The sequence below is a fragment of the Amblyomma maculatum genome, chromosome 1 (assembly GCF_055883805.1).
Source record: "Amblyomma maculatum isolate TAMU_Amacu chromosome 1, ASM5588380v1, whole genome shotgun sequence".
Classification (NCBI taxonomy): domain Eukaryota; kingdom Metazoa; phylum Arthropoda; class Arachnida; order Ixodida; family Ixodidae; genus Amblyomma; species Amblyomma maculatum.
Window position 1 is genome coordinate 92,833,040 of NC_139344.1, and position 288,358 is coordinate 93,121,397.

At 46.0% G+C, this 288,358-nt stretch overlaps 3 protein-coding genes across 4 annotated transcripts in view; all 3 read left to right on the forward strand.

The window, feature by feature from the left end:
- The window catches only part of LOC146203179 (solute carrier family 23 member 1-like), a 117,304-nt gene extending 98,075 nt beyond the window's left edge, over positions 1 to 19,229 (forward strand). For both annotated transcript variants that reach the window (XM_084588548.1, XM_084588547.1), the window contains exons 9-13: positions 9,058 to 9,199; positions 9,573 to 9,826; positions 10,228 to 10,501; positions 13,608 to 13,703; positions 17,837 to 19,229. In XM_084588548.1, coding sequence (XP_084444674.1) covers positions 9,058 to 9,199; positions 9,573 to 9,826; positions 10,228 to 10,501; positions 13,608 to 13,703; positions 17,837 to 18,090 — 1,020 coding nt within the window. In that variant the 3' untranslated portion in view covers positions 18,091 to 19,229. The remainder of the gene's footprint in view (positions 1 to 9,057; positions 9,200 to 9,572; positions 9,827 to 10,227; positions 10,502 to 13,607; positions 13,704 to 17,836) is intronic.
- A 32,839-nt stretch (positions 19,230 to 52,068) lies between these two features.
- On the forward strand, positions 52,069 to 157,300 carry LOC146203181 (uncharacterized protein CG3556). The gene is made up of 8 exons (XM_084602848.1): positions 52,069 to 52,180; positions 100,359 to 100,617; positions 104,422 to 104,666; positions 105,198 to 105,367; positions 114,794 to 115,010; positions 148,361 to 148,508; positions 150,095 to 150,234; positions 157,199 to 157,300. The coding sequence occupies exons 1-8, from the start codon at positions 52,069 to 52,071 to the stop codon at positions 157,264 to 157,266; spliced, it is 1,359 nt and encodes a 452-aa protein (XP_084458974.1). The 3' UTR covers positions 157,267 to 157,300.
- A 57,788-nt stretch (positions 157,301 to 215,088) lies between these two features.
- On the forward strand, positions 215,089 to 245,288 carry LOC146203182 (uncharacterized). Its single transcript, XM_084585381.1, has 3 exons — positions 215,089 to 215,286; positions 217,503 to 217,705; positions 245,006 to 245,288. The coding sequence occupies exons 1-3, from the start codon at positions 215,110 to 215,112 to the stop codon at positions 245,286 to 245,288; spliced, it is 663 nt and encodes a 220-aa protein (XP_084441507.1). The 5' UTR covers positions 215,089 to 215,109.
- Positions 245,289 to 288,358: the final 43,070 nt, after the last annotated feature.

Genomic DNA, 288,358 nt, shown 5'->3' on the forward strand with positions numbered 1-288,358 from the left:
GTGTGTGTGTGTGTGTGTGTGTGTGTGTGTGTGTGTGTGTGTGTGTGTGTGTGTGTGTGTGTGTGTGTGTGTGTGTGTGTGTGTGTGTGTGTGTGTGTGTGTGTGTGTGTGTGTGTGTGTGTGTGTGTGTGTGTGTGTGTGTGTGTGTGTGTGTGTGTGTGTGTGTGTGTGTGTGTGTGTGTGTGTGTGTGTGTGTGTGTGTGTGTGTGTGTGTGTGTGTGTGTGTGTGTGTGTGTGTGTGTGTGTGTGTGTGTGTGTGTTAGTAAAAATAAAGAGAGAGAGCGAAAACTTAAGTGGGTGCTGAATGTGAAGTTAGGGCAGCCCCGAATGTCTAAAAGCCAGGTTTTGGGTTCGCTTGACTGTTGGTCTTTACGTACTCTCGTACACGCCCGGCAGAAAGTCTCTCTATTTAGGGACATTGGCTATAGTTTAAGATTCGCAGAGTATTCCGGAATGGCTTCTGTGTTAACGTTATAGACATCGGAGTAGAGAAGGGGGAGAAAGGTTTATGCGGACATCTACAAGGTCACTCAGTTCTCTCCTCCACGCTCCGAATTGACAGCCGGTCTCAATCTCCCCAATCTCCAAGCACCGACTTCAATAGCAACTCCTTTCTCGCGAGTTATCCTCTGAAGACGCAATCGATGGCTCTTCTTGCGAGCGAGGGCCCCGTCCTTCTCTTTGTGCTGCACTCTTCATTAGTATGCATGGAGAGTTTCCTATCTTTCTGCGGCACGTGCGCCGATTGCCTTCCATGCGGTCAGCAGAGCTAAGGTGCCTCAACCATAACAACGCTGTTCGATAGATTGCCTGCTTTCAGCGCTCTTCGATCCTCGTTGATGGATACCGTCTGGTGTTCGCTATCATTTCTTTTCTCTTGTTTACTAGACGGTTACGAAGCAGAATAAATGTTCGAACTCCCGTTCTCCGAAGCATCATGATGCTGGCGAGCTGCTGGCACATGTACGCTAAGAACGTTTATGCTCGAGCTGCGCCATTTAACATCTCTTACAGAGAAAATGCAAACACGGCTGAATTCATTGTGTTTACAGACTCGGTCTATAAAACAGGAATTTTGTATTAAACACATAAAAAGAAGAGAACCTAAGAAAGGTATGAAGTTAGGAAGGAGCAAGAAAAAAATGAGGGAAGGAGAGAAGGAAGAAAGAGGGTGAGGAGGGAACAAGGAAAGAAAATGAGGGAAAGAAGGAAAGAAAGAAAAAGGAAGGAAGGAAGGAAGGAAGGAAGGAAGGAAGGAAGGAAGGAAGGAAGGAAGGAAGGAAGGAAGGAAGGAAGGAAGGAAGGAAGGAAGGAAGGAAGGAAGGAAGGAAGGAAGGAAGGAAGGAAGGAAGGAAGGAAGGAAGGAAGGAAGGAAGGAAGGAAGGAAGGAAGGAAGGAAGGAAGGAAGGAAGGAAGGAAGGAAGGAAGGAAGGAAGGAAGGAAGGAAGGAAGGAAGGAAGGAAGGAAGGAGAGCAAAAAAACCGGCGAGGGGAATAGATGACAGAAGAGATGATGAACCGTCAAAGATTCATCATATTGTTACGGGGATGCACTTAATGTAACAGCACTGCGATGGGCTGAACTCGGCGCTGAGACTTCAGTAGCCGTGCAGTGTCCACTCTGCGAGCGTCGTCCTCTTTCTCAACGCTTTGTGTCGTCCTCTTCGTCAGTGAGCACATCACTTTGGTACCGCGTTTCCAGGTAACACTACCCCCCTCGGCAAAAGGCAACGTCCCGGTGCGTATTAGGCGTGCGATGTGGAGGGGGAGTAATATGGCTTTAGGCGGGCGACATGTACGATTTCGGAAGTGAGCACATCACTTTGGTACCGCGTTTCCAGGTAACAATATTATTCCACGTTTCTATATCTTCAGTCGCTTCAGGTAAACTTCACCAGCTTAGACAAAAAATGCGATTGTTGCTAATTTGGGAGTGGCCACATCAAGAATGCGGCAGCTTCGAAATTCCAGTCAATGCCCCTTCATGGAGAGATTTTATCTTTGCGTGTGAGAAAGAACTAATCCCTTCTCAGTGTTTCCTTTGTGATAGGAAGACTAGTACTGCTTCTCTGGGGCGCTTATTGTCGTCAACGAAAAAGCATTGTCCTCTAACTTTTAATGCTCTCTCTTCGCGTCATTGGCACTGCTTTTCTAACAATCACACTTTCTCTCTTTTTTCTGTGCTCCTCTCTTTGTCAGTCTTTTTTTTTTTTCTCACCCTTTTCTTGCTAAAAACAAACAAGGACACGCAGTATTACCATCAACATCATGCTACCAATGGCATCCAATAGGAAGTTAAACAAAGAGACAAAAAACAATTCTCTGAAAGCCCATAAAAAGAACGCGGGAGAGATATTCTCGAGACGTGGAAACTATAAAAGAGAGGGAGAGAAAACGTAAGCGTGTCCATACACGCAAACGTTTGTTTCGGCATTGCATGGGAAGTTGGGAAAGCTGGCTTTGGCATTTCAAAGAAAGTTATAAAGCTTGATTTATACCGAGAGTGATGGGAGGAAGCCACGTATAGTAAAGAGAGCGGGGGCTGTTGTTTGTGCAGCCGATATTAAAAATCAGCACGCCCAACCGTGGCCGCCGTATCCCACGTTCGAGAGCTCTGCTTTGTTCCTTTTTCTTTTTCGTGTTTGAAGCGGAGCGCTGTTTTCGGTTAATACCCCCCCCCCCCCCCCCCCCCCCCCCAAGTTGCCGCGGCACAATTTCCGCGCGTGTGGCTCGCGCACGAAAATAACAGCAAAAAGCCTTTCACTCCGCAGAAAATATTTTCACCAAAAGCGCTGCACCGATCGCCTTTTATTTCCCTGTGCTTCAGAGGTAACGTGAGCAGCACTTTTCACTTGCGAAACCTTTTTTCGCTCCACAGTAGGGCGTAGCGGAGTAGTGGCCTTACATAGGTATCGGGAGTTGAGGGAAGCTCTTGTCTCTCAGTTTTGCGTTCTGTTCTGATTTTCGTCTTTCAAATCCGCCTTCTTTGTTCGTATTCTTGCTCCTTCACATCCTTGTGACACTTCAGCAAGGCGAGCGGCGCGCCGCAATTGATCAAGAGGCCCATGTGTGTTGGAAACGTGGTAGAGGAGATCCTTTTATAAGCCGCACCGTGTTGCTCGTGCAATAGCGTCACTCACTTGAAGTCGACCAGAAAAGATGAATAATGAGCGAAATGTAGAGCCTCCTTAAAGCACGCACGTCATTCTGGTTGTTCTTGACGTTGTTGTGTGAAAATGGTATCAAAGGTACGAAAACTTGCGAATAGCGGTCGACAGCTACCCAGCTACAGCTGCCCAAAAAAAAAGATCAACCCCGGGCGAGATAATATTAAGATTTGTTTCGATGTCTATTTCAATAAAAATCTTTTTTTCCTTTAGTCAGTAGCTCAAGCGACACAACGACCTTGTTATTATCGAGAATTGCGAGTCAGAGCAGTGGACTATAAGACAGGAATTAAGTCAATATATAATAAGGGTCTGCTTGTGTTCTGTAAGTCTGCCATGTAAGTGATCATCTCGTTCGTGAGCGCCAGTGAAGGAGCGCCAACTTAACCTTGCACAAAGCCTGTTGCTAAAATGCGCCAATAGCACTGTCTTACTTTTTTGTCCACGCGTCTTGGTAGTGGTGACATGAAGACCACATTTTCATACAAAACAGGTGCCTGAGAGTAGCTCTAGCACCATTTTTTGAGAAGACCTCGTTTCCTACTAAAGGTCTGAGATAAAGTAGATCCTAGCAACAGCACACTTTTTAATCAGGACGCTTTTTTTATAATAATAAATACCTAAACTTGCGGAAAATAGTTATGAAACAATACGGCAAATGACAACGATATTGAACGTATTCTTACTAGCATTTTATTTAAGCAACGATGAGATCTGACCTGAGACTCTGAGCGGAAATGGGATGGTATGCTGACCAGAACACAGACAAAGCTGATCCAAAGCTCAAAAATGTCAAATCTAAGCCATGGGAGCTCAATAGCGCACAGAAACAATCAAAACTGCATTACTTCTGTAATAATAATAAAAAATAACTGGCGCATATTCGTCGCCTTAAACTGTGAATCTTCGCGAAGGCACAGCGAACGTTCTCTTTGGAGGATTAGGGCCCTTGAAGGCCTTTCCCTACGCGTTAGCGAGGTTGTGTTGCTTATTACCAATTAAAGCCCTATTGAGTTTACCAGAACCTATCCCTCATGTCATATCGATATTATATGGCACCTTTCCAGAAACCATTGTATCTGATGCGCACTTTCTACACCAGGTGCTCGCATCAAGTGTACAGTACGCGTGATAGCATCGACGTTCACAGCGCGCTTTCCGCGTCGGGGGATAACAAAGCACTAGGCCGCAGGCAATTCGAAAACACCGTTAATTTGAAAACACACTTCAATCGATGCAAACTGTAGCTATTTTACAATTACATTCTAATAATTTGCAAAAGAGTCGTCCAACAATGTGCAAGGTTGCCCCCACTAGCGCCACTCGCTGAGGACGATTGCTGAGCAAGGTTTGCTAAATCCGCCTTTTTTTTTCTTTGTAAATTCTGTTGCATTTGCAGTATTTCACTGTGACCCGCAGTGAGATCTTCCTCGCGATTTAAGCTCCGTTTGCTTCCATTCAGATCATTTGAAAACCCATGCTTCGTACGTGCTAAAGCCAAAAGAGAAACCTTTGTTAGACAGTTCACTGTCCATGAAAGTTTAACAGCTCTAGCCTTTTCTCACCCACTATCCCTTTAACCGGGACTTTCGGACTTGTGTCTCTAACAAAATCCTGAGATGTGGTAGCGCTAGGCCCGATGTCCTTGTTACAGGATGTAATCACTGGAATGGTTTAAGCCCACATCCTTGCTAGCCTCATTGCAGGCCTCACCGAGCGAAAATCCTTGTTTTGTTGGGGTTGCTGTGGCAGTTGCTGCCGATGTCGGCAAACGCCAGTACCCATAAATGGGGTGTCCGCGTATGGCCTCACTGGCGAACCTCTATGGGGCGCCAGGTCTTCCCTCTCTTTGCACCAAAATTACGACACAAGCGTTCTTTGTGCAGCGTTCAGGAGTGGCGTCGCACCATTTCGCTTCCCGCTAGCATCCATCTGCTAGTCAAAGTGGAGTCTAGTTTGGGATAGGGATTCGAACCGACGACTTATGTACCTCTAACTGTATGCCTTAACTCAGCATACTACGTCACCTAGCGCAACTGGCGCCGTCAGAGGAGGAGAAGGAGGAGGAGAGGGGAGGAAGCAGAAAAAAGACAGACGGCATCACGCTACTGGTCACGTGATAGCGCACGCCACAGATGGAGGCGTGGGGAGCGGCCTTCGCGGCAGCGCATCGCGCGTGTGGAGCTTTCGTTTCAAGCATATAGGCGATCCCAAGTGTCGATACTAACTTAAAGACATTCGTACAATTAGTACGATAACGTTTACGGAAGACGAAATAAGACAGAGCCCTATCGCCGATGCCGGTTTTCCTGTAAACCTATGCGACATGGCAAGGATCATTACAATTTAGTGCGGTTATGTGAAAATCGTTCTTGTTGCGGCACTTGTCCTACACAGATAAATGCGTTCCTCTGCAAGCAGTTGATTGCCAGTAGCTTTACCCGGTTGTTTATCCCACGCACTGTTTCTTTTTTTTTCTTTAATCTTCAATGTAAGTTTATAAACGGTACTAAAATTTCATGTTTTTTCGGGCCTGCACATGAATAGGTCATGGTTATTAACATGAACGTGTGTTTGTGAAACTGCGATCAGTTTTACAAAACTGTATATAAGCATTGCGCATCAATTTTAGTTTCGAGGCACCGCTTGAATATTGTAGGATATTGCTATTTAAATAATATGTAAATGTGGATTGCAATGGTCTAATCTTCAGATGCACAGCAGTGCCATTCTGTGAAAAGTTTCTCATTCGCTCGCACCGAGTAGTTATGACTGCATTAGAAAATCAATGGTGAACATTTCTAACTATGCAAAAGCATTAATAGCCAAACATATGAGCCTGACGGGGGTATAGCTGCGTTTATATTGATAGTATAGCTTAACCCGACAAATCAGAAAAAAAGTCGGTAGTAAACAGCTCCCCACTGAAAACCGCGCTTGTCCAGATTTCCCTGCTGTTACGACCACAATACAAAGGCGGCCATTTTGCCTGATCGGAGAGTGACAGTGAAGAACCATTTGCTCGCATTTCAGATATGCGTGTCTGATGCAGAACTGTGAGGTTAGTCCCAGTGATTAGTTTGCTGTAAAAACTCTTTCTGAATTTGTATTTTTTTTAGCACGATCTCACGTCACATTACACTACTACAAGGAGTCACAGTATGCTTGAATAAATGGCCTAGAAAACGGGCCCAAAAAAATGCCAGTTGAGGGAAACCGTTGTAAAAGTCAGTGGTCAAAAAAGTGAACATTTAGTTCAGGTGCTTTTTGTGCATAGCAAAAAAAAACTTCCCGAAAATTACGTTTTTACTGAAAGAAAAGGACGACTCTAAACGCAGTAGCTAATGTCATACCGAGAGATCAGTTTCCCTTAATAATAGCTGACGAGTGGTGCCCAATGGGAAGGGGAAGCAGGTTGAAACACATGCAAAATAACTTTTTTTATTGTTATTTCAATGCTTGATTTTTGTTGCAAGAATGCAGTCAGAAGATGCGCATATATGTTGCACTTGTAGTGTCTATATAAATTCTAAAATACAAATTCTAATATTTCGCGCCATGTTCTGAGCGTCATACCATTCTTATTGTGTTCGGCAAGTCCACTGGATAATTTTAATATATTTAACTATGATTATGTATTATTAGAGACCCAATCATCCCCGCAGAAGGCCATACAGTTGTTTACTCTTGAAAATCGTGGCCGTTGAAATAGGAGTTCAAATACATTAGAAGCTCTAAATTTAAATTCATGATTGGTGAATAAAAACAACCAGCCAAAGCGTTCCTCTCGAACCTGCGGAGAGTCCGATAGAACAAGGTCATTTCATGAAAAAATTCGCGCAGAACAGGCTCAACGAAAGAAACACACAAACCAATGCAAACTTTAAACTGTGCCGAAGCAAAGTGGAATCAATCTGAGGAGCTAAACATAAGCAGACGCAGAGTTAGCGACAAAACCGCACTTGTAAACGTTGCAGGGTTGACGTCCGTATCAGCGTCATCAGACACCATAGATCAACATAAAACCTGAAGCGTGAAATACAGGCGAGAACCGAACAATCAAGCTTACCAGCAAAAATTAATGGCAGTTATCTAGCGCTAAAAAAAATTAGCTTCCCTCTTATGAAAGGCAACTAATGCTTTATTCACACACGCGCTCGGACCAGTTGTCCTAATCATGTGAGCTTCCACAATTTTCCGGACAAGCCTGTCAGAAAGGCGCCCAAACTACCATAGAGAAAAGCCAGATGGCACTGTTGTTTCTTAGGCTTGTTATGTTTGTATATACTCCAATGTAAAGACAAGTTTGAGCCACCGTAGAAGTTCAGGGATGTAGCGTACTCTCTTTCCCTGACAGTCTGACAGCGCACTGTCTGGTCTACATAAACAGTGTCACAGCTGAGTCTCTCATGCCACATCCAAAGCACAAGAAAAAAAAAATTAATTTCGTGTTTGATATTACAAACGTCTTGCCGCCAGCCGGTCAGAGCGAGACACAAGCGAGACAGCATCAAGTGGGCTGGAAAAACAACTCCTAACTTATTAGCCACCCTTCTGACAATAAGTGATAGTTTATGCACATACAGAAGCACTTCGAAAGGTTTTTCTCTCTTTCCTGCGGCAGACATAGTCATCAACCTGCCTCTGAAGTTTCGGGTATTCTAAAGTGCCCTCCACAAAGCAACATACTGAGCAGGGAAAGACAGCCTGTTATGAGCGTTCCATCTGGGGACCAATTGTGGCGTTAAACTGTGCGGGCGAGATTTCGAAAGTTCTGACTTCATACGTGATGACGCATGCAGCGCCACGTTTTTCAAGCTTTGAATGAACAGCGCAGTAAAGTAACAGAGGTTTATTCGATCGTGGCGCATTAGATCTGCATAAGTGATTGTCACTAGCAAAGAACAATCTATTTTCTAAAACCTGCAAACAGTAGCCTTGGGGAAGTTGGAGAAAAGTTGGTTGGTTGGTTTGTGGGCTTTAACGTCCCAAAGCGACTCAGGCTATGAGAGACGCCGTAGTGGAGGACTCCGGAAATTTCGACCACCTGGGGTTCTTTAACGTGCACTGACATCGCACAGCACACGGGCGCCTTGCTTTTCGCCTCCATCGAAAAGCGGCCGCCGAGGCCGGGAGAAAAGTAATTCAGTGCTTTGGAGCTAGCACAATCCTCCCCAAGACTGAATCTGCAATAATAGAAGCACCCTCTTTCAAATCTACTTGCAAACTAGTTTGAAAATTTTCAGCATACCTAAAATACTAACAATATTGCAGTTTTCAGTTCTCGTTGTAAATTAGCTAAAAAACGCTTCTCACTGCACAGGCGCAACACATGATCCAATACATATACTGCGTTTTTGTACATGAAACCTATTCTCAAAGCTGCCAATCACCGAATTCAAACACCGGCCAATAATAAAAAAACGTCCATTTGAAGCATCGCATGCTGTTTGAAAGTCTACCACGCCTGCCTGCTCAATGCACACACGAACGCCCAATAAAAGTTCGTCGGACAAAGCCAAGTACGTTAACTCTAAGATCGAGTCTTTACGGTTCGTCGGGTACTGGATTCCGTTTTCTTTCGGGTCAGTTGTGAATTTAAGATGGTCACTATGTTTCTTCCTTTTATCCCGTCTTTTTATCCAGTTCTCTTGAAATGACTGTACAACAAATCGTGCAGCGTGTGCCTTACAATATCACGTGGGTTTAGCTGGTTGGCTTATGTGATCACCGAAACAAAGCGCAAGAAATATTTCGGGATGTAGTCTGCAGAAGCACTAACGCACCATAATTTCTTCCAGTGTACGCCGGCGGTCTAGCGGGTAAATATTCGCACTTGTGCGCAATCACCTCCCAACAAAATTTGTTAAAGGAGCTTTTTTTTTTTTCAGATTCTCCTCGCAATCCTCATCTCTTGGGGTGCGTGCTTCCTGATGACTAACACGGAGTACCTGGCCCCCGGTGACCCAGCTAGAACTGACATCAGAGCCAGTATAATCGATAAGAGCCCCTGGATACGAGTACCTTATCCAGGTGCGTATGGCTGCGTCTCCATACTCCACAAGTCAGCGTCAAAGCACAGTAGGTATAAAGGCGGGATGCCCGCAGGACTAGGCGGCCGCGATAGCTTATCGCTTACTGATACTGGCTCTACTTGCAATAACTGAACGTAAAAATGATTTGTCGTAGCCACACGTCATGGTATGCCTGCCAAGAGCTCTTCAGCTAAAAAAAAAAAAAAACTGCCAGATGTCTGTATGCTGAATTCACTGCAGTGCGAGAGAAAAATAAATACTAAGGTTCACTGGTGAAACCAATAACGAAGTAGCGATGTTTAACTACAGGAAAAAAACTTTACAAGCTGCCACAGTAAACTTTAGGCTCGGTCTTGCTGCCACCTTCACAGGGCAGTTTGGGATGCCGCATGTGTCGATCGGGGTGGTGCTGGGCATGCTGTCAGCCATCCTGTCGTCGGTGGTGGAGTCTGTGGGCGACTACTACGCCTGCGCGCGGCTCTCCCAAGTTCCCACTCCTCCCACACATGCCATCAACCGGGGCATCTGGATGGAGGGGCTCGGTTGCGTCTTGGCGGGCATGTGGGGCGGTGGCTGTGGCCTCACCTCGTACTCCACCAACATCAGCATCATAGCCGTCACCAAAGTACGTATTCGGCTTCTCTGTAGCTTCAGGCCATCCTCCGTCAGACTGGTTGTTCGCTGACAGAGGGATTTATTTTCGACCGCCAACTCCGACCTGCAGTATCCGGAGCGTTGCCAAAAATTCGCCTGGCTTTTTAGGAAGTTTCTTGTGGCGGCAAAATTAGTCTGTTCCACGAGAGGTGCCAGAAGATTCACAACATGCTTCTATTATTTTCGTCGTGTTCCTTTAAACTTCGCGGCTTGTCTGCATTTTTTAACTTTTAACTTGTACACTCTAAGGCGAAGAAGACCCAGCCATTCGTCGGTCTTATGTTCATTTTGGGAGTGTGACACGATCAAGTGAAAAGCTGGGACATAAAACAGCTCCCTTTAGGTGTTTTTTTTTTGTTTTTGCTTTTTTAGGTGGCTTGCCGTTCTGTAGTGCAGTGGGCGGCCGTCTTCATGATCGGTTTCGGCGTGGTGGGCAAAGTCGGCGCTCTTTTTGCCACGATACCGGACCCGATCATCGGTGGTGTGTTCTGCATCATGTTCGCCATGATCGCCGCCGTGGGCCTGTCTAGCGCGCAGTGCGTCGACCTAAATTCCTCCAGGAACCTCTTCGTGCTGGGAACTTCGCTATTCTTCGGCCTCATGGTGTCGCACTGGACGAGCAGCCATCCGGACGCAATAAAGACAGGTGCCGTCATTTAATACTCTGCCGTCGGCAAGTTGGAGCGTTGTTGAATGTACTTATTGGCACCAAAGAACACGACATAAAAAGGAGAAACGAGGGCTTCGCACGACCAGTACAGTGCGCAACTTACAGCTTGTTTATTCTTCGGAAACCATCCAGCTTACACGAGAGCCGTTGCTACTGCGCGTCGCACACGCGCACACTTGGTATGCGCTTTTCGCCTGCCTCCTGTTTGCCTAGCTTTCCTTTTTTTTTTTGCGAAATTGGGACGGTTCTCATATGCACAAATTTGACTACTCTCGGAAGAATAAACTAGTCTGAAGTTTCTTGCAGAGCGGTCCTATGTTCTTTATCCTTTGACTTTGTATTTTTCTCAAATAAAATGGATATCGTAGGGGCCGCTCCCTGCCTGTGCCCTTAGTCGAGCATGAAGGTGATAATTTTTTGGTCTCTTAATGTGTCTGAAAAGTATGACAATTGTTTTTTGTATTGCTGCCACCAGTAAACTTTTTATCGTCGCTTTCCGCAGTAGGAGTTGATTAAAATCATCCTGAGTGTTTTTCTGCAAGGTAATTTTTCCGGTAATTTTATTTTCTGAACGATGAAAGCGTTGGCTGGATGAGTTAGTACGTCAAGCTCCTGATGCGGGGTTCTGAGTTTAATTATGCGCTTCTTTCCTCGTAATATTTTAAGCGTTTTTTCACCAATAGTCGATAGAGTGGTACATGATACATAGTGGTGACAGAGAGATTTACCATAGCGGTGAAGTACTTACATGGACGCATGCTGGTTTACTGACGCCCCTTACGCACACCCCGTGTCAACACACCTTGCTCCACTCCTGCCACTGCGCATGGTGCGTTCAGTAAACCAGCATGCATCTACGCTATAGTACGTCTACACCACGCTAAATATCTCTGCTATCATATTTAACTAGCGCGTACACACAATAAAAATTTCTTCTGGTAGTAATATGATTGTTCGTGGTGTGCAGGAATCGAAGAAAATATCAAGGCAGTCCTGCATAGTAACTGCAGGCAGCAGAAACACTTTTAACAAGCAGCAAGGAGTAATACCTACAAACGTGCATAATTCTTGTTGTTGTAATATACCGAATTTTGCATGCTGACAAAAATAAAGGGAGTTCAACCGGCCTAGACAGTAAGCATCGTGTAGGCCGAAATGAGCACGCTTCCCAGAATCTCTGGTACTGCGATGCAGTCGCCGATTTTTCAAGAGCTGTCTGTACAACCTTGGGCATCCCCCCCCCCCCCCCCTTTCTTGATTGGCTATCTGTGCGTCCCGGATTCCCGGATTAATGACAGCATGTGCTTCACGAGCATACACTAACAACATAAGAGCAGCTCTGCGTTTGTGCCGTTTTCTCTTTTCGCCATTGCTCTCGCACGATCGCATATTACCGAAGCTTCCTAATTATTCGCTATACGCCGTTATTTGTTGGATTTTGTGCAAGAACACTTATCCTTCGTTGCGCATTTTAACATTTCGATTTTTCGGATAATTATACGTATGCACGGCTTTCCTCCTAAAGACTGAGGGTAAACTGATATAAGTTATGCCTTTCCTCCCCTATTCCGCACTTATTACTTTGGCTTCAAAGAACGTCATGTGCAACATCGAGTGTATCAAATGCCTTTTTACCACACGCACGTGGGGCATCGCTGGTATATAAATGCTGCTCTTGGCTAGAATCTAAATGTTGGCAGTTTAGGGTTAGTCCAACGTGCCTTTCAAATTCGTCTTCGTGTTTTCACGCTGCATCTAAAGCATCACTGTGCTTATTTCTCCTTCGGGAAAAAAAAAAGAAAGAAAATATTAAGTTGCATGTTCAAGCTGTTAAAGAAGAAAATTGAAGGGGAAATGAGGAGCTCGTTGGGATATAATTAAATATAGATGAGGGTGGCGCTGGTGAACCCTGTCAGGTTTCTGCTGCAGTCAACATAAATTCCCAAGAAAGCGGAAGGTTGGATAGCCGTCGTTGTAGCTCAGTTGGGAGAGCACTGGACTTGGTATTCGGAGGTCGTGGGGTCTACTCCCGCCATCGGCGTGTTGTTCTTCCTTTCGCTTTACATATATTATTCTTTCTCCTTAAAAATTATCACAGGAATAATTCTTGTCAATATCAACTACAAAACGTAAAAAAGATTATCCCCTACGTATATCTTGAACTATGCCCTGCATTTGTGGGGGAAAGACATAAGCTGCATTGTGCGCTGGACAGCTTCGATCCTTGCCCTTTAACGGTGGATGAGGCCCTTGGTCCGTGGCCACAGCAGTCGACCACCTTTAAGGCATACAGGGCACTGTTTCTAACCACCACCGGCTTGTGTGACAAACTCTGACTGTGCTCCAGGTCCCCCTTTCTCTACCTCTCTTTAATCCCCTGATCCGTTTTCCCCAGTGTTGGGTAGCAAACCAGAGGCCTTTTTTGGTTAACATCCCCGCCTTCCATCCTCATCCCTATATATATATCTATCTATCTATCCTAGACTGTTAGCTTCTTTCAATGTTCGAGGTGAGTGTCTCAAAACGCGGCTCCAAAACAAAATGCCTGTTTTCGCTGTTTCCACAAACCTTAACCTGTTTGATGTACCGACAAATACGGGGCAATGTTTTTTAGACTGCAGGAATTAAATTTCTTTAAAAACTTTGACTTATATGACTCCCAGATTGCGCTATATCTCATGGAAACTCATCGCGACCACCTTCATTTTCGAATCATTTTCTTCGCTGGACTGCCTGACCCGTGGGAACACGCATGTTGGGCCGCAATAAATTGGTCATTAGAGCGAAAATGGTGTTTAGTCGGGTAATGCTTCTTCTGAACGATTTCAGAGGCGACCATGACTTACGAATTGACAAGTTTTTTTTTGCTGAAGTGTGGTCTGTCCTAGCCTGTCTTTTAAATCTACCAACTATGCCGAACTCGCTCCATCTCTCAGTTCATCCTCTTGGGAGCACCATATTCTAGTATGCTATAACATTCTAGAATAGCATACCCGATCACTATAGTGATCGCGTCGCATTTCAGATACCCCTGCTTTGTCAGTTTTATTTTTGAATTTACGTAAATTCTCTCCCTTTTCAGGTTACGACGTGTTAGATCAGACAATTGTCATTCTGCTGAGTACAAGCATGTTTGTTGGCGGCTTCCTAGGCATATTCCTCGACAATACAATACCAGGTAAGCACTCAGGCTATGTATACCAGTCACTGTCATATACTCTGTTATATGTGGGACTAAGCTGATGTTAATAGTTAATAATATCGTTTACAAAGCATTTCCCTTTCTCCTGAAAATTAGATTGATTTAGACCTAAAAAAAAAAAGTAAGTTACATGTGGGTTTACTTATCTCCAGCATCAAATCGAGCTTGTCTTTGGCACCGAGATCACTGGCGTCTGCCCACTCTCCATCCCCGACCCTCTTCCCTTTTACTGCAACATGACGCCTAAGACACACTGTAAATCTATCCTGTCATACTTTCATTGCGTGGGCGGCTCCGCATGTCATGTTCCCATACTGGCCTTTCGTATTCTATTTTGACCAAAATCGCAAGCCTGTTCTAAACTGCCACTTTTGCGTTCTTTCAGGTCTGCACTAGTTTTATTCGCAATTTTGACGTATCAGTGAGTTATTAAACGTATTAACTTACGTGTACATTGTGTCATTCCGAAGAATACCAATTTCTCGTAAAACACAAACCACGAAGTTTCAAATTTATTTTAAACATTCGCGCAAAGTTGGACACCTATTTTGTCTATCGAGCCACCTGCTTTTGAAACCGCCCTGGCAGCCCACGCTCGACCCTGGTGTAGGGCGGCGAATCGTTAATGGCGCACGAACGATTTTGCTCGAAAACATGTCGAAACTGATTACAATATTTTTGTCGCTGCTTTCGGTTAAGCCGTAATGCAATCTGAACCCCACCTCCTATCCCGGTAAATCTTCTTGGGTTCCTAGCGCTGACGAATCAATTCGGTGCACACATGAAAACCCGGAAGGTTTTCCTTTCATACAATCGAAACAAAGACCACCCCGGGGAAAATAGCTTTTCTTCCGGGCCGTACAGCAGCAACAGCAAAGCTGCAATCTACCGTGGTACGCTGCCGTACAAACCCACACGCATGTCATTTGCATGTCTTCATCTTACGCCAGAATCCCGGGCAGGGCTGAACGTGCACTGAGCCGCTTCGTTTCGAAACTGTTTCGATGGAATGGTGTAATGAACTCGCGCATGGCCGAAGCCGTGGATGCATCTGGTGCTTCAAAATGAATGAATGGGCCTTAGACAAAGGCTATCTTTCTACGCCATTTATTATGATTTATTTTAAATTTTATAATTAAAACCACGCCCGTCGTTCTTAGCTCTTAAGTAAACTAATCGATTCAATTATTCCCACACTTAATAAATGCTTCAAACGTTAACTCTGGAGTCAAGACCATAATTCATGTATTGAATTAGGGGCCTCTAGTTGCAGCAAACATAGCAGCAGTTTGACGCCTTGCTCATGGTAAAAACACAAAATGCAAAATGCATTTTAAACAAATGAGAGCCGAAGATTTTTGAAGCCTAGGCATGCAAGCCTAATTACGGTAGTGTCTGCGTGGATAATAAATCACGTAAAATTATTGCAAGCAGCAACAGCACAGAAATACCCGTCAGACTATTTACAAAGCTTATCTCGAGCGTTCTCTTTGTGATAGTGTAAGGAGGACTCATCGTTTTGGAAAGGCTGAATTCCTGCTCCCTGTCTGAGGTGACTTTCTCACATTGCTCTTGGGAGGAAGTGATACATGACAATAAATGCCAGTCTGTGAGGTGTACGTGCGCAAAGTGGGAATACATACTTACACTCTCAACGCCACAAAAGAAACATGTGCATACCTGTGTGTGTTAACACATATGCATGATCTACGCGCATGACGCTTGTGCACGGGTGTATTGCGATTTTTTTTTTGTGCCTCGTGATAGACGTAGGCAATTTGGTGCATGCGTGGACATCTCTCATCTATAGAACTCGTTATATATGGCAATCCTCTAGTGTAAACCGCGATAGCGTAACTCATAAGTTCTTTGCTTATTGACAACTAATAAGTGATTCGCCTCATAAGGATCCGATATGAGAAAAAGTTTGGTGCACAACAAAATTCTCTAGAGAGGGGAGGTAGTATTCGCAGGGCTCTCACCACCTCGAGGTCTCATATGAAGCGCGCGTATACTAACGTCCTTCAGGGACGCTGGGGCCTGATCATAAGGAAATGCAGAGCAAATATTTTCTACCCTTCCCGTATGTACATAGAAAGTCTTCACTGGGCTTTTTATTGCCCCCTTGCATAACGCAGCCGTATGTACCAGGCCCAGGATTCTGGGACAAAATTTTATTTGGGGCAGCTGTGAAATATTATGGAATATTTTAAGCACATGTTGATGGGAATAATCTATACTTCCGATACGCGGCAAACATTTTGAAGTTTTTCCTGCGCTCGTGCAGCGAGTAGCTAAATATGACAAAAAATTAAAGGACTCCATTTTTGAAAATAATTGCAAAGGAACTGTGCAATATCGTTAAATACTTTTATGAATACCAACACAGCAAATAATTCAAACTGCCACACAAAACCAATGCGGTGAGTTGTTTGTTTTTATTATTAGTAATAAGGGACACAAAAGCCTACCGAGAGAAAATTTGAGTATATGTTGATTGTTATCGCGCTGTTGAAGGATATGTAAAAAATAATATCCTTACAAGGCTATTTTCCAGGGAATGAGCATCTTTGGGTATGTAGGGGTGAGCTGTTCACCATAGAAGTTGTCCTAACCAATATTACGACTAGCTATTCGTTACGTGCTGTGTAAAGCTGACCAGCTTTTCCTGTGGTATTTTGTTGGTTTAAGAGAGCGGCAATGCTTTAAGTTAAAAAAGTGGAATACCTGATCTTGCTTAAAATATATATTTTGCTTTCTCTTAGGCTAATGCAAGTATCACACTGATGAGGGACCTATATATCTGATGCCCACACTCTCCCTCGATATACGGTATTTCCCAACACACACACACACACACACACACACACACACACACACACACACACACACACACACACACACACACACACACACACACACACACACACACACACACACACACACACACACACACACACACACACACACACACACACACACACACACACACACACACACACACACACACACACACACACACACACACACACACACACACACACGCACGCACACACACGCACACACACACACACACACACACACACACACACACACACACACACACACACACACACACACACTCACGCATACTCACACACAAACGCTACATTTTTCAAAGCAGTGAAAACATGCGATGTCTTTATGCACTGATACTAAAAAAAAAACGCCGCAACTTATTTGTTAAACATGTCAGTACTGAGCTCCGGTTTGCTGAATTTCTTTTTGCAGCTACCGTTTAATACCCGTATGACTCATCGTGTTTTTATGACGTTTTGAGGCGAGACAGCTATGCCAGAAATATCTCCAAGCATAAACTTCTTTGCGTAGACAAGCTGGTTCTACTATTTCCGAAAGGTGCCCATAGATGCTCCTCCAAGAGCTATACTCGCAACTAGCCGTCAGCAATCATACGCCAGCTCACAGCTTCATCATTCTCAAACGACTATGATTATGTCAGCTAATAATCCTATGACTATTTGCAGCAGTTTATTCAGTACTGTCAGAAATCACGCTTGGTTTTTGGCGTTAATATATCGGACCGGCATTCAATCAACAAAACTTAACTGAGACGTCTTAGATCGCTCTGTCAGCATCTCGTTAGACTGATGTTACGTAACTATTTAGAAATATGATACCATCCGGTTGTATTTGTTCCTCAGTGTAGCACTGAGGCATGGCATTTTCTTTTTCTGCATATGTTTTGTGCATTTTAGACCCATTGTCACAGCACTCTATGTAAAATTAGATGATCTATACACTCAACAATATTAAGGAACTGCCAACTGTACACAGTGCAGATTGTAGACAATGATACCTTACCGCTACCTAAACCCTAAAGAAACCCCCCCCTCCCCCCACACACACACTTCATTTACTGTTTCAGGAACTTTAGTGCAAATTCTTCGCAGTGGATCGAGGACTAGGGCCAGAAAAATCCGACTAAAAAAACCACCTTATTCCTAGGCTTCTGTTACCATGTTTGCTGTAAGCTGGTCCCCCGCCCCCTCCCTCCCTTTCCTTATATAAAGCGTATGTGCAAACGATGGCGACCTGCGGTGCACGTGCAGGTACGCCCGAGGAGCGTGGCCTGGGCTCCGGTGGCCACCACGGCGGGCCCGGTGGTTCTGGCAGCGGCGAGGACGGGGAATATACCAAAGACTGCTACGACTTGCCTTTCCTTAGGGCGCGTCTGGCGAACGCGGCCTTCTCTTACCTACCCATCAGCCCGACCTACAGCAACGCCGCGTTGCTGCAGAGGATCACGCCCAAGTTTGTGCGCTCCCTGTCGCGGAGATCCAATAAGGGGGCCAGCGAGGCCTGATGCGCCCGCTCGCGCAACAAACACCGCTGCTGCCCTCTCCTCCCTCCGGCTGCCTCGTTACGCTCTTGAGCCCGAGCGCGCACCTGGCCTCCACCGCAATCGCCGTCACTGGCACCTATTGCCGCGCATGCTTCCCCAAATATATGCTCTCGCGGCGCGAGATTCCGTCCACGGTCCTATACGCTTACCCTACCAAGCGAGAGGTGACGAGGACTGGAAAGACATGTTTATGAGGGTGGCTCCGTTATCAAAGGAACAAGTCCAGAAAGTGTCACTTATATGCATAAATTTTATTGTAGCGTCTTCCTGAAGCTGCTCTTGCAGCTGTAGCAGCCCTTTGTGGAGGAGCGGCTAGCTGTATTTAGGCGAAGATGAAAAGAAATAATCCAGTGTACACCCGTTTGCTATTTGGGAACTAAGCGTGGAGAACTCGGGAAACCTCATCTCCACAAACAGAATAATGCACGTGGGAACAAATGAGAACTCTAAAAAATAAAAACGGACACTGCCTGCTGGCGAACATGCCGATACTGTGGAGCCCTCACAAGCTTTCTCGACCAGCCACGCGATCATAATTTTAAATTCCTCATGGCGCTGCCTTTTCCACGCCTGCCCTTGAACAGTACCTGCTGCGACATTACTGAGGATTAGTTGACAAGGTTTTTCTTACTGAGCCGACAATACCCTCCTTTGTCATCCTCGTTCATTTCCTTTCTAAACTGCTTTTTTTTTTTTGTTTTGTGGAAATCAAGCCTTAGTGACTTTTCCGACCTTTATGCCTTGAATGTTTCACTGAAGTCACTCTCTCTAGCAGGCTCATTTATCCTTCTTCTGCTGGCAAGAATATTTCTTTTTTTTCTTATTCCACTCACCAGTTTGACGTATATTTAGGATCTGCGCTACTTTATTTTCCAATGCATTTCACACCACGGCTCTCTCAATTCGAGGTTCACATTTGTAACACTTTTTTGTCATTTCACTTTTCGTGCTTTTAGCGTGCTGTTCCTAGTGCTGAACGTAGTAAATTCGTAAACGTCACCTGTAGACGTGCTCGGATTTGTTCATGTGAAGTCAATGTTCCTTCCTTTTTTTTTTTTCGTCGCTGTAAAACCAATAACCGAAGTTTTTTCATTTTTTTTTCTCTCTATCTCTCTGTCTGTGCCTTGTTTTTCTCTTTGGACTCTGACTTTCAGAGTCCGCCATACGTCGAAATTCTATAGTTGATACTATTTGGGTTGAGTGAGCCTATTACAATCAAATCAATGATTGCAGTGCCAAATTCTGAAACTAAGTTGGTACCTGTCATTCCTTTTCGTTCAGTATGTCTAGGACGAAATAAAGACAAGAGAGAGTATATATATATATATATATATATATATATATATATATATATATATATATATATATATATATATATATATATATATATATATGTATATATATATATATATGAAGGAAAGAAGCCAGCAGTCGGCGAGGCCAAGGAAAGCGTTGGGGATGGCACTTTTATGTCTTTCTTTTTTTAATGTTTACTTGGATAAGCACAGAAATTAGTAATGTAATCTGTTTAGGGGAAAGATAATTAGACACAAGGTAGAGCACCGGACGCGTTATTCGGAGGTCGTGGGTTCGGATCCCACCATCGGCACGTTGTTTTTTCTTCTACTTTGTGTCTAATTATCTTTCCCCTAAACAGATTACGTTACTAATTTCTGTGCTTATCCAAGTAAACATTAAAAAAAAAGACATAAAAGTGCCATCCCCAACGCTTTCCTTGGCCTCGCCGACTGCTGGCTTCTTTCCTTCATGTATTATAACGAGCACCCTCATTTCCCCTTGATTGATATATATATATATATATATATATATATATATATATATATATATATATATATATATATATATATATATATATATATTTGCATATGTGAAACCATTTATCAAATTGCCTATTCAACTGTTGTCCCAAGGTCACAAGGTAAGCGGAGAAAAATTGTTCAAAAATGGCCTACTGATAAGTGGAATCTTATTCAGAATGCTGATGTTATCCTGAACTGAAGAGGAATCTTATGTCATAAGGTTTAAACGTCGATGCACCCAAAAAACTATTTCGCGAAAAAAATAATCGTTATAGATTCTACACTCCTTTTTTCCAAATGCTGTACTTTGTGTAATCCCATTAGCAGGCAACCCCCCCCCCCCCCCCCCCTCTTCGCCACCTGAAATTCATAACACGTGGTGTGGGATATGTTTCGGAGACCAAAAAAAAAAAAAGAATTAACAGAAGTTAGAATATTTCTTCCAACCAAAATTGTACCTGTTCCAGATATAATTTTTACAAACTTTTGGATTGCGTTTTATGAGCTCGGTCAATTTTGCACATATTATTATTTATTGGCGAATTCTTAGCTAAGCTTGTGTATATTGAATCCAAAGGGTGCGAACTCACTTCTGAGCGCTTGCGAAAAAAAGAATACTTATCCTTGATAATCTGGATCCTTTTTCTTCATCACGACCCTCCTTTAACCACAGGGTCGTGAAAATTCGGAAGAATGTGTTAACAAAACCGTTTCTTTCTCTCTTCTCTCTCGCCGTTTTCCTTTATTTTTGCAGTTGCGCAATTCGAGAAGGTATCTTCGCAAATTACGCGGCCTGCGGTTTACTTTTTCTAGGAGTGTTCAGTGACTCGAGAGCTTTGACACAATCAATACGAGGGATGCCATGACTCGGGGATGGGCGATGACTCCAGGTATTAGTGTATGTGAATGCTGACTTAATACCCGACAATTGTGTAAGGATAACAAACTCAGATCACAAAATACTTATTTGCCTTTTATAACTACAAGTTCAGGTACTCTATACTGACCATTTCATAGTAACATTTAGTAGCTCAGTAGGTGAGTTTAACGTCATCATTGTGTTTTGATGGTAGTTTTCTTCCCTGCATTTTTATTTTCTGTTCAAATAACGTTGGCTTTGGATGAGTCAAAATGGCTGTGACTCAGTGTATATAGATACGAATTTCAAGACTTGTACGTGTAAAGTGGCTGGGCGAGGGCAAAGAAGTTGAAGGTGTCATGAAACAGTACAGAGTGTAGTTGAGTCTAACTGGAGTAGCAATTGGAACCTATGTAATCTACGAAATTGTGCTGCATATTAAACAGGAACGTGTGACATTGTACACCTGAGCTTAGACAGATTTCCGCTATTTTCGTTTATCGAACGTATTGCCTGGTCGAGTGTTTTAGTGAATAATAAAAAACCAAGCTTGAAGCTTGTTTGAGCACTGTGAAATGTACAACTCAAAAATAAACCTTCAAAAAACGCTGTGTAACTATTATTCTCAGTCGCAAAACGCTTGACTCGGCATCTGACAGCTCCTTGTGTCAGATGCATTGCTGGGGAGCCGTCTGCATAGCTATCAGTAGTGTTCTCCTGGACTGGCGCCAAAATTTCAATAGACAACGTCTTCGGCTCTTGGGAGTCCCACATCATCGCAGCAGGACATCGAACGCAACTACTTGCACTCAAAATCGATTAGGCAATGGGTGATGCATGGTGTTTTGACACCTCTGACGAAAACAACGAACATGAGCAGGGGCACAATGTTTTGACGCAGCTCAGAATAGGCGCAGCGTCGAAATTCCATCAACTAAGCCCCTGGGCCTGGCTTCCGCTGTAGCGAACGCCAGCCGTTCAGCGTATGGAGGTGTCCTTTCACATGCACATCCAAACTCGTTACGAAGATCAAGCAAGCAAGTAGCGTAGATCGATAACTGTAGACATTATTCTGCCGTAACAAGGGCGCGTGGCGACAGCATCAACGGTGAGGCACTGAACTACGCCCGCAACGCCGGAAAGGCTCATGCCTCCACTCCGGTATGCCGGAGTTAACTCATATTTCTCAGATCTAACGTACAGTTAACTGCTCAGAACCTTCTTCCCTTTGATTATGCAGTGCATGGGGCAACCTAAAGCTGCTGTACGTGATCGCTGAATATTGGTATGCTCAGCCTTGGTATTGAAGATACCAAGGATTATTTGAAACACGTGACAGTTTCATTACAAAGGTGCACTAAGAGCAAAAGTTATCATTTTCACTTAACTATTCTCAGTACTAAACGCTGCTAGTCGTCGCCACATAATGGTCCTGCTCACCAAAAGCGCGACAACTGTTTTAAATGCTACAGTTGCGTCCAATCTAGGTAAACCTTGCTTTGAATTGCACTTTCACCTGCAAGCATATCCTGGTTAAAAACTAAAAGAGGTCAACGCTGCTCAACCGAATATTGAGCGAAAGCAAGAGCTGCGGGTGACCGAGCATTCTTCTTCTTCTTCCTCAGCCCACACATAAAGCCCCGCTTTAACCAAGCCGTATGAATGTGCCTTAGTGGCCTAGAGGGGTAACGAAATGCCAAGGTCCTGGCAGGCTGATTCTAACATAAGCGTCCCATGTGAAACGAGAGACCTAAGTTGGCAGCTCCTGCCAGCCCACATATGTAGCTCCTCTTTAACCAAGCCGTATGAACGTGCCTTATTGGGCTCTAGGAGTAACGTTAATTCCAGGGTCCTGGCAGGCTGATTCTGACGTAACCGTCCCATGTGAAACGAGAGACCCAAGTTGGCAGCTCCTGCAAGCTTGGGGTCGTCTACGGGGGTCATCTAAAGGTCAAAGGTCAATGGTGGTCCCCGCCATTCCACGCTGAAGGCTCAAACTGCTAGAAGTATTGCTTTCGCAATAAAAAATTTCGCCCCGCCTTGCATCACGCAGGAAAAGAGTCTGTGTCGTAAACCTGTCTGTGTCGTATATTGACCTCGTTTTGGACAAGCGCTATGATAGGCACTCGCTACGCTTGTAATGAGTTAGCACTGACTTAGTACATAAGAGGATTGTCAAGGAAAGGAAAGGAACTCGCGCTTGCCAAAGTTAGCAATGAAGTGCTAACCATGCCCCTTGATAAAGTTTAATTGCGAAGATCTGGCCTCAAAACAAAGAAAATAACCTCATTAAGGCGCACAAATGGCACTGGCATACGAAAAGCGGTTAGGTTTTTCTTTTTAATTCATTAATAGCATTCGTTAGGTGACGAGTACAATTTACAAACGGTTGTTTGTGTGTTCTTACAGGTTCGTACTTCAAAAACTCTGAGATAGATCTGCGCAGCCAGTCGAGGTGGGTAACCCGGCAAGGAGGTCTTCACGTACCTCATGGGGTATAAAGATTTCAGAATTACTAAAATAAAGTAACTATTTAACAAATATGGCAACGCAATATTCTGGGCGTCACAATATTACGAAATTGCAGGCTGTAAACATCAAAGGGGAGCCCAGTTTTGAAATTTTCTTAGTCGGCAAGGGAGTTCCAAGTAGTGAAATCGAGGACTGTGTATTTCAGCAGTCGTTAAAGGGCATTCCCTGCCGTGCTTATTTTAAAATAGCATCACTGCGCGTGCCATCGTCGCCAAAATCCCCTTACGTTATCCCACAACATTAATTATACACACGGCGCTGTATTTATGCATGACAAAAGTGAGCAATCCCATTTCGCAAAGGTACAATGCTGCAAAGTCAACTCAACAAGCTTTCAAATGTGCATGCTGGACGTACGAAGTGCCGAGTCATATTATCGATTAAGAAATTTAAGAACAGGGCTCACTTTTACCGCTGACTGCCTTCAATTTCAATAAGATTTCCCCGTACGTCCAGTCTAAAGGTGGTGATGGGTTGAGCTCAAAAAATTATTTCCCTGCTCTATAAACTGTCTAATGTGAGTGCTGTCCGCCTTTCTGTACAACCACCTGCGCAAACCGCAAACCGAGTCTCTCAGTTTTTAAACTGCGGATATGTAGACTTCAGAAATTAATTACGCAATGCAATTCAGCCTAATGACGTGGTTTCATGGCGAAAGCATTGACTATTTTTAAGCCACCGCTATCCACCAGAATCCACCCTAATCTACCTCAATACATTTTAGTTTAACGTAGTCCGCTCTTAATCCACCTGAAGCCGCACTGAATCCATCAAACTCAACTGCAATCCATCTTAATGCACTTTAACGCGCCCTACTGCAACTCAACCTATCTAATCCACCCGTTTTAATCCACCACAGTCCACCCATGAACAAGCGCAGGCCACTTCAATTCACCATGATACACCCTCAATTTACTTTAATGCAACTTTATTCCCTGAAATCTAAAAAAAAAAATGCGCCCTCAATAGAATATGATCCATCCTTAATCCAACGTACCCTTCCACGGTGCCTCAATGAATTAGGCCACTTGACCTCTGAACCCAAGGACGCTTTCCGATTGATGCGCAAATCAAGACGCCCAAGGATTTCGCGATGTCAGTGCACGTTGAAAACCCCAGGTGGTCGAAACTTCCAGAGTCCTCGAATACGGCGATGTTAATGCAGCATACGTCATGTTAAGGCTGTAATGTAGGTTTCATTCTCAGAGCCAATATATACCAGGAACCTTTCGGCTTTGGTGAGTAAGAGGGTTTCAGAAAACGTACCGCTGCCAGTACGTTTTCTGAAACCATCCCATCCCGTAAACCGATGCGTTGCGCACGCCTGTAATTACATGTGTTTTCATAGTCGACACGGGGAGCGTTTAAAGTAGCAAGAAATGATTAGTTGTGGTTTAACTCTGATTAACCCTGGTTAAATTGCAATAGCAATGGTGGAAGCTTCTTTGCCTGCTACATTATTCCCCCATCATGCCCTATCAGTGTAAGGTGCCACATTACTGGCGACACTTAAGCTCATCCTTTAAGAGTATGACGTGAGAGCGTAAGCTACCAACCCACATGTAAATGAGAAGGGTTCAATGCTGCTCAATCGAATGTGGAGCGAAAGCATAAGCTGCCGGTGACCAAACGTTGTTGCTGTTGTTCTTCTTCCTCTTCTTCGCGGCTATTCAAGGTGAAACGTGGCCCGGGACGACGCGACTGCCCGAAACCTGGCGCAGTATTGAATAAAACGTATTTTTCCGATATCTGTCCGAAGCCGCCTGCGCGCTCATTTTCCGTGAACCTGAAGTGCGAAGGTAGAAACGCGAAGGTAGAAGGCAATGAGCATGTTACTCTGAATTAAGCAGTCGTGTGTCGCTCGCGTGACCTCAAACGTGGCCTCTCTCCGCGGTTGGGAAGGGGCGGTTGAGGTGGCACTTGAACGTATCTCTTTAAAAAATGAGGTTCAGCGTGTTATATCCTTGTAAATTATCTTGACTGGTCGTCCCCGCCCCATGCCCTAATTTTCTTAAATCCGTTTATGTGTCACTGAGTACAAGTTTCGCAAATAAAGATCCTGTAGCTGCGTTGCGAAGGAAGGCAGGATGCAGCCTAAAAAGTGACGAGCTATCCCAGTGTCAAGATTGCATAACGAGAAAAGCTCTCGAGCACTCGATCTCACCCATATCTGCAGCTGTTTCTATACATTTGACACCCTTCATGGCTAACTTAATATCGGGACTCGTTTTTTTTTTCTTTTTGTCTAACTACGAAAGCCTTCCCTTTTGGCCCATATAAAGGGAACTAACAGAGGCAGACAAGAATAAAAGCATCGACGATTTTTTTTTTCTTGGCTGTCGATCAATGTTATGCAGTAATGTAATCATATAATCGCTCTGAAAGTTGAAGAAATACTAATTGCCTCCTGTGGGGTTGCCGGAGGCGATGTTTCGTGATCGTAGATTCCAATCCCATTGGTGGCCATAGGTAGTATTTTTTATACTCTAATCAGTTATCCCCATGATTAAAATATTATATTAAATTGATACAGTAAAGAAAAATTACTAATTGCTTTCTTTAGTATTCCTGGCTGCTGGATCCCATTGTATGTGTCTCACAACGAGCCCCTGTATCTCATATAATGTATCTCTTACATTTTTTGACTCCCTATTCGTCCTGTATTAGTATGGCATACTAGCGCATCTTCAACACAATGACAAAATGAGGCATGGTAGTCTAGCGTTTTAGCTCATACAGTGCCGACCTTCCTGCTACCCTTCAGTGCCAAGAGTAGAAAGAAGTAGTCTCAGAAGCAAAGCATCTGAGAAGACAACGAAAGGTAGAGTGTTTCAGGGTCACCTCAAAGCCTTGTACGTCTCGGCCCATGTGCGCGATGACAGAGCTGCTGAACTGTGGGAAGACTAACTCAACTAACTCAACTAACTCAACTTCTGTGTTGCGGGAATTGTAGGTAATAATGTTTTGAACCTACTTATCGTCTTTGGCATGCCCCACTCAACAAGTTGGCCTTAATCTCCTGCATCCTTTCCTCCGCGGATTTTGTACCGATCGCAATGCTTAGCTTATTTGGCACGATTAAGCCACGTAAGATGATGTCCTATAATTTTTATGCATTTTCCAAAGGTCAAGCTCCACATAATCAGACAACGAAGGCACTGAAGAGAGTCTGGGTAAGTTGTTCCTTAACCACTTCAAAGAAAAACTGAGTGAAATTGTTGAGGTTTAACTAATTTGAACCAAGATATAGGGAGCGAAATGCTCAGCTGGATGATCGCGGACGTGGTTTGACGAGGCTTCCGAAGCGTTGACGCACTCGGTTCGGCGCGCGCCTCATCCAAGCGAAACTGGAGGAGAAACCGCCTGAAAAGTTAATGTTATCATATCTTCTCCTAGTGAAAGGTATTACAGCAACGGAGCCAATCAACGCGAAGCGAACCGTTTGCTGTGCCATATCTTAGTCCCATATATTACAAGCCGGGCCAGCGAGCTCAGCTGCGACCCTCCGTCGCTAGTTCGTCAGATGTGCCAGAAGTGAGAGCCGCTTGCTCCACGCGCCACGCCCCTGGTCCAGGTTCATTATCATCATCATCAGCCTGACTATACCGATTGCAGACAAAGACCTCTCCCACATTTCTCCAATTAACCCGGTTCTGTGCTAGCTGCATCCACTTGACCCCTGCGAACTTAACCTCATCCACCCACCTAATTTTCTGCCGCCCCCTGCTACGCTTTCCTTCCCTTCGAATCCAGTTTGTAAGCCTAAGCGACCCTCGGTTATCCTCTCTTCGCACTACATGTTCTGCCCATGACTATTTCTTATCTTGATTTCCACTAGAATGTCAAGGTTACTCACAGATAAACTGAGAATTAAATTCCCTCAGATCGAATGTTGCTACAGAATAAGCAAAAAGAGCAATGGTCGAGTTCGTCCGGTTGTCTTGAAACTCCTTGATTTTCGCGATAAAATCAATGTTATAAACAATGTCTCGAAACTAAAAGAGTCTGAAGTTTATATCACAGAGGACGTTTCACCTAGAGTGCGCTCTGTTTGACAAAAACTGTGGTACGATACGGCTACCTTTCGCAGTTACGGTTCCCCTGTATGGCTGCATTTTGGCCATTTGTTTATTGATAACTTTTCGTACGACTGGGATCATGCTTCCAATTCCCTGGGTGTGCCCTTTTGTACTCCAGATAACGCTTCTGTAAAATGTGCTTCCATCATCTTCGCCTTAAGAAGTCCTCTCCGCCAACCAGCCCTTCTAAATGTCTCCCTCGTGATTCGGCGAAATATCTGACGTTCTTGAATAGTAATGCGCGAATCGTTGTCAATACATTTGCGAGTTTATTATCGCTTATTTTTGTCTATTCATCTCATGCTCTTTGCGTCACCAAAACTTGGCTGCATAATGGCATACACAACAATGAATTCATTCCTCCTAGTTATATCGAATTTCGGGCAGATACGCAAACAAGCATAGAAGTGGGTGTTGCTTGCCTTATCCGATTTGATCTTAAAGTTAGTCTTTTGCCTAGTCCTCCGGATACGGAATCCGTTTGGTGAAGAATCATATTTCCCAAATGTTTCATCGTTATTTGTGCCTTGTATCGCCCACCAGCTTCTCCTATCGACAATTTGCCTAATCTGCATCAATTCATGTTTGAAAAAAGCTACGACGTCTCTAGCCTCGTGTGCATGGTTGATTTTAATGCGCCTGGTATTAACTATAGTCATCGCTAAGTGTTTCTCCAAAGGACATTTCTATTTTCAATAGGTATTAACATTTCTGCAGTCTTCGGTCTTTCACAAATTGTGGACGATGCAACTCGAAATGACGCATTGCTTCCCATCTCGTAGCGAAAGGCCAAAGATGTGAAATGATATAAGGTATCTCGGATCATAAAGCAGTCATAGTTTCGATCACTTGCCCTATCCATAAGCCGCAATAAGCTTTCATATCCTTTTCAGATTTCAATAGTGCCGACGATGCTTCTATAACTGACTGTCTTTCAGTTGGTTTGGTGAATTTTCAGAGCTTATTAGAACAAGTGACCTAATTACTTTAGTTTCTTTCTTTGAGAACACTGTTCAAACCTGCATTAATCTTTTTGTCCCTGTTAAAACGAAAAAGGAAAACTTAGACATTCGCTGGATGAACCAGGATATTTTGCATCTGTCACGCCAGGTAAACAGGTTAAGAATCGAGATCAAGAGTTAATCCTGAAATCATTGCCCGTCCTAACAAAGCGAAAGGAAAGGTCCGTGCTTTGACTATTACTGATAAAGATTTTTATTTCCGTGTTCAAATCCAAAAGTTACTGATCAGTATTTCTCAAACATTTTGAACCACAATCCTTCCAAAGGATACTCCAACGAATTTATTTATTGTTAACAACTAACAAATTCAGGATCCCAAGTGCATCTCAGATGTTTTTAGTTCTTTTTATTTCAGTCTGTTTTTCAGCGTGATAATTTAGTCATTCCATCATTCTTCAGGTGGTGTGACAGCTGGCAGATGAACATTAATATCCGAAAAACTGTCATCGTGTTTTTTGGTAATAGTTCCTCCTCATCGCTTTTCGACTTCTCGTTTCATAATACGCCTCTTCAAAGGGTGTCCGAGTTTAAATACCTAGGAATGATTTTTACCTCCAATTTTTCATGGTCCAGACATATTGATTTCATGATAGAAAAACAGCGCAAAAGACGTGCACGGAGGAGAAGAACGGACGGACAGAAGAACGGTCACTATACCAACTCGCCCAGATGTCTCTTCTTTTACAGTATATTGATTTCATTTGTAATAGAGCCCTAAACAAATTAGGATATCTCAGACGAACATTAACCCAGGCTACAAACTAAACCAGGTTACTAATGTATAAATCCTTAATCCGTCCTATCCTTTACTATGGTTGCTTTGTGTGGAATCCTTACAAGCTAACATACATTAAGAAACTTGAGCCTATCCAAAGGAAATCAGTTAGCTTCATATGTAATAAATTTCGCCTTGATTTTTAACCCTCTTCTGCGCTCTAATTATTACAATTAACTTTTCTCGCCACCCGCCAGAAACTGGAATCGTTAAAAGTTTTGCACTGTGTTGTTCATTCGCACTACCGACTATCAAGCGACAGGTACATGACAAGTGCCATGTTATCGTAAACAAGAAGTTACCATAATCTTAATTTCTCACCTTACTTTGCAAGCATTAATGCGTTTAAATACAATTTCTTTCCGCGTACCATCGAACTTAGGAATACATTGTCCGGTCCAGTGCGTTCCTTCCCAATTGATCGATTTATGCATGCCATAACTAATTCATAATCTCATTATTTACTGTTTCCGAGCCCCTAACTAGTTTGTTCTTTTTTGTTTTCTATGTTTTCAACTTTGGTGTTTACATTTTTGCTGCTATGCTTTTATATTGTACCCACGTTGTTGTTTTTTAAGTCCACTCCTGCGATAGCCCCTGTAGGGGCTGCAGTATGTGCGTATAAATAAATAATGAATAATGTCAAACGCTTTGCAAACTTTACCTCGGCAGACATGGAATAGTAGAGCTTTTGCCCTAAATATATCCCCGTGGTTCATCGCAAAGAATTCTTTGTTAATGAGACGTGAAAGCACCACAGGTACACATCACCTGAACAGAGAGCTCGACTGGGATAGAAGTATTGGGTCAGCCGTTGTTCGCCACTGCATGCAACCAGCCTTCCACGACTCAGCTCGGCAAACTCCGGCTAATCATCATCATCATCATCAGCCTGACTATACCCACTGCAGGGCTAAGGCCTCTCCCATATTCCTCCACTTAACCTGGTTCCGTGCAAGCTGCATTCACTTCACCCCTGCGAACTTCGTAACGTCATCCGCCCACCTAACTTTCTGCCGCCCCCTGCTACGCTTTCCTTCCCTTGGAATCCAGTTTGTTACCCTAAGCGACCATCGGTTATCCTCTCTTCGCACTACATGTCTTGCCCATGCCCATTTCTTCTTCTTAATTTCCACTAGAATGTCGGTAACTGGAGTTATTTCTCTGACCCACTCTGCACGCTTCCTATCTCTTAATGTTACCCCTACCATTTTTCGTTAATCGGCTAATCGCGACATTGAACTGGCACGAATCCGTCGCTCTAAATCGACGGCTTCCAGTAGGCCTTTATGTGCGAAGATAAAGTGGCCTACCTGTGAGAGGCCGGAAATAGTCAACGTTCGGCCAAGAGGAATGTGAGCTTCAGTGCCCACGTAGCATCCATGGACCTCCGTATTGCCACTCTCAAGCACCAGCAGCACTAGGCGGCTGGTGCCGTTCTTGCCGTGACCCAGCAGGGCCGCAAGCCTGTGGATTCAGGTGATGAAGAGGGCTTCACTCAAAAGGTCTTCAAAAAAGGAAATGCGGTCGCCGAAGGCGCTCTTCCTGGTAAAGGACTTCACCGTCAACCTGCAGCGCTGGTTATGGACCGACAGCGTGTCGACATCCCAGTGCGCTACCAACACCAAGCGCCGGAGTGAGCGCATGCCCTCCCCATTGAGCGGCACAGACATGGAGCACGCTACCCTCCCGTACTGTTCCACTTGCGGAGTGATTCTCAAGTCCTCTACGACGGCCGGGATTTCATTTCTTCTACCGAGGATGGGGCAGGCGCCCCGCGACTGTTTTTACGGCGTGTCGCGGCTATTGTTCGGGTAGGACCTTCGCCTCGAAAAAAGAAAGCTACCCTCTCACCCCCTAGAGGAAGAGGGCCTTTCTGGGGGCGTCGGATGGATGATGGTAGGCTCACGGATTATATGTGACCTTGAGAAGCGGCGCTTTCAGGTCCGAAGTCTCCCTTCTTTCTGACAACGTCTAGGTTCCAGTATCTGTATTTTATAATTAGGCATATAAAATATTTAAAGTTCAAAAAACATGAATTAAACATCTAGAGATACATTAAACGATGCATTTCTTTAAATGATTTGTGTTATTAAACAAAGTTTTGTGAACTATCCGGCCCCTGAAAATTTTGCCGACAATTATGTTACTTCTGGATGCGAAATTTGAGCGCAGCTCATTCGTTGTTTCAGCTTTTCGATTGGTTGAGGCAACGCATTTGAGCAAGACATGTATGTACCATTACAGACTTTTCAATTTTCACATATTTTTTCTCGAAGAAATATTGCACTAAAAGTTCTTGATTGTCATGAAGGAAGCTTTGTGATCGGAGAAATAGATGGACATATGCTCTACTGGCTGCACCAATGCTTGGTTCTCAAATACGAGGTGTACGCAAGCAGAGAATAAACTATTTATATAAGCAGGCGCTTCGCAGTGGCGAACGACGGCGGTTAGGCATTTCAGCCCGGCGGTGCCCATATCGAGATCCTCTGCCACTGATCCGACGCTTTGATTGCCGCCGCACAGGCGTGGCATTGGAGGAGGACCGAGGAGAGCAATTAGGTTATCAGGAGGACGCGGGAGGCAGCGCGTGGGTCCATAAGAACGTCGCGAGGCGAAGCGATAGCAGCGACTGACTGATGCCGCTAACACTGCTAGCGAGTGAAGTGAACGTGGCTCTGCGCTTCCTCTTGAGACGCACGTACTGTGATCCACTGATGCCGAGCCGGCGCTTCGTCAACCGGAGAACACCGCGCGCTAAAGATGTTTGAAGGTCATCGGAAGCACACAGTGATCTTTTATTTATTTCTCTTAGTGAAGCTAACGCTTCAAAATTGTGGGGGTTTAAGTACTGCTTGAACGTAGTGATTATAGCCAAAGCTGCGACTGTTGCAGCGATAGCCTCTATAACACCGCCTTTTCAATCCGCGGTATTTTTAGTTTTTCTTGAAATTGGTCCCCAGGAAAGGCATCTGTCACGCTTCTTCTGTGGACACCTGAACCGGCAGGAGCTGATGACAAGGGACAATGGCGACACCAACGACGCGAAATGCAGGAACGGGCGCCAAAAAGCTGCGTTATAAAATTCCGAGAGCACTGTGGAATCTGCATTGCAGAAATGTGAAAGCCTAAGCATTGCTGGTGCACACTGTGCATCATGTTTGCTCTAAGTATCATTACCAATTAAATTCACCGTCATTATCATTGCTAATGTCATCATTGTCATTATCACTGATATCACCAATATCATCAGCTGACTGTAGACAAGAAGAATTATGATTTCTGTTTCACGATCAGCTGGTTACAATGGACAACGATTGAGCTGGTCACAAGGGACAACGCCGACGGCGACGCCGCTAAAAACAGGAACGGGCGCCAAAGACCTGCGCTCTAAAGCAGAGTGTATGGCCGTTGTGGCTTAATCATAAATACCCTGGCAAACATCGCATTAGATGCCGTACCATTTTAATACTGCTTGACACACTGTGCACTCGTGGCACTGCTTCCAGCCGCAGCGTAAACCGGCAAATTGTGCTGGCGGTACGCCTCAGTAACCGATGCCACGCACTCAAGAGAACGACGCTATTTTTGTCAAGCACGTTTCTGGCGTGCTGGAAAGCATGAAAAGTTGCAACAACATCATGACATTAAACTTGCAAGTGAGAGAACAGCTCCAAGCTCAGCCGAAGTAGTGACATCATAGGCAATTAGATTAGGGGCGCATCAATGCACACTGCTCTAGTACGTAATTGGCATCCGTCGCGAAATACCAGAACTAAAATTGCAGCACACGCAGAACACTACCTGTAAACCTTTCAGTCTACCTTTCCTTCCACATTTATTGAAACATAAAAACGTCCATCAAGCAATATCAGCACGGCAATATAAGAGACTAATTACTCATTATCATCCCCCGACCGCACCCATACGGTTACAAAGGAAACCTACCTTCTGACCTGATATCGTACTGGTTAGCTCTGCTGGAAGAGCGACGGCCCTGGAAAGGTGGTGATACCGGGTTCGAATCCCGGACTAGGAGCAATTTTTCTTGAACTACGAAGATTCTAAGGACGCTGTATAGCTTCCCTTTGGGGCAGTCACATGCGATTGGGGTGGATTTCAATGAGTAATTACTACCTTATTACAAGTCTACTCCATTTTAGGGGATTCCCATAAACATTTGGCCATCAAAACCAGCATAATTGGAGAACTGCTAACGAAGCGAAGCTTTAAAACCCAAAGGTTATCAGAATTTCATTCGAAGTAAAAGAACTTCATATATATATATATATATATATATATATATATATATATATATATATATATATATATATATATATATATATATATAATATGTATATATATATATATATATATAATATGTATCTATATATATACAGGGTGTCCCAGCTAACTTGAACCAAGGGTTACAAAATAATATATTTGAGGTAGGTCAGTGAAACCAATTGCATACAACTGCCAGCCTGTTTGCGCACTACAGGCAATTTTTGTTTTGCATTTACTGAATTAGCTAATTATGTTAATTTCTCTAATTTATTAAATATCGACTTTAGACCAAAAATGTGAATTGGAAAGTTGTAGAGCACCTTCAGAAACCCCCCTTCCGTTAATTGCAATAAAGAAACTCTCACGTGTATCTTTTTTTCCAGGCTCAGAAGAAAGCCCGCGAAATACAAATAATACCACGTGACTAGCGCATTTGTGCGCCGCGATTGTGGTGCTCTCAGTCGTAGTTTGAGCGAACGACATAAGCTGCGGCCGTGACCCGATGGTCCCGTTGCAGCGGCAGGCAGAAATGTTGGGGATGGTTCGAGCGAGCTCCAGCTCGCCCGTCGCCACCGCGAGTTTGGCCAGGCCTGCGCAGCGCAGCAGCCTACATCACGACAGGCGGATGGCGATAAAGAACCAGCAAATGAAGGTGCAGCGCTAATTTTAGTCGAGTCACATGATGTCATCTCGCACCTTTACCCAAGCCTGTATGCGCAGATTCAGTGGCTGATACCTTATCGCTCATTCGTTTATCGTGACGTTCGCTGATGGGAGAGAAAGAGGCCTTGTTAGAATGTCGGTGGTGTCGGCTCGCCGCTCTCGCTGCTACTGCACTGTCACGTGGGCCGGCTGTCTGACGCGCGCGAAGAAGCCATCGCAGGCATATCGGCCTGCCGCTTTAACGGGGCCAAGAAGACACGGCCGCAGCTGATTTCGTTCGCTCAAACCACGACTGAGAGCACCACAATCGCGGCGCACAAATGCACTAGTCACGTGGTATTATTTGTATTTCGCGGGCTTTCTTCTGAGCCCGGAAAAAAAGATACACGTGAGAATTTCTTTATCGCAATTAATGAAATGGGGGTTTCGAAGGTGCTCTACAACTTTCCAATTTACATGTTTGGTCTAAAGTCGATATTTAATAAATTAGATAAATTAACATAATTAGCTAATTAAGTAATTGCAAAACAAAAAATTGGCTGTAGTGCGCAAGGAGGCTGGCAGTTGAATGCAATTGGTTTCAGTGACCTATCTCAAATATATTATTTTGTACCCCTTGGTTCAAGTTAGCTGGGACACCCGGTATATACATATATATATATATAGTGAGCTCAGATTATTACAGCCTCTAGAATGGCACTTTATTTCATGAATTCAAGCTTGTAGCACACGTAAGTACAAGAGATTGTTCCGACTGAAGCGAAACTTCCTCTTCACCAGGGCAATGTTTTGCCAGCTGCGTATTTAACAGCCTTAACAGCTCTCGAAAGCTACTAAGCAGTACGAAGGGTCCACCTATATACAAACGTAAAACTTGTTAATGCAAGTACTAACCGCGACTAAATTATACTGGACTAGAATATACTCTTCGAGTTCCCTAGTAACTAAACCATCGGTCGTGTATCGTGACGTGAACTCTGCGATGCTGTTGAAAAGCCTTCTCTCCTTACATGGTAAGCTCCTCATGCTAAGCTCCTGCTCTAACGTCAGCAGGATATTTCGGCTTTTCAGGGGAGGCGTTCAAACAACTCTAGAAGAAAATCAAAGGGAAAAACCAAAATATGGCCGATGCGAGCCCAGTACCAAGAAGTAGTGTTTCGTTTACATCAAAGCCGTACTGAAAAACAGAAACCACATTACAAGCCAAACATCCATTATACCAAAAAGGAAGGAGCGGTTAGCTGCGTCTGGTGTTTCCAAAATAAATTGTACTAAACAAAGAAATGAGGAAAATAGTTTGATGGAAAGACATAACTTCGCCCTTTTATATAATAACTTGGGGCCGGCGAGTTTCACGGATAATGCGGGGCCCGAGCATGAGCCAAAAAGGGGAACACGCCAAACAGCGCGCGGCTGCAGGAAAGCTGCTCCAGGCCCAGAGCCTGGCCCAGAACACCACGCGCACCGTGGCTGCGTAATATGCATTGAAAGGTCACAAGAAGCTTCACAGCGCGGCAGCGAGGAACGGTCGCCCTTAAAAGCATCGTAACGCTTTTCCTGGTTCTCGCCGCCTCCACCTGCGCAAGAGAGGTAAAACGCTTCCGTCTGTGCTACCGTGCTAGGATTTCGACAAAAGGTGTTCCAACGGCAAACACACCAGGCGACGCGGAGGCGCGGCCGCCTGGGAAGCCTAAGAACCTCATCTTTTCATGCGACTTAGTGGGTTTAATTCCACCCATTTAGCGCGTAGTCAAACATCCCCCGCAGCCTGCTCAAATTTTTCGGCCCGCAGTCACATGGAAGGGCTTGTTAATCTCGAGTTGTTGTTGTAGACAGCTGCTGCTGCTTGCTGCTTGATAATGCCGCTGCTTGCTGCACCTGCTGATTGCTGCTGCTTGCTGCTGCTTTGCTGCTTGCTGCCGCTTGCTGCTGCTGCTTCTGCTTGCAGCAGCTGCTGCTGCTGCTTGCGGCTTGCTGCTTCTGCATTCTGCTGCTGCATACTGCTAGTCTGCTGCTTGCTGCTGCCGCTACCGCCGCCGCTGCTGCTGCTGCTGTTGTATGCTGCTGCTTGCTGCTTGCTGCTGCTTGCTGCTGCTGCTTTATGCTGCTTGCTGCTGCATGCTGCTTGTTGCATGTTGCTTCTGCTGCCGCCGCCGCCGCTGCTGCAGCTGTTTGCTGCTGCTGCTTGCTGCTGGGCTTGCTGCTGGCTGCTGCTGCCGTCGCTGCTGTTGCATGCTGCATGCTGCTGCTGCGTGCTGCTTGCTGCTGCTTGTTTCTGCATGCTGCTGCTGCTGCTTGCTGCTGCTGGCTGCCGCTGCCGTCCCTGCCGCCGATGCTGCTGCTGCTTGCTGCCGCTTGCTGGTACTGCTCTCTGCTGCTGCTGCTCCTGTTTGCTGCTGCTGCTGCTTGCTGCTGGGCTTGTTGCTGGCTGCTGCTACTGCCGTCGCTCCTGCTCCATGCTGCTGCTGCGTGCTGTTAGCTGCTTGCTGCTGCTGCTGCGGCATGCTGCTTGCTGCGTGCTTCTGCGGCATGCTGCATGCTGCTGCTGCTGCTGCTTGCTGCTGGGCTTGTTGCATGCTGCTTGCTGCTGCTGCTGCTGCCTGCTGCTGCTGCTTGACGCTGCTTGTTTGATAACTGCCAACAGAGAATGGGGACTCTGTAGACACATGACACATTTTGTCACCGCAGAACAAAGGCCGGCTACCGGGTAGCTCGTAATAGAAGAGGAAATAAATCTCACTCACCCGGGTCTCCAATGGTGATGTAGCCAGCCTGCTTTCAGCTTCCAGTGGCCACGAAGCGCTGACGTCTCATCCTCCGTATGTGTGGTTTTAAAAACTGCGGCGAAGCTTTGAAGGGGAAATTCAAAGAAGGCTACTTTGTAAAAGGCACCGTTAAAACTGAGTGCTTGAAAGGGAATTACAACATTTCAGTTTAAATCTAGTATATGGCTCCACTCTCGTCCTGATTGTAAAATGTAATATTTGTCTCGTTTTGAACACACTATGCGCTAACCAAGTGTAAAGAATGTGCTGCTGCTGCTGCTGCTGCTGCTGCTGCTGCTGCTGCTGCTGCTGCTGCTGCTGCTGCTGCTGCTGCTGCTGCTGCTGCTGCTGCTGCTGCTGCTGCTGCTGCTGCTGCTGCTGCTGCTGCTGCTGCTGCTGCTGCTGCTGCTGCTGCTGCTGCTGCTGCTGCTGCTGCTGCTGCTGCTGCTGCTGCTGCTGCTGCTGCTGCTGCTGCTGCTGCTGCTGCTGCTGCTGCTGCTGCTGCTGCTGCTGCTGCTGCTGCTGCTGCTGCTGCTGCTGCTGCTGCTGCTGCTGCTGCTGCTGCTGCTGCTGCTGCTGCTGCTGCTGCTGCTGCTGCTGCTGCTGCTGCTGCTGCTGCTGCTGCTGCTGCTGCTGCTGCTGCTGCTGCTGCTGCTGCTGCTGCTGCTGCTGCTGCTGCTGCTGCTGCTGCTGCTGCTGCTGCTGCTGCTGCTGCTGCTGCTGCTGCTGCTGCTGCTGCTGCTGCTGCTGCTGCTGCTGCTGCTGCTGCTGCTGCTGCTGCTGCTGCTGCTGCTGCTGCTGCTGCTGCTGCTGCTGCTGCTGCTGCTGCTGCTGCTGCTGCTGCTGCTGCTGCTGCTGCTGCTGCTGCTGCTGCTGCTGCTGCTGCTGCTGCTGCTGCTGCTGCTGCTGCTGCTGCTGCTGCTGCTGCTGCTGCTGCTGCTGCTGCTGCTGCTGCTGCTGCTGCTGCTGCTGCTGCTGCTGCTGCTGCTGCTGCTGCTGCTGCTGCTGCTGCTGCTGCTGCTGCTGCTGCTGCTGCTGCTGCTGCTGCTGCTGCTGCTGCTGCTGCTGCTGCTGCTGCTGCTGCTGCTGCTGCTGCTGCTGCTGCTGCTGCTGCTGCTGCTGCTGCTGCTGCTGCTGCTGCTGCTGCTGCTGCTGCTGCTGCTGCTGCTGCTGCTGCTGCTGCTGCTGCTGCTTGCAAGTGCTTGCTGCTTGCTCCTGCTGCTGCTTGCTAGTGCTTGCTGCTTGCTCCTGCTGTGGAAGTGAAAGAAAGTGGTACCATGTTGAAGGGCTACGGAATACTCGCCACCACCTATAGTGGCTTTTGCGTACACTGAAAATGCTGTGCCAATCTCTAAATGTTAAACCGCCAATCAAACCCATGCCAAACTGTGTTTTCGCCTGTCTTAATTGGTTCTAGCGGAATTAAACTACAGCTAATTTTTTTATTATGCTTCGCGCCGGCTGAGCTTGAGCGCACGCCAGGAGTAAGCTTCCTTTGTGTAATCTGATGTGTCCATACCAGTTTCTAGGACGGATGATACCTAGAAGTATATTAGAATAGCAGATCAGTTAAAAATAGTATTCAATTCAATTTTCAAACATGATAAAGAGTGCAAACCAGGTGCTGCTGCCAATTTACAGCAGGTGACTGAATAATGGGCACAAACGCACTGAACACTACATTGCAAGCCAGGAGAACAGTGCCTTTAAGTAGTGTATATTTCGCTATAATTATTGCTTCTGTTGTTCATGTACACGTATACGTATATATGTCCGTGAACATGGGAAATTTCAGAAGCTCGGCATTTTATTTAGTGAGAAATCTGCACCAGCTTGGTACTTGAAGTCTCGCAGTGAGGAAGCTCGGTAATGATGGGTTTTACAGCCTGGTTTGATATCGAACTCCTCCAAGCTTTTCTTTTTTCCTGCGCCTCGCCGTGGTGGCGCAGTAGTTAGGGTGCTCGACTGCTGTGCCCAAAGATACGGAATTGAATCTCGGCCGCGGCGGCCGCTTTTTGATGGAGACGAAAAGCAAGACGCCCATGTGCTGTACGATGTCGGTGCATATTAAAGAACACCTAGGTGTTCGCATTTTCTTGAGCCTTTAATTACAGCTTCTCTCATATCCTGAGTAGAATTTCGACATTAAACACAATAAACTAATCAATTGTATATATTTTTAAAACATACCTTTCATAAAGGAGTTGTCAAAAAGCGTCAACATAACGCTATATGCGCTGAACTGCTCGCACTGTATCTCGTCGACCGTTATCGTGGTTAGTTTCTCCTCGATCTAGTTTCAGGGACCAACTCTGTGAAAGTATCAGCGCGATATTGCTCTGCTCTACCTTCTCGTATACAAACCTCGCATAAAAAAGGCAGCGCCAATACGGTGCGAGTACATTCGATCTTTATATTCAGTCATTTATTTCGACAATTTCCACTTTTCTTCAATAAACTGCTCTGATCCTGAATTAATGCTTACCAAATGTACACCAGCATTTGAAGTTTATATACATGCTTTACCCTCAGATTAACGCAGCTAATTACCGCTCCCATACAGCTCACAGACCCCTCCACCAACATTCCAAGCCTTGTATAAACTCTCCATCATGAAAACCTTTTTTCAATACCTTTTATGCATGGCCTAAGCAATCACGTGGCAGTTCAGACTATACCCTAATGCTTAAAGTTCAAGAAGAAATAAAAAATTACCCCAGACGATAAACACAATTTGTCAGGTATATATCACCGGCCAAGAACCATTCTTGGCAACTTCATGCGCAGTCTCTCGCTCCGCTTCAACGAATCAAAGTGGATCCATTTCAAAACAAAATTTTAGTTTTCATGAAGCTCCAACTATAACAACGAACTATAACCGAGCATGCCGGGTCATCGGGATTCAACGTATCGTCAAACGACTCAATAAAAAACAGAAGCGCCTGTTTAGGAGCAATCCTTCAGTACAAAGCACCACAGCCTCATAAAACAACAAAATTCAGACGTCGCAATCGAAGCGTAATTTCTTCTGTACAACCTTACCATCAATGCTGCAAAATGACCCGAAACGTGTTTCGAAAAGCATTTAGCCCATAATCTAATCACAGTTTTCTCTGTGATGATTCGGAAATATCTGTCGGCCAGTCAACCGGACAGTATACTATCGTGACGCTGGGACTAAGTCGACCCGGCCTTCACTTGGTAGCGTGCAGAGACTCCGGGTTGATGAAGGATTGAATCTTCGAAGTTGGTAAAATATATACAAGCAGGTTTATTGGCACTTTGAGAAAACTTATTTATATGAAAAAAAGGGTATATCAGCAAAATGGCAAGCGTTAAGAGTTCATAGCGAAAAGCGTCTGGATGAGCCGTATACCCAGGGCTCAGAGCCTCATTTCGTGCTCTGCAACGTCCTTAAATCCCCTATCTCCAGCCCCTCTCAGAAGATTCTGACCAATCAGTTCCAGGGCACCGGCAACCAATCGAACACACCACTGCACTGATGGTCTAATGCACTGACTGGTCCAATATTGTTTCGTCGGGAGTGGTCACTTGTTGTCGGGTAGAGCTTGGGAACGGCGAGGAGGTAAATTTCTATTCTTCTGCAAAGATCCGCTATGTTGGTTCCGGCAAGTGGATTTCCCTCTCAGAAACCCAAGTGCACGTGCGCACCACGAATACTGCTCCCAGCATTTTCCCTTTCCGGCAATTGCAACTCTTTCCTGCATTCACGGGAAATCCTCTAATGGGTGTAATCCTCACGCTCCTTTCTTCTCCTGTACGTCAGCGGACGTGTCACTCTGACCGTCTCCTTTGGACAATAGGCATTCCTCACTTGAAAATAGCGCCTCTCGACGGGAAGGGTGAACAGTTGAACAAAACCACTTCCTGCTATTTCTCACAGGGCGACATTTCTTTGTATTTTACTTGACGTTCCCATGACAGGGCCAACTTGGAAGTTGTAGGGTCACGACAAAGCAAAGCATGCTCAAACAAAAAGATTCATGTGAACACACTCACTTAGAGCCCTTGCACAAACAGCACATATCAATACCATGCCCACAGGCGCACAATAGTGCGCGCAAGCGCGGACCATGCACAGTCACAACAGCCTCCTCCCCCGCCGGAAGAGTCACGGAGGGCAGCAGTCGCAGCTGCTGCATGAAGAGACGACTTAATGGCCTGCACATGAACGCTTGGAGCTCGCTGTCGCTTGTCGCATTGTCTTGATTGTAGTAGGCCAAATTGCTTGAGCTGTCTCTGAAACTCAACCACATGTCTAAGCAAGCACTCGGCTCCCGCCTGAAGAGACCAGGTCAAAAGAAAACTGTCATCATTGTCCGAGAAAAGCCCACACTCAAGTCGCTCAGGACCCACGTATGCCTAGAAAACCAAACATGCTGCTTTACATAGTCACATATATACAAGCGCACAAAAAAAGGAACCTGAGTATCAATTGTGATGCATGGTGAGGAGCACCTCGGACCGCTTAGAAACAGCGGCTAAGCGCGTCCGCGTTCCCATTTAACTTCCACTTTTTGTATCTTATTTCAAAATTGTACTGCTGTAAAATCAAGCTCCACCTCAGAAGGCGACTGTTCTTCCATGTCGCAGTTTGCAGCCAAGCCAGGGGACAATGGTCCTTCTCTACGGTGAATTTGGCCCCTCCAAGATAACACTGCAATTTTTGAGTGGCCCATACAATGCAAGCGCACTCTTTCTCTGACGCGCAATAAGCCCTCTCTCTAGAGCTGTTTTCTGCTCAGGTAGAGCACGGGGTGCTCATTACCGTCGTCATCCCTCTGTCAGAGAGCAGCACCTAGCCCTCGATCACTTGCATCACACTGGACCGTGCATGCTCGGTCGTAGTCTGGAGCTCGCAATACCGGATGTCTAATCAGTACAGCCTTCAGGTTTAAGAAGGAGGCTTCCTTGTGTTCGTCCCATACTACATTTGTCGGTTCTGTCCTGCGGAGAGCGTCGGTCAGGGGACTAGCCAATGCTGAATAGTTAGGGATGTAGTGATTGTAGTATCCCGTCAGCGCCGAGAATACCCGAATTTCCGTCTTCGTGCTCGGCCGCGGGTAGTCTGCTACCGCAGAAATCTTAATCTCGCTGGGTTTCCTGAAACCTTGACCTACATTGTGACCCAAATAGTCCACGGTCGCCCTAGCCAGGCAACATTTCTCGGCCTTTACGGTTAGCCCAGCTTGACGCAAAAGGCTCGGTACTGCTCTTAGATGTACCATATGGTCCGCCAATGAGTCGGAAAAAACCGCAATTTCATCTAAATAGGGCACCGCGAATGTTTCACACCCCTTTAAAACCCTATCCATGAGTCGGGAAAAACAAAATGGAGCATTTTTGAGCCCGAAACTTATCATTGTTGGCTGGTAACTGCCCGTCGGAGTGACGAAAGCCGCGTATCTGCTGGCGCGTTCAGTGAGCGGTACTTGCCAGTATCCTCGAGTAAGGTCCAGCGTAGTCACATAGGCCGCTCGACTGACCTGTTCTACTCTCTCCTCGATATTCGGAATAGGATACACTTGATCCCTGGTGAGAGAATTTAGCTTTCGGTAATCTACCACAGGCCTAGGGTCTTTACCTGGAGCTTCTACCAAGATCATAGGCGAAGCTTAATCGCTTTCCGAGGGTTTTATTACTCCCAATTCCAGCATGCGATTTACTTCCCTATCCAGAATTTCTCTTTGTCTTGGATAAAATCGGTAGCACCTTGATCGTACTGGCACGTCTGAAGTCAGCTCAATATCGTGCTCAGTCAAATCAGTCCTACCTGGCCTGTCCACGAAGCAGGTCTCAAACTCTGTTATTACATATCGGACAGCTGAGATTTGTTTAGTTCTCCTCTCTGCTCCGTCTTTTTGAGTAGCTCCTGAGCGTTGCTTTCTTCTCCGCTGAGGCAAATCAAGTTGTCACCCATCTCCTCGGGAAGGTTTAACGTTACATTTACCACGGCTTCCCTCTGCACATAAGGCTTCATAAGATTGCAATGATAAATGCGCACTTCTTTACGCCTACCGGGGATTTTCACTGCGTAGTTAGTGTTAGAAAGCTTTGCAACGACTTCAGCAGGTCCTTCCCACTGTACATCGAGCTTATTCTGCCTTGAACATCTCACCAACATCACCTGGTCCCCGATACGAAACGCCCTTTGACGGGCTGACTTACCATAGTACACTTTGAAACGAGCCTGGGCTGACTTCATGCTGGCCTCAACGAGTTCCTTAGTGTTATGTAAGCGATTCAGGAGGTTCAGAATGAAGTCTACTACTGTTGGGTCTTCTCCGCGCCCTTCCCAGGCTTCGCGCACCATTCGCAAAGGTGAGCGCAGTGACTTTCCGTACACCAACTCGGCTGGGCTAAATCCAGTGGATTCGTGCGGCACTAACCGCAAAGCGAAAAGTGCTGCAGGAAGGCAGGTATCCCATTCGCGATTGTTTTCATAGCACAGTCCCACCAGGACGCGTTTGAGAACAGAATGCCATCTTTCTACGCTGTTGCTCTACGGATAGTGGATCGAGCTGTGCACTACCTTAATGCCGCATCGCTCGAGAAATGAGGTGGTGTGGACACTTAGAAAACGCTACCCTGATCTCTTTGGACCTCGGAAGGGAATCCAACTCATGCAAACACTGACAGCAGCGAATCCACTACACTCTCGGATGTCACCTCGCGCAGCGGAACAGCTTCTGGAAACTTTGTGGCTGGGCATAGCATAGTGAGGATATAACGGTACCCTGACTCTGTCACAGGAAGTGGCCCAACTACATCTATTACTAACCGCCCTTAGAAAAATTGATATTGAATTTCTGTTACCCACGTAATGTGTTTTTGATGAGTCATCAACCACTCAAAGGAGATTCAAGATTAGATGTGTTTTAACATCATATCCGCAGCAGACTTTCCTTTGAGATCACACATGAAGTTTTGTGCTTGGAAAACACAACAGTAATTTTGGGTAGGATCTAATGTGGAAATCCATTGACTTTCTCAAATGAGGAAATGTATACATCACTAAGTGAATATATATTATTTCCTTGTTAACTGCACACTTTCAGAGCCCTATGTTTTCATTTCTGATTAGCATATGTAGGGTGTTGCGTAAGAAACAATTTTTATGTGTTTTAACATGAGATCCGCAACAGACTTTCATTTGAGATTACGCAAGAAGTTTTGTACTTGGAAAACACAACAGTATTTTTGTATAGGAGCTAGTGTGGAAATACATTGACTTTCTCAAATGAGGGAAATTATACATCACTAAGCGAATGTATATTCTTTACTATGTTTTCATTTCTGTTTAGCATGCACTGTAAAAACGAAAACAACTTTTTGGACATTTGTTTCATTCAAAACACGCTTACACCCTGCGTCTTGGGTGTTTGTGCCATTGTAAATCACTTCTTGCCAAGCGAATGGGTGCTGTGGTTGGACAATATGCTTGAGGGTTTTACGGGCAAGGATTTTGTTGTGTACGCGAACCGACGCACTGCCACACCGCCTCCAAGCAAACGGACGCAAGGCCGCTCCATTTCCAATGCCTCCTTGCACCTGCGAGCAGGCCGTTTCGGAGAGGTCGACCAGCAGGGGTACCCCGGCCTGCGCCGACGACGACGCGCGGACGTAACCCGAGCCGTGCTTTGACTCGGAACTGGACCGTCCTGGGAGCATGTGCGCGACCAGGGCACGAGAAGCAATGCCTTCTTTATAATGCATGATATTTTGCGTGTTTCTTAAGCTTTCGAGCTCCTTCTTGCTCTGCGTATAGATTAGCCGAGCCCTCAGTCATCGCATCGCTTCCCGAAATGTTTAGATACAAATAAGATTTAGTTACCAGTAAAATAGTGTTGGCGCTGCTGCGCTTGCCGGTATTGAAGCTTGGTCGCACTTTTTTTCCTTAAAGGTTCGTGCTACAGCTCCGTGTTCAGCGAAAATTACGCCCAAGGTAGCAACCACCGAAGAGCCAGCGCTGATAAATTTGCCAGCGATGCCAAACTCGACATGTTAAAATGAGTGCAGCGGACAAAATAGTGCGCATAGGTATGTAGAACATTAGAGGCAAGTTCTAATGGTCAAGAAGTTGTAATTGTTAGAGCAGCCGCAATGGCCTGTACACTTCGAAACATGCTTCGAAACATTAAGTCCCACCCCGCCGGGGTGGCGCAGTGGTTACGGCGCTCGACTACTGTTCCCAAGGACGCGGGATCGAATCCCGGCCTCGGCGGCAACTTTTCGATGGAGGCGAAAAGCAAGGCGTCCGTGTGCTGTGCGATGTCAGTGCACGTTAAAGAACCCCAGGTGGTCGAAATTTCCAGAGTCCCCCACTACGGCGTCTCTCATAGCCTGAGTTGCTTTGGGACGTTAAACCCCACAAACCAACCAACCAAACATTAAGTCCCAATCTTATGAATGCAGTCCAGACATAAGAAGTAAATACGCTACCAATGTTACCAGTTCCCCGAGTGGCCGAGTGGTTAGCGTAGAAAGCTGCGGAGTAAGAGGTACCGAGTTCGAATCGCGCCAGTGGTGCAGTTTTTTTTTCGCTTAGTTTTAATTTTTTTTTTATTTTTTAGCTTTTTTAATGTAGTTGAGGTGCTTCGCTACGTTTTAGCTTTTACTTTTTATCCAAAAGTGAAAGCCATCAGGTGCTCATTGGTCAACACTCACGAACAACACACAAGAAATGCACACATTAGGTACCAACCAGAAACACGGCGGCCAACTTTCATGTGAAACTCAACAAAAATGCATCAAGAAAATGCATAGAAATGTTAATGTGCATGATGAGGAATGTAATTAACATTTAATCAGAAACTAATTAAGCTTTTTTGTAAGGGCGGTGAAACGGCTCGGTAATGTTTGGTACTAACACCATCGGAGCTTTCCACTTATCTTGCGCCTTTCCAACCCGCTGGCACGTATCGCATGACCGTACAAAATTTTCCGTGTCCTTAAAACATCCAGGCCAATAGTATTCTTGCAACAGCCTCTGCTTTGTTTTCCTTATTCCAAGGTGACATGACCACGAGCTGCCATGGGAAAGTCGCAGTAAGTCTTAGCGGTACCTTTGGGGAACGATTAATTGGTCCCACTCTACTCCGCGCTTATCCTTGAATAAGCGATACAGCACTCCCTTTCTCATCTCGAAAGAAATATTCTTTGCTGTATTAGTGGCGCGGTGGCGCTCCCTTATCTCCTGCATCTTGGGATCATTGGCTTGCTCCATAGCTAAGTCCTCTCGGGTTGCACTTAGAAGTCTCGTGAGATTACTAGACACTGGCGGCAAGAAGTTACCCCCAAGAACGTCCTGATTCCGCGTCTCATCAAGCTCACTTTCAAGTTGACTTATCTGAGATGCCTCGCTCTCAAAGTTTTCTGACCCGCTATCTTCCGCATCGACCACTGTTTCAACTGCCGTTTCCTCCGCTTTGGAATTTTCTGGAATGAGCAGTGTAGCTAGTTCTCGCGCCTTTGAACGTGTTAAGGCTTGCACAACTCTGTCTCCGAAAAGGATGCCCCTCTTTCGCAGCAGCATGTCCGATTTGCTGGAAAACAAATACGGATAGCACTTAGGAAGCTTTCCTGAAACGGCAGCCTCGGTTGTTAACTCGCCGAAAGGGCCCTCGATGACCATGTTCACGATTGGCAAGCACACACTCTGTTCCTCCACTACCTGGCGGATCCATGCACACTGTCCTGTATAGTCGAAAGGCGACACATACGCCGGATGGACAACATTCATCGTTGCGGCCGGGTCGCGCAGTACCTTGCAAGGCTTCCCGTTGACTACTAGGGCATGCATGTAGGGTTCCAAAAGCTTCATGTTTTCATCGCAGTCACTGACATATGAGAAAGTAATCTTTTCTTTCCGACAGTTGACGGCAATGTGACCCTGCTCATTACACCTAAATCTTGTGAGCGGCTTCCTAGCCTCGAGCTTGTTCTTTGTGTTCTGCGCGTTGGTCACTTTCCCACTTTTCTCACTGCCGTCCTTTCTAGGGAGTTTGCCTGAAGAAGCCTTCCTTTCTTCGTTTGCAACTCTAGCAAAGTGCCTCTCCTGACGGTTATTCACACTCAACTTGAGATTGCGGGGCCTATCCACTGTTGGGTTGCTGAATTGTCGGCGTGAAGCGTACTCCTCAATGAGTTCGGCAGCTTCAGTTGCCGACTGAATTACGCCTCGGTCCTGTAACCAATTTCTTTCTTTTTCTGGGAGGCAGTTATAAAACTGCTCCAAAAGAATTCGCTAGCCTACAGCGTCCCTATCACTGTAGGACTCAGTACTCTTTAGCCACTCGCCCAAATTGACTCTTAAATTCTACAGGAATTCAGGGTAACTCTCATCCCTGGACTTTGCAGCGTTCCGAAAACGTCGTCTGAACGCTATGGCGCTAAGCGTATGCTTTCTCAGAAGGCAAGCCTTGACCTTCTCGTAGTTGTCCTCGTCCTCCTTGCTTAGCCGCGCGACAACCTCCGCTGCCTCGCAGGGCAAAACTGTCAATAATCTCTGAGACCAAGTGTCTCACTGGAAGGACAGTTTTTCGCAGGTTCGCTCAAAGTTAGCCAGATACAGACCTATATCCCCTGATATCACATATGGCTGCATGTACTTTGACATCTTGAAATCTGCCTCCTTGTTGAGACGAGGTACCGCTAGCTGGGGACAATTGCCCGACCTCTTGCTCAACTCTACTTCTAATTTCCGGAGCTCAATTTCTTGCTCCAGCCTTTTTGCTTCTCTCTCAATTTCACGCTCACGCCTGTTTTCCTCTTTTTCCCGCTCATTCTACTGTCTGAGCTGCTCCTCCTTTTTTTGTCCGATGAGGTTCCATGCTTCACTGAGCTCCTCATCATCGGTTTCCAAACCAGTGATTGCCTTTAAAATCAAGGGTTTTCGTGCCAAACCACCTGTATCAATTCCCAATTCCTCACAAAATAGCAACAGTTCCGGTTTCTGCAGCTTTTGTAGGTCCATGATCGCTCCGAGTGTCGGCTACTTCCAAAACAACTGTGCAAACTACCAAACCTAAAGGCGTTTCAACACTCTTTACCAGTTCTAAAATCTAACCCTGTTCTAGAACCTGGTCCACATCAGGAGAAAAGCCAAGCACTCACCCACACATGCGATCGATGTTCCGAACTGCTGTCTTGTTGGCCAATTTTGCTCCTGCTTGTTGCTTGAGATGCCACCTCCGATCACCAGATGTTGTGGCTTGTAGCTTCAGATGCCTCCTCCGGTCACCAGATGTTGTGGCTTGTAGATTCTGATCCACCTCCAATCACCAGATGTTGTGGCTTGTAGATTCAGATCCCAACGCTGGTCACCAGTTGTCGTGACACTGGGACTAAGTCGACCCGGCCTTCACTTGGTAGCGTGCAGAGACTCCGGGTTGATGAAGGATCGAATCTTCGCAGTTGGTAAAATATATACAAGCAGGTTTAATGGCACTTTGCGAAAACTTATTTACATGAAGAAAAGGGTATATCAGCAAAATGGCAAGCGTTAAGAGTTCATAGCGAGAAGCGTCTGGATGAGCCGTTTACCCTGGGCTCAGAGCCTCATTTCGTGCTCTACAACGTCTTTAAATCCTCTATGTGCAGCCCATCTCTGAAGATGCTGACCAATCAGTTCCAGGGCACACCCCTCAGATATCGGCAACCAATCGAACACAACACTGCACTGATGGTCTGATGCACTGACTGGTCCAGTATTATTTGGTCGGGAGTGGTCACTTGTTGTCGGGTAGAGCTTGGGAACGGCGAGGAGGTAAATTTCGATTCTTCTGCAAAGATCAGCTATGTTGGTTCCGGCAAGTGGATTTCCTTCTCAGAAACCCAAGTGCACGCGCGCACCACGAATACTGCTCCCAGCATTGTCCCTTTCCGCAATTGCAACTCTTTCCTGCATTCACGGGAAATCCTCTAATGGGTGTAATCCTCATGCTCCTTTCTTCTCCTGTACGTCAACGGACGTGTCACTCCGATCGTCTCATTTGGACAATAGGCATTCCTCACTTGACAATAGCGCCTCTCGACTGGAAGTGTGAACAGTTGTGGGCGATTTCTCTGCCCGAGGAATGCGCACGACAAATACACATCGGGCCGTGTAACAAACATCTTTAATCTCACAGGGATCGTCGAAGGCGGTGCTAGGTCGTCGTCCGGGGGGCTGCAGCCTGCGGGTCGTCTTCCGTGCAGAAACGCCAGGCGCGAAGCAGGAACGAAGAGCAGGAGCGAAGAGAGAACGAGACGGCGGCGCGTGCCTTCTTTTATAGCCCCCTCGCGCGGGACCGGTTATCCCCGAACGAGCGGGGAGAGGGAAAGAGGCAGCGCGCAGGGAGCATTGGGAAGTGGCGCGGCCTTCGAATGCGCGGCGCGCCACGGGCCCTACACAGTTGAACAAAAGCACTTCCTGCTATTTCTCACAGGGCGACATTTCTTTGTATTTTTCTTGACGTTCCCATGACAGGGCCAACTTGGAAGTTGTAGGGTCACCACAAAGCAAAGCATGCTCACACAAAAAGATTCATGTGAACACGCTCACTTAGAGCCCTTGCACAAACAGCACATATCAATACCATGCCCACAGACGCATAATAGTGCGCGCAAGCGCGGACCATGCACAGTCACAACAATACCACCCAACCACCTTGTTTTCCGACCAGCAGTCATAGAAAACTTACTGACTGTACAAAAAATACTTTATATTCTGTTGTCTGTGGCACTTATACAAGAATGCTAAATATACTAAAGGTATCTCAAGCGCATTTTGCAACTGATTTCTCAGCAACTTTTTATCTGGATCCCTACTACGTTTTTGACGGCAAAGCAAAGAACAACGAGACAAGAAAGGCAAGCGCTGGCTCACAGCTCAGTTTATTTGGAAGAAACCCTGCTTCTTATAACATCTGCGCCATAATCGTAACAGATACGTTACAACCATATTGTTGAAGCAATCTAAAAGGACAACAGAAGATTTGCAATCATGGAGGTGGATCAAATTTTGAACATATCCGATTTCGTCTTTATAATTGCAACATACATCGTGCTCATACCATGGTCGCGTAGTCTCGCTATCAATGCTGCCTCGATAATTTCGCGGTCATCTGCTCTTTGGGCTTAATCACTACTCTGGATGCGCGTGTTTTTTGAAGGACAGCCTCTGCAATGAGCGTCTCAGAAATGAATAACCAACATGCTCAAGCTCCTTTTCTCACTACTACCGGACTGCAGGACCAGTAAGATCACTCGAATTTTTGGGAAAGGTACCTTCTCATTTACATCGTCCTATTATCTTAAATAGTCAGAATGATGGGGTATATTTTATACTGCTTCCTCTCTAACATCTGTAAAATTCTTCCACCCTAAATCAGCACGGCTTGTGCAAAGGAACTGATGTGAAACTCAGTTTGCCATTTTTGCACGATATGCAAATAAAATGGAATATTCCATGCTACTTTCTGTTCCTCGGTTTTGAAAATGGATTCGTTCAAGTTCCTCGTGGCCGCCTTATGTAAAAGACCCTTCGTAAACCTTCACCTAGCAATTTTTTATTTGCTTCCTACCTTTTTACCGACCGCTCGTAGTTTCTCTAAGCTGTCACACACTATCTCTGCACTGGCACAGTATACGTTATATCTATGTAAGGTACTGTGCCAAGTCTTTTTTTTTCCTAAGAGGGTGTAATGACTTTCCGCAAAATATTTATGCTAATGTTAAATTCCCTGCTGATTACTGTGTCATATAGTGTCCCATGAAACATCTATTATATGTTACCGCCTTTTAAAAGCAATTTCACGGGTGCAACAATGGTGCAACACGTGACTTATGTCTCTTCATATTTCGAATGCCTCATTGATTTCCTTTCACCATCGGCCGAATTTCATCGTTCCTAGAGTATACACTATTAATAGTCCTGAAGATTTCTTCGTCTACTCGTGAACGTACCTAGGCGATCAATATCCAGGATATAACTCGGACTAATTCTATTATCTACATAATTCCTAAAAAAAGTGTCCTTGGATGTTGGCGGCGTAACCTAGGTTTAGCTCCCTATACATATATACACAAACTTCGTCCGACCTAGACTGGAATATGCTAGTGCTCTATGGGATCCCCAGCAGTCAGAGCTGATTAATGTGATTCAGCCAGTTAAGAATTATGACTGCAGGCTCATCCCATCTGTCTATTTCAACATACCAGTATTCAAGGAGTGAAATTTCGATTAGGTTTATTCCCTCTGGTATAACAGGTATTTATTTAATCCTCAACTTTTTTTCACAATATTTCTGCAGTGAAATAAATACATGGACGCGTGTATCGCATTTGCCTCCATAGCCAACCGAATGCTGCTTACTTTGAACGTGCCCACGCCACTAGATTCCAGAAACCATTTTACTCGAGGCAGCCTGAGACTGGTGCAAGAGCCTTCTGTGAGAATAGCGACAACCGCCACTCCTCAGCTCCTCAAATCAGTCATCGAAGAAGCACATTCGTGAGTTTAAACCATTGTCCGTCGCCGTATTACGAATTTTCATGACCGTTTTTATCCCCACACCTCAAGCCGAGTCCCTGAGGAACAATAAATAAGAATATAGATAGATTAGTGTCCGCAAGCAGCACGATCCCTTACCCACCGTGTATCAGTTCATTCTCTGACTCTCGCTCCGTTCCCGTGGAGGCCCGACCTTGTTCCGCAATCGAAGAACGCAATCCACTCGCGATAGGCGTTTCGATTCGGTTCATGATGCGATGAGGACGGATTTCCGCTTTGGGCCATCTTTCTGTCCTGGAAGCCCGCTACGGGCGAACGACGCTTGGCGTCTGAACGGAGGCAACGTATGCGGACTTCCTGGCGCGAGACGCGCGCATGGGAACGGCATCGTAGAGTGGCATTTTCAAAAGAGAACATCAGAAACAAACAAATAAAAAAAAAAAAAACGCGCGACCCGCGGAGGGTGGAAGCCTAGACAGCGAGAGCCGCTCCTATCGCTCGCGACGGGTTCCGCTTCTCAGTTGGCAGCGATCTGATAAGAAGACGGCTGCCTGCACTCGAAGCCAGCTGAGTTTACTTGACAGAGCTCAATCCTGGCTCCGCACGCGGAGAAGCCATCATGAAAAGGAGCCGCGACGATCGCGCAGCTCGGCGCTGGGCGCGATCTCTGGCTGCCGCCGCCGTGGCCCTCCTCGGCATTGTTCCCCTGGTCGTGAATGGCTTTCAGCTCGGTGAGTGGCGTCGTGACATTCGCACTTTCTCCTCTCGGGCGACTTTCCGGGCCCAATTTCCGACCGGCGCTCTCTTCACGTTGCCCGTGGCTCAGCCGGGATTAGGTTTTGGCTCGGTGGGACCCTTTTTCGGTCTTCTTTCCGCCGCGAACGCACCACGGCGCCTCGCGACCTGACGCGCCGCCACTCGAGCGCCAATTACAGCCGGGCGGCGACAGCGCTCGGGGCGCCGTTGCCTTCTCGCCGCCGCCACCACCAAATGCACTGGACGCCAGAAAGCGTTCGTCGCATTACGCGCCCAATGGACTGAATTGGTCGGGGGAGCACGTCAAGTTCGTTCGTCACTCGGACGCCGGCCGACCGCATTTAGTTTTCAAATCCACAGGCACTTACTTCCCCACAATCACTCAGAGGACCCAACTGCCGCCAACTCCGGACTGTCCTGACACTGGGGAACTAAAAACAAAAACGTTGAAAGCAGTTGCATAAACTCCGCCATTCTGCGGAATTTCGGGAAATCAATGGCTAACTCTTGTGACGTTTCCGACCGCTGAAAACCTAACACGGCGGCCCATTTTGTCGGCAAGAAATGAAATTCTTCTCAACCAATCAAATCGCTTCATTCAGAAACGTTCTTGTGCTTCGTATCCTTCCTTCCACTATTCTATTATTTTGTCCACGCCGTTGCGCAGGTGATGAACGCGACTGGCCCTGAGGACTGGTTTGCAGCAGGGCAAGAAGAAAATTTCGCACTGACTTTGGTCTCATTTCGCAGTTCCACTCAAGAAATTTCCCCCTTTTGAGGTTAGACAGGAAATTGTGTGGCACCAGCGCACGGGATCATAATCAGAATCCTGGAACAGTGTTAGGTAAAAACTAGCGGGACACGGCGCCAGGGCCGGCAAGAAATCGACACTTCCTCACTGGCCTCAACTGCAGAGCTTGGCTAATGGCTCCTGTAGCAACGCAGTTATAAGTCAAAGAAAAAAGCCCTAGTTTTGTTAAATGATTTATCAAGCACAGAACTTTTCATTTCATATTCTTAATCCCTTTCACAACTCTCTGGTCTAGCATGCGACGCCTCGTAATTGGATTAGTTTGACTAGCAAATTTAATTAGCCTCATGTGAATCGGTCTTCGTTTTCCTTAAAGTTTCGAACAGATCTGTGCGGTGAAAGTATGATGGACATATTTTATTTTTACCGACTTGAAGTTCTTGGAAATTTGTCGACATACACAGCTATCTGCAAATCGACAATTGGCCCTTTATTTCAAAGTGGTTAAATTCAAGCCTAGTAAAGTGCGAGATTCTCCCTGGCATCTCTGATCATTGAACAATGTCGTTAACACACTGGTATTTCATTAGTAAGCGCTCCAAGAAAATTTTCTGCACCAAAATATTCGTCAGCCAATTATGTGCCCGTATTTCATATGTTTGCTATCTAGTTTTATTTTGTTCGTTGCGCTGAAGACTCATGTGCTCTCTGAAAACGGTTTAAGTTCAGAGCTCTTTACTGTTCGTTAAAGAGAAGAAAAAGGCAGGTAAAAATCTCTTGTTTCTCAAGGGTCTTTGCGATTTCGAAGATCACTCAAAACGGCAAAAATCGAAGATATTCAACGAAAATTTCTCGAGTTAGGGGAAAAACACATCATAGGCTTAAGCAGCGAGACTCTGGCGATGAACTGTGCATATAATTACTCCAGTATGCTTAATGACGTGTTGAAAATTAAAAGGGTTGAAACCTCAAAGGATTACAATTTTATTGAAATTAATGTCAAACAAATATTCTATTTAGCTTGCATTCATAACATTCTTCAATACAGGGTGTTGTCAGGGAGCAGGATGTAATAATCGGCTTCTCAAACTTTACATTAAACATTCCTTAGGAATGAATTTTTAAAATGTACCCTTTGTTGGTTTCATGACATTCACATGTTTTATTAGCTAGCTACGTTACAATAACTTTCGGGTCACAGGAGCCATCTGACTAACGCCTCTTCAGAGAAGTGTTAATAGCGCATGGTAAACTCTCGCCCAACTTCATCAATATCATCATCTAGCAAGCTTCCGGAGAACATGGTGCATAAGCATATCTCTGAATTCCTTATCACGTTTAATATTTAGCTTCTAGGTCTGAAACGTTATTTCCATATCAACTTAGTCACAACTGTGCATTATTTCACAACCTCATTCAGTTTTATGTAAAAAGTTCCATTAACTTCTTACATGGAGTTTGCAAAAGCCTCCGTCAAAGTCTCGTAATAAAAGTTGTTGTTCTGTTGAAATATGGCGCTAAAAAATGCACAAGCAGCCAATCTAACTTTAGCCTATCTTTCTAATAGGCATGAGTTGGTTTCATTAAGTGATCCCTTGCTCCGTTCCTGTTTAACGTCTCAAAGCCTAAGCCGATTTAGGACGTTAAACTCCACTAACCAAACCGTAATCTTCCAACATATTCTAGCATTCCCGGGAGCTCTGTCTTCAGGAGTTTCTTTTCGTTGCATACTATGATGCTTAATTGAAGCAATACTGACGGAAAAATTAGGTTGTTTGTCTACAACTGCATCACTTACTCTGAAGTTTAACAATATTAGCAATCAATGAAACTCTTCTGATGCATCCAGAAAGTTTGCTTTGTATATAAATTTGCAAACGGCAGAATCTTTTTGGAAAAGTGTATACATAAAAATAGCTCGCAGTAAGTATCCTCTTCATTCTAGGTACTCGGCTTCTAAGTTATCACGCTGTGCTGACGGAAGTCGAGCACTAAAGGTATCTCGGTCTATTGATTTTAAGTAATCCAAGAGCGATCAAACATTTCAAGTTTGCAACATCCTCAAATTCGTATTGAAATTTCGCTTCTCTTATGCGAGCGTTACAACTGTCCCCGCCTGCTTTCTGGCCAACTGCTGACAAATCTAGTGCCCTTTTCGCATTACGATACGTGGATAATATGTGGTACATTCATAGAGAGAAACATATTGACTAGGCTAAATGCAAAAAAAAAGGAAAAGGTCTTCTCCAAATGGCTCACCGACAACGATAACAGCAGGAGCCTTCTCCGGTTCCTTACGGAAAATAATTTACATGGGTTTTTATAATATGCCTTATGGCAAGCTTACGTAACAAAAAGAAAAATGCAAGAAAGGGACTTCATTTCATTTACAACACCTTTGGGCACCTTCGCGATGTCCTAATAACACCTTCATGACAGCGTACAACAAATCCAGAATAAATGTTTACCACTCCCCCCTCTCTTTTAACAAAGGCTGAACGCCAATCTTAACTTTTTATTTCAAGTTTTTGTCTCGGGTAATCAACAGATATTACAAAGTCGACATTTCACGAGCCATAGCTTTTTCTACATGTTACGCTTCACGTCAAACTGACCACCAACAACTCCTTGGAATTTTCGATGAACAAAATAAACCAGACAACGATATACGTTATCGCATTATCTGGGTATTTCCTCATCCCTTGATATATGATCTTCATTTAGTGTGTCCTCCCTGTGTTTTATTCACATTTATATATCGGTTTATTTATCTAATGTATAACCCTTCAGCTCTCAAAGGTATTGCAGCACGGAGGAAATAACAGAATTTGTGTGCACTTGATGCAAGAAAATACCAGGACAGAAAAATTAAAACCGACCAACCTCATATATTATTGCATGTGTGTGTTTATACCTCACATCAGAGCTGAAGGTGTGCAATCTACCACGTAAAGTTTTCCAGTCACTGATCGTCAGTGTTTAAAAAGAATAGCTTTTGAATTCATCCGTCCGATGCTTAATTTCAGGACTGTTTTTTTGATGATAATGTCAACTGTATCAATGAGGTTGGATCAATTATCGCTCGCTGCTAATGTTGAGCATTTGAAATAAAGTTCTCGACGTAATTTTAAACCCGAAGTGTCTTCTCTTTAGTATTCCCAAGCGACACGGGGCTTATGTAACGTTTCTTTCTTCTTTTTTCGCGTGTATGTGGCACCTGGGGCATTATGCTGAAATTTGTTTTCTTTCTGCAACTGGTGGGCTTTGTTTTGCTGCCTATGAAATATATGTATCCTCGTGTTCTACCATGCTAAAATTCCATATGAGATAGCAGTATTTGTAAATTCACAAACAATACTAACAAATACTACTGATCGCAGCAGCAGACCAGAAGCAGCAGACGGAAAGGAAGCATTGACAAAAACAAATTTCGAAAAAAAAAACATCTGCCGAAAACCAACGTGTTGTATCTTTGAGGTTGTGACAAAGTGCAGCACTCAAAGCAGTCGTTTCGAAAGGAAAGGAATTAGCGACAAAGTTTTGTGGATAAGTGAAAGTGGAAGCGAAAAGTAAGTAAATAATAACCTTTCCTGGACTGAAATCGGCCCCCGAGCTTTCCGGTAATGCCCACAAAGGTGACAGCACAAAAAAGGTTTTCCAAGGCTTTGAGTTTGGCCCTGACACTTGCCATTTCCGGTTGCCAAAACCTGTTTTGCCTGCCTTGCTGCCATAACAGGAATAGGTGCCCACCCGACACATAGGATTTTGCAATTTTCAGTCACGAACCTGAACAAACAGCTGGGCCTTTCTTTCACTTTTATTTTCGTTTCATTCTGTCTTCGCAATACCAGCAAAACTTGGAAACGTTCACGGTCAATTCTAATGATACAAGCGCCTCCCCGAAATGTTTCGCGCGAGAAATGAAATTAAACTCATTCATTTGTTTTTTCTAAACTTCCGCTTCTTCAGGGCGCTTCTTCAGTAGGTGGTATGGGAGGACATGTGTTACAATGCTGTTTGTTTCAGCCCAAGCGTCAGTCTGAGTTCGTTCGTACTATGCGCAGACATATTGTCGCACTTGAGGTATTCTCCACTAGCAACCAAATTTGTAAGAAAGCGCAAATCCTAGGAAAAAAACGACGAGCTTACTAATAGCTCAAATGTAACAATTTCTGACGTTAGAAATGCGAAATTTGCTTTGCTCTCAATGTCATCTACGATGTTTGAGCATGAATGTACGTGTCATGAACATCTTGAGTATCTGCGCGGACCAAAGCCTGTTTCTTCTTTTTCTAACTTTCTATTTTTAAATCTGATTTCTTGAATGAAGAACAGGACCAAGTTTCGGATATTTCTTTTTTTCAAACAAGGGGCTATTCCCTTGACTGGTCTGAGATCAAGCTATGAACAGAACGATAAGCAATTCGCTAAATCCGGCTATTATCAGTGGCCTACTCAAACCAGAACCCAATACTCGGTTCGAAACCTTTATGCGCTATCTCAGTTTTCACTCGTAAGCTAAAGCAAGAAAGCTGAATTCAGATCCCCTTGAGCTTTCTCCCACTCAATTTGCATTCGAGAGAGAAATACAGAACAAATCAGCCATTTCATTCTGCGTTGTGATCGATTTGTTCGGATGTAACTGCTGCCATATTTAAATGTGATAACATTAGGCTTTCCGTTTTACGCGAAAGCAGCCGGTGCCACGCTAAATAAAGACTGGCTGAGCGAGTCTACGAAACCACGAACCTCACAGCGGATCAGAATATTTCTTGATATCAAAAGGTTACGTATCCAGGTAGAACGATAGGAAGATTGTGCACGGTATAAAGAGCACTGAGCAAGGGTAGATGGGGGTACACCTCAGTTCGCAGGTCGAGCCAACGTTTCGACAAGTGGACTTGTCTTCGGTTACATAGTAGTTTATGGGGTCTAACTTCACACAAAGGTTCATGCGACATGCGGATGCTTAAAGGAAATAACAGCGCAACTAAGACAGCCGATTTACTCGGACAAAGTGGGAATCGGACTTCGTTGCCCCGTGTCGCAAAACGAGCGCACTACCTCTACACAGTAAAGGCACGTGTATTCAATGGCAGTAAAGAGAGGCAACGAGGTTTATAATTCACCGGACGTTAGGAAAGTGATGGATGTGTAGAAGATTTTTTGTTTTGTTTTGTTTTTTGAAGTCTAGCGCCGCGCCAGCAGCACGACTGTGAAAGGAGCGTCTGAGCAATGTGGAAAGGATAAGAACGCGCGCCGGAAGGGGTTGCATGCAAGCATTTCACACAGAGATCCCCGCACGCTATAGCGTTCACAACTTATTAGAGTTTACCCATGCGTCTTCAAAGTTTTTTGTTTTTGTTTTTTTATGGAACATATTGCTTTTGTATCAGTAACAAATTCTGGACAAATGCTGATATTGGCTGATTGCCGGATGTTGGAATGTTTCTCCAGCGGAAATCGCAGCTTTATTTCGCATGCATTTCTCAAGTTCTTACCTAAGCGTGTTAATCGGGGGAAATGTACTCGCGAAAGCGATCTAGAGTTCTATGCTCCTAGCGAGCTGTGAGCACTTAGTGCATGTCGAAAAATAGAATTCCTTTTGAATAAATTTATCTTTCCGAACAGTACATCCATTTAGTTTCATTTCCATGCTTTGCACCGTTTTAATTTGGATAATATGCCTTTCTCAACATTGCCTACAAGAGCCTTAATTAAGGGTCAATTTTTATTTAATGCTTTATTGATATTTTAGCTTTATTTTTATTCATATATTACGTTTTTGCTTTCACTCGAATGTCTCTTACAACCGTCGAATTTTATATATTTAGAGCCAGCTACAATGAAGCTCGATTTTTCCTCTCCGCTTCCGCTATATGTAAACGATTTCATTAAAAAAGTTCCACAACTTTAGCGCGTGCTTCTCATTTTAAGAATCAGCAAATGGTTGGTAGGCAGCATTTGTATGTGCTCCTCGTAGCATTCCTTGTGCAACGGAAAAAGGCGATCATACGTATGAGCAAATCAAACAATCTGCGTTTTTTTCCCCGAAAACAGTATAAAGCCAACTTTTTTACGAATGCATTTACCCTTTGCATTCTTTTGATTTTCAATCTTATGAACAGATATGAGTGTAATCTTTGTTGTGTGTGTGTGTGTGTGTGTGTGTGTGTGTGTGTGTGTGTGTGTGTGTGTGTGTGTGTGTGTGTGTGTGTGTGTGTGTGTGTGTGTGTGTGTGTGTGTGTGTGTGTGTGTGTGTGTGTGTGTGTGTGTGTGTGTGTGTGTGTGTGTGTGTGTGTGTGTGTGTGTGTGTGTGTGTGTGTGTGTGTGTGTGTGTGTGTGTGTGTGTGTGTGTGTGTGTGTGTGTGTGTGTGTGTGTGTGTGTGTGTGTGTGTGTGTGTGTGTGTGTGTGTGTGTGTGTGTGTGTGTGTGTGTGTGTGTGTGTGTGTGTGTGTGTGTGTGTGTGTGTGTGTGTGTGTGTGTGTGTGTGTGTGTGTGTGTGTGTGTGTGTGTGTGTGTGTGTGTGTGTGTGTGTGTGTGTGTGTGTGTGTGTGTGTGTGTGTGTGTGTGTGTGTGTGTGTGTGTGTGTGTGTGTGTGTGTGTGTGTGTGTGTGTGTGTGTGTGTGTGTGTGTGTGTGTGTGTGTGTGTGTGTGTGTGTGTGTGTGTGTGTGTGTGTGTGTGTGTGTGTGTGTGTGTGTGTGTGTGTGTGTGTGTGTGTGTGTGTGTGTGTGTCAGAGAGAGGACAGGGGCGTTAATTCTTCCTGCGTTTTTGAGGGAAGCAGAATACGTAAATCCGAAATGGACATTGATATCCGTTTACTCCATATGCCACATATCCCTTCTTTGCAAGAAGTAAAAAGCTCTTTTGACATGGGTTAGTCTTCTTGTCCGCCTGGTTCAGCGAAGGACGCATCGCACTGTCTTATCAGCTGCACGGCGTGTTAGGCTGTTGCAATACCAGCGAACGGAAAGCCTCTCGACACCACGGAGCGTTCATTATCAGCTGTGTGCTTTTTCGAAAGGTGTCAAGCATTAAATTTATGATGCACCAGAAGTAGTGTGGAAGTATATGCAATGGGTAGTCCTCCTGTTTGTAATATATGACGCTGAGTTTTTGCTGTTACGGTGAACCGCTTACGCGATGGCGTATTGAACTCGCTGTGTCGGTAAGCCGTCGCCGTAACCTTACATCGCTCCAACAGCCATCAGACGTGTCGGAAAAATTCCAGATTGGCCTCCACGGTCAAGGCGTCACACAAACTTGACCTAGCGCGGAAATTTCAAACATTCCACATTTAAAGAACGCTAACAAATTTGGGGAGAGCTTAATTGAAGCCAAAGCTACAGGTTCCGCTAATGCGGGCATTTCGGAAAATAGAAGTAACTAAATAAAATAAATTCGTCGCCATTGGGTCTGTACAAGGTGCCCCTATAGACCGCCTAGGCACCATAGAATGAAGACGAATACGAAGAAAAAAAAAGAGAAAATTAAAACCAACAAAAAGTTAAAAAGAAGATAAGCAGAGGAGGCCTTCGTTATCGCGGCAATTTTTTGTACGGAGCGCAAACACCTCTCACGATATTTATTATATCATGGCATAAACAAGAATTTTCTACGACGCTCCATCAGTCGTCGATCTTCCTGCACGCCACTGCTCGCGACAAAGCTTCGCTTTACTGGTGGTCTCAAGATAAGCGTCAAAAGCTTCTTGTTGCCATGAGACTTATTTCCGGGTCAGCGCCAACGCAAATATTTCTTGAGGGCACCGCACAGTGCACTAATGTGGCAGCTCTTTACTCAGTTGCGGATGAGAGCGCCGCAATCATGGCGCATTTTGGTGCAGGGGTCGAGCTGTCAAGTGGTTTACTTTATTTAATTCCTGGGGATTTCATTCTTCTCTGATAAAAGGGGCTACGCTAAGGCTACCTCGTAGGGAGCACTTTGGCCGGACCGTTTCGTGGCGCTCAGAAATCTTCCTATTCACACCTAAGCGTCTAGATCACGCGATGTTTAAAAATTTAATTAGTGAATCGCGAGTAATTGTTCAAGTGGGCGGAACGAAAAATAAACACCAGTGAGTGCTTTGCATGACTCCTAGCAACATTCGCTTGATTTCAGTTAGGAAGAACGCTTAGTCTTTGTCTTCTTTAAATCTTGCATGGCTCATTTAAGTTGATTCACGATGTATATATCGCCAGAATTTTACGTGGAGTACTGCGTAAAGGTGCTTCAACATTTCATATCACGTGACCTATAAAATAATTGCGAAAAGCTTCGTGGCGACAATATTATCAATATTATTGTGGCTGTCATCAAAGCGGAAATCCCTAGAGCAGAGCAGCGAACAGTCAGTTTGCGTATACCTTCCGTTATTTTCTACTAAATTTGAGAATGGCTTTAGAAGCTCACACGCCACGACGAAAACTAGGTACTAGGTAATGCGAAATTAACAGTTGTGCCCAAATTTTCAATAATTGTTTTAAAGTTTCGCCTGCTGGGACCGTGTGGCCGGCCTGAAGCTGTGGTTTTAGTATAGGACGCGATGGCGTGAAGGAGTGCCCCGGGATCCCAACGCTTTCTTTCACCAGACTGACTGTCTCGGAGATCTGTGCTCTGAATCGCCATGGCAGGTTGCGGGAGGCCGAACAGATTATTGCGCATTAGGTTAGCCAGTTCCAGCGTGTGACGGAGTCTGGTGGTGTAACCACCTACTGCTAACCACCACATGCCTACTCGTTACATCAACGCTGACGCGAACAGCGATGCAGCTCAAGTCAGGAATGGGCGCCCAAGCACTGCGCTCTAAAAACTTGAGAAATGTGCTGTCACCGCGTAATTATAGAGCAGCCGATAATTTATTTGTCAAATTTTGTTTTTTTCATGATGGAGAGACCTGCGCAAAAACAGATGGTCGACCTGTCAACGTCTGAGGTCAACTGTGTAAGGAGGCCTAGCCGTTAACCATATCAAAGTCCACTTCAGATAGCTGCAACAGGAAGGGAACCGAGCATTTATTCGAAGCAGAAATTCACAGAAAGATTTTCGTGCACGCAGAATTACTTAATGACACCATCGGTGTAGTATGAACATAAAACCAAGTAGGATTAAGCGAATTTTGATTTTGCACGATTTTCTTTTTACAGTTCCCGTAACAAGGATATTTTGTCTGCCAGACGATGGTAAATGGCCGGAAAAAAAAAAGGTTCGGCGAGCTTGATTGAGTAACTCGGGACCGCGAACAAATTTGCGACAGGAGAGTAGTACGTGAGAGCCAGCAAATGCCATACAAAAAGCATTTCAAAATGGTCAGGCACCGTATGATGTGCGTTGTCCCTGGCGCAGTCAATGGCTCCTTAAAAATCTTCGTAAAGTGCGCTTCCCTCCCTACAGTGAACGTCTATCCTATAAAAGCTGTCTGATGTTGAACTTATAGTCGCTCGCCACCTCTCCGACCACTACAAATGACATCAGGAAGAAGCGGTAATGGCGTCATAATCCTCAATTTATTTTGGCCGCAATCACCTTGTTTCGGCACCCTGCTGTCCACAAAGCAGCAATGTCGGTTTCTCTGGCTGCGTGCAATTATGCACTCGCTGTCGCGTGCCATGTACTGTTAAGCAGCGTCCCTGCACTGGGGCCATGCGGAAGGAAAGGAAGACAAATGAAACCGGCGAGACAGCAAAAGAGACCGCCTGTTGAAAGTGTCGACCGAATAAACTGGTCGTGATCCAATCCTGACGTTTCTGGGCCTTTCGTGCTCGGGTATCAGAAAGAGCGAGATCATCAGCGGTAGGGCGGTCACAGGCACGTGCCGAATCGGGCGCCTCTGTGAACACTTCCGGTGGAGGTCGAAAACATTCCAATACATTCCAATGCAATTTCAATAGAAGGAATTATAAATTACTTATTATTTAAAAATGTGGACGTTTGGCAGTTCCGACAGAGATGGCAAGTGTGTTGACAAATTCCATGGCGAACTTAATCTGTGGGGTCTCCTAGTCGCCGTGGCTATCCGGCACGCTGCTACCGGATTTCGCTACCAGTTGACCCGGCTTCACTACTGGCACTGCGAATGAAGCTTGGGTAAAGTTCACTACGTACAAAAATATAGAAATTTACTGAAATTAACTTCCTTCCACTTCTTTAGCACATATTAAAGACAAAAATCTCTTAATGTTACCCCTACCATTTTTCGTTCCATAGCCCTCTGGGTTGTCCTCAACTTAAGTAGAACTCTCTTGGTTAGCCTCCACGTTTCAGCCCCATAGGTGAGTACAGGCAAGATGCAACTGTTGTATACTTTCCTCTTGAGCGATACCGGTAAGCTGCTAGTCATAATCTGCGAGTGCTTGCCAAATGCGCTCCATCCCAATCGTATTCTTCTTGTTATTTCCTTTTTGTGGTCCGGGTCTGCGGTTACTACCTGTCCTAAGTAGACATATTCGCCTACTACTTCCAGTATTTCGCTACCTAATGTAAACTGCTGTTCCTTCCCGAGGCTGTTGAACATTACCTTAGTCTTCTGCATATTGATTTTCAAGCCTACCTTTCTACTTTTCCTGTCTAGGTCATCAATCATTATTTGCAGTTCATCCCCCGAGTTGCTTAGCAAGGCAATGTCATCAGCAAATCGCAGATTACTAAGGTATTCTCCATCTACCCTTATCGCTAACTGCTCCCATTCCAAGTCTCTGAATACTTCCTCTAAACAAGCTGTGAATAGTACTGGGGAGATTGTGTCTCCTTGCCTAACACCTCTCTTTATGGGAATTTTGTTACTTTCTTTATGCAGAACTATGGTTGCTGTGCAGCCGCTATATATATCTTCCAGCACTTTCACGTATGGCTCGTCTACCCCCTGATTTCGCAATGCCTGCATCACCGCCGAGGTTTCAACTGAGTCAAATGCTTTTTCGTAATCAATGAATGCTATGTATAAGGGCTGGTTATATTCCGAGCATTTTTCTATCACCTGATTGATGGTATAGATATGATCGATAGTAGAGTACCGTTTCCGAAACCCTGCTTGATCCTTTGCTTGATTGAAGTCCAAGGTTGACCTGATTCTATTAGCGATTACCTTAGTAAATATCTTATACATAACAGACAGTAAGCTGATTGGTCTGTAATTTTTAAGGTCCTTAGAGTCCCCTTTCTTGTGAATGAGGATAATGTTTACATTCTTCCATGGTTCCGGTACCGTCGATGACACCAGGCACTGCGTATACAGGGTGGCCAGGTTTTCTAGCACGATATCCCCCCCGTCCTTCAGCAAATCTGTAGTTATCTGATCCTCTCCAGCCGATTTCCCCCTTTTCATAGTTTCTAGTGCTTTCTTGACGTCGTCCTTCGTCACTGGTGGAACGTCTGACTGTTTTTCCCTACCGCCAATCTCATTACGGTCCTGACTACTTTGGTTACTGTAGAGATCTGTATAGAACTCCTCGGCTACTTTGACTATCTTTTCCATATTAGTGATGACGTTGCCCGCCTTGTCCCTTATCGCATACATCTGGTTTTTGCCTATGCCCAATTTCTTCTTTACCGCTTTAAGGCTTCCCCCGTTCTTTACAGCATGCTCAATTTTCTCCATGTTATACTTCCTAATATCGGCCACCTTGCGCTTATTGATTAGCTTTGATATCTCGGCCAATTCGATCTGGTCTGTTGGATTGGAAGCTTTCATACTCTGGCGTTTCTTAATCAAATCTTTCGTCTCCTTAGACAGCTTACCGGTATCCTCTCTAACTATCCTACCGCCTACTTCTACCGCGCACTCAGTAATGATATCTCTGGAATTATTGTTCCTTGCCTCTAGGGTAATGTCGCCATCCTCAGTTAGAGCTGAAAACCTATTCTGTAGTGAGATCCTGAACTCTTCTGCCCTCCCCCTCACCGCTAATTTGTTGATGGGTTTCTTTCTTACTAATCTGTTGCGTTCCTTCTTCAGATTTAGGCTAATTCGGGACCTCACCATCCTGTGGTCACTGCATCGCACTCTCCCGATTACCTCTACATCTTGCATAATGGCGGGGGTTGAACACATTATGAAGTCGATTTCATTTTTAGTCTCTCCGTTAGGACTTTTCCATGTCCATTTCCGGTTCTTCCGTTTGCTGAAGAAGGTATTCATGATTCGTAAGTTATTGCGCTCTGCAAACTCAACTAGTAACTCCCCCCTGCTATTCCTAGAACCAATGCCATAGTCACCTACTACCTTGTCTCCTGCCTGTTTTTTCCCTACCTTGGCATTGAAATCGCCCATTAGTACAGTATACTGCGTCTTTACTTTTCGCATTGCCGATTCTACATCTTCGTAGAAGCTTTCAACTGCCTGGTCATCATAACTACATGTAGGTGCATAGGCCTGTACAACATTCAGTTTATACCGCTTATTAAGCCGAATTACGATGCCTGTAACCCTCTCATTAATACTATAGAATTCATCTATATTACCCGCTATATACTTATTGACAAGGAAACCTACTCCTAGTTGTCGCCTCTCTGGTAAGCCTCGATAACACAGTACATGCCCATCTTTCAGTACAGTATATGCCTCATTCGGCCTCCTAACCTCACTAAGCCCTATGACATCCCATTTCATGCCCTCTAGTTCCTCTAACAGCACTGATAAGCTAGCTTCACTAGCTAGGGTTCTAGCATTAAACGTTGCCAGGGTCAGTTTCCAATGGCGGCCTGTCCAGCGGAGCCAGACTTTCTTAGCACCCCCTGCTGCGTCACAGGTCTGACCGCCGCCGTGGTCAGTTGTTCCGCAGCTGCTGGTGACTGAGGGCCGGGGTTTTATGGAGCTTAGATAGAAAGCGTGCAGAGTGGGTCAGAGAAATAACTCAAGTTACCGACATTCTAGTAGAAATTAAGAAGAAGAAATGGACATGGGCAGGACATGTAGTGCGAAGAGAGGATAACCGATGGTCGCTGAGGGTAACAAACTGGATTCCAAGGGAAGGAAAGCGTAGCAGGGGGCGGCAGAAAGTTAGGTGGGCGGATGAGATTAAGAAGTTCGCAGGGGTCAAGTGGATGCAGCTAGCACAGAACCGGGTTAAGTGGAGAAATATGGGAGAGGCCTTCGCCCTGCAGTGGGTATAATCAGGCTGATGATGATGATGATGATGATGAAAGACAAAAAAAATCAACGAAACATTCACCTGTATTAAAGAGTATAAGAGCACTTGTTAAAATGTTTAACTGAGAGCAATGCTGTACATAAGACGTACCATGAACAGCATCAAGGAGGACAATTTTCTCTAAAGTAGTTAGGTTTATATGTTCAAATATTGTACGCTTATTGCTTACTCTTTTTGACATCGTAGAAAGTTATCTAGTTGTTTTTATCGTTTTAGGTACTTACCATTTGCAAACTCACCGCAGGAAGAAGAAGTGACTTCAGACCAAAACACAAAGGCTGAACAGGAGCCAGTTATTCGAAACAACAACTTTGGCTGCGGTGTCAGAGATTCTTGAGAAGGAGCTAACCTTTATAATGTTTTCCAGCAGCCTAGGGGAGTCTGATCGCACGAACGTGTGCACGCTACAGTCAGTAATATATTAGTACTATCTTTTTTATTCAAGGTTGCGATAACCTCCCTGAAGCTATGTCTGATGAAACTCCTGGATGATTTGTCTCGGTGCTAATAAATTCATTAGGAATGGAAATATTGTTAAAGCTCGTAAGGCGTAAGGCTTATTGTTATCACTTTGTTGATTTCGTGCTCTAGCAGCAGCTTCATACTCGTGTTCAGAAATATAGATGAACGATATGTAAAGAAGTTCCAATTAAGCAGACAGATCACCGAGAAAGAGGAAGTGCTTTTGCGGACTAGCTATCCACGAGCTGAGCCACCACCGCTCCGGTCTTGCTCACTACCAGTGCCCACAATCAGTGCATAGATCCCCGCTTAACACTTGGTGGAGGTCGCGGGATTTCTCTTCTATTTCCTCGAACTGGAGCTCCGCAGCCGCTGAATTCCGACCTCAATGACTGAATCCAGCCCCAACACCACCGGCCCCGCTCTCTCAACCTCTTCTATTCCATGCTCCGGGATGCTTCGACAGCGGGACTCGCCGGTCTTCAGCTGTACCGACGGTCAGGACGTGGAAGACTGGCTTTCGTCGCATAAGCGTGTATGCACCCACAATAAGTGAGATGACGTCTTGAAACTTAAAAACGTTATTTTCTACCTTACACAAGTAGCAAATTTGTGGTTCGCCAATCACGAGGAGGAGGAGGAGGAAAAACATTTATTATATAAACCTTTTCTTCCTGAGTGGGTCTCGTTCAAATCTCGCTTTGTGGATGTCTTCGGTCGCCCTGCGGTCCGCAAGCTTCACCCCGAACGCCGTTTGCGCGAGCGGGTGCAGCAGACATAAGGTAAGATGGAGTCCAAAGTCAGACTCCGCCCGCACCACTAATGTATCGCGGGGAGAGAAAGTTCCGCAATTCAAAAAATAAATGAATAGGTCAATGAGACAAAAGTTTTTGATTTGAAGTTATTAAATAAAAGGGGGATGTGCTACTAAAGCGACCCACAGCCGAGGAAGCGGGTCCGGGGAGACCCCACGTATCTCCCCTGGGAAGTAGCGGAAGGGATGGGTTGTAGGGTACGGGAAATAGGAATTAGGATAGGGTTATGGGAAGTTGGAGGGGAATGTGGGCAGCGTAGGATTTGACTGTCAGACAATTCGAGTCGAGCTCCCATATGGGCCTCCGTAGAGGGCGAGCACTCGCTCTTAGCCGAATATGCGGCCCTCGGCCCTTGGATCATTCCTCCACCGCAATGCGTTTGCCGGGTCTCCGACTTCTGAGACAGGTTCCCTACTTGAAGCCGCTTTTGAGGTTCCCCGTCCCACCAGCTCAGTTCCCCTACCCAGACTCTAGTCGAAGTGCTGAGAGACAGATTTTGCAACGTTCATGCCTACTTCAAGGTACTTCGCAAGTGGCCAGACTTTAATCTGGCGCACACTGATGGATACTCTTTCACGGTTTGGAGAAACCTTCACTAGCTACATCGAAGACGGTTTAGATTTGTGCCATCGTGTAAACGCATCGATGACTGAAGCCGAAAAGATTCGCCACATCATGATGGGCATCCACGAAGGCATATTCAACATCCTCATGGCAAAAGAGCACCGTACTGTAAGTGATGTTGTCACGATGTGTCAAAGCTACGACGACTTTTGTCGGCAACGCATCGTCCCTCGACAACCTGAAGCTACGATCGCGGCTGTCTGACATCCCTGTCAGCTCCACACTAATTCAAGAAATCAAAGACTTCGTACGGGAAGAAGTTGCACGGCAATTATTGCTAATTCCAAACGTTCCGCATTCCAGCTCATACCTGGATCCGACCATACGCCAGGTAATTCAGGAACAAGTTGCCGACGCACTTCCACCCCCTCTAAAACCAAGTCTTCATGCCGCTCCACTGACAGCTCCGCTCATTCATGTCTGCTGTCCCGACGCCCGGACACACTCCACTGTCTTATGCTGAGGTTGCCGCAAGACCACCACGTCCTACGCCTTTTCCATCGTATGGTTTGCCTCAGCGGGCATTTTTCACTCAGCGCCGTGCGCCACCTATTCTACGCCCTTGGCGCACATCTGACAACCAGCCCATTTGCTTTGCATGGGGTCTCCCTGGCCATGTTGCACGCCTGTGCCGCCGTCACCCGGCCCCGTACGCTTTCGATCAGAGCCCGGTCACCTACGCGCAGCCGCCGCCCCCACCCCGTGCGCCACCTGAATCCTCGTCCCACTTTGACCACTTATCGCACGACCACCGCTCAACCTCTCCGCGTCGTCACTCGCTGTCACCGATGTGTCTTCGCTGTACTTCGCCAATGCCGGAAAACCACTAGACGCAGTTCCGCAGACAAGAACTGCGCTTTCGTCGACCAGTAAAAGTCCTGCTTCGCCACCGAACAATTTAATCGAACTTACCATTGAGAATGTTTCTACTCTTGCGCTTGTAGATACTGGTGCTGCTGTGTTGGTTATTGAAGTTAGACTGCCGCTTGTTACGAAAAGTTGTTCTGCCATATTCTGGGGTTTCTTTGCGCACCTCCACTGCTCAGCACATCGAACCGCTCGGTACCTGCACGGCTCGAGTCACTATTAAGGACGTTCTCTACGCCATAAGTTTTATCGTTCTCCGGGACTGCTCTCATGACAATATTTTAGGATGGGACTTCTTGTGTCGCAATCGCGCCATAATTCATTGCGCTCGTGCCGAAGTAGAGCTTTATCCGCTGTGCACCGCACCGACCGCCGCTAACGTTCTTGGGGAAGCCAAATGCCACGTTGCGGATGCTACTCATATCCCGCCTTCATCTGCTGCGATTGTGACTATAAACTGTGCCTCTCTTCAAGACTGTACAGTGCTCTTCACCCCATTTTCCGTTTTCGTCTCTCGACGCTGTCTTCCCCTGCCCTGCGCCGTCCTTAGTGAACGAAGCGGCCGCACCGAACTAGCTATTAGTAACGATTCGTTCTACCCACTCACGTTTCAACGTCCCAACGGTTCTCTCCACCTGTGCCGGCACAATCTCCGACAGCGTCAATGCCCTTAGCCCACCTCGTTCCTCGTCTCCTTCATCGACTCTGACTGCCTTCGACAAAGCCATCGACAGTGCTCTCGCTTCAGATTAACGCGCCAAACTCCTCGACTTGCCGAACCGATTCCGAGCTTCCTTTGACATGCAGCAGCCATCCTTGGGTCGTACATCAACTGTTCCCCAACATATCTATACTGGTACGCACGCCCCATTACGCCAACGTCCTTATCGTGTATCAGCCTCAGAGCGCCGCAATATTGATGAGCAAGTAGACGAGAGGCTCAGTAGAGGTGTCATTCTGCCTTCCAGTAGCCCTTGGACGTCTCAGTAGGGGTGTCATTCAGCCTTCCAGTAGCCCTTGGGCGTCTCCGGTCGTTTTAGTCAAGAAGAAAGACGGGTATTTTCTATTCTATGTGGACTACCGCCGCCTTAATGCGATCACACGAAAGGACGTCTATCCGCTACCACGCATAGACGACGCGCTGGACACTTTGCTTGCAGCTGAATTTTCCTCTTCAATCGATTTACGTTCTGGCTACTGGCAAGTTTCAATGGCTGAGGACGACAACCCCAAGACAGCTTTTGTCACTCCCGACGGGCTCTACGAGTTCAACGTCATGCCGTTTGGCCTGTGTAACGCGCCCGCCCCCTTTGAACGCATGATGGACAATATTCTCCGCGGTTTGAAGTGGCGAATATGTCTCTGCTACATGGATGATATCGTTGTATTTTCATCCGACTTCGCGAATCGCCTAACTTGCCTTGAAACTGTCTTGCAATGTCTTAGCGACGCCGGTCTGCGGCTTAATCTGAAAAAGTGCCATTTCGCTGCTCGCCATCTCACTATTTTAGGGCATTCAGTGTCCAAGGATGGCATCCTTCCTGATCAATCTAAACTTCGCGCTGTCGCTGAGTTCCCGAAGACAACATCTATCAAGCTTTATAGGCTTATGCTCCTATATTTTGAGGCGTTTCGTTCGGAACTTTGCGACCATCATTGCCCCACTGACGCGCCTTCTCAGCGCTCACAAAGATCTTTCAGCCTGATCGCCAGCTTGCGATACTGCTTTTACGAAATTGCGCACGATACTTACCTCACCCCCCCGTTTTGCGCCATTTTGACCCGGCTGCTCCTACCGTAGTGCACACCGATGCCAGCGACGCCGGCCTCGGCGCTGTTCTTGCACTACGAAAACCCGGTGTTGATGAATACGTTGTGGCGTACGCAAGTCGAACTTTGACCAAGGCCGAGTCCAACTACTCGGTGACAGAAAAGGAATGCCTGGCCATTGTTTGGGCGCTTCAGAAATTTCAGCAATACTTGTATGGGCGCCCATTTGATGTTGTTACAGGCCACCACACTTTGTGTTGGTTGTTTTCACTAAAAGACCCCACCGGCCGTCTCGCCCGCTGGTCGCTTAGACTGCAAGAGTATGATATCCGAGTTATCCATCGTACAGGGCGCATGCACTCCGACGCAGGCGGTTTATCTCGCTCGCCGGTGCCGCCTGTCGCTCCGTTGCCCCCTGCCTCCAGCATCGCCTTGTCTTCCCTGTCCATCGACGACATGCAATCATAACAGCCCAATGATCCGTGGCAAACATCACTAATCGATCTTTTTACGAACTCGTCACTTTCACCAGCTCCTCGCGCCCTTCGTCGTCAAGCGCAGCATTTCGCCCTTCGTGACCGTCTCCTTTATCGACACAGTTATATGCCAGATGGCCGTAAGTGGCTGCTCATCGTACCTCGCGACCTCCGTAGTGGTATATGCGCATTTTACCATAACGATCTGCAGTGTGGCCATTTGGGTGTATTTAAGGCTTATGAACGGTTGCGACAGCGATTTTACTAGCGCGGTATGTACACATTCGTCAGTTAAGTATGTGCGTTCATGCATCGATTGCCAGCGTCGCAAGCCTTCTCCTCTCTATCAGCCGGCTCCACTACAGCATCTTCCGTGCCCATACCGACCATTCGATCGTGTTGGCATCGATTTGTATGGACCTCTGTCATATACACCTGCAGGGAATCATTGGATCATCGTGGCTATCGATCACCTTACTCGCTATGCGGAGACAGCAGCACTTCAGGATGCCACCGGACCTAACATCGCGTCCTTTATTCATCATTTCATTCTGCGGCACGGGGCCCCTCGTGAACTCCCTCGTGAACTTTTAAATGATTGAGGCAACTCTTTCCTATCCCAGGTTGTCGAAGCGCTCCTACGCGAATTTCAGACCATCCACCGGACAGCCAGCGCGTACCACCCTCAAACCAATGGCCTCACAGAGCGCTTCAACCGCACACTGGGTGACATGATGTCCAAGCACATCGCCTCAGACCACTCCAATTGGGACAAGATTCTCCCATTTATAACGTATGCCTACAACACCGCCGTTCAAGCAACTATCAACTATCGGATTCTCGCCATTTATCTTCTGCTGTACGGGCATGAACCTTCGTCTCCACTCGACACCATCCTCCCCTACCGTCCTGATATCTCAGAGTATACATCCCTTTCAGCAGCTGCTAGGCACGCTGAAGAATGTCGCAAGCTGGCTCACTCGCTTACTTCGGACGAGCAAGCCCAGAAGAAAGCGCGCAGCGAAAGCAGCCACTCTGTGCACCAATTCTCTCCCGGTGCTCACGCATGGCTCTGGGTCCCAGCGACACCACCAGGTCTGACCAGCAAGTTTACTGCCAAGGACCACGGACCCTACCTAGTGTTCCAACAGACTTCTCTCGTTAATTACCTAGTTGTACCGCTAGCCGCTTCCACCAACCTTCGCCGCCGTGGGCGTGATATTGTTCACGTCGACCGTTTCAAGCCTTGTTACGATCCCGCTATCCTTTAGTCTCCTTGAGTCGCCAGGATGGCTCCTGCTTTCTGCGGGGGCCAGATTATACAGAACTTCCAATTAAGCAGACAGATCGCCGAGAAAGAGGAAATGCTTTTGCGGAATAGCTATCTACGACCTGTGCCACCACCGCTCCGGTCTTGCTCGCGACCAGTGCCCACTGTCAGTGCCTGGGTTCCCGTTTAAAAGATATTTGCTGGGAAGTGGTCAGCACCTTAGTCGGTGCAGACTTGTAGCGCATGTGTCATTTGTTCCAACTTCTTTCCTTCAGCTGCAGCCACGATTAGACGAACTTCACGCCTTTCTAGCATATTCTGTAGCAGTAAAATGAGCCATCCATGGCATTACGTGAAATTATTCATCTAAATCTCCAGTTGAAACAATTAATTACATCCAATCGAGACTCGAATTGCTAATTTTTCATTGATCACCCTATTGCGTAGTGTTTCGTTCTGTCTAATAACTGCTTGTGTTAAATTCCACTAACAGCCAATGAATGGAACCACCTCTCTGTAGGATAGGGCCGAAAAGAGGACGAATGGTAACGCGAACGCATTCACGAGAGAAACGGACACTGGAAAAAATTTACTAGATCTATTTAAATTTTGAGTTATGTGAGAAATAAATTTCCCAGTTTATAAAATTCCAGAGGATACCGGTAAGCTGTCTAAGGAGACAAAATATTTTATTAAGAAACGCCAGAGTATGAAAGCTTCCAATCCAACAGACCAGATTGAATTGGCTGAGATATCAAAGCTAATCAATAAGCGCAAGGTGGCCGATAAAAGGAAGTATAACATGGAGAACATTGAGCATGCTGTAAAGAACGGGGGAAACCTTAAAGCGGTAAAGAAGAAATTGGGCATAGGCAAAAACCAGATGTATGCGATAAGGGACAAGGAGGGCAAGGTCATCAAGAATATGGACAAGATAGTCAAAGTAGCCGAGGAGTTCTATACAGATCTCTACAGTAGCCAAAGTAGTCAGGACCGTAAGGAAATTGACAGTAGGCAAAAACAGTCAGACGTTCCACCAGTTACGAAGGACGAGGTCAAGAAAGCATTAGAAACTATGAAAAGGGGGAAATCAGCTGGAGAGGATCAGATAACTACAGATTTGCTGAAGGACCGAGGGGATATCGTGTTAGAAAAGCTGGCCAACCTGTGTACGCAATGCCTGGTGTCATCGACGGTACCGGAACCATTGAAGAATGCAAACATTATCCTCATTCATAAGAAAGGGGACTCTAAGTACCTTGAAAATTACAGACCAATCAGCTTACTGTCTGTTACGTACAAGGTATTTACTAAGGTAATCGCTAATAGAATCAGAACAACCTTAGACTACAATCAAGCAAAGGATCAAGCAGGTTTTCGGAAACGGTACTCTACTATCGATCATATCCATACTATCAATCAGGTGATAGAAAAATGCTCGGAATATAACCAGCCCTTATACATAGCATTCATTTATTACGAAAAAGCATTTGACTCAGTTGAAACCTCGGTGGTGATGCAGGCATTGCGAAATCAGGGGGTAGGCGAGCCGTACGTGAAAGTGGTGGAAGGTATATATAGTGGCTGCACAGCAACCATAGTTCTGCATAAAGAAAGTAACAAAATTCCCATAAAGAAAGGTGTTAGGCAAGAAGACACGATCTCCCCAGTACTATTCACAGCTTGCTTAGAGGAAGTACTCAGAGACTTGTAATGGGAGCAGTGATGAGGGTAGACGGAGAATACCTCAGTAATCTGCGATTTGCTGATGACATTGCCTTGCTAAGCAACTCGGGGGATGAACTGTAAATAATGATTGATGACCTAGACAGGAAAAGTAGAAAGGTAGGCTTGAAAATCAATATGCAGAAGACAGGTAGTGTTCAACAGCCTAGGGAAGGAACAGCAGTTTACATTAGGTAGCGAAGTACTGGAAGTAGTAGGCGAATATGTCTACTTAGGACAGGTAGTAACCGCAGATCCGGACCATGAAAAGGAAATAACAAGAAGAATACGATTGGGATGGAGCGCATTTGGCAAGCACTCGCAAATTATGACTAGCAGCTTACCGGTATCGCTGAAGAGGAAAGTATACAACAGTTGCATCTTACCTGTACTCACCTATGGCGCTGAAGCGTGGAGGCTAACCAAGAGAGTTCTACTTAAGTGAAGGACAACGCATAGGACTATGGAACGAAAAATAGCAGGGGTAACATTAAGAGATCGGAAGCGTGTAGAGTGGGTCAGAGAAATAACTCCAGTTACTGACATTCTAGTGAAAATAAAGAAGAAGAAATGGGCATGGACAGGACATGTAGTGCGAAGAGAGGATAACCGATGGTCGCATAAGGTAACAAACTGGATTCCAAGGGAAGGAAAGCGTAGCAGGGGGCGGCAGAAAGTTAGGTGGGCGGATGAGGTTAAGAAGTTCGCAGGAGTCAAGTGGATGCAGCTAGCACAGAACTGGGTTAAGTGGGGAAAAATATGGGAGAGGTCTTCGCCCTGCAGTGGGTATAGTCAGGCTGATGATGATGATGAGTTGGGTTCAGCTCTACTTCTTGATTGTAATATAATATAATATAATAAAATGTAATGTAATATGATATAATATAATATAATATATTTACACTCTGGCAGACCGATGACAGGCTGCAAAACTAAAACAAATTGTCTGTACGAAATGCATCACCTGTAGCCGCAAGAACTATTCATTATCAAAAAAAAAAAAAGAATACGAATCGTGTGTTTTAAATGACAGACGTACGGAGACCAGGTTGACGTGACGTAAAGCCAAAGATCTCCAAAAACTGCTAGAGTTTAGCATACGATACGAATTTATAATTCCGCTATCAAATCCCACAAAAACTTTAACTATCAACGTTAACTTTCCACTATCAACTAACGCATTAACTATCATAGCACACGATAAGTTAGCTATTGATTTAGTTATTTAGAGGTTTGGTTGGTTTATACTCTTCGGCTACAGGCCCATTCGGTCTGGAAATGAGGACGTTACCTTTCATCGAACCGCCAGTGTGTACGACTAGGCGGCGCTTTGAAGAGAGATGTTTGCCCATGCGAAGGACCACTTCAGGTTCCTATGTGTCTTGCTTACTTTTTTTTCAGTAGGCAGTTTTATATGAGTGTCGGAGCGGGCCAGGGGGCGCTAACCGTACCTAGTCACAACACCCTGTCATCGCAACACCGTGTCATCGTAACAAGAACAAAAATGTCGTCAAATAGTATAGTCTATTCATTGAAAGCAGAACAAAAGAGCAGATAAGAAACCTCAGTTTAAAGAATAAAATATCAGTAAAACAAGTAAAAGATTTCGGAGAACGTAGACAACGTCAATCAGAGTGATTGCACAATTGAAATAAATATAAAATGCTTCAATGAAAAAGTAGTATGTGATATTAGGACTGTTCAGAATAGGACGCCACGAACTTCGAAATTCGAACTACGAGCGTAGAGAGCGAGTTTGCCGAGAACACTGCAGAATGTTCACTGGATAAATTCGAAAGGTTGAGCGTTTCTGCTACACACGGTATATCGCGCGCCCCTTGTAGAACTTCTGCTAGGAAGACTGGGGCTTGTGCATACGGCGTCGCTCCTATCGCGCGGCGTTCCCATAGCCACGTAAGGTTGCGACACAAGTCGGAAGCGCCGGAAGCGGAGGCAACGCACACGATCTTTCTAGGTTTTTGTTTCATCGCGCCATCGCTCTCTCCCCAAGATGTCTTAGCGCCGCCGCCCTCTCCCATGACGTAAAGCTGTTGGCATTATGCGCAGTGACGTCAGCGGCGGCGGTCATCATGGCAACCACGTTGGCGAGACGTCACCACGGGTGCAGCCTTTTGTTACATCTGTTTGGAGAAATTTTGTCTTATTTATGGCTTATTGATTACTATAATGTTAATTATACATTTTTTAATCTATTCCAACCCCTTATTCGTCTTGTTTGCGTTGTTTTGCCACAATTTCGACGACTTGCGCGCAATTCCAATAATACTTCCGGTTTGTACGTCCATACACTGTGCACACGTACAAGGCTATTTCGACGTCTAGTTGACTTGTTTGCCTCTAACTAATTAACTAATTATTTCACATCCACTAAACTTGGCGCGCATCGACATTTTGAATTTCTCACTTGATACAATCATTCTTTTCAATCAATGATTCTTACTGAACGACACAATGTCTGCGGACGTGTTTTGCGTCTATTTCTATGCGACGTCAAATCCCGAACATGCATAGTCAAGTAAGATTTTCGCCCTAATAATAATGCCTCTTTTAATCCAAGAGCTGCACGTGGTTACGACAGGTCAGCCCAAGCCATAAAGGCTTGTCGGACTGTACCCAGCAGTCGAGAGGGTGAGAGTGGCTACATGTAGCTACAGAGCTTGACATGGGCACAAATCGGCGTGAAAGCGCAAACGCAACATAAAAAGTGCATTCAAGCATGAGAAATATAATTTTAGCTTAGTTTCAAACATATGGCATGCTAGTTCTCAAATAGCTCTTTAGAGGGGACATTGACGAAATGGAAAATATAGTATCAGGCAGTGAGTTTAAAATTTAGGGTACATAGCGATTTCTAACAAAGCGGAAATAATGAGTGTAGCAGTGAAGGACATATATCGAGGCTAATAGCGAAAGGAACGTACTTAGTCAATACGCCAAAAACAAGTGTGCACAATACTAGGAAGAAACAGAGCATTAAAGAAGAAGAGTTTCTAAAGAGAAAACGAATTACTATCCAGAAGAATGCTTAAATTGAAAGCTATACGGTGGACAATGGGAGCGCGGGTGTTGTCACAGTTCCCTGCGTAGTGAAAAGGAGGACGTGCTTTGGAAAATGCTCTACATAATTGAGAAGTACAATATTCATGCGCAATCACCTCTCACTTGATTCATCAAACAGAAAATCTTCCCAGTGAAAGCCATATTGTGCATTCAGGCCGAAACGCAAGGACGGATTATCACACCTTTCACGCGAGCGCTTGTTCCCCACAGCGAAGGCGTAACACAAAGATACATCACGCTGCTTTTGTGCCAGCCCCATTGTGCAATGAATTGAAATCAGCGGTACGCAGCTAAACTGTTATAACGGTACAGATTCTTCCACAATATAAACATTCAACTAGCTGATACATGCATTACGGCGAGCGACATATACTACACTTGGGCACCGGCTGAACCTCACAGGATCCCGTTTTTCCGGACACGGCGTTGCCCCGTGCGGAAAAACGTGGACGCTCGGGATTCGTGGTGCCACACAGTACATCAAATATCTGCTATAACAGATAACCCCCACAAGAGGTCACATATCGGAGTCAGAGTTCTGTGATCGTACGTCGCGTTGTATACAGACGCGATAATCCGAGAGCACAGGATATTGTTTAATGAACATTGCGAGCGAAATTCCTCAGATGCGGTGCCAAATGAAGCACTTTAAAGCACGAATACTCTTCACAATCCACCGAGGTCCATAAGCTTGCGTCATCCCGAAGCGAGAGCAGCTATTTGTTCTGCCGTCTTCGGCCGCCCATGATAAATTCGTGTCGTGTGTTTTGCATCTAAGGAGCCTGTAAACGCTGTCCGCGCGCATTGCGCGACACGCTTCTCCACACAATGCATCGGTGAACAATGCAACAACGCAGCCTACATTGCCGGAGAGCAGTTCGGGGCCGGCTCCCTGAATTGCACCTTGCTGCGGCGGTCATATCGCCGTCCATCGCGAACGTAGTCTCGCCCGGCTGGCGGGCTTCGGTGACCATGGAGCCACTTTCCAGTCAGAAATGAACTTTCTGGCAGCCAACACGCTGTCCGAGGTTGAATAACAACAATGGGCGCGTAGCGGCGGTGCTAGCGCGTAGCAATTCAGCCCTATACTGTTGTTGTTGCAACTGTAGGAAGAAGCAGAATAAATTGCAAGGGCCTGCTACTGGCTCTGTAGCTGAGCCACCTCCGCTGCCTCATGCGAACATTGAAGGAAATAGAGAATAAAGCAAGGAAAAGAAGGAGAGAGCAAGACGCGTGTCACAACAGCCGTCGTCCGCCACTAAAGCGGTGGCGGGTGCAAGGGCGGCCTACAGCAGATGCAGCCACCGGTGGCAGGCTGGCCTCCGCCGCAAATGGCGGGTGCCTGCAATTGCCAGACCCGTATGGCTAGGAGTAGCCAAATGGCACCCTGTTTTGCAATAACCTTATTCTGGAAAGCCACAGAATATTTCGATTGCTCTTTTTGACCTGTATCACCTTTTATGGCGATATGTTCATAGAAACAAGAACTTGCATAAGTCCATGATAGGTATTATGTGGAATATTTTTGTTCAAGAAATGATCCCCAGTTAAAGTCATTACAAGGTTATTAAATCTCCCTAAGTTGGAGAACCGCAAAGTAATGATCTGATAGCTTGTTTCAGATTATCGAAGAGTGAACGTGTGCAAATGTAAATTTACATTGACGTCATTGTATCTTACTACACTCATAACTATTGTATCTTGCTGCATTCATAACTTCGTCCCACGCAAAAAGAAAGCCATTAGAAAACGCAACCCTTGGATTACATGGGATGTAATTCATGCAAAGCGCAAAGTTAATCGTCTTAAAAAATTGTTGAAGATAAAATCTTTCTCAGGAACAAAAAATAAACTATTGCGAGCAGTACCAAACATAAAGGTACAAATAAAGACAGCCAAATTACACTACTTTTCCTACACCCTATCCAACTTTCTAAGAACTGCTCCAATAAAATTTTGGTGTTACCTTAACCCCAAGATTACCAATTATAATCCAGTCGGAGAAGTAGATAACAATAAAAAAGCGAATACAATGAATGATTATTTTGCTTCGGTATTCACCAAGGATAATGGTATAGTTCCTCCTCTGAGTAAACAGACACCAAAAGGTATTAAACCTCTAAATATAACTGAGGGTTAGGTACTGAACCTGCTACTAAATCCGGACACTAAGAAGAGGCCAGGGCCAGATAAATTCCCAAATTCCTTTTTGCATAGGTATGCCGCGTGGGTATCGACATACTTACATATAACACTTATTAAATCCATCTTAACTAGTGCTCTGCCAAATGAATGGAAAATAGCTAAAATAATACCGGTACACAAATCAGGAAACAGGTCAGATGTTACTACTTATAGGCCCATCTCCATCACCTGCACCGCGTCTAAAATCATCGAGCATTTATTCCTTAAGCACATAAATCTATTTCTCCAAACTAACAACATATTGTCTTTATTCCAGCATGGCTTCCGTCAGGGGTTTTCAACCGTAACTCAGTTATTAGAATTAGTGCACAACTTATCTCAAACCATAGACAACCAGAAACAGACCTAATACTATCATACTTTTCAAAAGCGTTTGATCGGGTGTCGCACACTAAGCTTGTTAACAAATTACAATCGACGCTGGGGCAAGGCGCTATAGTTAACTAAATTAGTAACTACTTATCCGACAGGACAGTTTGTACAAATCAACGATCAAGCGTCTAATATATAGTTCTCGTTGCATCAGACGTACCCCAAGGCTGCGTCTTGGCACCTGTATTATTCTTAATCTTCATAAATGATATAGTGACTAATCTTAATGTTAACATACGGCCTTTCGCTGATGAGTGCATTATATATCGAAAAATCAACTCAGTCGATGACCACACAGTTCTGAATAGTACACTAGGAAATATAAGCAACTGGTGCACTGACTCGTATATGACGCTTAATGCAACGAAATCTGCTATCACGTCAATAACTAGAAAGAAGCATACATCAAGATTTCAGTACACTATAAATGACACCGCTATCGCTGTCGTTAATTAACATAAATACTTAGGCCTATTAATAAGCTGTGACCTCAGATGGAACACCCACATCAATTATGTAACCTCAACTGCACTAAAACGACTATTTTTTATCAGGCGGCGCCTCAAAATAGCTCCGTACAAAACTAAATTAGCTTACAATGCACTGATTTGCTCTGTCCCCGAATATGCTAATGTCGTCTGGTTTCCTTTTACCAATGAAGACATAAATAAAATGAAGCAGTACAATGGAAGGCAGTTAGGTTCACATTCAATAAATACAAAACAACCGACTCGCCAACTGAAATAATGAAAAGACAGGGAATAAAAACACTTCGAACCCTAGCTAAAATCGCACGCCTCAAACTCCTGTGCCAACTACTTTATCGACACTAAAAGGTTGATTCTGTTAAATACATCTTTTTCTCTGCAACTAAACCGACACGTAATAAGCATTCAAATGCGCTAACTGAATATCACTTCCACACTGACTGCTTCAAATACTCATTCTTCCCTTTAGCCACAAGAGAATGGAACACCCTGAGTTAATCTGTTACTAATCTATCTTCGTTTACTAAGTTTACAATCGCAGTGAAAAGATATTTAACTTATTAGCAAAAAGTTCTTTTATGCTCATATTCTCTATAATCCGCACGTTCGATTCTGTTCTTGTTCTGTTCCTTGTGACTTACGCGTATACATATGAAAACAGTACGTTTATGTTTTTTTTCTTCTCTTAGTGTAGTGTCGTCATACATGTATAATCCTCGTTCAAATTTGCTTCATATTGGTTTTTGTTTGTATAATATTTTTCACCATTTTTGTACCCTATGCATTTTACATTCTTGATCTGCTTTGTACATATGATCATGTCATTGAGTCCTTATATGCTCTATATACACTTCTCTTATACTAACATATGCCCGCTTGCAACTATCCCGAATGGGATTAGCAGTATCTATAAATAAATAAAATAAATTAATGCAAGTTGTCACGAAATGTTTCCCAAGATGCTCCTCTTTTGTATAATCTGTAATTGGTGCTTTCATGGTGTATCATGTTTCAATAGAATGTTCAGATAATCGCATGCGACTACACGTGAGGGTAAAAGAGTGTCGATATTAAGATCGCGAAGTAAACAAATATGTGGATTCGTCAATTGTTCGCCTAAAAGGTGCCAAGGTCAAAAACAAAACGTTTAACGTTTTGTGAAATGGACCTATATATTGCCAGAAGAGTGACATCACTATTAGGAAAACCTATTTGCAGCGCTATGCACTCGGCTGGGCAACATTTTACGTTTAAATAATGAGCATTAAATTTTCTATGCACAATTATAAGTATTCCATCGCATATTCCAGTCGCTCGTGTGAGAGGAAATTTAAAATAATTGGGGAGTGAAAAATCAAATTAAGTGAAGCACTGATGCTTATTCAATTGAGTGCAAACACATCAATGCTGTCTTTAGTGTTGTTAGCTGCTGCAGAAATTTGTTCCAATGCTTACGTATGCTACGTATGCTTACATCGAGGGTGCTGAAGGCTTCGTTATTAAAGAGGACTGGGCACTATAATTTATCAATTTCGGTTGCATCGTGGCACATTCAGTGTTCGTAATTAATCGCGTTTATCCCCATCGTCAAAGTCGTTGATTCGAACACTGGAGGAGCCTTCTTTTCTCCTAGCAAATATCCTTCCATGCGTCGCCCAAACAAATTTTAATTTATTTTCTTCAGCCTTCTGACGAGCTTGCCAAAACCAATTTCTCTTAGAAGCAGTGAGGTTTTCATTGAAGACTTTTGGCAATTGCTCACTATTCAACTATCCCCAAGTCGCCATATCTCGCAACGGCGACTCATTCTTATTTCCTTCGCAGTAACAGGAACGAACCTCCCTAACAAAATTGGTTTGCTGCATTTTTCCCAAGAGACGGTGAACTACTTAAATGCCCGACTCCTGAAATTCTATTTTCAGTTTTTCTGCAATATTTTTAGGGTCTCAGGTACATTGTCATCTTTAACGAAAATCCTTTGTATTTCGAAATTGGTTCACCTGCTGTATTGTTCCATACATTTCATCTATGCACGTTTTCCTTTGGCTGCACTGCCACCGTAGTGTAATGGTAGGAGCTTCATTTTCAAGCTGTTGAATTTCAGTTTGTTGCTCAGTAAAGGTTTTCAGCAGGTTTATAGCAAATCATCTCTCTTTTCAGAGCAGAACATGGTGAAGTGTAGACACTTTGCACATACTCTTGTAGAGACTCGATGGTAGTTTTTAGGAGCAACAGTTGGTAAACTCAGCGAGAAAGAAAACTGAGAACATCCTTACGTGGCATTAACTCTCAAGTTTGCAAACAGACCACTTGATGTTTTAGGACAACCCCAATTATCAGAGGCTGTCTCCCATTTGAATTCACACTCGTGAAAACGCCAGTAGGAGCACGCATCAGTCCCCTTTACGGGAGCCGAGTCTGCAGTGACAACACAGCTTTTTTTTTTTTTTCGGAGTGAAAGTCACTATCAGAAATAGGAAAGGTGAAATGTTTTGCATCAGAGGGCAATACATTTCAAAATTTGCAACAGTGTTGAGTGGTAGACATCTATACACAGTACTCAACATGCAGTGAATGGCGATCGAGAGGGGAACGTTAGAGTGCAATGAAATGCAACTCTTACCTGCAGAAAAGCGACGATCATTTCTCGTCCAAAGCCGGACACCGACTGCCACGACACGAGGCTTGGAACAGGGTCACTCTATTCTTAATCTGCGGTCGTCCCGGAGGCAACAGCGCTTGAAGAGAGCGGCCACTTCATAGCGTGTTCACATTAAGTGTGGAATAAGCTGCCTGTAGTTCGAAAACGTATTTCAGCAGTAAGCCTAACAACTACACTGTTCTCTTCCGTTGTTAACGAGCAATGGTGAAAAGATATCTAATGCTCTTTTTTTTTTCATGTTTTTTGGCCAAAGCCGCCGGCATGCGCCCCCGTCATTATATATCACGCTGCAGGCGGCCAGATGTCTCTGAAACGTGGCGCTCGACACTGTTTCTACAATATTCGACACTGTGTAAGGTGTTACAGGTGCCCTATCTAGGAGGCTTGTCATAAAGTTTACCTCCTGGGAGGCCGAGAACCACGGCGAGTTTGACCTTCGACGCCATCGAGGGGAACTAATATTTAGTTGTTTTCTGGCAAATCTAATCGTTATAGCTCTTCGCTGGCAATATTTCATGTCATCTGCCGCTGTGCCTCTCGTCACAGCCACGGGATAATAAAAAACACAGCACTATCGACAGGCTGTAGATATGTGTATAGTTAGTGGGTGGTTAGAGAGCATAGAGTGAGGTCGTAATAGCAGTTTTCTCCCGCACCACTGGTGTTTCGCGAGACTAAGGATACAATTAGAATTAGAAACTAAAGAATGGCAGAATATAAAACTAAATTCGAAGTTATAAACTGTGGGGGTTCTCACGGGGCTCCGGCTCCGCTCTGAGAACCGAAGCAACACCGCTAGCTCTAACCACACCCGTGGCCGTGAAGAACGTCACACTGAAGCAAACATAGCCAGCGGGCCAAGTTATTTATTGGGAACGCCCAATGTCCTTCCTCGGTATCATAGCAGCATCCGTGCGCTACGGCGTCGCAGCGTCGTCTCCCTGGGTGAAGCTGCTGTCCACCGAGATGAGAGGGGAGGAGGAAGGAGGGGCCGTTCTCTCACCCCCGCCCTCTCCGCCACAGCGCCAGGGGAAGGAGGCCAAGAGGGGAAAGATGAGGGCTCCCCGAGAGAGTCTGGTGAAGAAAAGAGTCTGGTGAAGAAAATAATGAGCATCTATTCACACCCGAAACAATTCAAGCTTTTTTTTTTGCTTTAGAAAAGACTCGTATCAAAGTTTTTTATTAATCCTTTCAAAATAGTGTTCCGTAAAGAGCTATGGTTTCCAAACAATAAGATGCAGTTCTTGGGGAGCTTTCCGCGTGTCATAAAAAGCGGGGCCGCTGCATTTTGATCCCTTGGAGACGTGCTCGCAGGAGCTCGTATGCTGAAACGCCGGCGAAGCGGCAGATCGCAGACGGCATGCGTACAGCGGAGGCGGAACCAAGGACGCAAACGCGACGCGGTAGCCCGTCCGAAATGCCGTCGTGCCCAGCCAGGCGACAATGCAAAAGGAAGTAGAGCATAAATGCGAATTTTGCTGTTTCTGGGAGCATCCGAAGACAGAGACGTATACTGTTCTTGCGCTCTGTGTTACCATCGCCATAAAATTTTCTCACAGTATTGTTCCAAGAGGTATCGCGGCAGTTTTCGTTCAGTAAATTGGAGCCTTTGTTAAAAACTCCGGCCGCGATAATGAAGAAAACAAAGTAGTGACACGAAAACAAGGAGCTCTGAAACAGTTTCGAGGGATTGGAGTGGCACTGCAGGAAACTAACGCACGCTAAAAATACGCCGCAAAGCGCTTATAATAGTAAGAGAGGCTTGAAATCGGAGAGTTATCCGGAGGAGGAGGGAGAGGAAGCAGAAGGAGAAGGAAAGATGGTGAGGTTAACTAGGACTAGCTTAACTAGGACTAGAAACCGGTTTGCTACCATGCGCTGCAGGAAAAAAGTAAAAAGATGTGAAAGCAAATAACAAAAACGGCTAGAGGAAACTGAAGACAGCAAGAAAATGCGCGCGGGCAAATTATACCCTTCCGTCTTGGTCTGACGCTGAGAAGAAACCGAGTACTACTGGAAATACCATCATTGCCGATGATGGCTTCGATCATGGTTCGAAAATCTTCTTTTCCATCAACGGATATGGATGTGTGTCATGTGTGTTATGGTCACATTGCACCTGCTGCTAGCACACATAGAAGGTTACCAGTCATACAGATGACTAATAAATCGTGGTTTCGGAATACTATATCAGCCATCGATGCATAGAGGAATTGTTTCACATAGGCCGTGCACTACTCCGAGCTACGGGTCAGGAGTCTTGAATTATAGACATGGGTTTGAAAACAAGCCGAGATCTAAGGAGACAAGCGTTATCTTTCGCGAGAGTGTTAGAAACTTAGCTCTGCGAGCAGTCTGCACTGACACACAGTCTTCTTCGTAGTGGAAATTCGTGCGGCCCTATCCGAGCCGTGATTGCCTGTGATGTCTGTGATGCCGCTGTATCCTGACGACCATTGGTAGATATATCGTGTCCTTACGACAAAGTGATTAGCTCTAGGACTTTAGTGACCATAAGTATCTATGGAGGGGAACCGGTTGTAAGCCTTGGAGTGCAAGAGAAATAGACCGCGCACTAATGTAAGATTTCTGATGGATGTAAACAATAGCCCACAAGGAGCAGTAAATTCCACACCTTATCTGTGAAGTCTAGTGAGACGTCATCAGTAATAACTGTAGTCTTATTCACTATAACTGTGAAAACGTTCGCGGTTCCTCCGCCTGCGTCATAAAAGCTCAAAGCTTTAAGGAAAAGCAAAAGAAAACCACTTATTCCCCAGTTTCGAGCCTTCGGCATTTATGCACATATGAAGCTGATCATTCAAACAAACTTCATCATTTAGCCGGATTTTAGAAATAATATTTAAGGATATATAAGATGTTAAAATCGCGCTTACGTTTCACAAGTACGGTAATGCAGAAAGCAGTAAATACTCCAAACCTCCATTCACAAGCAAGTGTGAATTCGGAATACTATGGATGACCACATGAAGCGCCTGATTTCATTTTTTGCGAAAAGACTCTTTTTTTTTTTCGAAGCTGCAGGGAAACTATTGGTGCTCGTTTGCCAAGAAGACAACCGATGACTGTTGGCGTTGAAGGGAACAATCAGGACACAGCTGTGGTAGGGATATGAAAGGTTTTAGGACACAATGTCACATGTATGCTTTGGGGCACGCCGCATGGAAGCGCCGCGGGTTAATTTAGACCACCCAAGATTCTCTAATGTGCATTATATTTCCCCAGCAAGCGGGTGAGTTCGCATTCCTTGTCAAGCGAAGGCGACCACCGCAGCCGGACATCGATCCCGCGCCCTTCTACTCAGAAGCTAAACGCCAGCTTACTCGCTCAAAGGGAAGGATATATGGAAAATAAAATAAAAACAAAAAGTCTGCTGAACAACGTGCACTGGAATAGATGGCGCATGCTGGGACAAATTCTCACATAAACAATAGTTACCCAGGACGACTAGGTATTTCTAACGCGAATGATTCAGTATTAGCTGCCTTGTGGTAGCAAATGTATGGATGTGTATTAGGGTTGATGTTGTCCCCCTTACGGTAGCAGTAACAGCGTTGGGAGTACAGTAAAATCTCGTTACAAGAGACATGGTTGCGAGAAATACTCGGTTATAAGAGACATTCGAAAATAGTTCGATTGATTTTCCTAGTTTGCATCTTAACAGCATTGCATACAAGAGACACTGCTACAAAGGGCAATTTTTGAAGGCCCCCAAAAGTAACTTCTTCGCTATTTGGAAGAGGCACAATTAGCCGAGGTACGCTCATGTACCGCAGATTACTCACGCCAACTCTTACGTGCTTCCCTTCGGATTCCTCCAGCGAAATTTTGTTCCATATCGTTTTTTTTTGTTTTTTTTTTTTGCAATATGTCAGGAACCGAGACGGATTTCCTCCTCTTGACTGGGAAGTCAAAATGTCCCTGTTGTTTCAATCACAGAGGAATACGATGACAGTGGCTCAAACAACGGGGGCATTTTGACTTTCCAGTCGAGAGGAGGCAATCCTTCTCGATTCCTGACATATTGCAACAAAACAGGACACTGATATGGAACAGAATTTTGCTAAGGGAATATAAACTGCCACACATACGAGTTGGTAACAGTTTTTGGTGACAAGGGACCTTGGTTACAAGAGACATCTTTTCAGGTCTCCTGAGTGTCTCTTCTAACGAGGTTTTAATGTAGTAAAATACGTTGTTGTGTGCCGCAAATATTAAATTAAATCTGACATTTTAAAGACGAGGTAGATGCTCGTTTCCTGGATTTGGTGACGACTACGTTCTTGTCCGTGGCAAGTTGTAATATTGGTTAGCGTTGAATGTGCTTGATGAATTTATTTTCTTCTGACTCACTCCATCAACTACTGCAACAACTGACCTCCTATCAATTCAGTCTATTAGTCTTTGTGACAGCTGTTGCAGCAAGTAATATGCGCTGCGGGCACCACCGCCGCCGGTACGATGGTATGTGTACAACCTCCGAAACTGTGGCATGAAGTAGGCAGAGGCGTCACATAACTGTCCATCTCATCGGTTGCCCCGATCTGTCCTGTACAAGTCACCATCATCAGCCTGACTGTACCCACTGCAGGGCGAAGGCCTCTCCCATATTTCTCCACTTAACCCGGTTCTGTGCTAGCTTCATCCACTTGACCCCCGCGAACTTCTTAACCTCATCCGCCCACCTAACCTTCTGCCGCCCCCTGCTACGAGTAAGCTGAGGGAAATGCTTGCTGGGTGGTGCATTTTTATTCCTAGTTTTCCAGATAGTGGGCTGGTGAACATCGACACTCACGGCTCAAAAATGAGAAAAGAAACTAAGAACGGCCGACCATGCATAACATTCATCTCTTGCTCACCGTGGATTATTGATAACAAATCAAGCGCGGAGCTCTCGGGCTTGATAAATGGTTTTTAGAAAGCAGCCTATAGCAGCAGAGGTATCTAAGGCTCCCGCCAAGCAAGCATCTGAACATTTTGTGCGATTTCATAATAAAGTGCCACGTTAGAAGAATCAGAGGGAAAGAGCGACAGGAACCCGTGACAAAATCTAAAGTAAATACACTGTTTGGCAAAAGTCAAGTTTCGCATCGCTGCTATGCAGAACCGCTAAATGACTTGGGGTGGGCTAAGGAAACTTGCTGTGTCGTTGTGATCACCTACCTAAATATTAAATCATTTATGCGCTATCGTAATGTAGCACACACTGTACGGTGCTCTCCCTCGTATTTCACCGCGGCTATAGAGAACTCACAGCACCAGCTGTTAAGCCTTGTTATGCAGAAATCATGTCGATAGCATGAAAAGACGTCAACTATAGACGTCACACACGGATCACATGACTTTTCGCACCCCAGCACTTGGTGTCATATTATCCCTGGCGAGGTACAGGCGTCCAGAAAGAATGGGTCTCCCGAGTTGGTGCGTTCGGCCAACAAAAAAACATTGGGGGGTTTACGCGCGGCTCGAATCTACAAGTAGGGATACGAGAGAAAGCTCTGAGTGTTGCAGTGATACAGCCCCTGGGACACTGCCTTTTCAAACCGCGGTTATTTTTTCATATTTTTTCTTTAGTTAGGTTTTGGGGAAATGAAGACGCACTATACCTTTAGGTCGACACCACAGAATGAGGGACATCTGCACCTAATCAGGTCAAGGTCAAGTTTTCATATTTTTTTCTGGTAAATTGTAAATTGGTTTTTAGGATATGAAAAGCGCGATATCTGTCAGAATTCTCGCGGACATATGAACCGCGCCCTGGGGAAGGCGAGGAAGGTGGGATTGAAAGCGGAAAGAGCGAAATAGGTCTCATAGTGGATGACCACAGAGTAATTCGACCACCTGGGGACCTTTAACGGGCGCTGACATTGCACAACAAAAACTACCTCTCCGTTTAAGCTAGATTTTGGGGAATGGAATGCGCAGTATACTTTTGGGTGGCCACCGCGGAATCATGGACACCTAGACTTAAGAATGTCGAAGTCCCACCACATTTTGAAGGTCAAGCGGGCAGGATGTTTGACGAAGCTTTAATAAACATAATAATGGTAATACAGGAAAACCGCCCGGTCCGAAGTAGTGAATGGGTGCCGATACAGCGCCCAAAGACCTCGCGGTGCGTGCTAGCGAAGCCGAGGCCGCGGGAAGATGCTACCCAAGTGTTTCAGCGGCAGTTCAAAGACAATCCACTTGGTTCTTCGTGCTCTTTATGCATTGCATGAGGTTACTCATCGACCTCAACTTGCTCTCGATGCATCACCGCTTGCTTCTGGCAAAGGCCTTCTGGCAGTGGGGAGCGGCTCCATAACGACCTGCACAGGGCCAATGTTGCCGAGACTACATAAACTAAACACGACAAATTTATACTTAATTAATATATCGTGAAGATAATTGATTAGAAAGCGGAAGCAATAACAGACACCTGCCGCTGGTAGTATTGCAGCTCATGGCCTGTTGTTTCTCCTCATGTCTAATCAATTACCTCAGCTATTAAGTTATTTCAAACTCATCAACAAAAAAACAACCCATATGCTTTCCTTTTTCACAATAGTTGTTGACTCCCTTCTTATGTACGCCATGACAAAGCCCCTCATTTCCTTGAATTTATTTGCTGATTAGCTAAACGAGGGCTTCGAATCTGATGACCATAATGTCATATTTCGCTAAACAGGGTTATCACCCAGGTTCCAGCCTTCCTTGTTAGATCACGTTCTTCGTGTCGTTCGCGGAATCGCAAGTCTTTCCACGTTCGCCACTATGGAGGAAGGTGATGATGGCGAACACTGTAAAGGGTAAGTTACAAGCAACAGAAACGCCCAAGAAAGAGGAATATTAAACTGCCGTCGTCGTAGCTCAGTATTAGAGCACCGGACGCAATATTTAGTGGTCGTGGGTTCGGATCCCACCGGTGGAACGTGGTTGTTGTTTTTTCTAATGTTTAGGGAAATAAATCCACTTTTCAATAATGCTTCATGGTGATAAAGAAATGAACCTCCCCCATGCTTTCCTTTGTTTCACTGGCTGTTGGCTCCTTCTTATCTATGTCACTGCACAATAATGTATGCTGCAACAGCTGCCTCTGCCTTTGAGGAAACGTCGTGTAATTTCTGTTATGAAGCAGAACACTTGAAGCAAAAATTAATGCTTCAAAATAAATATATCTGACCAAGAATAACATAAAAAATTTCCAAATTCGGAGCCATCTGAAGCACCGGCTCGCACAAGCCAGAGAAATCAGTCCGCAGAGTTACGACATCCGCGTAAACCAAGCGGGAACGCCGTCAGCTGCTCGAACGTTAGTGGCAGCTCGTGATGATAAGGGTATGTAAACAGGTTCTCCGATGGCTGTCGCAACGACGTGACGTGCGCCGCCAAAGCGCTGCTGCAGCGCTAGAGCCACCTTCGCTGGGTCTGCAGGGCGCCCGGCTTTTGCGAGACAGACAGGCCTGACAAACGACTCCTGATTTAGGCAGCCCAGTGGGCGAAGAGCTGCATTATGCGCCACACTTTCTTGACCTTCTTCACGTTCGAACGGAGGTTCTTTATGACGGAATGGCCAGACGCATCAACGCAGAACTTTTCATCAGTTGTTATCTTTATCGTTGAATGGAAACGCGCTCCCGCGCAGATATACACGCCCGCGCCCACGCGCACACTCGCACACGCTCGCACACAAAAACAACAGAAGACTTTGCAGCTGTGTACCAGAACGTTTCTCTAAATCTTTGTAAGCCAAACAGATTTGCGCTAATGTTCCTCTTCCTTTTTATCACACAAGATCTCTCAATCTGGTTTGTTTGCTTTCTCGTATCCGATTCCCTGAATATGTTTTATTCTGAAAAATAAGTCAAAGCGCCTTTACTCCAGAGGTATTACTCGCCGCAACTTTTACGTGAGCACATGTAGGCAAGGTCTCAGCACTTGAGATAATACAGTGCCAAGAAAATTGGTCTATAAATTCTGTGAGCAAGGACTGCGGGATTAAAACGGAGAAAGGATAGAAAAGGAGAAGGTTAAGAGCTATTAACTTGGCAATGGACTCTGCAGCGCACTGCAAGAACGCACAGCTAATAACGACCATTCGCGTTTCATAGTTGACCTACATTAGACTATCCCCCGTAATTAACAAAATCGCCACGCGCTCGCGAAAGTCTGCCATTCGGCCTTTCTATATAACTAATCAAGGCAACACATCGGCAAAAATTGTCCACGCTGCAAAATGTATATATTCAATGGCGAGGTTAGTCGTGCTCGGCTTAGCTATATGCATAATGCATATAGCTAATGAAGGTTTATTGCAATATTTAGTTTTTCTAGCGAAGAATCCTCGCTGCGGGCTCCAAACATCAATCGTATTTTTTTTCCTTCTAAATGCAGCCAGTCGTTCTGTTGGTGAGGCTGCATTACAGTACGAGCTTCTGTTCACACTAAAATGTGCATCAATGTCGCCGCTATCAGCGTTCACCTCCATGCTAAGAGAGAGTTCGCCTACCTGCGACTTCTGTTTCCAAGCGTAATTATATTCTTAAGATTCGCTAACAAACTCACTCACTCACTCAGTCACTCACCTACTCACTTACTCACTCACTCCCTCACTCACTCACTCACTCACTCACTCACTCACTCACTCACTCAGCATAAGGAAATGCAGTACACTCGCACAAATGTTAATCATTATAGAGAAAGCCGATTCTGTGTGAGGAACAACCGTTATGGCATCCGACCTATTGGAGGTACTCGAAGCTGTTCATCTATCTTTTCACCAAATCAGTATCCCAAACGAAAGTCCAACGCACTGTCTTTGTGTTCTTTTTTTTTTTTTTTTTTTTTGCACAAAGTCAGAGCTCTTAATACATACAGTGCAAGTACCCACAAACGAACTTAAGTGCACTTTCTTCTGTTTATGCTCCGCGTCTTTCAACACTTCACATCACTGAAATAAAAGCACTGAATGTGGCATGTCACTGCAAAAAGGAGAAAAAAATGCATCACATTATCCTTCCCACTGTAACATTCGGCAAGCCGCGATACCGTACGTTCAGCCCTGATCATCCGTTTCCCGCTGGTACGTCGCCCGTCATGGCAAACTAGCGCATGTTGAATTATTGAGGAAGGCGTATTTGCTGTTCTTCGAGCACCGAACCTCAACTCTTTGACCTCTGAGGAGCACCCCATATCCGTCATCGATAGGATGCTACTTCAGTGATAGGAATCGTAGCACTGAAAGGTAACGGGTATCACCTGAGACTGTTTCGAGTCGAGCTAGATAGGATCGATAACTATCGCCAAATCTCGCTTATAAGGAGGGTCCGCTCTTCAAAGTAACAGCGGCAAGTGCACTCAGTTGTGCCTGACTGTCGCCACATATGCTTACTTACCTCTTGAATCTTGTTTCGTACATGGTGCTGAGTAGAAGTAAAGAGAGCTTCAGTAAAAACAATGAGCATCGAATAAAATATCTCCTCTAATTAGGACACGACGTGATTAGCTCGTTATGAGTTTCAGATACCCTCACGTGATAAAAAAAAATTCCAGTACCTCCGCCGCAAGTGCAGTCAATCTGGTTTCACCTGCGAATTCACTTAGTACATGGATATATGTGTGTAACTGTGGTTCACATACTCTTAAATATATGAAATGGTATTTTCTAATGGAAAGATGTCGAAAATAGTACTATTTGAAATTACCTTTCAGATATATTTTTTTTTTAATTACGGAAAGGCACTACTAACATTTTCAGGTGGAACGCCGTTTCTGCCAGATTTTGCTGGCCTGCAATGACTTCTAGGCACAGTTTTTCTTGTACTCCCTGAAATATTGTTCAAAGCTTCTCGTGATACCTCGACACCAGAACACTAGTATGCATAAGATATCATTTTGCAACGTGAGTGAGCAAAGAACATTGTATGCGTAAGAAATAAGCAGAAACAAGGCTATAAGTACAACGTAACATCTGCAGTTCTGTCACACTCAGACTCTATCACACTTTGCGAGGCCCTATCGATGAGTCGATGATGCATGGACAGAGCGAAATGGTAATCCTTTACATCAATATGAGAAGTATAAGTTAATACTTGCCTGTACTGTGCTGTGTCAACAATGAACTCCACGAAATAAATAACTGCACCTCACCGGAAACGACTGAAACAATCGCCTTGAAAATAACACACAAATTGCTTCAAATGCAATTACAATGCAGCTATGCAGCTCTCGTCTCTTATCGCGATTTCAGAAGGAGCAAGTACCAGACAGTCATGCACGATCTATGCATATAACCAGCAGGCAACACGTAAGCTTGTTGCAGAACCCAACCCTCCAGAAATCACAAGCACCTTCGAAAACGAGCACTGAAAGAGGTTCTACAACGTCGTTAAATACTCCCCCAGTGCACGGTAGTAAACTGGTTTCCTTTACCGGTGAACCTCCCTGCCTTTCTTCCTCCTCATATTCTTCCTCCTGCTTCTTCCTAGAGTAACCTTTAAAAAGGCATAAAGACATAGAGAAAATTGAGCGTTCGCTACGAGATACAGAGATACATTTAACGAGAGTCAAAAGCCACTGACACCAGTATAATCACAGAGAGTGTTTTTTTTTTTTGTTTTTTTAGTGTGGAATAATACTTCAGTCATAAAGTTAAACAATAAAAAAAGAAAATTTCTCACTAACTGCTGACACTGCATAAAACGCGGGAATACTCTGAGTAAAAAAGGGTAACAAATTGTTCCTCGTGTTTATCTGCAGCGTAGCTAGAACCCTACTAAGAGTGCATCTTCTCTGGTAATGAAGACATTATTAAGAATCTCTCATTTTTCTATTGTTAGAAAAACCTCAAAAGTTAAAAATAATTTTCTTCCCTGAGCTACAGGAGATGGATAAAGGGCACGTGTAGGGAGCAGCAAGATGGTCAGACGGAGAGCTAATCAACTTTACTTACAGGTTAGAAAACGCTAGGTTAGATTTTGCTCTTTAATTTTTATTATCAAGAGATTTAACTAAACAATTGCCATAAAAATGTTTTTAAGTAATCCGAAGCAACAGACCTTAAATATGCACCAATCTAAGACGCAAAGTCTGCAAAAACCGCATTTTACATTGTTCGGTGCCTTTCTCAGCTTTCGCAACACATTTATCCTGCCAGGCATTATTTTTTCATGAGATCAAAATGCGTGAGGCATACAGTGTACTGTTATTAACCGGTACGTTGATGTCAGCTACTGTTCTTACCAAGTAGCGGCTATGCTTACACAAGCGCAAATAATTATGGCGTCCTTAAATGTTTCTATAACTTTTGAATTCCAACTGGTATGGTTACGTTTCTCAAGAATGAAACATCTGTATCCCTATAAACGGTCACGCACTATCTCCTAGCGGCGCAATTTTTTTTTTTTTCACAAAAACCTCATATGCTTGGAAGTGCTCTCACACGTGCGCGTATGGGTGAATAAAATATTCGTAACACTTATTGCAAGACGGACACAATAAGCCACTAAGTAAGCCAGTGATGTCGGCTCGCCTCTGGAACACATCAATAGTCATCTGCCTGCAGGTCCCAAGTGCTGAACAAACCCAATTTTTGCGCATTACATTGACAGCATTCGGGATACGCGTCCAAAAGTTTTCGCTACGTCGACTCCAATCAGAAAACTTGTGGCTTTGCCGCTTGAAAAACACATATATTTATTTGTAACACACGCTTTGTCACAATCATCGCGAATAAATTCAATGCGCAGTGACAAAATTGCGACACTTTAGACACTTCATTGCTGGAGAGGAAGGTCGTTAATGTGAGCCTCTGAAACATAACTCTAGCAGTGCCTTCAGGCAGACATGACATTTTCTGCGGCATTATTAACTTATGTACTTATAAGCTGTAAGCATCTGTGCTTCAAGAAATAATTTTGAGAGAAACGTGGCTGCTACTAAGCACCGCAACTAATCCCCTTAGAGGAAACCCGGAAGAAAGCTTGTCACAGGAAAGATGCGCTCTTGAGTGAATGCTACACTGCAAGGCAAGAACTCATTTTCTAATGTAAAGACTATCCCCAGACCGCTAGTGCAAAAAAAGCTGAAAAAAGCGGGCCCTCCTAAACGATACATATGCATATATATGTATGTATATATGTCTTCGCGTATGAAAATTTCCCGCCATCCCTTACAGGAAGAAGCTGCGATGCTTAGTTTATGCTTTGTGTGTCCGTATTTTAGGTCATTAAAGTTGAGTGCCTGGATGAATTTCCACTTCCTTTTAAAAATATTTTTGTTTTCAATATGTTTAGTTATTAAAGAAGGAAAACCACTTAGAATGTGGCTCATATTGCTTTTTCGGTGGTATGTATTTTGACTACTAGGTAAACGCTTTCACAGGGATCTATGACATAAAAATGGATTAAATTTGTAACTGGCTTTAATGAGATCGCTGCCATTTTCTGGCTTCAAGACACGTCAATGCTGGATGGGCAAATAGCTATTTAACTCTTCACAGCGCGTAAAGGAGGCATCTAGGAGTCCAGACATTCATGCCAAACACGTAGATTGGTCGCATACTTCGTGCACAAGTGTTGAGATTCTCGGCAAAATATCAAATACGATCACGACTCCATTTAAATAAGAAAAGAAAAGAAAAACATATCGCCACTGTTACGCACAACTCCTCCAACTTATGCATTACTTGTCGGAAATCGCTCTCGTTTTCTTTATAGACTACTATTGGGTAATGAGTAAATAAATACATTGACGGCTGGTAAAAAACTTTTGCCATATCGGGCTTCCTGAAAAAAGACAAGCTTCACGAAGGATAAAGACCAACTTCTCTGTTTCCTAATCTGCCCACAAAAATACTATTCTTTAAATTAAAAACAATAAAATTTAACTAGCCGAGAAAGAAGGTGTTTAAGTTAGTTCATTTTCTTCACTCTCACTGCAGCCACCCCCTCTATTTCGTATATTATCCCACAGACATACGACCTTACGCAGGGCCTATCCCCTTACAGTAATGGATACCCTAAGGGAAGCTGCTTATTCTGGACTCATTTCAAGGATACAGATACAAGAGCGTTCACCCTCTATTCCTGTCAAGAAAGGGATTCTTCTAGTAAAACTGTGCCTTTGACTTTTCGCAGGAAGGGAGCGCGCTGAGAGATAAATACCCAGTACCCCCCCCCCCCCCTTCATATTACGAAAACAAAGCACTTCGGGCCTACAAACTATAGCAATCATTAAAGCGACGAAAGTGACCCCATATGCAGGATGAGGCCGTACACATAAAGAAAATTTATCAGAAAGGCGCACATAATTCTACACGCCATTCTGACGTTCGCTTCAGTTCCTTACTTTTTTGGGCACTTAAATATTAGTTACCTTGCATGCGCAAAAATCTACCTCTTTTCTCAATGCTCTTGCATTGATTGTACTGCGTGTCGTTGAAGAGATATTTGGCGCTGATTACTTTTTATGTTCTACAAAGCGATACACCAAGCGCCTATGAAGAGTGGAAACGGTTGTTAAAATAGTTACGAACGCCGTACTTGCCGCGCTACATTATCAGTGATTTTACGCTTGGGTCGTCTATATGGAAAAGATGAAGTTCAGACTTTTGGGACAACCTTATAGAGCTACGAGCAAGCCTTGTCGAGGACCTCAGGAGCCGCTAGCCGCCGAATTTCAAAAGACGGAAGCGTTAACAGAGAGTTTATGGTATTTTATTCTAGAAATAGCGCTCAGCAGTGTTTTAAGTAAGCGCCCAGAAATGGTGCAAAAGCAAAATTATTACGCAAGTTTAGTCCCAGGTGGACGAGAATGTCATCTTTATTAGCGTTTTGGGGACATGGCATCTCTGCGAAGAAAACTGGTCATATTTCTTGTTGTTTTTTCTGCGGCAGAAGTTGACCTTACATTTGTGGAAATGACTCTAATATTTATTTGAACAGAAAAAGAATATGAAATGCGCATAGTTTATGCATGTTCTGGATGCACTACGCCATGCGTTCTTATGCAGAACAGCGTCTTAGTTAGGAGTATAAAGCCCGGATTAGCAAAAAAAAAAAAAAAATGAAAGAAAAAGAAAACTTCGATGCCGTCCTCAGATCAGGGTTGTGTACGTACTACAAAACTGCTCATATTCGTGATGCTTGAACTTCAAAGATTTGCAGAATAGTGCAGGTGATTGCGTGTGGAAGTTAATATTTCTTAAATCTGATTAATGGCACCTTCACGTAGCCTATCGCCCTGCCGCAAATGTTTTTAACAGTGCTAGAGACGGCAAGCACATACAAGTACTTTGGCATGTACGTACACTTACACCTTATCATGAAAATTCTACACTGAATAACGATATAAAGAGATAATCACCGGATTCGTCATCTAATAAGAAGCTTTTTTCTTTTTCCTTGTTCCAGAATCACTCAAAAGCCCAGATATATGTTCACACTTTCAGCCTAATATGAATACCTGTTATTTACTATACGGTGCCTAGGTAATATTACACTAGTAAACAACATCGAAACTGTCTAATGTTTGCTATAATCGAGTTTCTAGCGTAGCTGTTATTAAGCCTGTTCTTAAAACTCCTCTACTCTCGACACTCAGAGAACTATCGCAACTCATACTCTTTCAGAAACTTTAGAATCGCAATTACGTGCCCTGCCCGATTTGCATATCCGAGTCTTCGTCTCGCGCAAGAAGTCAAATTGAAACACAATGACGATCCGGTCAGTTCGTACATTCAAAATCAAACTATACCAAACAGTGGATCGGGAGTTCTCCTCTTGGGAAGCTCATAGTTTCTCGCTATTAACATTTTTACGGTGTAAAGAACGTTCTCCACTGATTTTCTGTTGCAGCAATAACTACTCGGTGCGTGCGAATGACAATCTTTAAAGAAATATTTTGCTGTGCCTTCCAAGCTTGGACCATTATATTAAATATCTACACAACAGTGTCTTACAATATCGCACCTTTACCTCACAATTAAAGTTAGTCCCCAAGAAACCTAGCCTTTAATGGTTGTTTCGCGATGTTCGATTGACATGGTTATCAGGGCTAGCCAAGGGACGTTGATGCAGTGTTTACCACAGTCAAGTGACATCGCACGATGTTTCCCGCATGAGGACACTGAAAAGGAAAATAGATCCGAAAGAAAACGGGAGCTGAAAGCAAATACACTATTTTGAGGGATGTCACAGACAAAGCAGGGCCTTTTTAGGCACCAACGTCGCAATACGCTTTTAAAGAAACTTTAAAAGCAATAAGAAACGTATTGTAAACGTGTTGTAAACGTCTAATTTAAGCTCATGTAATAATGGTGGGGCTACGGAAAATACAAAAAGAAAGGCATTTGCTTAAAATAGGGCGTCCACGCATGAAGCCTAAACTTTGGATTCATTCACATGAAATATTCATATACAAGGTAAGATAACTCATAGCTGTCCATCCGGATGGAAGAATTGCAATAAAGGTCATAAGCAAGTCAGGCCTTTCCGCGCATTCAGGTAATAAGCTAATGGACAAGCACAAGGCCAGGAGCCCCTTGTTTGGTGACATAAGAAATCATTGAAAGGTGCCTTTCAATCCCTCTTTCCGATGTTTAGATTAAAACCATTGTATCTTTAGACTTAATAAAAATGGAAGTTACAAGCGTAAACATGCCACCCCGGATTCAGAGCAAGTTTATTTATTCTGTAATCTGGGTTCTCATTTATCTGTGGGAATCAATGGGTGGCTGAATGGAGTTCAGACAGAGGAAGCGGACGCTCCCAGACGTATGCTATGGGGGTAAACGTCCGCTGCAGGCGGTAGACAATTGAAGGAATATAAAAATTCCGAGAACAATATGGAATCTGCGCTGAAGAAATGCGAAAGCATAAGCGTTGCTGGTGCACACGGTGCATCACGTTTTTTCTCATTATCATTATCAATTAAAAGCACAGTCATTATCATTGCTAATGTTAGCATTGTCATTATCACTAATTGCAACGTCATTAGCATCGCTACTATCATCCTCACGTTAGACAAGGAGAATTATGATGTTTCACGATCCCGGGCAATGCGCGGTTCGTTAACATGCTCGGTTGGATATCCAAGGGATGGAGGTTCGATTCCCGGTGGAGGCAGGGTTTATTTATTTATCTTTAACTATCTTCCTCGCGGTAGACTGGCCGATGACGTTACCAGGTGATGTCGTCACAATCTTGCGGTATCCCGCGGAATTTCGCGAAGAGGTGTGGCATTTCTCCTGGCCGGACGGAAAAGGTTATGGCGGCGAGTATGAACCATTAAAGGTTTCCGCCTTAAAGAAAGAAGGGAAGTGCTGCTATCCTTCGTCTTCACACTTAGAGCTTCTTGGAAGACACTCCCTTTTTAATACGCGCCGCAGTGCTTTACAGAACAGGTGATCACAGGTGGCTGATTCCACGAGATATCAAACTGCCCAATTATTTCGTATTTTTGTTTTCCTTGATTTTTATGCATGCTATGCGCGTGGTATTGAATATATTAGTTGTGAAATTAGTTTGTCCTAACAGTAATACCTCCGGAGAAAAAAAAATATGACCGATGTCACGGCGCAGGCTGCATATTCGGGCATAATATTTTGGAATTTTGTTTTCCTCCTGACATTAATTCGCAGCGCCTTTAAATCTACATAGTCATTAGCTACTTCTAAAATTAACAATCGTACTGATTTTTATTGCTAGCGAGCGAAGGCAATCACAACAAATGCAGTGACAAACATTGCATTTTAGCTATAGGACTTTTTTTCAAAAATAAAGTATAAAAAAAAATATCGCCGATTTTTCTCAACTTCTTATAGGAAGTGCTCAGAAGATATGCCGGCAAGAATCTAGAAAAACGTGTTGCATTATATTGTTTTCAATCAACTTATGTTAGCTCAAACTTATTGCTTTCAACATCTCAACATCATCTTTATTTGTCACGTTGTTTCTCTAGGATTATTGTCTTATAGAAGTGGCGGCGAGAAATGATTCATTTATGTAAACATCGCTGCCTCATATAAAGAGGCCGTTCTACTTTACGTGAGCAGAGTGCGAAAAACAGGTTGTTTTCTTCCCCATTGTAGCTTCGTCTCTTTGAACAAAGGGGGGAAACTTACGGAGACGGACAACGTTACCTCCTGTACAGTTGCCGGGGAAGGTGTACAAGGGAGATTCCGATGGGACCAACAACGATGCCATTTGCCCTGCGCGTGAATCTAGTAGTTATCAAAGTTCTTGCTGCTGCATTAGTTAGCTTCAGGCCGGTTTTCTGGTGTGGTTTCAGAGGAAATAATTTCGCCAGACTTGAGTGTTGAACTCCTTATTAGGATCCCGTGGATCCTTCTTGCTTCCGGTGTACGGAATACGCGTCTGCGCTCTTGCAGCTTGAGCCTCGTTGTAGACCGATGGCTGCGTTCTCCGGGTGAGTGACCGAGCGCGGCTCTTCAGACGGGCCGCCGGACCCGCAGGGTACCCTGGTCACGGAAGAAGAGGCCCTGGGCCGTGCGCGCTCCTGGCTCAAGGCGCACCCGTGCCACCGGTACAAGGACACGACTGCTCCGGACGAAGCGCACCAGAGGACGCTGGCGCTGGCGCTTCTCGATCCCGCCTTCTTCGACCGCTGCTCTGCCGAAGCCCTGCTGCATGTGCGAGAGCTGCAGCATCAGCTACTCGTCCAACTCCCAACGTACGCAGGCTGCGTTACTGGTTTGCCGACGCGCAATCTGATATAGTTCATTAGGGAATGATTTCATAAGTGCCACATGCTACCGACGACACCTTGTCAACCGAGACTAGCTTTCCAGCGCTCTTCGGTAATTGGTAATGGTTTGGAAAGCGCTTTCCTCATTCATCTAGGTTGGGCGTAGTTGTCCCTTGTCTGAGTTTGCACAGTAATAACTCTCGTCGTGCTATCCAGGAAACGGGTTATCAGTGTGCTACACGCTCGAGAAAAGACTATACAGGCCGTAAGTTCAAATTCAGTCCTATAAGTGGGGTACTTAGCTCATGCAAACAGTATGTCTTCGGCAATGGGATGCGAGTGTCCTCGGCTGCTTACCCGTCTGCGGTGGACGTGCGATGTGAAGCAGTTTGATATGCAAGACTTTTTAAGCTTCATCGAACGAAAAGCGGGCTGTCTGCAGTAGAAATCAGTGGAAACAAGAAATTGATGACTTTGGCATGTTTCAAAAAAGGGTAACATTATGCCGTTTTTAACTTTGCGCATGACTCAGTTACAGTGAGAATCCCTTCGTGTGTTATGGTAATGGAAGAAAAAAAAGGAGTAACATCTTTTTCTACTTTGAACAGTACAGTCGACACAGATGAATGAAAGTTTTCGAAGTTGTCGTCGTGTATCTTTTACTTTTTTTTTTTTATGAACAGCGAAGTATCAGAGCTACATGGCCTTCTAAAGTTCAAAGTTTTGTTGTGCTCTCTCAGCTTCATTCAGCCGGTAAATCAAACTTTAGTCTCCGTTTTCCACCAAAATGTTACTGCCCTTTTAATTGATAAATAGAGAAGCAGGGGTTGTACCTTTCGCATACGCGTTCATTAGCACATTACATGGGGTAAGTTTTAGCACACCGCTCAGAAGGTTGTTGAGAGTAGAACTCAAAGCCCTATCCCACCGAACAGGCACCCGTGTTGACAGCAGAAGTCGCGCCCCAGTGCGATTTGAAAATAATAAGACTTGTAGGCCGTGACGACCAAACTACGCAATGCAAGGCGAATTACTGTATTGAAGCTATAAACTAATTGCAAAAAGCTTAAAACACACGCCGCTGAGGTTGTAATGTGAAGGATTCCGTGTTAACAGCCCATAAGATATCGCCTGAACTTTCAAGTAAAATTATCTGAGGAATGTGTTAGTAAATTGTGACAGCGAAGTATGCCGCTTAGTTGCACAAGGGGAACGTTGATTCTTGATCTAGCCATGCTTAAACCAACAGCAATTATACGGCGAAAACAACGTCTGCTATATTTTGTAATCCTCAAATTTCCGTTTCGTCTTATTATTTTCAGAGTGACTTCTTGTTGTATTGATAGTGTAGAAAGTCTTGAGGGAAGCAAGGCATGCAGTTTTACTCAGCCTAATGCCAGTATATGAAAACCGAGACGGCCTACCCATGCTGTTACGAAGCATCAGTTTCGTTGCATCAGGAAGGTTTTTGCGTCTTCGAAAGCCAAGACACTCAAGCCTTTCTAGGCGAGTCGTTTATTATTGTTTGTTTGTTTTTAGCTTTTATGGCTCCAGTTTGTTTTAATCATTAACCTCCGGTTTCGGCGACCTTGAGGTGACGTTGGGCCAACACCAAAAACGAACGTCCGGGCACTGATTCTCTTTTATCCGGGTACCGAGTTTTCTTCGTCCAGGCAATGAAAGATGTGCATCCAGGCACAGAACGATAGTGAGTAAGACGAGCTCTCCACTCTTTAAGGCTTCTGCTTCCTCTCCTAGGATAGCGCCACGGTGCCACACACTCACGCGTACTACATACACCGCCCGGCGTCAACAGTTCAGGCTGCAGCCGTTCGAAACGCGTTCGGGCATTTGGAACCAATTCAGTCACCGCGTGGCGGCGCTAGCTAATGACGTTTCCCTCTTTAGCAAATTATTGTATACACGCTCGGAGAGCACTCGAACGCAGTTTTTCTCCTACGTTCTTGTCAGGCCTGCGTCGCTTCGTGCCTATGTCCTCCTCTGTATCGTTCTGCATTTCAATGCCGTCACCGTTACAGCTAGCTACATGAGCCGGGCAATGGAGCATGACAAAAGGACAGGTAGGAAGCGACTTGAGGAAAGCGATTACTTTGCGAATTATATGCCACAGCAGAAGAATGCTTGCAGCTGCCGACAATGTGCTGTGCCCGTAACAGTTTCGGGCTTGCATCTAACCTCGATTACGGGAGAAGCAATAATTTTTTAACCCCCTATTCACGGTAGCATGAAGTGCACCACGAATTCAACATCTTAGATAACTGTAGAACCGAAAGTTGGCCGATTAGTTTGCACTAACGAAGAAAAAATTACCCTTCATAACGGCACACACACAAAAAAGCTCAGCGCTCGACCAGATCTGATTTGTTTTCCCTGGCCCACCGCCCTACGCTCTGTTTTTACTCCAAAGCATTAAAGGTCCGTGTCACATAAAAATTCGGCATCGTTGTCAGCCCCGGCGGCATTGGACGTAAACGAAAATTTCTTCTTAGTAGATAGAGTCATGACGTCATAGCCACATGACTTCTCGTGTGAATTCAAATACCGCGCAACACTCACGTTAAACGTGACGCTACGTGTGGAATGAGAGCAATTAGAAACAGTATGTAACACGAATTAAAGGTGACCGCATGTTTCAAATGATTTAATTTTATCGAGAAAATTATATCCCTCAAAGGCAATTTTCAATAAATTTAGATTTCTTGCAACATCCAACATCCCAGCGAACCCACGGCCGTTGGGTTGAGAGCCAGAGAGGCTATCGGCTAGTCAACACAAGACACGCTTTCACGGAAGGAGAAACAAGCAGGGTTGACGTGCATGTTGTGTGGTCTTCCTCTTAAAGTGTTAGTTGTCAAAGTTTAGGTGCATTCTTTTATGCTTCCCTGTCTATCTTGGGGCCTTTCGCCGATCATGAACCTCCGATATTGGCTCTGAGTGACAAGTAGCCATGTATACTCTGATGCTGGTAAAAAAATAACACGAAGTTCAAGGTTTGCCATTACGAAGTTATAAAAATGGCATGACTGTTGTAACTACCAGCTACAAACCAAGTTTCATCTAGAGGCATACACGTAACAGATAGCAAGTCTTTCCTATTATACCGTAGTCGTCGCCACTGGCACTACTGTGGCACAAAAGCCGTCACTGCACCTTAAACGAACACTGAGGCCAATCTCATCCATGTTTCATCCCCCAGTAAAACGTGATTCCCCGGATTTTTGTTTGTTTTTTTTTTTTTGCTCTGTTCATGTTTGGCTCCTAGGGGAAAAAACGCGTTTATTGTCGAGAAAATTATTTTTAAATACTTCCTCGTCTTTCATTCAAACCCGTGACGCCCACACCGATAACGCGACTGCGTGATCACCGTTAAGAATTGAAGGCTGATAATGTCCAGCCGCTCGAATCTTCTGACACGCCTGTGCCAAAAATGTCGGGTTGACACAAGGAACTTGCTCCCTAAAGCCACCTGTGGTAGTGATCCTTGCGTTTCGATTCCTTTCTAGCTTGAAAAGCTCTGTTTCCACACATTTTTATAACGCGTTAATACATCGGCGTTCGTTTTAAACATCTTTTAAGATGTTTGCGGGCTCTACTGAAACACCCTGGCTAACTAAGAAGCGCGATTTTAAGCCGTTCCATCGTTCTACGATAATCCGAGAGTGGAACTTCCTTATTCCGAGAGTGGAACCTCATTCATCGCGAGCAAGTACCATGAGAACACATAAAACAGGCTGCAACTCCTATCGTATTTTTCTCTTTGATGACAAGGACTGCAGAGAAAGGCCAGCTGGCGCTGCACGTGCTCGCGCTGTCGGCATCCTGCCAGCCCGTCCGAGACCCCCGGGGCCGCAATCTGGCCGCGCTCCTGAGGAAAAAGTCGAGCGACCCCGTGCCACGCAACCGGTTCTCAGAGGCTCTGCAGCTGCTGGCCCTCTGCTCGGTCGGTGACCGCGGCCGTAAGCTCATGGACGAAGCCATGGCCAACATCCAAGAGCTGGCCACTCACACCCCAGGTGCGACGTCCTTTCGCCCGTTCTTTTCACATCAAGCCGTGTAGGCCGAAATGTTGGGACCTGACACGCCCTCACGCTAAGGTACAGCGGCTCCCTGATGCTCGAGAGGGGCGACACTGGTGGCCAACAGCGGAGCGGATAAGAGTGGTGCCCTGACGATGCATCTGGGTGCACGGGCTGGTACACAAACTATTAAAATTTAGCTAAGAAAATTCACGTTCTGCAGGCTGAAAGCAAACAAAAAAACATTCATTCTGATCGCAAACTATCCGATGACTACCGTCCAGAGTTCCCGCCTTTTCCAGAGTAAAATTCATAACCTCCCGTAGTACGTATGTATTATTTCGAGCAATAGAAACAGAACCCTTCCGCCCCAGCCCACTTTAAATTTTATAGCGTTCCGAACTGAGGGGCGGGGGCTCATGATGATGCCCTCCTGGTGTCAAGAACACGACATTATAAGAATTTGAAAGCTATGTGTAGTAGCGGGCTTTGGGATGGAAGTGCATATCTGCGTGGTCATTATTCTAGCTGCCGTCATGGACTCCCTTGCCATCAACGTTCTTGCGATGGCCTGCTTGAGCGATAACGAACTCGGGGAACGGACGACGACCGTCTACGATGCGCTCCGGCCAGTGGCTAGGTTGCAGCAACCAGACGGAAGCTTCGGCAACGTTCACACGACGGGACTTGTGGCGCAGGTAAGCGCAATGAAGCCTTTCTTTAAACAGATATGTGCATCACGGCTATAACACGGAGGCGACATCACCCACTACTCAAATTAGCTTTTCTTTTTTTTATTTGCATATGACGTCACTGAACACTTGATTGAGCGTTGAAGCTCGAATCTAGCTTCTCTGCGTTTTCATTTTGTGAAGGCGCATTCTACAATCACTCTCAACTTCACTACTATAATTTTTTTTTTCGTGACTTTAAAGGAAGAAGTGTAAGAACAAAGACAATGCTTTGTTCCTCGACCAGCATAACTTGATATAGAACTTCTCTTCTTCCTCAATCACTTTCTCAGGGACGTTTGCGCGAAGAAAAAAAGGGAATGCTCCTGGTGTCCTTCAGAAATATGGGCTTTGGAGAAAACGTTTCGCTCGATAGGAGAAATTCATCGTGTCCGGTGGCTGAGAGGGGCACTGATTGAGCGCGACGACGCTTTATACCGGCGCCATCTCTCAAGCGCTCAGGTTGCTCAATTTTCGCGAAAGCGCTCCCAGAAATTTTGCGCGGGATTTATGTTACACGGCATCGGACTAACAGAGAGTTGCTAAGAATATTTGGGTCTAGTTCTTCGGAAACGTGGTACGTGTATGACGTGGGTATCATATGAGTGGGGCCACTGGAATTCCCTGGCTACGGTGTTCTACTACTTCAAGCACCGTGTCCCAGACAAAGCTTAGTGGGTGTTCGGCTCCAAAACCAAGACCGTCCCGAGGTTTTCAAACGAAATGTCTGGGACTTAGTGCATTAGAAATTTCAGCAACTATATTCCACGCGGCGACTTCGTGGAAAACATGCACAGGCTGGCTACAAATATTTTTTAAACACCGTATTCAACGCATCTATTCAGCGACTACTAACAGACATTAAACACACATGATTTCAATTTATGTGCCGCTATCCCACGTAATGACGCGCTGTCAAACTCAATTATTAGATGGGATCCGCCAAAAGCAAAGCCTCTAGCAACCGACTTACTCTGTCTTCTTTTTCCTGTGTGATGTTGTCAGCCTGGTTCACACTATTTTGTATTTGGTTATCGTTCAATGGCTTCAGGTAGTAGCAGCCGCATTGAGTTTTACCTTGTAACGCCCAGACATCGAAAACATCAGATAAAAGTTACACACTTCACCACTGTTGCTGCTTTCATTGCAGAAATGTAGAAATCTGGGATCTTTAATAAGAGAAAGGCAGCGCAAGAAAATTTTGCTCGAGCTAATTTCTTTTGAGTGCATTAGGATAATAAAACTGCGCACAAATATGCCGGCACATACAGTAAATCAAGGGAAACATTCGAAACTCTGTATCGCCTGTCACTTCATCGTTCGTTACGACCGCAAATATGGCACGAAATTATCTCTCGGTAAGCCTCTTGCATCTATAGTTCTATAGCAACAGACGTGTTTTCTTTTATTTGATAAACGTAAAGAAAAAGTTCATTTCTTGAAAGCATGTATAAATTCATGTGGTGTTGCGGACAGAAATAAAAATTAGTCGCATTTTTATGTTCTCCATCACGGGAAGCACGTGCGGCGTTGCTAGGTTAAGAAACGCCTGGCTGTTTATTTTTATGCGTATTTTTCAGAACCCTGTGAAGAAAGTGCTTTCAGAAGAATAAAAAAAAAAAAACTTTTTTTTCCTCGCATAATGTTTCTTGAAGCCTCGAGGCTTACATACAAGCAAGAATTAATTTCACAGCTGAAAGACGGAGGGAGCGGAAGTTAAAAACGACCACACGTGTAGAAACAGCAACTCTCTTGCCGGTAACGACATATTCGGCATTCACACTCATATGTCATAATAATGCACTTGCGCTGATCATAGGAATATATATGCCTGCTATCACAGCGCCCTGCGCCACCGTGATGTAACGTTTCAGCGTTCATTACATAAATAGGCAGCCCACGTTGGGGAAAATACATAGCCTCATTTCCGAGACATTGTTCTTTTCCTATAATTCCAATTCATGGGACAGTCTCTCTGAGGCTAGGCCGCATTTCATATTGTTTATAAAAAAGATTCACCGTGCAAAGAAACACCATCAGTCATGCAACTCTGAGGAAAACACAAGCACTACAATCCTATGGCATACCGCTTCAACCACCCGAGAGCCGGTAGCACTCGCAAGTACGCCGAGTCAAGATCTTGGCGAGTTTACAATAGGGGCAATTAACTAGGAACTGAATAAATATTATCTGGCTCAACAATGTTTGACTTATTTTAGAAACTATGCGAAGTAATTGCAATAAACTTCTAACAGCCTAGAAGCGTTTTCGATCCGATCTTAAATAAACCAAAAACCAGAATTTTAGGGCCAGCATAGAAAATCGACCTCACCTGGACGAACGCATTAATGGCGTGCCAGCATCCGCTCTTCGAGTCATCCGCAAAAACGATGTGTCCTCCCGCCCATTTCACCTAGTTCGGAATCAGTTGTCTTCACCGTAGGAAACTTTTGTTGAAAAAAGAAAAAAAAAGGAAAGAAATTTTGTGGTAGCAGTCCTGCCAGAAAATTTTGGTTGTGCGGTGTTTTGTGTTTCTAATTCTGTCTTTTCCCCTGTCCTTTCTGTTTACGGCCAACAGAAAACTGTGAGATAGACAGTAATTATCTGTTATGCAATGTTTCTCTCTTAGGCTCTTCTGTAATTCGAAATGTTTTTCTTCTTTACAAACAGAAAAAATATATAAGGCTTCATTTTTTGTTCACACATTTTCAGTCAGTTATGAGTATTCTTAATGCGAAAGTCTTACCGGCCCCTTGCGCGAAATTTTCCCACAACCATCCTTCAGGCAGCGCTTTGTAGCTGTCTTACGTCTCTGCTTCCTATTTTGCATGCATCTGCGATTCAAGTAAGACGCAGTTTTTCTAATGGGAATTGGAACCGGTGACCTGTATACATCCAAGTGTATGCGTTTAAGTCAAAGTTTCGGTACATGCACGTGACCAATATTTGGCTGGTTTGTGAGGAAGCGGCTGTAAAAAATTGAGAATTACTGTTAATTCTTCGTGAAGCTGATTGTGTTAATGGTGATCATGGGAATAGTATTTCTTTTTAAAAATGCCTGTAATTTTGTACAAAATTCTTACTGAGCTCCCAGTATGTTTGACGGCACCCTACCCACGAAGGTGCAAATTTTCCTCATTTCGAGAACTTTCCGACTTTGGCGACCTTTATGTAGCTACTAACAAGCAACGCCTGCATCCAACCTCTTTACAAATCAACCGTAAAACAATGTTAGGCATGGGCAATTTTGCGTTTCTGACCCATGCATCCTTCATCATTTTCTATTTCCCTCCCTGCAGTGCTTTGTGACTGTGTTCATTTCATCCTCTTATGGATGGATTTGAATTTCACAGTGTTTACGTGGAACCTTTCAGCGCTAGCACGTCCATGATAGAATGGAAAACAGTACGAAGACGTACAAAGGAGCCAGAAAATATGTGCAATGTGCAGCTGCTTTCTAGAGAGGTGTCGAACAGACTGTGCGACTTCATAGGAATAATTGAGATTTTGGCATTCATTAGAAGAGAATGTGTTTTCTGGTGACAATGGGTGACAAAAGGGACTCCATTCAGGTTTGTAGAATTTATCAGGCTAAGCAGTGTAATATGTGAAGCTGTTAGGCTCACAGTAAGGCACAACATGCGTATTCATAGATAGATGTACCTTGAAAATTCGTTTACTATGCTACAATTCACATCGTCGATGCACAAGAACCCATAATTCATTCTTTTATATAGGGAGGCCTCTTCAGCGGGGTTGCTGAAGAAAATGTGCAGAACCGGGATTTTGCCTCGTCTGTTTCTTTTCATTGATTGATCGTTACCTTTTTTGGCTTTGTTTATAGTGTCTTTGAGTTCCCACCAAACTTGTCCAACCTTCATTCTGTCAGATCTACATTTTCTGCGTGTGCCTCTACTTTACTCCTCCTGTTCAATTATCGCATAAGAAGCAATCTCATTGATATTTTATATCAGAGTTAACCCACAGCAACTATAAAAAGGCATCATTTTCTCAGAGAAGGTAAGAAGGCAGCGCCCCAGCATAAACACGAGAGGAAGGCACAAGACACAGTGTTGCCCTTCCTCTCTCGTGTTTGTGCTGGACACATACGTTTTACTAGAATGTCGTACCAACTCGCCTATCAAGCTGCGCTATTATACATCATATGTAAGCGTGCACTGAAGAAAAGATATATATATATATATATATATATATATATATATATATATATATATATATATATATATATATATATATATATATATATATATATATATATATATATATATATATATATATATATATATAAACTTTTACGAAGCGAATAGAAGAATTCTCAGGAGCTGGGTAGTCGGTGTCCTATTCGACGGCTGCACTGGCGGTAACTGACTCAGGGACTAGCTGAGATGGCTGGCCCAGATTTTCCCTGCTGAAGGCCGCCGCCCACTGCTCGCGTGTCGGGTGTAGCGCTATTAACGGTTGGTCTGATTTGTCCTGGCATTTCCAAGTGAATAAACCATGAGGCTTGCTCCCGACCACGGAAAGTAACATATGTAATTTGTGGAACTGCTCTTGCTTTAAATATGAATATTAGGAAATTGTCCAAGGAAGATAGCTGTTTGTGCCGTGGAGGAATGTCTGCTCTCTAACCTAAGATGCTCTAGCCTGTCACCGCCCGGTCCTAAGAGGGGAGTGGTGGGACCCGCCCAGTTTGTAAGAGCTTGTGCTAGATCGTTTGCAAACACGTTTTTTGCAAGGGTCTTCGTGCCCAGGTGTCCATATCAATCTGTGTGAATGTGAGAGTCTACCTAACAGCATGCTCACCCTTCCTACAGGTTTCGCAGCTACGTATATTGCTAGAGGCTTGTTGAACGTCCTTCGCTACGCGCTATCAGCTCCTCCGCAGGTGTTAAGCCTTTATGGTGACGGCTATGGCCAGTGATAGCGCTTCTGCCGGATCTTTGACTAAGTTTGAAGCCCGGATAATTTACCTCTTGTTATTGTTGGTAGCAACTATCGTGAGCTTGCATGGATGCTTATATAGATACCAATGTCCACGTAGACCACTTCCGGATTTTTTGATAGTTGTTTCGCAATGCCTGGACCCTCGCTTTATTTCTGCCTCTCTACCGCTCGTGGTGCACGTGTGGTCCCGGGATACATGGATCTTCTGCTGGAGTAGGGATTTGGGACTTGCTTTCGGTATAGTCCTTAATACGTGCCCTAGTCCCAGCCTCGTCAGGATTTGCATATCCACCAGCGTTTTTGTTGTGCTCTGTGCTTTGACCTTCCAAAACCGCCTCCCTGGGATTCTTCGAAGGTATGGTACTCCTTGAATGCCCAAAAACCTTCCTTTAATATACCTGGCGGGACGTTTAGGGCAATTTTATAGGTTCTCTTTATTATGGAGTCCATGGCTGTTTATCAACAATGGTTTTAACTTTTAATCTCTTCACGGACAGCCCGTAGATTAACTTGCTTTCTGCTGGAGCCTGGACTAAGCGGAAATGTCTTCCTTCCTCGTTCATGTCTTCCTTTCTCAGAAATGTCTTCCTTCCTCAGGTCCGACTGCTAATCATTCTTGAAATTTTGTTCACAGTGACCTTGCGAGTTTTGACCTCCAAATTGTTTATTGTGTCCTTCTCCTGAACTATTTGTCTCCTAGATAGAGTTCAATTCTCCCGAGACTTGTAATCTTTTCGGTGTTGCCTGCTAAGTTCGAATTTCTTGGGGGATCATTGGAATTCTCCCCCTCCGGCAAATTACTCGATGAAATCTACAGCTACTCCTTCTGCGCTAACGATCACTGTGTAGCCCCTATTCGCCACGAGATTGACCTAGAGGTGGCGCCACCGTCGCTCCGATAGTGGGGATCGGCAGCCGGCGGCGCTCGCAGAAACGCACGCGGCTTATGTCTGCTTCCGAGTTTACGGCGGGTTTGTTGGCGATGAAAGTGTGCTATATGTAATGGATTTCCAATTATCTGTTTAGTGTGTTCCAATATTGCAGAAAAAAATCCGTGGATTTCGCAAATGCAGCAAAAAAATAAAAAGAAAAGCGCGGATTTTAGAAAAACAAGGCACGCAACCACCCGTCTTTTAGATTTACTGGCATCGCTTTGCATGCTTTTTGCTTTGTACGGCGCTCACAGGCCTGATACTTTAGTCTGAACATGATACATCTTATCGCTTTTTCAACTGCGTGCGCGTGTCTTAAACGAGTGAGACAGGCAAATTTAGTGTCTGCTGTACTTTAGAATGAATCAAGGCAGCCTGGTTCATTATATTGTGCCTGACTCGAGGATTAAATGTAGGTTAAAGGTAGCACTGACATCGTAATGCCCGGCGGGTTCCCGTAAACTGAGTGGGTATCAACTCTGGCTAGACAACCAGGCACAAGTATTCCCCAAAAATGAGATTACTCCGACGCTATACAGGAAACCTCGTTGCACAGGAAAGCTGACTGCTCACGTGTAGAGCGGTGAGTGGATTGAGTTTGCCAAGTTCACAACAAAGCGGATCTTGCGACAGATAATCTGGTGTTGCACTGTGAAATGACTCTAAATGATTTCCTGAGATCGTTTCTGATGTGTGTGATGTTTATAAATTGTAGATTAGTAGTGTATTTTTTTTTTTTTCAATGGGATTGATTTTCACCACGTGACAGAGTTTTTACACACTTGACAAAATTTTGCTCTTTCAGCGATTAATTTTCAGGAACGTTGAAGTGCAAGCTACGAATCAGTAGCTGCGAAGACATCGTAAAAACTATGCTTGGTCGCTGTCATGTTCTAGCAATGAATTTTGAAGGCTGAATATTTCTTTATCTATGTAACTATTGTTACGTCTACTTAAAAAAAAAAAGTGCCGGATATAAAACTCTAGAAAGAAATAGAGTTCATCTTTTCAAGTGACTATAAATATGTATTTATTCCCAAACTAAACACCGATGATTAAGCCCGTTTGAAGCTATTTTACTCTTCTTGTCAGAAACAATTAACCATGCATTTGCTCGAAAGACAGCACAGATGAAAAAGAGTTTTAATGGTTCTAATGGGATACCAGTGTACGTTGATCTATGTTTATTATGTAATATTTAGTGTAACAGGCACTGCGAAGATTTGTTTCTCAAACATTCTAGCATTTCTCTAAAGCGAAATGTGCTCATTACCATTGTTACGGATGCGCAGAATCCTTGAACACACACAAAAAAAAAGAAAAAATGAAATGTAGGGGCGGGCCTCGGTGTCGTTGACCACGTGGGATTATTTAACGTGAAGTCAAATCCCAGAGCCGAGGAGGGCCTTTCGAAACGGCAGGGATCGAACTCACCGTTCTCGAAATCAGCAGTTGAGCGCCCTACGACTGAGACATTGCGACAGAGCTTTAACAGCAAAAACAAAAAGCAAAAAATAAATGGATAAATACAAAACGTACTTAGACAACTCTACGGGGATACAGAAGGCACAGAGTGGCTTGTTCAAACTGGATTTTGCTATTCAGCAGTCTGCGGTCGCATGTTTCACTAGTTGCAGTATTCCAAACAGACACGGGAATATACGATTTTTGAGCGTTTGCATTAAGTTGCATTGACGGCAGCAACCTGTTTTGCTTTGACATGGCGCCTAACGACAGCAGCGCTTCGTTTGACACACCGCTTGTCAAAGAATCTCAAGCGTCGAAGACCGCGACTGGTGATGTACTTTCCAGCGCAACATGCTCGATATGGACAAGTATTTTTTTTTTAATGGATATTTCTTTTGCAAGAGGCAGATAGGTAAGCAAAAGCGCACAGTAACCGCAAAACTAACAAAAAGCATTCTTGTACACGCCTCACGCGCGCACGTAAATCACAGCGGGCTGGCACGCGACGCGAAAACGCATCCACACTGGACAGGTTTCGCCGCTACGCCGCTAGGTGGCGATTCTGCTCGATCTCGAGGCCAATGGTGATGTCGTACACGTTAGAGGTGAAGCCGATATCTTCCTAGAGTAAGAGCTTTGCGGCTGTTTGACATTGTTATGTTGATTAGCATATGAGAGACTTTGCATCCCTGCGGCGTGCCGTTGTTCGACATTGTACCGTTGGTTACTATATTTCTCAGATTCCTGTTGCGGCTGGGTGATCCGGAAGGAAGACTTTCTCAGCGCAGTGGAGATTGTTTGTAATACGGTTTGGTGGGCGACAGTGTTTGATGCTGCTTTCAGGTCTAGGGCCAGGACTGAGCTTTATTAGCTTTAGGGGCTGATGAATATGAATTCTTCCCTGATTCGAAGAGGTATATTTTGAGTGCTCAGTGCCTTACGGCAGCGTAACATGCAGGAAGGAAATAGAATGTTTTCATCTGCTTAAGTTCAGAACCTGAAGTGAAGTACTCTTTCGTAAACCTTTCCTAGGGAAGCAGTTAAGCAGATGGTGTGGAGACTGTGTATAGACTGGTTATCGTTATAGTGGCGATGTCCGTATGTTTCCAATGTAACAAAACCTGGCCCTTCTCTCCCAATTCTTCATTATGTACTTGGTTTGTTCCTGCATGCGGTCATATAGTCGGTGGTTAAGTACCTGATCATGGCACTGCTAGTGATGTCTCCACCCAGGGTGGAATTTATTGTAGACATACGGGCTGCAGTATGGACCTTTAAGAGCGTCCCAGGGGAATAAATAGAAAAGTTTGATTGGCCCTAATACCAAGTTTAATAAACCTGAGCGGGGTGCGGGGCCTATGTATTTCTCGTACTCGGCAGTCATTAAGTCCGCTTCCCTGCTCGGGTGTTCTGGGATGTGGAGTGTCCACTGAAGTTTACAGGAAGCTGTTTAGAAGGGGAATTGCGTGGCGCAGTTGGTAAAGCGCTCTGCTGGGGATCCAAGGAATGGAGGTTCGATTCCCGGCGGAGACAAGGTTTGTTTATTTATGTTTTAACTATCTCCCTCGAAAGCGTGACACCCTCTGCTGACAGCCTCAGCCGACTACTTTGGCTGAGAACGATGAGGTATTAAAGGCTTTCGCCTTAACATTCAGCACAATAAGGAGCATAGAAATGTTTGTAGTACCTGAAGCGACATAAAAGATATAATTTTAGATTTTGCTCAGCTGAGCTTAAGTGTCTTCCGCCAGAGCCTTATTTGCGAGGATGTGGCCAATGCTTAGGTCCCTCTAGATTTCGACCATAACTTGGTCGAAAAAATGAAATGCTCTTTTACTGCAGAAATTCTCTTCTGCTGATACGGAGCTGATCATTAAAGCGCGTATTGTTTTAATTCCTCCAGTAGCGTAGAATGAGTAAGTTGCAAAACGAGCTTTGTATTCAGCACTGAACTTTCAGATTGTGGCCGGAGACTCGCGCCTCAGCAAAAGAGGCGGAAGCGATTTCGGGCTCTGATGGTCACTCGCAGGCCCTGGCAGCCGTAGACCCGGAAGGCCAACATCTGGGCTGGCGCCGGCAGGACGCGCTGACGAATCTGCGGCGCGCTCAACACAGCGAGGGCCACTTCGGAGGCCTGCTCGCCACCGTACAGGTGGCACCACTCCTGGTGGGCCGAACGCTGGCAGACCTTGCTTCACACGTCAGGATATTCTGCTCCTCCAAGAAAAACGTCTCGGCGATGACACGTGAGATCTCGTCCTTTCTCTATCGGCTGTGTGCTAAGTCAAATGCTGAAACGTTTACAGTGATGAGCAAAAGAGCCATTTCACTTATATTTTCGTAGAGCGAGCAAAAAGTGCGGCCTTCTAGGGCGCTGTCAATTTTCCCCGTTTTTACAGATTCTGCGTAGGATACGTAGGTGGACGTTCAATATACAGGCGAGGTAGCCATGAGGTGGTCGAGCAGTATTCTAGCGAAATATTCAGGAAGCAGGGAGCTTCACTTATGAAACTTCTATTATAGGTTTTATGATAATGCAAAAGGGGTGTATAAAAAGGAATTCATCTCATTCGGCCCAGTGTTACAGCAACGATCTCAAATCTATGTCGAGAAGCTTTTCACATTCCTGAGCCCATATCGCCAGACCGAAACAAGCATAAAACGTTTCTCTCATTAAAAGTCAGCCGGAAGGCGCCATTCAGGGCTTTCATAATTACGGTAATCATGGTGTCACTGGTGGCGACGGTAGCACTGGAATTTCAGGCCTATTTAGCGCACTGTCCTCGTGAGAAATTTATCTTTTACTGGCAGGTTCGGTCCCCATTTCTTCGTCGAGAAAGCAGACTCTTCTTTTTCACTGTTCTCAGAATCTGGGCTTCGTTCGCAGAACGAAATTGCTGGCTTTTAGCGCCGCCTTCGGCTTGCCTCGAAAAAGCTTGAAACGTCACTCGCCATCCACCCCCATTGAAAATGTCTGCCAAAAACCTACTCAGCATATGCTTCACAAATGCACCTGCACAAAAAACAGGTGCCACGCGTCCCGAGTCTTCTAAGTCCTCCGCTCATTGACGCACCCTCCCTTACCGTTCTTTCACAGCAAATGGAGGTCAACATTCGTGTCTATGAAGGACATCCAGTCTGACGCAATAAGCGCTGGCTCGGGACTTCATTGTCATGGCCAACGTGAATCGACAACGCCGGCAATGGCAGCGCGCACTTGTCGGAGCCACTCTCAAGCATGGCACTGAGAAGAGCTATATTTTAAAGCGGCTGTGGAGAAAAAAAAAAAAAAACGCATGTCTCGTCCGGATTCCCTGTCAATATGCAAATAGTCTCCAACCCAGCGCTTCTACTTTCGGAGTCGAAGCACTTAGATACGGATGGCCGTTGACCATTAACTTAGTTCTTCTGCCGCGATGCCGGAAGCTCCAACACAGAGCGCTCGGAAATGTCGGAAGCTTTCATTTAAGACATCGCGTCTTGTCACGCCAGCATCACCTCAGAGTGACATGGAGGCTCGTTTTCGCCTGAAGAGGCAGTAAGGAGTTTCGGCCCTTATACCTTAACTTGTGTGTAATGCTTAGAGACAGAAGCTATGAGGGCTCAAAGAATGCAGCCGCTGCTTTCAACCTACCTACCAAGCGTGAAAGGCACCTTAGTTCGCAGGAGCTGAGCACGCTTACGCGCCGGGACAGAACGTCTTCGCGCCCGGCGTTTCTCGACACGCGTTGCCCGACTTTGGACAAAGTGATCCCTACGAGCGAAGGATGTGAAGACAGAGACCTAGATCTCTGTTTTCATGGCGGAGGAAGGCAGCTCAAGAAGAGAGAACGAACAAGAAAAAGCTGACGGAAGCGGCTCTGAAAGTAGAAAAAAAAAATGGTTGCAATTGAAGAACAGCGAAGTCAAATTGTTGGAGTTATAAAAAACCAAATGTCTTGTCCATCAGCGAAGTAGAAGGAGTGCACAAATTGGTATCGAGCTTTGGCAATCTGCAATGACTCTGATTACCCTTCTGGTTTGTAGTACGGGCACGTGTTTTCCCTTTTGCATGTCTTACAGAGCTCTTGATTACCACACGGCAAGCAGCTCAATATTTCAGTGGCACTTCACTTGTAGTTCGAATCAGTGCTCAAACGAAGCACCCCGTTAAAGAGGCTTCATCTAAGGCGATGAACGAATCAAATTCGCTGATCTCTTCAGCGGTAAATAAGCCCGGGCTGGTTGCCCTCAAAACGCTTCGTATTGCTTCGAGCTGCTTGAGGCATGTTATAAGGCTGAGGATCCTCAATTAGAGTGGAAACGGTGGGTAATGTGACCCGCTTCACGTGGCTAATCGATGAGTTTGAAACACATTAGGACAAGCAGCGTTGAACGTTGTTGTGACTGCACTGCAATCATTTTTCTCGAAATCAGTTCAAGCGAATCCAAAACACGACTCTGCAGCTCACGTTTACAATGTGACTAGTAACGCCGTTCATGTTCTTCATACAGGATAACCGCGCTAGTTACCACCAAATACGGCAACACTCAAAATGAACGCCATGCAATTTTGTGGATGGTTGCCTAATAGTGAATCTTCTGGGTGAGCCGCTCACCCCATGAATCTTCTCTTGATTGATCTTGAACAGCTTAAAAAATTCATAGAAGATTTGCAAGATATTCATACAGTAACCATCCAGCATCTGAAGCACACCCACGTTGCTGCTGCTATATTCTCGAATTTATAAGCATGGGAATTGGGCAACGATCGACACTCAGCTTGTATAGCAAGAAATGATTTGGCCGCGTAGTGCTTCCTTTGCACAGCGTGATGAAGAAAAAAGAAGTACTTCGAGAGTCTGTAATCCAGAGAGGTCTTAAAAAGAAGAGACACCGCATAAAACCATCTGTAGATGAAAATCGTTCCTGAAAAGGTCGCACAGCTTCCTGGAAATTGTGACAATATTTTTGGGGCAATCAAAGCTGCTGAGTCTGAGATAGTTTTTTCCTCAGACGTGTCTGCCTTCTTCATTCTACCAAGGCTGACGTTAACCTGACATCAATGACCGTAACCGTGACAGTGATAAGCAGGCGTGACGAGTTCTCCGGGCGAAGTAAGCACGTCACTACTAAACCAGCCATGCTCACGGTAGTGGGGAAAGGATTTATGCAAAGCGAACGTTGCCGTCACATTCAACTACGTTCCTCAGGAAGCAGAACCCGCTTTCTTGGACGTTGGGCGTCTGTTTTGCAATGTCTAAAGGTACTGAGCTTTAGTCTCGAGTCTACAAACTGATGTCACTCACATTCCGATCACCCCGAATTCTCTTACTGCCCGTCTTGTGAACCAATTGTTCCCCCAAGTTTCAAAATTTGCATACAAAATGCTTAGCCGGCTTGCTGAAGAGAGCGAGGAGACATTCGCGCACTTGCACTCGAACTTCCACTTGGGAAAAGTTTCACGAGATAAACTGGATTCATGTGGTTGTGAGAAGCGGTTTACTGACTGCAGGACGCGCGACTGCAGCCAGCTGTGTCCGTTTCCGAGTCCCAGCATTAGCCGCCTGTAAGCCATTCTGCTCGTCTTTCCTTTAATAGACATCGCCTCTTTGTGGGTGCCACACTTGCCCCTGCACAACCGAAGAACGCAGGGTGAGTTGAAAAGAATCGGGTGGATGGGAAAGCTTCAAACGAGAAACAGGAGTGTAACTTCTTCGGCTACGCGCTCGCTAAGAAGTGAGCTGAATAGGCGTTTGAAGAAGTGAGCTGAATAGGCGTTTGAAGGGTTAAGCTTTCAGATGAAACCTTTGCTAAGCTTTTTAGGAATATGGGGGGTGCCAACGGCTACTGTCATCCTGGCGAGAACAACGTCGCCACATAGGTGACAACTTGTTTAGCGAAAGACGTGCAATAGTGATAGTGCGTTTTATATTTCTAAAGACACCGATATGCACCCTGCTTCGTCTCTATGCATACTAGTTTCCTACTCTAACAGCCCCCTTGACATTTGATGCAGCTCGTGGAACCAACACATCTAACAGGCAGAAAGAACAAAAAGTGGGGAACACTTAAACTCCCTTTTTAAGGGTACCACGCGGCAACGCTAATGACTCCGGTCAGCGGCTCCTTTGCGAATGCTCATTCGCTTACATACAAGAACTGATACTCGCTTCATCATTAGTCCTTCTATTATATAAGGTGCAGTAATTAGCACACAGTCGTAAACTGTCCAGTCGGAAAAAACTACAGCAAATTTTCTGATGTTACGACAGAATTTCTGTGCGGTTTCTGACTGGAAACCTGTTGTGACAACGAAACATTCTGTAGTAACATCAGAAATTTCTGTAGTTACAACAAAAAAGTGCTACAGAACTACAGGCAACAGAAATATACTACAGAAAAACTACAGAACTACAGAAAAGTATTACAGAACTACAGAAAAATCTGATGGTTACGACAGAACTACAGAATTTTTTGTCGTATTTTTGACACAGTTCTGTAGTTTTTTCGACTGGGTGCTGCATTATATGTATTCAAGTAAACCGAACATAGTTAAAAAGCCCCGCTTTGAACACGCCATACGTAAGTACCTGCATGACGCAGGAGTAGCGTGTATGAAATTAGATATGAGGGCCTTGAAGGACTCGATTCCTATCTCAAAGATGGTACTTGAGTTGGCAACTCCAGCCAACTCGTTCATGTGATATGTCCTAATGACGTCACACAACTACCCGGACAACGAGGGGCGTGTAACCTGCCTATATACTACCACCTGGCAGAGGCATGCTCGTGATTTTTCTCCCACAACGGTGACAACGCCAACTCCGGATTTTCTGGAGAACAGGCCTTTAATGCTATAGCGTGTTAACTTAGTTGATCATGCCATGTTTTCTGTCGCCGAAGGTCGCACTCAAATGTGGACATCGGACTGCTGAACCGAATTGGGAATTCTGCTTCACGGTTTTATACTTGCGTCGCGTAGCGCCGACCCACCGACGTCTTTTTTCTAGGTTACCTTAGACGAAACAGCGAATGACTCCCCGGGTGAATAGCGATCGCACTGCATGATCGACAAATCGCCCTGGACGCACGAGCCCCATCTTCTATTCTCTTCGTCTTTTCCTTGGTAGATGTAGCCTGTTTGAGCGACAGCCCAGCAACGCCACCAAGATGTTAGGAGCAGGGGCTTTCTTCCATTACAGCTGCTTTCCCAGTCCGAGCACAAGCCTCCTCTACGTCATTCCCTTCGTTTCCCTCTTGTAGACGTAGCCTATCCGTAGGGGTTGCAGCATTGATGCAGTGCTGCACGTCTGCGTAAGCACGCGAAACATGCCACACTTTGAGTCTCGAAGGGCTTCCTAGGATTCCATTGTGTGGCAATAGTAACATCGCTGATAATCCTGTGTGTCGAAAAGTAAACACCGTGCGCTCTGGTTCTTTTCTTACACTTTATAATTTTTCCGAAGAGAAACATCTCAGAAAAAAGATTTCCCGCTCCTGCCATTCATTTTTTTTTTTTACAATTTTTCATTTTAGGAAAGTGTTTGCACGTGTCAGCGCACAATGTTAGCCTAGGACATCAGGCAGGCGACCGCGCCTCACTAGCTTCTACCGACCTCGCCTTGAGTTCGGGCGAATGAAAGCGTCACCACCCGCCGCCCATTGTAAAGTGGCGAGCCGTCCAAACACCAGCTTTCTGCATATAAACAGCCCTCGTCGTTGTAGCTAACTGCAAAGGGGTGCTTCGGCCGCATCGCAACTTGACGTGAGAAGCTCAGCAGCTTACATGTTCCGGCATACTATATCGGGTGTTCCCTTCAGAATTTTAAGACAAAGGTAACTGGCTTTAAATTTGTTAGCCCTGGGGCTATATTGGGGACTACTCCGGACACCAGGCAAGGTGCAGGCTGCTTCTTCGTTCGCTAATTAAATAAATACACTAATTAACTTTATAAATTTTCATCTTAGGGGCATGTTGTATTTGCATAATTGCACCTCGTCTTCTAAACATATAACCGCGAAAAACATTTGTTAAGAATTCTAGCGCACGTTACAAATGCCTCCCTGATAGGCGCCTTCACACAGTAACATAACTTCTCTGACGTAGGTCGCTCTCCCCAGAGATTCTGTGACTGGGCTGGCATCACCCGAGGGCCAAGCGGGCGCGCGGCGGTTCGTTGTCAGTTTCACTTGGACCGGGGCCTCGCTGATAGCAGCCACGTCGGTACATAAATGCGCGCAGTCATTGCGCTTGCACACCGGCCTCAAAGCGCGCGATGACCGAGCGAACTACGCCAGACGTGCCTGCTAGCTCTGTTACTGTGTGAAGCCGCACATCAGGCTGGTATTTGTGGGCTTTGTAAAGCACGCTGCGATGTCTTAGAGCGCAGCGTTTTCGCGCCCGTTCCTAGGTTTCGAGTCGTCGTCAGCGTCGGCCTCGTAACCAGCTTCGCTCCCTTTCATCCCCCCAGTTTAAGCCGGCGCATCGGCAACCGGAGCCTCGCCGGAAGAAAGGGGGGGGGGGGGGAGCCCATAGGAACGTTGCGTGACGAACAGATAGCAGCGACTGACTGATGGCGCTGCCGTCGCTAGCTAGTCAAGACAACGTGACTGCGTAGAACAGCGTCACCGCCATGTAGAAAGAGGAGGAAGGGGTCCCCCTCTTCCTGCGCGGCGGCGAGGGTGTTGTCCGGTTGCCGAAACGCCGGCTCGCTACGGATCACGGTGCGTGCATCCCGTTCTCACTCGCTTCCCTCGCTAGCGGCGTCAGCGGCATCAATCAGTCGCTGCTATCTGTTCGTCACGCAACGTTCCTATGGGCTCAAGCGCTGCTTCCCGCAGCCTCCCGATAACTCAATTGCTCTCTTCATTTCTCCAACCAGAAAGCCTCTTTCATAACAGCCAATAACTGCTACTGGAGTGTTTCTTGAAGGAATACGTGTGAAAAATAAAAAAATTGTATGTAACTGTAGATACGTGTATTGCTCGAAATCATTGCCTCAATCTATCCAAAAGGTGAAACAGCTGATGAGCTGCGCTCAAATTTCGCATTAGGAATTAGCGTAATCGTGGGCAATTTTTTAAGAAAATCTTTTTTGGCAACTGCTATACTATTTGGTAGCCGAGCTATAATACTGCAAATACAACATGCTGCCTAAAATTAAAAACTAATAAAGTTAATTGGCGTATTTAGTTAATTAGCGACGTAATTGAAGCCTTATACCACTTTCCTTTAAAAAGTCAACCGGTATAAGTTACCTTCGCATCGAACGAAGACAGCTACATTCGCCAGTAGAGCAAGCTGATAATGAAGCGGAATGGCTAAGTGCTTTTGACTGTTTCCGCCCTCCATATCGCTAGTTTGCACTACCAATAGCGAGCATAGAGCCAATTACGACTGGTTTTAGCCGCGAGTGTCTGATTGATTTCCCGGATGGGTAGTTTTGAGCACGATAAACCTTTCTTCGAGTGCTGGTGACCCTATTTTAGTGTTTTTCGCATAAACGTCAAAATTTCGCGTGCTGAGTAAAGAGCAACGCTAAAGAGTCTTATTTCTGGACCGAAAGTATTGAACCATTTGCTCATTGAACGACATTATTCGGTTGAGAATACAAGTTGCTTACAAATGCCAATTTTGCTAATCTGTAGATTCCGTTTTATGAATGATGCATAAGTGCCAGGGCGCACGCCACCCACCTCTTCTTCGACCCGGTCATTACGCGAAAGCGTGTGCGAAGGATATGAACAGGATGTAGATATTATTGAAACAATTCCATATTCTAAGAACATCCGGAGCCGCGGGCTAAAACGGCTTAAGGCGGCTTAATGCTTGAACGCTTTGCTACCTTTCTGCAGTTTTTGCACGCGGTATATGCAGTAAATCCCGTTCTGTGGTCTATTTTCAGGCAAACCAGTCTTTTTCTCTCTCTCTCTCTCTATCTCTATCTCTCTCTCTCTTTTACTTGGAAACGGCCGTACTAGGGCAGTTAACGTAAAAATGGTGCATATATTATTATTATACATTTTAAGGATGTCAACAATAATCGAGACTATGACAACAACAGGGGATTTGTTTATTTTTCTGATTTTAATCAGCAGGTATTCAGTAATTTATTCATTTGACTAATTGTTGCTAATTTCTATGGCTTCGATGATTGTTGGCTGCTTTCCTATTATTGTCAAAATGAGGCCCCCTCATTTCCCCAGCTCTGTTTGCTCTGCGAGAGGGGTTGCGTGCGTTGCCTATAACTCCCAGGCACCAAAATAAAACTTAGGTACGTGTTTAGTATCGTCGTGCCGAAATGTCACTCACAGTAATGCCCAGAGGTAACGCCGTGGCCGTTAAATTCTTTTTTTTTTCTTTATCGTTGACCTATTCATCACACTAATACTATAGCTCAATTCCCCTGAAGAGTGTACTGCATATTTATATTCTCTTCATTCACAAAATCTGCACTGTAGCATGTCTCAGGAATATCTCGGCCTCAGCGCAATGAAGACTTCCCTATCACTTCAAGAACGCGAGCACGGGTGCATTGCAGTGGCTCTGGATACATCGAGAGTTAGCGATATCATTCTATTTTAAAACTCCGCACAGGCTTCGATGCGTTAGTTTTCTTTTGACGTTATATGCATTTAAAATGTCAGCTCTACGCGTTCGCTAAATTTTTAGGGCGTACAGTTAGTCCTTATGTTTCTAACAACGCGGAGTGGATCAGACAATAGCAATAGCAAAATACAAGCTACCACTCTATAGGATGGAGATTAAGCAGCATTAGGAACCGCGCAGGAGTTCTCAGGCTCAGAGTATGACCTTTCCATGGGTGCGTCAACACGACCGTGTCGCTTACAAGCCTAACCAAATCAACTAATGAAAACAAAAATATGCATTGATTCCCTGGTACGCGGGCAGTGAGCATCATCGATTGAAAGCAAACACTGCGATGGTGGCTGAGTCCGATTGCTACCTTTTCATCGGTCGGCGAGTGCGACCACGTCGGATACACAATCGCGCTTCGCCTTTGTGACCAGATTTAGTTAAACTTCCTCGCATCTGTTTGAAGTACTGCAACACACGTCTGTACTAGTCGCCTGATCCTGCTAGCTGACGCTCAAGGACGTGAGGCGAACGAGTCCATGTGAAACAGTGGTACGCATGCGCGCGCAAGACCAGAAGACGGCGGCCCAAAGGCGGCGACCCAAGCCACAAGGAGAAGAAAAAGCGGAAGCAAGCGCAAACACTGGCGCACTAAGAGCTTGCGAGTTGCGCCAGCTTTCAGATCCATGGACTCGTCTTCACATGGGAAAGGTCACACCGCAATTTAACTGGAAAACTGCAGCGTCGGCGACAGTCAGTCGGGCCACTTAAAATTCGTCTCGAACAATTCATTCGTGGTTGCCCTCAGCGTGAAAAAGAATTTGGAACTAAAGGCCAAGCACCCTCCGACTGTCATTTTCGTTTTGTGAAAGAAACAGTTCCTTGATGCGCCTAATGCGGCCTTTGTTTTGTCAGGTAAACGTGTTTCTTCGGGCAAACAGAATAAAAGAAATACAGTTCAGCTTTTCTTGTAGAGTAACCAAAGTAACGCGGTTGGTACCCGGCGTATCGTGAACCGAACCACATATGGGCTTCCACTGCACGAGGCGGTCTTATGGCTGTCTGATGGCGGAACGAATCACTGACCCATCGGCGCGTCTGTTTGGTCCACGACCCCTATCCCGAGCTTTTCACCCCAGAAGGGTCCACCATCAGGCCTGGGGAAGTATTGTACCCATTGAAAAACCGGTGGTTACCTGGCAGCACCAGGAATCGAACCTGGTGCCTCTCGATTGCGAGGCGGATGCTCTACCACAAGAACACCGCTTCGCTCTGTTGGCTTGGAATACAATTCCACAGCCGAAACATCAATAACTTGTTTCACACTTTGGTCTTCGTTTTCACTAAAATTGACCGTGCCCCAGATTTCCTTCTGACTGTATTATATATATGCTCGGGAAAGAAGCCAACAGTCGGCGAGGCGCAGGAAAGCTTAGCGGTATTTTTTGCTATTGACCTCAATTGCCACTGCATTCATTTTAGGGAGAAAGATAGTTAAATGCAAAGTAGACGAAAACGCAATGCGCAGACTGTGGGAATCGAACCGACAACGTCCAAATATCCCGTCCGGTGCTCTTACTCTTACCGACTGAGCTACATCGACGACTCTCCAACCAACCACTTGCTTGGGTATCAGTGTTGCCTGCAGCCGAACTTTGAGAGTGTTCGCCAGCACCACACTATATATATATATATATATATATATATATATATATATATATATATATATATATATATATATATACATGATGTCACATGATGTCATCTCGCCCCTTTACCCAAGCCTGCATGAGCGATTCAGTTGCTGATACCTTATCGCTCATCCGTTTGTCATGACGTTCGCTGATGGGAGAGAAGGAGGCCTTGTTAGAGTCTCGGTGGTGTCGGCTCGCCGTTCTCGCTGCTACTGCACCGTCACGTGGGCCAGCTCTCTGACGCGGGCGAAGAAGCCATCGCAGGCATACCGGCCTGCCACTTTAACGGGGCCAAGAAGACACGGCCGCAGCTAATTTCGTTCGCTCAAACCACGACTGAGAGCACCACGATCGCGGCGCACAAATGCACTAGTCACGTGGTATTATTTGTATTTCGCGGGCTTTCTTCTGAGCCCGGAAAAAAAGTTACACGTGAGACTTTCTTTATCGCAATCAATGAAATGGGGGTTTCTGAAGGTGCTCTACAACTTTCCAATTCACATTTTTGGTCTAAAGTCGATATTTAATAAATTAGAGAAACTAACATAATTAGCTAATTAAGTAATTGCGAAACAAAAAATTGCCTGTAGTGCGCAAACAGGCTGGCAGTTGTATGCAATTGGTTTCACTGACCTACCTCAAACATATTATTTTCTACCCCTTGGTTCATGTTAGCTGGGACACCCGGTATATATATATATATATATATATATATATATATATATATATATATATATATATATATATATATATATATATATATATATATATATATATATATACCAAAAATGTGAATTGGAAAGTTGTAGAGCACCTTCAGAAACCCCCATTTCATTGATTGCGATTAAGAAAGTCTCACGTGTATCTTTTTTTCCGGGCTCAAAAGAAAGCCCGCGAAATACAAATAATACCACGTGACTAGCGCATTTGAGCGCCGCGATTGTGGTGCTCTCAGTCGTGGTTTGAGCGAACGAAATCAGCTGCGGCCGCGACCCGATTGTCCCGTTGCAGCGGCAGGCAGAAGTGTTGGCGATGGTTGGAGCGAGCTCGTGCTCGCCCGTCGCCACCGCGATCTTGGCCAGGCCTACGCACCGCAGCAGCCTACTGCGGATGCAGCGACAGGCGGATGACGATAAAGAACCGGCAAATTTTGGCGCAGCGCTAATTTTAGTTGAGTCACATGATGTCATCTCGCCCCTTTACCCAAGTCTGTATGCTCAGATTCAGTGGCTGATACCTTACCGCTCATCAGTTTGTCGTGACGTTCGCTGATGGGAGAGAAGCGGGCCTTGTTAGAATCTCCGTGGTGTCGGCTCGCCGCTTTTGCGGCTACTTGCACCGTCACGTGGGCCGGCTGTCTGACGTGGCGAAGAAACCATTGCAGACATATCGGCCTGCCGCTTTAACGGGGCCGAGACAAACCATGGCCGAGACACGGCCGCCGCTAATTTCGTTCGCTCAAACCACGACTGAGAGCACCACAATCGCGGCGCACAAATGCACTAGTCACGTGGTATTATTTGTATTTCGCGGGCTTTCTTTAGAGCCCAGAAAAAAAAGATACATGTGAGACTTTCTTTATCGTAATTAATGGAATGGGTGTTTCTGAAGGTGGCCTACAAGTTTCCAATTCACATGTTTGGTCTAAAGTCGATATTTAATAAATTAGAAAAATTTACATAATTAGCTAATTAAGTAATTGCAAAACAAAAAATTGCCTGCAGTGCGCAAGGAGGCTGGCAGTTGAATGCAATTGGTTTCACTGACCTACCTCAAATGTATTATTTTGTATCCCTTGGTTCAAGTTAGCTGGGACACCCGGTATATATATATATATATATATATATATATATATATATATATATATATATATATATATATATATATATATATATATATATATATATATATTTTTTTTCTAATAAGAAAACTTTATATTCCTGTGACTGCCTCCTCCTAAATACGGGCTTGGAGGACTAAGCATTTTAGAAATTTAGGTCCGCATTGCAGGACATGAACGTTTTATGCTTTAAGCGATATTTCTTGATAATGCATGTGCCTGCGATGCTTGTTTAAGTCACCTCCCTCGAAGCATATATTTCAACGGTACAACACCCTACGTAGCCTTCTACTGAGTGTTTGTTCAACTGTTGACAGATAGTTAATTTGAACCCTCCGAAATATATGTCGGTGCGATTTGTGGGGGTGGATCGTACAGTAAGGCAGACTTAATGATAAAGCTCAGTGAAGAAACGATTACTTAACTAAAATTAACTAGTCAATTTTCTTACTTTTGATTTCAAGGGCCAACTTTGTGTTGAAAAATAAAGGCTGTCAACTAACAAGCTGAATTTAATTTTTATATAATGTATTTTTAAATATTTAACGTCAGAAATACACATTTGTTTAGCTTGTAAAGTTGGCTTTAGGTAATGCACTTGGGAAAAATTGGCATCGCTGGACACACTACTGTCGCACGGCTTCTACAGTATAAATTCCAAACTCACTGTATTAGAAATACGCGCGGTGCCATCTTAAAAACGTTCATCACGGTAAGCCTCTATTAGGAGATGAAAAGTGCTTATATTTGACTTTACACATTTCGAACTGCATTGCCAAGAAACAAAAAATTCAAAACTGGACTCAGACTCCATGTTGGCGGTCTTCAATTAGGATATTCATCATCATCATCATCACCGTCAGCCTGACTATGCCCAATGCAGGGCGAACGTTTCACCCATATTTCTCCACTTAACCCGGTTCTGTGCTAGCTGCATCCACTTGACCCCTGCGAACCTCAACCTCATCCGCCCACCTAAATTTCTGCAGCCCCCTGCTACGTTTTCTTTCCCTTGGAATCCAGTTTGTTACCCTAAGCGACCATCGGTTATCCTCTCTTCGCACTACATGTCCTGCCCATGCCCATTTCTTCTTCTTAATTTCCACTAGAATGTCGGTAATTTGGGTTATATCTCTGACTCACTCTGCACGCTTCCTATCTCTTAAAGTTACCCCTACCATTTTTCGTTCCATAGCCCTCTGGGTTGTCCTCAACTTAAGTAGAACTCTCTTGGTTAGCCTCCACGTTCCAGCCCCACCGGTGAGTACAGGTAAGATGCAACTGTTATATACTTTCCTCATGAGCGATACCGGCAACCTGCTAGTCATAATCTGCAAGTGCTTACCAAATGCGCTCCATCCCAATCTTATTCTTCTTGTGACTTCTTTTTCACGGTCTGGATCTGCGGTTACTACCTGTCCTAAGTAGACATATTCGCCTACTACTTCCAGTACTTCGCTACCTAATATAAACTGCTGTTCCTTCCCTAGGCTGTTAACCATTACCTTAGTCTTCTGCATATTGATTTTTAAGCCTACCGTTCTACTTTTCCTGTCTAGGTCATCAATAATTATTTGCAGTTCATCCCCCGAGTTGCTTAGAAAGGCAATGTCATCAGCAAATCGCAGATTACTGAGGTATTCTCCATCTACCCTTATCCCTAACTGCTCTCATTCCAAGTCTCTGAATACTTCCTCTAAGCAAGCTGTGAATAGTACTGGGGAGATTGGGTCTCCTTGCCTAACATCTTTCTTTATGGGAATTTTGTTACTTTCTTTATGCAGAACTATGGTTGCTGTGCAGCCACTATATACCGACAGTTCCAGCTAACTTGAACCAAGCGTTACAAAATCATATATATTACGTATGTCAGTGAAACCAGTTGCATACAACTGCCAACCTGCTTACGTACTACAGGAAATTTCTTGTTTTCTACTTACTTAATTGGCTAATTATGTTAATTTTTCTAATTTATTTAATATTCATCTTAAACCAAAAATGTGAATCAGAAAGTTGTAGAACTCCTTCAGAAACCCCCATTCCATTAATTGCGATAAAGAAAGTCTCACGTGTATCTTTTTTTCCGGGCTCAAAAGAAAGCCCGCGAAATACAAATAATACCACGTGACTAGCGTATTTGAGCGCCGCGATTGTGGTGTTCTCTGTCGAGGTTTGAGCGAACGAAATCAGCTGCGGCCGTGGCCCGATGGCCCCGTTGCAGCGGCAGACTGAAATGTTGGCGATGGTTGGAGCGAGCTCGCCCGTCGCCACCGAGATCTTGGCAATTGGCCTGCGCACCACAGCAGCCTACGCCACGACAGGCGGATGGTGATAAAGTACCAGCAAATGAAGGTGCAACCGCGAATCTGAGTCGAGTCACATTATGTCATCTCGCCCCTTTACCCAAGCCTGTATACGCTCAGAATCAGTGGCTGATACCTTATCGCTCATCCGCCTGTCCTGACGTTCGCTTATGGGAGAGAAGGTGATACAAATGCCTTGTTAGAATCTCGGTGGTGTCGGCGCTGGCCGCGCTCGCTGACTTGCACCGTCACATGAGCCGGTAGTCTGACGCTGGTGAAGAAACCATCGCAGACATATCGGCCTGCCACTTTAACGGGGCCGAGGAGACACGGCCGCAGCTGATTTTGTTCACTCAAACCACGACTGAGAGCGCCACAGTCGTGGCGCGCGAATGGGTTAGTCACGTGGTTTTATTTGTATTTCGTGGGGTTTCTTCTGAGTCCGGAAAAAAAGATATGCGTGATGTTTTCGTTATCGTAATTACTGGAATGGGGGTTTCTGAAGGCGCCCTCCAACTTTCTCATTCGCATTTTTGGTCTAAAGTCGTTATTTAATAAATTAGAAAAATTAACATAATTAGCCAATTCAGTAATTGCAAAACAAAAAAATGCCTGTAGTGCGCAAGGTGGCTGGCAGTTGTAGGCAGCTGGTTTCACTGACTTACCTCAAATATATTATTTGTAACCCTTGGTTCAAGTTAGCTGGGACACCCGGAATATCTTCCAGCACTTTCACGTACGGCTCGTCCACCCCCTAATTTCGCAATGCCTGCATCACCGCCGAGGTTTCAACTGAGTCAAATGCTTTTTCGTAATCAATGAATGCTATGTATAAGGGCTGGTTATATTCCGAGCATTTTTCTATCACATGATTGATGGTATGGATATGATCGATAGTAGAGTACCATTTCCGAGAACCTGCTTGATCCTTTGCTTGATTGCAATCTAAGGTTGTCCTGATTTTATTAGCAATTACCTTAGTAAATACCTTATACGTAACAGACAATAAGCTGATTGATCTGTAATTTTTAAGGTCCTTAGAGTCCCCTTTCTTGTGAATGAGGATAATGTTTGCATTCTTCCATGGTTCCGGTACCCTCGATGACACCAGGCACTGCGTATAAAGGGTGGCCAGTTTTTCTAGCACGACCCCCCCCCCCCCCCCCCTTCGTTCTTCAGCAAATCTGTAGTTATCCTCTTCAGCTGATTTCCCCCTTTTCATAGTTTCTAATGCTTTCTTGACCTCGTCCTTCGTCACTGGTGGAACATCTGACTGTTTTTCTCTGCCGCCAATCTCGTTACGGTTCTGACTACTTTGGCTACTGTAGAGATCTGTATAGAACTCCTCGGCTACTTTCACTATCTTGTCCATATTCGTGATGACGTTGCCCGCCTTGTCCCTTATCGCATACATCTGGTTTTTACCTATGCCCAATTTCTTCTTCACCGCCTTAAGGCTTCCCCCGTTCTTTACAGCATGCTCAATTTTCTCAATGTTATTCTTCCTTATATCGGCCACCTTGCGCTTATTGATTAGCTTTGATATCTCGGCCAATTTGACCTGGTCTGTTGGATTGAACGCTTTCATACTCTGGCGTTTCTTAATCAAATCTTTCGTCTCCTTAGACAGCTTACCGGTATCCTCTCTAATTATCCTACCGCCTACTTCTACGGCACACTCAGTAATGATATCTCTGAAATTATTGTTCATTGCTTCTAGGGTAATGTCGCCATCCTCGGTTAGAGCTGAATATCCATTCTGTAGCGAGATCCTGAGCTCTTCTGCCCTCCCCCTCACCGCTAATTCATTGATGGGTTTCTTTCTTACTAATATGTTGCGTTCCTTCTTCAGATTTAGGCTAATTCGAGACCTCACCATCCTGTGGTCACTGCATCGCACTTTCTCGATTATCTCTACCTCTTGCATAATGGCGGGGGTTGAACACATTATGAAATCAATTTCATTTTTAGTCTCCCTGTTACGACTTTTCCATGTCCATTTCCGGTTCTTCCGTTTGCTGAAGAAGGTATTCATGATTCTTAAGTTATTGCGCTCTGCAAACTCAACTAGTAACTCCCCCCTGCTATTCCTAGAACTAATGCCATAGTCACCTACTGCCTGGTCTCCTGCCTGCTTTTTCCCTACCTTGTCATTGAAGTCGCCCCTTAGTACAGTATACTGCGTCTTTACTTTTCGCATTGCCGATTCTACATCTTCGTAGAAGTTTTCAACTGCCTGGTCATCATAACTGCAGGTAGGTGCATAGACCTGTATAACCTTCAGTTTATACCGCTTATTATGCCTAATTATGTTGCCTGCCACCCTCTCATTAATACTATAGAATTCATTTATACTACCCCCTATATACTTATTGACAGGAAACCTACTCCTAGCTCTCGCCTCTCCAGGTAAACCTCGATAACACATTCTCATTCTTTAGTACAATATATGCCTCATTCGGCCTTCTAACCTCACTAAGCCCTATGACATCCCATTTCTTGCCCTCGAGTTCCTCTAACAGCACTGATAAACTAGCTTCACTAGCTAGGGTTCTAGCGTTAAACGTGGCCAGGGTCAGTTTCCAATGGCGGCCTGTCCAGCGGAGCCAGAAGTTCTTAGCACCCCCTGCTGCGTCACAGGTCTGACCGCCGCCGTGGTCAGTTCTTCCGCAGCCGCTGGTGACTGAGGGCCGGGGTTTTATAAGGCTAATCATCATTACTGCACCAGGGTGGCCAACTCCTGTTCTGGTGAGGGGTGCGTTGCCGGAGGTGTTCGCCGGCATCAGGTCGCACCCCAAGCCTGTTTATGCAATTCGATCGACACGCGAATTTTTTTCTTTTTTTTTTTTTAAATCCGGTGTAGAATTGCGCGGCACCGGGATTTGAGCCCCGATCCTCTTGCATGCGAGGCGGATGTTCTACCGATACGCCACCGCTGCACTCAATTACGTTATTATTATACCATACTATAATATACTATTATGGTATAGTAGTAATATATAGTACATAGTGTATATGCAGTATACATATATAATATACATAGTATATTGTACTAATATAATATATACTATACTATAGATGCTATAATCAACTAATCAACTTGTGTTACTTTTGATTTTAGGGGCCAATAAAGATATTATTGGCCCTTAAAATCAAAAGGAACACAAGTTGATTAGTTGATTATAGTTAATTATTGGAATATTTACTTAGCTTGATCAAGTGCATAACAATCTCCCTACACAGATCGCACCGACGTATGTCTGACAGTGATCGAAATAACGATGTGTAAACAGCTGAAAAAATACCCGGTATAATCACAGGAACTTGTATTAACAAGGCTCACTGATAATAACGTTTTATGCCGGCAAAAAAAAAAAAAAAAGAACAAATGGAAATTGTTGCATAACTCTGATATGGCACGTCGTAAAAAAAAAAAGGGGGGGGGGTAAAACCATTGTTCTTTGTTTTGTTTTTTTCTGGTTTTCTCGCAACCCTGCATGTAATTGTCGTGCAGAACACATCGCTGGCCGCTCTAAATAGTCGGGCCGTGTTAGGAGGAAAAGAACCCTCTTGAGAGATTACTCGAACGCAACGTCAGGCCGCTGGGTACCCCCCTTACCGAACCAGCAGCTTTTGCTGGTGCGCTGCGCGTGAAGAACATCAGCACTCCGTGGGCCCTTGTAATAAGAAGTCCACTCAAATCGGGTAAAATTACTTTTTCTCCCTTTATTTTTTTTTTTTTTTTTTTTTTTCATTTTCGTGAAATTCCGCCTTGCTTTTTCTGGTAAGCTGGTCTGGCAAACAAGACGCTGAAAAAGAAAATACTTTTGGGAAAGCTGTAAGACCCATTTCCCAGCAATTAATTGCTCTAATGCGAAGAAACTAGTTTGAAAAACTAGACGTGTTCCTCGAATCCTAAGTTCTGTATCTGCTGAAATAGGGAGCAAATCATGAAGAGGAGCAGAAAATAAACACGTCCGCTAATCAGCTTTCAGAAAGGTTATTATCATTCTCAAACTAAATTGCGCTTCTAACCTAAACAGACTTGGCGTTAAAATTATAAATCACTTTGAATGGCGATGTCAGAAAGGTAATCTTTATAACGTTTGCAGGCTATTTGTGTCCTTAGATGAACATGCTTAAATGTGTTTTGTTTTTCGAACGCGAAGCACTCTCTTGCTAACCTGCACAGATTACGAGATTAATTCATTTCCCCTGGTAACTTCTCTAGCTCATCGAGCGGGCGGGCAGTCGGTGCGCCGCTGCCCTGCCGATTCTGACGCAAGCGTCCTGTCAGCCAAGATGGGCCTCGTAAGCAGCCTCCTACCCCAGAAGAGGAGCTCCTTGAAAGAAAACTTCGCCGTGTAGTCGTAAAAATCCGCCGATACGCATCGAATGCTGAGAAGCATGGCATCTCTGCAACAGATGCGGGAAGCCTCCGAACGCGGAGCGTCGATGAAGCAGCCAAGTGCCCCGCTGTAGTAGTGCAGTGGTTAGTAGTGGTTAGGACGCTCAACGCTGTGCCTGAGAACGCGGGATTGAATCCCAGCTGCAGCAGCCGCATTTCGATTGAGACTAAAAGCAAGTCGCCGTGTGCTGTGCCACGTCAGTGCACCTTAAAGAACCCAAGGTGGCCGAAATTACCGGAACCCTCCACTACGGCGTCTCTCATAACCTGAGTCGCTTTGAGACGTTAAACCCCTCAAACCAAACCAAACCGTTGCAGTCAAGTAACAGGAGGCGAACCTGAGGAAGATATGTAAAGCCAGGTATCGCCGTTAGCCATGTGCCTACTTTACGAAGCACCTCATGTGAAACTAGCGCGAAACTCTACGTGTGCGATAGACTGGTGTAGTTCGGACCTCGCGCATGTACGTGATTCACACCAAAAGTTGCTCTGGTTACGTCTTTATATTCACAGTGAGTTGCGTCGTATCTGGACGAGAGATCTCGTAATTCAACGACAAGGAGCGTAGGGGTTCCTGGAACATTTTTTGCTTTTGTCTATTTCATCAGATATTCCTGTTTTAAGCATTAAAATTTATGCCAGATTTCTCGCACTTAGGCTCCCATAAATTCCGTCCGTGGACCATTCAGGGTCACTTAGGCGAATCTCCCTCACCTACTTTCATTACCATTTATGTAATGTTTCTGTATCAACAAAATGATAGTTCTTGTGGTCAAGTACTTTCCGTATATTTTTCTAGTTTCTTAATTAGTTTAGCTTAAGCTATGGTCCGTGACAGTCGCCTGAATTTGAAATTCTCACCACCTGGAGGAACATACAGGTTAGAGCCTTCCCAAACCTAGCAAAATACCAAGAAATCGGTCCCGAAAATTTTAAAAACAAAACATGCACCGCATGCGGAGAAGTCTGACATCATTCGCATGCTATGGAATTGCAAACAACGATTACAGAAGTGTAAAAATTCAGAGAGCACCGTGGGATCTACACTAAAGAAATGCGAAAGCCTAAGCGTTGCTGGTGCACACGGTGCATCACGTTTGCTCTCATTATCAACTAAATGCACCGTCATCGTCATCACTACGGTCGTCGTCACGGTAAACAAAGAGAATTGTGGCGTGCGTTTCACTACCCCGGTCGTGGCGCAGTTGGCTGGGATCGGCTGGGATCGCAGGGATGGAGGTTCGATTCGCGGTGTAGACAGGATTTTTATTTTTCTTATGACACTATTTAATTGACAGCTATAGTGTTACTGAATGAACGCCGAGACTATGAGCCATTAAAGGATTTCGCCTTAAAACTCGAGCACTCAGCCAGACGGAGTGGGAAGCGGAGCTAGCCCGCACAGGTCTCTCTGAGCACTGCAAGCCACTGCAGTCCTGGACTAAGGTTACCACTCGCGAAATTTCTTCAACCAATTAAAGTTTATTCTCTCTCTCTCTCTCTGTGTACCAAATTTTATGTGCCTCTTAACATGTTTCCAATATAGTTTTATCTTTCTCTCTCTTCTTTCTCTCATCGTTAGGAAAAGTTGCGATTCCGTGAAAACAGTGCCTCAACATAAATCCAGTGCATTACAAACCTGTGTTCATGTAATAATCGTTCCAAGGTAAGAACGAAGCTATCAATCATTTTACAAATTGCGTGTTAAAAAAAAAAAAACATCACCTTCAAGTATCCGCTTCTAGAAATGACCTTCTTAAGCTTTGCCCTCTTTCCTGGAATAATACGCCCACAATCACTGAACACTATAGTTGTTAGTACTTGCTTTTATAAACAGCAGCCAAAGCACGTGAACCGCAATAACGTGAATACACTGACCCAAAGAGGCAAAATAATGGATGTTTCCATTGTCTCGAATAACAGCAGCTAGAAGCTTCAACGATGTTCGTTGCCTTTACTGTACCTAGTGACAGTAGCCATTCTGAGAACTAAACATAGCTGCCATTCACACAATCGTCGCCATGAATTAAACGATGACACTTATTCATTATTAATATCTTCTAGCGAAATTCAGTGAAATCCTAATAGGGGCAAAATCCCCGTTCACAAGCAAACATCGAAAACAGTCTTAGCGTGCCTACAACTAGGAGCAAGGGGAAGGTTCGAAACTCGCTAAATGAGAATCAAAGGCCCAACTTATTTTATATTCGGAGATAGAAATTCAGGTAGCTAAGCACGTATTTCATACGTTGGCCGCTTAACGGTCCGAGCTTTAGTAACAGCTCTCAGACAAAAATTCCAATAACGGCCTCGTCCTTCTTTTCTTATGTCTGTTTCTGCGAATATTGGCGTGGAATTTGTTCGGCTGATGGTGCGAGTTAATTTGAACAAGAAATGTACAGCAAGCGAAGAAAGCACACGTTCTTCAATCCACGGTGCTATAGGTTTCAGCACCGGCCAAATCACACTTTCTAGTCTAGACATTTTTTTCTTAATCAGCACCCATCACTGCCACATGCTTCGCCGGTATGGTGGTTTTGCAAGATCGACTGCCTCTCTGGGAAGATGGACTGCCAACAAAAGGGGAATAACGCTGTCGAGTAGGGTGCTCACTGTTGCGGGACCAAAAAGAGGAGCTTACAAAATCACTGAACGTTGGTGTTCTTCGAAAGATTTTAGAGAGAAAAGCTTCAATGAACGGTTTGCATATATTACGACAGCGTGCCTACAGTCCGGCCTAAATCGAACGGTCAACAGTAATCTCGAAGCTGCGTTTCTTCTTTTTTCTTTGCTGAAACGAAAGAATATATAGTGTGACCAAACAAGGCTGTAAAAGACCTCTGAGTGACCCTGTGCTTCATATCACGATTTAACCAAGGCAGAGAATATGGAAGTTTGATGAAAATTTATATTTATGCCAGTTTGAGCAAGCATCGTAACAACTGGTGGCTCCTGATTGGTGATTGTTGCAGTTCGGCGATTGTTCCAGGAGTCGCGACAGGAGCGCTGTTAATGCAATCGTCCCGCAAAAAAAAAAAAAAAAAAAAAAAAAAAAGAAGAAGATAAAAATAGACGTTACATTGTAAAGCAGTTCTGTTACCAGCAGATATTTTCCTCATTCTCTTCTTTCTTACAATCATATCTTATTTGCTTCCGTTCAAGATAACAGCAATGTTAACGGGCCGCTACTACTACTTGGTTCCTGCTAGCTAGCACGGCTTTCGAATGGAACACAGCACTAGCGCCGAACAGGCACTCGAGCTATCATCGAGGTCCGTAATATTATTTTAGAGGGCTCGGGACCATTTCTCAGCCGCTGAAGTTTTCCGTTAACGTAGATCAAATCTTGGTGCAAGGGAGGGGGGTGGAGGGGTGACATTTTTTTTATTTACACCTCACGCATAGTAAAGCATCGGACGCAGCCAGTAATCTAACTCACGAACTGGTGCTCGGTAAGAAAATTCTACAGTCGCTGGGCCGTCACAAAGGGTAACAGCAAGTTTTCACCAAAGTACGCGGACCGCCGTTTCCAGTTCCGCGTGTTGTAAGCCGATTAGGGGCCTTTGTCTTTCAAGCCGCTTGGGAGTTGCTTAATTCCCTCACTGTGTTCCTTCGCTTCAAATTTGCATTTTGTCTCTGTCCTTGAAAAACATGTGCGCTTTTCAAGCCGCATTGTGTAGGTAGAATCTTCTTCCGGAATCATGGTCTTGTATATCGGTTATAATATATAAAATAATTCATCGTCGGCATAATTCTACAGGCAAAAATGATTTTTCATACAGAGTTGGAACTCTAAACTGTTTACTTCTCAGCAGCCAGCGGATGTTAGCAGCGCCATCCTCCTTGGCGCACGCTGCGGACCTGTAGCGAACGCACCTCGCGTTCCTATACGGCTATACCACATGGACGTATGCCTTCTTCCGCGCAAAAGACCATGTTCTGAAAGGCCTAAAGCGTTGTGTATAAAATACCCTGCTGAGTGCCCGGAGTCGTAACAGAGCAGAAATGAAGGGTCCTATGGAATAGATGGAGCAGCCCAAAGCTGACTTGAGACGAATAAACATCAAGTGAAGCGAGCTGGCTGAGCTCTGCGATGACACGCTGTCGGAAGTATTGCAAACGCGGGGAGAGCTCTCCTTTTTCCATATTCTCGGCACGAAGTCAGTGATCCGATGGTCGATATGCGTTTAAAAGCCAAGCTGCAAATTCCCCGCATTCACAACTTGATGGAGAAATCAGGTAAGTTTCGAAACATCGTGTCTTCTTAAAAGAACTTTTCCGGCATTCATTTCTCACTTAATTTGCATCCCCAAAAAGACAGAACTAAGTGAAATGTTTTCGTGTAAAATCGTGTTGCTATTATTCCTAACGAGGCAACAGCAACGGATGCAAAATCACAATAGAACAGCTTCGATGGGGGGTGTTTGCTTGCTTCGACGCGTCGAACCAAATCTCGTTCAGTGCATTCCGCGAGACTCGGCCGCGCCTGTGATGATGCGTGCGATACACGCCTGAGCCTGTAATGGAGCTTCCGCAGGGGTATTGCGAGAATGTCAGGCTCGTGCCCGGAGGGAATGACAGGATATCTCGCAAAGCCAGCACAACCTGCAATGCAACAGTGCTCCTCTCAATCACCCGTCCGCTTACGAAGAATCAACAGTGCGTGCGACTGATCATTTGCGCGGTGTTTAGCAAACAAGCCGGTAGCATATACCGTTGCGAGATAAAAGCAGACACGCAAGTACAACAATGCGCCGAAGCTATTTGTCCGTCCCGTCAATCTGTGAACTAATCGAGGACAATTCACGCAAATACACACACAAATGAGGACTTAACTGTCGTAAAGTATCAGACTGTTGAAGCCGTTACACAACTTTTCCTCCTTTTAGTACACGCGGTGTTTGGGCAATGGTGGACGACGTGCTTCTGACGTCATAGAAAATAGAAGGAGCTGCGTCGGGGATTCAGCCGTGCCTTTTTCGCAACGCCCTACAAACCGTATTACGGACAAGCTCTGCACTTAGGCGCGATCACGAAAATGCTTCGAGCAGAATATGCTGGCGTTGGTGGGCTTCAACTTCTCTCTTTTCAGTAGCGACCCATTGGCGGAAGGCGACATCGTCGCTGCCGTAGATGCTCGTGCGGCGCCACACCGAACAGTAGCTCACGTAGAACGGGTACCCAAAACTCCGTTGATATGCTTTGTACGCCTACAATGCACGCAAGACGATGAGCAATTCACGCTGAAAGCGCTGTCCAGTCGCTCGGAATGTCTTCGGCTCCTTGGAGTGGCGTCACATCGGCCAGCACGGACGAGGTTTTCTTCTTCACTGATCTTCTCTCGAGCACTCGCAAGGAACGCGGAAGATTTGAATAATGCGCTTTGAATCGCTGATTGCACCTATGTTTTGCCCATGATTGAGAAAATAGTTCCACAGACATGACCATCATGAGTGTTTCAGAACTCTAGAAGGCTGCTGTAGATTTGAAAGTCTCCGCAGTATCCCTTCAAGGTGTATTTCGTGAGATTAGGGTGGGCTAAGTTGGATTGCGGCGGATGAGAGTTAATTACGTTTTATTAGGTTAAGTTATGATGGAATATAGTGTACTTTATAATATTATTGCTCAGTAGAGTGGATTACAATGTAATAACGTGGACTGTATGGTAGATCGTTGTCGTTAAAGATGCATTATAGAGCGTTCTGATATAAATAGCTATAGTCGCAAGACAAAGCACTCGTAAATTACGCCTATGGCAATGAAAATACGCCCGTACTCTTTGCTTTCGCGAGACAACCTCATGACTCTGCGGTGGCCAACAAAATTCTCTAATCTGTGAATTCGTCCCAAATAATCTTTATTCGTGCCCTTTGGATACAATGCAAATAATACATTTTCATAGAATCGCTGCATATTTGTGGTTTAGCGAGCATGTCACCAAAACAACAAGAGCGATGCAAGCAGACTACGTTCGCACAATCACTTCGCGTATTACTCCGCCGACGGAAGAGCCTCAAGCCATCACGCAATTGCCTAAAACGAACTCCGCGCGTTGGGTAACTTTCCCTACTCGCTACGCTGACTTAAAAAAAAAAAAAGAAAAAAAAACAGAGCCGGAAGCTTTTTTTATTTCAAGAGCGATTTCCGCCGCAAAAAAGAATAATTCTGATTTTATAATAAAGCTTGTAGCGTATAGATCGAGTTGTCAGAATTAAAAAAAAAAACCCACAAAATTTTCTTTAGTGCATATTAAAAGGTTGATACAGATAAGGGTAATGAGACGAATTAAGAGGGAATTATGTTCAAGCTAGTTTGATTTTGTTTTTTTGCGACAGATTATGGTAGATCACGGGTGGAGTTTGGTGAATTAGTTGTAATAAAAGTGCACTCCATTGGATTAAGTTGAATTAGGCTGAAATAAGGTTTGTTAATTTAGATCATGGTTAGTAGGGGCTAATTGTGGTGGAATGAATGTGCTTAAGGTGGTTTAGTCGGTAGGTTAAAAAGTACCGAATGCTTTCGTCTAAAGAGCATGCAAGTAGTCTTAAGTGCCCTTCATAAGTTTCTTGACAGAGTCGTCGAAAAGGCTACAGTGGTCTTTATTCGCACCTGAGCCAATTATTTCAAAAATTTAAAAAAACTTAGAACTGAACCCATTCTTTTCAAGCTATTTTAATATGCGCAACTTGATCAGTCTGCGAATCCAGCAGAAGGGTATACAATTCGTTATTCGAAAATTTCTAAACAATTTCGCACTCTGCCAAAATGTGAATGCACGGGTTTCTAAAAGAAGGCAAGTCACTTTCGGGTACATGTTTTTAGTGGTCGCCACGCCTTTGTCCCCGCGCACCTGGTTTATATACTGCCATGTCACTTCTATGGTATTTACATATGCAAGAAAGAGGTATTCTCCAAGCACCTACTTTCTACAGAAAGTCTGTTTGACTCAGACTTCTGAACAAGAGAACCTCGCACATTTACGAACGCAGCCCACAACTTACACTATAAAAATTAGCGAATTTCCGTCCCTTTACTATCTTATTTAGCCCTCTAAAAGAAATTCAGAAAAACGTTTTCCATAAAGTCAAATTTAGGTTAAGAAAATGCACAAAAAGTCCACAACAAGCGAATCTCACCAGAGAAAGCCGAGTCACCGCTTGCAGCCTATAGGAGCGCTGCTGGGTGAGCACTTAGTTTTATGTAACGATACAAATTACGGCGCGCTATTGGCGCTTAGTGGAACACGAATAGTTTGTGAGAGCCAATATGAACGCTTGTCTTTGTATCAGCATCCACCCGCGCAAAAACTAGCGGGTACGGTCCATCTTATAAGGCACCGGCATGTCACCGGTTACCTATCGCCGTAAAATCGCAGATTTCTTCACTTCGAGTTCTACATTACAGTCTAGCTTACGTAAAGGTAACCTAGTGAGCCGATGTGTCAGTGAGAGAGTATTGGAGCACAGGAGGAATGTAGGAAACTACAGGGATGGTAATCTTTGTGTGCATTGTCATGACTGTGCTGAAAAGAATAAAAAAGAGTGCAAACCGTTTTTTAACGTGTGCAAGATATTAGCCCAGCATGTGTGTAAAGATGTCAGGGAAGTAATCGAGGCTAATCTGATTAAAAAAACGGGGGCATCCTGTGTCAGCACACCATCTGTTTCGTTGACGGCCAAAGAGCTAATTTTTTTTGTGTGTGTGTGCGGGGCCACGTGATGTCGGCGTTTATGCCGGGTGACGTCATGATGCTGGTTGTATTTATTGTGCATTTGTGTCAATAAAGTACCAGTTGAAAGTTAGCGCTCGTGTTGTCTACATCTCTCTCGTCCTTGTTCATATGCGCTAGAACGTGTCTGTCTAACTAGGAGAATAGGATTGGTATGGAACGCATTTGTAAGGTACTCGCACATTATGACCGGCAGCTTACCGGTATCACTCAAGAGGAAAGTGTATAACAGCTGAATCCCATAGGTACTCACCTATGGAGCTAAAACGCGGAGGCTGGAGAAAAGGGTTCCACTTAAGTTGAGAAGAACGCAGAGGGCTATGGAACTGAAAATGGTAGATGTAACGTTAAGAGATAGGATGATCGCAGAGTGGGTCAGAGAAATGACTCGAATTACTGATATTCTAGTTGAAATCAAGGAGAAGAAATGGGCATGTGCAGGACATCTATAGGATAACCGATAGTCTCTAAAAGTAACCAATTGGATTCCAAGGGAAGGAAAGCGTTGCAGGGGGCGGCAGAAAATTAGGTGGGTGGGGAAGATTAAGAAGTTCGCAAGGATCAAGTGGATGCCGCTAGCACAAGACCGGGTTATTTGGAGGAAAATGAGAGAGGCCTTCGCCCTGCAGTAGGCATAGTCCGGCTGGTTATGATGATGGATGTTGATTGTTGTTGTTGTTGATGATGATGATGACGCAGCGCTATGTCGCCTGAGACAAGGAACGCTTGAGCAGATTAAGCAGTCGGCGCGAGTTTTTTGATACGGGACTAGATACGATGTTTCTGCCCGGCGTGCAGGATTTCACGGGCCTCCATACTAGTAGGACACCGAGGTTCAACTTGTTCGGCACCATATAAGGACTATATTTACCGATATTTTCCTAGTCAAATGCTGTACTGCGAAGTTTTGAGAGTATATTGTTTAAAGTTCCGAAGTCAGGATCGCAGAGCACACGGGCATTTTTGTACCTCGCTTTCCGTGAAATCCGGCTGGAAATCGATACTGCGAATGAGCGGTTTTGTTGCTCGCCTGGACGTTCTGTGCTTTGAAATGATGAACAATGCCTCTTGTGCACAGCACATATACCAGTAAACTTCAATCGTTTACAGAGCAGAGCGCGTGCTGCAGCGAGTGCTTCACCCAGTTTGTGGCGGTTCAAAACAAGCTTATACCAATTCTCCGTTCTACTAGGAATCGTTTTATTTCCTACTTGGCGACGATACGCATCGACCGTATAAGCCAATAAATTTGACTTATGTCACTAGACGCAGAGCCGCTATTTACTTCTCTCACAATTTTCCCCCCAGGGTGTCCCCGGTAAGGGGTACAACATGACGTTTGGGTCCCCTTCGCGACTGTGACCATGGCCTCCGAGATCACTCTCGCGCGCGTGTTTCTCCCCGGCCGTTCCAATCAGCGCGCGCCCCAGCCAAACGTTGTTTGTCAGTTCCTCCAGGCGCCACCAGGCGGCAGTGCGCGCCTATGCGTCGTAGAGTCACTGGAAAAATTTCCAGTGACTCTAATGCGTCGATGCATCGTCCAGCCCGCTCGCGGCGTATCTCCGCTGGCGGTTCTCTCGTTTTTTTTGCACGTGTACATTGACGAAAAATTTGTTACGAGTGTGTCACGTAGCTTTTCATTTTTAGCTGGTTTTCCAGCAAAGACTGACCCCAAGGTGTGTCCGAAATGTTTCACAATTTGAGTGTTGTGTTTACTACCGAAGCCGAGTGTTGATATGTTCTTGCTGCGTTCACATAATGCGTTCCGTTCTACTTAGAATTTAGGCATTGTGCTCGTTTAGATAGTTATCTTTGCTTATGAAACAGTTATTCGTCAAGACTACGTCGTGTAGGCAGTTTTTGAGTGCCTAACAGTTACTCGTGAAGCCGGCGGTCAATCAGAGTCACGAGTGTATGCTCGAGTGGTCAAATGCATGCATATTTCTTAGCTACGAGGTCTTGTTGCAGTTTGGTGAACTGTGACATTCGTTTTTCACCCCATTTTTAATCTTAAGGCTTCTGCGCTTCCTTGAAGATATAACAAATTCCAGTGAAGCGTACATCGCCACATTCCATGTGTAGCGTACATGTCGCTAGCTTAATTATGTTGCTTACTTCGAGAGGTGCCCTCTTCTAGCTTTGTGCCGCAAGAAAGGACCACGCCACTGAAATAACGAAGATAATCATAGAAAAGTTGCTTAGGCCACAGCTTATCAACGCAGGAAAGATAGTAATTGATCAAGGAGCTTACCGAAAAAAAAAAAATACTGCTGAGCAAGATAGGAGCTGCGTGTTTAGTCTGGCGAGTTTTATCTTTGCGAATAAAAAACTACGAAAATAGTCATCATGTGGGGATGTTTGTGTGCACTTCTTGATTGTGCTTGCCCATATTGTTTTTCTCTTTGTCCACCTCATGAGTTTTGTAAATGAAGAAACATGTCTTTTTTAAATTGCTCACAGTGTTTTCCTCGTAATTTTGTTCAGAAAGTGGCTAGTATCATTACAACCGGCGGATGTTTAGTGCCAAAAATATTCTGATAAGCTTCGCATATCGTTGAAAGTTAATGAAAAATTGCTAACTAGTGTGGCAGGCATGTATCATAGTGCCATTGTATAGTCTAACTATAATTCGTTTGAATTAACCCATTTGCTCGGCTTGGCCCTCTGCGTGTATAGGTATAGGAGTAAAAATTAAAAATAAAAGCACTGCACCCAGTTTGTAGCATATGCAAACAAGTGAAAACAAGAAATAAGCTGAAACTCGCGTGATAATATCGCACATTTATGCTATGGCGGGCCGCGTTGTTTACAAACGAGGTAATAGCTTCTTCTCACTTTCGATCGTATAAGCTGATCCGTTTTTAACGGGATCACTTCCGAAAACCTCGCATATACTCATATGACGGCAAAGGTGCCAGAATGTGCCCCGATTACCCTTCACCTTCATCGAACTTTTTTTGTTATTACGCAAGCTTGCCATAAGGCATATTATAAAAACCCATGTAAATTGTTTTCCGTAAAGACTCTATTGAACTTGCGTGCTTACGATCTCCCAAGGCTGCTTTAAAACCGTGCGAGAAAAAAAATAGCTATCGTGACATGCATTTAAGTAAGCAATAATCATGCGGCTGTGGCGGAACCATTTAGAGAATTGCATTCATGCGATGGATGTTTATGTAAGTCGCCGCACTCGTAAATACCATATTTAGCGAGTTCATGAACTCGCAAATGTACGGCGTGTATATACACACTGACAAAAAAAAAAAAAAAAGACGCGGAACCGCAGCAGAGAGTGCCAGAGCACGCATGCATGCTTCGGGAAGGCATGCAGCTTCGGATAGTCGCTGCCTAACTTTGCGCATGTGGGCCTTATATTATTAGTACTTTAACGATAGCGAAATTGTTGGCTGTCGTCTTGCCCGTGGCATTTTAAAGCTGGCAGCTCGACTGTGATACTAGCGCAAGCTGAGAAAACTCGTGTTTTATAGTATGCGCCAAGCTGCGGTGGAACACTTGACGCATAGGTGGCGAGCGCCGCGGTGCGGCGACAGACGCTGCCACGCCCCTTTTCCAACTTACGCTCTGTCCGGCCAAAGAAACGTGCGCGCGGAGGTGATCTCGCAGGCCATGGTGTGGCAATCTTTCACGCTGCAGTACCTGCACTTTTTTTTTTTTTGTTCACATCCGTGGCTGTGGAAGCTTCGCACGACTTCAGTGAAGCCCATAATATTGAGTTAATCAGGCTCAACTGTATAAAATTTCACACGCAAAATACACGCCTGCTGCGCCGGCTGCTCGTGGGCCGCCTCATTGCGAACTTTCATCGGCTGCTAGGTGGCGACACATCACCAAATTCATTGCGGGGTCCTATAACGACCATAGTTATAATTAACGGTTGCTTATTATGAACGAGGGTGGAACGACTGCATATTATTTAATATTTTTTTTTGTAGCCTCACCACAATATATGTTAAAATATGTAATAAGGATACGGCACTACGTCTCAGAAAAAAACAATCACTGACTGCTACACCACTCAGTTATAACGAACTGGGAGACCCGCAGGCTCACTGCCGTAGTCGAAAAACGCGCGCTTCACCATATCCACTTTCGTCTGCAGCACTATCTGTCATACGCACCAGAAACACCATAAATTCTAGCAATGTAAGCTTCAATCTCGCTATTAGTGGTGATATTTACGGCTAGCACCTCATAGGATGAGTTGGTGCAAAAATATAGAATATTGTTCTACTTGAAATTAAAATGGCGATTAACTTCCTATTTTATATTAAAAATTCTACTTCAAAATATTGGCCCATTGCCTAAAACATGGCAATTGGTACACATGGTGCTTTCGAACATGCGTGTTTTTATTTGTTGTTGTTGCTTGATCACCAGCGAAAACACTTATACGTTCATTGCCGCCGATAAAAAAATGTTTTTTTTTATCTTATTTATGCCGTCGCTCTGATTGGCGAAGATATTTAGTGAGGTCACACCTACACGACCTCGCGCAGGTAATTCAAACTAAGTCCTGTATGGCGGCTACAACGCGCGAGTCTCTCCTGTCAGTTTTCCAAGTTCTTCATCCAACAGAAAAAGTGATGGACCACATGACTGAACAATGACGGACCATGACCTCTTGCAGTACTTCCACACTTAAAAAAAAAAAAAAAAACAATCGGAGCAGATTCGTACCGGTCTAGTTCGAACCCTTGTACTCGGGTTCCGTAGCCGACCGTCTTAAACACTCAGCCTCCGCGGCGAGTGCTTGCGCCATGTTGAAGTACGGTCAAAAACGCGCTATTTTACGTGGCAGCTCCCAGATGGCGCCACCAAATCGTGGCCTCCGCGATCAAGCGGGTCGTTGTACTGAAGCATGATCTCGGAGGCCAAGGTTAAACCTCCGCCGTTTGACGCCGCGGCTCACAAATGGCGCCACATGCACTGCTGAAACTGCAGCTTCCCGTGCTGATTGGGTTAACAGAGATAACACCTGCTAATTACTTTCCTGTTTATTCAGACTTATATTCCTGCCACCTCTTTAGTTTTACTATTTTTTTTTTTTGTAAATCGACAACCTGTTTATCTGTCCGTATTTTTTATTTTTCACACTATCTTTGTATGTTTTTTGTGCTTATTGATTCTTGCTATGATTCTTCCCTCGCCACTTAGCATGTCTACAATTATCATGAAGGATTTCAGTATGTGTCTTTCACGCTTGTCTCTGCTGTTTTATATTACACGATATCATGTACAGCTCGTTCCACCGAAAAGCCACCGCCACCGTAGACGGCAGACAGGAAGGGTCCTGATTGGTCGACAGAGTCATGACGTCACAACCACAGGACCTCGCACAGGAATTTTAAGCACCTCACATTCAAATCATGCTAACTAAATGAGGAAGGGCCCAAATGACACCAAGACTGGCGAGGAGGTTCCTCTTGGGGATGTTGCAGAACAAAGAAGTAATTCAATAAAATATATTTCCCGCCACTGTTGTTTGAGCGCAGTCACGCATGTCAGGAAGGCCTACATGCAGGCATACAACGTAGAGGCCACGAAGGGTATTAGAATGGCACTTAGCGCCCCTGTGTGCTAATCTGCTTTATTAAAGAGACGAATGCTCCATAGGCTACAGTTGCAGTGGCTCACCACATATTATGTGACTGTATTAACTTCAACTATCCCTCTCTCACAACTTTTATATCCACTCATCCCCTTCCCCCAGTGCAGGGTAGCAAACCGGTTGCTTTTACTGGTTAACCTCCCTGCCTTTCCTCCTCATCTTCCTCCTCCTTAACAACGTGCTAGAAACCACAAGTTATGCTGTCTTCCATGGAACTATAGGTGAAAAATAATTTTCCTGAAAAAGACCTCAAAGTTAAGAAAAAGAGAAGTACCGAGCTAACGCGAGGAAGCATGGCCAATTTCATGGCCAAGCAACAATTCGCACTAACTACGGCACCCAGAAGCTCACATACAGAATTTCCAATTTTTTTAAATGATCATCATTCTGCTTTAAACATTATTTATGAAAGCAAATCTTTGAAAGCTTGCAAAAAGAATATCGTTTTGTACCTGTTGCCACTGCAGGCGTAACCATTTTATTCACTTATCTAGTTTTGTTTTGTGTGTGTGCTTTATCGTTCGTCATCATAAAGACGTTTCATCATGTCTGATTATGAATTATGCCCTGAGTATGTGCCTTCTGCTTTGAATGTCTTGTGCTCCTAAATTGGAGCAATAAGGGGGCAGACTCGTTTCGTCAGGCACTTATTTGCCTTTTGGTCTGTCCCAGCTAGACAACTGTATCTGTTGTTGTTTGAAATAAAACACTTTGAAACATTTTGAAAGCGCTACGCGAGCACTTTATGCTTCCCAGTACATGACATTTCCCCCAGTTCAAATCTGTTTCTTTTTTTTTTTTTTTTTTTAACAGCGCACAAGTGGCCTTTCTTCTCCTCCGTATGAATGTATTTGTCAATTTTCGCACTTTCGTTCCCAAAAACTCCAAGTTATTTTAAGAGAACTTCTTGTTGGGCTAGTTGGTGTCTATTCAATATAAGTTAAAGGCGCCAAAACAACACGCACACACACAAGAAAAGAAGAACGGAACACAGCGCCCTGTCCCGTTCTTCTTTTCTTGTGTGTGTGCGTGTTGTTTTGGTGCCTTTAACTTATTATCCAAGTTCTTTATAGTATGTAACATTTTTAGTCGCATACGCTGGGCCAAGATAGTCGACTCTCAGCTCTGGCCGCAGTTCCGAATCAAAGGAAATGGTACAAAATGATCCCCACCAATAGGACATGAAGGCAGTGGAGCACAGCGCGGCTGATCTCATTAGGGTACAGCGCGGAGTTTGCTCGCCTGCTCACCGTGCGTAGGTCGTAAGGCCTTCCCCTGAGTAAGCAGGAAGCTCCTGATGTCGTGCTCAATATTTTCAGCAAAATGTCCCGCTGGCTATGAGCGGTACGCTTTCTGGCCGCCGCCATTGCCTTCTAACGCTGTTCAGGTAATTTCTTCTTCGCTCTGTGCGCAGCCCACGAACCAGAGGAAATCACCGTGTGGTACTCGCTGTGGCTCGGAGACGAGGCCACGAACCGATCGAGCACCACTGTGTGGGTGCGAGAGAATGCCACCGTGTTTGACGTCATGAATGCTGCCGCCCGGAAAGACCGACGGTTCAGGTGAGCTGCGAAGTCATGAGCTATATATCCGTCACATACTGTGCGCGCCGAGCGTTATGCACAGTATACAGGAATATAGGGACGGCTGACTCGGTTGTCAATAAAGAAAGCTAGCAGCCAAGGCTAAAGTTTCGCCTTTAGATTGTCTGTAAACTGCTGGCGTTTATTTGATTCCTAGTCGGCAAGCGATACTGCGACTGGTTCTACGGAGAGCTGTAGAGGTTTTAAATAGCTGCTTAGGAAACACCGTGCTCTCGAAACACATTAGCCAAACGAAGCTGGCAGCTCATATCATTTACTTTTGTGCAGGGGATAGCAGCTTATGCATTGTTGGACGTGTTCGTGCATTTCGATCTGAATGAGACAGGCTGCGCAACTTAGACTATTGCAGGACAGACGGGGCAGGACTTGCGAAATCTTACGTGTCGATTTGGTTTCTGATTCGGGCAAGCACTCATAAAAGTGGTTGCGCAAGTGTCGAATATCCTGAGCGCAGTGAAAAATGGAAGAGCATGCAGAAATAAAATTGTATCGCTGTCTTCGAGAACACGAACTTCGCTCGTTTAAGCCAGCTTGATGTGTGGCCGACGCATTGTGTAGATTGAAACCTGCTTCCCGGACTTCGTGCTGCTACGTCCCTACGCAAGTGCAGTAAAATCTTAACACTTGCTCGCGCGAGTCACCATTTGCATGTCAGACAACGCATCAGCCAGGGATCTGGTAAAACGTGGTGCACATTTCAGCTGTTGTGACCTCATTTCCATTCCAAACCTCTTGTGTTGACTAAAGTGGATTTTTGCCCAGGTCACGCCGTGTTTAAAACCCGACCCCGTAAATATCACTTTTTTTACGCCTTCAAGTTTTCAGTGCTTGCTTGTATTTTTCAAGCTACGTAAGATAACGTAGGGGTACACGTTTATCGGTTAAGGGTTAAGCCCAGGAACTTTGATTGGTATACCCTATCATGCACTATTTTGAGCGCACCCAAAAAAAAAAAAAAAAACACGCGCATTTCCCCGGTAGTCGTACTTGCATCATTGATGGTCGAATCAGAAGCAGGCGAACATCCGCTCCAGCCTTCTGCTGCGCATGCTGCCGTAGAATGCAATCGCATGTGAAACTTGGTTCTGGTCTTTTCTTGTATTGCACCCCTTCATGTGTAATGCATGCCGCAATCAATAATGAACTTCCGGCAACTCTCTGCTCTTGAAACAACGTACATCCGAGTCGAAGTACGAGTATTGTTAAGGAAGCCAAGAACACTGGCAGACGGCAGCAGCCTGGAGTTGCTTTAAATTTTCTAATGGATGCCTTACGCAGTCAGTGCTTACAATAGAAATTAAAGAATGGGCCCTTTGACGCAAGCACGAGTTGCAGCAGTGGCGTTTTTGGTCATTGTTTCTAAACAATTTCAGTTTGGCTGATAAGGCTTTTCCAGATGCCCGCAAAAAAAAAAAAAAAAAAAGGAAACTTGCTGAGCAAAATAAAGACAGGAGTCGAGAGCGAGCCCATGTTCTATTAAAGAGTTAATTTCCCTAAAACGGATCAATACCAGCGTTACTGATTAAGCATTTTCCCTCTTTCAGATTCGAATACGACACAGCCAGCGGTCTCGGTCCGTATGTGGTTTCACTCGCCGGAGTGCAACGGAATGTAGAAACCGGTCATTTCTGGCTCGCTCACGTCATGAACTTTGCCACAGGCCTCGTGACATCACTCTCTGTCGGTAAGCGTCCACGTTGCAAACTAGAGAAAAGAAGAAAAGACGTATTAGCCCGGCTTCTACGTCATCATCTTCCATGTGGAGTTGTCTTGCTTTCGATATGGTTAAGAGGAAAACATTCTTAGCCATGCAACGACGCATCAAGGTAGCGTTGCAAAGTACTTGTAGTGTAGCTAGACTCACATTCTACGGGAATCTGCTTAAAACTAATTCTACGAAAACGGAACATATGGCTGATGCTTCTAAATTACGATTTTTAAGTGATAAGACAAGTCCACTTGTCAAAACTTTGGCTCGACCTGCTAACTGAGGCGTACCCCATTTAGCCTTGGTCAGTGCTCCTTCATACTAGGTATCCCGAAGCATATATAGCACAATGTCGGATCCGACATTCAACATCTTCTGTATGTATGCGCCCAGGTTTGAAACCAACAAGAACGATGCATCGGAAACGTTTCCATACTTCGAAGCTTGGATGCAGGGACCACATCAGGGGTCTGTTCTAAACTTCACTTGATGGGCAAACATGCTTTGACAATTACAGTCAATTCCGGGTATATTGAACCCGGATATATCGAATTATTACTTACCTACATTGAACTCTCAATATCCTCTTGAAAATCCTATGCAAATGTATAGGAGTGGAATTCGCCTATACCAAACTACCGTTCAGGAAAGCATTCGATATATCGAAATGCACTCCCTTTTGTTGCAAGGGGCGCTGCTCCTAATGGTGCTACACGGTCATTTTGCGCGCGCGGAGCCGAGTCGGCTGCGCAGACTTAGCCGCCCGCTGGCAGCGTCAACGCTGTAAAACCGCTGAACGATATGCACATCGTGTCCAATTTTGTTTGGTTTGGCTTGGCTTGTAAGGTTTAACTACCCAAAGATACTCAGGCTATGAGAAACGCCGTAGGGAAGGGCTCCAGAAATTTTGACCACCTGGGGTTGTTTAACGTGCACTGACATCGCACACCACACAGGCGACTAGCTTTTCGCCTCTACCGAAAAGCGTCTTCCGAGGTCAGGATTCGAATCTCGCATCCTTGGGCACAGTAGCCGAGCACCTTAACCGCTGCGCCAGCCCAGCGAGGTCACCGAGTCCAATTAAAAGTGGCCTTAGGTCTGGCACGATAGTCAACGCGGCACTTCTGCCATGCGGAGAAACCGGGGATCGGGGCACTGGTGGTGGTGCGGTGGAGTCAGCCTTGCTGACCTTAAGCTTGCGGCGGCTCTCGCGTGGCCTGCTTCGCTGCTGAAAACGTTCTTGTTACACTCATAGGGTACACCTAACAGAATTAGAACCTTATGATCAGTGTGGCTTTTCCCAAAGAACCGTCTGCAGCAACAGCCTTGATATGCACCCCCGAACACAAAGGTACTTGTGCCGCCACGCCGTCATGCCATGAGCCCTGACACAGCAATCTGTCCCTATGAACGGAACGGCGTACGGAGATGCGTCCCACTTTTTAACGCCTCTCTTGAAGTGACGCTCGGTGCCTGAGTGCGCGCGCATGCATCTCGCGAGAAGCTGCACTTACGGCGAGCGATGGACTGCCAGTATGCCGGCGGGATGCGTATCGCAGGCGGGAAGCGCGCCTCTAACGTGGGTACACCGTATCCTCGCTTCTGGGTTACAAAGATTCTCCTCTGTTGGCATGTTTTATATAAAGAAGTATTGATGCATCGAACTATTTTCGATCCCCTTCGAGTTTGATATATCCGGAATCGGCTGTACAACCAAATATCTTGTCTCATTCGTGTCATCAGGTAATTTTATTTCTATGAAGCCATTAACACTCATCAACAGTTCATCAACTGTCTACTCGCGGCATGCTGTGGGATACTGTTGCCCGAAAAGAAGGGCTTAGTACTGTTTAGAGTGCTCAATACTTACAGTTCTGCGAAGTTATTGCACAAAGGGATGCACATCATACAGTTCAGCAGGACAGAAAGAACAGTACCCGGAATTGCAGTTCACTATGACCCTAGTTCACCTGAATGATGTCGTAACTACCAGCAGAAACTTGGCCAAGTTACATAACGTTCGTGCAAAGTATGCCCCCAGTGCTTTGTATAAACTAAAGCTCACGACTGCCGAATATATATATATATATATATATATATATATATATATATATATATATATATATATATATATATATATATATATATATTTATATATATATATATATATATATATATATAATATATATATCTGCACCGCCGAACATAACAACGCACAAAAGCGACTATTGTCATTTTGATTCCTGAAAATCTTTAAGCCTGTAAAAGCGTTACATGAAACTTTTATTCCCAAAGAAAGCGATATTCTTTGCGCAGCTGAAGTTTCACGGGGCAGTCAATTAAACGTCTTGTTCGGATCATAACGGTATGACGTATGAGCCCATAGCGCATGCCGCAAAGACCACTCGTGCTCTTGAACGACGTTCTGCAGTGGTCAAAAAAAGAAAAAAAAATAGAGAGAGAGAGAAAGAGAGGTTGGAAGTTTTATTTGTGCAGACCAGAGGGCAGTGGGGAGGGAAGAGAAAGGAGAAAAGGGGAGTAGTAGGTGGGATGGAAGGCGAGAGTGAAGGACCTTAAATCGAACTTTGGATCGAGACCATTTCACCAGAAACACTGCTCTGATTGCCGTGTACCACCTTGGACTCGTGAGCGCTTTCGCTTCTGTTTCCCGACCATCGATTCGTATTGCTCCTTATAACAGTCGTGTCGGGGAGAAACAACGATCAGACGCGGGCAACAGCAGCCGCTTTTCCTTTATTCTTCCTTCCACACCCTAGGCTACTCCCTCCCCGCCTGCGCGTGAGCTACGTCGTTCAGAAATCGGAAAAAATGGGAGCGGACAGAAAATAAAGGAGCAAGGGGAGTGAGAAATGGAAGGAGATTGGGGAAGAGGAACGGAAGCGCCTCGGGACGGGTGCTGAAGCCAGCGGACAAGAGCAGCAGCACAATCGGGTCCTTTCACCATTCAAGGCCGCGCATTGCCGTCTCCAGGATACGCCGGAATGGGGCAGGAAAACGACCCATCTCACGTTTATAGCCGCGCGAGACGTCCTCCGCTCGGAGGCGCGCTCCGCCGCCACGTACGCGCCGCCGCGACGCAGGCAATCGGCCGGCGGGGGCCAAGTGGAGTTGCCTCCCCCCGAAGTGGGGCAACCAGCGGCGGCCGCGGCGACAAAGTTTGGTCCGAGAGGGTCCATCGATCTGCGCCGGCTTACTTTTCTCGGAGGCCACGGATACATAAGCCATAACGGACGCGTGCGCCTTTGCCTGCCCGACGACGAGGCAGATGCAGAAGAGGGTGCGACGAAGGGCAGCAGATGTAGGCGCGGAACTCGAGGAAAAATAAAGCAAACAAAAAAATAATAAATGCGGAGGGATGTGGAAAGTAGGCTTTCCGGCGAGAAATGGGAGAACAAGAAGATCGGCGGCCGGGAGAAGAAAGAGGAGCCGCTGTCGTGGTGGTGGGAAATGGATCCGATCGATAGGTCTGAAACCGCTTGGTCGCCGTTCCATGAATGGGCAGGCGGCCGTGTACACGCGGTTCCGGCTATGAGTGTCCCCGGAGCGCGCGCGCGCGAGCGCTTCGGCGGCAGCGGCAAAGTAAGTCCCCCCATTGCGGACGCCGTTCCAGCGGCTGCTGCAACGGATAGTAAACAATTGCCCCATGAGCTGTTATACTGGATTCGCTCGACGACAAAAACCTGTCGAGGCCTCTACGCGGTTATTTCGCTCTCTTCTTTTTGGTCTTTTTTTGTTTTGTTTTTTTGTTCCCCCGCGCGATCTCTTCGAAAAGCAAAATTGCATCGCTTGATCGCCTCCCAGAAATCATGCCTTTCGCATCAAATCCCTTACGGCGCCGCACGTGCGACGTCATGATTCAGATGGGCGCTTGTATGCGTGGCGCATCCACGCAGAAAGGTTTGCTAAGCAAGTGCGACCAATATTTCCGTCCTGATCCCATCCGGACGAGCTCTATTCGTTCGGTCCGACAAAATGACGTGCGCGTCGTCGCTCGGTCTGGCTCCCCTTTTCGCTCCTTTCCCTTTGAGACGCTTGTGTTCTCAGGCTGGTGCCTAAGTGGCGAGACGCCACAGAGAGAGAGAGAGAGAAAGAGAGAGAAAGAAATGCTTCACGTGTAGGGCTTTTTTGACATGAGTGTGTACAGAATTCTGTCTGGCACCATCACGATATGGAAGAATGAGTGAGCGAGGCTCAGCCTTCCATTAACTGTTGCTCGAACAACGTCTGCCTTATATTTCCAAGCAGATTTCTCTTTCGATCATGATTCATTTAATTCACTTAGGCAGTCATGACGTCCATCGATAAGTCATCAATGTTATCACAAAAGTCCATCAAATCTGTAAGGAATATGTAAGGAATATGTAACAAGTTATGGTAAGCAGGTGCTCAGGCATAGTTTACCACACTTTCTTAACTTCTGCCAACGCCGCAGCATGATTTTTGGGCGCGCTAAACAGAAAGAGTTGCGAAACTGTTTCAAATCTATGTCGCCGGGTGTAACGTTTTGTCTTTGATTTTTATGCGTTACAGAGTGTTGCAGTCATGTTAAAACTGAATTCCTGTTTATGCTTGCTATATTCCTGTTGCGGTACTGCTGGCTTTTCTCTCCTTTTTCTTTTATTTTTTTAGAGCAGTTCTGGTATGGCTGTCTGCCTTTCTTTTTCTGTAAATTATGTATCTTTTGTCGGGGAGGTGAGAGCCCGACCAGCTAGAATCCCAGCTTTTTCTCTCTACCTCCCTCATCCTTGAGATGTAAAATATAGGTATTATTATTATTATTATTATTATTATTATTATTATTATTATTATTATTATTATTATTATTATTATTATTATTATTATTATTATTATTATTATTATTATTATTGTTAAATCTCGGGCGATAGACTTTGTCAAACTTATTTACAGCTCAAGGAGGCCCCACTATCTATGCGAGTTTCTTGAAGTGCGCTTCATCCACCGTAGGAACGCCGTGAAGTGGTTTGTTTGAGTTCGTGGGGTTTAACGTCCCAGAGCAACTGAGATTATGAGATACGCCATAGTGGAGGGCTCTGGAAACTTTGACCCCCTGGAGTTCTTTCACGTGCGTTGGCATCGCGCAGCACACGGGCGCCTTGCTTGTCGCCTCCATCGAGAGCGGCCTTGCGGCCGCGGTGCTCTCCTGTGTGCGCAAACTATTTCAATACTGCGTTTTTCGCCTTGATATATTTATCAAAAGCAGAGGTTTAGCATAGTTATTCATGGAATTCAGCGAAATCTTGGCAGAACTCTTTCGTAGGTCGATTTAAGTGCTATCGGTACGACGCGCTAAGCCCAGCATCATCGCCATTAGCGTCCAAGGCTGGCTCTGAGTCGAGGTGCAATTACTCCTTGTTCTTTATATACCCATCAATTGACGTCATGGCTGTTTTTATCGCACAATGGCGGGACGTGACGTCATCTCCTCAGCTCCAAGTTTGAAAGGTAATATTTCACTCAAAGGTCAAATTGGTCAATGTCATGACTTTGTGGTGCAACATCAAGGTTGCTCCACAAGGTTACAATTCAAGCTAAAACAGACGCTTGGGCGAGTTGGTAATCCATGAGGGCAGACAGCGTAAAAAAGACAGGGACGTACACAGCACGAAGAAGTGTACGAAGCAGTGAAAGGGCACCTGGGCAGTGACTGCACAATTCGCCCAAACGAGAGTGATAAAGAAACCCCGTAATCAGCTAGCCCAAGAAATTCTAGAAACCGCTGAAATGGCAGGGTTAGATGACGCTTGCATTAGTTGTTCTTCGGCGGTATTAACAGCGAAGAAAATGGGGTTTTAAGACACAAAGGAATGACGCCGCTGTTGTCAACCACAGCTGTAGATAGTATGTATCTATTTACGTGAATTTCATCATGTTTTCTTCTCTTGGTTGTGCCCGGTATATACATTTTCACGAGACAATTAATAAAGCTTTAGTTAAAAGCGCCGTACTACAGCGTCCTCTTCTGCGCGGTCTGCACTCACGGCTTATAATTCAAACGGTCGCATGTTTTGGGAAAAGGAAGGCACAGTATATTTACAGCCACACTTTTTCCTGTGTCTCCTTGAAGGACAGTGGCTCGCCCACGCGCTGACGTTGCCTGTTGGTTTTAGGAACGAAAAGGCACTGTATCTTTCGCATTTTTCTGTGGTCACTTGAACCGCATATCAACAGTCCCACGCTGAAATTGTGTGTTGGTTTATACGAATGTAAAGGCGCCGTATCTGTCAAATGTTTTTGTGGACACCTGAACCGCATAGAAAAGTTTGCCCTCTTGCTGTTTGAAGGTCAAATGAAGGTCAAGTTGAAGCTCGCGGGAAGACTGGCTCTACCTAGCGTAGTGAAGGTAAAGCTCTCGCTTCAAAATAAAAAGTTCCCGCATTAGGATGACGTGGAGACAGTTACAGCATTTCAATGGATGTTCGTCTCGAGAACGATCGCAATGAATCCGTCCTTTCTGTTCGACAACAGCCGAGCCGAATATGAAACCACATCTTCCCCCATTCCCGTGCCTCTACATGGCGAGGGAACTGTCACAGCCCCACTTTTCCTAATCGGTAATTTTGAGAAACTCGGTGACCTCGGGCCTGACTGTTTTCTTCCTCCTCGCGTGAGCTTTTCTATGGCTGCTTTAACTTGAAAATAGCCTTCTGCGGCTGCACGGTTGAGGCCATGAGCCTGAGGCGACTCCTTCGACTAAAGCGTTAGCCACACGCCTACACGGACCAACTACACACAAGCCGGGAAGCAGTCGCCATATGGGTCGCAGCATCGGCTGCTTAGCAACAGATAGTTATCGTCAAGTATAAGAGTGAATCTACCATGCTAGTATATATTTTATGGCTCTCAAAGTAGAAACGCTGCATTGCTTTCAGTGACTAATGATTCATTTCATCCTTTCCAGGTATTGGCACGCACGTGGTGAAAGATTCCGATCACGTGATCATGTGGTACAAGCACGTAGTGTACTGAATGAATAGAAATAAATATTAGCTTCAAACCATCATTTTATTTCACCTTTTCGTACTGCTTCGTTGGTCCTTTGCAGCGCTCATTTATCAAAAAAAGGAGTTTGTGTCATTTAGAATAATTGAAATTTCGCATGTAGCTCTCAGAGGTAGCCATTACATTCGCAGATCTCAGGTCTGAGAAAAGACAGGTGTAAAGCGTAGCTGCCCAGCAAATGTTACTTTGTGCGCGCTTATATAAAGGTAGAGTCAATTTATGCGATCGGCTTTTGCAAATTTGTTTATATTACTGGCATGCGCATTGTACTCTCGCTTCACAGCCATTACACGGACAATGACATGGTACTTTGGGGATTGACACGAACATTCTAGTTCTCACTTTCACAACCTCTCTCTCTTGTTTCTGCCACTGAATGTCTGAACACCTCACCAGCCTGGCGCTTTCTGAACCAATCATTAGATGGTCACACATTCATGGAATTCTACACTACGTGGCACAAGTAACTGAAATGGCTCCGCGCAGCTGCGTGGCACAGTTCTCGAGCAATAGGCAGGGCTCGACGAGCTACGTTGATTTGGTTGAGTGAATGTGTGGCTTGGCTGGCAACAAAATGTTTGTACTGAGCATTGGTCCGTAGCATCATGGAGCTTACAGTGCAGCATCGCAGCATCCAGGAACTCTTCATGTCAGAAGGCTCTCATGCCAAACCTGAAGGTCATCTTGCTCCGAACATTTGGCTTTGACCTTTCGAGCTGTGCAGCAAACATCATCGTCACCATTCTCCAAGATTGTCCATTTGCGCAAGGAACTGCGCATGCGCGAGTATCATCTGAATCTCGCCGCAGCTGCGCCGCAAAAAACATTCCCGCGACTAGGTTTCGAACCCGCGCCAGAAAAAATAGGCACGAGAGCACTACGCTATCGACGCATTTTTTTTTATTGCACTCCAAATATACAATATTTCCAGAAGAATCATCAGCCGTATTTGAATGAGGTAACGTGGCTAAAAGTATTTCAATGGTTTTTAATGCCTTAATGTGCAGGAACCAGTCAGGTGCTGTTTCCACAAGTTTCTCAACTTAATAATATCTTCCAATAGCTTCCTTAAAATATTCTCTCACTGACCGCGCGCCAAGATCTACGCGAACGCACCACCGTCCTATTCCTCCATATACTATGCCGGCCCAAATAAACTACAAAGTCATATGAAATACCGTTTTCACTTTCAATCGGAAGATACCTGAGCGGAAAATCTTTCTTGATAGTCTTTTAGAGGACGCACCAGAAAAAAACTGCGTTTAAGCAGGCCAAGAAAATGCTAAATGGATTCATCATTTTTGCCTAGTGTACTGGGGACTCACCGAGGCACAAAAATCCATTTCTCTCGCAATCACGCTGTAATAGACTACGTCCTGCTTTGTAGTCTAAAAAAAGATGTGGCTGCAGGATTAATGCCCATTTCTTAAACTCGTTTTAGGATATCATGAACTGGGCCTGCACTGTAGATGGTCCTATAAAGTTCTATACTTCTATATCCTATATAGTGCTAACTTTTTTCGTGTCACATGACTAAGCTAACCCGATGAAAATTGTCTATGGAGAAAATGACTAGCGTATACAACATGTTTAATATACTCACGAATAGTTTCTTGAATACAATGGGATGTAACAAAAAACTCAGGCAAAACTGTCTCCAGTCGCAGCTGAATAACAGCACGTAAAAAGGGATCCTTAGCATCCCCAAAGAAGAAAGAAGTGGTTAACTACCTGTCGTACAAATACGTGGCATAAATTAGGACCTCCAGCTCGTACTCTTCAGAACAGGTTGGTTCGACTTCTAATTTGCCAAGCGGAACCCCATACAAACACTGCAAACACCCTATGCAATTTTTGCACAGTTACAAGAGAACAGTGTAGCACTTCCATCAAGTACCACAGCTTGCTGACCAAGAAAAGATTGCCAACTGTGGCACATCCAAATATTGAGAGGTTCAATCCATCAAATCCTGCTGTTTTTTTCTCTCCGTTCTCCTGCCGGGCGATTCCACGAAAGATCAAACTGCTTATATATTAGATTTTTTTTCGAATATATTGTACGCGTAGTACTCAATATTTGAACATTGCAAATATTTTTCCCAGCGTTAATATCAAGGGAGAAAAAAATACGAACGACGTCATGCCCACATGCAAACTTTTCTCACACATCGCTGTGCCCGGATTTTCTAATGACGTAAACAAGTGAAGTCATTCTAGCCAATTTTAATTTATTTTGTGCAGTCAACATACAGGTGGCAACGAATAAGTAAGGCGTCTTTCCGCCATTCTGAGGAAGTTATTGCTTCCAAGGAAAAAATTCACACCTCGTCTAAACTACACCACGCTCACGTTGTGTAGTAAACACCACCGTCTACATCAAGGTCCAACTGAAACACATTCTCGCTGCGTGCAGTGAACATCATCGTCTTCATGACGTTCCATCCGCGCCGCTCCTTCACTTAACATAGGTAAATACGTCGTACACATGCGCCACTGGGCGAGTGCGGCCGAGGTAGGCGAGAGTACTGCCGGGCGAATCCACCAAAGCTGCGTGACAGAAAGAGGTGGTGCGGCACAGAGGAAGCCACTCTCGATGAAGACAGAGACCGCAGCCTCACCAGACAGGCTACCGTGATCATCAGATGAGAAGTCAGACTAGCTTGCTGCCGAGAAGCTTACCAAGGGCGGAAGCGAGCTAAGATCGAAGCAGCAGCAGTGACTGCGGCTGCGGCCGGTGGCTTACGCTCGTGAAACTTGGTTCAGGATAGGTGAACCTCTGCAGCTTTTTTAGCTATTTCTGTTTTCTTAACAAAACATAGAAATTTATTTAGTTGTCCTAGTGTGCTCGGTTCTGCACGAGGCCATAATTCAAGCCGCGGTCCAGACGGCCATTCAGGCCTTCACCTAAGGATTCTCTAGCCTCACCATCCGTCTCGACGAATTCACTTGCCAAATTGACCAATGATTTAAAGCACATAACAAGTGATCGCCGATGCTACCGTTCGTTCAAAAAAGAAAAAGGCCAATCTGCACACTCCTTCTAACCCCTCCACGGCAAACGATACCCTCAGTAACGGCGAGTCTATGCACTAAGCCTCATCATCTGGCAGTGAAACTGTCGAGGCTTTGGTTCCAAACGAGGTCTGGTTCACCGGTTATTATCTAGGGCGGACGGCCCCGACGTGCTCGCGCTGCAAGAACCTTCCCAGCCATATACCCTATCCAGCTACGTGCCCATCACCCCCATTTCTCCTACAACCCCTCTGGTCGCATTTCTCCCACCAATTGCACGTTCCAGGCATAGATCATCTCCTCACTGAACTCGTGCCGTAGCGCACTCATGATACCAGTCTCTTCATCCTCAACGTATACAGCCACCCGAAATGCCCGCGGCCGGACTTTGACCGAGTATTCACGCTTGCCACGCGCGACCGCACACAAATGCCCCTCCTAGGGGACTTAATCGCCCCACACACGGCCTGCGGCTGCACAACCGAAACTCCCAAGAGGCGCAAGGTATGGCTCGCAGCCACAGCAGGCTATTTTTTCCCTCCTCGCAGACTCTACCACCCCTGTTCGTACAGGAAACCGTGTCTGCTCAAACAAAACTCCCGACTTCACCTTCACTCATCGCCTCTCTCACGCTGCGTGGTGTAACACCAAGGAGAATCTCGGTTGTGATCACTACGTTATCGAGATTTTCTTGCAAGCAGGCCCAACAAGCAGACCCCTCGCGAAGCTGCCATTACGAAGTGGAGATAGTTCCGCACTTTCAGAGCCGTCCGCGCTCAAGACATCATCTGAGGCATGCCATTGGTCCGACCAACTTCAGCGCCACGTCCGTGCCGTGATGCGCCCACTTTCAGAGGACTGCCCTGCAGAGGCAATAGATTCCCGTCTTTTGCATCACTGGAAGCCAAGGCGAGTCTCGAGAGGAGGTGGCGCCAGCGCTGGAATAAAACACTTAGACGCTGGCTGGCACGGCTCAACAAGAAGATTTTTACGCATGCTGCGATTCTCCCTCGCCCAAAGTGGGAATCCTTCTGTAACAGGCTGGACGGCAGCATGAGCCTGCCCCAGGCTTGGAACCTGTTCTTCCATATCATTGATTCGACTCATTCCAAGACACACCAGAGACACAGTCTTTCTCTTTTTCGTTCGACATGGGGCCAAATGAAGGTTCGTTTGACCAAATGAGGGCTCATACGTTTCCTGGATATGACAGACATCGTCCACAGTGGGCACCTTAGCCGGAACTACGAGCTCCGTGCACGTGACAGTTTCATCAGTCACGCCTACTCATTCCATGGTAGTCAAACGACAAGTTGCTTCGGGAGCCCTCATGAATATCATCACAGGTCTTGCGCACACCAGGTGCCGAACTGTTTCCGCGCTCAGTTGTGGCGGTTAAAGTGAGTTGGATTTCCAGAATCACTATTGTTCAATGTTGCGGAAGGAGTACTATGAGCCTATCGGAAACTTATGGGCAACGAAGAACGGAAACCAAGGGATAGGCGAAACATTGCTGTTGTTCCATATGTGCATAAGGTCTTCCATAAGCTCAAGCGTGTTGAGCGCAGCGTTGGGGTGCATGTCATGTTTAGCGTACCATACAATTCGCAACGTCTGCGCAGGAAAGTCAACGTCAACTCTTTAGGACATCGAGAGGTCGTGTGCAGGAAGAGGCATTAGACGCGGTTTGTCGCCAGCTGCATGCACGTAGTTTACGAGGTGCCTTTTTCTTGCGGGGCCACGTATGTAGGTCAAACGGGGCAATGCATCAATGACCGCCTCAGAAAACGTGCATCTTCCCTTGATGACATTGTCACTAAACGCAATCTAGTGGTTTATTACAGGTCGTTTAATGGTTGCGTTCCACTTTTTGAGCAGTGGACAATCCTAAAATGTTACTCGGAGTAATGCACGAGGGACATTTTTGAAGCCCTTATTATGGAGCTAGCACAGAACCGGGTTAATGGGAGAAATATGGGAGAGGCCTTCGTCCTGCAGTGGGTATAGTCAGGCTGCTGCTGATGATGATGATGATGATGATTATGGCATGTAAAGAGGCATCGCGTGCAAGCAAACCTTCAATATCTTTGTCCCGCCACGAGTTGGCTTATCTTAACTCTTTATTAACGAGACAAGTAGTTTTATGGGGCTCCTTAACGTTGGCGTTGTTGGTCCCCTTACCTGTATTCTGCGCATTTGTTGAGTATTTCTACGCTCAGGCATTAAATACGATCAGTTGTTAGTCAGCGCTCGTGTGTGTCTACTCCCTATGTGTCTTGTCTTTTTGCGCTTTTTTCTCTTACGATGTGTTAAATCGCCTACTCGATTTGATACTTTCCGGAAAAAACTGTGGCATTCGGCCGTCGGCTGCAACACGCTGAAATTTTGCCATGTGACCCACTTCAAGCTACGCTTTTCGCCTGACTTCAGTGATCATCACGTTGTGTTCTAAGCTCTTTTATTCTTCCCCATGTTATCTTGACCCATTTTTCCCCGCTTCCCACCCTCAAGAAGTGCATGCGTTAGCTGTCCCTTTTGCTCTTCCTTCCTTCGTCTTTTGTGCATAACCTTTTCACATTCGTATAATGTTGTTTTTCTTTTCTATTTCCCGAGGGGGCTAATGCCACGTACCCGACCCGCGTGTCCTTCGCACTGAGCCGCGACGGTGACGAAGCGGTCACGATCGCATTAAGAGCGACCGGACTAGACTGTAGAATTTTTTGTTATTCAAAATAACCGCTTTGGATTCCTCTTCTGCGTCTGACTCTGCCTTCTTTCTGATTCACTTCAATATGTTAATTCGTTCATGGAGAATCACGAAAGCCACACCAAGGCATTGACTAGAAAAATTGATCCCAGATATGCTAAATATTTAAGGTCGAAGGTCTTGAGGTCATCCTGATGCAAAACGGAGTGGTGAGGTCGCTGGTCGCTAAAATAATTGTTCGCGCACAATCCCTTCGGTACGAATAATTAATGCACACGTGTCTATACTTCCACAGTTATGAGCTTCAGCAAGCCGTGGCAAATCTCCTGCCACTGGCCGCAGGCATGTGGATTGTTGCACACGTACTGCACTTGTGGGAGCTCTAGCAGTTTCGGAGGAGCCTCCTGTTGCGTCACTAATTAAGCTACTGGCTCCACTGCTTTTTGTTTCCATCATCGCTATATGTGGAGCCCTGAAGTGTTTCAGAAGTCCCACGAATGAATATTAAGCAAAAGCGACGTTATGTAAGACTACCAAACAGGTTACATAACGGTATCTCTCGACGAGCTGGTTTGCAAGGTTAGCCGTGACGTGTTGCAAGCTCGAAGATGTGGTGCGTATCCAAAGTGGCCTGATGCAACATAGGTTGCACAAAAATGCCTAGCGGTGGCAAAAACGGCGATTTCTCCGATTCTACCTGCGTCCTCATATAAGCCGAATAAGGGAATGGTGTAGACGGCATCAAATCCCTGAGCACACGACGACAAGAAATGAAATGCGGACCATTTGGTGTACGAAAAAGTTATCACAGACCCTGAAAGAAGCTGCAGTTGCCATGTGAACTCTTTCGTCATGTAAGAAGGCGAAAAATGACGAAATTTCTACCCTGCCGGTGATCGATCTTGACGTGGTCTTGAAACCGCTATGTAGCTGGCACAAACAATATGTCGTGGCAAACATATATAAAGAAATGTATTACTAAAGGGCTGTGGAATCAGTGCTGCAAATTCAAGGGGAGCTTGAAGGAGCGGAAACAACTCGAGGTCTAGCACATGCGTTCTGCCTAAAGGGGGTCGTATGCCGCGTCACATATGCACGAGTTAGTCATTCATTCTTGCTGAGATATGCGGTACGTCATATCGCTTTCACGGCCCCCATTAGCATCTTTGATTCGCAGTCTCGCTTCACTAGTATTACCGTCCAGTGTGATTTTCATCTGCAAAGCGCATGACACTTCGCACTCAATCTTGTAACCTTCTGCATAAGCGCCAGAAATATGACCTGTCGCTCTCCATGCGGCCTTCTCACTTCTGGGGCTCTGTACCACGTTCATAATCACGTGCGTGTCTCTTAAGTTGGACAGCTCGCAATAAGATAGTTTGCGTAATAGCGGAAATATCAGCGGACATAACTGGCTAACAGCCCCAGCAGCATAGACAACCGAAATCCCAGCTGCCCCTAAGCAGGATAGGAATGCCTGTTCGCGACATGTACGCCCTGAAAAAAAAAAAAAGTGGAACTCTCTTTTTTATGTCATCAACACCCGATTGTCGGCCCGCCTGTAAGGCTGGTGGTTATAGAACCCATAAAGTTGTCAATATCATTAGCAGCACACCGATCAAAGGGCACATGGTGTGACGGAAACCTAAGAGACGCTGAAAGGAGACGCACCTGCGTACACGCGCATATAGGCTGAGCTCCATCAAACGCTTAACACTACCATGCCGTGATCAAAAGTGCTGCGGTGCCGCAGCCTCCTCGGTGCCGGGACAGCACTACTCTAAGCGAGAACACACTGCAGCTAGGAGTTCTCGCTATCGCAACAGCTATTGAGTAACGTCACTTCTGCGCATGCTGAAGTGATTGAGCTAAAGGAGAACGCGGCCGCTTCGACTGCTCTAAGAGAATTCGGCTGCCCTTCAGTTCGGCGCTTGTCATCATCAAACGTAGTCGTCAAATTATTACGGTGACACCCACATCACTTGGAATAAAATCTCTATGAGGCCGCTAACTCAATCACACCTACTATAGTGGCCGTAAATTACACCACATATACGTACCTTGTTTGCCAAAAGTAACCAGGCTGCGTGTTCCGCTTCTCAGTCGGGTAGTGGAGAGTTCATACCACTTATGAAGCTGTAATTCTGTGCAAAGCAATGGCAAGCTCTTGTCCTCACTTTTTAATATGTTGGGATCCCCTTGGGATACATGCTTCCTTTAGAATACAAGAAAGAAGCTAAACATGCAGCCTGGTGACTTTTGGCAAAAACAGTACAAATATGTACCACTGCGTTCCAACATTGGTCCGGTCGCAGTCAGCCTATAGCACATGTGCGCAAGCTTCGATCAGCGGTGGTCTTACGCCGGATTTCCTGGAGCGCCGCAAGCGTTTACAGGGTCAATGATATGTCAGATTGCATTGTATACACCCACCGTTTTCGGCTGCATTGACGCATATCTCTTCAGACGGCTGTCAGCCTGGTGCAGATATCTTTGGGAGGGCCATTTGCGGTAAGACATATGGATTCTATCTACAAGCTATCACGACCACAGTCCCACTGACGCCCTCTAAGAGGTTCTGGCCAACGACAGCCTCCTGCGACCACATTAATATCGCCTTCAACTCACCCCCAAATGGCGTACACAAGAAAAAGTATGCGTTGTTAGAACCGACTTTAAACCTTCAAACCAACGCCCTTCTCCATTCCCCGTAACATTCTGGTCATCCTGATCAACAACCATTTCTTGCATCAATAAGTCCGGATTTCCCGCTCCAAGCTTTCCTGGAAGGACGAACCATGTAGCTTGCCAATATCTGATAGCGCCAAATTAACGAAGCTTTCCTTGTGATGCGCACTGCCAAACACGTTTAAGTCACTTCACGAGGAAGGTGAAGCAAAAAGCAAGGCTTACGTTCCTTGGCAAAGTAGCGCCAATCCTATATTCAACAAATGTTTTGACTCGCAATTCCGCGCGTGTTTTAAACTCCACCCAACGCGCCTTTACTAACTTCGAGTTCTACACGCACTTGCCATTTAACACATCCGTTAGAATAAGCGATTTTACAAAAACAAAATGCATAGGCTTCATCGATCACCCTATTCCTTTTGCTATCTTGCAAATCCAGATTTTCTTGGGCGTCAGTTTTGATCGTGAGGAAGCTGAGCAGTAACTGCTGTAAACTTATTGATTTTTGTAGTCCAATCTTGATGAACAACAAAATATTTCTTTTATTGTTTCTCCTTCTCTCACATCGAGTAGTTAGGGCTGCCGTAAAAAAACTTTAACAGGAAGAAAATATAGGCTTCCCGGAGGAGATTCGCAGGAATGTAGACCAGTAGCGCGATAGTGGAGAAAACTGCATTCATAAACAACAGTTTAAAAACATGCTTGTCCGGAATTTCTGGCCACGTTCAGGTGCTCGCATTCCGTATTATTATTCTGTGCTACGGGGAATAGCATAGGTCTGCTATTATTTTTTTGTTTTAGTTTTGAGACAGAAGAGGGCTGCGCACATATGGGCGTAGCTTCCAAGGAGCATACGGCGAGAAGACAGAGCTCATGACTCATGTGTTTACACTGAGCTGCATTCGTTACTCACAAACCACCGGGCCCATTACTGCATTCCCCATCTAGTTGTCAGTGCTACGAGGCAAGAGGAGGCCCCCAAGGTATCTGCATCACCAACCAAGTATATTTTTTATTCCTTCGCGAATATACCCCCCCCCCCCTCCCTCCATAAGCAAACCTACAGTCCATAAAGATTTATTTTCGTTCTCGTGATCCTAACGCTGATGACTACGACGAAAACCTGAAAAGAAACCTCATGATGCGTACGAAAATCCAGTAACGAAACTGGCTTGTTTTCGCTGTTCTTTTTTTCTTTCTCGGAGGAGGGAGGGGGAGATGGAAATGCGAAAGAGTGAGGGGGGAGGGAGTACTTACCTTTAAAGAGGTCTGCGCACACATCAACGGCATCCAAAGGCGTTAGGAACCTGAACATGGTTCTGAAGAAATGATCCCATAAATCTTATCGCCGGACCAACCCAATCAGCGCCAGAGTGAACGGAAACACGTCTCCGCTGAAAAGTATGCCAGCCGAGGAGACTGGCAAAGGCCTGTACTAAAATTGTGTTCACGAAATGAAGAGGAGCAACTCAATTTCGGTCGAACAAAGCAGTTTCGCGTTCGCCCCACTTCAGCTGTAAATCGAAGGTGCCTTATTTCGGCAAAACCATTTTGTCTTTATTTCCTGCCACAACGAAGAATAAGAGCTTGCTTCCTTGGAAGCTAACATAAGCCTTGCTTCTTTTATCAATGGGCGTGTGTGCGTGGGAGTGTAATGGTGTCACACTGTGCGTATTTTCCTGTATCTGATTAGCTTCTTACCTGAGGTGGACTCTCACCTGAGATGGATACCGCTTTTAAGCGTAACAAAAAAAGCAACAACTGAAAATGCAGTGGACCCGCTTTCATCGCTCACCGAGCTGATGTTTGGCACTAGTAAAGCCTTCCAGAGTGTTTTGACGCCGTTTTTCAACCAAAACAGAAGTTTGCAAGAATGACAACGCTAGTGGAGAAAAGCAGCGTTACTATACCTTGGGCTTTTGAAAGGTACTCAGGGCTACAAGATCAACATTCTCTTTGATGTAAATACTGAAGTTCTTCGAAAGCATCTATTGCACTCTTTTTCCTAAGCATTTCGGAGACTTTTAATACAAAATCATTATACGTCCCAATAGTCCTATTACAAGAGGAACCATCAGCGTCGTTGGTCGTAGTTCGTTCTCGAGATGGTTACCAAAATTTCAGCAATAGCTAGGTGACATCATAACGCGGTCGTATGACGCACACAGCGATCTGCGTGTTCACGATGCATCACTGGATGCGTGAAGGCCCGTCCTTGACCATGGCCTCCGCCACTTTAGACACTCCTACACACACACCGGATACAATAGCAGTAGAAAGACTTTTCATAGATGTTTTAAATAATATCGTAAATAATTTCATCCACGGAACTGCAATATTTTCGCAATCGTACACATCAACACTCATAAGTGTGCACTCTAAGAAAAAAAAAGGACCTAAAGGGGTAGTGAGGTCAGTCCTTTTGGGGACCAAACGGTTTGCCACCACAATTAATCATTTTGGGGACCAACTGCAAGGGGATAAACACTTAGTCTCCAAAGGAGGAACTGTAGGAGGAGGAACGGTTGCTCCTTGCAGATGCTCCCCGAGAGACTAACATTTGATCCTTGAAAATGGCCCCAGCGCCATACTTGATTATGCGCCCAGTGTGACGTACGATGGAGACTCGGCGTACTAGGACGCGGCATAATGGCACGCTCCGCACTAGTGGCACTGTTCGCCCGGAAAACAAAAGGCCTAAGATAAAAAGTAAAAGCCAAAAGTAACAAAATACCTCCAGTGCAATAAAAAAAGCTAAGAAATGAAAAAAAAGAATACAACTAGAAGGAAAAAAAAAAGTCTCCACTAGCGCGCCTCGAACTCGGTATACATCATATGTAGTAGCTTGCTACGCTAACCATTCGGACACGATAAGAATTTTTTTCTTTATTGCGAAGTGTACATAATGATAAAATATACAGTACGCAATATTTCCAGGCCGCTTGCCGGAAGCGAACTATGGAGTCGTTGCACAAAACACCACCTCGATTTGAGCATCACATTCTGTATCTTTCAAAACATCATGTATTTTCACAATACTCTCAGCAAAATATTCATACACGGATCTGGCACCAGTGTCACCGTGACGATAATCCATAGCACTGAGCCACACAGAATGCCTTGCGGTGTAAGAGGGAGATCCTTTTGAATGGTACGCTGTAACACGTCCCAAAAGAAGATAGCGTTGTTACACTCAAGGAACATATATGTTCGATTGTTCTTGTTTTGTTGCACAGTAAACAGTTCGTCCCCTTTGTTACATATATGCATTTTTCACATAACTAAGCTTGAACGGGTAGAGTACCAGTGTGTAGATGGAAAAAGAAGGTCTTGGTTGAGGGCATGACCCACATCTTTCTCACCCTCTTCAACACATCTTGACCAGCAGCAGCTTTGAAAATTTGTCGGTACAAGGGAACTAGAAACATCACGTCAATCAGATTTTTCGTTCGTTGATTTAATTTCACTGTGTGCAAGTACTCCCTGGTGAAACATGATAACAAAGCGATAAGACGCCACCACCTCTCGGAGATAGCACGACACAGCATGACGACCCCCCTCACTTGATGAAACTATTAAATCCTGTAAGGCATTAGACAGCATGTATTGAATATAAGAATGGAGAAAGGGGTGTCGTTGTCTATGCAGAAACATGAAGTGCAGCACTATCTGCTTTAAATATAAATGACAAAGGCCAATGCCCCCGTCACCTACTCTTCGAAAGAGGTTCGTTCGGGACATCCGCTCCCAACCGGACCCCCCGATGAATGTTGCAAAAATGCTATAGAATTTTTGGAAATTCCCCCGCGAACCATACAAGCATTGCTAAATATACACAGTTTTTGCAACAAGAAAGTTTTTGTACACTGCAGCACGCGTGAATACAGACAATCTACGGCCTCCCCAGTGAGTAGTCAGCTCTTCCATCTGAGCCGCCTTTCTGCTCCAGGTAAGCTATCCCAGTTGCATTCAAGCGGCATCTCGAGATAACTGCTCGGTGTAGTAGACACCCCCCCCCCATTAAACTTTCCTAAAAACAACAGGTGTCTTGCTCCATGAGCCAAGCCACAATCCCACATAAATTCAGCATGCTGCCGCTTTTTGCACAGTATTCCTGCATTATGTTCAGTATAGTTCAGAGAAAAACATAGCGTTAAGACAGGATTAGAAAGACGGGGACAGTACAGAGCTACAACTTTCAACTGAATGGAATCGTAGGACGAAAAAAACATCCCTTCATTAAGCAACAATACGCATATGCATACTGTTGTAACCGGAGTTCCGGCCGAGGTATGCGCAGACTCTAGCAGCTGGCAATAGAGACGTACTATTGTGACCGGAGTTCCGGCCGAGGTATGCGCAGTCTCTAGCAGCTGACAATGGAGGCATACTTAGCGGACGCCGGCGAGCGACCGCGAACATAAGCAGCGAAGCGGCGGCGACGGCAGGTGTTTCCGGCTGCTACGACCAACCCTTCCCGCCCCCCCTCCTTCAGGATAGAGGCCAGCTGCTTTCGAGCCTTAATCCCCGTGGCGCCCCGACAGCGACAACAGGGCACCTATTCTTGTGCTTAATGGGCACGAGGCACGTCGCCGAGCAGCATTGACCCCGCTCGCCGAATTCTCGAGGCAAGCAGGTGACCCCTTGGAATTTCGTGGGGTGAATGACCACCGTGAAACGGCGACTTCTCGGACCATTTTACCCTGGTACCGAAACTCCATCGTCCGCACAAAATCGTCATCGACATCAGAAGATTTGCCCTCGCCACCGGAAGATGTGCAAGGAGGTTCACCCTCGGCAGTGGGCGGCACCTCGAGTGATCCCTTGCCTCCACTGATTGGATACTATCGATGAACGTTGTGTCCCCAGCTAGGGAACTGGGGATAACAAACCATATTTAACTGACGGATTTTGGTTGGACATATGGCTCCGTTTTCCTCTCATGACTTGTACCCTCTTAAGTATGTAGAAAGTGTATATAAACGTTACTTTTTGCCTCTCCTGCCTGGCTGTCTTCCGCCTCGATGCATCGTCGCTTCCTGAGCCCGCAGCGGTGAAGCTCGCCCCCTGAACCCGACACAATTCAACTGGTTGGCTGCGGTGGAATCGTCCAAGCTTGGTCCTGGCATCGGAAATGGTGAGCGCTTGACTTTCTCTGAGAATTTGCCAGGTTTGATAACTCAGGGACTTATCAAATTTAGTAGATTCCATTTTGTGCTTTTGAAGCAGCAGTATTTTGCGAAAGTCATCGTTCAAAAGTGTCCATGGACATCAGCACGTTAAAGAAACAGGAGTTGATTTTGCTTTGCCAAGTGTTTGGTATTGAGGGGAGAAAAGCCACAGAAGGCCACAGCTTATTGAGGCTCTGCAGGAGTGTGGGGCTGATGGCAATGAAATTTCGGAGACTTGGGATTTCATTCAGGAGAAGTCCAGGGAGGCTAAAGAAGAGGACATCAGGCTTGAGGTTAAAAAAGAGGCCATCAGACTTGAGGCTAAAGAAAAGGCCATCTGATTTGAGAAAGCAGAGGAGAGGTTTTGCACTCAGGCAGTTAGATCTTCAAATTGCTGAGGCAACGCGCGCCGGAAATAATTCTAACAATCGGGCTATTCCGGCGGGCGCAACAATAAAAATGAAAGATCTCCTGCAGCCCTACAAGACAAACGAGGACATTGGACTGTTCCTCGTAAATTTTGAAAGGATCTGTGAAAAGGAGGAAATTCAGCGGGACATCTGGCCCCAGAAAATAATAAACGTACTTCCTTGTGAAGCGGCTGAAGCAATTGCCAGATTGTCGAAAGAGGATGCCGAAAGGTACGATAAAGTTAAGGCAGCTCTCCTTAAAAAGTACCGGCTATCAGCTAATGCATTCCGGCTCCGCTTTCGAGAGGCCGCACGGAAGCAAGGCGAGAAGTTTCAGGACTTTTCGTACAAATTGAAAGCAGATCTGATCTAATGGCTGAAAGGTGAAGAGGCTGATGCGAGTCGCGATAGAGTCATTGAGGTAATCTGCCGTGAACAATTTTACGGTAGCCTGGGAGATGAAATGCGCCAATAGGTGCAGGACAGGCCCTGCAAAAAAAAACTTGGAACGCGCGGAAGAATTAGCTGAAGAGTTCGCGACCCGTCGAGAATCGGAGAAAGCACGCATCAGATCCAGTGCGATAGTCGGTAGGGATAATCGGGCGCATTCTCACACACAGGGAAAAGTGGCAATTGCGTCGTCTAATATCCGTGTTACAGAACAAAAAGGTGTAGTAAGCAGCTCGAAGGAAGATGCGAGGAAACAAAAGGTTTTCGAATCTAAGAAGCCGGTCGTCTGCTTCCGCTGCCAGCAGCCTGGGCACGTAGCAGCCGGCTGCCAAAAGTGGTGTTTTCGTTTCTGGATAACGAGGACGACAACTTGCGATTGTTGCAGCCTTATCTTAGGGATCTGACGGTAAATGGAAAACCATGCAAAGTTCTCCGCGACACCGCGGCTACAATGGACGTCATCCACCCTGAATATGTTAGGGCTGGAGAATTCACGGGTGAATGCGCCTGGATACGACAGATGGTTGAGGAGAATAGCGTATGTCTGTCGATTGCCCGTGTCGAGATAGAGGGACCGTTCGGAGTGCTTCACACTGAGGCAGCCGTCTCTCAAAACCTACCCAAGACGTATCCCTACATATTTTCCAATCGCTCGGACATGCTGCTCAGGGAAAAGGGGCTGAATTTTGGAGACCATGCTGTCCAGGCTCTCACACGTGCGAAGGCACGAGAAATCGCAGCGCAGAGGAAGCTGGAGGAAAAGGGTAAGCATGAAACTGTAAGCCAAGTGCAGGATCATGGCGGCGAGCAGCAACAGGATATATTCACTAATAGCGCTGATCTAGAAAGCAACGATAGCGGTGCTGGCTCCACTGACTGTCCCGAATTATGTGCAACTGCTCAATCTGAGCCAGGAGAGGAAGTCAGTACGAATCTGGTGCTGCCGCATTCAGAGGGGTTTTTCGAGCTCCTTCGTGTGGACCGATAATTGCTTGCCGCTGAGCAAGAGAGAGATCAGTCTCTGCAAAACTTGAGCGACCAAAGAGAAACGGGTGTGTCACGCAAAAACATCGCTTTCCAGCGCCGGTCTGGCCTATGGTATCGCCAATATAAGGACAGGAAAGGAGTAGAACACGACCAGCTTGTTGTCCCGTCTAAGTATAGGGCTCAAGTTCTCGCCCTCTCGCATGGAAAAGGTTAAGCCGGTAACTTGGGTATAAAAAAAACCTAAAGACAGGCCGCTGAGAGAATTCTACTGGCCCTGATGTTTTAAAGACGTCGCAAAATTTGTTCAGACATGCGACACTTGCCAGAGAATTGGCAAACCACACGAGACCAGAAAGGCACCTATGAAAGTAGTGCCCATAATCAGAGAGCCCTTTCAGCGTGTTGTTGTAGATGTAGTGGGACCGTTGCCCGTAACTACGTCAGGTTACAGATATATTTTGACTATAATATGTCCAGCCATCAAATTACCTGAAGCCGTCCCACTTAATAAAGTAAGCTCGGTAGAGGTGGTCGAAGCGCTGTTTTCTGTGTTTTCTCGAGTGGGTTTTCCGGCCGAAGTGCAGAGTGATGAGGGCAGCGTCTTTACTAGTGCTCAGACAACTACCTTCCTTGAGAGATGCGGTATTCGCATTATACACAGTTCCGTGCCGCACCCACAGAGCAACAGTGTAGAGGCCTGGCACTCCGTGTTGAAAAGAGTGCTAAGGGTTTTGTGCCATGAAAACAAAGCCGATTGGAAGGCTTCCTTGCCAGCTACCATGTTTGCGTTGAGGTCCGTGCCACATGAGGCCACCGGCTTCAGCCCAGCAGAACTAGTGTACGGCCGTTGTATGAGGTCCCCGTTTCAGATGCTCCGCGAGGCATGGGAAGGGCGCGGAGAGGACCCCACAATGATTGAGTATGTGTTGCAGCTACTAGAACGTCTTCAGTCATGTCGCGAGCTAGTGGAGGCTAACATGAAATCAGCCCAGGGCAAGGCGAAACTATAATACGACCGGAACGCCTGAAAACGAACTTTTGCTGTTGGAGACAAAGTGCTCTTACTGACTGCGTCACAGAAGAATAAAGTAGATGTTTTATGGGAGGGTCCTGCAGAGGTTGTACAGAAGATTTCGGACACTATGTTATTAGAATGCCAGGAAGACGCAAAGAGATTAGGATCTACCACACCAATTTAATGAAACCGTACAGACAGAGGGAAGCCGTTTTGCAGCTCATTTTAAGTGTTCCTGAAGAGATGGAAGATTATTTTTTTTCCCAGAAGTACAACTAGATTCCGCACTCGAAAACCTTTGCCAGAAAATTGAATGCGACGCCAAACTGGAAGATAAACAGAAAGAAGAGCTAGAAACGCTTCTGCGAGAGTTCAGAGATTGCTTCGTTGACCGGCCCGGCAGGACTAACTTGATAGAACATGATATAGAGCTAATTTGCGACAAACCCATCCGGTGCAGGCCTTACCGGGTTTCACCCCGGCAGAAGGAAATATTGGCAACTGAGATTCAGCGGATGTTAGACATGGAACTGATTGTACCATCCGAGAGTGAATACACGTCCCCAATCATATTGGTTGAGGCGCCAGGTAGAGACCCTCGTCCATGTATCGACTACCGCCGTCTGAATGAGATGACACGTGATCAGAACTACCCGATTCCGAATCTTGAGGAAAGGGTTGAAGCCATAAGTGCTCATTATATATCCACGCTGGACCTCACTAGGGGGTATTGGCAAGTGCCTTTGACCGAGAAAGCGAGCCGAATCGCCACTTGTATTTCCCCTCTAGGAACGTTTCGTCCTCTCGTCCTTACTTTTGGCCTCAAAAACGCGCCCTTTTGTTTTTCCCGTCTCATGGACCGTGTGCTGCAGGGTCTGGGGGACTATGCTCTTCCATATTTAGATGACATAGCTGTCTTTTCTAAGACCTGGGAGGAACACCTCTGTCATTTGAGGGATGTACTGACACGGTTACGTGAGGCAGGCTTGACTGTGAGAGCGGAGAAATGTCAGTTGGGAAAAGCTCAAGTGACTGACTTGGGTCACATTCTCGGACGCGGTTATCGGCACCCGCTAGAACTAAAAGTAGCGGTAATATCCGAATTCCCCGGGCCAGTAACCAAGACAGATATTCGTTCATTCCTCGGACTAACTGGATACTATCAACATTATATCCGCAATTTTTTCGAAATCGCCAGCCCACTTACCGACAGTTTGCGAAAGAATGAACCTTCAAAGTAGAATGGAATTCGGACAAAGAACGCTCTTTTCTGGCCCTGAAAGCGGCTTTGGCTAGTCAGCTTGTTTTGAGAACTCCAGACTACACGCGTCTGTTTGTGCTACAATGCGACGCGAGTGACCGCGGTATGGGGGCCGTCCTCAGCCAGCAAGATGACAATCGGAGAAGCACCCTGTTGAATTTGTAAGTAGGAAGCTCAACCTACGCGAGCAGGCCTATAGTGCATCATAAAAGGAATGCGCCTGTCTCGTTTGGACGATTCAGAAGGTGCAGTGTTATTTGGCAGGGTCTCCGTTTCTTGTAGAGACTGACCATTGTCCTTTGACTTGGCTTCGTAATATGTCGGCCAAAAATGGCAGGCTGCTTCGTTGGAGTCTAGCCTTGCAGGAGCACGCATTTTACGTGCGTTATAGAAAGGGGCGCGATAATGCTAACGCTGATGGCCTCAGCCGAAATTCCCCTGGGTAACGCTCTCTGGTTGGGCTCCCAGACATTAACTGGCTACGCATATCATATACTTTTCTTTTTTTTGCTTGCGTAGTTGTTTTTTTTTGTTGCTGCTGCTGCTGTTCTTATTATCGTTTACCTACCGCTCCACCTTGGGATATGTTCTCCCAGGAAATGGCCTTCTATGACATCTTTCATGTTACGACATGGATCAAAATTTTAGCTAGCATATTTGCTTAAAAAAACAAAAAAAAAATTTTTTTCCTTGTTTCTCGTGCATGGTCTCTTTTGGAAGAGAACTTACAATTCTCTGGACGAATTTTACTTTGTTTTCTTTACTTTGAAATGGCAATCATTGTTATGAAGGCAGCCTGGCACTTCTCAGAGTTTGTTTTGCGCTCGCTGCTTGCTGCGGTTTGGGCTTTGAGGGAGTGAGTCTTCTAGCGCTGTTCAACAAGGAAGCAGGAACCAGATGGCCAGGTTTGACGTGGCCAGACCGACCCGGCTAACTGACTCCAGGTCTCTACGGGGTGCAGCGTTGGCTGCTAACACTACGAGACCTCTTCGGGCGGTGGACGGGCTGTTGTGACCGGAGTTCCTGCCGAGGTATGCACAGACTCTAGCAGCTGACAATAGAGGCGTACTATTGTGACCGGAGTTCCGGCCGAGGTATGCGCAGTCTCCAGCAGCTGACAATGGAGGCGTACTTAGCGGACGCCGGCGAGCGACCGCGAACAAAAGCAGCCAAGCGGCGGTGACGGCAGGTGTTTCCGGCTGCGACGACCAACCCTTCCCGCCCCCCCCCCTCCTTCAGGATAGAGGCCAGCTGCCCTTCGAGCCTTAATCCCCTTGGCGCCATGACAGTGACAACAGGGCACCTATTCTTGTGCTTAATTGGCATGAGGCTCGTCGAGCATTGACCCCGCTCGCCGAATTCTCGAGGCAAGCAGGTGACCCCTTTGGAATTTCGTGGGGTGAATGACCACCGTCAAACGGCGACTTCTCGGACCATTTTACCCTGGTACCGAAACTCCATCGTCCGCACAAAATCGTCATCGACATCAGAAGATTTGCCCTCGCCACCGGAAGATGTGCAAGGAGGTTCACCCTCGGCAGTGGGCGGCACCTCGAGTGATCCCTTGCCCCCACTGATTGAATAGTATCGATGAATGTTGTGTCCCCAGCTAGGGAACTGCGGATAACAAACCATATTTAACTGACGGATTTTGTTTGGACAGATGGCTCCGTTTTCCTCTCATGACTTGTACTCTCTTCAATATGTAGAAAGTGTATATAAACCTTACTTTTTGCCTCTCCTCCCTGGCAGTCTTCCGCCTCGATGCATCGTCGCCTCCTGAGCCCGCTGCGGTGAAGCTCGTCCCCTGAACCCAACACACATCAATACCTAGAGAAATTGATAACACTCTTCATTGACAATCTAAAGCACGAAAAAAACTAAAACATCAACAGTTATCCTCATGATGTGAGGTGCAACCTCAAGTACATATTTAAAACTTTTTTTTCTTTTTCTATAAGGCAAACAGACAGTGTAGCCCTGATACTATGTCTGTCTTGTGCAAAAAAAAAAAACAACGTCGTCCGCGTAGAGCAGTACTCGAACTTTGCATGACTGTAAACTGAAGTCTCTAACGTCATTACTCTGCAAAACGTTTCGACACAGTGGCTTCAAAAAGAGCGCAAAACGTAACGGTGACAGTGGGAAACCGTGGCGAACCGAAGAGAGTACATTTATACGCCTCGTTAATTCTCTTACGATCAAGCTCGTGGTGCAATTCATATAGGCCATTTTTACTCCTTCGCGTATCACCGAACCCAATCCTACATGCTTCATCAAAAGGAAAAGTGTTTCATGCGGCACTCTATCGAAGGCCTTCGCGAAATCAATCTGGAGCATGGCAACCTTTAGGAATTCGCTGTCACAAAGCTCCAACAAGCTTCTAGCGATGTGAATATTGGTGTATATAGTTCTGTCCTTTATCCCGCACGTCTAATGGGGTCCAATTAAATCCTTAATTACTGATTGGAGCCTCCTAGCGAACACCTTCATGAGAACCTTGTAGTCGACATTTGTCAATGTGGTGGGTCTATTCGCCGCGAGATCGACCTAGAGGTGGCGCCACCGTCGTTCCGATAGTGGGGATGGGCAGCTGGCGGCGCTCGCAGAAACGCACGCCGGCGTATGTCTGCTTCCGAGCTGACGGCGGGTTTGTTGCGATGAAAACATGTCTTATGCAATGCATTAGCGATTTGTTGTTTAGAGTATTCCAGTATTGCAGGAAGCAGAAAAAAATCCGTAGATTTCACCAATGTAGCAAAAAAAAAGAAGAAAAACGATGAGCGGATTTTATGAAAACAAGGCAAGATTTACTGGCACCGCTTTGCGCGCATTTTGCGTTGTACGGCGCTCACAGGCCTGATACTTGGGCCTGAACATGACATATCGTCTTTTCAGCAGCGTGCTCGTCTTATGTGAGTGAGACAGGCAAATTTAGTGTCAAGGCCATGGAGATACAAAGTTCGTGCTCTGACCTGCAGTACTTTAGAATGAATCATTATATCGTACTTGACTCGAGGATTAAGTAGGTTAAATGTAGCACTGACAGCGTACTGCCCGGCGGGTTACCGTACACTGAGTGGACACCAACTCTGGCTAGACAACCAGGCACATATATTCCCGAAAAATGAGATTGCGCCGACGCTGTACAGGAAATCTAGCCGCACATTAAAGTTGACTGCTCACGTGTAGAGCGGTGAGTGGATTGAATTTGTCGAACTTACAAGGCGGATGCTTCTTGCGGCAGATAATATGGTGTTCCACTATGAAATGACTCTAAATGATTTCCTGAAACTGAGGGAAGTACAAGGACTTTCTGATGTGTGCGATGTTTATAAATAGTAAATTAGTAGTGTATGTTTTTTTTCAGTGATAATGAATTTGACCATGTTACAGAGCTTTTACACACTTGACAAAATTTAGAACTATCAGCGATTCTTCAGTAACGTTAAAGTACAAGCTACGAATCAGTAGCTGCGAAGGCATCGTAAAAACTGCGGTCGCTGTCATGTTCTGGGAAGAAATGTTGAGGGATGATTTCTTTATCGTTGTAATTATTGTTGAGCAGTACCTTAGGGTGGTGTTGTCGTTTACTTGCAAAACAGGTGCCGGATATAAAACTATCCTGAAAGAAATTGAGTTCATATTAACATGAGTCTATAAATATGTATCTATTCCCAAACTAAACACCGAGGGCTAAGCCCGTATGAAGCTATTTTTCTCCGCTTGTCAGAAACAACCAGTTTGCTCGAAAGACAACAAAGGCGAAAAGTGGTTTTAATAATTGTAATGGCCGGGCTACCAGTGCGCTTTGATCTATGTGTATTGTATATATAATATTTAGTGTAACAGGGGCTTCAAAGATTTTTTTCTCAAACGTCCAAGCATGTCTCTAAAGCGAAATGTGCTTATTACCACTGTTACGGATGCGCAGAATCCTCCAACAGAAAAACAAAAAAGAAGGAATGAAATGCATCTATGGGTTTAGCGTGCGACATCGGATATATGACGGATGATGTAGGGAAGGGCCTCGGTGTCGTTGACCACGTGGGATTGTTTAATGTGCAGTCAAATCCCACAGCAGAGAATCGCCTTTCGAAACGGCCGGGATCGAACCCCTCATTCTCGAAATTTGCAGTCAAGCGCCCTAACACTGAGACACTGCGACAGAGGCTTAACAGCTAAAAAAAAAATTAAAATAAAGAACTCGGACAACTCTATCGTGGATACCGAAGGCACAAAGTGACTTTTTCAAACTGGATTTTGCTATGCAGCAGTCTGCGGTCGCATGTTTCACTAGTTGCAGTATTCCAAACAGACACGGGAATATACGATTTTTGAGCGTTTGCATTAAGTTGCATCGACGGCAGCAATCTCTTTTGCTTTGATACGGCGCCTAACGACAGCAGCGCTTCATTTGACACACCGCTTGTCAAAGAATCTCAAGCGCCAAAAACCAAGAATGATGATATGTCCTTTCCAGCGTGACATACTCGATATGGACAAGTATTGTTTTTTTAATGGAGCGTGTGGTAATAGCCTGTTCATATTTCTTTTGCAAGAGGCAGATCACAAAAACAAAAAGCACTCTTGTACACGCCGCACGCGCGCACGTAAATCCCTGCGGGCTGGCCCGCGATGCGAACACACATCCACATTGAGTAGGGTTCACCACTATGACGCTAGGTGGCGACTCTGCTCGATCTCGAGGCCAATATACCGTAGCAGTGCGAAGTGTAACTCCATCTAAAACGTGTGGGCATGGCTTAACGATGGCTGCATTGTCTTGCACTCGACGGACTCTGCGAATGCCATTTGTAAGCCAGCAGCCAGGTTATTCATTTTTGAACTCGATGTAGAAAGCAGCACTCAGACCATCCGGACCCGGTGATTTTCCGAGGTTGAGATCGTCAATGGCTCTTCCAACCTCCCCGACGATGCCTCTGTCAAGAGCTGTCGTAGCGTCCGGATCCAGTTTAGGCATGGCCGACCAAAAATTTTCCTGATGCCGGGTTTATCGGGAATTCGGTGTCCAAAAAGCTGTGTATAGTGATCTTCGAAATCGCGCTTGATACCAGACTGGTCATATGATGTTACTCCATTACAGTCTATCTTCAAGGTATCTTTACCTCTGACATACGCCTTCTGATCCGATAGGGCGCGTTTATTTGGTGCCTCACCGGCCAATATCCTCTCAACCATGCTCGGATCATGGCTCCCCTGTACTTATCCTCGTCGAGTTTCTACAATTTTAGTTTAATTTCTTTCATTTCTTTGACAAACCCACCAGAAATAGCGGTCTCTAGTTAAACTAGTGATTGAAGTTCCGCTTTAAGGCTTTTTTCTTCCTTTCCGGGCAATAACCTTCAGTTCACAACCTCTCTCTATAGCTCTCATTTTCACTGTTTGTTTAAAAATTTCCCACCTTTCAGTTATCGTCGTGTTATCGGGCCTAAAAAGAGCTTTAATTTCTTTCTGCGTTCCTGTCATAAATGCATCATCTTTTAAAAGCTTCTCATTGAATTTCCACATGTCCCAATCTACTTTTCTCTTTTTTTTTTCTGGCGATCGAGAACATTACCAAACTGTGATCAATAAATTACAAATCTTCGACCTTGTAGTACTCGCAGTCCGGTGCCAGTTGCAGAAATATGTACGCTCGATCTAATCTGGCATAGCTTGAACCTTGCTAATGCGTAAAATGACGGAGCTTTCCCCCTTTTGCCAGATGTGCCACGTCGATCAAATGGACTTAATTGAATAAGTCTGTTAAGTAAGCCACACTTTCGTCTTTGTGGAAATTAGTCGACGTTCTGTCCTGAGCTTTACAGATGCAGTTTAAATCTCCAGTAACCAGGAGAAGCCTGTCGCATCAAGGGTGCGACATCCTTAAAACACTGGAGCTACTTAAGATCACACATCACATATCGCCTGCTGAGGGAGCTAGTAACCTTTTCTACAACAAAGCCTAGAGATTTTTTTAAAAACACAGCCCCCAGAAAAGCCAACTGCGCTGTTGACACACACATCATACATTTCACAAAATGGTTGTACCATGCTGTCGGTTTCGCCATCGCTCTACACTTTCGTCTCCTGAACTACAAAAATATCCAAGCCTTTCTCGATCATCAGCCTGTTCAGCTGGTACTATCGCCTCTTTCCTCCTAGCCCCATCAAGATCGTGACTTAGGGGTGCGAGTTCGGGAGCCATTGTGAGAGCGAGGACTCACCGCAGTCAAACGATTCCTCGCCTTCTCCACCCCGGATCGGTCCCGCGTAAGGGTCCCTGACGACCCTTGGCATATGGCTGGGACGCACATATTTTCCTTTCTTCCCCGTGTACACTTTCCACTCGTTGGCGAGCTGGCGAAACCGCTGCTCCCGCAGCACCTGCTATCCTTCGTCACGACGTCTCTTGGTCGAAGCTGCTTCGACATCCATGGCGGCTGTCCTGGCTTCCTCGCTTTTTGTGGCGATTGCCGCTTTGTTTGGAACTGCTTCAGTTTCAGAAGTTTTAGGGGTCAGGTATTGCGTAGTATTTTTGCCGTCTGCCGTGCTGGTCATAATATTAGTGTCGACATTTTCATCCGCCGTGGCTTCGTCGCTTCGAGGCACTGGTACTGCAGTTACAATTTCCGCGCTGGGCGTGACAAGCTCTCCGCTGCTCTCAGTTAATGTGCGAGGAAGCTGCTTTTTCCGCTTCTTCCTCGTCCATGAGCTGGCTCATTTCCTCAGCCGGCTTCGTAGCCCCGGCCACGACGGCGTACGTGCGGACGCAGTCAACGTTTCTGCCCGAACGCTCAACACTTGCTGCTACATAGAGTCTGACAGTCCCGGCGGATGTGTCCTTTTATCCTGCACCGCAGACAAGTCGGCGCCTTTCCGGGTACGACGACAAGGGCGGGGCTGTCAATAAACTTGAAAAGGTCCAGCAGATTATCGGCGTGAGTTCTTCCTTAAAGGGACATTGCAAGACGTTTTTGAAAAAAAAATTGGGCTTTCAGCAGAAACCTAGTGTTTTTCATGCTGCAAAGTTGAACATCAGACTAACATTAAGCAGACAAAAGCAGAAATAGCCTTTTTTCAGCAGAAATACGCAGCCCAGGCGACGGGGCAGACGGGGCTCCCCGCAGACGGGGCTCCCCGCGTGTCGCGCCGCCGCCTGTGATTGGCCAAGATTTCGCGTGACCACATCTCGAGAACCGGGGAAGCTGCCGACGCAGCTCCTTCGCTGTGTTGTGTGCTGATCGCAGCTCTCTGCGGCTTTATAAAAGTCATATGGCATGCCCTTTCCGCACGAACGACTATCGGGATTTGCATCGCATTTATCCGTACCAGATGCGCCCACAAGCGATGCAGCACTTTCGTTGTGGGGAGTGCAGGTGCATGAAAACTTGCTTTGGTTAGAAATTTTGAAAAGTAGTGTGTGTCGTTATTAACAGGAACTAGATGAAGCTATGTGATGTTAAGAAGATAGTGAGAGACCGGAAAGCGTGGCGTGACTTGGTCCATAGGGTCACGAAAAGTCGGACACGACTGAACGCCTGAACTGAACTGAACATGGCCCTCAGCGAAACCTCGGCACGCATATTCCTGGAAAGGAAGGGCAGCAAACAATGCCCTATGTTGTGATCGGACGAGCGGCGAAAAAAGATCGAGACGGGAAGCAGGCGCCACGCACCCCTCTGTTGTGATCAGGCGAGCTGCCCTCCCAAGCCCGAGCGGGGGAATCGTCTGGCGATGAGCGCCCAACCTAGGCGCCGGTGAGACACTATGGCACCTGGCGCAGGCTGGCCGGAGGTGACAGTTCGTCACGCGGCGGCAATTAGAGGTCCCGCCAACAAGTCGACAAATGGAAAATGGAGTGGAAGCGACCAAATTTGGGTCCGTTCAATTGTCCAGCCTCGCTAGGAAGAGCGGGTATGTATTCTTTCCTTTCTTCCCATGGTGAGCCACGGGGACAGCTTTCGGCTAAGTGGTCTCGCTGAATGCAGCCTGGCGACGACGGGACCGATGTCTCAGCCCAGGTGCAATCCTGGGAGACAAGCGGCTGACGCCATCTACGCCGTCTAGACGGCCACCTCCTCACCCTCAAGCCAGAATCTGTCAGAGGCGCGTGTTAAAAAATGCAAGCAGTGTTGGTGTGTGTGTGTGAGTGTGGGAAAATGAGCTGACAAAGACACTCCCTCATAAACTGGCCTGCCTTTCATCTAGGGACATAGGGAATCCGCCCTTATAAAACGGACAAGTGTGTGTCGTGGATCGGTAAAACGGAGACTGTTGCTCCAGTCAGTCTGCTATAAAACGCTACCATGTAAACTTTGTACATAAAGTTTTCCCATCTCACTTCAAAGTCCGGATTCCATTCGCCTCGTCTTTGCTCCTGCCCCGATGAACCAACCGGGCCTAGAACATGCAGCCTGGGTCACGACAACTGGATGGCAGCTGTGGGATGTTCTACGTGTGTCCTTGCTTCGGTTTGGTGAGTGTATCGCCTTCTCTCCTTGAGTTTTCTCAGGCTTAACGTAAGGTGCTCTTCCTGGTAGGAAAGTTAGTTGTAGTAGCCTGTTCGCTTTTTGAACCTTGCTTGCACCAACTTACTTCTGAGAGATTTGGGGTCACAAATACGGTCAATCATGGACTGGAAAAAGCTTCGGATACCGAAGCTAACTTTGATATGTGAGGAATTGGGGATTGATTATGGGAAATCGAGAAAAAAGCAGCAGATTGTCAACGCGGTCGAAAGCAACGGTTATGAAGACCAGGATATTGTGGAATGCTAGGAGGAGATGGAACGTAAAAGAGGAATTTGAGGAACGTAAAAGAACAGAGGAAATTGAGGAACGTAAAAGAAGGGAAGAAATAAAAAAATGGAAATGGAGCTATAAACTAAGCGATTGGAGGTGAGGCTGGCGGAAGCACAGGCAGAAGTAGCGAAAGCGGACAGGGCCGCTGTTGCGAGCCCTCAGACATCCAAGCCGCATAAAATGAAAGACTTGTTGTCAGCTTTCACAATGGGTGAGGATATCGGGCTCTTCCTTGTCAACTTCGAGCGCACATGCGAGAGAAACGAAATTGCTCGTTCCACCTGGCCCAAGCACATCTTGACAGTTTTGCCGTGCGAGGCGGCCAACGTGCTTGCTCGGCTTACCAAAGAGGAAGCGGGCGATTACGATAAGGTAAAAGCAACTTTGCTTAAGAAGTACTGCCTCTACGCCGAAGCCTCCCGTCGGCGGTGCAGAAAGGCAGTGAAACGGCCTTCTGAATCTTTACCGGATTTTGCTTACAATCTCAAGGCAAATCTTATCGAATGGCTCAAGGCTGCCGAGGTCTATGATGAGCGGGCAAACGTCGTCAATGAAATCTGTTTAGAACAGTTTTACAATTGTCTGAATGAGAATACGTGGCTGTGGGTGCAAGATAGGCCCGAAAAGAAAAGCTTGGAACGCGCCGCCGAACTCGCTGAGGAATTTCAGGTCAGGCGCGAGGTAAGGAGAGAGGGCGAGCGGGCAATTACGAAGTCTCACAAAGATTTCCTGAGGCATCCATCGCGGAACGAGAACAGAGTAACCCCTACGCAGGGAGAGAAAGGGACAAAAGACGGTGAACGCGAAAACGGCGCAGCCGGGAGAAATTATGAGGTTGACAAAGAAAGGAGGGAGAAGGACGGAGCTAAAATATTTGAGGCGCGGAAACCTCCTGCTTGTTTCCGCTGTGGCGAGCCGGGGCACATCACGAGTGGCTGTCGAAGGAAAAAGGTAGTTTTTTCACTCACCTCACTATATGAGGAAAACATGCGCTTGCTAGCGCCGTACCATGGCCGGTCTCGAGGGAGAGAGCGCTTCTCTTCTCTTACGGCCTCTCCAATGGGGTCTGTTTCCACCGCCCGCCGCGCCTCGGTGTGGTCGCCACCGCCCCACTGCTGCTCCTCCGCTACAGCCGTTCACGTGCAAGGGAACCGCGTGCTCGCTTTTAGCTTCGCCCGCGTCAGTTGCAACCAGCAGGTCCGGTCATTTCGCCCCTTATGGTTTATACAAAGGCCGTAATCAACATTGAACATTTATCGTGTACGATGAATAAAATACAGTCAACAATCCGCTCACGCGCGCGCTCCTTCGTCAGTGCGGCCGTGCACGGTCGAATAAAGCTGCGGGTACATTTCATATTTTTTTACGCCTAAGTTTTGTACAAAAATAAATTTACAAGGCTATGCAATGTGCCTTTGAATGTTTTAAGCAGGTGTAGTGCGACCTGACTTGAGTGCATGGTGAACTGTTGGGTGGAGATTCTGTCAACCGCTACCGTTTTCGTTTAGATCAGAAGAGGCACTGGCGAAAATTCATGGCGCGTCTCAGATGCAGTGTAACGAACAAAAATTTACTCCTATAGTAAACATATCACTTGTCTAGTGGAGTGGGCTGTTCTAGCTTCGTTCAAAACATGTCAGTCAGTTGAAAGACCGAAGATGTATATTGCCACACCGCTGACCATCTTCTGGCGCCACCAAGTGGCCGGATATCTTGGCACGTGGCTAAGCGTCTTCCTCGTCTCTCTCGAGTTTTTCGCTTGATTAAAAAGGGCCAGCTCGGTTGTTGTGCTGCTTGCTACGTGTGTTGGTGACATTTGGTGGATTGTGCAGGATAAATCCCATGTACGTTGCCCCCGAAGACGGCAGTGACGCTGCTCATCAACGCGTGGACGCGACTCCTGTCCATAAAGCCAGCCGTCGCCTGCGAGGCCTACAACCTGAGTTTGAACCGCTGTTCACCCCGCTACGAACCATGACATCCACGACGAGCAGCCAGACAAGTCATCCTTCCAGCAACGCCCCACTGTTCGTCCTTCTCGCACCGCGATCCCCGCCATCATTTCATGGTGACTGGTTAGAGGATGCGGAAGACTGGTTGGCCAGTTTTGACTGTGTGGCTGCATTTAACCAATGGGACGACGAGCGCAAGCTAATGAATGTGTACTTCGCACTGCAAGACTCGGCCAAGACGTGGTTTGAGAACCACGAGGCGTCCTTTGTCAACTGGGTAGCTTTTCGCCGTGAGTTACAACATTCAGCTCGAGTGCGCGCAAAGAAAATGCAGAGATTGCAATTCGTTCAAGATCTCAACAGTTAAATGAGAGTGTGGCCATGTTTGTCGAGGACATGACGTGACTTTTCAATCGGGCCGACCCTACCATGCCTGAGGCAACAAAAGTACGGCACCTCATGCGCGGGGTGAAGGAGCAGTTGTTCGCTGGCCTCATGCGCGACCCCCAAGAACTGTCGCAGATTCCGCGAGAGAAGCTACCAGCATGGAACGTTCCCTGCAGGAACGGAGTACGCAATACGGCCGCCAGGCAAACGTAGCGGCCACACCCTGCTGCGCGTCCATGCCAGCAGCCAGGGACGACGCATTGCGGGAGCTTGTGAGGAGCATTGTTCGTGAAGTGCTGCAAAACCTCCACTTGAATGCTCCCTCTGCAAAGAATTATTCTACCGTGGACATTATCCGTGATGAAATTCGGCGAGCGGTGCAGCCACCACCACCACCAGCACCACAACCGGAGCCATGCATCATGACTTATAGTGATGTCTTACGTCGACCTGCTCGCGGGCCAGATCCACTCCGTCCCATTGTCGGACCACCGCCTCGCTACATGCGCCCCGTCGAGCCGCAGCAATACCAGCGTCCCGCTATCAGCAAGGCGCACTTGTGGCGCACGCCCAACAGACGGCCGCTCTGCTATCACTGCGGCGAACCTGGTCACGTTCTTCGCAATTGCCCATACCGGAGAATAGGCTTGAGAGGATTTCCACCAAATGCGCCTCGACCCCGCTATGGCGAAAGACCACAGGAGATTGAGGAGTACCTGGATGCTAACGAGATGCAGCCAACGTCACCACAACGGCGGGCGCGATCGACATCTCCGAAGCGTTTTGCTTCGCCCAGTCGGTACTCTTCCTCTGGGCAATTCAGAGGCACGTCCCCTCACCGGGAAAACTAAACACGGCGACCTCCGGGGGTGGGGCCGCCGCTACGTTTCAGATTAAACAGCCTCCACCCGACGATTTGACGCGACGTCTCGAGCGGCGACGACCCGATCCGATGAACTTACCGACGTGCTGCGAACGCATTGTTTCCGGGGAAATTTTTGTAACCGCCGACAGTTGTGATGTGACCGCACTTGTGGATACCGGCGCCGATTTCTCCGTCATGAGCAGCCAGCTAGCCACGACACTCCGTAAGGTTCTGACGCCTTGGTCTGGGCCAATTATGCGTACCGCCGGTGGTCATGTAATGACGCCGATTGGCATGTGCACTTGCCGCATAGAGATCTGCGGTTTTACTTTTACTGGCACATTTGCCGTATTATAAGAGTGCTGCAAAGATCTGATTCTCGGCATGGATTTTCTTCAACAGTATGGTGCCGTTATAGACCTTCAGGAGCAGCTCATGGTATCGTTTTCAACCAAGCGAGCCGTTGATAGCAACAAGGACTTCCGGAAAACGATGTTGCGCGTCCGTGACGACCACATAACGATCCCTTCGCGTGCGAGTAAGTTCGTCACAGTCGAATGTGGTCACAGCACCGGCACGCGTGGCATTGCTGAAGCTAACATGTCACTGCTTCTAACTCGACAAGTTTGTGTAGCTCGGGGCCTTGTCGAACTTGTCCGTGGCCAAGCCAAAGTGCTAGTGACAAACTACACATGTGAACCCCAACATTTGACGGCGAACAGGACGGCCGCTTATTTTGAAGAACTTGGAGAATGTACAGGCCAGTACGCTTTATCCAACACGTCAGACCTCGACAACGCGACGCCTACAGCCATTCAGACTGATGTGAACCCGCACCTCTTGCCCAGTGAGAAACGCTGCATAGAGAATCTTGTCAATTCGTTCCGCGACTGTTTTGCGTCAACCTCCAAGGTCCGACTGACGCCACTAACGAAGCACCGAATTATAGTTGCCTCTGACCAACGTCCACTATATCAGCGTCCTTACCGGGTGTCTTCAAAAGAACGTGATGCCATCCGCCGCCAAGTAACAGAAATGCTCCAAGACGACGTTATCCAACCGTCGACGAGCCCCTGGTCTTCGCCTGTTGTCCTCGTCGCAAAGATGGATGGAACCTTGAGGTTTAGCGTGGATTACAGACGCCTCAACAACGTCACGAAAAAGGATGTGTACCCCCTGCCACGCATAGACGAGTCCCTCGATCGCCTTCGCCATGCCACTTACTTTTCGTCCCTTGACCTCCGCAGTGGATATTGGCAAATAGAGGTTGACGAGCGAGACCGTGAGAAGACCGCTTTTATCACGCCGGACGGTTTGTATGAATTTAAAGTGCTCCCGTTTGGTCTGTGTTCGGCCCCTGCCACATTTCAGCGAATGATGGACACTGTACTCTCTGTTCTGAAGTGGCAGTCATGCCTCGTATATCTCGACGACGTTGTGATTTTCTGGGACACGTTCGACGAGCACCTGAAACGTTTGCGCGCTGTCTTCGAGGCCATCCGATCGGCCGGTCTCTCTCTAAAACCCGAAAAATGCCACTTTGCTTTTAACGAGCTGAAATGTCTCGGCCACATTGTCAGCGCTCGAGGTGTCAGCCCAGACCCAGAGAAGATGGCCGCTGTCTCTTCATTCCCCAAACCAGCGGATAAACGAAGCTTGCGTCGATTTCTCGGCCTCTGCGCGTACTATCGCCGCTTTGTTAAGAATTTCTCCAAGATCGCTGAGCCTCTGACCCGCCTGACAAAAGACGCCGAGCCGTTCTTTTGGGGCCTCGACCAGGAAAACGCTTTCACGGAACTCAAGTCCCGTCTCCAATGTACGCCAATACTTGGCCACTTCGGCGAAGAGGCCGACACGGAACTGCACACGGATGCCAGTAACGTTGGCCTCGGTGCGGTCCTTGTTCAGTGGCAGGACGGTGCAGAACGTGTCATTGCTTACGCCAGTCGCACTTTGTCCCGTTCCGAAGTTAATTATTCAACTACCGAAAAGGAGAGTCTCGCTGTTGTATGGGCAGTCATGAAATTTCGTCCGTACCTGTACAGTCGTTCGTTTCGTGTCGTGAGCGACCATCACTCTCTGTGTTGGCTGGCAAACCTGAAAGATCCATCGGGTCGGCTTGCTCGATGGAGCCTTCGGTTGCAAGAATTTGACGTTACAATCGTGCACAAGTCCGGCAAGAAAAACAGTGATGCTGACTGTCTGTCCCGCGCCCCTACTCCCTGCCACGCGGACGGCTCCGACGACGATTCCGTTTTCCTCGGTGTTATCGCGACGTCCACCTTATCCCGAAAGCAGCGGGCTGGCTTCGAACTTTTGCCCCTCATTGAATACCTCGAAGGAACCGTGTCATCTCCTCCTCAGCTCTTCGGACGCGGACTGTCATCATTTTGCCTGCGCGATGGTGTGCTCTACAAGAAGAACTACGGTCCAACAGAAACTGCTTATCTACTTGTAGTACCCACAACGCTACATGACGAAGTTCTTCGTGCGTGCCACGATGATCTTTCTTCCGGCCATCTCGGGTTTTCTCGCACATTGGCACGGATACGCCGAAAGTACTACTGGCCCAGGCTAGCTGCCGCTGTGCACCGCTACGTCCGTACCTGCCGTGAGTGCCAGCGGCGGAAAACACCACCGATTAAACCAGCTGGGCTCTTACAGCCTATCAATCCCCCGAAATTCCCATTTCAACAGGTCGGCATGGACTTACTGGGCCCATTTCCGAAGTCCTCCATGGGTAGCAGGTATATAGCGGTTGCCACTGACTACCTTAGCCGCTACTGTGAGACCAAGGCCATTCCCCGTGGTACCGCAGATGAAGTTGCGCATTTCTTCATTCACAACATTGTACTCCGTCATGGTGCGCCAACAGTCGTCTTAACTGATAGAGGAACCTCATTTACGTCGGCACTCACGAGTGAGGTACTTCGACTCAGTGGCACCACCCACCGCAAAACAACAGCCTATCATCCTGAAACTAATGGACTGACTGAGCGGCTTAAGACAATTGCCGATATGATTCCTATGTAAGTAGACGACGATCATGGGAACTGGGACCGAATTCTGCCGTACATCACGTTCGCATACAACACTGCACTCCAGGAAACAACACGTTTCACTGCTTTCATTTGGTTCATGGACGCGAACCCTTGACTATGCTGGATGCCATGCTTCTTCCAGATTCTGCTCCCTTCACTGTCGTGGGGGTTGACCAATTTATTCGTGACGCAGAAGCTGCACGCCAGCTTGCCCGACAGCGAATTCGCCACCAACAAGTACACGACGCCCAGCACTACAACCTGCGACACCGAGAGGTGACTTACACGCCCGGCGACCAAGTCTGGATATGGAGCCCAATACGGTTGCGAGGGCGCTCTGAAAAGCTTCTGCGGCGATACTTTGGACCTTACGAGGTGCTCCGCCTACTCAGCGCGGTGAACTACGAGGTGCTACCACAAGGCACTGTACGCTCCTCTCGGCAGCCCAAATCTGAAATAGTTCACGTTGCCAGAATGAAGCCATATTACAACCATTAAACCATTTCAGGGTCCGCGTCTCTCATAGCCTGAGTTGCTTTGGGACGTTAAACCCCACAAACCAAACCAAACCAAATTTCAGGGTCCAAACCAGAGCCAGAGACTTTCCCGTATAACTTGCCCCGCTTTTCTACTATTCCCCTACGCTTGCGGCATCGGGTCGATGCCCCTTGGAAGGGGGGCAATGCCACACCGCTGACCATCTTCTGGCGCCAAGAAGTGGCCGGATATCTTGGCACATGGCTAAGCGTCTTCCTCGTCTCTCTCGAGTTTTTCGCTTGATTAAAAAGGGCCAGCTCGGTTGTTGTGCTGCTTGCTACGTGTGTTGGTGACAATATGTAGTCTCGCGACTAGTTTTAATCAAGGAAATGGGCAAAAACAGTTAAGCAGAATCAAAAAGAACAGCAAACAATAAAAAAATTGTCTTTCAAAGTTACACATTGCACTACACATTCATCAATTCATCAAAATGCGACCTGCGTCTATAAAATTCAGTCTCAAAATCTTCCTGCACGGCTTGTGGCCTCTCGGTCTCCTCTGTCACTTTTTTGGTATAATTAATTGAGAAGAAGAATTCTGAGAAATTTTTCAAATATTAAAGAAGCGGACCTAATAACATAGCAGTTGTCAATTCCTCTCGGGCAACTCAGTGTTGAATTCTGAGATGCTGGCTGAATCAGGATCTTAAGTACTTCGAGAACATTTGTGTGTGGTAGGTGCACGGCAGCTTTTTCGAAAAGAAGAAAAAAGCTTGTCCAATAGGGCGACAAGCTCTGGTTTCGGATAATGCAGTCCACTAGAATATTGTCCTCGTAGAAGAGCGTACTACATGGGGCTGTTTCTTTCGCTAGTTTGAAGAAGAATAGCGCAAGCGCCACACCCGAAGATGATTAACTAAACGATATATCCAGCGACGTAAGGTAAACCGAAATATGTGACAGTGGGAAATGGGATGGTAGGAGAGGCCATCACTTCCTTCATTGCCTTGATTTTGCTCTCAGATGAAACGTCCGTCTTGAAAATGTAGTCATGTGCCGCTAGCTGTTACGGCCCTCGCATCTAGCATATGTCATTCCCTTCCGCACATTAACCTTACTTTCGCGAAGAGAGCCTCAATGGGTCGCTATATAAGGCTTGAAATGAGTCTTCAGTGAGAGTGTCCTTCTTTAACGCTTTAGAAGTTTCTTGCATACTTTCGATATAGCAGGTGAACTCATTTGTAAGTCACTGCATCGAGTATCACCTTCATCATTTATTGGCCGCTTTTTACCACTTCGAGCACAAGTGGTATCACGAATATCAAACTATTTTTATTGTTTTCATAATAAGCTTAATATCATGTAAAATTTCATTAAAACAATGTTTATTTGCAAACATTCTTTGCAAAATAATGTTTATAATACCACACATTGGCTAATATATGAATTGTAATAACATTTAAGACTCAACACTACAACGTTTACTTTTACTGTTGTACTAATACTTTATATCATGCAAGCATTTTGCAATTTACATTACATTTTTATGAAATCATTTTCATCTTCGGTGCTGCATGGATGGTTTCGCATCTTGCGCTCAAAGACGGTTTTGCTGTTGCAGACGAGTTGCTGTCATGTTAGCCTTGAAGAAGCTTCGATGTTATCACTGCTCATTCAGTTTTTTTTTTCCTATTCTTGTACAGGCTTGGGAAAAATTCGGATTAAAATGGACAAAAGTAGATGCCGCAATGTATGCCATGCTTGTCGAACGTTTGCTGAATGAGTGCTTTTTATATCCGTTCACGTGTGTAGTACGTTGACGACATGCCGCTGCAGCATCTACCTTCTGTGATCTTTAATTTCGGGGCTGCACTCACCACGAAACTCGCGAGCGACAACGCGAAACCAGGCAAAAGCCACCCGCCACCGCTGAAGCAGACGCGGAGCGAACAGTGAGCAGGTCGCGCCCCTTGAAGGCGGCGGAGAGCGCAAATCAAGGAGAAACGTTGCCATTGTTCCCGCGGCGATTGAGAAGGTCGTAAGAAAGAGCGTGCGCTCTCCCTCGAGACCGGCCATGGCCGTACATGCGTGAAATGACCATCAATGGGAAACAATGTCTAGTTCTGCGTGACTCTGCCGCCACAATGGCTGTGGTGCATCCCGCGCTCGTTTCCCCACAGGATTTCACCGGCGAATGCGCGTGGGTCTGACAGGTGGCGCAGGAAGACAGCGTTTGCTAAAGCGTTTGCCTGCCGGTTGCACGCGTCAAAATTGAGGGCCCGTCTGGAGTACTGCATACAGAGGCGGCAGTGTCAGTGACCTTGCCAGTGCCCTTGTCTATTTTCTAACCGCTCAGAGGACCAACTAAATAAAAGGGCCTTGAGCTACGGGGATCGTTGCGTGCACGCGCTTACGCGTTCTTAAGCCCGCGAAATCGCTGCCCAGTTAGATCATTCGGATGAGTGTGAACAGCAGGCAATCGGCGAGGGAAGTCCGGACCTAGATGCCGCGGCGGTTCTTTTCGAGAGTGTGACGCCCTCTACGCCGCCTAGTGAGTCCAGTGAGGAATTTGAAACCTCTCTGTTGCCTCCCAACTGGACGGCTTCTCTGAGCTTATGAGAGTGAACCGAGATGACCTAGGAGCTGAACAGGCGAGCGATGACACTCTCGAAAATTTGAAGTGTCAGGTCAGAGAAGGATTGGCGAAAAGAAACATTATTCTGAAGGAGCACGCAGGAATAATCTACAAAGACGCCAGTGGCGTGCACTACGACCAGCTAGTTGTCCCACAAAAATATAGCACAAGTATCCTAAAGCTGTGTCACGGAAGCGGCTGGTCCGGTCATCTCGGCATAAAGAAAACAAAGGATCAGCTGTTGAGATAATTTTATTGGCCAGGGTGTTTAAGGGATGTAGAGAGGTTTGCACAGACGTGCGACACGTGTCAAAGGGTTAGAAAATCGCAGGATAAACAGAAGGCACCCCTGAAACTTGTGTCACGGATCAGCGAGTCGTTCCGGTGCCCTGTGGTGGATGTTGTCGGTCCACTACCTGTGACCGCTTCGGGCTATCGCTACATCCTAACGATCATATGCCCAGCGACAAAGTTTCCTGCGGCGATTCCCCTGAAGGAGCTAAACTCGGTAGGAATTGTAGATGGTCTATTGCAGGTGTTTTCTAGGGTGGGTTTCACCGCCGAGCTGCAAAGCGACCAAAACAGCGCTTTTAGGAGTGCGCTTACTAGCACCTTTCTAGAGAAATGCGGGATTCGCATACTGCACAGCTCTGTAAGATATCCTCAGAGTAACAGCGTAGACGCGTGGCATTCGGTGCTAAAAAGAGTCCTCAGGGCATTATGCTACGAAAATCGCCGAGCCTAGGAAGCGTGTTTGCCGGCTACCACGTTTGCGCTGCGCTCCGTACCACATGAAGCCACCGGGTTTAGTCCAGCTGAACTTGTATACGGCCGGTCGCTCAGGTCATCCCTTCTCATGCTGCGCGAATCCTGGGAGGGCCAGAGCGACGACCCCACCGCTCTCGAATATGTACTACAGCTGCTAGAACGGCTTCAGTCATGCAGAGAGCTTGTCGAAGCTAACATGAGATCGGCCCAGCAGAAAGCTAAATTCTACTACGACCGAGGCGCGTGACAGCGATCGTTTTCGGTAGGAGGCAGGGTAATGCTGCTGGCCGCCTCCAAAGCAAACAAGCTTGATGTGCAGTGGGAGGGACCAGCAGAGGCTGTGGATAAAACTTCGGAAACCAACTATGCGGTAAAATTGCCTGGTAGACGAAAAGAGGTGAAAATTTGCCACTGCAACCTCATGAAGCCCTATCGAGAAAGGGAGGCGGTCGTCCAGCTATAGCCCTGAATGCACCCGAAGAGGTAGAGACCGATTTTGTATGTCCTGGTAGGGATACAACCTCTTCCACGGGAGTTCTTGAAAGGATACGTGGTGATTCAGATCTCGGCGAGCCACAAAAGGAGGACCTCCAGCGGCTACTTTCAGACTTCGAGGACATTTTCAGGGACACGCCTGGCAAAACACACTTAGTAGAGCATGACATTCAGCTTACTTCTGAGAAGCCTTTTTGCTCCAGACCGTATCGCGTCTCACCGAGGCAGAAACAGATTCTTATAGCGAGATAAGACGCACGCTTTATATCGGTGTTATTGTACCGGCGGAAAGCGAATACAACTTCCCCATCATGCTATTAGAAGGGCCCGGAAAAGAGCCACGGCCCTGCAAACTAGCCGCCCCATGCGGAGGGCTCCTTCCTATGACCGCGGCTTCATTGTGCAGTGCGACGCGAGTGAGAGGGGCATGGGGGCTGTTCTGAGCCAGCACGACGAGAATTGGGAGGCACACCCTGTACTGTTCGTAAGCCGGAAGCTCACGGCGCGAGAAGAAGCATACAGCATCTCAGAGAAGGCGTGCGCTTGTTTAGTGAGAGCTACGAAAAGCTTCAGTGCTATTTGGCCGGCTCCTGATTCATAATTGAGACTGACCGCTGTCCGCTGACATGGCTCCGAAACATGTCTCCGAAAAACGGCCGTTTGCTCCGCTGGAGTCTCACCCTACAGGATCATAATATTGTAGTATGCTACCCTAAGGGAAAGGACAATGGGAATGCTGAGGGCCTCAGCCGAGGCTTTTTCCGCAATGCCAAGTGATAACTTCCAGGCGCTCCTCTGAGTCTACCCTTTTATGCTTGCGGAAAACCAGTTTCCTCCCCATTCGCCGCGACCGGTCACCACCACTCCGCCGAGCGTCGTGACAGCGCCGCCTGGGAGAGGAGGTAAATACCACCCCTTGGGGGAAGGAGAATCAACGATGGATGCGCCACCAAGACGTCTACGCCGGTTTCCGCGAAACGACGAAAGGGAGCTTCAGGATCCAGCCGGCAACGCGAGCGGTCGTCTCCCGCCGCCTCTCCCAGCAAATGCCGGGGGATAGCGGGCACGGAGTACGCTGCGCACGAGAGAGGACCCGTCGTGCACGACCGCCCATCTTCTGGTTCCCAACGGCGAAGCGACCGGTAAATACCGCACGCTCTCGCCGCCTCCCGCGGCAAACGCCGTGGTATGGCTTCGTCCGAAGAATGCGGCGCGCACGGGAGATCCCGGCCGCCATATTCACGGCGCGTTCAAATGTCCGCCGCCGAAATCGCACCCCCATTCCCCAGCCTATGAGTCAAACGTCCTTTTTACGTAGCTTTGCCCTTCCAAGGAAAACCTGGTTGATGTATAGCTAGCCGGCATGCTCTGTATTATTTGCAAGTTCAATAAATAGCATTCGAGTATTAACTATGTGTCCCCGTCCTTTGTCCTCTTTGTTCCCTCCGCGGGTCGCCAGCGAGGACGTTGCACCTGCGGAGTAGGAGCGGGGTGGAATACCGTCCCCCCTTAAACCCCCACAGGCTCAGAGAGGTCGAATTTTCTTGGCCATATCACTTTCATAATTTTGTTTCTTTAACAGCACTTGATCGTTTGATGTTAGTATATGCCCAGTGTTGTTTATGATGTAGGTTCATCTCTCGATGTTTATGTCTTCAGCCGTTGTCCGGAGATCGCGACGGCAGCTGTTGCCTTTATTTATTACCAAAATTTGACTCAAAATTGCAAAGAGTGGCGTAATAAATCGCCCCCATAGGTTTGGTCAGCAGCTCTCTCCTCCGGACGCACGTAGAGTGACCAGAAATGGGGGGGGGGACTCTTACAGCCTATGGTTTAAGGCTTGCTCTTTGGTTGCCTGGCACAGCTCAGGAGGTGGCGGTGCTCTTACTTTGCCGGGGTGGGAGTATTGTGCAGACATCATCACTAATGCCCTACTTGAGACCTTTGGCCTGCAGGTATCTCACTTCTGAAAAAAGAAGAGGGAACCGGAGACCAGCCCAGCTGATGCGGCCTCTTCAGAGAACACCGATCAGGTGTAGCCCCTTTCGAGGCCTCTACCTTGCGGCGGACTAGCTGTTGTGATCGGACGAGCGGCGACAAAATATCGAGACGGAAAGCAGGCGACACGCACCCCTCTGTTGTGATCGGGCGAGCTGCCCTCCCAAGCCAGAGCGGGGGAATCGTCTGGCGATGAGCGCCCAACCTAGGCGCCGTTGAGACACTATGGCACCTGGCGCAGGCCGGCCGGAGGTGACAGTTCGTCACGCGGCAGCAATTAGGGGTCCCGCCAACAAAGTCGGCGAATGGACAATGGAGTAGAAGGGACCAAATTCGGGTGCGTTCAATTGTCGAGCCTTGCTAGGAAGAGCGGGGGGGACAGCTTTCGGCTAAGGGGTCTCGCTGAATGCAGCCCGGCGACGAGGGGACCGATGTCTCAGCCCAGGGGCAATCCTGGGAGACAAGCGGCTGACGCCATCTACGCCGTCTAGACGGCCACCTCCTCACCCTCAAGCCAGAACCTGACAGAGGGGCCTGTCAACAAATGCAAGCAGTATTGGTGTGTGTGTGTGTGAGTGTGAGAAAATGAGCTGACAAAGACACTCCCTCATAAACTGGCCTGCCTTTCATCTAAGGACATAGGGAATCAGCCCTATAAAATGGAGGACAAGTGCGTGTCGTGGATCGGTAAAACGGAGACTACTGCTCCAGTCAGTCTCCTACTAAAACGTTACCATGTAAATTTTGTACATAAAAGTTTTCCCATCTCTCTTAAAAGTCCGGATTCCAGCCGCCTCGTCTTTGCTCCTGCCTTGATGAACCAACTGGTCCTTGAACACGCAGCGTGGGTTACGACATCCAGCCGAATACCTCCGTCACAGGCCTCCCGCCCCACCCGAAAGGTGATTTTTGTGATAAATTGACCCAAAACTTGGTATGCCAAATCCTGCTTTGATTGCCAGTCGTCCTACCTTGGGGAAACGAACATTTTATAGACCGTTTACAGAGAGTAGTTCCACTGTTCCCAACAGGTGGCGCCACTAGTACGGCTATCAATGCTGGCCTTCCGAACGCATCGACACGCAGTGCGGACTGCTGCTGTGCGTCTTGTGTAAGAATGCCGGCTGACTTTTAAACACCGCTGCTTTGATGCAGGTGTCATTTGTATTGTCGAAGTATTCTGCGAGGAAGTAGAGCTAATGATTCTGTTGTTTATTGGAGGAAGAACAGAGGATGATTTCTACATAAGGTGCACATCATGGTCTAGGCCACCGTTTTCTTCGGAGGTGAATCACGAGTTCTAGTTCCTTCCTGGGACAAGAACGTGTGTTTGCATTGTAGAGAAAGGCTATGCCTCACGTTCCAGCTCATTTTAGCACCGGCAGTAGCCATGGGAATGCGAGAACGACCCTGTCGTTTTCTGAGGAGTTGTATATTGCGCCACTGCTGCCGCGTTATTTTCGCAGGGCGTTAAGAAGTACATTGACGTAGCTATTAATGCATATACATTTATAAGAATTGATTGTGCAGAGAATGAAAGTCAGTGTGGGCATTTCAGTGCATCTGCTTATTTTAATTAGGTACCGTTTCCAAGATACGCGGTATCGAATCCTGGCCTCGGCGGCTGCTGTTCAATGGAGCCGAAAACCCAGGCGACCGTGTGCTGCGCGATATCAGTGCACGTTAAAGAACCTCAGGGGGTGGGGAATTCCGCATCCTCCCCTCATAGCCTGAGTCGCTTTGGGACGTTAAACTCCACTAACCAAAGCAAACTTTCATTAGACAAACACTACTGCAATGCATGTAATAACTGCTGCTTTTATGAAACTAATGAGGGCCAATGATGAAATTTACAATGGTAAGATTTTTATATTCCCGCATTCTTGGACTGCCTAATGTGGGTTCTGAATTCCGATGCAAATTCCAGTGACTCGCCCGAGCGCAGGTGAACGCCGCTGGGCGCCTGATGCGGCCTTCAAGCAGCGTAATAGTATTTTGAAGCCAGGACGTTTACAGGAGGTAAAATTATACCTTGTCAATTGTCGGGGATTACACGCGCGCCCATATTGAGCAGTAAATATTGTGCACAATGTTAAATTGTGAGTATTCATAATGCGTTTTAGCCAGCTCGGTCTGAACATGCGTTCGCCTTTTGCGCAAGAAAATAAAAAATAATTGAGGAATAATCAGTTTGTAATCTATTCAATTTTACAGAAAATGTTTTCCGCAAAGAGCTCAAGAGAGGGAATTGATTAATAAACGAAAAAAAAAACGAGTCGACGGCTGACGGTTTGTCAAAACGTTCTAGCCAATGCAGGCAGGGGGACGCAATAAATGAAATACTTGGTTAAATTAAACATTTTTTAGCACCTACACACACACTATGAGCATTCACATGAAGTTTTTTGGCTGTCTATACTCCGTTTCATACATCAAGTGCAACACTGCCAAAGCTACAGCTCTTGTTTGCGCTCTCCGACTCCGCGATGAAAAATAGTGCTTGCTCTTGACGAGAGCAGGCATAGTTATTTTGTCTGCAAGCCTAATTAATACCTCTTATATTTGCCATCAACTTCATAAAGAGCACCTTTTTTAGGGAGAAAGGATTGGCTTCAATGAATTTATATGTTTCTTATGTCGTTTTCGTTCGTGTCGCATTTTCGCTGTCCCGCAGCCTTGCAGCTGTGCCACTAGATGGCGCTGGCTGTGCCCTCCGCGCTGCACATCACTTTTTGAGAAAATGGTTCTTCGGTGCGCACTTTTGCTATACGATCCGCACTGCGAAGATGTCTAGGCATGCGAAGCAAGTTATTGCAAACGTGTGTGCTCGGAATAGAGCCCGTTTCCGCAGGAACCACTCGGCCACAAAACGAGCGCGTAGTGATACGCCTTCTTTTTTTTTTTTCTTGCGGACTATTTGCGTAGTTTTCGCTGCGTTGCACCTGATGTATGAAACGGAGTATACAAGCTTGTTGTCCCCAGCGATAGCGGGTATGCCGCACCTTGCAGCCGACTACCAGCACGCAGAAAGCCGTCAAACCAGAAGGCCCGAAGGCCGGCGATGGCGGAAGGGGCACATGATCAAATATGGCAGCGCCCATGCGCTAGCGCTGTAAAGGGTCTATAGAGAGGGTGAAGCAGTACACAGCTGCCACCAGACAAATGAACAATAAGCGAAGCACGATTGCCGAGCCCTGCAATGCATGCGAGGCATTCACTGGGTCATTGTGCTGGAGACCAAGTCAAATGCGCAAAGAATGCTGCTTTGAGTCATAGGACATTTAGCAGACGTAAAGAACCTTTCCTTTTTATCGTATTCTCACAATACACGTTCAATGAATTGACGGCTGACATATGTTGAAAGCCAAGCAGCAGCTCCTCGGCACCCGTACCTTCACGAGAAAACCATGTTTCGAAATGTGGTTTCTTACAAAAGCCTCGTCATTTTCATTTCTAACTTAATTTGCATCCCCTAACAAGACAGTACTATATAAAACGACGAGACAGCAATGGGTGCAAAATCACAAGGTCATATATGAACAATTTCGATTATTGCTGCTTGCTTGTACGCATCGAAGGAAACCTCGCTCTCTACGCTCCTTACCTGAATGCGCCTATACTCAGCTGAGCGGTACACTCCTTATCTTCTAATAATGCTCCCGTAAGGGTTCCACAAACATATCAAGCACGTCCCGTGCTGGAAAGGATCTCCCAAAGTCTTGACAGCCTAGCTACGACAGAGCAGTGGGCTGTTCTTAATCATCTCCTAGTTCGCAAAAATAATCAGTGCATGTTGCTGATGAGTTGTCTATATTTAGCCTTTGAGCGGAGCTTTAGCGAAAAAAAAAAAACAAAAACGAGGCACGCGCGAATACAACCATGCGCCGATGCTGTCTGCCCGTCCCATCGCGAGATTGCACTCCATGGACGGATCGTAATCAACGCTAAACGCAACGGATCACATACAAATGAAACCTGAATAGTCAGAAAGTAATAGGAATACGAAGTACAAGCCTTACCTCACTTTTCTTCATTTAATAACCGCGGTTCGCGGAAACGGTGCCTGTCCCGACTCTTTTGTGCAAAGAAATAGAAGGAACCACGTCATGGTTCAGCCATGAATTTTTGTCAAGGCCCTACAGAAATCGCATTAAGAACAAACTGCATGTAGTCACAGTCACGAAAATGCTTCGAATAGAAGGTTTCCTTTGGTCGGCTTCAATTTATCTCTTTTCAGCAACTCCGCATTGCGCCACGAGCTTTTAACACAATGGAAGATTATATCGTCGCGTCCACAGCTGTTCGTACATCCGGATACATGCAGAGGTGTGTTGTATCAGGTGCACAAGACTAATTTGACGTGTTTGTACGTCCGCAACGTACACAATATGAGGAACAGCGCACGCCGAAAGCCCCCTTCGTTGGCTCTGAATGTCTCCGGCTCCTGAGAGTGACGTGCCGAAGGACGGAGATGCGAGGTTTCTCTCTCCGTTTTCCTCCTCTGTAGCAGTCGCGCGAGGCGCAGGAAATTTTAATTGCTCGCTTCCAGTGCATGCACACGCGCACCCCTGCTTTCGCCTTTGAAAGAAGCACCTCGCTCCGAGCGATTCATCCCGCGACCGCTTCCGACGAGAACCAGAAAGGGACTCTCGGGCACGCCAAGAACTGGGATTCTTTGAAATATTTTTCTATATCATGACCGCGTTTATAAGTTTGAGATCATGTTTCGAAGTGTGCACAACATTGCTGCTGCTCTAGCAATTACAACTTCTTGACCATTGGAGCTTGCTGAATCATTGCTAAGAGTATAAAGGAGGCTATGGCTAAATGCTCTCACGACTTGCAACTAATGTTCTGGAGGCCTATGCGCACAATTTTGTGCACTGGAATCATTTTAACATGTGGTGTTTGGCATCGATGGCAAATTTACCAACGCCGGCTCTTCAGTGATGCTATGCTGCCGTGTGCATAATTTTCGCTGAACACGAGGCTGTAGCACAAAACTTCATGGAAAAAAGTGCGACCAAGCTGCAATACCGGCAAGCGCAGCAGCGAAGACACTATTTTGCTGGTAACTAAATCTTATTTGTATGTAAACATTTCGGGAAGCGTTGCGATGACCGGAGGGCTCAGCTGGTTAATGCGCATAGTAAGGAGGAGCGCAAAAGCTTGAGAAACACGCAAAATAATATGCATTACAAGCGCGTGTTATTTTTTTACTCTCATAGGCATATCGCTCGTAAACTACTCTCTTCCTCGTTTTATTTTTTTCTTTATGCTGTTTATGCTGGGCCGCGGTGCAGGCTACGCTCGCTAATGCGTAGGCCCTGTTTGGAGCCTGCGATTGAGCCTGCAATGAACATTTTGGCAGTAATCATTGTTTTAGAGTGCCCTCAAGATCAGCTGTGAAGTTTTTTTATGCATGGTAGCCCGCATTAATCAATTCCAGTTTTAGTTGTACGTTAATCGTCAGTGTGTCATGAGATATCAGAGGCGCGGCGATCGTGGCCTCTCTCGAAGCGCTGGAAACGCCCTATCGAAATATGAAAATTCTAGAAAAAAGTTACTGCCTTTGTTTTCTTACTGATTCGCAGCGACTTCGTAGCAAAAAAGTGCTTACTTGAACCATATTTTTTATATGCGCATTATTTCTCGCCTCCCAAATTCCGGACTTCCGACTATTTTCAAAGCGATACTGGGACCAGTGCGGCCCCAGCGCACACACAGCGCTTCTCCCAGTACATCGCGGATATCAGTGACACACCCAGCGTCAGAAATCTAATTCCAGCATGTAGTATGCAATCCAGCAACATGGTAGGCACGTTTTGTCCATCGAGCCAGAAACACATTCTCTGCACCTGAAACGCGCAACGAGAGAGGCGGGAAGGGAGGCCAGGGGCGAAGTGAACAGTTCGTCTTCCCGTTCCTCCTCTATTTAGTCTTTTTTGAGCCACGGCTTAACATTAATCCTCCAAATTTGCAGACGGCATGCTTCTTGTCGCGGCTGCTCCTCTCACGGAGTAGCGGCCCGACTTGAGGACCAAAGTGGACGTTACTCCCCACTTCAGCCGGTGTTTTTCTTAGAGTGTGTCTGCCGAGTTTTGCGGCACAAGCTGCATGTCTCAACGTTTATAGGGGGCCTCCCTTGGGGAAACGAATGAGGCACTGAGGCAATGAAGCCCCCATAACACTCGCCGTCACGCGATGCTGTGTTCCGAGCATGCTCTACGGCATACGAGCATCAACTTTCGGTTGTCACCTCCGGGCTCATCCACAATTGTGACTCGTAACAATCACTGAAAGAAACCTAAAATGAAGCAAGGGAAACGACGGATTTTATTGTGCTCTTAGCCGCTCGCACAAATATTCTCCAATTTTCCCGCACGAGCAGAACGAAAGATCACGCTCCGGTAAATGTTTAGTATAAACGCGCACCACGTGGCAGGCGCATAATAAAGTGCATAACAGAAAGTTGGCATACGACCGCAAACATGATTCAAACACACCTTGAGTCATGTGACTGGTGGAAACCAGAAGTGGTAGCCACATCCTGCTCAGGCGTTTCTCCCAATCAGATGACACGAGGTGAGGGAGATGGCGACACTTTCGATGACGACAAAAACTCGAAATACGAACCCAGGTCAGCTTCCTCGGCCAATTAATTAGGCAAGCAAGCCATCACCTCGCCCATATTCAACAGCCACTATCTCGCGCTGTGCCGCCGTCTTACAATTTTGATTAGTGTGTTAGTCAGTCCCAAATCAAGACCACGCAGTTACTACCATGATCAGTCCCCAACTCGCCCAGCAACACACTTTGATACAGTTACTTGTACTTTCAAGCCAAATTTGAACACGTGGCTGCACCCGCTTAAGCCGTCGCGTCGTACAGCAGGCGTTAAAGGCTTTTCGGACTGCTCTATTTCGTTGCTAGGGGAAATAGTATTGATATAGAAAGCAAGGACTGCAGCTTGCTGCACTCCAGGCCTAGATTCGAAGCCTTCAACCACTCCGGATATTTCGGCGGCAAACTTCAATCAACTCACGCTGATTGGTACACTAAGCCGTTGAGCTTAGCACTACCAACTTTGTTCACTGTTTTTCTCTCCCCAAACCTTCTTATTAGTTAGGTGTCGCGCGAGAAAGCAGGACGATGACTTTTCTCACCATGATGTGCAGTTTATATCTCCGGATAGAACTTTAGAACTTTCAGAAAAAAATTAGTGGCAATTCACTTCCTTATTTCGCACATGAGATGTCAAGACAAAAAGACCAAGAATGAATCTAAAACTCCGTCGTCATCCGAATATGCAGTTAAAGTCGGCACCCGGATAGTGTACAATGACAAAGTCCAGAAAGGTATTTCCTCACTCACAGGGAAGGCTGACTGACGTTTATCACTACTCTGTGTAACTATGTGAGCTCTATCATTTTAAACATAGTTTCACTTGAACCGCTGAAAAATTAAGGATTGCGCCAAATCGACTTAACTCTTATCTTGTCATAAACACGTACATTTATTCGGTAAACGGCTTATATTAGTTTAGTTTAGTTTAGTTTAGTTCATGAGGTTTAGCGTCCGAAAGCGACTCGGGCTATGAGACGCCGTAGTAGAGGCCGCCGGAAATTTCAACTACCTGGGGTTCTTTATCGTGCACTGACATCGCACAGCCCACGGCCGCATTGCTTTTCGCCTCCATTTTATTCCGCGTCCTTGAGAAAAGTATAGTCAAGCGCCTTAACCACTGCACCACCACGGCGGGTAACCAAGGGCGTATATTCCACATGATTGAAGCTGATTGGAATGAGCTCGTTTTGTGCAGCCCCTCTCACGCCCCCCCCCCCCCCCCACCCCAAGCTAGTCATAAAGGATAAAAACCATGTCTACTCTTGTGGAAGATGAGGTTGAAGTCGAGTCGCTAGCGAAGAGCTTGTTCTCACACCTCGTACTGAATACTCAAAAACCTTGCGCTGCGTCGACTACGAACGTTCTTGCCTAACTCAAAAATGCATGTGCACTATACGTTGTTCAGCCTTCAAACAGAACACAGTAGAGAACTGCAACCAGACATCATTAAACGCTGTGATATATAGCTATCTCCCCTGCCAAAGGTAGGCCATTTTTATTGGCATGCTACATCTAGAGAGCACACAGCAAAACTATTTTTTCCTGTGCTCCTCAACGTCCTCTTTGAGAAAGTTTACATGCACTTAACAGGCCCAGCGATATTATTATTGTCTATATACTAATTCCAAGCACCAACATGCTGATTTATTTAATATGCCCAATTATCAGGCATCATCTAGCCCGAGGTCTTCTTTATTGGCAGTTACGAGGGATGTATATAGAGCTAACATTCGCGCGAATAACCAGAAAATAATGTATGTAATTTCTTTTGTCAGTACATTTTAAGTAAAATTCCACTCAATCACTTTTTAGGCTGTATGTTCAAAGTGCGCCCATCACACACATACCAGCTCCATGTTCATTTATTTTTCTCATTAGTTTATACTACGGAAGTTCGTAATTGTACATACATCCTTGCCAGCTTCAGAGAAACTGGAAAAGTAGACCCCAGGGAGTGCGTGTGTGTATGTGAATAAGTAAATGTAATTGTGTGTGAATGAGTTACAGTGGGAGTGAGTGAGTGAGTGAGTGAGTGAGTGAGTGAGTGAGTGAGTGAGTGAGTGAGTGAGTGAGTGAGTGAGTGAGTGAGTGAGTGAGTGAGTGAGTGAGTGAGTGAGTGAGTGAGTGAGTGAGTGAGTGAGTGAGTGAGTGAGGGAGGGAGGGAGGGAGGGAGGGAGGGAGGGAGGGAGGGAGGGAGGGAGGGAGTTTGAAATTTACTCTAACACAGAGTAGCTAGTGGCGAAAGGGAGCTGAGTACTTTCTCACAATTAATTTTTAACAGCAACATACAATTCAGAGACATTAGACATTCTCCCGGACTGCCGTCTGTTCGCGAAATCATTTCTGATGATTTCTACGGGACTCGGTATACCGCAAGAAACGTTCTCTCTTTCACTGCAGTCATGGCAATTTGTTGCTTTGTAAAGATTTCACTCAACGTTTTTCACGAGACAAAGATCCGTCGATCCCCTTCAGAACGTCAGTATAAAAGCCACCCTTCAAATTACAAACAGGTCTCCGAATCATTTTTCTGACGCACAGCCCTTTACATCTGGTTCTAATTTAGCGGCGGTATCAGTTATGACATGTTTGGAGGGGGGCACATCGTCTACGATTTCGCAACGATCGCTAGCAAAAAGAAGGTAACTTAAGGAATATTTACCGTTAAGCAAGGTGGTAATGTATGGAGTACATTCACTATGCTCTAAATATTTGAGGCTAAACCTTATTTTCCGAATCCAAGTCATGGAGGTCAGCCCAAGAATCGGCGCCGACGCGCCAGATATAAGGGAGGGGTTAGAAGGGTAGAAGGATCGCGCTCTCCATTTCTAGCTTTTGCTGGGGAGAGTCCCGCTAAGCCTGAGTGAGCGGCAGCGATAGAAAAGGGCAGGGAAGATGTTTTTCACTCGGATCCCAACAAAATCATGGCGAATGCAAGCTCACGAGAGCTAGCTACCGACGAACGCTTTTACGCCGCTGGGCAGGGGTTCGTCGTCACGGCACATAAATCTTTCCACAAGGGGAAAGCGGCTCAGTTTCTCCATCCTAAGAATGTGGATAGATTTCGCCATTACACAAACGTGATTCGATTTGGGTGATTCGGATGCTGCTCGCGATTTCCCGAAATCGGATGCCGCTACGCTCATCCGCTAGACGTGGTGTACGCAGTAGCAAGGAGAAAAAGTAATGGCGCATTATTTATATACGAGTTTTCCCGTCAGATTCGTGACAAAAAAAAAGAATCAAGTCGAAGAAGAAAGTGTTGTGTGCGAATCCCTTCAAGACGAAATACCGGCTCCCAACCACTCTCGCGTGCGCTGGGCGGTTTCTTTCGCAGTGCCGAACAGCTACTTTCATGCGGTCATGGAATCACGATCACAAAAAAAAAAAAAATATGACCGGGAGCACGGCTCCGCAGGGGTCGAGACTAGGTCAAATTAGGGAAGCTGCTGTTGGCTTGCGCGCGCAGTGAACATTTTCTAAATAAGCCCCACTACGTGTCATTGTTGTACCTTTTATCTACTCTCATGACACTCAAAGGCACTACAATCATCAGCATCAGCCAGGTTATAGCCACTGCAGGGCGAAGGCCTCTCCCATATTCCTCCAATTAACCCAGGCCTGTGCTAGCTGCATCCGTTTGATCCCTGCGAACTTCTTAACCTCCTCCATCCACCTCATTTCCTGTCGCCCCCTGCTACGCCAGAGAGCATCAGAAAGCAGCTGGGGAGGATCGGGTAACTACAGATTTTTTGAAGGACGGGGGGTATATTGTGTTAGAGACTGGCCACCCTATACACGCAATGCCTGATGACATCCAGTGTACCGAAATCCTGGAAGAATGCTAAAATTATCTCAATTCAAATGAAAAGGGACGCTAACCACTTGAAAAATTACAGATCAATCAGCTTACTATCTATTATGTACAAAGCAATTACTAAGGTGATCACTAATAGGATTAGAAAAACCTTATACTTCCATCAACCAAAGGATGAGGTAAGTTTTCGGAAAGGGTACTCTACTATTGATAATATCCAAACCATCAACCAGGTAATAGAAAGGTTCTAGGAATATAGTTACAGCTTGCTTAGAGGAAGTATTCAGAGACATGGAATGTGGAGCAAGCAGTTAAGGATCAGGGTAGATGGAGAATCTCTCAGTAATCTGCGGTTCGCATATGACATTGCCTTGCTGAGTAGCTCAGGGGAACAGTTGCAACGAATGATTATTACCAAGAGAGGAGACGCAGAAAGGTAGGCCTAAAAGCTAACGTGCATAAGTCTAGGGGATTTGTTCAACAGCCTTGGAATGGAACATCAGTTTAAAATAGGCAGTGAAGCGCTGGAAGTGGCAGGCAAATATGACGCAGATCCGGAATATGAAAGGGAGATAACTAGGAGAAATAACCAAAGTTGTTGATATTCCTGTAGAAATCATGTGTACGGGCAGGACATGCAGTGCGAACAGAGGATAAACGATTGTGGCCCCCAAATCATTAAGAGTTAATTCTGGACATTGTGCTGCGTTTAAGTATGTTGTACCTCCACCGCCGGAGGTAGTTACCTTCTGCTGCATCTTCATATCGAAGGCACGAAGTTTCTGTCTATACCCAGAGAGCTTCGTGCCTTGGGGCGGTGAAGATATCAAACGCGAGTAGTGCATAAAGCCTCGCAGTCAAGATTAAACTCATCTACATCGTGAGTATATACAGCCCATTTCACAGTAGCATACAAGGCTTGTTCAGCTGAAAAATCGTCACTGTACCGCAGAATCGAATACCGCGTAAAAAGCGTTTCGGAAAAAAAAATCTGTATCGCCGAAACGCGGCGGCCACCGGAATCAAACGAAACCTAATACGTCGGCGACTCAATTTTTGCCCGTTTAACGTAGATGATCACGTGACTACAAGGGCAACGTAGAACTTACATCAGAACCACCATGATCACAACTACGCATTGCCGTCCTGGTCCGCCTTGCCCTCTCAGCGCGCTTTTCTTTTTTTCCCCGCCTGAGGCGACCGACGCTCAGGCGCTGGGATTCTTTTGCGTGCGCTTTCGATTTTCCTTCACTTTTTGCCCTCCTTTCCTAGCTGCCGCAGATGGAGCGTATGGGCAGAGGCAGCGATTTTAGGCGGCCGGTGGCACGAAGATATCGCACCCCCCCAACCCCCTGAGAAATACTTTGTTAGGCACTGCTTCGTTTCAGAAACTCGGTTTGGCTTGACGACCTGCCATTGTGAATGAAAGCGGGAAGACTTACAAAAAGCAAGTAAGCACGTAGGCGTGGCACCTCTGGAGCTGCGCTCGCCGCTGGCGTTTTCTGCCACTGATCTCTGCGTGTACAGTAGTACCAGAGTCATTTAATGCTTAGGACCTTGGTAGTGTTCTGTACAGCCCTTTTCACGCCTAGAGGTAAACTAGCAACGCAATTCAAAGGAACCAGTGAATACAAAATTGGTGATATGTTAAAAATTTGTTTCAGGGTTTATTCAGCGTATTAGAGCGAAAAGTTTGAAGACGAAGGACAGGCCATACGGCGGCTGCTACGAAAAAAAAACGTAAAAATGAAAATATTTAAGAATGACTCAGCGAATATCGAGCAAGTCAAAGTTCCACAGTGGTTTTGAGCAAATTTGAGCAAATAAACTTTAATGAGAAATGCAATAGAGGAAAGCCTGCAAGAAAATATGAATAGAAGATAAAAAGCGTAATGCTAAAGCATTCACTGCTTCCGCTTTTTTTTTTCTTTTCTGCTCTTCGTCACCAAGCTTCTCATCTCGAGCAAGCTGAATAAAGCTTTGCCTAGTAATTGAAGGCACCTGCCTCCTACTCGTCCACGCCTGTGCGTTGCTTTGCCTTGCGTAGTATGAACCAATTCGGGTTATTCAAAGTGTACGCGGTGACTAGAACGTGCAAAGATGAGCGGGAGCAAGAGAGCGCAGCTCGCTCTTTCCACGCATACAAATCAGTGAAATAAGGATGTGCTATCAACAACAACAACTGCGAGTGAGCTTTTTAGCACGCTACACAGCACGTCAGAAACATCTTCCTCGAAGCAACCGCACCCCCCCCCCCCCCCCCCACACACACACACACCGCAATGAGTGCGCAGAGGTCGCATGCGCTACTTTTTGTGTGGCGCACCTACTCCTACTCCCCCATTCACCATATCGGGTCATCAGAAAGACGGGGAAAAAAAGTCCGAAAAAAAAAAAAAAAAGCTGAGACGGCCAGGAGGACCAGGATGGAAATACGTAGCCGTGACGTAGGCTATACGTCGCCCTTGTTGTCATGTGATCATCTACGTCCGACGTGCAAAACTCAGTCCCGATACGTCCTTTCCATGACAGCTGGCGCCTCTACGTTCTAAGTTTGAAAGCGGTTAAGTTCTGCCCTAAGGTTGTATGACGCAATAGCGGCCTGCGGCCGTCTGGGGATCTTCCGCATTGAGAAATCGACAAACACGCCGAGTGCGCACTGTGAAAGCGGCTTTCACAGTGCACATTCCGCAGTATGTCGATTTCTCAATGCGAAAGCTCCACAGACGGCCGCAGGCCGGTATCGCGTCATACAGCCTTGAGGCAGAGCTTAAGTGCCCCCTAATTTTTGTCTTTGCTTAATTGAGATTGGGCAGGCTTCAGCATACTTGATGGCAACTAGTTCTGTAGCAGAACCAGTAACTGTGTGTGGCATGCCCATCAGTTCGCGACATTTAGTTCTCTCATAACTTCGCTAAACCACTAACCGCATTTGGCCACAACGTGCGCTGACATGCCGCGCTACAGCATCGCGTGATGACCTGAGGTCCACCGAACCACTTTCGCTCAGATCCTGGATGGACACAGTATTTCACCCATAACCAGGAAATGGCTCGCGAGACTAGTCAATGGCAGACGACATTGCAGGCACGTATAAGGTTCGTGTATTCAGATTACGCCTATCATGCGCGCATAACATCACTCCTACTCACCGCGTTTCACTTCGAACCAGTAATCCAAAAGCTGTCCATACACCTCGAGCATTCACTACTGCCCATCTCAAAATACTTTTGGCCCAGGCTGCAGGACATTGGAACCACTTGCTCGCTGAAGCTTTTATCTTTCCGGCTATGAATTCTTCAAGTCATTCATCACTGAACTAGTTAAGTGATGTATTAGCCCGCTCCTCATGTAACGCCCGTCGTTGTTCTTTGAGGTACCAAAAGATAATAAATAAATAAATAAATAAATAAATAGGTGGCTTCCTATCTATTCTACGAGTAAATGTTTTTTAATCGCCGTTTCAAATCAGGCACTACCAGTGATAACTTCATCAATGAAGCAATGAAGCGACCCATGTATCGAAGCATTTCAGTGAAAGTCTCAGTAAAAGGTGTGGAAGGGAAAGAGATGCTCTAGCGCATCCTTTATTTACTATGCTTTGCGCTGTTTAAAGTCATTGAAATGAGGTGCATGCCAGCGTATACGTTTGTTATCTGGTAACGCGCTGGACACTGCCCAAACGCACCGCTCTCCCTACAAGTCTCGTCGCTTCGCGTTAAGGTACCAGCAGCACTGCTCTGTGTCGACGTTCGAGGCCATTGTACGCCACGTTGTGGAGAACATCTCTTCATGCGGTTAGCACTTAACGCTAGCTTTCACATGTGAAATTTAGTCCGTGGTACCTATTGATGCTTCACTTTCTGTCAGTAACCATTATTCAGCTTCCTCGGTAGTAGCTGACTTGATATGATGTCGCAGACAATATTAAACGTGGGGAATTGCATAAAACATGCAAACATGGCACTTGTCTAAGGCTCAACAAACTTTAATCGCCTACTTTATTTGCATAGGGTCGGACCTATAGCCACAGATCGAGATACCCCTTCCTAATGGAGCAACCTTTATTTTTGTATATATCCTGCTGGAATACAATTTTGCAAGATTTAATTTCTGTCCATCTTGTACGTTCTTGGCGAGGCGTGCCGATGATAATTTTTCTGCGTTTGCATATTCTTAGCATTCCCGAAATGCATATGTTAAAGTGTTTTAATTGGCTCTTGAAAGGTGGAATGTGCACCTTTTCTTGGCGTTGAGCACCTCTAGCACTCGTTGCTAGTGGCAGAGAACAGGAAGGCCTAATACTACGAGATTTATATCTGAATGTTAGGTGAATGCTGTATCACCGACAAAGTGCGCGGCTAAAATTTCCCTTTTTGCTCAAGCACCCAGCAACGATCACACGCTTGGGTAAATAATACGCACAAACATGCCCGCTATTTACCTTGAGAAAATCGATTCTGAAGCGTTGCTTCTGCAGCCTCTGAAAACTTGCCGCATCGCGCGTGTCGGTGTTCACTTCCAATAGCGCAGGCTTTATTTAAGCGGTAGTACATTTTTAGTAGGCTACGTGATAGAAAAATAGGCTCACTAGGATCACTAGTATTGCCAGAGCTTTCCTTGTCCTGTTTATTTAGGCGCAATGAACAACGACTCGGATCCTCGCCATTGCAGTGAGTGTATTCCATGAGGCCACCAAGGGAAGGGTAGCGGATGATCCCGACTGAAACGTCAGCGGGAGTGTGTAACGGGCTGAATGTGGGAGCATGCGTAAGCCAACTATAATACGGTGTGCAAAGTGTACTGAGACGCACTTCGTTGTGTAGGTGCAATCACTTCTTTCTTTTACATTAATCTATGATCTTTCAGTACAACAGCATCGTGCGCAGTTCGCTTAGCATCCTGCTTTCTAAGCGGCTTTTCATCACCACATAAATTTCAGTACACCGTCCCAAGCACGGCATCCGGGCGGCATGAAAATAAGCAAATGCAGGTGCCCGCATCGCAAGTAGCTGTACCGATCGCTATAATAACGCCCACACCACTTGCACGCAGTGTTTGAATATAGCTTCCAAATTATTCTCGCCGGGAGAAACGTACTTAAATTTAAATTTGGTTTGATGTATGGGGTTTAACCTCCCAAAGCGACTCAGGCAATGAAAGACGACATGGTGGATGGCTCCGGTAATTTCGACCACCTGGGTCTTTTTAGCGTGCATTTCCATCGAAAAGCGGCTGTCGCGGATGGAATTCGATTCCGCATCCTTGGGCTAGCAGTCCAGCACCCTAACCAGTACCACCGCGGCGAGGTATAGATTTATGTTCACATACTGCATATGGCTGGTGTGTTCGCCTGGCGCGTTCGTAAAATGCTGATGCCCTCGGAATAAAATCAGATGGTTCATGGCCAACCCATCAAGCTAATTCCCTTTCTTCTCCTGTCATTAGCTCACTTTTGTGTAATTTTCCGAGCAGATTGCCGCATCCCGTGGTAATTCAAGTACCGTTCACTCTGTATTCCTGCACCATCAATAACAAAAAAGAAAACAACCCAGAATGTATGCACCTATTCCAATATCTGAACCTCTGGCCGTGAGTGAAATTACACAACCTTGTGTTTACGATCAAGTGCTAAAAAAACTTGGAGGTCACTGTAGAAACTGCATTAAAGGGAAGCAAAATCATTAGCGCTACCACGACGATGATTTAATTTTTACTTTTTTACTTTCGTGTTTTTATTTTATGTAATTTTAGTTGCATTTAATTTTATTTTTGATTTTATACTATTGTTTTTATTGATTTACACTTTTATCTTATCATTTTTGCCTGTGTTATGAATATTTTCAGTAATAGTAAATATTATTACCATTATCGTTAATTGCCATCATCGCCTATTATCATTATTTATTTTTTGCATAGCCTGCTTATGCATTCGTATTAGTAATTGTTTAACAGGCAAGGAGCAGTATCTGCGAATTTCTCTGTGGACACCTCTACTGCACCACACTAACGTTTACATGCGCAGTAGAGGCTTCATTTTTTCAGTCCGCATTTTGCGTTTACATTTTGGTCTCACCAACATATTCATCATTTCGTATTAATATTTACGCTGTTCATCAGATACCCTAACGTATAAGCATAAAGCAGATAGAGTAATACCAGCACCATTATGTTTTGGACGTGATGGCACTGGGCTTATCTGCCATTTCGGCCACATACCTATTACAATCGCTCTCTAAAAATCAAACCGGGAAAATTAATTAGTACATGTACTGCATTAACACTGTAGTCGCCGGTGTACAGAAGTCGTCACCGCAGCTTACCACGACCGCACGGAGCTATAAATATACTCTACCTGCCCATTTGTAAACAGAAGTATTCCTTATAAACTCAGCGCCCGTCCATTCAATGCGCACAACATTAACGTCTATGATTTCGGACAAAATAATACCGCAGGAAATGCTTGTGATTTATGCAGTAGACACCTAGCCAATATGCACGCCGGCTGAACCAGCACTAATACAGACACACCGATTTAACTGGCTGCCAACATTACTGCCACCAACCTGATACTATTTGAGTTGGAAACTGAAAACGTTACTTCTGTCCTGGGTGTCCGGCTTTCATTATTTCAATCGTCCTATTATCGTCAACTCGGCCCCAATATTGGTTAAAAAAATGATAAAAATCAACTGAACGCGCTGTTACAAAAGGACAGAGTAATAATTGTGTGCTTTTAGAATGTGATGCTTGATATCTCCTGAGGGATATTGACGGCACCAAAATCGTTTTCACTCAGTAGCCACTTGTCACAGAGCGGCCACAGGTAAGTGTACGAAGCTGTCGTTTTCTGGCGTCCTCTCTACCGTGGTGGCGCGGAGAACGTTGAAACAGATGAACAAAACAGACGAACACTGTCGTCTCTAGTTATTAGGTGCAGCATCACCAAATAAAAAAACACTTGCTCCTGAACCCTGCATTGCGTCTATATGCCGATCCTTGAGATCGACAGCACTAAGCTTCCCTTTGTGATCGCCTGACAGAATGGATTAGCGAAAACTCAGTTTCCTTGTTACGTACGTGCAATGGATTTCTTCAGGATTGCAATTTAAAGAAAACGGAATTCTCTCTCAGAAATAGAGTGCGCACAAAGCTCTCCGACTGAATGGGCTACCTTTTATTCTGTTTTCTCTTTCTCCCTCTCGTTTGTTGCTTTGTTGACAAGGCAAGCTCACATCACCGACTGCAAAACAAGCGAGCTGTTATAAGCACGTGTGCCACTCAATAGCGCGCCTGTCACCGAGCGCCCTTCGTTCCACACAACCATCTCGAGCGTCGGAAGCACGAGCCTAGGCGGGCGCGTGGTTTTCCCTCACAAAGTCCGGAACTAACGAGAGTGTGTGCTCAAGCGTAAATGTAAAACCTGGCCATCAACTCAGTGCCTCACGCGGACAAAAAGAAACGAATGGCGAGGTAACGCCTGGACACGCGTGGGATATCCCGTGTCCCTGTGCTTAGTCCTTGTCGAAATGAGCGTAGATGGTCGTACGCGGAAGCGGTGTACGTGGGTCGCCGTATAGGATGAAAAGAGAACTTACACTGAAAACCACACGAGCACCGGTAAATGCGTTACGCGTATACCATCATTCGACTCTTTGGCGGTCCGATAGCTCCAGCAGTGACAGACACGGAGCAATGAACTTTTTTAGCACATATTTGAGGCATTTATATTGCAGAATGCTCATTATTCTCACCCCAGGCCGCCAAAATTCGGCCGCTAACGGCTGCGCGTGCGAGAGGAGAAACAGGTGGAGAGGGCGCGGATGAAGCAGCCAACCGATGACACCGTGCACGCGACAGTGACAGCGGACAGGGAAAGGTACAGGAAACAGCGCTCAAGCAAAAACGGGAAACCAAAGAGGAGAGCAACGAGCCGGCGGCGTTCGCGGTCGAACCGTATTCAGCGCCGAAGGTAAAAAAACAAGGCCGACGAGTCAGGGGCTACTCGTCGCAGAGAGGATAGCAGGCAGTGGCAACAAGGGGAGCCAACGACCACCGCGGTCGCCAAACAAAAGGCTGCACGACGGAATGAGAAGGGAAGGGGGAAGCATTGAGAGCGCCGATGCGACGAGCGAGTGCGGATGCGACTCGCCTGAATGCGCTTCGAACGCGCGTCCGGGACTTTCAGCATACGGCACAGCGTGCCTTCGAATGCAGAAGCGACCACCACGGCACCCAAAAATGGGGCCACCACTTCTATGCGCGTGGCCGTGTCCGGGACGCGGGCGGCCGCCAACCGAGGACAACGTCCGCCGAACACATTTCTGCGGACACGGCGGCGGACGACCGTCACAGCATCAGGGACAGCCCGGCAGCGCGGCCGACCGTCGGACGATCCAGCCTCCGACCGCCATGCAGGTGAGTGCCACGCGCGGCTGGTCTCCGGCAGGCCTTTGGCTAGACTGCAGTGCTAGCCAACGGCCGTCGAGAGAGCCTTCTCCTCCCGCAGGTGCGGCGGCTGAGTCGACTACGTGGGATTTTTCGCGTGAAGGAGCGTTTATTTGCCCAACCGCCGTTATAGAACATCGTGGTACTGGATAGGCGCAATCAAGCTTCCGACAAGCATAGAGTTCTTGGAAAGGTTAATCGCGGGAGTAGTGGCAGTACGCCATCTATCTAACTCGTAAAATCCAAAGGACGGGAACAATGTTTTCGCTGCACACAGTAACAGTGCTATAGACTTCTGTGAGTAGACATCCAGCACGGTGTACCACGAAACCCTTTTTTCTAGTCCTTTGTATTTTCGAAGTAGTGGCGGGGTCAAATAAGAAAAAAAAATAAAAAGGCGCCATCGAGGCCATGTATTTTCTTTAGTGGGCGTGAGTTCCGGCTAGAGCAACCTTTAACTAGTATTTTAATTTCTCTGTTTCCTCTGGCCGGAAGCAGATACAAGCATCAGAGTGCGCTGCTTCTTTTGGTGAAACTGTCGAACGCAGCAGCTCTCCGCAGCTGATTCCCAAGTTTGAATCTACATTGTAACTTAAGAGGAGCATTTATTCTCCTGTATGGAGCATTTGAGTATTTCGCTAAAACTTCGCTGGTGCCGATCACTCCTGGTGTCTTGCAGCGGTCGTATTAGCGCAGAGACGCAATACAATTTGTGCGCGTGCTGAAGACCCATCCAGAAATCCACAGCATTGACTCTAACCTAGATAATTAAAAGTAGACCGATGGTATCATGTACTGAGTCGATCACACTTGTCCAGAGCGTTCGAGCGGTCTCCTGCGGAGCACGTTATTTGGAGCATTCTTTGCATTTGGTAAGTAGCTTGCGTCCGTGCTTTTCACACAGCTCATTTAAAATTTCAAGTTATTTCTTCAGCATCATGCTGCGCGATCGCTCTAGACAAGTGTTATCTGTTCAGTATGCCCAGCATTCATGGCGCCAATTCTTAGCACTTTTACGCTGGTGTCCTGAATAACCTTGACATTTATGACCTTATTAGTTATGTGGCATGTCGCTGTTTCTGTGCACGTCCTCCTGACCATAAGCTCAATTTATTCATTCGTATTCACTATGAAAGCGTGAGCAAGTCTTCTCATGTTTTTATTTATTTATTTATTTATTTATTTATTTATTTATTTATTTATTTATTTATTTATTTATTTATTTATTTATTTATTTATTTATTTATTTATTTATTTATTTATTTATTTATTTATTTATTTATTTATTTATTTATTTATTTATGCAATAGCGGCAAACGTCTGCAGTTTCTGAGTTGCAGTATTAGAAACTGTTCATAATTTCCTACAAAGCGGCTCAAGAAACGGTTCCTTGTTGCACAGCTACGTCGCAGCAGCGAGTACAGTGCCCGATTATACGATTCAAATTATTTAGTAGTGGTTTGTCTCTTTCGCTCAGTCCCGTGTTCGAGACACGCCTGCGCTGCAGGCTTGACTTTCGACAAAGTGGAACAGGTGTGAAACGTACCTATCGAGTGCTGCAGTTTCCCTTGCAAATGCAGCTTCTGGAGGTCCTACACCATTATTATAAGTGTTTAGAGCACCTTAGGGAAATATACACCCTTAATCTACACCCGTGGTGTCTTTTGACACAGCAGCGCAGCTACAACCCCAGTACCAGAGCTATTGCGATATTAAAACAATGTGCCACAGAAAAGAGTTGACAACAGCTAGGTGAACAAAGTGCCGTTCGTAGTTTCAAAAATTGCCATATATATTTCAGGACGCCGCATGAGTATTGAAGTTCTCAGCATACTTTAAAAGGCACTTTGGTCTCGCCTCGGTAGACCCATCAAAAGCGGTCATTATAGACCACCATTCGAGACTCATCTGAGGCGAGAGGAGAAAGTACACCGTCGAATACACAGGCAAGCACCCTATGGAACCCCTTTCTCATCAGTGATGCTGTTACGCGTGATTGGGTGGAGTTGTACGGCGTTATACAGATGGGGAGTACCCCAAGCGGCCTTTCGCAGATGGGGACATCTTGCTAAGCAGGGGCACACGCCACATTCGAATAGGCTATGCTTCGAGCCGCCAAAACCCCGTCACGGACGGCGCAGCGGAAATGCCGCCGGCAGGAAATCGAGTTGTACTGCTGTCCGCAGCGTGCCCTCTCATTGGGAGCCCTGAGCTTGGTCCTGCTGCACTGGGTGCCAGCTGGCCGTGCCTGGCCGCCTCCACCCGCAGACTTCTGGGCGGCGTACCGGCGCTTTTACCCGGTGGACGGTGGCGTTCCCTGGACAGCCCAGTCCAGCCCAACGAGCGTCATATTTCCGCAGGGAAGCCATCAACGTTACGCACCCGACAGGTACACGGTGCTTAGCTCGGCTTCACATCTATGTGCCTGCTACTTGCTTTGACTACTTTCTCTATGCACCACGTTGCGTAAGACGACATGGTGCCTTCTGTGTACACTTTTTTGCGCTTTTCCCATGTCGTAGTGGCAGAAAATGGAAATTGCAAAACTCATGCTTCCTTGACCCTTTGGGTTCTTTTTGTTTTTAGGTCAGATAGGACCAGAGCACGAACTTAGATTGCTAGCACACGTTTACTGATCTCCTAACAATCAAGCTTTCCCATAAATACAAGTATTTGTTTTGTTGATGATAATATTATTATAATTGTCACTTTATTATTCCATTATAAAAATGGACACATACCTTGAAATCATTATTTTTTTTTTCATAGAAATTATTTCACGGCTGGAAAACTTAAAATCCCTTTCATAAAGTTCTTAGCTGCCTAAGCACTAGAGCGGCCGCACAAGGACCTTGGTACAATACCGAATGTGTCCGCCAGTCGTTGCCATTTCGATCTATCATCCCGTTGTAGGAATTTACCTAATTCCTAAAAAAATAAGCTCTGTAACCCCATGGGTACTAAAAGTCATCGTCAGCGTTTTAGTGTACTGGGCTCACAGACTCTAGCGCGACAGAAGATCTAAAATCGTCCGACGATTATTTTCAAGCTCACGAGGGAATAAAAATGGCGCGACCTTACAGCTATCTCGTCCCGGAGGGTACGCTCCTTCTAACATGGGACATTTCAGGGACATTATACTGCTTGCGCAATGTCCAACTGCTATTGAGCAGTAACGACCGTTCCCTAGCCACTCAAAGCTGTCCTGGTTCCCTAAACCATGTCTGTACACATTCGAACAAAGTAGGTGTGTTGACCAGAGTTCTCAATACGACACCTTGCTATCCGCTTCCTGTGCTTATTTTAGCAGCTCAAACAAACCGCAAAACAGAACCACGCTTTGGGACTCCATGTCAAGCGAGCATGCCATCTTGGCAACTTTTCTTCATGCAGTACGATTGCAAGATCATTAAGTGCACACCGGGAAAAAGATTTTCGCAATCGCCCCTCTCAGTGAACTGTTGTCCATTCTTAGATGTTCCCTGCCACACATCATATCTTTTTACGTCGTGCTATAAAGACTCAATAAGCTCAGCGTGGCCGCCTCCTCTGCGATACGACCATAATACAAAACCAAACAGCAATACAGGTCGAGTACTTTTGCGAACACCTCGAAAAATTATTATGTTCTCTCAACACGTTGGCCTTTGTTTTTGTTTTCAGCCCTGGCTCAATTGTTCGCCGCTAGAAAACCGTGATCACTACCCTCATTTCTTGCGTTCCTCCACGCGGCTTCAGTTCAATGTGTTTATGACTACAAGCATTTATTTTCAAGAAGAATTAGGCTCGGGCAGGACAATCGCTGAGGGTAACAAATTGGATTCCAAAGGAGGGAAAGCATATCAGGTGGCGGCAGAACGTTAGGTGGACGGATGAGGTTAACAAGTTCGCACGGGTATATAGAGTGGATGCATCTAGCACAGGACCGGGTTAATTGGAATAGTATGGAATAGGCCTTCGCCCTGCAGAAGACATAAACAGGCTGATGATGATGACGATAGTGTAGATCACAACGAGTTCCAGATGAAAGACGCGGACGGCTCGAAGTACGGCATAGGGAAGGCTAGAACTGGTTTTATTCGGGAACAGGCATATTTCTATCTTCAAACCTGCGCCAACAACTCATGGTTCATACGATAATCAGGAGTGTTCTTTTTTTTTTTTTTCTGCGAGATAAAATCGTAGGCGCGCCTTAACAGATATTTGTTTATTTTACTAGTGAAAACTGTTGTACAAGTTGACATGCCACCTGGCTGTGACTTTTCCTAATTTTTGTTTGTTTCGGTCTACTAGGGATGGCACGACATGTTACGTACAGTCACGGGTCATGCGCCGCGATGCAAGGATAAAGTTGACCTTGCTTTGGTTCTTATCAGAAGTTGGCATATTCTTGGATAACCGTTACACAGCGGGCCATTTTGCCCGACGTGCACGTTTTCAAAAATTAGGGCAACTTCAAGACCACTCCGGAAACACACTAAAGAAGTGCAGCACGATCATATGCGGTAGAGACGTGTTGATGCTAATTAATCCTTGTGAAAAACCTATAGGGGCTCGAAATAAACTTCACAGTGATCGAGAGTTATTTGGATTGGTATGGAATGCAGTTACAAAATCGCAGTGCCAGCAGACGCCCACATGTTTTTTCATTATTGTAACGTTTATCTCTCTACTTCCTCGGGCTCCCCTTATACGTGTGCTAACTTTGACCTCCCTAATACAGCGGTAATGGCTCCTGGGCACTGCAAGTAAGTATTGTCAATAAGGAATCACTGCGACCATAATGGCTCTTTATTCCAGTATTTTCCAACGGATATCAGCTCCGAAGTAGCAATAATTAAGTCGCGAAAGCATAGGTGTCACCTTCTAAGGTCAGTGAATTCCTTGGTGGTGCATGCATGAAACTCTCCCGTCCGTTGTACACTGCTTATGCAGGGTGTCCAGGCTAAGCTTTAGCAAAGGGTTAAAAAATAAAACATTTGAGGTAGGCCAGAGAAAACACTTGTATAGAGCTACCAGCCATTTGACGCCCTACGGGGGAATTTTTATTTCCAATTAACTAATTAGTAATTACATGTTTTTCTAATTTTGTAACTAATTTCATTTCGACAATAAATGGATTCGCAAAGTTGGAGAGCATCTTCTAAAACCTCTATTCCATTTATTTTCGGTAAAGAAAGCCTCACGTGTACCGTTTTCCAAGCTCTAGACAAAGCGCGCGTATTACAATAAATATCACGTGCCGCAATTTAGCTGCTCTCAACAAGGGTTTCAGCGAACGAAATCACCTGCGGCCGGGGCTCTACGACGCCGTTTCAACCGCAAGCCGGTATGTCTGCCGTGGTTTTTTCGTCCGCTTGAGGCAGTCGGCGCACGTGACGTTGCAAGTCGCAACGAGCTCATCGCGCTAGCTGCAACCATTTCCGACATATCAGCCTACCGCTGGGACTGGGCTGTCGAGTCACGGCCTAATTTCGTTCACTCAAACCACGATTGAGGGCACTACAATCATGGCGCATGAATGCGTTAGTCACGTGATATTTTTGTATTCGACGGACTTTTTAGAGCTTGGAAAAATGATACACGTGAGGCTTTCTTTATTGAAAATAAACGGAATGGGGGTTTCAGAAGGTGCTCTCCAACTCTGCATAAAAATAATACCTAGTGGATTAGAAAAAATATATTCATCATCATTACCATCCTCATCATCAGCCTGACTATGCCCACTGCAGGGCGAAGGCCTCTACCATATTTCTCCAATTAACCCGGTCTTTTGTTAGCTGCATCCTCTTGATCCCTGCGAACTTCTTAACCTCATCCGCCCACCTAATTTTTTGCCGCCCCCTGCTACGCTTTCCTTCCCTTGGAATCCAGTTTGTTACCCTAAGCAAACATCGGTTATTCTCTCTTCCTGTCCTGCCCATACCCATGCCCATTTCTTCTTGATTTTCACTACAATGTCAGTAACTGGAGTTATTTCTCTGACCCACTCTGCACGCTTCCGATCTCTTAATGTTACCCCTACCATTTTTCGTTCCATAGTCCTATGCGTTGTCCTTAACTTAAGTAGAACCCTCTTGGTTAGCCTCCACGTTTCAGCGCCATAGGTGAGTACAGGTAAGATGCAAATATGTATACTTTCCTCTTCAGCGATACCGGTAAGCTGCTAGTCATACTTTGCGAGTGCTTGCCAAATGCGCTCCATCCCAATCGTATTCTTCTTGTTTTGTCATTTTCATGGTCCGGATCTGCGGTTACTGCCTGTCCTAAGTAGACATATTCGCCTACTACTTCCAGTGCTTCGCTACCAATCGTAAACTGCTGTTTCTTCCCGAGGCTGTTGAACATTACCTGTCTTCTGCATATTGATTTTCAAGCCTACGTACCTTTCCACTTTTCCTGTCTAGGTCACCAATCATTATTTGCAGTTCATCTCCTTAATTACTTAGCAAGGCAACGACATCACCAAATCGCAGATTACTGGGGTATTCTCCATCTACACTTCTCCTCTACAATTCTCCATCCATCTCCATCCATCTACTGGCCTAACTGCTCCCATTACAAGTCTCTAAATACTTCCTCTAAACAAGCTGTGAATAGTACTAGGGAGATCGTGTCTCCTTGCCTAACACCTTTCTTTATGGGAATTTTGTTACTTCCTTTAAGCAGAACTATGGTCGCTGTGCAGCCACTATATATATCTTCCAGCACTTTCACGTACGGCTCGTCTACCCCCTGATTTCGCAATGCTTGCATCACCGCCAAGGTTTCAACTGAGTCAAATACTTTTTCGTAATCAATGAATGCTATATATAAGGACTGGTTATATTCCGAGCATTTTTCTATCACCTGGTTAACGGTATGGATATGATCAATAGTACAGTACCGTTTCCGAAACCCTGCTTGATCCTTTGCTTGATTGCAGTCTAAGGTTGTCCTGATTCTATTAGCGATTACCTTAGTAAATACCTTATACGTAACAGACAGTAAGCTGATTGGTCTGTACTTTTTAAGGTCCTTAGCATCCCCTTTCTTATGAATGAGGATAATGCTTGCGTTCTTCCATGGTTCCGGTACCGTCGATGACACCAGGCACGGCGTGTACAGGGTAGCCAGTTTTTCTAGCACGATATCCCCCCCCCCCCCCCCCCCCCGTCCTTCAACAGGTCCATAGTTATCTGATCCTCTTTAGCTGCTTTCCCCCTTTTCATAGATTTTATTACTTTCTTAACCTCGTCCTTCGTCACTGGTGGAACGTCTGAATGTTCTTCCCTACTGCCAATCTCATGGCGGTCCTGATTACTTTGGCTACAGTAGAGATCCGTATAGAACTGCTCAGCTACTTTGACTATCTTGTCCATATTCGTGATGACGTTGCCCGCCTTTTCCCTTACCGCATACATCTGATTTTTGCCTATGCCCAATTTCTTCTTCACCGCTTTAAGGCTTCTCCCGCTCTTTACAGCATGCTCAGTTTTCTCCATGTTATACTTCCTTATATCGGCCACTTTGTGCTTATTGATTAGCTTTGATATCTCTGCCAATTCTATCTGGTCTGTTGGATTGGAAGCTGGCGTTTCTTAATGAAATCTTTCGTCTCCTTAGACAGCTTACCGGTATCCTCTCTACCTATCCTACCGTCTACTTCTACAGCGCACTCAGTAGTGATATCTCTGAAATTGTTGTTTATTTCTTCTATGGTAATGTCGCCATCCTCGGTAAGAGCTGAATATCTATTCTGTAGCGAGATCCTGAACTCTTCTGCCCTCCCCCTCACCGCTAATTCGTTGATGGGTTTCTTTCCTACTAATCTGTTGCGTTCCTTCTTCAGATTTAGGCTATTTCGGGACCTCACCATCATGTGGTCACTGCATCGTACTTTCCCGATTACCTTTACATCGTGCATAACGGGGGGGGGGGGGGGGGGGGGGGGGGGGGTTGAACACAGTATGAAGTCAATTTCATTTTTAGTCTCCCGTTAGGGCTTTTGCATGTCCATTTCCGGTTCTTCCGTTTGCTGAAGGAGATATTCACGATTCGTAAGTTATTGCGCTCTGCAAACTCAACTAGTAACTCCCCGCTGCTATTCCTAGAACCAATGCTATAGTCACCTATTGCCTTGTCTCCTGCCTGTTTTTTCCCTACCTTGGCATTGAAGTCGCCCATTAGTACAGTATACTGTGTCTTTACTTTTCGCATTGCCGATTCTACATCTTCATAGAAGCTTTCAACTGTCTGGTCATCATAACTACATGTAGGTGCATAGGCCTGTACAACCTTCAGTTTATACCGCTTATTAAGCCTAATGACGATGCCTGCAACCCTTTCATTAATACTATAGAATTCATCAATATTACCCGCCATATACTTATTGACAAGGAAACCTACTCCTAGTTGTCGCCTCTCTGGTAAACCTCGATAACACAGTACATGCCCATCCTTCAGTACAGTATATGCCTCATTCGGCCTCCTAACCTCACTAAGCCCTATGACATTCCATGTCATGCCCTCTAGTTCCTCTAAAAGCACTGCTAAACTAGCTTCACTAGCTAGGGTTCTAGCATTAAACGTTGCCAGGGTCAGTTTCCAATGGCGGCCTGTCCAGCGCAGCCAGGAATTCTTAGCACTGCAGTTGTTCTGCAGCCGCTGGTGACTGAGGGCCCGGGTTTGATAGGACTAATCATGGGAGGTTGAGGCCAATTACTGCACCAGGGTGGCCAACTCCTGTTCTGGTGAGGGAGTGCGTTGCCGGGGGTGTTCACCGGCATCAGGACGCACGTATCCAAGCCTTTTTATGCAATTCCATTAACACGCGTTTTTTTTTTTTTTTTTTTTTTTTTTTTTTTTTTTTTATGTTTTGGAGAATTGCGTGGCACTTGGATTCGAGACCCGATCCTCTTGCATGCGAGGCGGATGTTCTACCGCTACGCCACCGCTGTTCTTTATAGTACTATAACATTAACGGCCGTACTCTGCAGCAGTTTGCAGATGAACTATATGCGGCGCAATGGGAAACTGTGTTGCTTAATGATATTGCCGATATAGCGAATGAAGCGTTTACTGAAAAGTTTATTGGTATTTTTTTACGTGCTTTCCCTGCGTAGAAAAAAGCTGCCAAGAAAGGCCCGTAAGCCATGGGTTAATACAGAATGCATAAAAGCCATTAAAAAGAAAAATCACCTCTATGAGTACTTCATCAAAACAAGAAATGCTGATGATCTGAAAACCCTTAAACGACATGGAAATAAAAAAACTAGCCTGCTGCGCAAAACCAAGATGTCTTACTTTGCAAATTTCTTAGGCTCCGACGCTGTAAAAACAGCGGTTACTCTGGAAGCGATTAAATTATTTGTTAAATCCCATCCAAAACAAGACTACCCTCCCAACTGCAATGACAATCGATAAAAGAACCGTCACTGGTGATGCGTTAGCCACCGCCTTCAGCGATTATCTTGTTTCCATCGCTAGCAGCTCACATGATCCGCATTCGATAAACCTAATGAAACACAGCACATGCGATAGCGCTTTCATGACACCTGTAACGAAGGCAGAAATTGAAAATGGATTTCTATCTCTTGAGAACAGTAAAAGCTGCGACATTGACAGATTACAGATAGTTCCGATAAAACACGTCATTCATGTTATAACTAGAGTTTTAACACATCTAATTAACTCAATATTCCGGACAGGCATTTTCCCCGAAAGTTTAAAAGTCGCCAAAGTTTCTGTTATTTTTAAAATTGGGGATTGAGGCTGTATGTCTAACTACAGACCAATATCAATTCTCTCAGTTTTTGCATTGAAAAACTAATCCATGATAGAATGAGCATTTTTTTAAACAAGCATAACATCATTACACCCTACCAATTCGATTTTGCAAAGAATCGCTCTACAGAAAGTGCGCTACTCCTCTAAAAAGAATTAATTTTGAAAGCTTTTGAGCGGAAAAATACATGCTTGCAATATTCATTGATTTTTGAAAGGCGTTTGATCTTATTATTCTCTTAACTCTTACTGAAAAACTGGAATATTATGGTTAGCGAGGTAGCTTCTTCGTTCTTTTAAAAAGCTACTCTCATAATCGCCATCAACAGGTTCATATTAATGATTTTAAATCAGAGCTGAAAACGGTCCGGTGCAGCGTTCCGCAAGGAAACATTCTGGGACCCTTGCTATTCAACATATTAATTACCAATTAATTAATTGCAAAATAAGAAATTGCCTGTGATGCAGCAGAAGTTTGGCAGCTGCGTACTAGTGGTTTCTGTGGCCTACCACAAATGTTTTATTTTTAACCCTAGGCTAAAGTAAGCTTAATTGTACACCCCCTGAAGAAAGTGAGGGCGGAACCCTGGTCAGACGCGCAGAGTCCTTATACCAACCGAACTGTCACCGATGCTATGCAAATGGTACATAACTCTAGCTCATTCACTGTTCCTAGAGGCGAACACATCTCAGTCCTTCAAGAAAAAATTTGCTGGCTGCGAACTGTTCTCTCGAAACGATGTAGCTATTGTTCTTTTTTATTACTGTTAATCTGCCAAGAAGGGCTTAGAGGATCACACTTTCTCTGATTCTTCTCCTGCAATGTTTAGGAAACAGGTCTGAAAGTGTGGATTCTTGACATACTGTCAGCATAATGCTACGAAACTCGATGTAAATATGCCAAATTTATTTGCAGCGACACGTTCTTTTTAATAATCCAGAGCTTATTTGTTTTTGTTTTTAAGAGCGCAGCTCTTTGGCGCCCGTTCCTGCGTTTCGCGGCTTCGCCTTTGTCTCTCGTAACCAGTTCCGCAGCCAAAAAAGAATGGTACCATAGAATAGAGCGTCAAGGAAAGGTGCGCATGACTTTATCGGCGCTCTAAAAGAGGAGCTAGAAACTAACTAGTAACGTAATCGTCCGCGTTGCCAGTAACGCAATCATCCGCGTCACCATTGTCCCTCGTAACCAGCCCCGGAGCCAAAAAAGAATCGAAACATAGAATAGGGCGTCAAGGAAGGGTGTGCAAGTGATAAAATGGTTGATGTGGTTTAATTATGTATTTAATTAGAGCCCATAACAATAATAATTGGTTCATAGAAAAAAAAAAGGCGCAATGTCTGTTACATCTGTTCTGAGGACACCTTAAGCGCGCCGTAAAGGAAGGGAAGAAGATGGGAGTGAAAGCGGAAAGAGGGAAAGGGGTGCCGTATAGTGGAAAGCTCCGTAGTAATTTGACCACCTGTGGATCTTTAACGTGCACTGATATTGCACAGCACATGGACGCCTCTTCGTTTCGCCTCCATCGAAACTTAATTAGAGCCAGTTAAGTCGTTTACAGGAAAGGAAAGGCCCATTATCTGTCACTCGCAGAAGTGAAACTAGTTTGTATGAAATATTTGTGAATTCTTCGCCTCAGTTTATCGCAAAGCTGTAGCAGCTGATGAGCTGCGCTAAACTTTTGCAATTAGAAAGTAACGTAATCGACGGCAATTTTCTTTTTTCTTTTGACGACACAAGCGGTCTCATATACCAGAGTGTCTAGAACATCGGCAACGCTTGAAAATTTTACCCATACAACTTTGTCAGCGTAGGCCTAAAGCGGTTTTCACAAATTTTCACAAAGTTCATAGCTTATAGAGCCCTCAGCTGAAGTAATCACGCACGACCGGTAAGGGAAACACGTTTAGGAAAGCGCAGTGAATCCATGCTATCAAAGAATGCTAAATGGTGTTGCCTGTAACGCATACACAAACATTAAATTTAAAACTATTTCACTAGTCAGTATTCACATCAGTCAATTACGCCTAAAAGAAGCCTTGCGATGCAGCTGCACCTACTACTGTGCCGGAATGCCCGGGTTCGATCCCGACCGCGGCGGCTGCATTTCGATTCGAAACGAAGAGGTGTCCGCGTGCTGTGCGATGTACGCGCACGTTAAAGATACCCCAGGTTGTCGAAATTACTCCGTTATCCTCCACTACGGCTCCTCTTTCTCTCTATCCACTTTCACTCCCACCTTTCCTTAAGGTGCGGCTCACGTGTCCACAGAAACAAGTGTGACTGGTACTGCGCTTTTCCCTTCCTGTGAACTGATTATTATTATTATTATTATTATTATTATTATTATTATTATTATTATTATTATTATTATTATTATTATTATTATTATTATTATTATTATTATTATTATTATTATTATTATTATTATTATTATTATTATTATTATTATTATTATTATTATTCCATCACCACGCGTCAAGCACATGTAAACGCAGTTTTGCTTATATGTCCGCAACTACCATGTTTCATGCAAATAAATCCTCTTGTTCGCCACCGGAACAGCTTCCCTTCTCCCCGACGATATACCGACATACGCTTCACGTCTAACGAACAAATATTTTGCAGTTCACCGTTGTGAACGCCCGCTCTCTCCCTTTTGCGCCACACTCATGAAAGCATAGTGCCGTGTCACAATTCTCAACTACGGTTAAGTGGCAGTGCAATGAAACCCTCTCAAGTGAAGAAGAAGAAAGATCTATCGGCAAGATTTTCTCTTATGTCATCATACTCCGTGCGAACACATAACCTTAGGAAAACGATATCAAGAGGTATTCCATCTGTCTTGAGGCAATTACAAAATGTACTTACAGCTACTTGAGCGCTGCCTCCTCAGCAGCGGAAGGACAAAGAAAAAAGGTCTTCATCATCGTCCTTCTGTGGAAAATACGGCGCCAAGTCTTTTGCTTAAGAAGGCTCGATCTTTGACGCAAGGAGAAATATTCCTGCGAATCCCGAGTCTGCATAGTGTCGTAATGTAGCGCAGTCATTTCGGCTTTCTAAGCTCTGCTTACGCGTATGCTTGCCGTGCATCCGCGCCTTTCGAGAGTCTTGTCCTTGGTTCAATACTTGTCGGTGTTGCGGCCCGGAGTGAAAAATGAAAGCGACTTAAGTTAGGTTTTGTTCGCTGCGTAAAGTACGCGCAGCGATTCTTGCTTTCACAAAAGAGAGGTAGCCGCGTGGAGCCCCTTATCTCACGCATTTCGTAAGTCGCGGCTCATAAAGAATAGGAGACTCGAAGTGCCGAGCGCGGGAACGTCGTGAGCGCAGCGATGTTGGAGCAGGGAAAGCGCGAGGCGCGCTGCCGCTTAGCAAATACATTGCGAAAATCCGCGCTTGGTTGTGGGTTAGGCGCTGCAGCCGCTACCGCGTTACGCGCTGGCTAGGCAATGTGCGCGCGTAACGCTCAAAGGGCGCGTATGAAACTTCAAAAAAAAAAAAAGTAAAGAAAAAGGTGCGCGCTTCACAGACGCGTTGACGCTAAGAGCGCACCGAACGTATGCAGAGGCGGCTACGCCCATGGCAAACTTGCCTGCTATGAAGATGGATACGCAGTGTCAAACTTCCTGACGATGTCGTGGAAGAGCGGCTGCTCTTGCTTTCATTCTCCTTTCGGCGCTTGGACGCCAGGCTAGTTTTCTTTTTTCCTTACATTTTGAAGCTAGCCAACTTCTTCTCACATTACTCATACCCTGACGCGACAAACCCTTTTTCGACATGTTGGCACTGCCCCAAAAAATGCTTGAGAGAGCCGAATTGAGAGAGAGAAAGAAAAATAAAATTAAAGGCCGCATAGAAGGAACGCCGTGCGCAACCGGAAAGCGGGGCGGCCGCCACACAAACCTCAGCTGTGCTTGCGAATGCAAGGCTTTTTCCAACGCTAATATCGATACTTCGCCCACCACGTAATCGTCTTCGGCGCCAGTGCTTTCAGGAAGAGCGCGTTCGTTCGTCGTCCTCGTAAACTCAATAACTTGCGCGAACAGGATCAGACGTCATTAATAACGCGCCATTTCTTAGTATGTTTCCTCTATGAACTGCTCACGATCGGACCGACTTGGACAAAGCCACAACGCTGGAGTTGTGCGATAGTTTTCTGTCGCTATGTCTATTTTTACGGTGTTGGTTGCTTTTCTTTTGGCTTCTACGTTCTTCAGGGGGTGGGGGAAGCGAGGTGACTGCTTTTCATTCGCGCCGCCTAAACATTGGGCAAATACTGATTAGCTTTCACTAAATTGTTTGTTTCTTTTGTCTCTCAAAATGACTCAATAAGAACTTTAGCGGCATTGCATATATACTGCAACATGCTGGCTTAAACAGCTGCCTTGAAATTCGGAAACAAACGACCTATTCGGCATATATATGTCGCTCAAACAATGTGTATTCGAGCAGTGCTTGTTTATTTATATCTCCGCTCCGCATGACCGTGTCGGATGCCTATATGCGACGATGCATGGCTTCCTTAATAAACATAATACGCCCTCATAAAATTTACTCACGCTACTAGCTGCCTTTTCTAAAGTTTGTTGTGCGACAAAAATACGATGTCAATGACCGTCTATTAACAAGCTATGAGAGCTTTTGGCGCGGAGCTTTTGGCACGGAGCTTTTGGCGCGTGCCCTCTACTCTTCATTTAACACAGTCAGCTGTTAAACGCCTAATCCCACAGAGAAGAATGTGCTTGTCAAAGGGAATTTCGCTAGATTTATATAAAAACTCAAGCTGGCCACACGCATGCCTTTTTCGAGATTAGAACTTCGAGCAATGTTGTGGGTATATAGAGGGAAGATTTTTGTGTGTTACACCACGGCCGGTCTCGAGGGAGAGCGCGCGCGCTTTCTTACGGCCTTCTCAATCGCCGCGGGAACAATGGGAACTTTTCTCCTCGAGTTACGCTCTCCGCCGCCGCAAGGGGCGCGACCTGCTCACTGTTCGCTCCGCATCTGCGTCAGCGGCGGCGGGTGGCTTTTGCATGCTTTCGCGCTGTCGCTCGCTTGTTCGATCGTGGTTAGTGCAGCCCCGAAATGAAAGAACACGGAAGATAGATACTGCATCGGCATGTCGTCAGCGTAATACACACATGAAGCGAGTCTTTATATAAAAACACTGTCGCTCAGCACACGTTCGAGAGGCATACGACATGCATTGCGGCATGGTAGCAACTTATGTCCATTTTAATCCGAATTTTTCGCAAGCCTGCACAAGAATAGCAAAAAAAAAAAAAAAATCTGATCACATCGAAGCTTCTTCAAGGCTAACATGACAGCAACTCGTCTGCGACAGCGAAACCGTCTTTCAGCGCAAAATGCGAAACCATCCATACATAGCGCCGAAGATGAAAATAATTTCATAAAAATGTAATGTAAGTTGCATAATGCTTGCATGATATAAAGTATTAGTATAGCAGTCAAAGTATAGACTGTAAGGTTAAGTTTTCAATGTTACTATAATTTATATATTAGCAAATGTGCTGTATTTAAACATTATTTTATTTTGCAAATAAATGCTGTTTTAAGGAAATATTACATGATATTATGCTTATTGTGAAAACAATAAAGAAATGGTTTGATATTCATGACACCACTTGTGCTGACAGCGGTAAAAAGAGGATAATAAATGACGCCGCTGGTGACACTCGATTGCAGTGGCTGATAAACGAGTTCATATGATATATCGAAAGCATTCAAGAAACGTCTAAAGCGTTAAAGAAGGAAACTTTCACTGGAGAAACATTTCAAGAAATGCTGTTCATCACAAGTCTACTGTACAAGTGGTAGAATACCTCCTGGGGAAAGGTGTCGGCTCCGTCCTCATTAGGAAACTCAATAGTGGCCAAATTGAGGCTATCTTAGGGAAAGTAAGGCTGATGTGCGGAGAGAACGACATGCTAAATGCGAGGGCCGTAACAGCGGCACTTGACCACATTGTCAAGACGGACGTTTCATCTTGGATCAAAATCAAGGCAGTTTTCGTCGATGCCAAAGAAATCATTTCTGCTCGGCCACAATCAGCAACCGAGGAAATGACGGAATTGTGGTGGCATCTCCTGTCATCCCATTACTGTCACATATTCCGGTTTAGCTTACGTCGATGGATACATTGATAAATTAATCAGTTACCTCGGGTGTGACGCTGCACTATCTTTCTTGATACTATCCAAAGAAGCAGCCCCATGTACACTCTTCTACGAGGACAAGAATTCTAGTGGACTGCATTATCCGAAACCAGAGTTTATTGCCCTATTTGACAAGGTTTTCTTGAAAAAAAAAAAAAAGATATTTGTGCATCCACCACACACAAATGCTCTCGAAGTACTTCAAATCCTGATTCAAGCAGCGCAATTGAGAATTCGCCATTGCTGAGTTGCCCTGAAGGAATTAACAACAACCTATAAGGTCCGCTTCTTTGATATCTGAAAAATTTATCAGAATCCTTCTTCTCAATTATGCCAAGAAAGTGACAGAAAGGAATTACAGGCCAGCTCACTATATGAACAAACCGGCCAGCAAGATTGAGACTGAATTTTCTAGCCGCAGGTCACGTTATGATGAATTGATGAATATGTAGTACAATGTATAACTTTGAAGGACAATTGTTTTATTGTTTGCCGCTCTTTTCAATTAGGCATATTGTTCATGCCCCTTTTCTTGATTAAAAGTTGTTTATCTGTGTATTAAACCGACTACGTCTGTTATACACGTACGTCCGTCAGTCACGAGACTGCATATACATAATCTGTCTTTCAACCGGCTGATTTATTTTGCACGAAGCTAGAGCAGCTCACTCCACTAGACAACTGCAATTTTAACTATATGAGTAAATTTTGTTCTTTACTCTGAATCTGGGACGCGCCATGAATTTTCCCCGGTGCCTCTTTTGCTCTAAAACAAAAACAGAAGCGGTTGACAGAATCTCCAGCCAACAGTTTGCCATGACCTCAGGCCAGGTCACTTTACACCTGCTTACAGCTTTCGAATGAACACTGCATAGCCTTATAAATTTATTTCTGTACAAAAATTAGCGGCAAAAAACGTTGTAGTGTACCAGCCTTATCCGACCATGCTCGGCCGCACTGACGAAGGCGAGCGCGCGCGTGAGCGGTGTTGACTATATTTTATTTCTCGTACACGATAAATTTTAGACGCCAGATTACTGCGTCTTTGTATAAACCATAAGGGGTGAAATGTCGGACCGGCCGGTTGCAACTTTGGCGGGTGGAGCGAAGAGCGAGCGCGCGTTTCTTTTGCTCGTGAACGGCGGTAGCAGAGGCGCAGCAGTGGGGTGGTGGCGACCCCACCGAGGCGCGGCGGGCGGTGGAAACAGACTCCATTGGTGAGGCCGTAAGAGAAGAGAAGCGCGCTCTCCTTCGAGACCGGCCGTGGTTACACATATGTGCATGCGTGTGGGTGCGAGTGCACGCACACGGCCAGCTGATTTTTCTTAATTTGCGCCTATGTTTAATACATGTTCGGTCCTTATTTCTGAAGAAGGTATATCTTCCTCTGCGAAAAATGAGGTGAGAACTCCTAAATCAAACATATTTAAATGGGTATGCCTAGCGAACCGATGTGGCAGGCTAACTGTTATATCAGTTTTAATCTTTTCCCACTGCCAACCCTAGCATTCTTTCTGAAGGAACTGGAAAACAGATGCAGGGGAAAAGTATTCTTATCTTTAGACTGTTGTTTATTGTGTACCCTAGAGCAGCATACTTCGAAATTATATGAAATGGCTTCTGAACGGAATTTCATTTTTTCACATATTGTATAACTGCATAATAACATCAACGTATCTGCAGACTCTGCAGAATATAGTTCAAAATAGCAATAATTAGAATATAATATCATAGTAGTATAGTAATAATATGGTAATAAATGAATATATATATATATATATATATATATATATATATATATATATATATATATATATATATATATATATATATATATATATATATATATATATATATATATATATATATATATATAGACATGGATTGCTTGTTACTAATGGGCCAGAGTTAAATTCAAACAGGATGTCACACAACTTTCCCGATTATCTATTTTATTCCAACAGTTTCGGACGGTGGACCGTCCGAAACTGTTGGAATAAAATAGATAATCGGGAAAGTTGTGTGACATCCTGTTTATATATATATATATATATATATATATATATATATATATATATATATATATATATATATATATTTATATATATATATCATTAAAAAAGGCCCCCCATTCGTTTTATATGGCAGATTTAATTGATGGTGGTGAGCGCAAGACCAAGAGAAATTTAGCAAAATTTTGGGATGCCTCAGACCAATCCTGTTGATATTTTTTATAAAATTTATCTTATAATGTTCTATAGTTTTTCAAAATTATTTTTATTAACGTAGCCCGTCGGTTTTCTATGAGAGTTTTTTTAAGCTGTGCGAGAGCACGAAAAGCTCTTTGAAACAAAGTTTGGCAACCCATCTGAAGTTTAGACCATTTACATCAACATCCTCGAGAAAATATATCTCAATATTCCACCATTGCTTCACAATTAAAAAGCTTTCCCAGAAATCTGGACATGAACAGTCCGGGCACTGTTGATAACACGCTAAGAGCCCTGTATGCATTTACTCAAGGTTATTGGCGAACATTGTCCCATGCCGAGTCGAGGTGGCCTTGACCCTGAGTAGCATTTTGCTGGCAAATATAACGTACACCCGGCCAATTATTCAACAGTGCCGCGCGACCGTCGACTGCCCGGTGCAGTGGCGCCAAGCCAAAGCAAAACGGCAATAGAGGGTTTACAAAAGTAAGTATCGATAAAAATTTGCAAAAGTTTACAAAAGTATCGATAAAAATTATCGATAACAATTGTTTGGACAACCTCGTTCAAACTTTTAACTGGAAGATACTGCTAACTCAAAGTCACGTTGATGCTTATAACTCTTTAGTAGCTAAGTTTGATGAGCTGTATGCCAGTTCCACAAAGGAGGTTAAAATCAGGTTAAGGAATCCTGAGAAGAAATGGATAACGAATGATATACTGAAATTATCTCATCAAAAAGACAAACTTTGGAGTGCGTATAAACAAGATGTCGGGAATCTAGCCTTGAAAGAGCAATACAGGGCACATCGTAATAAACTTACTGCTGCACTGAGGCTAGCAAAGAAGCAATATTTTTCTGCGGAATTTTCTAGGTGTAGCAAGAATAAAAGGAAAACCTGGAATCTATTAAATGGGTTATTAGGTAGACAGAAAAAACCTAATTTGGATGAGAATTTGCGTTGTACTTTCGGAGAAGTGGATTCTGCGATCGTTGCGAATTCTTTTAATGACGCGTTTCTATCATCCATTAGGGAGCTGAAAACGCGAACTAATGATTCTACCATCCCTTACCAAGGCAAGAAAACAATCAATTCGGCTGCGTTTCCACCTGTTGATGACGAAGAGTTGTGGAACCTTATTCAGACGCTACCAGATAGTAAACCACCAGGATACGATAGGATTAGGTTGCGTGATTTGCGGAGCAATTACTCCATACTTAAAGAAGTACTTTTACATATACTCAATGGTTGTTTTAATACAAGAGACATACCGCCAGGTCTTAAGATATCAGTTTTAAGACCAATTTACAAGTCGGGAAAAAAGTCGGATCCAACCAACTACAGACCGATTGCCATACTGCCGGTCATTAGCATCCTGATGGAAAAAATTGTCCACCAATATATGACATCTTTTTGTGAAAAGTATTCATGTTTGAGTACTACACAGTATGGTTTTCGTCGTAATATTGGTACGGTTGAGCTTCTCGAAGATTGCTGCGATTTTATCAATGGTAATTTGGATGAGAATTTATGTGTTTTTGGGTTATTTATGGATTTATCGAAAGCATTCGATACCGTAGAACACTCTGTTTTGTTAAAAAATTGGAAAGTGTTGGATTCCGTGGTCCATATCAAAAATATTTTGCAAGCTATCTGTATAATCGTAAACAAGTAGTAAAAATTAATGAATCATTTAGTACCTTTTCTGATATTCAGTACGGCGTACCACAAGGTTCTGTTTTGGGGCCCTTCTTGTTTAATATTTATGTAAACGATATGGTTGACTTAAAATTAAATGCAAGGTTATTTCAGTATGCTGATGATACGGCATTAGTAATATCCCATGAATCAAGCCCACAGGCACTGAAACTACTTCAGTACGATGTCAAAAAAATAGTAGATTGGTTTTCTGGAAATCAAATATACATAAACAAAAAGAAAACTGCGTTGATATGTTTCCGAAATCCGCACAAGAATGTTGATCTTTCCGCGTCGATTCTTTTGCATGGTAGTGACTGTGCCAATTGTGACTGTTCGCTGCTGCCCTACTCGAACAGTGTTAAATATCTCGGCCTGTATCTTGATTCTAATATGTGTTGGTCGTCTCACATTGACCACTTATTAAAGCGAATGCGTTCCCTTTCTGTGCAGCTGTATCGTATAAAATACACTGCACCTGTAAAGTTGCGTCAGACTGTGTATAAATCTTTGGGAGAATCTATGCTTAGATACGGCATTTCTGTCTATGGATCATGTGCGCCCTGTAAGATTAGGAAGGTTGATAAGTTGTTGTGCAGAATCTCCACTAATTTGCTGTATGGAACTGCTTATGAGAAGGCTGACTACAACACCAGGATGGCTGAAGCAGGTGTTAGTCCCCTGCATGACTTGTACGTGCAAGTGGTAATTCTAAGAAATTACTTTTCAAACCAGTTCAAACAACCAGATAAAAAACCAGAGTCCCTTAGGCACATAGCACGTTACAAGGTACCAAGGGTTTATACCAATTATGACAAAAAAACACGACAGTTTTATATTCCTTACTATTTCAACAAACTACCAGCACATGTGTTGGGTTGCGATTCTATGAAGGCTACTAAATCTGCACTGAAAGCGTGGATTGCAGGTCGCGAAGAAAGCTATCAAGCTTCTTTGTAATTTATGTTCGTTTTTTTTTCTTCTTTTTTTTTTTTTTGCCGATTTCATTACGTTTATTGACTACAGGTTTCAGTGTCTTTTAGCTATTGATTGTACTGAGAAAACTATATATGCATTGTACCAGTTTTTGTTTGTTTTTCTTTTTTGACTGACTGTGTACTATCAGCGTTTTTATATTGAATGCATACCGCTGTGACTGCCGTTGCCCGCCCACAAGCGCTTGCGCTTCTGCGGGCACCCGATATTTTTTGCATGTATATTTCTCGCAATAAAGTTCATGTATGTATGTATGTAAAAAAAAAAAAGTCTGGCAAGCATGAGTGGCAAGCTGATCCCGCGCTGGCAGCCACATTTTGATCGCGCCATCCGTTCGCTTCGGTTCGCTTCGTGTCCGTCTGTCAGCGCCCGCCGTTCTGTCCGCGCTTTTCTCGTTGTAACCTAGTGTTCTGTGCTTGAACCTCTCTTCTGTGCCTGGCGGTGTCTGTTAGCGAAGCCAAGAAGCGTTTTTTGTCAGCCGAGACGTAGTGGGGCCCACCGGCCGCGCTGCCGAGCGCAGTTACAAACTGCTCTACGAGTCGTGCATGGGCACCTCGTCGATCCGCGCAGCGTCATCCCTATCCAGGCACAGTATCCAGAGTTTCGTAATGTCTAGAAATTTTTTTTTGTCTGTGTGTCTTTGCTATTTACTTTAATGACTATGAGAGACGATCGCGAGTTTGTTTGCTTGGTTTGCGCATTACCGTCGCTCATCCCACTGGTAGATACTTGTTGGCGAAATGAGCGAGGATGCAATTTATTTTGAGATGAAAGAATCGTGCGTAATTTGACGTAAGTTGGAATGGCACTTAACACTTTCCTGCCTATGCCGTCGACGCAGTAGTTGGCACGGGTCTCAGAAATAACCGGGGGTTGCGTAAAAAAAAAAAAAAAAAATGCGTCATGGTAATTTCTGCTTCCAGTGAGTGAAGATTGATTGGTGTGTGATAGCCGATGATGAGTTAATAAAATATTTGTAATTAATTGATCAATTGATGAAACAAAGCAACGAAAAAAAGAAAAAAATTGAAATTGAGGATTTAAAGGGGCAGAATGCTCAGAATGAAAGACCAGGACTTGGTGAGGCTAATGAATAAAATTTAGAATGTGTGATTATATTTGAAATAATTGAAGACTGTGTTCAAAGATGTCAAAATGCTCGGAACGGACAGGCAATTGTGGCTGAATCTGAGTATTGGTGTATAAAAGTATAAGACATTAAATAAAATAAAGAAACAAATGATATAAATCTAAAATAAATAAAAGTCAAGATTTTAAAAAGTCAGGAAACAAAACATCGTGTGTGTGTGTGTGTGTGTGTGAGTGTGTGTGTGTGTGTCTGTGTGAGAGAGACGCTATCGGAGCTTTAGTGTCCCCCTAATTTTTTATAAACGTATTATATAATATAAATCTGACTTTATGAACACAGCCAGTTGCACCAAGCACAGACACTTCGCAGTAATGTAAGTTCACTTTTCAAATTTATTTTCGTTTCAGCCGAGTTCCTCTTCCTCCGAGTTCCTCGAAGCTTCCCATGACAGCGCTTTCATATGAGGTTAAGGCCTCAAATGTCTACTATCTAACAGAGGGAATAAACAAGAAATCCGCATATTTACAAAATCAACTGAATTCCAGATGGCTGTCAATTAGCGAACCATCGGGTGACTCGACAAAACACACAAAAGTGAAGCGCACGCTTCGTTATTTTATCGGCCGCGCTGGCAGCTATGAAGGCACAGAATGCAAACCTGAGCTACGCGCTCTGGACGCAGACAGGACTTAGAATGCATTATCACGTGATAACATCTTTCGAAACGGGCTGCACGTGAGCATATTACAACACACTGGTGGGATATCATCTTTTCCTGCTTTACTAGACGCCGCGGGTTTGGCAGCCGCTTTTTGCAGCGTGAAGCACGCACCTCGGGCGCACAATAGACAGCCGTATTGCTCTCTGCACCAAGTACTACCATTTCGTACAACTGTGAAAAGTAGTTTCAGTAATTATGCCAGTGTCTTAAATCAAATACGCAATGGTAAATTCAACCTACGTACAAAAACTTTCAAACAACGTATTTGAACTATAGCGTTCGTTATACATGCATTGCTCCTTCTCCCGTGTCCTCCATCGAATCATAAGCTTATCCTTCAAGTTAACAAGGCTCCATAGCACGCAAAACAACATTGCTGTTTTAGGTGATAGCACGTTCTGTGAGCTAGCTCCCAATCAGATGGACGTGCATTAATGCTTTACATGATGCAAGTGACACTTGTAAATCCGATTAGGATTGCAAACGAGCGGTCGCATACACGCGTATACCTTGTTTCCGTGCGCGTCTACGACGGTACGCAGCAAAATGCTGGCATCATTCCAAATAGATTCTGGTGCTAGCAGTGACTGCTGTGATGTTAAGAAATGAAAAAGTCGCTAGTGATCACTCCAATGCACCTTGCGCGTCAAGCACGGGTTCCACGAAGGCGCACGTTGACAACGTATACTCGATGGGAGGCGCGGGCGGACTGAACATGACAGCCGCTCACAGTTTCTGTCTCTTTCACTAGATGGCGCTAACTTTTGTAAAGCCTCTATTGGTGGAGCCAATGAGCGTGGGGGCGGTAATAATGCTAAGCGAGCGAGTGTCGTCCGCTTGGATGTTCTGCTCCGTCAGAAGCAACCCCTCCAATCATGTTTCTTGTCCGAATTCTGAGAGCGCGTGTTCTACCTGCTTTATTAATGTGTCAATATTTGGGCATGCTAATTAATCATTGAGTGAAAATGTAGTGACAAGGCCGTAGGCCGAACTCGAGGAGACGGATTTCACTTAAACTTTTTAGGGGGCTGACTTGCGCCCGCAAAAGAACTAGGCAACTTTGCGACGGCGAGAGCAACACACGTGCTCAGTGGTCGTTGAACTAGGGATGTATGCAGCATTCGGCAGAACCCAATTTAAAACCGGCGAAAACAAAAAAAAAACATCTAGATAAAGCCGCAAAGATTACCGGAGGTCCGGAGCAAACTGGAATATACTGGAAACAGACACAAGATGCTAGAATCATTCTAGATGCATCACGGTGCATCCCGCGTGACAAAGAAAATGATAGTGCCGTGTCTCGCAATACAGAGCGTAAAAAAACACCAGATGCTCTAGTGCGCTACCATCACACTGGTAAAGTCGCATACCGGTGGCTGCTGAAAACGACAAATAAAGCTTCCAATGGTTCGTGGCAATATGCAGCGCATAAGCACAAGTAGGGGCAGCTTCTTTGGACGCCGTTGCATACCAGAAGATGGGGGACAAGCGCTGCTTCGCACAAATCTGAATAGCCTAGGAGTCAACGCTCACTGCAGCAACAAGAATTATGATTATGCCCTTGCCCTAATTGTCTTGTCATCTCCTATGTCTTCTGGCGCAGCAACACTGGGCAGACGACGGCCGCATCGTACTGTTAATGAATTTTCCAGATGTACACAGTATATCTCAGCATAAAAACTAACCTGAACTTCTAAGGCACTCACAGAAAGCCTTAACGCTTCGTAATCCAACTTCCTGATACAATACGGCCAGCATTGCACAAATACTGCATTAATACCGTTTCTTGGGCTAGTTGGTTCATACTTTGTCTCGCCTTCTTTCTTGTGGTGTGTTAAGTTCGGCGCAGTTTTTCACAGATCAGCATTGCACAGAAAGGAGACTACCAATGAGGGTAAAAAGGGGTAGTCAGGATGGTTGGCTCAGCATATGGCAGAAACCATGAAACAGCGCTTCTTTATAGGTCCCGCCGCGGTGGTGCACTGGTTAGGGCGCTCGACTTCTGTGCCCGAGGATGCGGGATCGAATCCCGGCAGCAGTGGCCACTTTTCGACGGAGGCGAAAAGGAAGGCGTCTATATGCTGTGCGATGTCAGTGCATGTTAAAGAACTCCAGGTGGTAAAAATTTTCCGGAGCCCTCCACTACGGCATCTCTCATAGCCTGACTAGCTCTGCGACGTTAGGCCCCATAAACCAAAACCAAACCATAGGTGGCTTCACAGCGCAACACAGCGCTTGTCCGCCGGTGTGGTATACATCTCTCCACCGAGAGATTTCGTCATTATTCTGGCATCACCAGAGAACCAGATGGGCGCGTGGTGGTTTGTTATCGAGTTAGCTTTAACCGCGATCATTCTGATGAAGCCGCCGCGTCAGTAACCAATGCGCGAAGTCATTTCGCTCGCAATCCGGCCTCAAAGCGCCGAGGCGGAGCTATCTACGCTGGACTCGCTCACTCGGCGCTGTGTTACGCTTTGGAGCCGCCTATCACGCTGACATCTGTAGGCCCTGTAACGCGCGTTATAATTTTTGAAGAGTCACCATGGCTTTACTATTTAGCGGACGAGCTCCAATCATTCAAAAACAACATCCCCCTACAAGAAAATTTTTAAATGTTATATACGTATTTAGTTAATTAGTCAGCTAATTGAAGCATTATGCATCTCACCTGGTGTCCGCCGTAGCCCTCAATATAGGCACAGTGACAAGAACAAACCTCAAAAGCAACCTTTCTGTAAACATTTTGGACCTAAAAAAAAAAAAACGCCCACGATGACCACTGCATGCCAATGATCACCACTTCATATTTCAATGTTTAATTTTTGTTGTATCACTGCGATCGATAATACGCAAATTTTATTTTCCATTTTGTAGGCTATTAAGTGCAACACATCGGGCATACATGGGAGCAGGCATCGCTTGGTTTTGATTGTCTGAATTTGTCAGCCTGGTCTGTCGCCTTTCTTCGCATATCCTTCAGCGGTGGACGTTTTCTTCACCGCACTAAGCGCGCAGATATTTTCGCTGTTGTATTTCTTATCGCCCATGTCCAATGACACAAGGCGGGCGTACAAGTCGCCAATTTCCTACAAGTCCAAGGTTTTCACGCGGTCTAAAGGTATACCGAGATCACCAGAAAGGGTATGCGAAGCTCAAAAAAAAGTAGCCCTCTATTACCTACTTTTGTCCAGTATGTTATTGCGAAAGCAATACTACTTGCACTTTCAAGCCTTCAGCGTAGCGAGGTGGTGCATACCGTTGACCTTTAGCTTCACCCCTGGTGTGACGTCACGCCATCTGCTGCAAAAACCGGGGGCCCAACTCGCGTCGTCAGCCATGCGAGGCGGTGCACACCAACGGCGGCCTAACTCCCGCTCCTTCCGCGAGGAGCGCTACAGACGGATTGACGTCATACAGTTGGATAAATCGGACCCTGGCTCACGCCGTCAGCCATACGAGTCAGATTCAGCCTGCTAGGACCCTGGCATTCACGTTATCCCTATAGGCCACTAAGGTGGTGCGTTCATACGGCTTGATTAAAGCGGCGCTTTATATGTGGGCTGAGGAAGAAGAAAAAGAGAAGAAGAACGTTCGGTTCCCCGCAGCTGATGCTTTCGCTCAATATTTGGTTCAGCAGCATTGAACTCTTGTAATTTTTTTTTATTTAAGCAAATGATTTTTAGCCATTCCACAAGTACTTGTTGGAGGCAAGACTAGAGTTGGTAGAAACGCCTCTATAACTGCTTACGCCGAACAAAGCGAGCTGCTTCTCTCGCTTTAATAAACGCGTAAACGCGTTAATTGCCTCAACTTTTCGCTGAGTGAATGGACAAGTAACGTGTTGCAAAGCAAATAACTTGGCAGCTCTCGTAAAATGAAGCGACCAGACGTTACAGATCTTAAGTTCTTTGCTCCATTGTCGGATTACTAAGAACGGCTTGTCTCTGTCATTTCCCGTTCAAAGCTTGCTCCTCATGCGCGCATATTATGCCTTATTGAAGCCTCGCTGCGTATCAGCCGTACAAGAACCGAATTCTGTGCTGCAACACTTCGCTTGCCACTGCAGCTGTTTCACAAGAAGCTGGTGATCCGACGAGGAGATAATTAAAACCGCTCCCTATAGGTACAATGACACGCACCTGGAGTAAACTGCCCTTCTGGTCTTGAGAGAAGACGGGAGCACAGCATGCGACTAAACCTGCAGCAAAAAAAAAAACAAAAAAAGAACCAAGATTACTTTCGCCTGCGGTCATTCGGTTAAGCCATTCACGGCCTTTCTGAGAGGCAGTTTTCGCGCACACCCGCGGGCGCTGCATTTTCCATTCTGTTCCTCCCTTGAGGCCGCGCGATGAGCGCGCACCCTGCGTGCTGAAAACGACGTGCAATTTGTACCTCATGGCGCCGTGATCCGTTATCGTCGCCGTAATCGTTGCTATCATCGTAGCGATCCTAATCACCATCATCGCCATCACACCTCCTCGGAAGCGCGCGAAAATCACCTGCCAGCCGAATTTTGGGAAGTGAGCGGCTAATGCGAAAACAAGCGCACATGGCTACGTTACTACCGTTGTTATTTATTATGCACGCGTCCTCTTTCAGTCCGCAGCCTCCTCCCATGTGCGGCGCATGTGATATCGCGTACACCAGCGTCTACAGTGACCCGCGAGAGCTGCGATGCCAGGTGGGGGCGATTACAGAAGAGCCTGAGCCACTAGCTAAATCCGTCCTTTAAACACATTTCGCAGTTTCCAACAGTGAAGCCGCAACAAATGTAAAATCACTTCATTCTCAGGGACAGTACGTCGTTCCCATACTGGAACGTATTATTTACTTAAAAGTTAAAAGACAGCTGCTGACCACTACACAAGGGTCTTCATTTACTACTTGATTGTCTGGGTAACCAACTGATTAAACAATCTATTCACAAAATTATAATTGATTGATTGATTGATTGATTGATTGATTGATTGATTGATTGATTGATTGATTGATTGATTGATTGATTGATTGATTGATTGATTGATTGATTGATTGTATTTCTAAACGCAATTTGTCAGCTTCCATTCGCCATCTTGCGTCCATTTGGACCTCTTGCCAGGCCGAAGCGGCGGATTTCAAGCTTGCATCGTAGCGACTGGATCATTGGCGCATTACCGATCGTATAGCTGCTCGGAAACATGCCAAGAAGTGATCTGCAAAGCTTTTGAGGGCAAATCCTGGAGTTTAAAACATGCCAATCTGGTTCCGCTGTTTTCGGATGACCGCAGCTGTGTACAAAGCGTGATGTGCATTGTTGAAGGACTTCATTAACTTAATCGCTTGAAATTTCAAGAGAAGACAACACGCCATTACACCTGGTGCTTTTCATAAAACAGGGCTCTACAAACTGCTTTCATAAGGGGGAAAAACAATGGAATTATGTTTTCAAACTCTAGATTCGCCTTTGTATCAGATAGGCAACTTCTTTAATTAAGTAAATTCTCTACCGCGCATAAAATATGTTTACCCCTACTATCTCGGAATTGACGTCGATACCAGCTGCAAACTAAAAGTAGCCATGGTTCTTGGAGTGCCATGTAAGGCGACCAGGCTTCACTTGCTTTGATAATTTCCTGTGCCTTTAAGCGTTGCGGGTTGTTGCGAGGACCTTTCGAATGGCGTCTGTCTGACACCTGTACTTTATATCTGGTCTGTGGTGTCGCTCAGTGTGTGTAGTGTAGAGTGACAGTACCCATAAACAGTACTATCGGGCTCTCCCAGCTTCTGACCCTTTTTTAAATATCTGCTGTTTCTTTCCAGGAAAGAAGTGGGGCTATTTATTTATTTATTTATTTATTTATTTTTACTATTTATTTACTGTTTATTTATTTATTTGATACTGTCAATCCCGTCAGGGATCGTATCAGGGAGGGCATTCAAAAGTACTGAGGCACAAAATATAGCAATGATAATTAATCAAAGTACATATCAAAATATGACATCAAATTATAAATTAGAAAATGCGTATAGCAGTTAAAACATAATGAGGAGTGTGTGACGAGAATTTGGTGGACAAATAGCTATACCACAAGTTGAACACGAAAGGAAGGAACAAATTCGTAATGACATAAGAACTCAATAATTAGAGATGTAAGTAGTTGATTTTCCACAGATGTGCTAAAAGCTTTTAATGATGGACTACTAACAATGGATGTGTTCAATATGTTCCATTCGCGTATAGTCAAGGAAAGTACGAATATTTGAAAGAGCCAGTACGAATATTTGAAGCAGTTAGTACGGAATGATAACTCGCTTAGAGTGTGCACGTGGTTATTACGTATGTGTTTGTCGCATTTAGGATTTTGATATGTATCTTGAAGTGTCGGCTTTTAGTTAATTGTGTTTGAGTTGGTACATTGTTTTAAGGCGCTCTAGGTTTGCTCTCGTTTGAAGGCTTAGCAGTCCTGCTTGTTTGAGAAGTTCTGTATGAATTAGTCTGTCAACCTGTGTTCGTTAAATATACATCGGACCGCCTTCATCTGCACTGGCCAGATGCTTAAATGCTTAATTACGTCAGGTGCTGGCCAGATGCTTAAAGTACACTCATCACTCTGCGCTCAGAAGCTTACTGTGTGAAGTATCAGACAGCTTACTGTTTTTTGTTTTGCGTATTTCTATGCCCGTTAATAAAATTTACTTTAAACGAAAGTGCGCGAGAATACCATGCTCCTTAGGAAGAGTTCTCACAACAGTGACGATGGTGATTTGGATGTAATGGCGCAATAGCGAATAGGCCACTTCTAACGGACTTGGTCGGCTGTGCTCGAAGTGACGGCCCAATTTCTCAATTATTTCGGGCCACAAAGTAAGACGAAAATCAAGCTGGGAGAAAGCCGCCGCCCCGTTCGAAAACTGGTGGGGGTTTGGCGCCACTGGGGATTGTACCCTGCTATTCTGCATACTAGGCGGGCGCCCTAGGTAATCTCTGTGATGTGGTCTACATAGCCGACAGTTAAAGACGCCATTCAATTATACCGTCTATGTGCGGCCGCAGGATGGACCCGTACCGTTTCGGCTTCACCACGGACCGCTACGGCCGGGGCTTCGGCTACAGCTGCAAGGACGTGTTTGAGTGCCAGGCGCTGAAGGAGAAGCAGGAGCTGGCGGCCGAGAGCTATCGAGCCTTCCCACGGGGCTTCGCACCGCCGCCTCTGGCATACCGCGAGCCGACGGCCGATCGGCAGCTCGGCGGCATGGCGCATCGGCGCGCTCCACTGCCGCCACGCTTCTCGTCGGCTGCGGCACCGAGGCTGCCTCCTGTCTCCCCCTACTGGTGACAGGACCCATCGTCTCTGCTGCTGCTGCTCCGCGCCAGCTGTGTCACCGCGTGGCGCACTGACGTGCACGCACCTCCTTCGAAAGCGCTCCTTGCTCCCTAAAATTCTCAGACTCCTGGTACAAAGGGGCCTCGCGTTGCAGCACTGTGGCATATTAGTGTAAATCAGAATACTGAGAGAAAGGAGAGAGACCCGCTCTCACGTGCTGTGTGGCGCACGCGGAAATACCGTTAAGTTTTCCGAGTCATTCAAAACGGCCTACAGTATTCTTCCAAGTCTAGTAAACACATGCGGAAATTCGAAGTGCTGGAAGCACCGCAAGACGCACCCAGAGTTTCGGTTGTGCTGCACAGGAAGACTACTCCTGTTGCTTTACCTTTAACGAGTGAAGCTGCCCGGTGCAGGAGTACGAGGCAGTTAGCGCAGCAATTTCTGCAGGAAACGCCTGACAGGTTGCGCACCCCTGCGGCAGCTGTATCGCTCACCTCATTTGCGTCGTCTCATCCGAGCCGCAGAGTCGGGCCTCTTTCGCAATTTTGTTCACTTCCGTACGAACAAGCCTCATTGCCCATCTGCTAACCTCAGCTTCACTCAGCCGCGGGTAGACCGAGAAAAGCGGCGCCGAAGAGGCGGCGGAAGTGGTCCGTCTTTGAAGAATCCACTGCTCGAACGGGGAACACGTTTGCGCATCAGTTCACCCGAGATATCGCTTCCTGACCGGCGACCGTGACGAGACTTGGCTGGGTCACGGCTCGCGGTCTGAGTTCAGGCTTGGATATATCTGAGTGAAATAAGCGTCGGAAAATAGGAACCGAGTCAGGCCTTCGAAAAGTACCTCGAATGCAAAATTAAATTTGCGCTGCTGCCTGCCGCCTGCGCGCGTTTTTTTTTTTTTGTTTTTGAGTTTGAGAAACTTTCGACAAATTCTATATTTTTTTTTTCACGGCGTTGTCGTCGATACAGTTTGTATTGAGTTCGCAATAAATGTCGCCAGAGCGAATTAAGTGTGTTCTGTCCTTGGACTGCGCAATGAAGCGTGATGAAAGCACCTTTTTGGGGCTTTTCACGTTATGCAATCACACGCACGTGTCTTGTGTAACGTGAACTCGGAGGATGTCACGCAGTCCTTTATTGCTGAAATGAAAAGACACGTAGTACATGGCGTGCAAGATTCATTGAGAACATCTTGTTATTGCGTGCTTCAAAAGAAGTAATCACCGCCGTCACGCACGCGCTGCTATTTCTGATAGCGTTACGCATAGTAAGCTTACAAGAAAAAAAGTCGGTTATATCTTTCCGTTGTCCCTGCCACAAAAAAAAAAAAAAAAAAAAAAAAACATTCTTGATGCGCCCCGGCGCAAGGTTGTAAATACACATGTTTTGCATCTGAACGTTGCCACTGCCATGTGAGCTCTAAATGAGCTCCAAAGCACACTTTGAGGGAACAGAAACCAAAAAAAAAAAAAAAAAAGCCTTGTTGATAAATTAGCATCGAGTTTCTTCCCCGCGAGTTCTGCTCTCATAATATCCTTGAAGCTTGTTTATTTACCGTCGCTTCACCGCATACCCATTGTTTCCGTCGGAGTGAACAGTTCCCGTCCGCGCTGAAATCTCACGAGGCTCATTCTATGTAATGAGAAATTTTCCCACTAATGGAAGCCCTGTCCTCTCGTCATGAATAAGTATGCGGGCTTTCGTAGCGCTTCTTCTGAAGCAATTACTGGCGAGGGAAACAAATGAAGACGAAAATATTTCTTCAAAACGCGCGAGCAACCTCCGAATCCCAGCGCTGGCTCTCGTTAAGGTAATGTTATGATAACGGGACAAAATCTAGCAAAACAAAATGAAGCAGGTTGCGATGACAGAAGGCAAGGTAAAAAGGGAGAAAGGCAAGAAAAAAAACAACACAATTTTATTAAGCGCCGCCGCTTAACTTGAAGGAAACTGCGGCGAGATGCCCAGTTATCCTGTGACTGAGAACAAACACGCGATAATTAAACCGAGCACGGGACGCCCACCATGCGCGCTGAGAGGTTATCCGCTGGTCTAGTAGCTATGTACGCGGCGTCACAAAATATGATGGAGAGAGAAAAAATAATGGAAGTGTCGGGTGGAAAGAGTATGCGCGGCAGGCCTTTGAAGAAAGCGAGGATGGACCCTACTCGGTAGTGCACCACCGAGTAGAATAAACACGTACACGCTGTCGCACGCGCACGCGCGCAAACGCAGACCGGCGGTGATGTGGGGAAAAGGGGGCGGGAGAAAGGCAGAGGAGGGGCGGAGAATCGAAAATGCTCACGTTGGCACCCTACGCCACAGTGGTGCGTTTCCGAGCGCGCGTTTGCGGCGAAACCGAAACGCAAACACGGCGCGGGTGTTGCAGGCCACAAGTAAAGAGCCGCCTAGGGATGTTGGGGGCTAGGAGACACAGGGAAGGAGGATAGGGATGTGCTGGTGTCGGAGCGCAACCGCAGAGCGGGACGCGTAAACCGCTCGGCAGCACGTCGTTACTGGAGCGCGAGGCCAGTAACGACCTAGGCGGCTGTCTGCGTACACGTCGCTTGCTTTAATGCTTTGCAATTACAACTAGTGCTGAGCGCTACACGCACGCACCTCGCTTCCATTCCGACAAGACGCTCCGACAGCACTGGCCGAAAGCCCCGCGCATCCCGTGCCTTTATCTCTCCCTTTGTTACGGTTAGGGACAGCGCGAGATGAAAGAAGAAAAACTCGCTCCTGCGCAGAATTTTTCCGGATTTGCCTCAGCAAGCACGGAAATAGAGCTACCCTGTAGTGCACGCGTGCGTGCGCCGCGTAACTTGTGGCCGCGTCACGGGCGTCAGCTGCGCAGTGCGCACTAGCCCCTTCCTGCTGCGATCGTCTGTGCGACAACGGCAAGCTGGCTTTGCCGCTTGCGTGGATGTTGTGCCAGAAAAGCACTGAAGCACAACCTGGACAACAAGAAGGCGCCTGCAACTGCTTAGACTGGAGTATCGAGGTTGCTTCTTTCGGCAACTTCCTCGCCATAACGAAGAAAAAAAATAATCAGTGTGGGCTGAACAGTTGTCTTAGGTTCCTCACACTGCGGTCATGTTCTTTTCTGCCCGCATCGGCTGCCTGGAGTTTATTGGTGACAACCTGTTTTAGGATCTTCAATTAGAACGGGTTCGTCGTTTGTTGTCCGAAGCCTGCTCGAGTAGAGTCGCGAGATGTATAAGGCACCGTTTAAGGCAATCAGCTGCTTTTCTTCTTTATGTCGTTGGCTTTAAGTCCCATAATACAATGCTGGCATGGAATCCATCTCTCATTCACCTATGATTTTTTTATCCTTTTCGGAAAAGTACGTCAGCGAACAATACTAAATAATGGTACACTGGCTTAGCAACGGGGTTTCTCGAACAAATTCGACCCACAGGGCACCTCATGTCCGCGCTCAACAGTGCCAAGACACAGGGAAAACACTGTACGAAGCAGATATGTAACAAAGAGCTGCTAAACAAGCGACATATTCCATTGTGTTCGTCGCATATGTCAAAGTTCAGGTAAATTTGTGCTCTGAGGTTTATTCTCTCTTGGCATTGTATCCGAGACAAGCACGCAGTGCGTAAACACTCTGGCAAACACGCCTTCGAAACGCTTTTCCCGGCTTATTCTTACCAGTGCAAACATTTCGAGGTAGGGAGTAATAGCGGCGAAGTTATTATTTTGATTCTATTTATTTTCCCACCGTCCACGAAGGCCGCCTAGCAGCAGCGGCAAGCTGCATTTCCCTGAAAGCACTGTCGCTCCTTATTCAAGTATGTCCTTTTCAGGTCCTTAGCGGCGACAACATAAATAAGGTAACGTTTTTTAATAAACAGCGTTTTGCGGATGCAGTGAGCGTGCACGTCGCTGCCTTGGCTGGTAATTTTGGTCAGTAAATGCTGCTGGCGTTTCAGAGTTTGACCTGAATGGTTAAAAGAGCTGAGCTGATAAATAGTCATTAAAAAAATCGCTACTAGAGTCCAACGAGACTAGAAAATTAGAAGGCAGCGTATGTTGAGCAGGACTGCACTCACGATGTGTACAATAAACAAAGCATTCATGAAAAAAGTTGACGAGCTTGAAAACGCAGTTTTTTTTCTCCACATTCATTACTCTTATATCAAGCGCTTTGCTAATCCCTAATGTTTATTTTTATCACCGAACACAGTATAACGAAGCGTGCCTGACTGGCTCAATTCTGCCATGAGTTCATTTCTTCCCGCTTGATTTGATACGAGGAGCGCGAGGCTTTTTGTTGTTCTTTATACCTCGAAAATATTAACCTCCAGAATAACGAGCAGCGGCAGCTGTCACTGCCTGCGTTGGGCCGCGCAAAGCAAAACGTTCATCTAGCTATCGAGCAGAGAAAAAAGTTTCAGCGCGCGTGTGCAACACAAACACACGAGCAGCAAGAAAAACGAGCGGCCGAAGACATAAGAGAGAAAAACCGGCGGCGCCTGGGTGTCGGAGCCATTTGCATAGAGAGCTATCGATCTCTGCGCTTCCAAGGCGCAACATGGTCCCCATCAACAAAAACAAAGGGGCTCCCATAGTGTTTCCCCGCACCCCCTCTAACGCTATGCGCCTTGCTTCTGGGATAGACCCGGCGCAAAAGAGGCTGCATTCCGCATTCATGCGTCGAAGCCCACACGGAAACAAACACAAGTTCATCTCCCCGGAAAGACGGAAAGAGAGAGAAGAAGATTGGGTGGGAGGCCGAAGCGTTAGCCTTTCCGCCGCTTGTCCCCCGAGAAAGAGCGAGGGAAAAAGGACGTGTAAAACGCTGGTCTTAAATCTCGGCCAGAGTTGTTGCTGCTCGCTCCCGGTCGACCGACTGTTTGTAGAAGTCACTGCTCCTGCCCAAGCAGCAGCAGCAGCGGCTCGGGCGGTAACGCCCTCTACTACTTCCCACCGAACTGCAGCGAGGCGGGCAACCTTGTTTTCCTTTTCTCTCTCCGGCGGCGCACATTCTTTTCTCGCAGAGCTTAAACAGAAGCTCAGCGGGCGACGATACCAAAGATCACTGCCTCTGTGCGCTCAGCTTCCTCGCGGCGAATTAACGACTGCGCCGGCATCGGGTCGAGGCCGCCCCTTCCGAGGGGCCGAGTTGCTTGTGCGCTGATATTGGCTTTCTTTGTGGAGTCCCCCGATCCACAAGTGTTCCCAGGACCGAGCAATACTGTGTAAGAGCGTAACTTAGGGGAACCATGAGCTCAGGATCGCCAGCCATCGCTCAGACGCTGGTCGGTTTTGGCGGGAAAGAAAGTATGCGAGCTTCATGCAAGTGGGAACTTACTATGCTAGACGTCTTTTAAGTGCGTCACTAGTATCCGTCTGCGCTGCTCAAAAGCCTCCTTTTTACTCCTTTTCTACCGCAACTGGTCCTGCACTACATTTTTCTGCCGCATCAACTTTGTTGTCTGGCAGTCCGTAACTAGAGTCGTGAAAAGAGATGCATCGCAAGTTTTTCAAAAACTTCGCTTTCAAAACAGTGCATTGTAGTACTTTCTTCATTGGAACCTCGCTTGTGCAGCGTTTCGGGTTTCAATAAAACAGCGCGAACCTCGATCTCCAAGAGCAGCAGCGCTGAGACGAAGCAAAGCGTAAGAAGGAATATGAAACAAGCACGCCAGTTGATTTTTCTGCTGGAGGCGGCAGTGTACGTGGCTGTTCATGTGCCAAAAGCAAGCTTAACCGCTGGGTTCTGAGAGCGTTTCTTTTTTCCTTCTGTTGCGTCTCAATGACACTGTATTGGTGCAAACGCGAAACTTAGCAAGAACGAAGGCATAATCCAGGCGCGTTTGAAGGTATACTGTCTTCAGCGCTGTTCTTTCAATAATGTTAAGTAATTACTCCCATGTTACAAACCTGTTCCACCTTGATGGATTCCTTTAAACTTTGTATCAATGTCACATCCCCTTCGAGTTCTTTGCCAGTCTACTCTCGTTTAATACCACCTGATCTACAAGCCTTCTTGTTTCGCTGAGTTATAAGTAAAGCGACTGCCCTGTCGGGTTAAAATCCTGCTTCTACCACGTTTCCGCGAAAGTTGTATATCTTTGCTTCGTAGCCGTTTGACTGCATTCTGGCGGACTCTAATGAGTAATCACTCACTTACAACTACTTTATTGAGCCGAAATTGAAGATCATCTCCAATTAGTTCCACCTAAGTAATTATTACAATCATTTTCCTGGGCGTGCTAGGTTGTTCATTGCAAAGGTGTGTTCTTTTCGGTGTCACCAGCACTACACTATACTGCGAATAAAAACAATTAGAGAATACTTCTTGGGGCTCCGATGCACCTCAACCAATGATAGAAAAGGTTGTTTCGCATTAACTAGAACAGCCTCTCAGATGACGCGCAGCTCCGCAGTAGGAATTGTGTAGGTGCATTTGCCCTCGGAATGCTTTCTCCTCCTTTTGCTCTACCGGTGCAACAGTGCCGGTCACTCGACGCTCGCGCGATAATATTATAATCCAGAAAGCTGTCCTTCATAAATGTATATTCCATATTCCAGCTTTCCCTTGAACAAAAATAATAATCAAAGAAGCCTGTCTGAGTGCACGCTAAACCCAAAACTCAGGGTCTCCGAACGACGCCAACAAGATGGGACTGCGGCTTCGTATGACTTCGTGTTGACATTTACGTATACAGCCATAAACATTGTAACAAGGGATCTTAACGCTTTGAATCTCTGCGTGCGTTGTTAGAGGCTCCGTAATGGAGAGCTCTGGATAAAGTACCGGCGAGCTGGGTTTCTTTAATACAGCTTGACAACGTCCAGCTAACTGGCATTTTTGCATTTCGCCCTGCCATAAAAAAAAACTTTATACGTCAAGGACATTTACAACACCAGGGGAGGCTCCAGCAATCCTTGAATGAAGAGCCTATAACGAAGGCTGTAGTGCCGCAAAATACCTTTTTTTTTTTTCCTAAAACGTGAGCGCCCCCGAGGTCTGGCTTTCTGAGGTACGCAGTCCAGCACTCTCCCATATAATTCTGTTGACCTTTCACGAAATAGCGTGTTGAAGGTTAGCATGAACCTGCATTAATAAGGTCACCTTCTCAACGCTCACTTCGTGGCCCTTTAACGCCGTACGCAGCATAGGTCGCCCCCATAAAAAAAAAAAAAAAAAAAAAAAAAAAAGTCTATGCGTGGCAGCTAATGTACGTGCGTGCTGAAACTCGCTGTTGCGCATCTATGGCCGCTTCTCCCTGTCGACATCTCTCAGTAGCATAAAAATGTATAAACGATTTTGTGCACTTTCTAAAAGCTTAATTTTTATCATTCGAAACAAAAGCGAACTGCCCTGCTATGTGCAATTCAATGAGTTTTCTTATGCTTTAACTTCGCTGAAGTGAAAGCCGAAAAGCCAAACAAGTGAGAAAAAAAGTACATCGACTAGATGCCTGACAACACAGCTTTAGCTTGCATGAAGTCATCCCGTAGAGGACTTCTCCCTTGATATCAAAATTTCGCAACTTTCTTTTCTTTCCATCAGCTGGTTCTGTGGGTACACCCAAATACGCAAACTGCAGGCTCCTTTAGGATTTAGCGCTGCCAAGGTAGCCCCAATGTTCGAGCATGCCCTTACAGTACACAGTCCACCTCCCCATGAATGCGGAGGTTGGGCATGCATGACTTAGGGCAAAACGTTCAGGCGCAGTTAGCGCTGTCCAGGAGTGGTAACTTGATGTATGTACATCGCTGAATGTAGGAGAGGGGGAGATTGCACATTACGCTGCGAGTGTAGTGTCACGAACATTTTTAAGAAATATGGATCAAGAAAGAAAGCTAGAATGTCGTTTTCAAGGGCCTTTATTTCTCATCAACATCCACCTTACTACACCCAATGCTGGGCGAAGGTCTCTCTTATATCCATCCTGCCCTGTGCCAGCTGCATCCGCTTGACCCTGGCAAACTTCCTAATCTCACCAACCCAGCAAATTTTCCGCCACCTCTTGCCCCCTTGTCTTTCCTTGCAATTGAATTCGCTGCCCTTAGAGACAATCCGCTATCTTACCTTCGCATTGCATGTGTTTCCCATGCTCATTTCTCCTTGTTTTCGACTAGAAAATCATTAACTCGTGCTTTCTTCCTAACCCACTATGCACGCTTCCTATCTCCTAAACTCCCACCTACACGTTTATGTTCCATAGCTCTCTGCACGGCCCTGAGGGGTAGAGCCGTTTCCAGTAAGGCCGACGTTTCTGACCCATAGTACCAGTGAGATACAGCAGTTATAGACTTCCCTCTAAGGAGATACTCGTAAGCTGCCATTCATGATATGACAATGCTTGCCGAATGTGCTCCATCCCGATCTGATTCTTCTAGTTGATTCCCTTTCGTGGTTCGGATACGAGGCAACTACCTTTCCTATACGTGTTCCCTGTAACTACCTGTCCTAGGCGTATTCCCTTAGCACTTCCAGCTTCTCGCTATGTATCGTAAACTGATACTTTTTTTCCGAGTTTGTTGACAGCTACTTTAGTCTTCTGCATATCAATTTTTAGGCCCGCCACCCTGATATTACTGCTTAAGTAACTAATTATTCTTTGCGCATTTACGCTGTACCAATGCGTTAAGCTTGTTTGAGACCATTCTTCATTTCCACGAGATGCACCGATAAGCTTATGGCCTACGGACACAATCTGATCTGTGTTATGAATGGGTTTTTAGTTTAAACGGAAGGGATAGCTCTCGGCCACTGTTTAGAAAATTAGAGAATTAGAAGAGACAGTGGTGCAGCTTCTTCTCGCTGAACGGACTGCAACCCGATTGAGCGAATGACAGGCACAAAAATGTAGCCTTACATCGAATACGTGAAACCCGGGTTGCATCCGGCCCAGGAAGAATTTCGAGCGAATGTGGGCACGCATGACTGCTTTTCGCTGCTCCGCATGGTAATCATCCTTAAGTCTCACAAACACCAGATTATATCCTCGCGGTTTGTATGCACAAATCATTCCGCAATGTAAAACAAAAAATATACCCACAAGAAGTGGCGAAGAGATATCCCAGCCAAAAAGCATACAATTGGCTAAGCAGGTTCATCCAAAGCACACATATTAGGCTCCATTTACAAGGCTTCCGGAGGGAGAGCCGGAATCTACTGCTTAAACAGAGGGGGAAAGGGGGGGGGAGCTGTTTTATGGCCTTTTTCTATTTAACTTGGCCACGACCTGTGTACCACAAGCTCTCGAGAGAGTCACCGCGGCCCACTCCGCCATATACGCAGATGATGCCACTATACGGACGGAAGTGGCGGATTACCCACGCGAACAGTGCATGCAGTCCGAGCTGCAAACAGCAATCTTCACCTTTACTAGCAGCTTGCAATTTGGGCCACAGCTGTCGCCAGAAAAGACACAACATGGCATAAATAGCAAGAATGTCATAAGGAAAAAAAAAGAAAAATACAGATCACATTGCACATTGTCGACTGCAACATCACATCTTCAAACGGCCAAACAAAAATCTTAAATGTACAGATCTCTAGTTGTAACGGTCCTTGAAAATGAATTCGTAACTACAACTTAACTGCCCTGCGATGTTTGTTTATTTATTTATTTATTTATTTATTTATTTATTTATTTATTTATTTATTTATTTATTTATTTATTTATTTATTTATTTATTTATTTATTCATTCATTCATTCATTCATTCATTCATTCATTCATTCATTTATTTATTTGGTAAATGCCCGTAGATAGGGGTTTTGCATGAGGGGTGGGGATATCCAGTGAAGGATGATGTGTTCAATGGCAGTCCAGAAGTTGTAGCATTAGAGTGGCGCATAGCTTCTTCGGGAAGATACTGTTACGGACAAAGAATAAGCGGGCAGTGACGCGGGCAGGAGCGCTCGTTCTAAACACGCCAACAATCATTAAACGTCATCTATCATCGCCATCGGACATCTTCTCTCGGTTCTCTTTCTCCTGTTTTCATCGGCTTGCCGCCCCGTAAAAATATTCCAGTTCTTCACTGTTTGCACAAAGAAAGAATGAAGATGCAATGATGTGCGCGCATGCGAAGGGTATGCCGATTCCTAATGGTTTGTACGGAAAGAATGCCGATTGTAGGCGAAATGATGGTGCAATCAGTTGGAAAAGGATAAAACTTCTGATAGAAACCAAGCCTGATATGTTTTCGCCTGTTTTCATGATTAGAAAGATCTGCATTAAATTTAAAAGATGTGACACTGGTGTAAAGTGAATGGTCATTATAAATAAAACGAGCTGCGCAGTTCTGGATGGATTCAAGGTTGTTAGAAAGGCTAATCTGATGAGGGTCCCAAACTGCGCATGCATATTCCAGTTTGGGTCTAACAAGATATTTACAAACAAGAATCTTTAGGGAAAGTGAGGCGAATTTTAAGTTTCTACATGGGTTAGCATCGTTAGGAATTATTTTATGTAAGATGACCACGAAATATTGGGCGGGAGAATAACCCCAGGATATGACTGAGTTACCAAGAATACAGTTAGGGGCTACATATGCGTGATGACCTTGAAAAAAAATAATTAAAGTTTTCTTAATGTTGAGTGACGTTAACCCAATTTCAGACTATTTCTCTGCTGTGTTTAAGTCGCTTTCTAAAGCGAGAACGGCCAAGTTATTTTTGGGACTCTGTAAATAGCACTTTCATCAGCAAAAAGTCGAATGCTAGAAGAAATGCCATCGGAAAGGTAGTGAATATAGATTAAATTATATTGGCATGATTCGCTGGCTTTCAAACAAGTACGGCGGAGCAGGGCGAAAATCGCGCCAAACATTGTTTAGACCGGTGGCGTTGGGCAGGATATTATACAGACAGCATCGAAGACGTCAGAAAGTTGCACGTGGCCAGCTTTAACACGATTACTGGGCTTTCGGAGCACACCAGGAAAGAAGAGCTGCTCGAGCTGGTAACCATACAACCTATACGAGACATTATCAACGAAGCAAAACTACAAATGCCATCTTGGCTTGAAAACATGACAGAAGGGAAGCAGAAAGGCATGGATGGGACAACCGAATCAACACTGCACCGAGATCCTTGGGAACACATCACCCCCGTGGGAGGCACCTGTTGCAGCACCAAGGCCACAGCGACTTATTAGTAGGGGAACGTGGTGGCTAGACAAGTACTAGAACAGAGAACGGCTCTGATAAGATCGCTGAACATAACAGCCATCTACACTGACGCCACAATTATAAATGAGACGTGGGCCTGCGCACCAGCGCCCCAGCACAAGGAACATCACACATGCCACCTACCTGGAGAGTTAACTCTACAAGGTCAGTTGCTTGCCATTTGGGCAGCAATCGGCATCACTTATTACGACAGCCACAGCCACATGAGATATGGAAAATTAACTTAGAATTCTAGCTGGCTCATACGCAGCGATTACACAGCTGACGGCGCCAACGACAGAAAACGCATCGTATTCTATGAGCGAGAAAAGACGGGGCCTAAAGAAAGGATGACACCGAATGAGCGCTGACTCTCAACTAAAATTCATTCGCCATGGTGGACGACATATACGCATGAGCGAAAGAAATCGCCGAAAAGGAAATAAAGGTTTAAGAGAGGGAGAGGAAATAGAATAGAATAGAATAGAATAGAATAGAATAGAATAGAATAGAATAGAAATGCAGGGAGGTTAACTAGGTCATACCCTATAGGTTACCCTACACGTGGGGAGGGGAACAATGGAATAAAAAAGAAAGAAAGAGGAAAGGGAGTAGAGATCTAACGTATACTTCTTAACTCAACCCCGAGTCCTTTAAAAACTTAAGGAGCGCCTTCACTGCTTTCCTTCCTGATGAAGCTGTCGTCCAAGAGCCCAGAATTCTATCTTGTGTAAGAGGGCGAGTGTCTAAGAGGCGGAGTGTAGCAGCCAGGACGGCACGCTCACGCTCAAATTGAGGGCAGTCACAAAGTATGTGCGCAATCGTTTCTACACACCCGCAATGCTCATACGTTGGAGAGACTGCCATTCAGATGAGATGGGAATAGGCGTTTGTAAACGCCACTCCTAGCCACAGGCGACACAACATTGTAGCATCACAGCGGCGGAGGCCGAATGGTACCTGCAGTTGAAATAACTGGTCAAAATGGTGCGAGCGGGACGTTCAGCCTCCAGGCGTGGACCACGATTGTCTAGTCACGTTTCGGGCAACAGTCGAAGGTGCCTTGCTGTGTCGGCTCTTGTCAATTGTATGTCGACAATGTTGGTTGTATCGTGAGCCTACCGAGCAGCATCGTCAGCTACGTTGTTGCCCACAATTCCATTATGGCCTGGTATCCACTGGTAGATGATTAAATGACCCTCTTGTATTGCCTGGTGGTGCAGATATCGAACCTCCGCTGTAAGTTGCTCATGATTGCCATGGCTCACAACCGACTGAAGACATTTTCGGGCGGGTTTGGAATCACAGAACACAGCCTATTTCTAGGAGTTTGTTCAGAGATATACTTTACAGCAGCACGAATTGCGGTCAGTTCTTCTTAAAAATTAAGCAGAACTGATTAAGGTTTAAAAGGGCAAAAAACAACGGATATAAAAAGTCGGCCACTTCTTTGTCTTTGTCATTGAATACCAACTCGCCCAACTCGCCCAAATCGCTCGACTTCTACAGAAGCCGTGATGGCCAATGAACGGCATCAGAAAGAGATTGATGCGAATGCATGAAGTTGGAAGAAAATTTCAAATTATATGGGCAGCGAGTTATACTGGCACTGACAGGGGAAGCGCAGCGGGCGGTCTTACGGTCTTACGTGCAATGCGCCACATCTCAATTCCCTGCGTAACCTGATAGACTAAAATCCCTACCAACTGGGCAGGAGCCTCTGTCAGGATATGTGCCTTTTGCTCCTGCTCCATTTTTCTCTGTAACGAAAAAAAGGAATAAAGTATGAAAGTATAAAAGTGAAAGTAATAAAAGTAAAAGTAAAGAATAATGCCTATCAGAGAAATGAGACACTGTGTAAATATTACGGACAATAAAGTTTATTCTTTGTGCTGCGCAGCACAAAGAATAAGCTTTATTGTCCGTGCTGCGCAGCACGAGTAATAGTTGTGCTTGCGCACAATAAAAATAAAGATTGATTGATTGATTGATTGATTGATTGATTATTAATGTATTTACTTCAACAGTGTTTTTTCTCCTGTTATACTTGTCTTATACTGACGTTCTAGTGGAAATCAAGAAGAAGTGGGCATGGGCAGGACATGTAGTGCGAAGAGAGGATAGCTGATGGTCGCTTAGGGTAACAAAACTGGATTCTATGGGATGGAACGCGTAGCAGGGGGCGGCAGAAAGTTAGGTGGCCGGATGAGGTTAAGAAGTTCGCAGGGGTCAAGTGGATGCAGTTAGCACAGAACTGGGTTTATTCGAGAAATATGGGAGAGGCCTTCGCCCTGCAGTGGGTATAGTCAGGCTGATGAGGATGATGATGATACTTGTTTTTGTTCTCAAAATTGTTTTGATCTGCTTTTATCGATATTTTCAATTTAGCACTGTGTACTCGCATCTGATCCTTTCTATTGCTTTCAATGATTTATGTATTGTGTTTGACCGTATTTTGGTCTTTCCTTTTTTGGATGCTTTTTTGCGTTATGTTTTTCCAGAAATCTTCCTGCTTGTTTTCATTCTTTACGTGACTCATCTAAATTTCATATAATGTGTTATTTGTTCCATCTTTTGTCTTGTATTTGTGTGTGTAGGTTTTACGTGTGCATTTTTTTTTAAGCTGTAGCCGCAAAACGTGTGGCTGCTCATGCGCACATTAAAATATATATTAATTTAATATTTTTACCATTATTATTACGTTAGTACCAAAATAAAAAACGACAGCAGGCATAGGTATTTGAATAAAGACAAGAACTCCGCCTTCGTTCAAGCTGCAGCGGAGCGGTTTCTACTCGAGTTATCCCGAGCGACACCAACGCAAATAATACGAAAGAGCTCACTCCACCGCTAAAGATCTTTCTAAACAAAGTAATAGAAAACGCAGAATACAAGTGGTTTCTCGGCAAACACGGAACACTGAAACATACAGATGAACCCACTGTAAGGTGTTGTAGCAGACCTACAACACCTCATACGACACTGCTACATTTTGTTCACGAGCAAGGTAAAATTCAGCATAATATACATGGCCACATTACCATGTGTTTAATGCTCTTTGGCCCAAGGTGTCCATGCGGAATTAAAATCAACTGATCACCATCATTTACATGACGCCATGTCCACCCTAACACACCAGATACGATCATACGCCGCTGCCCGGCTGCTTACGATGGACAACGGCGACGGAGCCGATGACGCGAAACCCAGGAGCGGCTGCGAAAGAGCTAAATGCTGAAACGATGCCATTCGAGACATTTTTTGAAACGCGAAGGTTTTGTTTTTACCATGATGAACTAGCTGTATATACGCAAGCTACATCAAACTATGATGCTTTTCTCTGTGAGTAGGCGAATTCTCGGTTATTGCACGTTACCCTGCAGTTCGGTGTAGGCGCTCGCATTATTCATGAATTATTACCTTTACAGTGTGTATCATGTGTGGTCCCGCTTTCCACTTGAGCTCTGAAGCATGCCTTTCATAACTGTTTCACAAGAATAAAAATGCGCAGTATCTGTCACACTTGTTTCTTTGAACACCTGAATCGCTCCGTAAGAGAAGGAAGGAAGGTGGGAGGGAAAGTGTAGCTGGTTACGAGTGACAACGCCGACGGCGACTGCGACGACGATGCGAAACTCAGAAACGGGCGCCAAAGAGCTGCGCTCTAAAAGTGTTGCAACAGGTATGACAGCTACCTAAATATGAAATAGGCTTTTTTGTTGTACTTTCTGGGTACTGCCACGATTCTGATCCGTGTCTAAGTATCAAAGCTCCAATTCTACAAGAGGAATGAACGACAGGTGAATTTGTACCCTATGTACAGTCATGTACAAGGCACAACAATACCATCACGGGTGCCTAAAGTTACTGCCTACTCGCGATACCTTCGCACAGCGACGGACAGGATGACTCTGCCACGTCCGCTCCAGACGAGCAGCCCTGCACTCGACGACGCTCACGAAGGTCTCTCTCGACCACCGGCCGAGCGCTTACTTTTATGGGCTCCGAAATTCATTGGCGTTTGAATTGTCCGCTCTGGAGACAGGAAATGGCGCTCGCCCAAAAGGTCCAATAGCGAGCGCGCTGGGATCTCGTAGAATATCTGTTACAGCGCGAGGGGGGAGAAGAGGGCGCGCCTCTTTGGTGCCGGCGGTCGCTGAGGCGCCAGAGTCTTGCACCTGCTCTGACAAGTCCAGACAAATCCGACTCTGAGCCTTCTCCTCAGTTCGCCGAAGTCATGCGGCGTAGCACCTTGGTTTGTAAGGGTAATCAGGCGTTCGTCGGCAACCGCTCGACTCCTGTCGTCGAACGCTGCAGGAGCCGCGGGAATTGCGGCTATAAGTCCGATGATAACAGCGCTTACGCCACATGAACGGCTTTTGGCATCAGTGTGCTTCCACGCTATGCCCCTCCCCCCCCCCCCCCCCCTCCCCCCTATGTTGTTGTACATTACTCGTTAGCGTGTGACGTGCAGCACATTGCGTGCTGGCGCTGTTTCCTTCGCCAGCATCACAGAAATGCCCTGTTGTGTTTTCAGTACGGGTGTGTCTCTTTTTTGCTCCCGGTTATAGGAACCCGACTGAAGTCACGAGAACACTTTGCGCTAGTTTTGTGGCCCGGTGTCCGTTGTTTCACTTAGTTCACGTTCGTGCGCGCTCAGCCGATTCCGGAACAGAGTGCAACGCCGACTAGCCAACGTCTAGCAGTTCCACAGCACCGGATCATCTGGCCGCAGGCGCTTCCCGCACATTGAAGAGAAAAGTTACGAAGTAAACGGCCTCCATACCATTAAAGATATGGCGCCGGAAGATGAGCCCCCCAGGTTGGAAGGTGTCCCACATGTTACTGGGGATGAACAAAGGGCGATTCCTAGTAGCTCCAGGACGAATGAAGCGGCTGGGTTAAAGCCAAAAGGACGCTCAGTTGTGGATGTGTCGGGAAGCGACCGGAAAGTCCGATGTTGCAAGGAGATATATCACATAGCAACATGGAATGTAAGATCTATGACGCAAGGTAAACTGGATGTCGTCAAGCGAGAAATGGACAGATTGAACATTGATATCTTGGGTATCAGCGAGCTCAAGTGGACCGGAATGGGAGAATTTACCTCCGGCCACCATTTTGTCTTTTATTGTGGGCACGAATCCAAGAGAAGGAAAGGGGTCGCTCTCATAGTAAACAGAAGAATGGGCAAAGCAGTGCTAGGGTACAACCCCAAAAACGACAGAATGATTTCACTTCGGATCCAAGGTCACCCTTTCAACATAACAGTTATCCAAGTCTATGCACCGACCACTACTGCTGAAGAAGCTGATGTTGAGAGATTTTATGCGGACCTACAATGCCTTTTAGACCGCACCCCATCATCAGACGTCGTTTTTCTCATAGGAGACTGGAATGCTAAGGTCGGGAGTGAAGAAATATCCGGAATTATATGAAAGTTCGGCCTTGGCGAGCCAAATGAAGCTGGGCAGAGGCTAGAAGAGTTTTGTCAAGAAAATAACCTGACCATAGCGAATACTCATTTTCAACAGCACAAGAGGCGCCTGTACACATGGACTTCACCGGACGGTCTGTACAGGAATCAGATCGATTATATTCTTTGCCGGCAGAGATAGAGAAGCGCTATACAAGCAGTAAAAACAAGTCCTGGGGCCGATTGTGGCACTGATCATCAGCTTCTTGTAGCCAAAATTAAGCTTAGATTGAGGATAACGCAGAAAACTAGAAGGCCGTTCAGGTATGATCTTGATCAAATTCCATTAGAATATGCTGTGGAAGTGAGGAATCGATTTCAAGAATTAGATCTGGAAGACAGAGAGCCCGAAGAGATGTGGACTGATGTTCGTGATATAGGTAATACAAGAAGTTGCTACTAAGGTAGTTCCAAAGCAAAAGAAATTCAAGAAAGCAAACTGGTTATCTGAAGAGGCTTTGCAAATAGCTGAGGAAAGGAGGATGGCAAAAGTTATGGGGGAAAGAGAAAGATACAAGGTTCTCAATGCGGATTTTCAGAAAATAGCAAGGAGAGATAAGAATGCCTTCCTGAACATACAGTGCCAAGCAGTTGAGGACAACAGCCAATTAAGGAACACAAGAGCTCTGTATAAGACAATCAAAGATATCAAAGGAAGCTTCTGTGCTAAGCTGGGCGTGATAAAGGACAAACGAGGCAAGGACCTCACTGAAGCCTCAGAGATAAAGAAGAGGTGGCAGGAATACACAGAAGAACTGTACAAGAAGGACCCGAATGTGCAAACCCAACATAGGACGGTTGTGATTACTGATCTCGAGCCGGGCATCCAGAAGAGTGAAGTTGAATGGGCCATAGCCAGCCTTGCTAAGAACAAAGCTAGCGGAATTGATGGTATTCCAGCTGAGTTGCTTCAAAACCTCAACCATGATGCTGTTAACATTCTGCATACATTATGTCAGAAGATTTGGACAACCCTGCAGTGGCCACAGGATTGGAGGAGGTCAGTTTACATCCCCATTCCAAAGAAGGGCAGTGCCAAAGATTGTTCCAACTACCGCACGATCGCGCTTATTTCGCATGCTAGCAAGGTGATGTTGAAAATCCTCCATGGAAGGCTGCAGCAGTATGTGGATCGGGAGCTTCCGAACGTGCAAGCTGGGTTTCGCAAGGGCAGAGGAACTAGAGACCAAATTGCCAACCTTTTCTGGATCATGGAAAAAGCAAGAGAGTTCCAAAAACCCATCTACTTCTGCTTTATTGATTATGCGAAAGCGTTTGACTGCGTAGATCACAGCAGATTGTGGCAAGCTCTCCAAGAGATGGGAGTTCCAATTCACCTCATCTGTCTCCTCAGGAATCTGTATGAAGGACAAGAGGCCACAGTCAGAATTGGGCATGGTCTTTCTGATTGGTTTCCGATTGAGAAAGGAGTGAGGCAAGGCTGCATACTGTCGCCCTGCCTATTTAACCTATATGCAGAGTGCATCATGAGGAAGGCCGGTCTGGACGAATCTTCAGCTGGAGTGAAGATTGCTGGAAAACGTATCAACAACCTTAGATATGCGGATGATACCGCTTTAATGGCAGAAAGTGAAGTGGAACTCAAGAGACTTTTGATGCACGCACAAGAAGAGAGTGAGAAGTTTGGGCTTAAACTGAACATTAAAAAGACAAAGATCATGGCGTCTTGCCTTATCAAGTTCTGGAGCATCAAGGGACAAGAAGTGGAAGCTGTGACAGATTTTCTTTTCTTGGACTCCAAGATTACCTCGGAAGGAGACTGCAGCCATGAAATTAGGAGCCTGCTTCTGGGAAAGAGAGCAATGGTTAACCTTGACCACCTAGTAAAGAGCAGAGACATTAGTCTGCCAACCAAGATACGTATAATTCGTGCTATGGTCTTTCCAGTTGTGATGTATGGATGCGAGAGTTGGACTGTGAAAAAGGCTGACCGCCGAAAAATTGACGCGTTTGAATTGTGGTGCTGGCGAAGACTCTTGAGAGTTCCTTGGACTGCCAGAAGATTAAAGCAGTCAATATTGTCGACCATAAACCCTGACTGCTCATTGGAGGGTCAAAGTCTAAAGTTAAAGCTCAGCTACTTTGGTCATCTGATGAGAAGAGAGGAGTCGCTGGAGGAAGATTTGATGTTGGGAAAGGTTGAGGGTCGCCGGAGAAGGGGTAGGCAGCGAACGCGATGGTTAGATGGCATCCTCGAGGCACTGTAGATGAAGTTATGTGATGTTAGGAAGATAGTGAGAGACCGGAAAGCGTGGCGTGACATGGTCCATAGGGTCACGAAGAGTCGGACACGACTGAACGACTGAACTGAACTGAAACGGCCTCCTAATGCTATAATACGCACTGCGCTGGGAGCACAAATTTCCACTAATACAGCGGTGTCCTTTTTCACTGGACATATAGGCTCCCATTTTGCTTCAAGGCGGATAACACAGACGCGCCTCAACGCCTTGTTTTTATGGCGCTAGGAATGATAAGCACAGTGATAGACCAACACAAAGGCTACTTGAAAAAGGAAATAAAGAGGGTCGTTATTTATTTATAAGCTGTAGGTCGCGGTGATTTGATAAGCGCGGTATTAAAATCTTTGATCTTACATTTCTGAAACATGTTCCTTTTATTCATATTGTGGGTGCTCATTTGTTTCTTTTATAACGAGCAGCTGAATGCGCGGGCCCTCCTATGTCAAAACTGCCATCAGAAAGCGCATAGCATATCACTAAATTGTGCGCAGTATACTCTTCGTAGCTATAGACTAGTCCGTGCTAGTGAGAATGAATACGCTTGTTGCGCTAGGACACGGGATGGGAGCTCGAGTTCGAAAGAGCGAGGTTTGCTAGTGATATCTGAAACGTTTGCGTGCAGGGACGCTTACTCGACAAGGTATAAAATTACAGCGAAACCCTTCATTCCTTACCGAGGAGAAATGAACGAATTACGAGCAAGGAATTCGTGGTGAAGGCTGATTTTATACAAGCAAACCATTCATCACGCACTTGCGCGGGTGAAACAATCGTCGAAAGAAAAAGAAAAAAGCTAGTGAAAAATTTCTGTCGTCACAATAAAATTTCTCTGCGGTTTCTGACCGCGAACCTGTTGTGATTGAAAAAGTTGGTATTGAGTCGTACGCGTCTTACATAGAGGCCATACTTGCACTTTTCCGGCGTATTAGTCCCACCATGCCGGAACCTGAACGCGTACACCACATCTTGAAATGAATTAATTCTGTGGCTTATAATACCCTGATTGCCCAGAATCCTTCTACTGTTGACGCCATTATTGCGACCTGCCAACGCATCGACCAGCTGCAGTCCTCCCGATTGCAGCCCGGCATTGCTACTGGCCCGACCTCTGCTGACCTGGATCTGCGGGCACTGATTCCAGCCATCATCCGGGAGGAGCTCCAAGCCCTCAAGCCTGTCTGTCGACACGCGTGCGATCATTCTTCCGTACCTTCTAATGACGCCGGTCTCCGCAACATCATTAAAGATGAGCTGGCAACCATCACCCGACCTATGGCGTTCGACCCTCCTGCGCCCCGCCCAGCATCAACTTACGCGCGCGTCGCGGCATCACCCCCTCCTTTTGTTCCGCCGCCCCAACTGGCATCGCCCTACAACCACGTCAACGCCGTGACGACGGCTCAGCCTACGCCACCCTATTACGCACCTTGGCGCCCCTCTCGCCCAGTGTGCTACTACTGTGAAATACGAGGACATATATCCCGCTTCTGTCGTCGACGCATTCAGAACGAGCGGCGTGGTTACGACGCCTTCGAAAGTGACGTACCCTCATATTATCAGTGACGACCTATTCCCAGCCCACCTCGTCGATCCTCTTCACCGCCGGTATCTTCGTCTGAACCAAGTGGTGCCCATGTATCCCGACGCCGGTCCCTTTCCCCATAATGAAGTCCTGACGTGTCTTTCTTCAGCGGGCCTTCAGCTCAACACCAAGAAGTGCCACTTTGCACAGAAGGAAATTAAAATATTGGGACATCTGGTTAGCCATGACGGCATTCGTCCAGACCCTGATAAAATCAGCGCGGTCTTGAACTTTCCTCGCCCGCAATGGACTGCAGATTTGCGCGGTTTCCTCGGCCTGGCGTCTTATTTCCGGCGTTTCATAAGGCATTTCGCAAGTATTGCGGCGCCAGTTCGTGAACTACTTAAAGCGCGCAGCTCTTTCGTGTGGACTGAACAGTGCAACACAGCTTTTACCGACCTAAAGCACGCCCTCACATCAGATCCCGTTCTTGGCCACTTCAGCGACAGCGCTCCTACCATCCTGCACACTGATGCCAGTGGTCACGGTCTTGGCGCTGTCCTTCTGCAGCGCGATGCAACTTCGCGTGAGAAAGTCATTGCCTTCGCCAGTCGGACCTTGACTCCAGCTGAGAAAAACTACACCATTACCGAGCAGGAATGTCTTGCCGTCGTCTGGGCTGTTCAAAAGTTTCGCCCCTACCTCTATGGTCGGCCCTTCACAGTTGTGACCGATCACCATGCTCTTTGCTGGTTGTCTTCACTGAAAAATTTGACAGGCCGACTTGGCCGCTGGATTATACGCCTGCAAGAATACAATTTCGACGTCGTTTATAAATCGGGTCGCCAACACCAAGACGCCGACGCTCTTTCTCGCTGCCCACTTACGGAATCAGCCTGCTGTTTTTCTTCGCAACGTATTTCTACCTCTGACCACAGCCGACAATCTCTTCCCCCGACGCATATCACAACAGTTTCTTTTGACGATTCTGAGCACAAACCCACACTCCGCTCGCAGCAATTAGCTGATGCCTACTGCCGGCCCATCATCGACCGCCTTATCGGCGCTTCGAACCCGCCCAATGCTAGGCTTCGCCGACAGCTTCGCAATTTCAAGCTCGAAGATGGCATACTACGCCGCTACGCCGCCCTGATGGAACTCGTTGGCTCCCAGTCGTGCCGCGTGCGCTTCGCCCACGTATACGATGACGCTACTGCCGGTCACCTTGGTTTTGACAAAACATATGACCGCGTGAAAAGACGATTCTTTTGGCCTGGCCTATCTTCTACCGTAGCTAAATACGTCGCTTCCTGCCATCTGTGCCAACGTCGCAAGCGGCCGACTTCTTCGCCCGCTGGCCTCCTACAGCCTCTTCCATGTCCCGCCACGCCATTCGACGTAGTCGGCATCGACTTATATGGTCCCCTACCTCTCTCCGATGGGGGTAACCATTGGATTATAACAGCTGTCGACCACCTTACACGCTATGCTGAGACGGCCCCTGTACCGACTGGTTCCGCTGAAGAAGTAGCTAATTTCTTTTTGCGGTCAATTGTATTGCGTCATGGCGCTCCTCGGGTGCTTCTAAGTGACCGCGGGACGGCCTTCTTATTGACAGTCTTATCCGAAGTTCTTCGTGCGTCATCCACCCTCCATAAGACAACCTCACGATGCATCCCCAGACTAACGGACTGACTGAGCGATTTCATCGCACCCTATCGGATATGATATCCATGTACATCACGCCGGATTATCGAAATTTGGATACTGTTCTACCATTCGTCACATTCGCCTATAATACTGCAGTACAGCGGACTACCGGTTACTCTTCATTTTTCCTCGTTTTCGGCCGTCCTCCCACTACAATCCTCAACACTTCCTTCTTCTCTACGCCCGATTACTCCTCATTATTACGAGCCCAGTTCTTATCCCGTGTGGCCCGATTCCGTCCTCTTGCCCGCCTCAACACAAAAGCGTGCCAGCAAGACCGCAAGAGTCGCTACGATTCGAAGCATCGCGTGGTCTCTTTTCGTCCTGGTAACGAAGTACTGCTCTATACACCACTGCGCACCCCTAGCCTTAGTGATAAATTTCAGCGCCGCTATGTTGGTCCCTACAAGGTCATCAACCAAACGTCCCCAGTAAACTACCAAGTCACACCTTTTGATCCCCCAGCCGACCGACGCCACCATGGAACTGAAATTGTTCATGTATCTCGCTTGAAGCCGTTTGTGCGCCGCGGTACATCGGTTGATTAGGAGCGGCCAGGCTGGCCGCTTCCGAACCCCCTGGCAGATTGTGTGAGCCCTCCACGGATCTTCTTCCATTTGTACATACCATGATCTTCTTCTTCCTCTTGTACATACCATCATCATCGTCCCGCGGCGCCGGCTCCGGCACGCGCTTGGGTTTTTGTCCATCGGAATAAACGCCAGACACGGCATCCCTTGCCTTGCCGTCTCGACCTGGCCTTCTTCCACAGTATTAACAGCAGACTTGTGCAGTTAAGTAGACAAAGTACCACAGAACTACATACTACAGAAAAGTACGGCAGAAAAAGAAAAAAACACACAGCTACAGAAAAAAAAGTACCACACAGCTGTAGAAAATTTGCCGTTATGACAAACAGGAAAATATAGTGCCGTATTTTAGACACGGTTCCATAGTTTTTCCAACTCGGAATGGTGTCGCCGAACTTGGCTGCTGACTCCGTTCGGCTGCTGTGCTGATTTCGAGATAGCGAGTTCGGTCCCGGCAACGGCGACCGTATTTTGGCAGAGCCGAAATACAAACACACCCTCTTGCTGTGCGCTGTTAGCTCACGTTAAGTAACTTCAGCTGACTCAAATATACCCATTCGCCTCCACTTTGCGGCGCTTTCATGACTCACTCTTTGACACTCTTTGCTTCAGAGCCCTAAACCCAACAATTTACAAAGCGACGTCATTACCATACTACACCACGTATAGCGAGTGGCCTGTAACCGCGAATAAACGAAGCATATGCGAAAAGATCTAATGTATCCCAATGTTTAATAATGAGAGCCCACAAGGGACGCGCAGATGAGAGTAGAGCGCAGCTATAGCGCGCACACACTTGACAAGAGTTAGAAGAGAGCGCGAGATTAATAGGCGAGCTCCAACGTAGTGATACAAACGCATTCCCCAGGGTCACTCCCCTAGGCAGGGCTAGAAAATAATGCTCCCTCGGGATAGAGCGGGGAGCTTCCGCCGGTCGTAACAGTCCGGAACGGAGTTGGGAGTTCCGTTATAGCAACGACGACAACACGGCGTGCGCAAGGCGAAGACCGCCGAGCGCAGCAGCAGCACGAGATCCAGAAGTGGTTTCGCGAGCACGTTTCGAAGACAGGCGCACGGCGACGCGGAAGACAAATCCGGCACGCGCGAAGGGGGAGGAGCAGCGCCACCCCCGGCATGAGAACTGGCGTGAGCAAAAAAAGAAAAGAAACAGTAAACTGGGGGCACAACGATGCGTAAGAGCAAGACCGCGTTCACTGCCAACCAGTGCGGAATGCGTGACGACTGTAAAGCGCAAGCGCGCGGTTGCAGCCACTCACCGAGCAGCAGCATCAATGAGCCGAGGAGACGAGAGGACGAAGAGCGGGACCGTGTTTCAAATTTAGGGTTGAGGGAAAAGCGTGCAGAGGGGTTGGAAAAGGGGCAAAAATAGTGGAGAACACGCGGGCTGTAAACGCCGAACACTGCACCCGAACAACGGAAATCCCCCCCCCCCCCCCCTCCCCCGAGCGAAGCAGGCAGCGCTGAAATGAGTTCGGCGGTTGTAACCTTGTAGCCCTTGGCAACAACACGAGCGAAGAAGGCAGAAAAGCGTGTAAGTTAGCCGAAACTGAGCGGAGCGTGCTTTAAGAACACCACCACAGCAGTGGAACGCGGAGACACCGAGCCGCGAGCACGTGAGGAGTGTTTGAAACAGACCATGTTGCAATTTCACGCTCTGCAACAGAGTGCTGCATATCCACTGCGGGACTTTCGCGAGGGGAAGGCAGCCAACCACGCACAGGACATGCAGAAGCATTGTGCTCCCGGGGCAATAGTCCCTTCCAAATCTTTCATCATATGTTATAATAACTCGTATCGGTACTGATCTGTTCGGTGACCCATATTCGATGCCCTGCGGCTCTTTTGAAACACGTGAAGCTCTCTTGGGGGGCTGAATGCCACGTAGCGCAGCGACTGCGGTTGCACCACACTTTAATACGAGGCGCCGCGTGATAGCCCCAAGCTAGAGGTTAAAAAAAAAAAAAAGACTTCGTAAGTGCACTGAGAACGAAACCGAAGCAGTTTTGTTGATTTGTCAAGAAGCGCAAACAGGCGGCCCCTTGAAGCAAATACTTTTACTCGTCACAAGATTACAGGTGAACCGGCGGCAAAGCAGACATGTTTGGGAACGGCCCCATTCACACAAACGACTTTCTGCTTAACCTGCATAAGGTAATTCGGAGTGGTATATTCGGATTCGGAAAGAAGTGAACTTAGCGAAAGTTATCTCGGCGTTTCTTCTTATACAACGCCACATCCTGCTCAGCACAAAATTATGCGCCTTGCTAAGATTTTTGCATGGGTTATTAAAGTTAATTCCATCTTGCTATGAAATCATCAGAACTCGGGCCAGTCAAGCAATAAAAATGGTAATTCGCATTGCGCGCGCGCATTCATGCAATCACACATGCATCACGTCACTCATCAGTAACGCTTCAGATAGCGCAACTTGAAGTCATTCCTGAGCGCTGACTTACACGCCTAATTAGCTTGGGGAATCTGTTGATAAAAAAAAAAAACAGACTGTTGGGGGAGAAGGAACTAGAAAGCACAGTCAAAACAACTATCCATATTGATGAATTACTTCGCTGCTTTTGTTTTTTGTTCAGCTACAGGGCTCTTTCCATGACTGAAACAGGGCTACAACAATGTTTCATGCCCGTCTTTCCGCTTTCTCGTGTCGCGTGTTCAGCCTGTGGTAGAAGGAAGCAAGCTACGGCACCCTTCGTCGCAAACTATGGTTGCGCACTAATGCGTGACGAAAGGATTGACACTTCTGCGGGGACAGCCTGCCCCTCAGCCAAGGGGATGCAGCGTGGGGCTGGCGCAAATCAAGGCAGCCTTTTCGGGGACCCCCACTGCCACTCTGCGGTGTATTCCTCGCTATCAACCTTATCCTTTCATGCTGGCGATGGGGCCTTATAATACGTACCTCGCTTTGGTGCGGCATGGCCAGCCGTCCTTCGAGTGATTTTTTCGTCCTTGGAGGTTATTCGACTCAAGGCATCCCGCGTGTGAACCACAGCGGGTGGACACAATTCCGCCGTGCCTGCGAGCCCACAGTTTACCGTAACATCCGAGACGCATGTGGTCGTCCAGCTCTGTTATCACCACGCATCGATTTTCTCCACCTCTCTCGCCACCAAGACTCAGCATCTGCAACGTTGCGCTGGTAAGCAGGAAATTGCGGGTTCAATTTACAGCCACGGCGGCATCGTCTAGTGAAGGCGAAACCAAAAACTGCACCGATGCCTAGTGCAACGAAAGCTCGCCGATGTCCAGCAGATGGTAAGCATGCGAGCAATCTGTCTCGCCGGGCTCACCTGCAGAACCAGGACAGTAGTAGGCATGGGGTGGAACGGACTCCGACAGAAATATTCGGACTGGAGACTAGTGGAAGGGGCATTTGTACTGCAGCAGGTCTATACCGGTCAGTGATAATAACGATGATAGTAGTCGAGTTAAAATTTATTATGTTACTAAAACTCGGCGCACGGTAAGCAACTTCGAGTGGTGATATTAAACCCGCCGTCCTGAAGGACATTAACCCTTATATGCTTAGCTGAGTTCCGAGATGTCGGTCTGACACGTAAAATTTTCTTGTATATTCCGCCGTTATTTTCCAGCCTTACTGATATTTTTTCAGGCGAAAACCTATCTTGGCTCATAGGTGGTGTCAACAAAAAGGTTCGCAAGAAATGTCCGCACGAACTGACACTTAAAGATAACAAATCTGTCTCCTCCAATATCCACCCTAGCGCAGACTCCTCGCCCGTATTTCTCCTTATCTAGCTTGAGGATAATAACAGCAGTGTCGGTTGCGGTGCAGTTACCGATAATGATAATGATGACAGTAGCAATGATAATGATGGTATTAGCGATCGCAGTGCTGATGCATTTAGTTGATATTGGTGGTAGTGATAGTGATGGTGATAATAATGATGATGATGATGACAGTAGCGATGCTAACGACGATGCAGTTAGTGAAAACAGCCCTGTAAAGTTAATTTTGTCATGCCTGCTGGGAGGGCGCCGTCCTGTAATTTTTTCGCGGTAGTTTTATTTATGCCCTTCAAGCTCAGAGCAGCGGGCGTCATGCCTCAGTACGAACGAATCGGCTAAGCCGGTTATATTTTTAAATTAAAAAAAAAGGTAATAACTGCCCTTTCTCCCGTCCTATGCATCTCGTTAAATTAGTAAATTATTCTACAATAATCCTAGCAAAGGGAAAAAAAGGCAATATTAGCGCACCAGCATACCAAGTGTAATCTTTTGAATGGCTCGCGCCGCAGATGACAATATCGCATGTAAGTATACTGTCTTGAATGGCTTGCCGCAGGGGACAGTAGCTTATAGATCAACAAACAAAAATATGAGCAGAGAAAAAGACACTAAAATAATGAATATATAAAAAAGCGAACCTAGATATATGAAACAAAAAAAAAAACAGTTCTCTCCGTCCAACCAAAACACACACGCCACTAAACACGGGCGTATGCAAACATTTAAAGCCTATTTTGCGTCTGTAATGAGCAATAAGTCTTTCTGAGGCCGTTGCTGCACCTGCCGGTTCATCTGGCAGCCTGAGCCAATATTCCGGACGATGTGCCCCACGTCACCCCGCCAAATAAATCTGGCCCGCAAAACGTGTTCTTACCATTTTCTTTCTGGAAACATCAGCACGGAACAGTTTTCTTCCATCCCTCTGGGTAGTGCAAGCACCGCTTGTTTGACGAATTCGACTTTTTTTTCGGTCCTTTTTTTTTCTCACTGCATAAAGAAGGCCGACGACCGCTATAAAGGAACACTAATGAGAAGACATTTAAAGGTAGTGAACTAACCATCCTATAATTATTCGCCCCTTGCACGAGTCGGGAAATATAAAAAACAATCTCAATGAAAGCTAAAAATGCGATTAAAACTGGCGAGTCAGGAGCACCTTGCCGGCCTCCATCTCCAGAGGCGCACAAAGCAAGCCTACTCGTAAGGGACGGGAGCACTTCGTCATATGGCACAATGACAGGTTCCGGTTGAGTTTGCCTCGCGTCACGCTTTTCATTAGAAGCGACCGCCGCTAAAGCACTCCCGTGAGCTGCACTTCCACAGGACGGCCGCGCTGTGTGCAAAGAGATGGTCTCTGCAGTGACTAACAAATAACGCTTCTATCGCATCAACACCGCTTTTCTGAACTACGCTGATTGGCATCAAAAGGACCGCAGCGCAAAATCACGCCTGCTCTAATGTTGTATGCACACTATTTAGCATCCAGCGCGTGACGGAGACCCAAGACGTCGCGTAGAGAGACCTTTCAGGTGTTTATAAAAACAAGCCTATAAAGCCATTTTCACAGCTCTCTCGACAACACGGTCAGAAAAAAGATCATTTCCTTTCTGCTCTTTTCTAGTGCTAATGTGTGCAATCGAATCATTAATACTGCTGCGAAACCTTCAAAACTGTATTTGTTGTTTTTCAACAGCCGCCAGCATACAAGCTTATCACTCTGATTCTGGATCGCGTATCAGTTCCGTAATCTTTGTTTGTTAATGCGCGATGTCGCGAGTCACACCTTTATCAGTTTCGTTGTAGCGCAAGATGCACCGAGATCTATCTCGCGCCGACCCTAACATGACCGAAGGTGACAGAGTGAAATTCCTAATGCGAGGCGTTAAAGAGTCGCTTTTTGCGGGGCTTGTCCGGAACCCGCCGAGAACTGTGGAAGAATTTGAAAGTGAAGCATCGACCATCGAAAAGACGTTGGACACCCGGATGCGCCACTACGAGCGACCATTTCAACCAGGCTACTCATGCCACTACCTCAGCGCATCTGCAAGCGGAGAGAACCTTCGGGACCTCATCAGGGAGATCGTGCGAGAGGAGCTCCGCCGAATGCTGCCATCATCGCAACAACCCCAGGTGGCGACGCTCGCGGACGTCCGCTGGGCGTTCCTAAAGCGGCGACTCTGACGGCTCCAGAGCATGCATCAGCACCGATGGACTATGCAGCTGCATTATGTCGTCCTGCACCTCGACGCGACCTCCCAAGCCCTCGTCGCTACCATCCTGCTTCCGAAAGCCGCCCTTTGGTCCCCGCCCGCCAAGCCTACCAACGACCCCCAAGCCCCAGAAAGTGCGACGCCTAGAGGACAGCAAACAACCGACCGCTCTGCTTCCATTGTGGTGAGGCAGGACACATCCTCCGTCACTGCCCGTACAGGCGGATCGGCCTCCGTGGTTTCGCTGTCAACGCCCCACGACCCCGTCCTGGCGAGCGACCACAGGAAATCAACGACTTCCTGCGCAGCGGAGAGCACTCGTCGCCAAGGCGTCTGTCACGCTCCCCATCGCCGTACAATGTCCGATTTGCGTCGCCGGGCCGCAGTTACGTGCAAGGACGGTATCCTAGCCCCCGTAGGGGAAACTAAAGACCGCAACCTTTGGAGGTGAGTTTGCTCAACGGCGAAAAGACGAAGATCCTTCGCCGCCGACAACCACTAACGACGACGCAACTATTTCATCGCCGCTCCACACGACGACACCGACGATAACTCGACCAGAGTGCAAGCAGACACCGCCGCCCAGCGAAGTAATAACGGTATGCCCCGGCCATGACCTGAAGAAACGACGGAGCCGAGATCGAACACCAAGGCCCACGTGCAATGCGAGGACGCGAACAAGTGTCCTTGAAGTTGATATTGACGGTCGCAGAATCACTGCCCCAGAAGACACCGGAGCTGACTATTCAGTCATCAGCGGACCGTTAGCCTCCCATCTCAGTAAAGTTCCAACCGCTTGGGATGGCCCGCTGATTCGCACCGCAGGTGGCAACCTGATTACTCCATCGGGAAAATGTACTGCAAGAATAACCGTAAATGGGTGTACTTACCCCACCAGCTTTGTGGTCTTGCAGCAGTGCTCCCGCGACGTGATTTTAGGCATGGACTTCCTAAATGAAAATAGGGCTATCATCGACCTCCGATCCAAGCTCATCAAGCTCTCTGCAGACAAAGCCATACCTGCTACAACGACTTCGACACTCTAAACGTCCTCGACGGAGAATTGACCATGCGGCCCCGATCAAGCGTCGCATTCAGCGTAGGTAGCACAGACATCGAAACCACTGAAGGCATCGTCGAAGGAAATATCCAATTGCTCTTGGAACGAGGTGTCTGCATCGCAAGAGGCATCGCGAAATTCCGGAGAAGACAAGCTCAGGTGCTGGTAACAAACTTCACTGAAGAATACCGGCATCTCAACAAGGCCACGACCATCGCTTTTCTCGACGAATTAGCGGACCTCAAAGACATATTCACCCTCCACGACCAACCACTGGAAGACGCACCGGACCGATTCCGTCAGCCCACATATGACATCAACCTAGCAATGAACTACAGCAGGAAAACCAGATTCGCAGTCTTCTTCGAAGCTACAGGGAGTACTTCTCGTCATCATCGAAGGTACGACAAACACCACTGGCCAAGCACCGCATTAACGGACGAACACGACCGACCTCTGCGCCAAAGCCCTCATCGTGTATCGCCGCGAGAACGGTAGGCCATTCGCGATCAAGTTGAGGAAATGCTGCGTGATGACGTAATCCAGCCATCGAACAGCCCCTGGGCGGCACCAGTCGTTTTGGTCAAGAAGAAAGACAGCACACTTCGCTTCCGCGTTGATTACCGCCGCTTGAACAGCATAACTAAAAAGGATGTCTACCCGCTTCCCCGCATCGACGACACTCTCGACCGGCTCTGCAATGCAAGGTACTTCTCACCGATGGACCTGAAGAGCGGATATTGGCAAATTGAGGTCGACGAAAGAGATCGCGAGAAGACCGAATTCATCACACCGGACGGCCTTTATGAGTTCAAGGTGATGCCATTTGGCCTCTGCTCCACATCAGCCACGTTTACGCGAGCAATGGACAGAGCCCTGGCAGGCTTGAAGTGGCAAATTTGTTTGGTATATTTGGACGACGTTGTTGTCTTCTCGTCAAACTTTGAAGACCACATAAAACGACTGCAGACAGTGCTGGAAGCCATCAAGTCATCGGGACTAACGCTAAAAGCAGAGCAGTGCCACTTCGTCTACCAAGAACTGCGCTTCCTAGGTCACATCGTTAGTAAGGATGGTGTTCGGCCAGACCCGGAGAAAACAGCTGCAATCGCACAATTCCCACCGCCTGTCGACAAGAAAGCTGTGCGCCGATTCCTTTGGTTGTGCGCTTATTATCGACGATTTGTCAGAAACTTTTCGCGCATCGCCGAACCATTGACGCAGCTTACAAAGGCTGACGTACCTTTTAAATGGGAAGCGCCGCAAGGAGATGCCTTCGACGAACTTAAGCGCCGCCTGCAGTGCCCTCCTGTACTTAGCCACTTTGATGAAAACGCCGAGACCGAAATTCACACCGACGCGAGCAGTGTGGACCTAGGAGCCGTTCTCGTCCAGAAGAGTGCCGGACAGGAAAATGTAATCGCCTACGCTAGCAGGTGCCTCACAAAAGCCGAAGTCAATTACTCGACGACCCAGAAGGAGTTCCTTGCAATCATCTGGGCAACTTCTAAGTTTCATCCATACTTATACGGCCGACCATTCAAGGTGGTAAGCGACCATCACGCGCTCTGCTGGCTGGCTAATTTGAAAGATCCTTCCGGCCGCCTTGCCAGATGGAGCCTACAACTTCAAGAATTTGACGTGACTGTAGTCTATAAGTCGAGCCGGAACCATTTCGACGCAGACTGCTTATCCCGCGCTCCCGTCGACGCTCCCCCGAAGGACGATGGCGACGACGCCTTTTTTGTGACCGGTAAGCGCCAGCAGTTTTTCAGAACAGCGATCAGACCCTGAGCTGAAAGCGCTAGCCGATTACTTGGAAGAAAAGACCGCTTCCCCTCCTGGTGTGTTCAGGCGACATTTATCATCGTTCACGTTAAGCAATGGCCTCCTCGTGAAGAAGAACTTCGCACCCAACAAGACCGCGCAGCTTCTCGTAGTGCCTAAAACCCTCCGGCAAGAAATTTTGCAGCCGTTGCACGATGAGCCCACAGCAGGCCACCTCGGATTATCGCGCACGTTGCATCGAATCCAGGAGAAGTACTACTGGCCGGACTTCCTGGCCGAAGTTGCCACTGCGTGAAGACGTGTCGTGAGCGCCAACGACGCAAGACGCCGCCGATCAGATAAGCAGGACTACTAAACCCGATTCCGCCCCCAATCATGCCCTTTCATCAAATTGGGATGGATCTCCTTGGCCCCTTTCCATCTTCGTCTATGGGTAACAAGTGGATCATCATGGCCACTGACTACCTTACCCGTTACGCCGAAGCAAAAGCACTACCCAATGTTACCGCGGCAGAAGTCGCCAAATTTTTTGTCGAACAAATTCTCTTTCGACACGGCGCCCCAGAAGTGCTCATCACGGAAAGGGGAACGGCGTTTACGGCAGAGTTGACGCAAGCCATCCTGGAATACAGTCACACAAGCCATTGACAAACAACTGCGTACCATCCCCAGACCAATGGCCTTACGGAGCGCCTGAACAAAATGATCGCGGACATGATCGCTATGTACGTCGACGCTGAACACAAGACCTGGGACGCCATCTTGCCGTACGTAATCTTCGCGTATAACACGGCAGTCCAGGAGACGACCAGAGCGACCCCGTTTAAGCTTGTGTACGGCAGGGAGCCCACGACGACGCTCGACGCAATGCTGCCGCACGTAACCAACGAGGACAACCTTGACGTCGCCGCCTACCTGCAGCGTGCAGAGGAAGCCCGACGACTCGCACGGCTACGTATTAAAGAGCAACAGCGCACCGACAGCCGACGATATAACTTAGGACGACGACGCCACGCAGAGTACAATCCAGGAGACCAAGTGTGGGTTTGGACACCAATTCGCCGTCGCGGATTAAGTGAAAAGTTGTTGCGTCGATACTTTGGGCCGTACAAAATCATTCGCCGCGTTGGACCACTGGACTATGAAGTCATTCCCGACGGAACGTCAGCATCACAACGGCGACGCGCACGCCCAGAAATTGGACATGTACGACTGAAGCCATATTAAGCGCGTTAAAGAATCTGTGGCGTTTAAACTTAGCAGTGTTTATGTTTAAGTTGCTTTGTTTTGGAACATCGAGGCGATGTTTTTTTTAAGGGGGGAGTAATGCCGCGAAACCTTCAAAACTGTATTTGTTGTTTTTCAACAGCCGCCGGCATACAGGCTTATCACTCTGATTTTGGATCGCGTATCAGTTCCGTAATCTTTGTTGGTTAATGCTCGATGTCGTGAGTCACACAAGGTCAGTTGTTGGGCGAGTTGGTGACGATGTTGCATATCTACAGCGCGATAAACGGGACAAGAGAACACAATAACGACAAACACAGCGCTGACTGACAACTGATTTTTTATTGCTTGTCCAGTCGGTATATATACCCCACTGGAAGGCAGAGATAGAAATCAAGACACACAAATCATGAGAACACATAAAATTCACACTACTACAGGGTCGCATCTACATTCGCATTCGAGATAAGCTGTTTCTTTTTCTGATAATGCCACAGATGGTGCACTTATACAACTTTCCGAGAGCCTCGCTATCATTTGTGCTTCCACCACCTCTCTAGTCAACTGGTCACGATGGCTTCCTAAAATCATACACTCATTGTACAAAGGTTGGCAGGCACTCCTATCGTCACCTTCGTCACCTTCCTTGCAGCTGCTGCAGTGCTTAGCCACGCGACCGGTAATAGGGACATGCGTAACATTATAATAATGTTCTTTTAATCTTTCGTTAAGACATCGGCCAGTCTGGCCGATGTAACTCTTCCCACATGATAGCGGCAGGGAATAGATTACACCTTCCTGGCACTTCACAAATTTTTTGGCGTGTCTTTTTCTGCAGCCGCTTGGTTCATCGTTAGCCGAATTAACTTTTTTGACCAGTTTCGAGAGTCGGTTAGGAGCCGAAAAGACAACGTCGACTCCGGCATGCTTGCCAATCTTTCTCAGGTTATGAGATACCTGATGCATATATGGCACCACAGCAAACTTCATCTTCTTTTTATCTGGTCTTTTCTCGCCTTTCATCTCAGCTTTCACTGATTTCTGGACTTTCTCTGCCACAGAAGTCAGAACGTCAGAAGGGTAACCGGCCTGTGTGAGGCGGCACACTTGGTTTTTGAAGCTAACAGTTCCAGCCTGTGCGGCATGTCAGCACAGGCTGGAACTTAGCTTCAAAAACCAAGTGTGCCGCCTCACACAGGCCGGTTACCCTTCTGACGTTCTGACTTCTGTGGCAGAGAAAGTCCAGAAAAAAGTGAAAGCTGAGATGAAAGGCGAGAAAAGACCAGATAAAAAGAAGATGAAGTTTGCTGTGGTGCCATATATGCATCAGGTATCTCATAACCTGAGAAAGATTGGCAAGCATGCCGGAGTCGACGTTGTCTTTTCGGCTCCTAACCGACTCTCGAAACTGGTCAAAAAAGTTAATTCGGCTAACGATGAACCAAGCGGCTGCAGAAAAAGACACGCCAAAAATTTGTGAAGTGCCAGGAAGGTGTAATCTATTCCCTGCCGCTATCATGTGGGAAGAGTTACATCGGCCAGACTGGCCGATGTCTTAACGAAAGATTAAAAGAACATTATTATAATGTTACGCATGTCCCTATTACCGGTCACGTGGCTAAGCACTGCAGCAGCTGCAAGGAAGGTGACGAAGGTGACGATAGGAGTGCCTGCCAACCTTTGTACAATGAGTGTATGATTTTAGGAAGCCATCGTGACCAGTTGACTAGAGAGGTGGTGGAAGCACAAATGATAGCGAGGCTCTCGGAAAGTTGTATAAGTGCACCATCTGTGGCATTATCAGAAAAAGAAACAGCTTATCTCGAATGCGAATGTTGATGCGACCCTGTAGTAGTGTGAATTTTATGTGTTCTCATGATCTGTGTGTCTTGATTTCTATCTCTGCCTTCCAGTGGGGTATATATACCCACTGGACAAGCAATAAAAAATCAGTTGTCAGTCAGCGCTGTGTTTGTCGTTATTGTGTTCTCTTGTCCCGTTTATCGCGCTGTAGATATGGGAGGTGAGTCACACCTTTATCCGTTTCGTTGTAGCGCAAGATGCACCGAGATCTATCTCGAAGATTCCGGCCACTCGTGTGTCTTTCCACAATGTTCCAGCCCGTGCTTGTAGCTGTTTGCGACGTTATCTAGATTGTTCTGCGCAGCCTTTAAATTGAGCGTTGACGAGTGTGACGAGCGTGACGAGCATTCTTTGTTCGACGATCGACGAGCACGTTTGTTGTTATCGCCGCCGCCGAGTGGCTTAGTTCTTTTGCGGGCACAAGTCAGCCCAATAAAGTTTCTTCAGTGCAATCATCGACCCTTCATTTGTGTCATCGACATGGTCACCACCACGTGGCAATACAAACATTCACAAGTGGTGCAAGTGAAGCAAACAAGAAGTCTTTAAGCCACATACTCTGGCTCTTAACGAGACGAAACACGAAGCGGACGCCGCTTAGTGAGGACAGGGGAAAATAAGCAAAAAAGAAGGATACAAAGAAGAAGATTTTGGCAAGGGGTACATTCGTCGTCTGTAGCAGGCGTCCAAGCGCTCCGACGAACTGCCTAATCGATGCGAGATGGAACGAAGCACGCACCAATCAAAACACGAGAAAAACGGGATGGGTACTGGTAAACGGGGCAAGGAAGGTGGTGTAGGAAAACGGGGAGGTGAAGAAAGGAACGACAGAACGGAGAGTTGGGGGAGGAAGGGGGTGGGGGAGAAGTTGCATCATCATCTGCGCCGAAAAGCCGTTTCCCACAGGGGACAAAGGTGCGCCAGCACCCAAACGACATCATCGGCATCGTTCGGGGGAAGCTAAAAGGCCCGTAGCGAATAGCAACGAAGGCTGAATTGCACGTGGTAGTAAACAGAAATCATTTCGGAAAAAAAAAAAAAAACTCGCAAGCTGAGCAACTGCGACCACCGCGGGGCCTGAAGGGGCGAGAGTTGAAAGCGTCCCATCGTCGGCCGCATAGCGGGCGGAGACCGGAACCACGCGAAGGCAGGCCGGAAAATGGGAGGCTGCGGCCGCTGTGCGTCGTGCGTGCGTACGCGCACAAGCTAAGGGCTCGCCGCTCTTTGCCGCTATGTCCGCTCCGCAAACGTCGTTTGTCATGCCTAGGTTGAAATGGACATTTGTTAGGGAAGCGCGGCGAAGACAGAGTGGCCGCCAGGCTGAGTGGACGGAGAGCGAGAGAGGTCTGTCGCCCTTTCTGGCTTGCGCAATGCGCTATCTGTCGTGAGAACAAACCGGGTTTGCAAGGTGACCCCTCCTCCCCCTTCATATTCGCTAGGACCTTTGCGTCTCTTTCGCTTACAGAAAGAAAGAAGGACGTCGCACAGCGCGACTTCGGGACTCTTCCCCCTTCCTTCTCGCCTGAATATCTCGTGGCATTATCTCGCTTCAGTACCGATCTAGTAATGCGCATTTTGGCCCTCGTGTTTCAATCTTTTTTCCCCTTGAGCCTCCCCTGAGCGCAGTGTCGTATTCGCAGAGCTTGTTCTTTGTACACCACCCGCTGAAAAATGTTTCTCCATCTAGACCATGCCAAGGCGTTAAAAGAAGACGTTATGTAAGACACCCCAACTTAGTGCGGTACTTTGTATTTTCTTTCTCTGGTGCACCGCGCGACCTTTTAGTTCATTTTTCAAATGCAAGTAGGAACAGAAACGAGCTTAGGAGCACATTACTATATACGGGTCACATCAGGGTTGCAGAAAGCTCAAGGAGAGGGCTTAAGGACAGAATTCTGTCTAATACATTGGACAAGCGAGGCTAGGCGACGTCGGAATGAAAACTACGAAGGAGTAGTTACGAAAACACCCTTTTTTTATGTGTTTCGTAACTTTCGTTTGTTCTCAAGCCTTCAATCCGCCTAGTGCCTGTAGCTTATCTCTTTTAGCTGCTATTGGCGAATCGATTAGAAAGTGATTAGTTATATCCGTAAATGCACAGGCATTTTATTCATTCTTGTTCTTCAGGGACGATATCACCTCGTCACGTAGAAAGTAAAAATGTTGTGTGTGCGACCGAAATGGGCCAGCACGCGTGAAGCACACTCCAACAGCATGGTCGATACCTTCTTGAATTCTCCTGCTCCAAAAGTTTGCGAATTAACCCAAACAAAGTTCTCCTAGTGAACAAGTGTTTGCCAGGGCTTACATTTTATTTTCTGTGCCTGCAACATTTGGCAATATTGGACGACGCATTTTCGTCGATTATTAAGCGTTTTAGCAATGCGGCATTTGTCGCCCCGATCGCAACATAAGCGACATCGTGAACAATATATTCGTAATTCTGCCAATATAAACCTTCACGTATTCATCTCTTATGCTGGAACCGCTTCGGCAATAAACTGTAAAAAACGGACAGACGATCAATTGCAATTATGGGAAGAAAGTACGATGTCATTTTTGACACTCTCCCTAGTATATACCAAACGTGATTGTGCTCTCGTTCCATTTCTATTTTTAATCGCTTCTTTGGTTCATTTTTGCTTAATTTCTAACCCAGACTCTCCCTTATCTTCCCACCTGCCATATTGTCACGCGCCTTCGTAGAATGTCGACGGAAGATGAAGAAGAACGGTCGGGTAGATCGGTGAAGAAGAAAGAAGAACAGAGGGTTCTTTTTTCTTCTTCACTGATCTACCCGACCGTTCTTCTTCATCTTCCGTCGACGTTCTACGAAGGCGCGTGACAATATATTGGCATGTGGAGTGAGGGAATTAAACCTCTTAAAAGCACCTGCCACGGTCGACAGATGGCGGCTTCGACACCATTGCCACCGCCGATGCCCGGAGAGTTTCCGCCCATGCAGTACCCCTTGAAACGTCTGCCTTCTCTGCTACACCTGACAGGTAAGGTGAAGAGGTCGCATCCGATTATACCTCCTCTTTGAAGACCAGGCAAACTACAAGGAAGGTGGCGCTAAGCGCACACGTGACAGCAGCGATGACGTTGCATGCGCGACATATATCGGTTTCCATTGAGCGAACAGGAGCAAGAGCAACGAGCAGCCAGAGCAGCGCACGAAAGCACTGGGGACGCGCGTTCTCGTCTCCCCAATGGAACATTCACGCTGCTCGGAGAGTAGCGTACCGAGGCGGAGCGCGTGACGTCCGGCGTCATGTGATCAAACTTTTCCCGCGCTTGCGTTGCCCGTATCTGCCGGCCGAACGCCACCGTTGCCGTCTTCCGCCATTTTCCTCGACCGTCTACCCGGGCACCGGGCGGCGAATAACCAGAAGAACGGCCGGTCCCGAGGGAGAGAGCGCGCGCGCTCTCCCTCGAGACCGACCGTGCCAGAAGTGACATCAAAAAGGTCACGTGACTTCCTCCGTTCTCCCTGCACTCCACCGCTGGCGACGGAGCACCGAGGACTGCTCTCGACTGCTCCCGGGACCCCAAAAGCGCGCCTCCTCTGCCAATGGAACACAACGCTACTGCTCCTGTTCGACCACTGGCAGACGCAGTCGCTGAAGCTCGCGAGAGCACTTTTAGTGTAGCTAAAAGTGCTCCTGTTCGCCCAATGGAAACCGGTAAAAGACTCCTCGCCTGTTATCACCGTCTCGCTGCCAGCATTTGTGTTTTTGTTGCGAAAGCAGCATTACGCTAGGTTTCAGCTCGTTGCGCATACTACCGTGGCCGCGGCCACGATTGGCCTTGAACAGCCGGGCCTAGCAACTGCCTAGCCGAGCTCCACCAGATGGCGCCGCAGACGGCGCCGCGCCGCTGCCACTTTTTGTTTTTGTTTGTTTTTTACGCAAGCTTGCCATAAGGCATATTATAGAAACTCATGTAAATGGTTTTCCGTGAGGAACCGGAGCAGGCTTCCGCTCTTAGCGTTGTCGGTGAGCCATTTAGAAAAGTCCTCTTTCCTTGTTGCGGTTAGTCCCACCTCGCGCAGAATCTGTGTCCTTGATGCCCTTGTCCCTGCATAAGGGCATCAAGGACACAAAGGAGCACACATTGAGGTCTCGGAGTGGCCGCAGCTACGCTGTGAAGAGGCGTAGCTCCGGTCTCCTCACAAAAAAAAAATCAGCCTGTCGGGACAATTGAATTCACGTTACCCCTACGCCACGGGCAGGAGCTGCCAACTCAGGTCGTTTCTTTCATATTGGAGGTTGATATCAGAATCAACTTGCCAGAACATTTTGCATTCTCGTTACCCCTACAACACGCAGGCACGTCCATACGGCTTGGCTGAAGCGTGGCTTCATCTGTGGGCTGGTAGCTTACGCTCTCGCTTCATACTCTTAAAGGATGAGCTTAAGTGTCCCCAATAATGTAACACCTTACACTGATAGGGCGTGATAGGGCAATAATGTAGCCGGCAAAAGAAGCTTCCGCCGTTACTTTCGCAATTCAACTAGGGTTAACCAGAGCTGAACCACAACTATTTTTTATTTCTTTTGTTACATAATTTTTCCACGTGTTCCAAGTGAAGTAAGTCTGGCGCATGCAAGAATCGAGGACGTGACCGCATTGACACAGGAGCATAGGCATACTTATATAACTTATATAAGTAGGCCATTGGGTAGAGCTTTTGGATGCGTGTTGAACACGCTACACCTAGGCCAAGAATGCATTTCTTTTTAAAAACTCATCTATTTGCAAAAACGCCGAGTATGGGATTAAAAATCAAACGTTCGTGTTTGCACATATAGGCCACGAAGGCTCATTGGCTTACGCGTATAAAGAGGGACTTATAGTGAACGTCTTGTGATCATTGACTTAGTGGCATGTCCTTAATTAGATATATGTCCGTACTAAATATAAGTAAGACTATGCTGATTAAAAGGTAACAATCTCGTGCAAAGCAGCCTCGCCATCGAAAGGAAAAGCCGCTGTGGATAAAGCTGAAAAGGAAATGTACATGCCAAAGCAAATTTCTGTTTGAGTCAATCATATGATAATTAGGTTGTGGGGAACGAAGCAGGAGAAGCAAAGACGACGTCTCTTAACGCTATCTCGTTCCATTCCTATAGGGAAAAGCTTGAGTTCTACCAAGTTTTTCTTGGGACTACTACAGTACAGTGAAACCCACGAACCTGCGCTGGGATCTCCTGGCTAAAGGTATCCCATTGCCGTTCGACCAGGGGGAATAGTGATTCCGACCGATGTCCTGAGACGTCTCCGAATGCACCCAAGGCCCACAGGCGCAAAAAAAAAAAACTTTGCTTCAACACGGGAGTTCGTCCAGTGGGGACGCGGCAGCAGGAGCGTGGTTTTCTGCCAGTTGCGAAGTGCCAACGAAGATGGCGGAACATGCTTTCCTGAAATGCAATGCAGCAAAAATATTCTGGAACGAACTGCGAAGCTTCTTCTGTGCAAGCTAGGACGCCACATGGGCGGGCTGCTGATGTTTTGATATGCCCTCAAAGCCCGCAATACTGAGGGACTGCGTCCGAGTACTGGATCTCCACTCCGTCCGAAGGGCGGCGTTGGATGAAATGGAGTGCGTGCGCAACCCTAAGCCATGGCCCGGTGGCACTTATCGACAAAGCTGAATGTGCAGTGCATGTTCCGGACACTTCGTACCCGTACTCGACACTAAAATATTTACTCGTGCGCGGCCAAAAGGCAACGACCGAATGTCAGAGATTTCATAATCATGATTGAAAGATTTTAAGAGAACAGAAGAGCCTGTCCTTGTCAGGCTGAAGACAAGTCACATCCTCCCCTTTCCTTATGCTCACCAATGGGTCACCCTCGACGCCTTCTGCTCTTTTTTTGCGTTTCCATCGTTCGGTCTACCTTTCTTTTCATTTTTACCCATCCTAAAGAAATTTTCGGCGGCGCTTAATCGTGTTCTTAATTTCTGTATTTTCTTGATTAGAACCTCAACCTCGCCCTCCAACTTTACTGTAGTTACCTCTTTTCCACCATCATGGCCAATCCTTTTCCGCGGTATACATGCCAATTTTCTTCCGTGCGGTACAACCCTTCCGCTTGCATCACATATCCCCTAAGCATAATTATTTTTTAATCATTCCTATCCCTTTAAAGTTACATAAGTATGATCTTGGTCTAACTGGATTACTTTTCATTCTCTGCCTATGTAAAAACAACAATGTTAGAGTTATAAGTACTCATTTCTGCTTTCTTACCCAAAACTGTATATATTATTGCAAATAAATACATCTTGATACAAAGAAAACGTCTTCATGCCTTATGGGCAGTATGCCCCTCTCGTAATCCGAGTGCCTTGGGTTCAATTCACCAACCAAATTGGCCCTATTTTAGAGCGCAGCTCTTTGGCGCCCGTTCCGCGTCGGCGTTGTCGGCCTCGTAACCAGCTCCGCCCCCCTTTCATCCCCCCAGTTCGAGCCGGCGCTACGGCAACCGGAGCCTCGGGGGGGGGGGGGGGGTACAGGGGTACACTTGGCGACGAACGACGGGGGCAGGAGCGCGCGCAGCAACCGGAGAACACGAAGAAAGGAGGGGGGGGGGGTTGCCGGAGGAAGTGCTAGCAGCGACTGACTGATGCCGCTGCCGCCGCTAGCGAGTCAAGACAACGTGACTGCGTAGATTGATTGATTGATTTATAGGAAGAGAAAACACCGTCGCTGCCATGCAGAAAGAGGAAAAGGGGGCCTCCCCTCTTCTTGCGTGGCGGCGAGGGCGCTATCCGGTTGCCGAAACGCTAGCTCGCTTTCAGCGGATCACAGTGCATATCGTTTTCACTCGCTTCACTCGCTAGCGGCGTCAGCGGAATCAGTCAGTCGCTGCTATCTGCTCGTCGCGCAACGTTCCTATGGGCCCACGCGTTGCTTCCCGCAATCTTACGATAACTCAATTGCACTTCTTTTCTCCGACCATAAAGCTTCTTTCATGACAGCCAAGAACTGTTAGTGGAGTGTTTCTCGATGAAATACGTGTGAAAAATTACAGAACGTTGTCTGTAATTGTACATGCATGTCTTGCTCAAAATATTTGCCTCAATCTATCGAAAACGTGAAACAGCTGATGAGCTGCGCTCAAATTTCGCATAATCGTGGACAATTTTTTATTTCCCTCTCAATTCTTTTCTTTTAGTTAGGAGACCAGGAAATATTTGGCGTTAATGAGAACATCGTTCATCTGTTTCTGAATATATATGGCCCATTTGAGATAAGGGTTCATCGCGGTGGATGCACAAACGAACAGATGGATGGACAAGCGAAGGCAAACATGTAGCCATAAATGCATTACTTCATTAAAAGGCTGTAGTGGTAGTCATCACTTTTATTGCATAAGTAGGACCAGTTTTTTTATGTTTGCTAGCCTTTCACAAGTCCGGCTTTCTTGCACATCAATTTTAGGTGTGGGGAAACATAGGATATATTAAAATACTGTTATTAAAATATTGATGGAATGGCCCATTCATCTAATACGTAGCAAAAAGTTGTTTCTTTAATGTTTCCTCGCTCGCGTTAGCAAATACTACCATAGAAGAGGTGTTTTTTCGATAAATATAAAAAACTGCTACCATCCCGAGGGAGGACCTGCGGCGGTATGGACTATTAATATGGGAAACATTGCGTTCACAAACAACGTCCTGATGATAAATGCTCTTTCCTTGACTTTTTTAGCCCGTATAGCTATAGTCGTCAATAAGATGAGTCCCGCTCATTTAAAAACCGACGCACCAGTTGGATGCATCTTTTTAGAGTTGCGTCTTAAGAGCGATGAGTCTACCAACTTCACAATATCTGTCACATGCGTGATGATTTGTGCTCACTTAAGTGGAACAACTACAAATTAGGCAGACGTGGCCCTATCCTTTTCAGTAATAAAAGGTAGTGAAGTCGAGTATCAGATTGTCCTTAACTTAACAATATGCATCATCGATAGTATTTATAAACATTGGGCTGCGCAATTTGCTACGAAGCCGTTGTTTAATTTTTTAGAGAACTTAAATAACTACAAATTAAGCAGACGTGGCCCTATCCTTTTCAGTAATAAAAGGTAGTGAAGTCGAGTATCAGATTGTCCTTAACTTAATAATATGCATCATCGATATTATTTATAAACTTTGGGCTGCGCAATTTGCTACGAAGTCGTTGTTTAATTTTTTTAGAGAACTTAAATTCGCCTCTTGCCGGTTAGAAAGTTCGTTTCACTTTATATAGGAATGATACCTCTCTTCTGTACTTTTTTTCTTAGTTTAATCGCTTAAGGTGTCCGAGACATATTGTTTGTTCCGAGAAAATTGCCTGCCAGCACACTGTCCAGCTTACCGCTCTTTAAAGTATATGTTGGATGAGAAGTGTGAGACCAATATCGATCACAATACGATCTCTG

Excerpts from the sequence above, each read along its gene's own strand:
- LOC146203182 (XM_084585381.1), top strand. The coding sequence starts at position 215,110 with ATGGGGCCACCACTTCTATGCGCGTGGCCGTGTCCGGGACGCGGGCGG. Across the intron at positions 215,287-217,502 it reads AGCCTCCGACCGCCATGCAG|CGTGCCCTCTCATTGGGAGC; the intron begins GTGAGTGCCACG and ends TGCTGTCCGCAG. Across the intron at positions 217,706-245,005 it reads CAACGTTACGCACCCGACAG|GATGGACCCGTACCGTTTCG; the intron begins GTACACGGTGCT and ends GTGCGGCCGCAG.
- LOC146203181 (XM_084602848.1), top strand. The coding sequence starts at position 52,069 with ATGAAAAGGAGCCGCGACGATCGCGCAGCTCGGCGCTGGGCGCGATCT. Across the intron at positions 105,368-114,793 it reads CGACGGGACTTGTGGCGCAG|GCCCTGGCAGCCGTAGACCC; the intron begins GTAAGCGCAATG and ends GGTCACTCGCAG. Across the intron at positions 115,011-148,360 it reads AAACGTCTCGGCGATGACAC|CCCACGAACCAGAGGAAATC; the intron begins GTGAGATCTCGT and ends CTCTGTGCGCAG.